This window comes from Aotus nancymaae, unplaced genomic scaffold (assembly GCF_030222135.1).
Source record: "Aotus nancymaae isolate 86718 unplaced genomic scaffold, 86718_ANA_hifiasm-v0.15.2.pri h1tg000003l, whole genome shotgun sequence".
Taxonomy (NCBI): domain Eukaryota; kingdom Metazoa; phylum Chordata; class Mammalia; order Primates; family Aotidae; genus Aotus; species Aotus nancymaae.
In genome coordinates, this window is record NW_026988414.1 from 59214750 (window position 1) to 59503107 (window position 288358).

At 34.5% G+C, this 288358-nt stretch overlaps 1 long non-coding RNA gene and 2 other non-coding genes across 3 annotated transcripts; 1 reads left to right on the forward strand and 2 right to left on the reverse strand.

The window, feature by feature from the left end:
* Positions 1-67393: 67393 nt before the first annotated feature.
* LOC105718035 (uncharacterized) lies at positions 67394-231952 on the reverse strand. The gene is made up of 4 exons (XR_001107650.2): positions 231757-231952; positions 231502-231652; positions 68990-69053; positions 67394-67939 (listed from the first exon to the last, which is right to left on the reverse strand). It is a non-coding gene; the product is annotated as an uncharacterized LOC105718035 (long non-coding RNA).
* Positions 169560-169747, forward strand: LOC135277476 (U2 spliceosomal RNA). Its single transcript, XR_010345081.1, has one exon. It is a non-coding gene; the product is annotated as a U2 spliceosomal RNA (small nuclear RNA).
* LOC135277466 (U1 spliceosomal RNA) lies at positions 201201-201364 on the reverse strand. The gene has a single exon (XR_010345071.1). It is a non-coding gene; the product is annotated as a U1 spliceosomal RNA (small nuclear RNA).
* Positions 231953-288358: the final 56406 nt, after the last annotated feature.

The following is a 288358-nucleotide window of genomic DNA, read 5'->3' on the forward strand; positions in this document are numbered from 1 at the left end:
GCAAATTAGCAAATATGATCAAAATAGATTTTAAAAGTTTTAACAAGAAAAACGAATCCCTTAAAGTTTGGGAATATGTAATTTAAGCTTGAAATTGCGGAAGGAGTAGAAGATATTAAAGGGGTATTTCTCTTTAATTATCCCTTAAAAGCAAGGAATTTTGGAGAAACATAGAGCTATTAATCTGATGAGGAATTGTTTCAATACTCCTGAGAAGGCAAATCGGTCAGCCTCATTCTTCCTTTTTGTAAGGACAGCAGTTCCTCCTTATTTTAAGAGAGACTATAAAGGGTTTAAACACAGTAATATGTGTCTGCAAATTACAACAAGAATCCAAGCAAAGACTTTGGGGGAATTATTAAAGATGAAGATTTTTAATGAGCCAGGAAAAGGACATAATTCTATCAAAGATCTATTGTAGAAATTCTACTTACAAATGGGGGTTGGTATAAGAAAGAAAATTTATTTTTTAAACCACACACTTTTATGTACAAACATTTATATGTGACATGCAAGACTCACATATAAACTTCAGAGTCCAAGTACATTATGATTTGAATTGTTCATAAAAATAAACCAAATTTTCATAAAGGAACTATTTATCCTTTTAATGGGACAGAAAAGTTAATTTTGCTAATAATTTTGATGTAAATGTCTCTGTTTTTCTTTAGGTTTTAAGGCATAATGGAATTTGACAGTCTGTGTATGCAAATGCAGTTCAATAAACAGCTTTTTACTGAGTGTCTAAGTTGATAGTACAGCTGAGTTAGTTGATAGTTACATTGTAGGGTAGGAAAACATTGTACAATAGAATTACATGTAGTATAAAAAAGAGAGTGACTTCAAGAATGATAATTACCCTTCACAATATGGCACTGTTTTACAGTATTCACTTACTGAAAGGACACAGTTTATTCAAATTGTTAATTCCATCCCTGTATTCCATTCTAGAGCCCAGGGTACTACTCATTGAGATTTTTCATTATATGCTCATTTACAAAGGGATAATGGCTGCAACATCAGCAGAATCAACAGAGATAGCAATTCAGACCTCTTAGGAAAAGATTACTTAACTCTTTTAGTGAGAGAGGCTTATTTTACTTCCTTTTCTCTGCCAAAGATTTTCTAGCATTTATTAGAATATGGCAAACATAGCTTCGATTCAGATTTTTAAAAGTATATACATATGTTAACTAATGTATTTAATAAATTACTATTATGTCAGGCATTTTGCTGAGTGCCAAGCATACATTATGTCAGCATTTTTAATCTCACAGAAAAAGAAAATGATTGCAACAATGTTTATAACACACTATGTGGCAGGCATTCTTCCAAGAATTTTACATGATGTTTCATTTAATCCTCTCAAAACCCTGTAGAAAAGATACTATTATTATACCTCTTATTTATTTACTAATAAACTAAGATGCAATAGGCCAATGTCACAAATCTAGAAATTGGTGTTCCCAATGTATTTGTTCATTTTCACACTGCTGTAAGAACTACCTGAGACTGGGTAATTTATAAAGAAAAGAAATTTAATTGACTCAAAATTACATGTAGATGAGGAGGCCTCAGGAAACTTAAAATCATGGTGGAAGGTGAGGGCAAAGTAAAATACATCTTACATGGTGGCGAGAGAGAGAGAGAGAAACAAAAAGAGAGAGAGAGAGTGCAAAGGGGTAGAGCCACATTTATAAACTATCAGATCTCATGAGAATTCACTCACTATCATGAGAATAGCATGAAGGAAACTGCCCACATAATCCAATAACATCTCACCAGTTCCCTCCCTCAACACCTGGGGATTACAATTTGAAATGAGCTTTGGGTAGGGACACAGAGCCAAACCATATTACCCAGAATTCATTTTCACACTGTCTGACTTCAGCCAATAGACCCAATACCAACAGATACAGCTGTCCATTTTCATCCTGCTGATAAAGACATACTTGAGACTGGGCAATGTACAAAAGACAGAGGTTTAATTGGACTTACAATTCCACATGACTGGAGAGGCTTTACAATCATGATGGAGGCAAACAGGCACAAGTCACATTTCATGTGGATGGCAGCTGGCAAAAAAAAGAGCTTATGCAAAGAAACTCCTATTTTTTAAAACCATCAGATCTCTTGAGAGCCATTCACTATCAATCATCTCCCACTGAGTCCCTCCCACAACACCTGGGAATTATGAGACCTACAAGATGAGATTTGGGTGGGGACCCAGAGCCATACCATATCAACAGATTTGTAAATCAAATTGGATATATATTTTTTAATTGCTGTGTCTGAAAAATAATGTAACTAATTTTTGGGCAAAATTTTTGTATAGAATCATATGGTAGCATATTAAGTCCTGATTTTAGCCTTCCTGTAATTTTATTTCTATATCTCAACTTCGTGTTATCAAATTTCTTCAGTTTAAAAATAATATCTGCTTTTATTGCTTGAATTCTATATATGTCTACAGGTATTTAACTGATTAACTCATTTTGGAAAAAGATAGCATAAATAAAGAAATCTAGAAAGCCTTCATATTGATTGTAAGCAACAGCTTTACTGCCCTATTAGGTAGGTGTTTTAAAGCTGTGAACTCTGAGTTGGAGAGATTCAAAATGATTTGATCATGATCACACAGCTTTTTATTGCATAATTGGACTACAATTTTTAAAGCCTTTCCATTCAACATTTATTCAACAGATATTATTGATTACAAACATCAATTCTTTTTCAACTATTTGATTCTGTCTTTTGTTAACGAAAGCAAGTTGTTAATGTTGGTGTCACTCAGGTCTTTGTACAAAATGTACAGTAATGAGAGCAAAATGGATAGTTTGATTCCAATGTCTGATGTTAGCTTTGGTGACAGTAACATATCATACCTATGTCATAGGTATGATCCATAAGCTTAAGTGCAGATCACTGATCTCAAAGATATGCTGGTGAAAATTATGTCTGACACATTGCAATGTTGAGGTACACTCTCCAATATGGTAGCCATTAGCCTCATGTGACTATTGAGCACTTGAAATGCAGTTAGTCCTAATTGAGATGTGCTGTATTTTGTAAAATACAAACCAGATTTTGAAGACATAGCAAGAAAAAAGAATGTACATATATAGCTAATAATATCTACATTGATAAAAAATCAAAATGATAATATTTTAGATATACAGGGATAAAACAAATATATTATTAAAATTATTTTCACCTTTATGTTTGCTTTTTCAAATGTAGTCATTGGAATAGTTAAAATAACATACCTGGCTCACATATTGGAAAGCACTGACCTGAAACACACACACACACAATTTATTTTCTAATTCTCTCTTTTATTTGACTATTATACAGAAGAGATCACAGAATAGTGTAACTACAATCTGGAAGTCCAGCCATTTTTAAATAGTATTTTTGCTCATGAAAAATCCTTAGAAGTGGAATAGGGTGAAAGTATTTGCATTTTTGACAGTTTAATAGCTAATCTCAAATCTTACAAACTTACAAACTGCTATACTAATATATGCTCTTAACAACAGTCAACAAGAATATATATTCCACATCACTGCCTAATATTGGATGTTTTCAATACTTATTTTTTTCCCATGCTCAAAAATAATTTTTTTCTGTTTAAATTTGTATTTCTGTAATTAGTATTAGTGGTTTATTTTAGTAACAGTACTGCTATGATTCATTTCTATTAGGTTCTTCTAAGTTTTTTTTAAATTGTTCAGTAGTTGGAGCTTTTAATATAGTTTTTATATTTATCTATTAAATATTATAGCATTAGCAAATAGTTCCACCAATCATAATGTAAATCTTTACTCTTTAATATATCAGAAGTCTTATAACTCATGGCTTTGTCAGGGAAGATTTTCATTTTTTCTGTGGTCACATTTGTGGGTCTTTTTTCTCTATGACTTCTTGGATATATGTAGCTTGGGAAATACTGTCCTCCTAATAAAATTACAATATTAATATTTTCTGTTTCCTTCTAACATTGTTTTTTTAACTGACATAAAGGTTTTAAATAATGCAGAACTTATTTCTGTGCACTTTCAAAGTGAACCTCTAGCCTAATTTTATAATTGTTACACCTATACAGACCACAAATTACTTTTGTGTTATAAATTGAAAAGCTATTCTATTTTTATTTTAAATGTGACTTTACTATATATACTAAACTCTCATATACTCATGCATCTATTTCTGAATTATTAATTTTTGAATTTATTATCTTGTTTATTAATCATTCATATCATACTCTTTTAAATTCTCTTGACTTAAAATTATATCTCTGGTAGAATATATCTACCTTCACTATTCTTTCCTTTAAAAATTATACTTTTTCCCCTAATTTGTTCCTTCTGGAACTTTGGTTTCTGAAGGTGAAGATGAACAAATCATCTTAAAAGTTTTTTATTTTCATAACCTTTGTGAGAATTATCATTAAAAAATGTTGAGTCTCCTAATCTAGAATGTTATGTATCTCTGCTTTTCTCAAGTGGATTTCTTCTTATTAAATATGCTTACTTATTTTAGTTAATTATTATATATTTTAAAGTTTCAATTCTGATTTTAATGTTCCATTCTTTTTAATTGGGTTATACTGTTGTATAGAAAGATATTTATTTTGTTTGTTAAACTGGTATTTATCTTTTACCAGAAAATATGTGATTTTTTCTCTTTTTCTTCATATATTATTGTATTAGCTAGAACATTTAGCATAATGCTATAAAGTTGCAACCTATGTGATGATCTCTGAGTCATTCTTAACATAATGTTTACACCATTCAGAATTATTCTTTAGGATTTCTAGTAATACTCATAATTTCTAGTAGCATGGAGTAAAGAATACTTATTCTTACTTGGTGACTGGAAATTTTAGTTGATTTCACTGGTTAGAGAGCATATCATAGCTTTTAATTTTTAGTTTTTAATTTTTAAAAGTTTATTTGTTTTTATTTATTGATTGATTTTTATTAATTTATATTTTGAGACAGGATCTCACTCTGTTGCCCAGGCTGGTACAATCATGGATCACTGCAGCTTTGATCTCCTGGGCTCAAGCTATTCTCCCACCTTAGTCTCCCAAGTAGCTGGAGCTACAGGCATGTGCCACCACACCTCGCTAATTTTTTATTTTTTTGTAAAGACGGAGTCTTGCTATGTTTCCCAGGCTGGACTCAAATTCCTGGACTCAAGAAATCTTACTGTCTCAGCCTCCCGAACTGCTGGGGTTATATGCATGAGCCACTTTACCCCATCTAATTTATATATTTTCTATGAATATGCCTAGACCCATACATCTTCTATCATCGAGCTAAAACTCTTCCTTAAAGAGTTGTCCCAGGTACTGTGTCCCAAAGAAAACTTTTGAGTGCTCCGAAGGTGGGACCAATGCTATTTTACTTTTTCCACTTTGTACATAGTTCTTATATGTAACTCCTGCAATAATTGCACGCCTAGTAGAAGTAATGTGTCCAAAATATAGTTACACACACACACACAAACACATACACACGTTGTTAAAGACACATCTGTAACTTTTTACATTATAGTACCTTGCTTATTGCCTCACAGAATTGAAAGGTGATATTGGTTGTGCTATGTAAACCTAAGAAGAGTTTCTTGGAGGAGTCAGCATTCTTGAACATTCTGAAGCTTCTTTCTTTTCTTGCAGGCTCCTCAAGTGCTGCATTTCCCTTCCATGCTGTTATTCTTTACATCATCTATTCCTATATCATTAGAGCTAAACAAACTGTTTGTTTAAACAGACATATTTATAAGCTATATCATTAATGTGACTCCAATGGTCTTAAAGTTTACAGCTCCCCTACAAAATGCAGACAATTTGCATTTTTGAGCCTCTCTTCCCAAAGCCTGTGTGCTATCATATCATAAGCATCTATGCATCTTCAGCATCTAAGACAGTGACATATTAAGTATTAAAGAATTTTTAAATTTTTGCTATGTGCTATAAAATTTTGTCTTTTTGCTATAGCATATAAGAGTTTTATAATAATTTACTTTTAGAAAATATAATATTACTCCCCAAATTATACAAATGAATGCTTTATCTGTGGATACAACAAATAACATCTAAATATTTTCAATATGCCAGATATTTCTTTTTAATTTTTTAATTTTTAATTATTATGGGTATGTAATAGTACATGTATTTATATAAGCTGTATTTCTGATTAATGAGTACAGAATACAAATGATATTTCTGATAACTTCTGGAGTAAAACTGCAGAAAACCAAGAGTTGATATACTAAATAAATGTTTTCATAAGGACTGATACAAAACACATCAAAATATAAAAATAAGACACATTTTCTTAAAATCTGAGACTCATTAATCATGAAAATGGTTTATTCATGTATTTATCTTGTCCCTCTTTTGTTACAGAAACTTTTAGTAGATTCCACTTATAAAAAGAAAATCCTGTTCATTTTTGAGTCATGAATATTTTACTTTTCTTCTCACATGTTTTTGTTAATTATATCATTAAAAATTAAAGAGCATATGTGACTTTTTCATAAAATTATAAAAGGTACCTAATGTAGAAATGTATCATTGTAATTGATTTTAGAAATCATTGAATTAGTCTCATCCAGAGCATCTTTTAATATCTTTGCATTATCAATAATCACTTTTTAATCACAATATAATGAACAGTATATTACCAATTCATTTTGTTATTTTAAGTGATATTTATATATTTTATTTCAAAATTTCAAACACAAACATAATCAGTTAAGTACATATTTCTGTCACTTAGTTTTCATTAATGGAACATTTTTTGTTACTGCTTGTCATGTATATTGAACATGTGTTTGTCTTAATCCATCCTTCAAACATTCACCATTTTCTTAACTCATTTCATAAATTAGTATCTCTTTTCTTTGCCTTCCTTGTCAAGACCCTCTAATCTTTTCCTATATTGTAGTCACATTGATCCATCAGTCCCTGGTTTAAAACTTTCCAAGCTGCCCAATTGTTTTAAATATAAAAAGTCCTTCCTGACTTACCCTGGCTTCTGTCTCTTGTTTTATCGTTTGCTACTCTTAACACACCTACTGACCCTGGGTAGCTGCTACTTATTCACAGCTGAAGCTTTTCACATACATGCGTTTGCTCTGTCTGCAGCGCTTTAACATCCCCATTCTTTTCATCAGCATAATCTTTACATGACCTTCAACATTTTTAGGTATTTCCTTTTGGAGGATTTTTTTGTTAATGTAACATCCCCACCCCCAACCCCCACCTCAAAAGGCCACATTAATTGGCCTTTGATGTGTTTAAAAACCTTACATTAAGCTTTATGAAAATCCTAATTACTGTGCAGTACAATTTCGTATTCACTTATATTTCTCTCTCAGAGTGAGATTAGAATTGTGTATGTTTCTCTTTGTAAACACAATGACTGGGCAGTGTCTGGCACATGACAGATGCTTAGGGAATGTTGAGCACACAAAATCCTAGTTTACCTGTTCTAGGAAGCTTTCTTTGCATCCTCCAACTGATTCCTTCTTATTCTTTTATAACATTGATAGCCAGCACCACACACCATCACACTAATGTAAATGTTATCCTGTGTGTATATCTCTATAGCGTTATACACTTCTTAAAGAAAATCTCTTGTCTGTTCCTCCTGTCTCTTTGGTAATATGTAACTCATATGCAACTCATGGCCCGTACTCATAAGGTGAGCATATTTGAAAACTCAGTGTTGAATAGCAAAATGAACAGAAGTAGGTTCAATTCTGCATCTGTCAGTTACTGTTTCACCTTGTACATTTTGTTTAAAGTCTGTGAGCTTTAGTCTCCTCATCTATCATCGGACATAATGTCATTTACTCAAAGATCTAGTGCCAGTTTAACAAAATTAATGTTTATAAAATGTATAGAGCAGTGTAGGTCACATCTATGTAACTTGTATCATGTGAATCTCCATTGCGGAATATGAAAACATTAATATTCTCACTTTATGCATAAAATTTGAAGTACTACAAATATTTACAATGGCCAATGAATTATTGGTTGTTATCCTTGCCATATGATGACATAAGTTTAACTGGTAAACTAATATATCTACTATTCTTTGTTAGCACCTCAAAAATCCTACTACTGATTATATACAATAAAACTGTCTCAAGGGGTTATTAAAACTATTATTCTTATAATTTAAAGCCTTATTTATGCTATATAATAATTTCCTGCTGCTCATTAATATGCTATTGCTACCGCTATAAAAGAATCTAAAATTAGTTAATTTGGAATTAATATCAGAGAGTAAAAGAACACTAAGAAGAGGCCAGCCATGGTAGATCATGCCTGTAGTCCCAGCACTGTGGGAGGCTGAGGTGGGAGGATCACTTGAGGTTGGGAGTTTGAGACCAGCCTGGCCAACATAGTAAAATCCCATCTCTACTAAAAATGCAAAACTTAGCTAGATGTGGTGGTGGGTGCCTGTAATCCCAGCTACTCAGGGGGTTGAGGCAAGAGAATTGTTTGAATCCAGGAGGCAGAGGTTGCGGTGAGCCGAGATCGCGTCATTGCACTCCAGCCTGGGTAACAAGAGCGAAACTCCATCTCAAAAAAAAAAAAAAAAAAAAAAAAAAAATGAGACCCCCATTTCGAGAAAAAAAAACCGAAAAACAAAAAACAATAACAACAAGAAAAAACACCAAGAAGAATGCCAAGCTACTATCAAATCAAAATGTTAGTTTAGGAGATAGTACTCTTAAATGTTAGCAATAATGACAGAAAAAAAAAATTGTTTTTTTCAGTTTCCAAATAGTTATTTAATCAGATTGTTTGAATATTAAATTTATCCTGTTTGCAATCCAGAATAGTTACCTGAAGTTTGCTGTTTTGTGTGTATTTGTGTGTTTACTTTATTGTATATTTGTTTTTCTAAATTCTTTGGCACAATTTTCTGGGGGCATGTAGACTGCCACAATACAAGTCAGGAGGGTGTGTCTTCTTTGTGCTGCCAGTTCTGATCATTTAAATTTTGGTTTGTTTGAGTTGTGACTTTTTTTGTTTTTGAAGTCTGCATTGTTTATTTGTAACAATTGTACTTTTATTTTTCTATATCCTCTAACTCCAGAGTCTTTTCTCCCCACTCTCCCTAACTTCTGCATTCACAGTTGAAAGGCTCCTTGATGAAAAGATCGGGATAGGAGCTCTGACCATTTTCCCTAGAGTAAAAATAATAATAATAATAAAAACTGAAAGAGTGTCTTTCTTTTTTTTCTTTTTTCTTTTCTTTTTTTACATCTTTAGTGCTGTATCAGTAGACAGAACTTAGGGTAGTTTTATGAAATGCAACATCTAACCCCTTGTTTTCTGGAAAAAGAAACTGCAATGACTTGAGGTTGAGAAGGTGGATACTGCTTCACTCACACACACTCATTCTCAGACCGTAAAAAATCTCTCATCCTCCTTCTAGCCAGCAGGCATGTAATACCATGCGGCAAAGGTACAGTGAAGGTGGGCTTGGTACTCAGGCTCTGTCTTTCTTCTCAGTAGCAAAGGCTAGGCTGCCTTATACAACAAATCACCACAGCTGAACCCAGTCCCTCTTCTTCACCCAAACCAGTCATTCCACTTCACACCAGCCAAAAGACAGAAAGATATTTTTTAAGGCAAAAAAATATACTTTTATGTTTGTGAAAATTAACCTATATTCAAGTAGAGATATTGTAGAAAATGAAAAAAAAATGTGATGTGACTGCAACATTGATGCTTCCATAGCATGCCTCCTAGCCAGCTTCTATATTAGGGCACAGAATTCTTGATGTTTGGGAAAAAATGAAAATAAAAAATTGTACATCAAGTTTTCGTTAAGCAGTAAATGCATATTTTAAAGCCAGAATTACATTTTTTTTTTGCAAATTTATGTACTCAGAAGATATTTCACGTGCTTTTATGTTTATTAGTACTAGAGAATCTTGAATCATATGGGTTTTAATTTTATGCAAACACCAAATGTTGTAATTCCTGAGCAAATTCTTAAAATATAGTAGGCATTTAGTGCAATGCATCTGACATAATTATTCTTAAATTCCAGGGGGGAAAAAGGCCACTGAATTACTGATCTTGCTCGAAGTCAAAACTTAAGTTCCCTATGAACAATTTTTGAACTAGGACCTCGTATGAATAGTGTCATATCTCCTGAGCCTTTATGAATGCCTTTATCATATTAAAGCCCTCTCCTACTCCCTGCTGTGCCAAGCCAGCGATAGCCCTGGGTGAGAGCAGGTTGCCAGATGCTAAGACATCCCAGTCCCAGAAGCCACATCCATCAGTTCTCTCTTGGGACACAAGAAAGATATGCTTGGCCAGCTCCCTTAGTGTCTCTTGGTCCAGTTCTTTTCTGGTAGGGATAATTACTTGGGGCTGCAAGTGAATGGTACATAAAATTTCTCACCATTGCTCGAAAAATTAGGTGCCAACCTCTAGCTTTGATCTTGTGAAATCATTTTATTTTGCAGCAATAATTTCAAGTTATCTGTTAGCAGATGTTAAAAGATACACCATTCTAAAGACTCAATATTTTACACTATTGAAATGGTTTTTGTATCTTAATAAAAGTCCAGATTTTTTTCAAAACAAAAGAGACATCTTTTTCAGATTTCTTATTCTGTAAGACAAAGGATATATAAATTATTTTTTCATTGTTTTATAACTGTGTTTTTGCTGCTTGTTATTTAGCTGCAGTAAGAAAAAAGCATGGTTAAAATTTTGCTGAATGTACTTATTCAAAGAAAGAAACAATGTTATTTAGGACTCATTTAATACAACCAAACAGAATAGGGTAAGCCTAAAGATTTCTTGATATCAGAGGGCTGACTGTTCTTGAGTAGCAAGTACCTCATTTGTGAAATATTCTGCTGGTCCTTGAAATTGTCAGAAACCTCTGTAGCTCAAATTATACCAAGAATGTTAAGAGAACAGGATGAGTTATTACATTTAATATATAAGTAAAGTAAAAACCAATTGCAGAACAGGATGGAGGACAGTATATTTTTCAAGTTCTGTTAATAGATATGTGCATACATTTCCAAGACACTTAAGTACCACTACTTAGGTTTCTTTTTTTTAATATATTGCTAAATTTATCTTAGTGCATTAGCATTATAAGCCTCAAAGTTTCTTTCTTAAAAATATGCTACCCATCTGCTTCTCCTATATTTTTATAAAGGCATTGCTTCTGAAAGTATAGAAACACTTTTCCTGTATCAGGGAAGGTTTGCTTAAGTAAATTAGGGTGGAGAACTGCAGCAATTATGTGAATTCTTCAGTTGAAACATCAATTATTTTTCCAGAATGTTTGAATATATGTGTTAACAGCAATCCCACTGCTTCCACCAACATCACTTCCTTAAGTTCGTTTACTTTTAAAACAAATAGTAAATAGTAACATCTGGCTATTAGCCATAGAGTAAATCCCGTTTCAAGAATTACTCTTTGTACCACAACCCTTTTGCACAACAAGCCCACAAAAGAGGAGTTCATTTGAGTGCTAAAAACTGAGATCATTTTAACCTTGGACTCCAGATGGCGCTCGTACATCTTCAATTGGCTTTGATCTTTCTTGTTTTAAAATAATTGTCCAGCTTTCTCCTTTTCAGGAAAAATTTGCTTAAAAGATTAAAGTTCATATATGTTTTCTCTCGTGTAAAACTTAATTGAAAGCTTTCAAGTATTGATTAAAACTCAGAGCCCATTTTCACATTTCTTTTTAGCTTAATTGGGCAATAGTGTTGATGTCTCTTGACTATTACAGGAATGACTAAGAAGAGTATCTGTGTTAGTGACATGAGGGAATAGTCCACAAGTCACTGTCTAATCATTTAGAAATTTAAGTTAATTTAGGAATTATTCTAATTTTTGAAGCCATATTTGTCCAGATTCCATTCTTCTGTCTTCAATGCCTTGTCAGTTAAAAAAAAAAAAAAAAACAGGAAAAAAAGAAAAGAAAAAGAAACACTGGTAACTAGAAATTGCATTTATCCATCATCCACAAGAGAGCCCTGTCTATGTGCAAATGAGTTTTATGTGAAGCCTCATGGGTGCCTGAAATTATTCCTCTTACAAACACTCTCTTGTTCTGCTTCATTCTCACATTTCCAGATCAGTGTCACTTTATTCTGCTTAAACCATCAAACAGATAATAGCATAAAATTAGGCTCCTCATTATAGGAGCAGCAGCCATTGCTGCTTTCTCTCTTGCTCCCTCTCTCTCCACTCCATCTCTTTAAATTGATTAGCAACTTTCTACTTGGACAAGGGATGGCATGTTATGAAAGATCTGTTGTATACTCAGTGGCTTGATTTTAACACAATCTTTCTTTGCTGGCCTTGAGCCCTTACAGTAGTTTCTTATTTTTCTCAGAATTATAGTTTATCTACCACCTCTGAGATTTCATTATGTTTAACTAGGAGCTCCCCCACCACCCCCAGCAAGCAAGAAACATATACCTCTGCATTGTATGTAATAGAAACTGATGAAAATTAAAATTGAAAGAAACCTTTGCTTACTTTTTAAAATCTCTTATTCTTTATCTCTGCCTTTTAGTGGAAAGTTGTGGGGAAAATGCAAAATGATTCAATGTAATTTATAGAAAAGAGGCAATGATTACATCCTTTACAATCTAGTTGACTATGAGAGTGGAGAGGGTTTTTAAAACCCTATCATATTTCCCCATGCTAATATGCAAATTGCTCCTCTCATGATAATGAGCATATTATCTAGCTCAAGATATTTCATTACAAGTTCATAGTTTTTCCCTGTTAATAATTGAGAGGATTATTGACCAAGTAGTACCAATTGACTTTGTTATGCTAATAGCAGCACATGAAATGCAATAATGGGCTTAGAGCCACAGGCTCTTGGAGAATTTTGATCCTGTCTTTTCCAGAGGAATCTATATTACCTTTTGGAAGTATTCCCACACAAGCCACAAAAAAAGTATTTTCTTTGGATCAGTTTCTCTCTTGGCAGCTCTTTTCTGAATCATAGAAACTTTTAGCAGAATTAAGCTTAAAATTAAAAGAATAAAAACAACACTTGTTAAAAATGTATCAAGATTAAGGAAATGTATCAGAGATGAGAAGGCTTTTGGATCAGTTTTTTCAACAGCCATACCATTAGACTTCTACAGTGGTCAGTCTCCCACCCAGGTGAGGAACTAGAACTTCTCCAATTCAATAAAGATTTTCTAGAGAGCAGAAGTTTTGTGAGTGATAAGTGATAATACAAGATTACCTAATGTAATCTTTACCAGTAGGAAAGAAAGAAAGAAAGGAAGGAAGGAAGGAAGGAAGGAAGGAAGGAGAAAGAAAGAAAGAGAACAAAAGAAAGGCAGGAAAAAGAGAGAAAGAGGAAAGAAAGAAAGAAAAAGAAATAGAGGAAGGAAGGAAGGAAAACTGCGGTATTAATGTCTGGTTTCTGATTATAGGACTTCTTCCAACTTTGTGAAAGACCAGCATTGGAGAGAGGCCATGTGTGCTAGCTTCACTGCAAGGTTCTTTCCTCTTATCACATGAAATTATTTATTGATTATTTTGCTCAAAATCCTCCAGTGGCTCTTTATTTCCTTCAGAGTGAAGGCCAGTGTGGTTCCATTGTCTTTATAGATCTTATGGCCCTATGCCATCTGAAACTTCCTCTCTCCATTGTCTCTCTGGCCTCATCCCCTATTATCCTTCCATTCCCACCAAGCCCTTTTGAATCACCCTTTCAATCATGCTGGCTTCCTTATTATTCTCCAGACACATCAAGCACACTCAAAGATTGGAATAATATTCCCCCTGTAAACCAAAAAGTGACTAAAGCAAATTTCAATCAATTTAGGTTTATTTTGCCAAGGTTGAGGATGCACCTGGGAAAAACACAAATCACAGATGCATCTGTGCTTTTTCCAAAGACTGTTTTGAGAACTCCAGTACTTAAAAGTGCAAGCAGGAGGAGAAAAAGGGGGGAAGAAAGGAAGAAGGATGGACAATGAGGCAAGTGGTTACATTCTTGTGAAGCTTTGATTACTACTCAGTGAATCTACATTTTACACATGAAAAGAAGGAGTGGGGGAAATGTCAATTATGCACCTTTTCTCTTGCTCAGTAAAATCTACATTCTACACAAGATAAAGTTAGCACGAAAAGAAGGAGTAGAGGAAAAAGTCGATCATGTATTTGTCTTGGAGTGGGTGGAAGGATGATTTCTAGTCTCGTCCTTGTCAGGTACCTATGAAGATAAGCTGGTAATTGATATTGTCAGGGTGAGATTTAACAGGACTCTATTTTAGGACTAGTTTATAGGAAAGGATGTATGTTCTGACAGATTTTGGGGCCCTCAAGGAATTTCTTTGTGAGGCATTTGTGAGGGAGTCCATCTGGGGAGATGTGTGAATGCCAATGATTGTAGGAACCAGGCTTATATATGAGGCACAACATAGGGTTGTGAAATTACAGCTATCTGTTTGGGACAAAAGGAAGGCAGTGTTTGTACAACTTACTTCTCAAGTTTAACTTACCCTTTCGCATAGTGAGTTTGGGGTCTCAAGGTTCTATTTTCTTTCACAGCCCAGATATCCACATGATTAATTTTCTTTAAGACTTTGCTCAAATTTCACCTTAATAAAATCCACTCTGAGATCTACTTATTTAAAACAAGCCACTCTTCCCACGCCACACTCTGGATTCTCTTTACCCTGCTATCATTTTGCATTTATTAACTTATAATGTACTATACAATTTACTAGTATTTTGCAGGATATGTATTTTTTTTTGTGAGCAAAGATGCAGACATGGATAAAAAGTTATCCAATAAAAATATATAGAAATAATATTCCTAAATTTACAATTCAGTAGAATGCCTTCACTATTAATCTGAAATATGAAGAGATATAATTTTCCTTAGATCTGTTTCTGTTTTTGTTTTAATTACAATAATCACTATGCTATGGTTTGAATGCATTAGAAAATTAATCTATAATGTATTGGAAGATGGGGCATAATGAGAGATGTTTAAGTAACAAGGGCTCCACACTCATGAATGGATTAATGCTGTTTATAAAAGGGCTTGAGGCTAAGAGTTTGATCTCTTGCTTGCTCTTGCCCTCTCTTTACTCTTCCGCCATGAGATGAAACAGCAATAAGCAATGCACCAGGTGCAGCTTCTCAATCTTGGACTTCCCAACCTCCAGAACTATGAGAAATAAATCTCTGATTTTATCAATTACCCAGTCTGTGGTATTCTGTTTCAGCAGCATAGACTAATGTACATTATATAAAAAATGGTTGAAAATATCTAAAGATCAAGATCTCCATTATAGAAAACGTTTATATTTTCAAGTTTGGCAATTAAAGAAGACAACTTAAATCAAAATAAGCAGGAACTCTTTATTTGGAACTTGCTAACGGAAGGGAGCCAGGCACTATTGAGACAGCCAAGTGGACAGGGGTCCTCAGAAAAACTCCAGCAGCCAGTCAGTGCACTGGGAAAAATGTGCACTGGGGTGGAGGCATAGAAGTTCAAGCCATTTGCAGCTGGGAGGGCCTGGCCCCTCCTCTTCCTGTGTGGAACTTGGGATTCAAACTGCAATGTGGGAAGTGTACCAGCTGGGACTGTGGCTTTGCGGAGGGTCCCTGTTTCCTTTTTTTTTTTCTCCGCTTTTCACCCAATAAAACCCTGCCTTACTAACCCTTGAAATTGTCTGCAAGTCTAAATTGTTGTGGCCATGTAACAAGAACCAAACAGTCCTGCAACACTATCATTTGTGTTCAGCAGAGACTGAAAGGTAGGCAGGGAAACGAGAAGCTTTATCATAAAAAAAGGCAAGGGGAAGAGCTTCAGGTATGTTTCGATTGGAGGTTGTTGGCATTGACCAAGCTAGTCTAATGTCTTCCTCAGGTTGATTAAACTTTAGATGCTTTTCCCAACTATAAGCCCCTGACCACACTTTTCTTAGTGTTTACTTCAGAAAACTTTAAATTGTAAATTCTTTTTTTCTGCCCCTTTCAGATGTAAATTTTATACAACTCAGGAAAATATTTCTCAAGGACCTGGGACCCATTGGTATGAAATGTAATCAAGAAAAGTAAAGCCCCTGTCTCCCATTTTCCGTGGGAGGTCAAGAGCTCAACTTTGATAAGGACAATTAGCAAATACAGACAACCTAATAATATTGATCTTCCTCTCCTCTAAAGTCCTCCAATATTTTTACATTTGTTCATCCCAAGGTTAAAAACTCTTCTTGCCTTTGTTTCAACAGAGTTCAATTTAATATCTTTTTCCTATTGCAGTTGTTTTGACCCTTATTGGATAGTCTTGAATAAAGTCTTCCTTGCCCTTTTTCTTTCTCTCTCTCTCTCTTTCTTTCTTTTTTTGACGGAGTCTTGCTTTGTGACGCAGGCTGGACTACAATGGCACAATCTCGGCTTACTGCAAACTCTGCCTTCCTGGTTCAAATGATTCTCCTGCCTCAGTCTCATGCCCAGCTAATTTTTTGTATTTTTAGTAGAGACGAGGTTTCACCATGTTGGCTGGGATAGTCTCAATCTCTTGACCTTATGATCTACCCTCCTTGGCCTCCAAAAGTGCTAGATTACAGGCGTGAGCCACTACACCTGGCCCTTTCTTTCCATTTCTAACAAATGTCTAGTGTAATTTTTCTTTGATTAAATGAGGAAGCCAGAGGCAGGCCAGCTAGAAATGAAGCATACTGTGTCATTGGTTTGGAAAACATATTTGGCTTTCTCTGGTTTGTTCTGAATTGGAAGTCGGGGGCAGAACTTAGGGGAGTAGACAGTCATTGACCAATTCCTTAATTATGGGTCTGTTGCTGTAGAAGTTGGTTTGTCTTTCTGGACTAGTGGCTGCAAAGGTTTTGCATCAGAGTTATGTAATTTACAGTCTGGCCATTGTCTATTTGTATATTCAGTCTCTCATAAAAACAGTGATGTTTCTGGTTAAGGTAAGAGATTCTGGTGAATGGAGAAGAAGCAGCTGTGCTGTGCACGTGTGTATTCCACTATGTTATTTTTTCTCCCCTTTCTATGAAATATGCAGGAGGATCCCAAATTAGAAGTAAAGATGTAATACTAGGGAACTACTTGGAGAAAATTGAGAAGATCCTGAGTGTATTTCAATGCTCAATTAGGGTAGAACAGGCTTACTTCCTTTATTTTTCACAAAGCAAAGATTGAAATAGAAGCACTTTAGGGGAATTCACCACTTCCCAACAAGTGCAGAAATGGTTTCAGTGGGGGTGGTAAAACAGTGAGTTTCATAGCGTATGTAGGTGGTGTTCCTTCTGCTCCAGTAGAAAACCCAGTGGAGAATGTTTTTAGCACAGCTGCCACAGTCATGGAGGGAAGCAGTGGATAATTGGACCCAACACTACCCTTCCAGAAGTGAGCACAAAGCCTCTGCAGTTCAAGGAGATCCTCAAGCTGAAGAACAAAAGGATCTGAGGATGTAAAGATAGACGAGAAAAACTTGGAACTGGATGACTTAGAGATGACCAAGTGTTCACAGTTGCTCATTTCTTACCCTCTACTTTGTCCTGGTGGAACTTTAGACTGGCTTCCCTTTCCTACAGGCCCCTGAACTATGCCTATCCCAAGCCTGAACCAGGCATAAAAAAAGTAGAATATTCCCTCTTATCAGCTTCTCCTGGGAATCACCCAAACACACAGTGAGAACCTTTTCTTGTCGAACCACACTGGCCATTCCCTCTTACATGCTAAGTTTCTCCTCTGAATATTCTGCTGTTTCTCCTCCCCTCCTTTACCTTCTAAAATAACTTTTTTTTCTGTTTGATTTGGAGACACTTGCAGACATGATCATAGATTTCTTGCTATTGCAATAGTCTCTTTCCCCCTCTTGCAATAACCTCTTTGAATAACAGTATCTCCTGATTAATGTCATGACTTGATTTTCTTGGACGGAGCCCATAAAAGTAGTAATAGTAATAAAAACAGTTAATAGTTCTGTAGAGCTTACTCTGTGATAGGTACTGTCCTGTATCCAGTCTTACATGGATGGTCTCATTTAATGCGTTAGACACCTTATGAGGTAGATATGATGATTATGCGCATTTTACCTATGAGAAAACTGAGGATCACATAGGTTACTTGCTCAATGTGACACAGCTGATCAGTGACTGAAACAGAACAGAGACAGGAGAAGTCTGACTTTACAGCTAGTCTCTTAGCCATTACACTCCTTTCCCTCCAGAAAAGAAGAGCTACATAGGAAGTCTTTAAAAAAAAAACAACTTACTGATCTGCATCTGATCTGCATACAAGTAACAATTTTGGAGGACACAGGTTTTAGTTTTTAAAGAGGGGAGAATAGTTTATCTACTTCCCAGGAAGAAAACAAATTAAATGAAAAGTTTTGCTTTTCTCCCTTGTTTATTCATGGGCTCTGGATAAAAGTCACTGCTCATTTATTCTTATCTCTTTTACTTGTGTTTCCTGATATGTGTTGATAAAAGAAATGAGAGGTTCCTCTTGGTGATTTCCTCCATGTTTTGTGTAAATAACTTAGCACTTGCTTCTTCTGGGTGGGAAATTTCAAGCTTCTCTGTCTTCAACTGGTTGGGCAAGTCTAGTTGACCCCAGTCTGTAGTTCTAGGTTTTTAATTGTTAAAGAAAGAGATAGGACATAGGAAGTCCCATCATCACAGTCCTGGGGTTTTAAACTGCAGTCTGCAATCTGGATACCATTAATTAAGTAGCTATTTTTCTTCCTATGCAGCTCTGTGTCAAATTTTCAATTGCTTCAGAACACCAAGGAGAGACGGGTGGTGATTGATACCTTAAAAAAAAATAAACTTTCAATTTCCTGTTTCTTAACCAGTTTGAATGTTTTCCCACAAAGTAAACTTCTCATTTCCACTTCTAACAGAGTTCCTTCTCAGTGCATGGGAATTTCAGGAGGTTTCCAGAGGCAGTGTGGCATTTAGTATTTCTAAGTTTTGAAGAGATAAAAATGGTGCTTTTAGTAGACCCTCTTAGAACTGGATGACTTAAGGAGGAAGCAGATGATGCAAGGTGGGAAATGTATAAAATACATGTTTTCTTAGCATATTTGCATTATTTTCATGTACGCATCTACATTTCAGTAGAGAACCTTTGTAAAACTCCATTACTGTATCATCAAATTGAAATTTTGATAACTAATGGCACATTCTATGTATATTGAATACAACCAGAAGCTGGTGTCTTGCTCATCATATCTGATGATAATTGTTGTGTTGCTTTTGTGTAATCTGGGGAACAAATACTTTATTTTGGCTACTATTTGCAATTTATGATAGTCAATAATTGTACAGTAGGTATAAACATATGTAAGTAAATTCTTTGTCTTATATGTAGACTTTTTTGAAATAAAAATAGGCATACTGAAGTTGATTTAAGATCATACCAGTTGACGAGGTAAGGTTTAAAATTTCTAAACCTCTTTGTTAGAATATGGTTTTGAGGTTGAAGAATTTTTCTGGTGCTAACAACCTATTATTTTAGTATATTTTCATCTACTAGTTATAGTATCTTGATTCAAGGATGGCTTAATCTCTCTGCATCTTGGTTTTTTCATCTACTAACTGGAGATTATGAAACCTACTTCCAGAAGGCATTAATTGTTTGCTTACCCAGCAGCCATTTCCTCCTTCTGATATTATCAGATTTCCTTAGAGAACCTTTCCTCTGTACTCAGATATGCCATTTGAATAAGATGAACTCTCGCAGGCATGTGATTGTGTTTGAGCCAATGAGACCTGAAGAGAGAATGTCTGTGGCATCAAGAAAGATGTTTTTCTATCTTTCATTGGAAGTTGTAGAAAGAGATGTTTGCTAGTTTTTCAGATAATGTGGGTGAAGATGAGTTGCCTAGGCGTAAAGTCTAGGAAGGCCATAATGCTGTTTGTTAAGCTGAGTAGAACCAGTGTGTTAATGAAAACCACAAATGAAAAATTATAGAAGGGAGAGAGACATGGAAATAATACTTGAAAGCCTGAGCTTGTCTGAAGTCATACCTTCCTTTGGACTTTGAGTATCAAGGGAAAGGAATAAGACAAGGATTATAGGCTTATTAATATGCCAGGTGTTTATAGAATGTAGTTTGGGGAACATGTCCTTTAAAAGACAGTTTATTTGCGACTACTCATAAAAATGAGCTAGGAAGTTTGACCTCATGTTACCATTAAGTTAGAGACCACATTCTAGAAAATATGTTTAATAAAGTAACTTAAAATTAAAAAATAAAATGTAACTGAGAAGTAAGGAAAGCCAATAGTAGTTTATGTTTTATGATACATTTAAGTGTGAGGAGAATTTTCAACAAATTAAACAGGTGAGGGGGAAAAAATCCTATTATTAATTAAAATTGACAGAAGCCTGCATCAAATTCCGTAATACTTTTCTGTCACCATAATATTTAATTTACTAGCCCTTTTAACACAAAGTGTTATCAGCATTCTGGGGCTATCACCTACATTGAAAACCAACACTTTTTAATTCATCTATTACACTCTCATAACTCACAGGTCTATTAGTTAATCCCTGACTTTATTTTTATATAGTTTACATGGAGCAGGTGTACAAGTAAGGGGATGAATTTCTTTATTACACAGGATTTCTAAGCAGGCTTAACCTTTAAGAAATCTATATGTAAATTATAAATCTTTCTATTATAAAGACACATGCACATGTATGTTCACTGTGGCGTTGTTTATAATAGCAAAGACCTGGAACCAACCCAAATGCCCATTGATGATAGACTGGACAAGGAAAATGTGGCATATATACACCATTGAATACTATGCAGCCATAAAAACAATGAGTTTGTGTCCTTTGTAGGGACATGGATGAATCTGGAAACCATCATTCTCAGCAAACTGACACAAGAACAGAAAATCAAACACTGCATGTTCTCACTCATAGGTGGGTGTTGAACAATGAGAAAACATGGACACAGGGAGGGGAGCATCAGACACTGGGGTCTGTTGGGGGGGACTAGGGGAGGGACAGTGGAGGGTAGGGAGGTTGGGGAAGGATAACATGGGGAGAAATGGCAGATATAGGTGATGGGGGATGCAGGCAGTAAACCACCTTGCCATGCATATAACTATGCAACAGTCCTGCATGATCTGCACATGTGCCTCAGAACCTAAAGTACTATATATATATAAATCTATATACATATAGATTTATGTAAAAATCTACATGTATTAGGGTTTGCATGATTTCTGGACATTCAAATAATTAGTTGGTTTAATTAAGTCAGTGGGAAAGGTGGGTCAAATTGTTGGCTTTTCATCAGTTGGTTCAAGCAAATAGCTAATGAAAGTTTCAAAAAAAAGATGAATTTATAATTTTTCCTGTGTTTTTTTTAGAAACAATCTATGTGTATTCATTAGGTCTTTTTGCCATTATATTCAGAAGTTCTATTTGCTAATGTGGAATATCTTTCTGTATCACAATCATAAGTCTATCTCACAGTAAGAAAATGATATTGTTTTGTCTAATTATGTGAAAAGATAATTTTCAAAAACTAAATTACCTGATATAAGCACTAGAGTTAAAAACCATTTCATCAATGCCTTGTTAAATACTGCAGTTTGATTAACTGTCTCATAATTGCTGTGTTTTATAGCTCAAGTTAAAAAAAAAAGGACATACAACTGTGTCTATAAAACTACTCTTGCTTCTAGAACTTTTCTAAGGTTGTGAGGCTAGACATGCCAAATAGTAGAGTTAGAACTTTATTCCTTTAGATTGTATGTTTTAATATACCACTTTTCCTTTGCATTGATGACTATTTTTAAAGTTGCATCATATCTTTACCTCACTGTTAAAGGTTGAATTTTATCTCCTTTAAAATCCATATGTTGAAGTCCTAATGCCAAGTAACTCAGAATGTGACCTTATTTGGAAATAGGGTACTTGTAGATGTCATTAATTTAGGATGAGGTCATATTGGAGTATGGGGGCTCCTAACCAGATATGACTTGTGTCTTTATAAAGAGGGGAAATTTGAACACAAAGACAGACATGTGGACAACAATGTGAAGAGACACAGAGAGAAGAAAGGCATCTACATACAAAGGATAGAGACCTGGTATAGACTCTTCCTACACAGTTTTCAGCAGTTACCAATGCTGCTGACACATAGATTTTGGGCTTTTAGCTATTAGAAAATAGATTTCTGTTGTTTAAACCCCTAATTTGTGGTCCTTTGATATGGCAACTCTAGCAAAGTAATAAAATCGCACACACACACACACAAAATCTTCAAAGAAGGAGTTATCCAAAAATGCTTTCCTTATCCCCAGAAGAATACTGACATTAAGATGGGGAAAAGATCTTCCATATTGTACCTTTTAGAGAGGGAATAAAAATGAAATAGTGCAAATAATAAGGTGCCTTTAAAAAGTATTTATTTTCTCATTCCCCAACTATTTATCCTTGAGGCTTCTTTTTCAATATATAGATAGAAAGTCAATGTTTGTAAAATACTCTGAGCTCTTTGGAGGAACAAGACCTGATGAATATAATCATAATATATTTATCAAAATGAATGGCTTCAATTGGAATCATTACTGCAACTATGTGATGATTCAGATTCCTCTGTTACAGGAATTAACTGTCATTATTTTTCCCTCCCATTTTATAGTTTTTTAACCACCACTATACCAAAAAAAAGTTGAGATGCATTTTGTTAACTAGATTTACTTTTCAGGACATAGTTAGTAGTATATAGTTAGCGGTATATAGTTACGAATGGGTAACAGAATTAGAGGATAACAATGAGATAGGGACCAGCAAGAGCAGAGTGACCTATGGTGGAAGTTCATGGATGCCTGGCCCACAGAAATTGAGGAGAGTCCTGGGGGCAAAGCTCTTTGGTGAAGTTAAGACTTTCTGACCTGGCAATAGTAAACAAATGAACGTCATGGGGACTTATTGCCCAGCTCAAGGAGCAGGGCTAGAGAATAGCTTCAGGGCCTGTTTCTAGGAGATGGCAGCTAGTAACTATTTGGAACTTATATTTCTACACATGCCTTCCTTCAGCTATAGCAAAATATAAAAGCAGCACAAACTAAAATGTGAAAGCATCTTCCAAGTGGGCAGGTGGCAAAGGTTAACACTGGGTCTTCAGAGTATTCCTATTTTCAGTTTTCTGTAAACTTTTCTCATCTTTGTTTTAACATTTTCTAAAACTTGACTTAGATATTCAGTTTTTCCTCTGACATATGTCCCCATTTTCTGTGAATGAATATTTGAGCAAGAGTTTTCCTTGTTCTTATACTAAGATTATAACATTTATACTAAACAAATGGTTTCCTGAACTTTTGTAGAATGTGCATTGTGAAAATAATATTATCATGATTTATAGAGAAAGGACACTGAGACTCAGAAAAAACAGTTTTTTTGGCAATATTAACATTTGAGCAGGTTTCTAAACTTGCTGTTAGATACTGCTCATCTTTCAGTTGTCAGTAATGGCTAGCAAAATTGGGAAGAAGATTGACATAGAACCTTCTATATAACTCCATTTTCCTCCTTCTTGAATTATTGGCCTAACTTTCTTCTTGAGAGTATTATCTTGTTCTCAGCTGGTGACATGCCAATCACTTCTAAGCTTTTAGTATTAAATGTGATGCTTGCTGACTAGGGCTTACTGAAGATGGGACACCATCCAGGGATGATGCGTTGGAAAAGACAACTTGATACTGATAGTGTTACATAGTATTTGTTGGAATGGCAAGCAATGAGATTGCTACTGTGTAGGAGACACTGCTACAAAATCCAGTCAATTACATCCAGGGTTTCAAATGAATGTAACAACTTGCTTAAATAGTTGACCTTGACTGTCATTCAACCCAGATGCCCCTTTTAGATTTTAATTATTTACCAATCAAGGTCCCGAACTTGGCTTAACAAACTTGTCTATGTTGGAAATCTCACCATCTTTGGAGCTGCATTACTGATGTGATTAAGTCATGAGCCTGTTCCTGTTGTTTGTTTGTTTGTTTGTTTGTTTTTGCCCTCTAGCTGCAGGAATTGTGATTTGGATGCTTGTCTCCCATGTTTACTCTTTAATTAATGGTTGTTTTCAGTTCTACATTGTTTCTCTCCAAGCATCAGTTGTCTCCAGCAATAACCAATAATCTTCATTATCCCTATTGTTATTATATCTGTATCTTCTATATTTCTCAATTGCCTAATTTTTAGGTGGCCTGTATTTTTTTTCCTACATATGTATCATCTACTTCACCAGCAGTGAGTTTTAAAAAATTGCACAGTGAGTTTTAAAAAATTGTGCCTGCAGCTAACTTGACCCACAAACTCTCATGAGGTACACATTGCCAGTTGTAATGTGGCTCTCAAATATCCCCATCTTTTAGTATGCATGTACTTATATAATACTCCCCCATCTGAGTGTGAGATAACCTTATTGACTTGATTTTAACAGAATATGATAAGATGATGGATGTGACTTTCATGATTCAGTTACAGAAGACTGTTTTCTTGCTTGCCGTCTCTTTTGCCTTCTCTCATGTTTGCTCTCATGCCAGCTGTTTGTCATGAGATATTTTATAAAGAGGCCCACATGGCATAGAAGTGAGGAAGGATTCCAGCCAACAGCTTATGAGGCACTGAAACCTTAGTCCAAAAGGCCATGAGGAACTAAATCTTGCCAACAACGATGTGAGTGAGCTAGAAAGCAAATCCTTTTCAGCTGAGCTTCAAGATGAGTACAGCCTTGTGAGACTAAGCTGTTGCCCAAATTCGTGACCCACAGAGACTGTGAAACAATAAATGTTTAAGTCACTGAATTCTGGAGTAATTTGCTGTGCAACAACATAGAATTAATCTACCAGTCTTGTGGTGAGTAATAGTTGCAACTAGCCTCTAAGTTGACCCCAAATAATCCCTGCATCCTCTTATTTACACCTATAGTCCCCTCCTATATTTTACCAAGATAACTCTCTAAGCATATGGCAGAAATGGTAAGTATGTCATTTCTGAGACTAGGTTACTCTGTCTCATGTTCTCACAGTTGCTCTCTTCTTGGATCTTGCTCTGGGGTAAGCCAGATCCTGTTTTGTGAGACAGTTCTGTGGAGAGGCCCATATAGAAAGGAACTGAGGGTTCTTTGTGATATTAAGGAATAAGATCTGCTGACAACCAAGTGAGAAAACTTGGGAATGGACCCATCAGCCTCAACTGTCCTGCCCAACAGCTTGACAGCAATGTTATAAGGGACTCTAATCTAAAACCACACAGCTAAAATGCTTCTGGATTTCTGATGTTCAGAAAATGGGTTATATAATAAATATGGTATAAGCTGCCAACTTTTTGAGTGATTTGTTATACAGCAATTAATAACTAATCCATCACTGTAATCCAATTTAGTGTCTGCCTGTTTTGGCCTTTAATAAGTGGAGCCCTTTGTGAAGATTAGAAGGTAGGACATTTATTAGAGAGTGCTTTCAGGATATCTATTCATAAAGAAAAGGAAAAGAAATGAGATTGAGCAAAGGGAGTATTTGTTTTGTGGTAAAATCATAAGAGTCTGTCAGATGAACTAGTATAGCACTCTGAAGCTAGGATGGTCACTCCTAGTTATCAACAATATTGAGTCAGGGACCAGATATTTATGGATCTGCTTTCCCTTATAATTGAAGGTGGGCTACATTTGGATGGGGGTATGAACCTTGGATAAAGGAATTCTCTCCAGCTGATGCAAGTCCCAGAGAGGACTGATTTCTACAATAGATCGACCACCAACTTTCCTTGGAGACAGCACACTACAGCAAACACAACATACAATACAGGCATACTTGATCTTCTCAGAGAAAAATGTAATAGCCAAATAAAGCAAAATTTAATAATATGACTAAATGTAACTTTTCTGAAGTAGAAAATAGGAAGCTATACATTGAAAAGGCAAAAAATAGGAAAATGGTGCCAGGATAGTAAAAAAATTAAACATAGGCTATTAAATTAAAAGAATAATTTAATTAAGACCTTTCTTAATCTTCTCTATTCTAATAAATTGGAAAGCCTTATTAAAGGGATTAGTCATTTAGAAACATAAATTATCAAAACTGACATCAGATGACATAGAACATGGAAACTGAGTAACTTCAAAGAAAGAAAGCTCTAGAACAATTCCTTTACCTTAACTGAAGCAATGATGTGGAGAATTTTATGGAAAAATTTTACCAGCATTCAGGACCATATAATTCCAGTGGTTTTAAATCTATTCAGAGTATTACAAAAAATCCCAATTCTTTCTATTATGTGAGTATAAAATCAATACAAAATATGATGTGGTTTTTATAAAAATAAAAGCTAGTATTCTTATAACTATTAAAGCAAAAATATTAAATAATATAAAACAACTTCTAGAAGCAGTGTATTATTCTGTCCTCATACTGCTAATAAAGACATGCCCAAGACTCGGTAATTTATAAAGGAAAGAGGTTTAATTGACTCACAGTTTCACATGGCTTGAGAGGCCTTACAATCATGGCAGAAGGCAAATGAAGAGCAAAGTCATGTCTTACATGGCAGCAGGTAAGGGAGCCTGTGGAGGAGAACTCCTTTTAATAAAACCATGAGATCTCATGGACTTATTCACTATTACAGGAATAGCATGGAAAAGACCAGCCCCCATGACTCAATTACCTCCCACTGGATCCCTCCCAGGACAAGTGAAAATTATGGGAGCTACAATTCAAGATGAGATTTAGGTGATACAGCCAAACCTTATCATTCCATCCCTGGCCCCTCCTAAATCTCATGTCCTCACATTTCAAAACCAGTTATGCCTTCCCAACAATCCCCCAAAGTCTTAACTCATTTCAGCATTAACTCAAAAGTCCACAGTTGAAATTCTCATCTGAGACAAGGCAATTCCCTTCTGCCTATGAGCCTATAAAATAAAAAGCAAGTTAGTTACTTTTTAGATACAATGAAGGTACAGGCATTGGGTAAATATACCCATTCCAAATGAGAGAAATTGTCCAAAACAAAAGGGCTAAAGTCCCTATGCAAGTCTGAAATCCAATAGGGCAGTCATTAAATCTTACAGTTCCAAAATGATCTCCTTTGAATCCATGTCTCACATCCAGGTCACACTGATGCAAGACGTGCGCTCCCATGGCTTTGGGTAGCTGTGCCCCTGTGGCTTTGCAGGGTACCCAGCACCTCCCGGCTCCTTTCACAGGCTGACATTGAGTGTCTGAGGCTTTTCTAGGTACACAATGCAAGCTGTCAGTGTATCTGTTATTCCGGGGTCTAGAGGACGATGGCCTACTTCTTATAGCTCCACTAGACAGTGCTCCAGTGGGGACTCTGTTCATTTTGGCTTTCATTTCCTGTGTTTGTGAGGATTGCTCAAGAAGTTTTTGCCCAGGCCAATGTCCTGAAGATTTTCCCCAAAGTTTTCTTGTAGTCGTTTCATAGTTTAATTTTGTAGATTTAAGTCTTTAATCCATTTTGATTTTATTTTTGCCTTTGGTAAGAGATAGGGCTCTAGTTTCATTCTTCTCCATATGGATATCCAGTTTTCCCAGCACCATTTATTGAAGAGACTGTCTTTTCCCCATTGTATGTTCTTGGCACCTTTGTTGAAAATGAGTTCACTGTAGGTGGATAGATTTTTTTTCTGGGTTCTCTATTCTGTTTTATTGGTCTGTGTGTATGTTTTTATGCCAGTGCCATGCTGCTTTCATTACTATAGCCCTATAGTATAATTTACATTCAGGTAATGTGATTGCTCCAGTTTTGTGCTTTCAGCATAAAGAGATTTAGAGTGAAAGGCAAATTTTAGCTTCTTAAAAATACTTTTAAAATGTGAAAACAAAAATGACACTATAAAACAATAATTTTAGTAATCAACCATCAAGGTAAATAAATTACTTATTGGAAAGGACGCCAACATGGTGAGTGGTTGTTTCAGCACTAACTGGATTTATTCTCTGTAGAATGCTATGCAATCAGATTTGGTTCTGGAATTTTTCTCAAATAAAATATGTTGGCTTTCTTTGATTAGGTTTTATAATTTGGTGACTTCAGAAAAAAAAAGTATCTAAGAATCAGTTCATACAGTCTTTTCTTAGTTCAGTGCTTTCATTAACAAACAAACAAATCTGCCTTTACCTATTGTATGATCTGGTTAAATGATCTGGTAATTTGGCTGTTACCTGTCCATTTGCGGAGGGAATGTTGTAAAGTCTACCAGTGGCTGCTGCCTTAGAAATTAGAGTTTATTCTTTACTAAATTTTCCAACTTGCAGTGCTTCACAAAAAGAGGGAAAGATGAAAGTGGAGGAAAATGGGGATAGAATGCAATATTGTTTCTGTATGACTTAAGGAAGGATATGATGAGAAGAAATGGCAGAAAAGTATCAGGGATAATTCTGAGTCAAGAAAACATACAAAAGTTTTAGAATGTTCAGCAATTAAGGGCTTTTTTTCCCCCTGTCTCTCTCATTTTCACTTTCTTCATTTCCCTCCTTTTTTTTCCCCTAAAGTTATTTATTGAGTATTTATTCTGAATTACGGCTTTGCCATGCAAACAATATTCAAATAAAGAAACTTGCTATAATTGAGAAAATCTTCGTAACTGGGATAGCATATTTTCATACTCATAGATAAGCAAATTATTTCCTTTTTAAAAATTTATTGCCGTTACCCCCAGATATCATTATTTGGTTTCATGATAAGTCTATAACCCCAAATACCCACTGGCTTTTTCTATTTTCTGAAACCTTTCACAATCAGCTTCCAGTTATCTGGATGTGTTATTTTTTTTCTATTATTCATCTGCTAGAAAAGAGACTAATTTACTTATTTTCTAAGATGTGCTTTAAAGTTCATTCATCCTCAATAATTTCTTCTTCACTTTGATGCTAATATAGAAAAGCCAATAGAATTTACTTAGCTAAATGTATTTTTAAATTAGCAAAGAAAAAATTTTTACCTTCCTCTAAAGAGAAGAAAGCCAATTCATCCTATATTTAGAGTAGGTGAAATGGATACTCTTGTTTTAAATTATATAGTTATAGTTTCTATAATATTTAGGAGAAAAAAGAAAATGGTGATCCTATATTGGATAAAAATACAGAAAAAATTAAGGATGAAGTCTAAAAAGAAAAAATGATGTGCTCATATTTACTCAATTTTTATTCAGAAGTACAGAATAGAATTCCCACTGAGCTCTGGAAGTAGTTTGGAGCATTAAAGAGAGCTTTAATAATTAATGTTGTACCTTCTGGAGAGATCATTTCTCTTATGTGACTGCACAATAAATGAAGATGCATATTCTGGACATCTGTGGCCAACTTGATCTTTTTCTTCTTCATTTGCTAGCCTGAGAGTTTTCCAGATATCATTAGCTATTGTGGATAAATATGGAGTTCTTCACTTCTGTAATATAGAGATATTTTCTCTTGTGGTGCTCACCCCTTACGTCGTTTCTTTATTATTCCAAGCCAGAGCCATAGATGTAGATTTAGTCCTAAGGAGGGTTCCTATTCCTGACATTAGTGACTGCAAGATAGATGATACGGTGCTATGACTTTTTATGCCAGCAAGCCACTATGTCCTCCCTATTATAGTACATTTTTCTTTTAAAGTAAGTATTGAAGCTCTGAAAACTCCTAGAGATTCTGGCAAGCTTTTTCATATCAGCCATAGCAACCAACAAGCATTGATACTTCAAGGAATCAAAGTATGCATATAAAGGTAAATTTCCTTATATTCTATTGCAACAGACAAAAAGGGCATTTTCTTGATTGAGTTAAAACATCTGTGGTTTCTGTGTATTTCAGTATGAGATTTCTGACTCCTCTAATATATATATGTTTCTTCCATTGGTAGGAAGACAACCTTAAAATCTTAAATACTCCTCTGTCTTTTGCTCTGTTTATATGTCTCTGGTATTTCATTTTCCCCACTCACTGTCTTGGTGCAAGCCATGGAAACTGAGGGCCTCGTATACTCATTCATTGTATGGTGACAATGATAATATGTTCATTTTATACAAAATCAAAATGATAATCAAATGAAAGTACTTTATGTGAAAAGTATAACTAACTGTAGCACTTAATATAACTTTTTATTAATCCTATCTGAATGTACTCAAACTCTCAATTTTCTCTAAATGGGCTCGTTCCCCTAGTTAAGGCTCAAGCCAGGGTATTAGTTTTTGTTGAAAATTGCTGGATTTGAGGCTGAATTATGTTTTTTTTTCTTAAGAAAATGAAAGCTTGGAAAAGATTCTGTTTACAACTTTATTTCACTTTTTAAAAAATTATAACTAAACCAGTGAGGAAATGTCATAGTGAATAAGAACAGAATAAATAAAGATTTAAAAAATTTCCTGAAGGCTCAGAACATTAGGATCATTATGAATCTAATAATTCTTTCCTGATTGGCAACAATGACCACATCAATAACAATAAGAACAAAATGATATTGTCACACAGTCATTGCAGACATACCTGAGGAAGCTATATGCCACTATCATGGAGGTTTCAATCACTTATGAACACCCTAGATCAAATGAAAAAAATCTCATTTGATCCCAGAAAAACTGTAAAGTTGACTAGACAGAGTGGGAAAATGGTAAGTCTTTTAAGAGAAAAGAGAAAATATGCAAAAGTGAAGAGGCAAAAAGAGGGAAGGAGAAGAAACAAACATATACATTCAAATCTTGGTACAAGTTCTTTTCACTTTATCCTATGATAGCAATCTACTTCTTCACACAATTTTGACAAATAATTATCTAGCCATTTATAATTAATTAAGTAATTTTTCCTTTGGCTTCCCCGTCAAAGGTCAGGCTTTATGAGAGTGTGGACCACGTTTGCTTATACCCTGTACCATCTCTTTGCCACACTGTGAAATATACAGTTGGAGGATATCCAGTGAATATTTCTTGACTAAATTTCTGTCTAACTAATAGAGCTGTTTGAAATAAAAAGAGAAATATATATATGTGTATATATATACATATATATATGAAAGCCCTTTGTAAATGATAAATTAATAACAGCTTGATTATTTGTATTCTGTATGTGAGTAGAGACAAATGAAATAATAAACTAATGCTAATGCCTTAATGAAATATTATAAACATATGTATAAGATACAGTTTAAACTTGAGTAGATGTATTCAAGATTTAGGAGTGTTTTGTGATCTCAAGATTACAATATTTTTCTCTTTAAGGCAACATATTTTAAAACAAATATTGCCTAGCAATGTTATTTTAATTGCACATTTTTGCCTCATTTTTGATAGTTGATTTTGTTCCTGTTTTACTTAAACACATTAAGCTAAACAGAAATAAAAAATCTTACCACATACTTGTGAAAACCAGAATTACATTTAATAAGATTTCTCCTTTTGAAATGTAAAATAGAGATATAAAGCAAAATCAGAAAATCAACAATTCAGGGAAAATTTAGAATTAGATTCTCCCCTCAATTTAGATACCTGTGTACACATGCCTAATGTGCATTCTCATCAGAAAACTTAAATACATGAACTATATCATATTATTTATTATGTTTACAATATTGATCCAGAAATATTAATAGTATGGGTTTTTCTCATGACAAAAAAACAAAAAACCCTTCTACTTAACACATACCTTTAAACCTTTGTTTTAACCTTGTAGGCTACTTACTGCATCAAAACTGTAAATACCTGAGGACTAATGAGAGGGAAGATATGAAAACCTTGATTTTTTTAAAAAATTTTACCTCAAGTTTTTACAAATCTTGATATATTTTATACTGGCCAGGCGTGGTGGCTCACACCTGTAATCCCAGCGCTTTGGGAGGCCAAGGCGGGCAGATCATGAGGTCAAGAGATCGAGACCATCCTGGCCAACATGGTGAAACACCATCTCCACTAAAAATACAAAAATTGGCTGGGCATTACGGTGCGCGCCTGTAGTCCCAGCTACTTCAGAGGCTGAGGCAGGAGAATCCCTAGAACCCAGGAGGCAGAGGTTGCAGTGAGCCGAGACTGCGCCACTACACTCCAGCCTGGTGACAGAGCAAGAGTCTTTCTCAAAAAAAAAAAAAAAAAATTATAATATTTATTGCTGAACTTTCTCTTTTTCTTCCAGACCAAGTGAGGAGATAATAGCATCAAATAGAATAGAATTCACTCCTATGTGGTAACCATGGTAGAATATTTTATTTCTGGGTTGCTAACCAAATCAGCTTTGATATTTGCCCTCCAGAGCAAGGAGACTGACTTCAAAGTCTATTTCGAGGCTTATAGTACATGATGTTCATTCTTGCCAGTGATTTGTAAAAACCAGCTGGCAGTGTAAGCCTTAGAATATGGCACTCATGCTCAAAGAATAACAAAAAGAGAAAAAGGACATTTAGGCTGTGTAAGCCAACTAGTATATAGAAGTAGACTATACTCTGGAAGATTCATGTAGAAGGAAAAACCCAACACCACCTCATCCACCTAACAAGGACAACCACAGTGTTACTTTTTCTGTCTTGAACTTTTGTTTACAAAGCTATTCTACAAAGAAATAACATGGATTAGCTAATTAGTCTTCTTTTTATGCATATAACAACATGAATGAATTACAAAGACATAATATGGAAATAAAGAGTCAAGACCAAAAATATGACACAAAGATGAAATCAATTTTTCTTAAGTACAAATAGAGAAAAAGTTAATACTTACCAATGCATACCTAGGTTAAAAAAGTACAAGAAAAGTGAACAGTTATTATAGCAATGAAGATATTAGTTATCTCTAGTTGGGCAGGTATAGTAAGTTACCCTCACATTTTGGGCCCTATGACCTGACAAAAATTTGCTAACTTATATTTAGAGATACAGTATCAATATTCCAGTGACTACGCTTTATTTACCTATTGGCCCAGTCTAACATGTGTGCATATATGCACATATTTATAATTAAGTTACATATTATGCTTATTTATAAGAAACACATTAGAAAAGAAGAGATGGGCAATCTTGATGTTAGTAAAGCCTGCATAAATTAAATTTTAATCAATTTTCTATGGGGAAAATTCTTGATTTATATAATTTAGAGCTTTAACTTTCATGATTTGCAGTCACTAATATATGTATAAAAGTTTTTTAGAAGATGAATAATGCTTTTTCTATAAATTTTCAAAGCATAACTGGTATTACCCAGTGACAATCAGAAAAAGTGAGGCAAAGCAAGCAGGTGATTTTCATCACCCAGGGCAAACTAGACTTTGTCACTACTAGGAATATTGCTAATTAAAATTGTAAATGAATCAGACCTGGCCATTCATATATTCCTATCCTTCTGCACCACCATTACCTACTCTATTGATTAGGTATCCAAACTGCTTTGCTCTACGCAACTGCTTATAGTTACTTAAAAAATATTTCTAATTTATGATTTATCTCAAAACTTCCATTTCTATGCACTTAAAATTGTTATGTTATTATCTGATTATAAAAACTTATTGTTGGATGTAAGTGACCAGTAATTCATGTCTTCATTGCTTCTGCCTTAATAGCCTCAGTTTCTTCTTGTATGACCTACCATCTGCCCTGCATTTAAAACTTACCTCTGCTGTATTCTAGACAAATTCCAACCCAAAGAAATGATTACAAACTGTGCTAAGCTGACATGCATCTAAATCTTGTAGTCAGGAGTTCTTAAAGTGTGTTCTAAAGAAAATTAATATCTCTCAATATATTAATAGATATTCTCTAAAATAAAAAAAAGTAAAATTAGTCCAATACAAAGTGATATATTAAAATATAAATAGATAAATAAAATATCCAAAATCATCTATTAGTATCACTCAGTGATTCTTGGGCCTAACATAAGGAGCTGCCTAGAGATTACACAGAGACATGGCCCCAGAAAGGGAACTCATACAGAGTCCCACAGGAATCCAAGCCAGAAGCAGCTTCAGCTTGGCACCATTCTGAAAGCCTAGCTGCTGGAGGTCTATGTCCTACCATAAGGCCAGACTGACATGGCTTCTGCCACTGCCAGAGGCTGGGTCAAGGAAGAAAGGGGAAACAGGCATTTCCACACTCCCCATGGACAAATCCCAGTGCCCTGCTACAGGCTTCTGTGAAACCCAGGAATGAGCAGACAGCACTCCTTCAGCTACTTTTTCACACTGATCCAGCTGACAGGGGCCCTACCCTCTCCTGTAGCAGGTCTATAACATAGCTACCACAGCTCATACCTGAGCATTCCAAAGGCGGCCTGGGGATGACCCTGTCTGCCTATCACAACCAGCGCCTGAACATGCTGTCAACAGGCCTCAGGACGTGTCTGCTGGTCCAGTCTCATCCCCTCAGTACTCACGTATGCCATCAGAGGCCTAGGAATTGCCCACCCCATTTCTCCAATGTTGGCATCTGATCACTCCTATTGAGATCTGAAGTCAAACCAACCCAAACTACTGATACCACCATATCTGATAGACACTCACATGTGCTACCAGCCTGCCAGGTTAATGACTTGCTCAAACTGTTGCATTAACCACCAGCATCAGCATGGACTGCCTGGGTTCCAGTAGGTTGTTCCACTACCGCTACTGCCAACACTCATAGCACACCAGCTGTGCAGAAGCCCGAGAACCCACCAACACACCCAGACCACCACTCCTACCATGAGCTTCCAAACAAATCACCTGAAGGCCCAAGAATTGTCCCTCTAGGACCTACTAACACCGTGCCAGTGTAAGTCGGTCTGGGGCCAAAAAACAGGCGTATTTAGCCCACCACTTCCACCTCTGGGACCAAAGACTGACCCAGCTGGCATCTTAGTCTCCAGCAAAACTTCATCACAGCCTCCACTAATAACTGCACCCTAAACAACCAAGGAACTCAAAGATACCACTGATGCTGTGTACTGCTGAAAAAAATCATACAGAAGTCATGCTACTGAGGTACCCAAAGTCACATCCAATCACCATACTCAAACAGCAACATATATATAACATTAAGAAAAGATCCTCTCCTATGAACACAATTTCAAAAAATTATATAAAGCAACTCTTAAACCATATGAACAGATACCAACATAAGGACACAGGAAACATGAAAAAGCAAGAAAATATGACACAAACAAAGGAACAACAATTCTCCAGCAACAAGTCACAATAAAAAATAAATTCATAGAATCCCAAATCAAGAATTAAAAATAATGATTTTAAGATTATGGAATCAAGGTACACAAATCAGTAGCACGGCTACACATCAACAATGACTAAGCTGAGAACTTAATCAAAAACTCAATTCCTTTTACAATAGCTGCAAAATAAGATAAAATAAAATACCTAGCAATATACTTAACCAAAGAGGTGGAAGATCTCTACAAGGAGAACTAAAAAACACTGTGAAAGAAATCATAGGCAGTACAAACAAATGAAAATATACCCATGCTCATGGTTCAGAAGAACCAAAATGGTCATTAAAGTGACCTTATTGTTCAAAGCAATCTACCGATTAAATGCAATTTATATGAAAACACCAGCATCATATTTCACAGAATTAGAAAAAGAAATCCTAACATTCATATGGAACCAAAAAAGAGCCTGAATAGCCAAAGCAATCCTAAGCAAAAATACTTCTAGGCATTGCATTACGTTACTTCACATTATACTATGAGGCTACAGTAACCAGAACAGCATGATATTGGTATAAAAGGTGACACGATGACCATTGGAACAGAACAGAGAACCCAGAAATAGAGTCCAATAGTTACAACCAACTGATCTTTAACAAAGCATACAAAAATATACATTGAGAAAAGGACACCCTACTTAATAAATGATGCTGTGAAAACTGGATAGCCACATGTAGAAGAGTAAAACTGGATCCCTATTTCTCACCATATGCAAAAATTAACTCAAGATGAATTAGGGACTTACATTTAAGACCTGAACATATACACATCCTAGGAGAAGAAGACAGAAAAGAAAAAAAGAACACAACTGCTGAACATGGGTGGGAAAAACTGCTCCATGATCCAATCACCTCCCACTATGTCCCTCCCTTGACATGTAAGGGTTATAATTCAAGATGTGATTTGGGTACAGCCGAATCATATCAAATACCTAGAGAAAACTCTCTTGGAGATTAGTCTAGGCAAATAACCCTTGATTGAGTCCTCAAAAGCATAAGCAACAAAAACAAAAATAGATAAATTGGACTCTGTTAAACTAAAATGTTTCTGCACAGCAAAAGAAATAACAGAGTAAAGAGGCAACCTCTTTAATGAAAGAATATATTTGCAAACTATTTATCTGACAGGGGTCTAATATACAGAATGTACAAGGAACTCAAACAACACAACAGGAAAAAACAACAACAATAAATAGCCCCACTAAAAGGCAAAGGTAGTAAATAGCTCTCAAAACAAACAAACAAAAAACAAAAATACCACTTACAAATGGCCAACAGGCATGTGTAAAAATGCTCAACCTCACTAATCATCAGAGAAACACAAATCAAAACCACAATATGTCATCTTGCTCCAGTTAGCATGTTTATTATAAAAAAGACAAAAAAAAAAAAAATCCACCAGATGTTGGTGAGAATGTGGAGAAAAGGAAACTCTTATACACTGTTGGTGGGAATGCAAACTAGTACATCCACCATGAAAAAAAAAGGATGAAGATTTCTCAAATAGCTAAAAACAGAATTGCCATTTGATCCAGTAATCCCAGTACTAAATATCTCCTCAATGGAAAAGGGATAGCTGTAGCCTCATGTTTATTGCAGTACTATTCACAATAGCTAAGTTACGGAATCAGCATAAGTGTCCATCAACAGATGAATGGATTAAAAAATGTGGTCTATATACACACTAGAATACCACTTAGCCACACACACACACAAATGAAACCATGTCATTTGCAGCAACATGGATGAAACTGTAGGTCATTATCTTTAGTGAAATCAGCCAGGCACAAAAAGACAAATATTACATATTCTCACTTAAATATGGGAGTTACAATATTTGAACACATGGAGGTAAAGTGGAAAAATAGAAAACAGGGACTGGAAGTGTCAGTAGTGGGGAGGGGAAGGGATGAAGAGAAGTAGGTTAAAGGCCACAAGCATAGAGCAAAATAAAAGGAATAAATTCAGTGGCAGAGGTTGTTGACTATATTTGACAAAAATGCATTGTACTCAGGTGATGGACAACCTGGATACCCGAACTTTATCACTATTCATTATATGTATATAACAAATTTTATCAGGTACTGCATACATTTGTACACATAAAAATATATCACTTGGGATTCTGGAGTTGGATTGCAGCTTAGAAGATACTGAAAAAATTTGAGTTATTATCTCTCTTACTACCACGGTTATATTTTTTCCATTCCTGGTCATTGAGTTTGTCTCAATGGTGGGCCACCCTGGAATTGTGGTTCAGAGCTGGCCACTGGACTTTATGTTGGGCTCTGGGTATTTGTGCCATGGCCTCGTAGATCTCCTTTCTTACTGTATGCAATCCATGCCTGGCATATAATTGAAGATACAGTATGTCCTTGAGTTTCCTTGACAGATTCACTATCCTATTATAGTGAGTCTTGTATCTAATTCTTGAGGCTACATTTAACTAAAATGTTGAATACACACACACACACACACACACACACACACACACATTTTCAAATATAATAAAATTCAAATGACATTTTGGGCATATCTTTTTATTTCTCTTTTCTTTTTGTACTCCAGGTGTGCTTCAAAAGAATTACTGAATTGTATTATTGAAAGGTGCTTTATAAATAGGTTAAGTAATATCTGAGTATATGTTATTTAGAAAGTTCACAGCATGTCTTCCTTTTAGCTTTTAGACTTTTTTTTTCAGTTAAAACTCTGATGTTCTAGATAATTGGGCTTCAATTCTAGCAAGGTGTGTAAACTTTGTCTCACAAATCATATCCAAGACAGGCTTTCATACACAGTTATAGGAAATTTCCTCTAGAGACAATATAAAAGCATGATATAAAAGGTCAAGATATATTTTTTCATTGTCTAAAGTTTCCACAAACATATTCTTTGCAAGGTCCCATTGAAAAAATAAGAAAGGATAATGCATGCACCATTTACATATCCTGTTCATGTAATGTTTCTAACAAGTAACAATATAATTCATTTGCATAGTATTTTTAATTTGCAAGTGCTACCAGCATATATGGCAGAGGTCTTTGTTTTAGAGATGAGAAGTCTGAGACAAGAACAATTAGATAATTCAGCTAAGATAACCCTCATGTTACATCAGGATTTGAAAGAAGATGCTCTAATCCAAATCTTTTATTTTCACATGATTTAATGCCTAACTGACCAAGACTGGGTGCATTACATTTGCCTGTGATTTTCTGTTTTTCAAGCAGAAGTAAATAAGGGTTCCTCTTTCTCCATATCCTGGTCAACACATATCTTTGTCTTAATTACAGTGACTTCAATGAATGTGAGATCCTATGTCATGGATTTGTTTGCATTTTCCTGATGATTACTGATGTTTAGCATTTTTTCATATGCTTCTGATTATTTGTATGTCTTCTTTGGAGAAATGTGCTTTTAGATCATTTCAGTATTTTTAGTTATATTATTTGTATTTTACTGTTCAGTTTTTTGAGTTTCTTATTCTACTTAATCTCTTATTGGATAGATTGTTTGCAGATATTTTCTCTCATTCTATAGGTTATCTCTTTACTCTTGCTTGTTTCTTTTGTTACACAGAAGCTTTTTGCTTTGATTTAATTCCATTTTCTATTTTTGTTTTGGTTGCCTGTGTTTTAAAGTTCTTACCCAAGAAATCTTTGCACAGATCGATGTCCTGAAGCATTTCCTTACGTTTTCTTTTAGTACTTTCATAGTTTCAGGTCTTACATTTAAGTTGTTAGTTTTGATTTAATTTTTGTATATGATAGAGATAAGGGTATAGTTTTCTTATTTTGCATGTGACTATTCAGTTTTCTTATTTTGCATGTGACTATTCAGTATCACTATCTATTGACGAAACTGCCCTTTCCCTAATGTATGTTCTTGTTGGCTTTGTAAACATGAATTGGCTGTAAATGCATGGATTTATTTCTGGGATCTTGAGTCTGTTTCATTAATCTGTGTGTCTGATTACCATGCTGTTTTGGTTACTAAGGCTTTGTAGCATATTTTGAAGTCAGCTAGTATGATGCCTTCAGCTTAATTCTTTTTGCTCAGGATTTCTTTTGCTCTTCAGGGTCGTTTTTGCTTCCATACAAATTTTAGGATTGTATTTTCTAATTCTGCAAAAAATTCCAGAGAAATTCGATAGGGATTACGTTGACTCTGTAAATTACTTTGGGTACTATGGGCATTTTAACAATAATAATTCTTCCAATCAATGATCATGGGATATCTTTCCTTTCATATGTATCTCCTTACCTCCTTACTTTATTTCATGGGTGTTTGTTTTATAATTTTCTTTGAAGGACCTTTGGTTACATTTGGTTAAATTTATTGCAAGGTATTTTATAATTTTTGTAGCTATTTAAGATTTAATTGCTTTTCTGATTTTTTTCCAGTTGTTTACTGTTGTCAAACATAAATGCTACTGATTTTTGTATGTTGATTGTGTTTCCAACAACATTACTAAATTTGTTGATCAGTTCTAACAGTTTTGTTTTTTTTTTGGTGGAGTCTTTAGGTTTTTCTAAATTTATGTTATCTGCAAACAAGGAAAATTTGACTTCCTTCTTTCTAATTTGGATGCTCTTTTTTCTTTCATCTAATTGCTCTGAAAATGACTTCCAGTACTATGTTGAAAAAAAGTAGTGAAAGTGAATATTTTGTCTTCTTTCAGATCTTAGAGGAAAAGCTTTAAATTTTTCATTATTTGGTATGATACTAACTGTGGATTTGTCATATATGGCCTTCATTGTTTAGAGGTATATTTCTTTGATACCTACTTTGTTGACAGTTTTTACCATGAAAAGATGTTGAATTTTATCAAATGCTTTTTCAGCGTCTTTTGAATTTGTTCATATGGTTTTTGTCCTTGATTCTGTTAATGTGTTGTATCAGGTCTATTGATTTGTGTATGTTGAAATATCCTTGTATCCCTTGGATAAATCCCACTTGATTATGGAGAATAATGTTTTTAATGTGTTGTTGAATTCAGTTTGCTAGCATTATGTTGTAGATTTTTGCATCTATATTCATAAGGGATATTGCCCTTTAGCATGTACTTTTGAAGTCTGAGTATTGCAGGGTCTCTAGTTCCTTTACCTAAAGAAGCTTTGGTTTATTTGCCTCTGTCTGTAAATGACTCAATTTATAACTTCTTTCAGAGCTCTAAAATTCAGCTTGGAACTTATATCCTTTGGGACCTCATATTTGTGTTTTAAAGACACCACCATTAAGACATAACCACTGGACTGGGTGTGGTGGCTCATGCCTGTAATCCCAGTGCTTTGGGAGGCTGAGGTGGGCAAATCATGAGGTCAGGAGTTCGAGATCATCCTAGCCAACATGGTGGAACCCTATCCCTACTAAAAATATCAAAAAATAAAATAAAATAAGATAGCTGGGCATGGTGGCACACACCTGTAGTCCCAGCTACTCGAGAGGGTGAGGCAGGAGAATCGCTTGAACTAGGGAGATGGAGGTTGCAGTGAGCTGAGATTGCACTACTGCACCCCAGCCTGGGCAACAGAGCTAGACTCCATCTCAAAGAAAAACAACAACAACAACAACAAAACATAATCACTGTTAGCATTTTGGCTTAATCCTTTCAGTTACCTGTTTTCTGTTCTCATATATGTACATATACATACATGCATATATATGTGCATATACATATATATCATAATCATGACTGTTATATAACATATATTGTGTTGACTACATGTTTGTGCTGTGAAGATGTATTTTTTTGTTCTCTCTCTTTCTTTTTTTTTTTTTTGAAACAGGGTGTCACTATTTCTCCCTGGCTGCAGTGCAGTGGCATGATCTCTGCTCACTGGAGCCTCAACGTCCTAGGCTCAAGCCATTTTCCCATGTCAGCCCTGCCCCAAGCACCACCCCACACTCCCCAACACTTCCAACCTTGAGTAGCTGGGACTACAGGTGCGTGCCACCATGCCCAGCTAAGTTTCATATTTGTTGTAGAGATGGGGTTTCATTCTGTTGCCCAGGCAGGTCTCAAACCCTAGGCTCAACAGATCAACCCACCTTGGCCTCCCAGAATGCTTACAGACTGAGCACTGTGCTGGCTATTTATGGCATTTTTACATGTCCTTCTCTTTTTGATCTGCATATCATTAAACATAGCTGCTTTACTAAAAGGAAAATGTGAGACTTTTCTTGACTGTCCACAGGATGGCATTAGAGGTCTCTTCATAAATCCAAAGGTTAGTGCTTTTCTCTGACATTTATGTGCTAGACTCTTAAAGTAGAAAGTTTCAGATCTGAGGATTTGAGTATTCATAACATCTTTGTTATGGTTGGTCCTCATATCTTCATTTTGATGCTAATTCTCAGTGTAGTTACATGGGTGAATAATCAGTACAGCACTAAGAAGAAATATAAAACGGCCTGAGCAAGCTTGAATAAATGTGAGTTTTATCGCACATACTAAATGTAAGGAGAGGGAAATATAGTTTTCTGATGGCAAGGGTAGCAATAGCTGTCCTGATGATTGGATGCTTAACAGAGCATATAAATTCAGCCAGAGATAGTTGCCAAGTGCAGTTGCATAATTCACATGAAGCAAGTTTGCATCAAAGTAAGTCAAGAGCATCCATGGCTTGAATCAAGCTATGATACTTATTCTCAAAAAGGCAATATCTAGTTTCTTCAATATGCAAGGAATGTACAAACATAGGTATGAAAGAACACTTGTTTTCTCAGAACAATCAAAAGCAAACCTAATGTCAACTCCCAAGTTATACTCCTGATTTAAGAAATGGGGGCAAGGAAATTGTTTACAAATTTCATGTGAGAGCAAAAATGTGGACTAAATGTCTAGAACATGGGTCTCTTTTAGCTATAGTGCAGATAAGATTCCTAGTCAGGTATCTAGATAGTTATTTTTATTTTTTCAGAAATTCTGTATGATACCCTATGTTAACTCTATATTGGTTACCTGTGAGATTGGGGCTCTCATGTTGGATACTTTGCTAACTGCATATGTGATTTGTGACAAGTACATTCACTAACCTTTGTCCTAGTGTTTTTTTAAAATATATTTTTTAAGATTAGTAGGTGAAAATACATGATCTTAAAGATACCTTCATCCTCTCATGTTTTTTGAGTACATTTCTATTTTCATTAATTTTCCAAAACAATATTTTAATTTAAAATATATTCTTTTAGATAACAAGTGAGTCTGCCAGCTAGTCACTTGTTTAGGACTCAGAATAATCTTTTTTCACATATGTAATAATACATTGAGAGGTTATTTTTCCTTAAAAAATAAGTCCTAATAAATTTTATGGCAAGCAAACTATCATTTAAGAGGTACTAGAAAAAGTTATTTAATATTATCCATTCTAACTTATAATGGAGACACCAAGTGTAAAGGCAGATATTTCACGGTAGGAAATTGGAAAGGACTTCTGGCAAGGAAAATCTTAGCCAGGGATGAAGTCTGAAGAGGAGCTCTAGTCGTGAATATTAAAAATGGAATGAGATGTGGAAGAATTCCATTGGTAAAAACTCTATAGCATAAGCAGTATTTTCTGATAAGAAACAGTTCTTTTTCAATGAGGAAGAGGATATTAGCTGATTTGCACAAATTTGATGTCATTGTTTGTACACATAGGGCATATATAAGTCGGATTCCTAAACCACATGCATAAAAGTACTCTAACCTGATTTAATGCTTATGATATAATTATAAAGTCTGCTTGCTAGTCACTTGTTTAGAACTCAGAATAAAACAAAATCTTATCCCATCATAGGTAAATAATTAAAATCTGCTAAATCAAAATAATTCCATTCAAATTTCATTAAACATATGACAAGTGTAGGAAAATTTACAATATTTTGAATGTAAAGATGGTTTAGGGCATCTACAGTTTCAGGATGCATAGCTCATCTAAAACACATTAAAATATATAGTAGAGTGATAATGGACATACTAACAATGAAACATTTTATTATATATGAGAGTTAAGTAATTTTATCTAAGACAGTAGAGAGTGACGAGATCTGATTTTCAGTAAAGATGTTGACTATTTTGTATGGGGAGGAAAGTCTAGGGAGAGGAAGGATATAAAAAAGCAGAGTAACAGTACGCATCCCATGTACTACGAACGATAGCTAATGGGTTCAGGTCATTTGCAAAAAGGGAAATGATAAGAAAAGGAACTGAAAAGGTTTTTCTGATGAAGAAGGATCTAACACATTAAGAAGCATGGACTTTTTGTTGTTGATGGCAAATCGTTGGAGGATATTAGACATACAATTTACATTACTAGAATTTCCTTTTACAAAGAGCAATCTGAAAGCAGTGTGGCATGACAAAGGAGACAGTCTGTATGCTCTTGAAATTACCTAGGAAAGAATGATGAGGACTTGCATTAAGATAATGGTAATGTCTAGAAGAGCGGAGAGTCCAGAAATATTTAGGGATATGATTTGGTTAGGTTAATTCAAGGAGTTTCAGATTAAAAAAAAAAAAAATTGTACATTTTGAGTGAGACAGCATAGGTCGTACATACAGTCTATGTACAAATAGGTGTGAATGATGACATATGCAGTGTTTAAGTTTACATTCACTCAATTGACTGCTACACCAGTAAACAAGCAGTGGAAAGAACACCGATGAGTGAATGCAACTTTCTCCTCTTCTTCATAGAAACCTACTTAAAGTGTAGTAATCTCAATCCAAATAGACTTCAGAATTAAACATTTAGAAGAACCCAGAATCCCAAGCTTGGTGACTTTTATGTGAATGACTAGAAGGAGAGCACAAGCAGGTACTTAGTGGTAAAATTATTTAGCATTTAAGGAAATTTTTGTTGAGCTAAAGACTTCATATTTTATTTATTAATGAGGCATCAAACCTACGGCAGAGTTAATCTGCCTAGTACATGAAGAAAAACACAGTAACATATTATACATATTTTGGTAAGTTTAGCTAGAAGTATTTTTCATTATTGGGAAGAGAAAAGATAAACATGGAGCTTCTCTTTTCAGTCTCTCTCTAATTTCACATGCTACATATAAAAGCACATCTTGTTGTCAATATATGGTTGTCATATATTAAACTTCCCTTTCCTGTTATAAAATATTTTGTAGCAGCATTACATAATAGTCACATGCCTCCTATCACACAAAACTGAATTGGAATATTCAAAGTGTACATAAATTAGCAGAAGAGGTATTGTGTAATAAGAAGAGATAGAGAACTATCACAGGGAAGAATTCAAGTCATTTCTGTGGGTGATGATAATACAGAATTTCAATTACTCCTACTTTTATGGTAATAGGAATTGATAAATTACTTATGAAAGCCAACTATCTATGGAGATAATGCAAGGCCATTTCTCTGCCTAGTTCAATAGAAAATCAACAAGATCAGTCCTGCTAGCAAAGTCAGAGCACACATGTTAACAACAGAGGATAGCAAGAAATGAATGACTGTGAGAAAGTAAAATCAGATATGAAATATTCTTAGTCGCAAAAGGAAACAGAACCAGCTGACATGTACTTATGAGGACTGACTTGGGAAAAGACTGCATTGAAAAATATCAAGTTTTACAATTACTCTCCATGTGGCATCTAAAGTTTGAACAGCAATTAAGGAAGATAATAATAATACAATATGTGATCATTTTAATTAAATCCAATTGTCAAAATGACAACTGCAAGTCTTTTATCAGTCAAGTTATGAACAGCATCAAGGACATAGTTCATTTTTGCACATTTTTTCAAACAGGACAGGGAGGGTAAGAAAGATAAATTCTTTGCATTTGAAAGTATGAAACATTATAGAAAAAGACCCAAAGAATAAGTAAGTTGCAAAAAAATGAGTTTAGCAAAAAGTTTTTCATGGTATTTTTATATTGTACTTTTTCTAACAAATAACATATAACACAGATTAATTTATCTTGAACTATTTAAGTCAAAAAAAAGCATCGGTTTTGAATTCTTCACACTGTGGAGTGATTTAAGAACCTGTTTGTATTACAGCTCTTCGATGGAAAGCAGAAAAGTTTTGTAGTTCTTATTTCACAGACAGTTACCCCAAAACATCTATTTTGAATATCTACTGTGGAAGACTTCAAGATAAACTGTCCTCAAAATTAATTAAAAAATACTGTTAATGAGATCAATGATATGAAACAATGTCTAGGGATAGAAATCGGTTTATGGAAGCATAGAGGAAGGATTTACATTCATTGGAAGTAGGAAATTTCTTGAATTGTACATGTTGCTTGAATGGTGAAGGATGGGTAAAATTGTGATTGATTAAGTTCAGGTTTGGGGGCAGCGTTTTAACAAAATAAATTACATGAACAATAAAAACAATTATATACTAGGAGAGGCATATTAAATATTTACATTTGACTAGAGGATAGATTGCATGTTAAGAGTGGGATATTCAAATTAGTGAGAAACAAATTGGAAAAGGTAGCAATTATATTTGTTAAAAGTTTTAAGCAAAGTGGGGTTTTAGTCATGATAGGAAAAAAGATAAAAGAAAGTACAAAATAAGCATTGAAGAGATATTAGGTGCTTTATGTGTTTTTCATGTATCATGCTCACAACTGTAATGTGAAATTTTCAAAAGTGAGGCTCATGTTAGTTGCCCAGTATAGTATAGTTTGCAAGAAGCCAAATTGACATTAGAACTTCCATGACTATCTTCAAATCCCAGTCTCTTTCCACTGTAACCTACTCTAACATTGTTAATTTCCTCTTAGAGCTGGAGCTAACACATTTTAGAGCAGTGGAGGCATTATTATATTTTGTGCACAGTTTTCAAAGTCACTCTGTGAAAAGGGACAATAGACAATGGGATTTACTGAAAGAGGAGAGTAGTCACTTGTACTCCTCCTTCGAGTTTTGTTTTTTTTTTTAATCAGTCACATTTCTTTAAACTCACATCTTACGGTTAGTTAAAAAAGACTTAGGTTGCTGGATAAAACATTTCTGCCAAGATTCCTTTTTTGTCACCCACCTACAAATTCTGTATATTTTATTTTAAGACTAAATTTCTACTCTGTCTAGGGCAAAACCCCTTTCTAGTGGTGTGAGCTTCTTTAGATCATATTCTTCCTTTCTCTAGGTGTAAGAAGGAAGAGTTAAAATACCAAGTTGTATAATTGTGAAGGTAGATTTTTCCTGGAAAGGAAAAGATTACTTCTGACTATTCTATTAAAGAAGTGTATTTTTCTTTTTCTCAAACAGTTTTCTTTTGAGTAGGAGATATGTTTGTTTAGATTCTTTCTATCATTTCCCATGCAACAGCTGTCACTTGGCTACATTTACAACTTACCTACATTAAAGATCGTGCGCACTGTCCAAAGAACAACAATCATACATTTAATCCAATGTATCCAATGTATCTTTGGACAGAATGGGGCACTGTCCAAAGAACAACAATCATACATTTAATCCAATGTAAACCATGGTTTTAATAGATTTACACATCTCCATAAAATGCATTAAGGCATTTCTCCTAAAGAAAACATTCAATTCATTTAAGGTTTTACTTTCTCCCAAAATAATTATCGTTCACAATTATTATTTCTAATAAAAAACTCAAAAATGAAAGTACAGGCTCAGAGTTCCTAGCTTAATTTTTAACAGAATGCTAATCTAATTAATATAGATCTAGCAAAAGCTTGCACTGCTACACTGATGCTTTTAAATAACTCCTTTGATGGTAATGAACTTCTACCTTTTAAAAAAGAAATGCCTTGTTCTATAATAATGAATATTCCTGTTGAGATCCTGATGTAACCTTGACCATCTGAAACTTTTTGTTAGCTATCTTCACGCTCTTTAAACAAGGATATAATGAAACAATGCATAATATTGCATACCCCCCAAAGCATTGTCTAAATCTATTTAAAATCTCAGTAAAATGCTTATAATTTCTCTGGAGAAAAGAAACATCCTTTATCCTGTTCACTGGTTATCTCTGCAAAACAAGTAAAGAAAAGAGAAGGAAAGAGAAAAAGAAACATCATTTACATATATGTAAATTTGAGCCACTTTTTTTTTCAACAAAGGGTAGAATTTTTATAGCACACAAAAAGCATTAATTTCGCCCATCACACAGTAATAAATGTTAGCAATAAAAAAGGGGGATGCAAAAGAGGCAGAAGAGAAGTTTGAATAGCTAACCAAACTCAAGATGCTCTACTGATTATTGATCTGAAGGCATAGTCATCCCTCCCAAAGATTCATGTGTAATGCACATGCCATGGTCCTCTCATTTAGGAATGATGGACGTGTTATATGTATTGAGTTAAGTTGGATTCCCTCCCATGCCAGAAAGATTTTAATTTACTTTTGAATTTTTCCATGTAGCACAAAAGAAATGTTGCTCAAATTTGACATAAAAGAACACAATCATAAAGTAAAGGCACAGACAAGTATTATTTTTATGACCATCTTTAGATAGCCTTTAGTATGTATCACAAGAAATTTTTTCATAGCACTTTTTTATAGCAACGTGTGGCAGAGAAATAACAATATTTTAAATAAAAAAAACATAACTTCACCATTTGAAAATTCATGTAAACTTTGTATTATGTCCTGTGATGAAGTTATAGTTTACATATTAAACCACTTGATTTACAAAGTGCGTTGCACTATTGTTTTATTAGAGATTAATAGAAGACTATTGTAGTGACCTATGGTACAATTTTAGAATTTTCTGATATTCAGAGAAGTTGTTTTCTGCTATTTGGACTTCAACTGAAAGCCTATTTCTCACACTTAGAACACTGATCACAGCAAGCTGCAACACTGTAAAAATGCTAAAATAGTTCATGTACATCTTGGCTAAATATACACACCTAGCCAGAAGTAAATACCTGTGGGATGTTAAATCGTGTGACCATTGATATTAAATATACTTAGTGATTTCTCCCTTTACTCAATAGTTTTCCTCATGATAATTTGTGTTTATTAAATTAAAATGTACTTCAAAACTTTGGAATTAAAGGAATGTCATAACTAGAGAAGTGGAATGACATGGCAGAATGGAAGTTGTATACCATCAAAATCACAGGGCTGGGTTCCACAGCAAGCAGTGATTCCAACAGCAAGGACTCGGGGACCATCCAGAGGTCCATGTGAAGGAAACATCAGGAGCAGTTGGCGGCAGGTGGGGAGGAGGTGGGAGTGGCAATGCCAATAGGAAGTGTAAGGGAAAAGCTGGATTTCCTTCCTGTAAGTGATTCAGACACGGAAATCAGGACAGGTAGAAGCTAGCATTACCTGTCCTGAGTAAATTAATTTTACTCATTTCGTATATTATGTTAGATACTAAAAAGACTACTCTCAGAATATAAAATTGGATTAACTTAGAATAGATTTCTAAATGTGCTTGGGTCTGAAACTTACAGAAAATGCAGGCACAGTTGTCCTCCTTATCCATGGTTTTTCTTTTCATGGTTTCAGTTACCCGCAGTCAACCATGGTCAAATATTAGATAAAAGCTTCCAGAAGTATTTCATTAATTTCAATTAAATAGTGCCCCATTCTAAATAGCATGATAAAGCCCTACTCTGTCTTGCCTGTCCTATCTGGGATATGAATGATCCCTTTGTCCTGTGTATCCCTGCTGTATACACTACATGCCTGTTGGTCACTTATTAGATATCTCAGTTATTGCGTCAACTATTTTAGTGTCAGAGTGCTGTGTTCCAGTAACTTTTATGTTACTTAATAATATGTTAGTAACAATAATATCATTAGAAGTTATTGCAAATCTTTTACTGTATCTAATTTGCAAATTAAATTGTACCATAGATATGTGTATATAGAAAAAATGGAGTACATATACAGTTCAGTACCATCGATGGTTTCAGTCATCCCCCTAGGAAATGGGAGAACTACTAAGTTAGGAACAACCAGATAATTAACTTAAGCTGCCCTGCTCCTGGAGCTTCTCTACCAAGGAGTTTCTTCTTCTCAGGTGTATTCTTACCCCCTTATTAACAGTGTAATGGCTCAGAATTTATAGAAGATTTTGTGTCATAAGAGAAGAAGGCTGAATAAGGTCCTTGGAAAATATGTGTTTAAAAGCTAACTTAATTTATAATGCCTAAAACAGCATCTTTAACATAATGGTCATTAATGCTTACCTACTAATTCACTCATTCATTTATTGATCATTCATTATTTTTTAAGTTAAATTCATACAATGTGTCAGGCATTCTTTTTCTGCTCTTGGAATATTGTAGTGAACAAGGCAAACTGAGTCTTTTCCTCTCATGAAAACCGTCTCAGTAAAAGTAAGGCAATCATAAAAATTAAAGATACGTAAGTGAATAAATAAATAAATAATCACATAATATATTCTATGAAGAAAAAGAAAACTTGAGCAGACCAGGAGAAAGATACAAGGGAGAGTGGTGTTGGTGGAGTATGTGTGCGATTTCATCCTATTTTGTGTAGGATGGTCTGGAAACACATTCAGAGAAGGCGTTTGCAATGAGACTTGAATAAAGAGATGTAGCAAGAAATGTACAAAAGAAAAAGCAGGAATCATAAATGTAAAAGCCTGAAGACCAAGAACATTTGCCCACATTTTAGGAAAAAGCAAAGGGGCATGTCTGGCTGAATGACTTTGGGGGATTAGGTGAATTATATGACACCAAGTCACACAAATTGTGTGATCAGACCACAGGGAGCTTTGTAAACTATCGAGAAAACCTTGACTATATTTTGTGTGAGGTGGGAAACCTCTGCAGGTTTTAGGGAAAGAACTGGTGTGACTTGCCTTGCATTTTAATTAGATCTTTCTGGCTGATTGATAGATGGAAATAAGCAATAGAAGAGTAAGAGGAAAGCAGAGACACCAGTTCAGAGGCTAGCATTGCACTGAATAAATGCTAATGGATTCCAGCAGATGATTTCTCCATTTAGCTATGGTATAAGGGGGAAAAAAAATAAAACCATTGACCAGTCTATTGTGTTCCCTCAAGTCACACTGATCATTTAAAAAAATATGAATGATTCAAATATATACAGCATCACTGAGTTGTAGGCACTCTAGGCTCCACTTTACAGACGGGAAAATGAAGTCTTAGAGAGGTTCTCAATACTCCTAATTAAATTAGAATTGCTACAGAGGAAGGTGATGACTAAAACTTAAGCTTTGGAATCACACAGACATTGTTTCAAGGTTCAGGTTGAACATATATCAGCAGAGCCAAGTCACATTCAGTCTCTAAGCTTCAGTTTCATTTTCTGTAAAGTGTACTGAAGTAAAATATCTACTCTAATGGGTATATGTTAAGGTTAAATGCTATTATTCATATAAAATGCTTACCATAGTGCTGTGAATATATAAATATTCAAATTTCACTATTATTTTTATTTGCAATCCCAAAAGTCATCCTCAACATAAAGCTCAAAGTTCTCATCATTCTGGCAATGAGTTTAAGATTCAAATTATCAAATTAAACATCTTACTCAATAGCCATAATCCATCAGAGTCTGGCCTATCTTGACTGAGGGACCTCTCTCTCTTTAAGTGAGCTACATTTTGCCTTCTGAATCTCTGGGTCTCTCTTTACATACTAACATCTTTCAAATTCTTTTTATTAGAAAATTTCTTCCTCCAAGATTCCAAAAGCCTCTGCTTGAAAAGGGAGGACTCAACAGGACACATCACATAAATGATATAAGAAATAATGTTTTACAATGTCCCTGGAAAGATCAACTGTACATTTTAGTTGAACAAATACATTTTAAAATGTATTCTTACATCCCCAGAGCATCATTCTATAGATAGGACATCATCAACAAAACAGTATATATTTAGGGCCTGCACATTTTCTTACCTTTGAATTTATCAAGACATGCAGTATAATCCAATTAGAAAGCAAAATGGGCTTAATTACTTAGCTCAGATCAAAGAACACAAGGCAGCAAAGAATCTAATTAATATTAATAATATAATGGGCAGCTTTATCTAATGTCTAATCTAGGACATTCCATCTTAATTTAAACTCAGTTCTCAAATTCACAGTAAGTTTCCATCATTGTCACTGATTGTTATGAAATCTGATAATCCTTTGGTAAATCCTTCTTGTGTATTTGCTGGCCAATTCTAAGTAATAGATTTAACTGTGTACAACAGAGAGAGGTTAGAAAGTTCACTCTGTTACATGTTTATATTGAATTTCCTTAGCCTTCTATCTCTTTCTTTACCCTGATTAATATTCTTCAGATGTTACTGAGTAGCGCAAATGATCTATACAATGTACACAGCCACAGGCCATATTTATATTGAGTGGGAACAGTGCTGAAGTTAATCAAGGACTCTCATAGATGCTTCTAAACCTAATTTGGAGTACATTTACAAAGTACTGTTTATTTTAATGTTTATACTAGATTGATCCCCCAGTACAGTAATTCCCTTTCTCTGTGGAAGATATGTTCCAAGACCCTCAGTGAATTCCTGAAATTCTCATTGAATACCTAGCCTCGGATGAATGCTTTAAGCCATATATATATAGTAGAAGACTGGCCAGACTTGTTCTCTGGTCACAACTCTGCTGACCAAAACAGGATCTGACCTAGATAGAATAAAGTGAAGAAACTGGTGGGAACTAGCAGATGTCAGAAGAAAGGAATCTTTAGCTGACTGTGATGGTTCAAATGGAGTGTCAACTTGATTGGATTGAAGGATGCAAAGTATCGTTTCTGGGTGTATCCGTGAGAGTGTTGCCAAAAGAGATTAACATTTGAGCAGTAGACTGGGAAACTCTGACCCACCCTCAGTCTGTGTGGCACCGTCTAATCAGCTGCCAGTGTGGCTAGGATAAAAGCAGGCAGAGGCATGTGAAAGGACTAGACTGGCTCAATTTTCCAGCCTTCATCTTTGTCCTGTACTGGATGCTTCCACCCTCAAACATCAGACTCCAAGTTCTTTAGCTTTTGGACTCTTGGACTTACACAAGTAGTTTTAGAGGGGCTCTCAGGCCTTTGGCCACAGACTGAAGGCTGCACTGTTGGCTTCCCTACTTTAGAGGTCTGGGGACTCTGACTGGCTTCTTTGCTCCTCACCTTGCAGACCGCCTATTGTGGGACTTCACATTTTAATAGTGTGAGTCAATACTCCTTAATAAACCCCCTTTAATGTATACCTCTATCCTATTAGTCCTGTCCCTCTAGAGAACCCTAATACACTGCCCTTACTTCTCATTAGCATAAGACACTTTGTCTTGCACCATGACAGTTTACAAATGCAATAACACAGAAGTCACTACCCACTTCCATGGCAATAACCCAGAAGTTATCCCTTTTCCCTAGAAAGTTCTAAGTAACCCACCCCTTAATTTGCTTTGACTCACCCCTTAATTTGCATGTAATTGAAAGTGGGTGTATCTGAGTCTGAATACATTACCAACTCTGCACCCATGGCATATGAGTTAGCCCTGCCCTGCTAGGAGCAGTATTATTCAATAAAAATTGCTTTCTAATACCATTGGCTTATCTTTGAATTATTTTCTTGGCAAAGCCAAGAACCCTCCTAGGCTAAGCTCCAATTTGGGGGCTTGCCTGTCCTGCAATATCTATACCATGGTTTTCCCTATACACACATACCTATGATAACATTTAATTTGTAAACTAGGCACAATATGAGGTTAACAACAATAACTAATAATAAAATAGAACAATTATACTATAATAAAAGTTATGTGAATGCGATCTTTTTCTCACTCAAATATCTTATTGTCCTATATTTACTATTTTCAGACTATGGTTGACTGCTTGTAGCTGAAACCTTGGATCGGGGGGACTATTTTACAGTCTAAGACATATTTTAAAATCATTTTGTCTGCAATATGTAAAGTAAAAATATAGCTAATTTATGGATTTAACAATCTCTACTGTTAATTTGTGTGTGTGCATGCACATACTTAAATACACCCACATGCACAACATGGGCATTACACATTCAAAAACTAAAACATATTAAACTTTTTTGTCCTTGGTTGGTATATGAGACAAGCCTGAGTCAATGTTTTCAGCCCCAGGCAGAAATAACATATTTTAAAACAATTGTTAGAATTACCTTAAATATCTTTCAGAAAGATAAGCCAAAACACTGTACCACTAAACATATTTATTGATTAAAACATTATCCTTATTTAAAAACTTTCAAAAAGAGGACAGAAGTCATTTTGATGCCTAAATACCAGCAATTAGATTTACAGTCAAAATACAAAACTCAAGAGATTATAAAACCCCTTTGAAATAGCAAGGGTGGCTTTGGAAGAATAATAGCAATCAGTTAAAATTCTCCAGTTAAAAATTCAGTGACCACAAACTCTAGGCTAAGAGCCACAAAGGATGGCTTAGATAAGGATCAAAACAGGGAGAAGCTTTAAAAAGATGAGGTTTAGGAAATGGTTGCAAGTTTGGAGCAGCTGGAGGTCTTCTCTCACATGGAATGTATGCAATGTTCGTCTTTTAGAAGCTCTGCAATTATGCTTGCGGTGTATTCTTTCGTGCATCTTAAAGCCAAGGATATTAAATTATCGCTTCTCACTGTCTAGAAACCTTCCTAAAGAGGTCAGATCTCCAAGACATGCCAGAAAATGGAAAAATGAATTGTAGAACTATTCTTTGGTTAATTATTTTACATAAAAATATCTTCAGTAAATGTCTGATTAAGCTCCACTAAGAAAACTAAACCTGGTTGGGTAATAGTTCTAAGTGATTGAAATGTCCGGTTATACACAGAAGAGTAATTCTTTTCTAGATAAAATTCATGCAGTGAATAACCCTCTCCTAAGAATGCTAAACTTAAGCACTCCCTGGTTACTCCATCTGGTTTATACAAATCCCTGAGAGTGTAGGTAATCAAACACTCCCATTCTTAGATGGTCAAGCCACAAAATATTTTCTTGCCCTTGGGAATGTCTCTCTTGAAGCTAAAGCAATTGGTTTCTGTAAATGTTAGTATAAGTGGCTCTGTGTCAATATAGCAGGAAGCAGTTTGGGTATCTGCTGAATTAGGAGCTTTCTTAACCACTGCATACTAAATCAGACAAACAAAATCTTATTATAGTTAAAAAATGAACATTTTAATTGTAATCATTCATTAATTTTGATACAGAGACAGAGAAGGGAGGATGGAAGAAGAGGGAGAAAGAGTCGAAGGGAGAAAAGTGGGGAGACAGAGATAATTGAACAGATTAAATAGAAATGTGCCAATTGAATTGGATAGTCTGATTAAATTCCACACATACCAAAAAAGGAAAAAATACTCCAAAGTATAAGACTGATGACCAATAAGGATAATCCTGTACTTCCACAAAATTAGATCTTGTTAGAAGAATTCAAATATGAAGTGAGGAAAATGTCATTGTTATCTTGAAACATTTACTGCAGAGATGTATTGGTCTGCAGCACAGAGTACATGAAACACAAATGTATTAATGGGAAGATGAACATTTATTATGTTATTTTAAGGGATGTACTGTGACATCTCTGTTTTGAAAAATGCATTTGGTTGCATGCAGTTAATTATAAAGATTAAGAAAAACAACTCAAGGCACAAAACACATAATTTTTTCTTTCTGATCAGATTATCCTGTCTGAATGTCAAGATCACTTTAGATTAATCAGATAACATTGTAATCACCAGTTTTCTAGAAATCTGAATTTGGCCTTTGAGTCATCTTTGGTAATATATTAGAATAATTTAAAAATTATTGTTGCTCATATTTTACCATATAAATTAATTTAAAAAGTCAGTTACTTTATGTATTTTACATGGATACTATACACCTAAAACATAAAAAATTTAATGTAAAATATTTTTCTTCAGATTTTTATAGTGGTAATTGCTTAAGAATGTTTGCTATATTCTAGATAGCTATAAGATAATGAGATAATTCAATTTCAAAGGGAAGAGTTTTTGAGTACTGATCTTTATTTTGAGTTTTTCCTCTAAATTGACAAAAAGTCATATATATTTATAGCTATAATGTGATGTTTTGATCTATGTACACATTATAGGAAGATTCAGTCAAGCTGATTAATGTATATTTCACCTTAGCAATTTATCATTTTTTTGTGGTGAGTACATTAAAAATCTATTTTAGCAATTTTGAAACATACAGTATATTTTTATTAACTTGGTCACCATGCAATGCAATAAATCACTAGAACTTATTCTTCCAGTCTAGCTGAAACTTTATATGCTTTAATCATTTTCTTCCTTTTCTTCATTACTCCCCTTTTCCTGTAGTCTTGGTTAACCACCTTTCTACTCTCTGTTTCTATGAAATCAATTTGTTTAGATTTCACATATTAGTAAGCTCATAAAGTATTTGTCTTTCTGTGCATGGCTTATTTTACTTAGCCTAATGTCCTCTAGTTCCATCTATGTTGTCACAAATGACAGAATTTACCCCTTTTTAAACACTGTATTCTATTGTATACATATGTCACATTTTCTTTATTCTTTGATGGATACTTAGGTCGCTTCCACATCTTGGCTATTGTGAACAATGCTGTGATGTTCATGGGAGGGAAGATATCTTTTCAACATACTGATTTCAATTTTACTGTGAAATTATACATGTATATATACATGTAAAATATATATATATATATATATCCAGAAGTGGAATTTCTAGATCACATGGTAATTCTATTTTTATTTTTTTGAGGAACTCCCATAATATTTTGCAAAATGGCTGTACTAATTTATATTTTCACCAACAGTATACAAAGGTTCTATTTTCTCCACATTCTTACCAATAACTGTTATCATTCATTTTTTTGATAATAGCTATTCTGACAGGTATGAAGTGATATCTTATTGTGGTTTTAATTTGTATTTCTCTGATAATTCAAGATGTTGAGAATTTTTTCATATATTTATTATTCATGTCTCTTAAGAAACATCTGTTCAATCCTTTGTCCAGTTTTTAATTGGGTTATTTGTTCTCTTGCTATTGAGCTGTTTGAGTTCCTTTTATATGTTATAGATACTAGCCCTTTACTAGATGTATGGTTTGCAAATATCTTCTTTCAGTCTGTGAGTTGTCTCTTCATTCTGTTAATTGTTTTCTCTGCTTGGAAGAAGCTCTTCAGCTTGATGAAATCTCATTTGTCTATTTTTATTTTTGTTGCCTGTGCTTTTAGAGTCCTATCCAAGAAGTCAGTGCCCAGATCAATGTTGTGGAGCTTTTCCCCTATGTTTTCTTCTGGTAGTTTTACATTTTTAGAACTTTTTTTTTAAGGCTTTATACCAGTCATTTTTGGGACACAAGAAAAGAAGACAATAATTCTTGCTTTTAGGAAGGTTAGTTCATAACCTATGGAACAAATACATGAGAAGTAAGAGGAAAAGAGAAATTTTCTCTCTGCTTCATAAATTGGCTAGATCAGGTAATTATACATGGAGAATGTACAACTTAGCTGAGGATAATTGTTAGGATTTTGACAATTTAGAAGGAGGAATAAAAGCAAATCATATACTCTCTGGGTTGGACAAAAAAATAATGGGATAGAATAATCCAGAGTAGGCTTGTAAAATGGTCACTCTTCTAGGTTAGTTGGAGCCTAGATAGTGTAGAGAAGATGAGAGGGAAAGATAGGTAGGTAATAAGGACTTAGATCTTAATTGCCATTCTTAAGAGATTGAACCGTATAATGCAGACCCCAATGGCCCATTAAATGTCATAATGATGACAAGCAGAGTCTAGAGCCAGATAGTGGACACTCAAATCCCAATCTCTGACACAAGTACCTAGAGTTAAACAAGATTTTTAACATTTCTCTGCATATTTCTCCATAAAAAAAATTGAGATTAAAGTAGTACCAATATGTTATTTTTATAATTAATTAAGTTATATCAGCTAAATAGCTTAGAGTACTGTAAATGTTTTATAATATTAAAGAATTAAACACAAAGTAAGTGTTTGATAATATTAGGCTTATTAGCCTTGAACCAGAAAGTGATATACAAGACTACATTTGAAAAGATGAAGTTTGGGAAATTTCACAAACTTTATTCTTTTTTTTTCTTTTGAGACAGAGTCTGGCTCTGTTGCCCAGGCTGGAGTGCAGTGGCAGGTTTTCCACTCACTGCAGCCTCCGCCTCCTGGGGTCAAGCAATCCACCTCCTGGGTTCAAGCAATTCTCCTGCCTCAGCCTCACAAGTAGCTAGGATTACATTTTGAGGAGATTCATTGCTATTAATAACCACGTTCTACAAGCCAAATCTGCCAGGTCACTCATGATCACTAGCATGGATTACTCCCACTGAGATCAATCACTAATATTAAGACTTAGTTACGCATTTTAAAAGTTATAATTTCTAATTCTTTATAGGAAGTATATATGTCCTTTCAGGCACACATTTCAAGTAGGTTAGTAGATAAAAACAGAAGCCAATTTCACAATAATTGAAAGTTTAAAAACAAACAAAACTTAACATGACTTTTTAAATCATTAAGTAGAATTTATGTATTTATTTATTTTTACTTTATACCTCCTCAAATAGAGGAAGCCAGTTAAGTATTACCTTGGATGAACTAGACTTGGAAATCAAGTGACCTCACTTGTTATATACTACATGTTGAGATAGCCATAACAGTTTACCTCCTTTCAAGGAAAGAGAAAACATCAGCTCCAGATGGGGTAGTGGCAAGGTTCTGGAAGAACACATTAGGCTGGAATTATTGCTGTGGCAACATTTTTTAAAGATGAATGAAAGGAGTATGACACTAACATTTCCAATAGAAGAAGAGGTAATTACAAGGAGGGAGTGTTCAATAAGTATCTGATTCTCAGCAATTTTGGGGGCTTTATTTCATACCTTATGGATGGCCCTTCCCCAGGCACAATGGCCTTTTGCCAAGTCCTTGGGTTACTGTGATTCCTTCATCCACAGGGTCTTTGCACAGTGTTTCTACCGTTTGGAATATAATCTTCACTTTTGTTTTTCCAGTTTAATCTTACTCTTGTTATTGATTTCAACCTGAACATCATTTTATTAAATAATAATTCTTCCCCTAGAGTAAGCCAGTTGCATTTATGTTGCCTCATACTCATATTACTTGTTTTTTTATATCAGTTAGCTCCATTTGTTAATATGCAATTATTTTTGTCATTATTTGATTAATGTCCGTCTCCTCCACCAATCAACAAGATCTATGAGACAAGTGTTTTTGATCACTCCAAGAGCCTAGCAAAATTCATGAAACTTACTGATCTCTTGTTAGGTATTAAATGTGCTTGTAAAATAGGCTTATTTTTTGAAAGCTTCTACAAAACAGGAGAGAAAAATATAGTATTTACAAAAGAATACAGAGTCAACTAAACACACTACACCAATAATAAAACAATTTTTAACACCAATGGGAAATAATTAATTTGTTCATTTAATTTTTGTTAGTCAAGGTGGGCTTTGTTAGTCAAGGTACGCCCAAAAACATACATTCACTCAAACAAAACAGAAGTATATTTCTTGTTCAGTTTTAGTAAAAGACAAATTCTGTGCAGGAAGGAGAGGGTTCTGTTCTATGAAGTTATTTAGCAACCAATGCTGATAATCACTCTACTGTTTTTCACACAAATTTCATGGTCAGTCTGATGGTTATCTCTATATAATCCAGTCTTTATTGGAAAGAACATGACTGCATGGTTTGAAGTTTTCTTAGGCCAGGTTTAAGACTGAGACTTATTTACCCTTAGAGTAAGCTGGAAACCTGTGAAATTACCATAACTGATCAAAGGAACCCAGGAAATGTAAACTGGTGGTGTGTTCAGGAAAAACAGCTAGGATCAGAGGAAAGCCATCAGCCTCTGTTACAACAGTCATCCAACAATGTCTTGAAATATTATGATTGAGAAGTCTGTCAACTTTAAGAAAGCTAGAAAACTTTGAAGTCACATAATTACTAAAGCAAATGTTATAAATTAGTCTTATAAGTAGTATAATAAAACACAATAGAAGTATCTCTAAAGCTAAAATTTGGGGTTGGATGATAGGAAATATTCTCTAAATGATTACTGAAGTTTTCTAAAAAAGCAAGTCCTCTCTGGCAGATTATTAGGTAAGAACTAGAATGTCTCCTCTGAAAGTCAATGTGACTGCTCACCTGATTTTTGAGAATTTTCATGTGCTATTCTTCAGTTATACGATAATAAAGAAAGGAGATGTGCAAATGATGATTTAATGATGCAGCTTCAAAAAGAGCTAGAAGGAAAGGGAGAATCTAAAATAGTTACACTCCCAAGATCATAATTACAGACCTAATTTTTGAGCAAGGAATTTCCAATACTTATTGGAAAAGATTTTTTTAACTTACATATAAAAGAAGTTGAATAATGAAGGTAAAATATTATGCACATATTCTTTCACATTGAATATATTTTTATTTTATAGAATTAAGTCTTAAACAGTATTAAAGTATATAAAACATTCTATTACATTTGACTACTCTTATATATCTTTATGTACCTATGGGTTACAGCTATCTTAAGCTAGAAATTGCACTTTAAAATGCTAACAGAGGAATCGTAAACTCTGTCTACCAGTTTCCTCTTCATTTATGTACAGGGACAAAATATTTCCATAAATGAGGCTGAACACTTGCTAACATTGCTCAGTTAAACTTGGTGCAGAGAGACTGTATCAGTCAGGATCCCACAAGCAATGGTGGCACATTCAAAAGGAGTAGTTGAGTAGAATTTAACTACGTACAAAAGCGTGGGTATGACCAAGGAAGCTAACAAGGGGCTTGCAAGGTCCAGGAGGAGAAAGGAGATGGAATGTTTTTATGATGTAGTGAGAGCTGTTACAAAGAATGGTCTTTCCAGCTGGAGGGATGCAGCCTCTGTCCACCTTCTGACTTTTGAGGATTGGGGTATAAGTACCTCAATGTCTCTTTAAAAGATTCTTCCTCCTTGATTTCTTGCCAGTGAAGACTTCCATTTTTCAAACTATATTAAAATCCAGAAAGCCAAGTAGTCTGGTGATGAAGTCCATAGAATTCAGCATCTTAGGACAAGGCACAAGGTAGGGAACTATGAAACATACCTAAAAAGACAAACAGAATATACAGAAGAGATGCAATAACATTTGTGAGAGAGATAGCAGTAATGTTACATATGATAAATTACATGCATTCATATGCTGCTTAAACTTATATTTTGTTCAATGAGACACGTGTAAACATTTGTTTTCTTTAAACACAAACTTGAAAACTTAAGAGTCTTTATAAGATCTCCTTATCAAAAATTATTAAGGGTTTTTGAAATATGTTTCTAACACATTGCCTGATCATGATGAAACAAATAGAGCAGCAGAGGTGATTCCAAGATTCACAGACAAGAGCCCCAGTGAAACATGAGCTTACACTCCATGTTCACTATGAGAAAGAGTGAAGTGGAAAAACAGGAGTCAGAATGGGGGCCTGGAAGAGTTATGCTATCTGAATTTGGCAAAGAGTATTGGCAGAATAATGGTCAATGCACCCAGACCAATGATCGGGGCCCAGAATTTCAAAGCCTGTAGCACTGTCACTTGAGACTTCATTGGCATCGATCTGACTGGGAATAGCCATAACTCAGGATTATGTACACCTACCGGTCCAGAGGAGAAAATTGGTGATAGATCAAAGAAGATGATAGGAGATCTTGGCAGATGAGCAGGGCTCAGAGGCATTTGGCAATAGGTAGGGAAAAAGAAAGTCTGTGAAATTGTTAATTGACCATTAGAGAAGTCCATCACAGTAGCTTGATTAATATCCTGCAAATGGTAAGTAGATGAATAGAAATTCAATTCCAGATCTTTTTGTTTCAAATCAAAATTCTTTGTTATAACATAATGGCCTACAGCAAAGGAGAAATAAAGATATCAATTAAAATGAATCATTCTTTAATAAGTCTGGAAGTTTTTCCTAGCAATAAAATATTTTAACCAAAGCAACAGTATAGTGGTAATGTACTGTTACAGAGCTAACAATACAGTTGTAATATATCATAACACATCTGATTGAAAGTGAAACACTTTGATAGTAGACATTTGGGCTTTAAGAAATTTTTCTAAGATTTAATTTGTAAGCCAGATGTTTTTATATTAAAAGACAATTCTATACATTCTAGAGAGTTGTTTTATTATCACATATATAGCTATTTTTGCTTTGTAATGAGTCATAGGTTAAAATTTTACTGGACCTGCTCCTCAAAATATTTATACCATCAAGGATTTGTATGGGATACATTTGTATAGGATACATTGATTGCTAGTCACTATCATAGTGGAACAGAAAAATATTTAAATTTCAGAATAATACTTTGATTAAAATCCTAACTCTTGTAGAGTTAAATGGCATTGTATAATTTTCAGTTTATTTGAACCTTAGTTTCCCCTCCTGAAAAAAGGGTGATACTGTTATCTATTTTGTTTGGTTGCTTCCTCGTTTATAAAGTCTGAGTGTTTTGAGCTTTGTGGAATTTATAAGGCGGCAAAATTTGATCCCCAAATGTGTCATTTGCCTATCATGCCTCCCAGAACATGATATTCAGACAATTTTTTGAGGCCGTTGTGTGTATTCAAGGGTTTTGTCCTACAGGTGCAATGGCATCACTGGAAAATCTTGGATGCTTTGATAACTTTATTAGCATAATTTATGTAAACCAAAGTCTAATGCTCATGTATGCCTGGGGACTTTATTAAGCTTTTTTTCTTCCTGCACATACGAGATGATATGCTTCTAATTAATGACAGAAGAAGATATGCCAGAGCACAGTGAATCCCAGGAAGATGCTTTCTTAACCCTTGTTGATCATTATCACAGGGATGCCATTACAAAACCTTAGGGTGTTTGACTCTATTGCTATCAAAATTTCATTGCAACAGACATGCTTTACTTCATTTTCTAGTTCACTTACATATTCCCACTGTCTCTTGTTTACAGAAAATACTACAGAAAAATATAAAACTTGCTTATTTATAGTGCCTCTAATGTCTAATAATTTCTACATTGTGTTGCTACTTGTAAGTTGATGCTTACAGTATTCTTCCAACACAGATGGCCCAGAGTATGAGAATCTCTAGGGAATTTCACCCTCAGCTGTGGCTGTGCCAATTTGAAACTTGAAGTATGCTATGTACCCAAGCCTACTGATTAATTCAATGTAATGCTTGTATGTCATTTCCAAAGGAATCTAGCTTAGCAAGTCAGGAAAAAGCCCTTTTCCCTGTTGCCATTAAATCTTAGCTTTAACAAGATTCATTTATTTGTCCTTTCCTTGTTATGGCATTTTATATTCTATGAAGGCGTTTTCCTTTTTTTCAGTCAAAAGGGTACTGAAGTCAAAATATAAACATATGACCCATTTGTTTTTCTTTTTCTTTTTTTTTAAGAAAGAAAAAAGAGAGAAAGAGAAAGGGGGAGAGAGAACAGGAGTCTTGCTGTATTGCCCAGGCTGGAATGCAATCTAAAAATAGGTATTAAAAACCTCTTTTATGCCAATAATTGTGCTTAACAGTGGAGACAGGAAGGAATAAGGGAAGAAAATAATAAACAGCCAACCAATATTTCATTTAAGTCTGTGAAATGCTATGCAAATGCTGAAGAGTGATTTACTTCCAATTTTGTGGTCACTTTCAAAATAGGTGTAATGTGATACTGAGAAAAATGTATGTTCTGTGGACCTGGGGTGAAGAATTCTATAAATATTCACTGAGTTGACTTGTTCCAGGTCTGAGTTCGAATCATAGATGTCCCTGTTAATTTTCTATCTCATTGATCCGTTGAATATTAACAATGTGGTGTCAAAATCTCCCGCTATTATTGTGCGGGAGTCCAAGTCTCTTTATAAGTCATTAAGAACTTGTCTTATGTATCTTGGTGCTCCTATATTGGGTGCATATATATTTATGATCATTGACTCCTGTTGTTGCATTGATCCTTTTACCATTATGTAATGTCCTTCTTTGTTTCTTTCAGTCTTTGTTACTATTAAAGTCTATTTTGTCAGAGACGAAAGTTACAACTCCTGTTTTTTGTTGTTGTTTTTTGGTTTTTGGTTTTTTTTGCTCTCCATTTGATTGGTGAGTCTTCCTCCAGTCCTTTGTTTTGAGTCTTTGTGTGTCCTTGCTTATGAGATGGATCTGGATACAGCGTACCGATGGATTTTGACTTTTTATTCAATTTGCCTGTGTCTTTGATTGGGGCATTTAATCCATTTAAATTTAGGATTAATATTGATATTTGTGAGTTTAATATTGTCATTTAATGCTGTCGGGCTATTTTGCCCATTAGTTGATGTAGATTCTTCATTATGGAAATACTTTTTACCTTTTGGTAAGTTTTTGGGATGACTGATACTGGTTGTTCCTTTCTGTGTGTAATGCTTCTTTCAGAAGCTCTTGTAAAGCAGGCCTGGTGGTGATGAAATCTCTGAGTGCTTGCTTGTTCACAACAAATTTTCTTTTTCCTTCATTTATGAAGCTTAGTTTGGCTGGATATGAGATTCTGGGTTGAAAATTCTTTTCTTTGAGGATATTGAATATTGATCCCCACTCTCTTCTAGTTTGTAGGGTTTCTGCTGAGAGATCTGCTGTGAGTCTGATAGGCTTCCCTTTATGGGTAACGTGACCTTTCTCTCTAGCTGCCCTTAGAATTTTCTCCTTTATTTCAACCCTGGTGAATCTAACGATTATGTGTCTTGGGGTTGCTCTACTTGAGGAATATCTCTGGGGTGTTCTCTGTATTGCCTGGGGTTGAGTATTGTCCTGCCTTACTAGGTTAGGAAAGTTTTCCTAAATAATATCCTGAAAAATATTTTCCAGCTTGGATTCATTCTCTTCATGACATTCAGGTACACCTATCAAACGTAAATTAGGTCTTTTCAATAGTCCCATATTTCTTGGAGACTTTGCTGATTCCTTTTTACTCTTTCTTCTTTAATCTTGTCTTCTTGTTTCATTTCATTAAGTTGGTCTTCGACCTCTGATATCCTTTCTTCTGCTTGATCAATTCAACTGTTAAAACCTGTGCATACTTCACGGAGTTCTCGTATTGTATTGTTCAGTTCCATTAATTCACTTATATTCCTTTCTAAATTGTCTATTCTCATTAGGATTTCATCAAACCTTTTTTCAAGGTTCTTAGTTTCTTCACATTGGGCTAGAACATGTTCTTTTAACTCACAGAAGTTTCTTATTATACACCTTCTGAAGCCTAATTCTGTTAATGGAACAGACTTGTTTTCCATCGGGCCTTGTTCCCCTGATGATGAGGAACTGTGATACCCTGTAGAGGGAGAGGCATTCTGATTTTGGGTATTCTCAGTCTTTTTACACTGGTTTCTTCCCATCATGGTAAATTTATCCACCTGTCATCTTTGTAATTACCGACTTTCAAATTACGTCTCTGAGTGGAGCTTGTTGATTCCCAGCAACAGAATCTGAGCAACCCACTGCGCCGGCTAAAACTGCGGCATTAAGACTCATGGTGCTTTTCTGCCCGGGAATCTCTGGTCTGGCTTCCCTCTTGAGTCCCTTTTTCAATCAGCTGGATGGGCGACTCTGCCTTCCCGGAGCTCCAAATGTCAACTGAAAGGGGACCCAGTCCCATTTACTCTGCACCGAGAACTGCCACACTGAGGCACCGGCAAAACCGCCACGCCAGCTACAAGAGTTGTGCTGGTGACCCATGGGGCTCCTCTGCTGGGAATCTCCTGGTCCGTGAGCAACAAAAATTCGTCTGAAAGTGTGGCGTCCTCTTGTTCTCTGCATTTTCACTGGGAGCTACAATCCTGAGCTGCTAGTAATTGGCCATCTTGGATCTCTCTCCCCTGTTTGTTTTTCTTACTGCTTCCGTATGTCTTCTTGTGATTGTTATTCTGATTTTTTATTGTTTCATTTTCTTAAGAAGCAGTCTGGTCCTTACCAAAGATTCAGACCAAGTCAATGTTATAAACAATGAACATTTTCTTTTTTTTTTTTTTTTTTTTTTTTTTTTTTTTTGAGACAGAGTTTTGCTCTTGTTACCCAGGCTGGAGTGCAATGGCGTGATCTTGGCTCACCGCCACCTCCGCCTCCTGGGTTCAGGCAATTCTCCTGCCTCAGCCTCCTGAGTAGCTGGGATTACAGGCACGCACCACCATGCCCAGCTAATTTTTTTGTATTAGTAGAGACGGGGTGTCACCATGTTGACCAGGATGGTCTCGATCTCTTGACCTCGTGATCCACCCGCCTCGGCCTCCCAAAGTGCTGGGATTACAGGCTTGAGCCACCGCTCCCGGCCAACAATGAACATTTTCTTCTATGTTTTTTAGCAATAATGTTTATTTGCCCACTAAATTGGAAATGTTCACATCACTTATTTTTAGGCAAAACTAAGAACTTTATTATTGTAGAATCTGCATTTAATAATTTAGAAAAAGCTTTATTGATTCTGCATCCTAAAAGTTTTGTTTTGCCAATGAGGAGTCATGGTCCAAGGATACTAAATAACTTGTTCTAGATCAAACATTAAGTAAAGAGAGGTGTCAGAACTAAAACTGTGCCTCCCAGTTCTCACCCAAATGCTATATTTCAATTCCTCATCATAATTAGCTATTTAACATGATGTGAACACATCTTAGTAGATGACAATGATGTTAAAAGTACTATGTATACACACACACACACATACACACACACACAGTAACAGAGTCCTCACATCAGTGAAAATTTTCTTTTACCCTTAGGATAGGAACCTTTATAAAATTATGGTAAATGTGTGGACTCTGGAACCAGACTGCCTGCATTCAAATTCCAATTGTACCCTCAGTAGCTGTAATGCTCAAAGTAGTTATACCTCAACTCTTCTGTGACTCAGCTTTCCAAATTTTAAATGTGATAGCAATAATAGCTGAATCAATAATTTTTGTGAAGATTAAATTAGTTAACACAACTGCCTGGAAAATAATAAGAAGAAGCCCTCTTTTAAAATAGTTCCTGGCAAATAAGAAGCTTCTATTCTTGTGATTGCCAACTGACTTCATATATACAACCACAAAATTTAAGTGTAAATCAAGTGCTTTGGGTATAAAATAAAATGTTTAATAGTATTTTTTCTCAAAATGTTCTGTGAATTGAAAACTTTAGTAGCATGATTTAATTGTGAAGAAGAAATAATCTTAGCAGTATTTAATGTTTATTAACTGACAATGCATTAACAGTTGATAGTTGAACATGATACACAATCTTTTACTGATCATTTTTTTCTTCTACCCCTTTATTGCTTTTGTTTAAAACCTGCAGATAAGACTAATGCATGGTGCTGATTAATATGATTTAATTGAAATGAGGTTTGAATATCAGACACAAAAATAATCAGAAAACAGAAGTTTTCTAATTACATATATATGCACCTTCTAAAATGCTCACAGCAATCTTACCTTCCATAAAAGACATAAAATGCTTTACCAAGGAAAAAGTACATTTGTTTTTACTGCTGGAATGCTGAGTTTATAAGTCAAATGGAATCATGCAGTAAAAACAAATAGCAGTAGAATGATGATTAAAAACAGCACTATACATGTATCCCACCTCTTTGGAGCAGCTCAAGGTCTTCCACAGATGGTCTTTCCAATTACCTTAACATATATCTGCAAAAGACAGGAGCAGATATGAAGTAAATTTTGCTGTGAAAAATAGTTAAAATAAAGAGATTATTAAATTATTTTAGACTACATTTGAAATCCTGCCAAAACTTAAAAAAATCCCTGGCATCATGTGTCTCAGTTTTCCTTCCACCTCTAATACCAGCAATACAGTCCTTTTCCCTTTCTAGCTGTCTCTGAAGTTCAGCATTGTTGGAGGGGAGGTTGGGAGGCATTCCATAGCAGAGTGCTGTCATGTTTGATCACATCCACATTCGTTCCTCTTTAAAACTACTCTAAAGAAGAGCTAAGGTACTATTATGTCTTCAGAAGGCACAGAACGTCAATTTTAAATGGTTTGTTGATTTTCTAAATGTTACATGTATTTTCCCAAAATTTATTACAGCAGATGATTCATTTGACTGAATAGCCTTATAAAGTATATACATTTTCCTTTTATTTCCCTGTAGCATATAAAACAACTGGGAATTCTGTTTATGGAAGGTCACACTGTAAAAGAATATTAGTGGTGAAAGGAACTTCAAAGACTTCCTTATCCAACTCTCTGATTTTAGAGATGAGGATCAGCAAAGTGATACTACTTGCCCAATGTCACATGCTGGGCATTTTCTTTCCAGGGCACCTTTCCATCTGCCTTACAGGGTATGATAGCTGTGCTTTCCTCAGCCTTTTAGGGGAGTAAAGGTGAGTGTGCTTTATACACAGTGGACATTTTCTGTCATTGTTTTTCTCATCTTTGGCTTTTTCCTCTCATCTTTTGCAGTAGCCTTTATGTCCACTTATCAAATGCACATTTGGAAAGTCAACAAACCATTTGACATTCCTCAAGACAGCATTTTGATCACATCTGTCCTGGGATCTTACCTAATCCTTCTGCAGGCTTGTGGGAGAATAATCACTTACCATTCAAATTTTAAAAATGTTTGTTTTAATTCAGCAAGAAAAATGCTGTTAATCTTTCTTCAAGTATCTAACATTCCCAGATTGTGATGTCTTCATTGCCAAAACCCATCAAGCTGAACATCAACAAATTCTCTCATGCTTAAATGACAGTAAAACATGAACTGTTACAAAATTTCAACAGCAATATACATGTAGGACCATAAAAATGTTACCTATGAATCAAGAAAAAGTAAAGAAAGACATGTAAATTCAATGTTATCTTTTGTATAATTTCCATTTTCTTTTATTATCCTAAGATTATTTTGTACTTCCCTTTTTAATTATTTAGAACTTCAGTCTGAGGGATGCTGCATATTGTGTGATAACCAAATGAAATATACTTTTTCTTCTAATGCTGAGGATATATTGTTTATACTATTTGTTTTGTATTATAAGTAGTGTAACAATACCTCTCAACTCTGGTGAATATGTACCCTATTCAGTAGTCTGTACCTGTGAAGCCATGCCATAGTAGATGTGAGGCACATGCACATGTTATTATGCAGAACTTTATCTGTCTACCTTGGTGAGCTGGAGAGACCCTTTCTAGTTAGCACAATTAGTGTCAGGACAATCAATTCTATATCCAATGTTGAGTATGAATTGCTTTGCCTGTATCTTCCCAGGAACTGTATAACAAAATAGTTTCCATACTTTCAGAGGTGAATTTGAATTTACTTAGCCTCTCGCGGTGATATCCAATGACCCATGGCTTCTCACTGCTTCACAAACTAGCAAATGTATTGATATGATTAATAATGAATTTTCTACTTAGGATCATAACACTAATTGCTCCCTTATGGACATTTTCTGCTCCTAGGTTTGATTTTCATACTGTGTAGCTTATTTTTTCTGACATATGTGCGACTTAGAAATGTTACCTCACTCTTTACCCCTCCGGTCAGCAAATAAATCCTTCAACATACAAATGATCCTGTTCATTGTGCCTTTCCACTCCTGCATCTGACTCCAGAATAAACCCTATGGATGGGTTTACAAGCAGGATTAAGTAGGCTTTCAGTAGAGATAAGGCTTCTTTGAAAGAATTTGGGTTATAATGGAGATTTGACTTAAAAAGTGAAAAGAAAAGAAAAGAAAAACATCCTCCTATATTTTTATTAAGGGTCACAATTTGCCTAGAATACTTACAGTGTTTTACACTGGAGCTGATACAGGGATATCTCAGATATATTGCAGGTTCAGTTCCAGACCACTGCAATAAAGCAAACATAGCAATAAAGGGATTCAAACAAACTTTTGGTTTCCCAGTATATATATGTGTGTGTATATATATAAAATATAGTGTAAATATAACATATATATATATATATGTTATGTTTACACTATATTGTGGTATCTATTAAGTATGCAGAGCATTGTCTAGAAATCAAAGTGCATACCTTAATTTAAAATACCTTATGGCCAAAAAAATGCTAATGATTATCTAAGATTGCAGAGAGTCATAATATTTTTGCTCATGAAGGGTCCTACCACAATGTTGATGTCTGCTGATTTATCAGAGTGATGATTGCTGAAGGCTGGGTGCTGTGAAATTTTCTTAAAATAAGAGAATAATGAAGTTTGCTGTGTCAATTGACTCTTCCTTTCAGAAAAGATTTTTCTTTACGAGGCCAAGCTGTTTGATAGCATTTTATCTGCAGTAGGATCTCTTTCAAATTGGAGTCAGTTCTCCCAAACTCTCCTATTCCTTTATCAACTAAGTTTACATAATATTCTAAATACTTTGCTATCATTTCAACAATGTTCACAGCATCTTCACCAGGAGTAGATTCCATCTCAAGAAACCACCTTCTTTGCTCATCCATAAGTAACTTCTCTTCTGTTCAAGTTTTATTATGAGATTGCAGCAATTCTGTCACACCTTCAGGCTCTACCTCTATTCTATTTGTTATTTCCACCACTGTAATCTGCTGTTTCTTCCTCCACTGAAGTTATGAATGTCTCAAAGTCATCCATAGGACTTCTTCAAACTCCTATTGAAGTTGATATTTTCACCTCCTGCCATGAATCACAAATGCTCTTAATGGCATCTACAATGGTGAATTCTTTCTAAGTGGTTTTTCAATTTACTTTGCCCACATGCATCAGAGAAATTATTATCTATGGTAACTATAGCCTTATGAAATGTCTTTCTTAAAAAATAAGACTTGACTTGAACTTCAAAATTACTTCTCAATCCATGAGATACAGAATGAGTGTTTTGTTAGCAGACAAGAAAACAACATTATTCTCCTTGTACATCTCCATCAGAGCTCTTTGGTGACCAGGCACGTTGTCAGTGAGTAGTAATATTTTGAAAGGCATCTCTTTCTCAGTGAAGTAAGTCTCAACAGTGGGCTTTAAATATTCAATAAACCACACTGTAAATATATGTGCTGTTCTCTAAGCCTTGTTCTTCCATTTATAGAGTACAGGCAGGATAGATTTAACATAATTATAAGGGCTTTAGAATTTTCAGAATGGTGAATTACATTGACTTCAACTTAAATCACCATCTGCATTACCCCCTAACAAGAGAGTCAGTCTATCCCTTGAAACTTTGAAGCCAAGCATTAACTTTTCTCTAACTGTGAAAGTCTTAGATGGCATCTCCTTCTAATAGAAAGCTGCTTTATCTACATTGAAAATATTTTCTTTAGTATAGCTGCCCTCATCAATAATCTTAGCTAAATCTTCTGAATAACTTGCTGCAGCCTCTTTATAAACACTTGCTGGTTTACCTTGTACTTTTATGTTATGGAGACAGCTTCTTTCCTTAAACCTCATGAACTAACCTCTGCTACCTTCAAATTTTATTTCTCCAGCTTCTTCATCTCTCGGTCTTCATAGACTTGAAGAGAGTTAGGGCCTTACTCTAGATTAGACTTTAGCTTAAGAAAATGTCATGGCTGGTTTGATCATCTATCCATACCACTAAAACTTTCTCCATTTCAACAACAAGGTTGTTTTGCTTTCTTATCATTTGTGTGTCCCCTGGAGTAGCATTTTTAATTTTCTTTAAAAGCTTTTCCTTTACATTCACAACTCTTTTTTGGGGGGGGCACAAGAGGCCTAGCTTTCAGTTTATCTCAGCTTTCAACATCTTTACCTCACTAATTCTGATCATTCTGATTTAAAGCAAGAAACATGTGACTCTTCTTTTCACTTGAATACCAAGAGGTTATTGTAGGTTTAGTAATTGGCCTAATTTCAATATTGTTGTGTCTCAGGGAATAGAAAGGGCTGAGGACAAGGAGTGAGATGGGGAATGGCCAGCTGGCTGATAAGTCAGGACAAACACTTATTAACTAAGTTTGCCATCTTATATGGGCATGGGCACAATTCATGGAGCACCCCCAACCAACAAATTACAATAGTAATAATAAAGATCACTGAAAACAGGTCACAATAACCTATATTATAAAAGTCAAAAAAGTTTGAAATATTAAGAGAATTACTAAAATTCGGTACAGAGACAGGAGGCGAGTATGTTACTGGAAAACGGCACCAATAGTCTTGCTCAGTGCAAGGTTAACCTTCAATTTGTAAAAAACGCAATATCCATGAACTGCAATGAAGTGCAATAAAATGAGGTGTGCCTGTAAAAATACTTTGTTAGATATAGCTTATTCTCAAATCCACCAGAATTCATACACCCAACTTGCCAGTATTCTTTCCATTGTTTCTTATTTTCATCAGGGTCTAGCGTATTTTTTTGTCTTATAACCAATAATAGAAAAGTTTATTTTCTATAGTCTATAACCTAAATAATGTACTTTTTTCTATTTTTTAAGGTAATTTCCAAAGGGGACTTAATTAAATATCAGGATACAGGCACCAAAACTAGTAGCTTAAAATAGGTTATAATTGATACTGGATTATTCAGACTTCAAATGCTACTCCAAATGATTGTGGAGGGTTTGGACAGCTCAATAGTAATTTGACTGATGTCTGCTGGAAGCCAGAAGTAGTTATTTCTTATTCTTTGCCTAATACAATTGTTTTTAATTCATGAGCTATCCCAACTCTTGTAGAACTACATTTTCCCGGTTCCACTTGGATTATAATATAGAAATATTATTTTATGTAAGAGATACACATATTGGTTCTTTGCTTAGCAAACTGGAGTGCATGTACTTGGAGCTGGCCCTCAGAGTACCCTAAACTTACAATATTTTCCTAACATTTAGAAGGAAGAATATCTTTCTTTCAGGGCTCCATATTTTAGACTGGAGTCCTATAGGAAAAGACGTTGAGACAAAAACTTGAGGGAACATAGTTAATTTGAGAGGTGATCCAAAGGAACACTTGTAGGGAAATGGGGAAGTCAGGGAATGAAAGGAGGTTAGTGCTCTGGGAATCTCGGGTTCATTCACTTCTGGACAATGGTGAAGAACAACCCTCAAAGTTGAGGGCTGTTCCAGGGGGCATTAACTTCTCTAGACTTTCAGCATGCCCTCTCTCTTGCACCCATAGGAAGTCCCTAAGCAGGGAAACTGCAGATGCTTGTGATAAGAAGCCACTGATAAGATATATCCTACAAATTCCCCTTCACTGAGACTTCCCATAGTTTCTCTGGTACATAAATAAATCCAACTCTGTGTGATTATAGATATGTTTCTGATGATCTTTAGCTGGTGGGTATTAACCACGGAAATATGACAAAAATGACCCAACTAAAATGTCTATGTAATGCGTAATTTGGAGTGCATGAAGTAAGAGAACGTCAGAATTTATTTCCTTGTCAGACAGGATGAAGTGAAAAAAACAGCTGGAACCAGCATATGACATGGAAAGCAACCTCTTAGTTGCCCTCATTGCTTATTAGCATACATCCCTCTGTCCAGCTTCATGACAGTTTACAAATGTTATGGCAGTGACTGGGAGTTCCTGCCCCTTTCTATGGTAAGGACCTAGGAGTTACTGCCCCTTTTCTAGAGATTTCTACAAAACCTGCCTCTTAATTTACGTTAAAGGTAGATATAAATACAGCTAGCCCACAGCTCACAACTTCTGCCTTTGGATGCACTGCCTAGCAAGTAGCCCTGCTCTGTAAGGAGCGAATCCCATTAAATTAAAGATTGTTGTCTAACACCATCAGCTTGCTCTTGAATTTTTTCCTGAGCACCATCCTGGGCTGAGCCCTGATTTCAGGGCTTGCCTGCCTGCCTGTCTCATGTAGACTACAGTTATAGTCTGAGGAAAAGATCTGATTTCCAGCTGCTTGTGAAAAATAAAGTTGGGATGGTAGGACTGGCTAAGTATATCAATTTAAATTTCCTGTGAAGCAAGATAAGTCAGAAAAGTAGAACCTCCCAGTTTTCTTTGGTTATTAACACCAACGATAGTGTGAATTTTGCTATAAGAGAAATATTTTCTCATATTTGCTACAGATTTGAACATTGATTTCTTTTTAATCAGGGAGAAAACCCAAAATTATTAGAATAGTAGAGAACACTGAGGATTTAACTTTTCAACTTGCCTCTTTGCTGAATATCACATCCTGTTAATTTAGTTTCATTTTAATGACTTCAGTCAACTCAAGTGAGCAAATGCATATCAAATGACTACTATGTGCCAGTTCCTGTACTAGGGGCTCAAGGGCTTTCCATGATGAACAAATACCACTTCATGGCTACAAAGAGATTACAGGTTAATGGGAGGTAAGAGGAACTAAAATCAATGTAGATAGTTTTGCATATATTCACTGGAATTTTAAACCCTGAGCTAGTCTGGTTTTTACATAACATATTAGCATTGGTACTTGGCAAAATAATTATATAATTATAGCTTTCACATTTTTCTTTTAAATGTCATTTTCAAGAAATGAATAACACAATTACACATAATGAAAGGAGATAATTATTAAACATTTGTCAGGTGTTTTATATTTTGCATGCCAAGATTCCGGATTGTTTCTAAAGAGAATAGAAAGAGACTATCAGTATTTTGACCATTATCTACAATTCTGGGGTATAATTACAGAAGATTGTGGGATATTTTATTGTAAGATTCACCTGAAGACACTGTTTGCAAAACTTTATTTCAGTGTTTTTCCTTGCAGCCTTACAACATGCCTCAAAAAATAATGGCTATATTTGGCTTCATTAGAGAGAAATCCGAAAATCCATTAGCCTTCTCAACATGGGACCTTGTACTAGGAAACTGACTTCTAAGTCCTCCCAACAATCTCCGTTTGGCATCTAGGAAATGCAGTCTCCTGGGGATGTGATTTGCTCTGGGTCATTCATGGAAAGAAGCAGGATACAATAAAAAATGCAGAATTGTAAAATGGGCCATCCTTATATATTGATTTCTATGAAACGAGTGAACAAAATATAATGATGCATATTGTTCATGTTGTGGAGACTTATTCTAAATTCTCCCCTTGGCAGATTCTTTAGAAATGGCACATTTACAGTTCCAAGCTATTATTTGTGAGATTTTCTTTTAATCACCTTTTAATAGAATTGGCATTATCATCTAATACAACTAGGCATAACCACTTACAGATATTTGTCAAATATTTAGTAGGAGACCTGGACCATTACAAACATATTTCTCACAAAAAAGCAATTTTCATTTTCTTCCCAACTGACAGTGCAGTTATTAGACTCTATCTCTAAGATGCCTACAAGCAAATTTAATTAGTTAAATGAAACTGTCAGAAATTTAAAAAAAACATTTTTGTAGTAAATTATAGCCCTAGGTATTTCTTAATTGGCTTTGTGTAACTTCAACTGGAAAGTATATTTATAATATTCTATTTGTCCAGCATGGATGAAGGTCACTTCACATTTACTTTCATCTTGAAATCGCCTGGCCATTTCACAGCTGTTTGAATTTTAACAAGAGGAAATCAGTTTGGAGGATTCAGAGAGAGCAAAAAAGAAGAAAATAATAACAACATTTGGCATTTATGAGATTTGTAGTAATTCTGCTCTTGGAAGCTATGGGACAAGCTGATGTTTTTGTTTCAAGTCATAAGTTATGGAAATTAATTCTACAGAAAAATTAATAGGTGTAAAATTACGGTAATTATAGTCATGGTAACCAGATATCTTTAAGCATTAAGAGCCAGGTCCTGTACTGTGGGTCAGAAATTATATCACAAGATCATGTCCTTTGATTAAGAAAACCTTTTTATGTACTATATTTAAGTCATGTACTGAAATTATTCAAAAAATGTCCTACTATTAAGGAATGATATTTTCCCTCCACTCAAGGAAAAGCCAGAAAGAATATAAATGAGAAACTAGAAAGAGTCCAGTAGGTGGTAACATGTGCAATTATAAAGAACTATTCCTCTACTTGGCTTTTCACCATTTCTTTTTGCTGTTCTTTTGCTTTTATATTTAAAAGTTAGGAGCCCAAAAATCTTGCATCATTTACTTTGAATTTTTATGTTAAGATAACAAACACAGAATTCACTTGAATATTTTTCAGTTAGGTACTTTGCTTTGACATCAAATTCTCTTTGTTCCTTTTATCATTCTCTTTTATGTAAACTCCCTAATTAAAGAATTTGAGATTGAAGAAGAAACTGTGAGAAAATAATATAAGTATAAAAGTGAAGCAGTGAAAATTAATTATTCCCAATGAGAAAACAATAGTTGATATGGAAATAAGCATAAAACCATCTGAGTTCCAATAGTAACAACATACATTTTTGGACACTAGGTAGGTAACATAAACAAGACATTAGAGTAAAAAAATAAAATATAATTAATTTTTTTCTTTTTACTATTTTCATTTAAAGTAGATTGAAGTTAAAACTATGTTTCCCAATAGAACAGTGAGCTCCTTGATGTTTTTATTGCTGAAAAGTTTATAGAGCTTTATTTTGATTTTTAAGGTTCAGCAAAACAACCCATATAGCAAGATAGACTGTTTCATATTTTGTGAGTGAGCTTGTATCAGGGTAAATTATAGCATCACCCCACTAATTTCTTGTTTTCCCCACAAAGAAAGTATGAGCACTTACATCTTACTATCAGAAAATCTAGTTTAGAAAGACAAAAAAAATTTAACAAGCAAAAAACAGCTCTGCATTTGGATAAGACCTGTACTCAAGAACAGCCCTTGTTTCATAATTGTGATGCCAAACCTTTCTCTGTCTCTTGGTCTTTTTATTTCTGGTTTTATTTGTGAAACATATATGCTGATACTTATCTCATATGCTGTTGTAAAGATCAGGTCAAAGGAGAAGTGAATATGTAGCTGCTTTGTAAACTTTGCAACCCTTGAAAAAATATTTGGAGATAGATTTTGTGATTATAATTTTAGAAGGTTACTTGAATATGGTTGAATATGGTTACTTAAATATTGTTATTTAATGGACGTCATGGGGTAAGGCTTCATCTTAGAATGTGGAAAATAATCACTCTTAAAAGGCTGCTATTACTGCCAATGTTAATCTCAGGAGGGATAAACAGATGGGAATTCTGGAATTTGGGAAACAGACCTCATATTCTGTGCTCTGGACTTTAGAGGTATCCAGTTGTACTTGGGTGCAACCTAGGGTTAGAAAGAGCAGATAATTTCCATTCCATGGAGAAATGCCAGAAACTAGCCAGGGAAACATCTCTATAGAGACCATATTCTGATCATGTTGAAAACATTAATAATAATTATAACAGCTACTCTTTATTAAACACTTAGTACTGCCAGGTACTATTTTTTTTTTTAAAGTTCTGGGATACATGTGCAGAACATGCAGATTTGTTACATAGGTATACATGTGCCATGGTGGTTTGCTGCACCCATCAACCCGTCATCTACATTAGGTATTTCTCCTAATGCTTTCCCTCCTCTAGCACCCCCAACCCCCTGACAGGCCCTGGTGTGTATGCTCCCCTCCCTCTAAATTCATCCTATGTATTAAATTAATTCTTGCTCTACTATGTTGTGAACATTTGTTAGCCCTAGTTTACAAATGGAGAAACTGAGGCATAGAGAGGTTAAGAAATTGCTAAAGGTCTCATACTTAAGTCTCATTTGAACATTCAAATGAGATGTAAACCTAAGCATTCTCCAATTCATTTTTTTTCTTAATCCCTGTTCAAACTACCTCACTTTGTGAAACCAGTTATCTAATCATTGGCACCTCTTTGTAGCAGATTTGGTTTGTTTGTTTTCTTCCTTTATTTTGGTTTTGATTCTCTAAGGTTTATATACTTTTGTTTAAATACTTCAGTCCTTCTTGAGAATGGGTAATCAAAGAATAATCGTCCATTCAATTAGGGGCAGTGCAATAAAGAGGAAAGAACACCTCCCCAAAACTACTCTGGTGTCAAACAAATTTCAATTGTCAGAGGTCATTAGAGTGACAAATAATGGTAAATATAGCCTGTTTATCACCTTGCTAATGCATTAGTAGATAAAGTATGTGATAATTGTGAGTCAGAAATAGTATATGAGAGAAAAAGAATTGGAGCTACAAGTATAAATATCTACCTCTACATGAGTATTCTTTCTTCATTGCCAAATTTGAAGGTTCAATATTGATCTTATTAAAAGTGGTGGTGGTATATGTATTATATTCTATTAGGGGAATAATTTGTTAAATTGAGACTACTCAACTCATACATTATAATAGACTGATTTTTCTTATTGTCTATCACAACATTCTGGGCATCTAAGAAACACCCTGTGTTTTTATAGGGCGTTTGTGTTTCTATATCTAAACTGTATTGTACATTTGTTTAAACACATATTATACACTTTATAAAAATATCTTTTCAAAGATGCTCCACATCTAACGTAGATGTGGATAAAAGATGTTTGTATAAAACAACAAATATTAGGTGCTGCTATGCTCCAGAAGTGGGAGTGTAACCGTGAGCAGTAAAGACGTGTCCTCATGTAGCTTATTGTCTGGAGCTGTGTTGTGCAATATGTAACCATCAGCCACATGGGGCTATGTAATTTAAATTAATTAAAATGAAATTAAACATTTAGTTCCTCAATCACACTAGTTATATTTCAAGTACTTAATAGCCACATATGACCAGTAGCTTCTATATGGGACAGCACAGAGTAGACAAAATTTCCATTATTACAAAAAATTCCACTGGACAAAGCTGTGCTAGGGCTTTATTCTCTTCATTTTTCTGAATATATACTCTAAGATCAATATTCATTAAGGTATTTGAAGCACCAGTTCCATATCATAAAGCTTTGAAAGGAGTATTTGTGTTAAGAAGAGTTATTTTGGAAGGCCATTGGTAATGATAGAAATATCTTATCATGTACATATCGTTATTTTCCCATTGGGAGAATTCTTGTCCACCAGATGATGTTACATTGGACAAGCAAAAATGGCAATATTTTAATCTGTGTGACCATCATTGTTGAAAGAAAATAAACTCTAACCTAACATATGATAGAAATAAGAATACTGAAGAACAGGGAAGCAGATTCATCATGCGTTCATAAATCTTCTCTATAGGATCAACTAATAGCCAGGGGAAGGATGGATATAGAACCTGAATTTTCCTTTGTGGAGGTACATACCTATTGCCACTCTCAGCCAAGACAGGGGCATATAATTCACACGTCAGCAAATTATGTGGTTCTTTCCCCTGGCTACTGTTTTACATTCAAGGATGGATATGAAACCTAAGCCAAGAGGAAAAAAAATGTAATTCTGAGAATTTCATTGAAATGGTTGGAAAATAGAAGGTAGGAGTAAGGCTGATGTAAGATTGAGCTGCTAGAGACTAACACAAATAGAGGCAGCCTGAGAACAAAGGGAAGAAATGACAGTGAATCCCCTGCCTATTTTCCATGTCCAGCAGCAGCCCAAACTTATATTCCTCTGTATTTTTCATGAGCTCTTTCTGTTTCAAACAAGTATCATTTGCATTTCTGTCACTTGAAAGCAGCACATTTTTATCAAAAAAAAAATCTAAAGTTTGTACTTAGATGACCTTAGAAGCTATCTAGACTTGCTTCTGAATTTTTTCTATTAAGGAACACCCATTGGAATAAAAGCACATACCCTTTGGGGTCTTGGATGCTTCCGTCAAAGCAAACAACTCTAACCATAACATTTATTTGAAAACTTATAATCTATTTTAATACAGCATGGACATTTTGCATTTCATGCCATGATGTGGCACTTGCTAAGTTTGTTCCTCTGATAATTAATATAAGTAATTATATAGGGACTTAATAAAATAAAAATGGACAAAACCTTATATGAGAAGACAAGCTTTAATTAAGTGTGTCAAATTTACCCCAAACTAATTATCACCTCAAGAGAGTGTGGTTTAAAATTTTTTAAAATGGTTTTGAATTTCTCTCTATATATTTTTTGCAATTATTTCTTCTGCCTAACTAATTACTTTGGGACACCAATCTTACTTTTCCTCATCCTTGTTATAGGCATCAGTTTAGTTTGACATATAATATTCAGTTACTGTGAGATCTTTAAAGGCCAATATTTCAGTATTTGTGATAAAGTAAGTCAAGGAACCTTGAAGGAGAAACATTTTCAGACAGGACAGCATTAGCAACCTTTCTGCATCTACTTTCTGTTATATATATTTGTTGGTCAGGTGGGCCTATACTAGGAAGATAATGTAATATTTTTGGCTTACAAAATCTTTATAAAAACTTTTCTGTTTTTCTTTCCTATGCTTTGTATTAGTAAACATTGCTTGACTTCCTTATGTGGTAAAACAACTTATTCCATGAAATTTCATCATTGTTTTTGCTATATAGTCCCCATTTTAAATAAACTAGAAATTCAAAGTGTCATAATTGCTACAAGAAGGGATAAAGCTGCTAGTAGCCATAATAATACTATATTAAAAAATAATACAGGTAATAAGTATTGTGATTTTTCTTTAGTTTTGTGTAGACTTTCTCACATCCCAATTTGATGACCATAGGTTCTCTAATACAAATTTAAAAGTCAACATGAAATGAATTAAATGCTAGCCACATATCTTATGTGTGACAAAACCAGAGGCCAGTGGAAAAGTATACACATATAAATGCAATACATGTCAGGCAGAAGAGTTGACAAATGGAAACCAAGAAAAAGAGGAGTCAGAGAGGCTAATGATGATAATGACCATCTAAATATATACATTTTAACCCTCTATATTTCAATCCAAATACATATGTATATATTTTAAGTCCAAATATATGCTTAATAAACATACATATAATATGAAAGGGGGACTAATTTAATAGACTTCAGATATTACTGCTCCTTTAAAGTTATCTCTCTAATTGTAAAGGTGGATTTAGGCATTTGTTATAATCTTTGAGTATTATGGGCTTAATGTCAAGAGTATTCAAATTGCAAATATATATTATATAACACAATATGCATATATATATATGTATATGCATGCACATTAGGCTACCTTAGCCCTGCTACTAATAAATATGTTACTCATCTACGTTACCACCCTTATTCTAATTCTCATCAAACCATCTGCTAATTATGACTTGTCAATGAGCATGCAGGAAGGGAATGTGCTGGTTCTATAAACACAAACATTCTGATTCACATGGTACTTCGGTTGCCCATATAAATCTATGCACTTTCATACTGCTTTTAATGATTAGTGTTGGTATCTTTTTCTGTTGACCCTTAAAGGAATACTAGAGATTGTGTTTACTTAACCAAGTTTATAAGCATGAAAAGATAAGGCCAGACTTAATTCGGGTCATATTTAATTAATCATCATAAACCCTCTTTGATTATATTAAGAGAGTTTTCTGCTAGTGGTTCTATATCCTTGCTAATTGCTGCCCTTCAAATACCTATATTCACAAAGAAGAAAAAGCAAATGAACCTGCTAGCATCATGAGAATAAGGTAATTTGTGGTTATCTGACCCAAATTGTTTTAATATATATACAAACTTATGATACCTATGAGGAGTACAGTACCCCCATTGATGTGGCAACAATGTACAGTATAACTTCAAAAACTATTTGTTGTGATCATTGGATATATCTTCCCCATCCTTCTTGCTGGACTGTGAATTCTCAGACAAAATCAACTTACATGTATCTACTGGTATATGCTTACAGCAATTAGCAGAGTGCTTGCCTATAGCATTACTTAATATATAAATGATAAATATATTAAGGCAAAATTGAAAGTGAAAAGCATTATGAGTATGTGAATTGAAGCAGAAAACTTAACTTCAAAGTTGAATTCTTCTTTTGCATACTTTCATCCACACTAAAGAACATCTAAAATAAATGACCCTGTTTTTAACTTACTAGTATCCCTTTTAAATTACAAGACAGGTTTGTTTCAGTGAAGATTATATTTTACTTCTTTCATGTTTCTTTCATGCCTCCAACATTTGCTTTTTTCCAGGTCTATACTCTGGTCTACTTTCCCTTGACTTCAAACTAATAGTGATGGAAGAAGTTTACTAATTAATTCCCTTTGGACCCAGCAATAAACCGGACAACTTCTGTTGCTATTGAAAGGTAGACATTTGTTTAACATTTTGAAATTCTTATACTTAAGGCTGTTCTATATTTGCTAAGGTAAAACTAAAAAATATCAACTTATAGTATTAAGAATATGTATCGGGCCGGGCGCGGTGGCTCACACCTGTAATCCCAGCACTTTGGGAGGCCGAGGCAGGTGGATCATGAGGTCAAGAGATTGAGACCACCCTGGTCAACATGGTGAAACCCCGTTTCTACTAAAAATACAAAATATTAGCTGGGCATGGTGGCGCGTGCCTGTAGTCCTGGCTGCTCGGGAGGCTGAGGCAGGAGAATTGCCTGAACCCAGGAAGCGGAGGTTGTGGTGAGCCGAGATAGCGCCATTGCACTCCAGCCTGGGTATCAAGAGCGAAACTCCGTCTCAAAAAAAAAAAAAAAAAGAATATGTATCATACAGATAAATGCCTTTTGAAAATTGTTTTGAGGTAGTAGTATAATACAGAACACAGCCAAATCTTTTGTGTTACTTAATGGATTTTTTTCAAGTTTTCTTTTTTGAAATACCTATGAAAATCTTTATTCTTTATAATATCTGTATTTTAAAAGTTTCTTTTGTGCATTTTGATCACTCTGAACCCTCTAAAATACATTAGCAATTTTTTATTTTCATCTAGCTTGAACAGAGAGCTTGGATTTTTATGTCTTAATGAGGAGACTTAGTAATGCTTTAGCTTGTACCAAAGGCTACATTTAATGTCCTTGTTCTGACATTTCTTCAAGTTCTCCATAAAATAGAAAATAATACATTATTTCTATGCTCTAGTTTTACAAGAGCAATGCTTTCCTACATCATTTAGGTGATGTTAAATCCTATTTGGGGTCTAAAAACCTGCTCTGAGTACCAGTGATATTGCATAAATATAGCTACGACACACTCACATAAATACTACGATGACTTTAGTTTCCTCTTAGTTTTTGGCTTCACATAACACTTTATTATAAGGTTTATCTTGTTAAGAAAAGCCTTAATTTAATTTTATCTATTTAAAATTTACTTTTATTTAAGTTTTATGAGTTACTCCATTATATTGCATTATATTTTTATACCTTTGAAAGGACTTTGATAAGAATATTATGGCATAAATTAGACACAAGTTATGTTACTAGGGAAAATGAGGAATTTGAAACTTCGGAGTGAATTAGATGTGAGGTTAGTCATCCAGAAGAAGGGGAATCTAAAAGTCTAATAAAAGACTTAGCTTTAACTTTGGTTTAGCACGTCTTGACATCAAAGAATCTTTCTGGTGATAGAGGAAAACAGAATTTATCTGAAGCAATGAAAGTGATTAAATTTGGATAACAGTGTCATATTTCCAAGTAATCAGTTTAGTCTAAATAATTCATGTATATGGGAAATAGTATTGAGGCAAAGTGATAACATAAATATAAATAAGTCTTTAAGCATTCTTTTTTTTTTTTTTTTTTGCATTCATAGGGGTAGGGTTTGCCCTCTTTCTAGGGACAATACCTGCATGTTAAATATTACTATATGTGACTATTGAAATAAATACCACCAAGAAAGTTGGTTAGGTTTATGAATGGAAGTCCATAGATATTCCTTTCAAAACCAGATTTTTCTCCAGACTCAGTCACAAATCTATGACATTAGTTAAAAGAATAATTGATGGAAAGTCACAGAAATTTTACTCCCAACAATTAAAAAAAAAAAAAACCATTTGAAGGACTCATAATCTAGCCCCAACAAGTTTCTCTATTTTAGATCCTAAAATGAAGACTTCTTACCACACCACAACAACCACTTTGCCTTGCACATTCCGTGATTCCCAAGATTTAACCACACAAAATTTATAAATATTTCTTCAACACACCATACAAAGACAGGCTCTGGAAACTGTCACTTATGATATAAGGATTGCATGGCGGAAACTGCATGTTGTCAGGGAAATTATTGTTTGTTATGAAAGCACCAAAACATCCAGACACTCAACAACTTAACTGGAAAAAAATACAACAAAAAACTACTATAAATGTGAAGAAGGCAGAAAAGTATTACCAATATATAGGAACAAAATGGGTCAACAGAAACAGTTTGAAAAATCACTAAACAATGGAATCAGCAGAAAAAGAACTTTAACATAGCTGTTATAGTCAAGAATATAAGAAAAAAGTTCTATGAATATAATGAAATAATTTTAAAAAATAATATCAGTAGGGATATGATAATTATATGAAATAACCAAATAGAAGTTATAGAAATAATAATTGCTTTTCAAATTAACAAAGGAATAGAAAACCAAATACTGCATATTCTCACATGTAAGTAGGAGTTAACATTGAGCAAACATGGACTTAAACTTGGGAACAACATATAATGTGGACTACTAGAAGAGCTAGGGAGAGGGATGTGAGTTGAAAACTTCCTATTGAGTAGTATGACAACCACTTAGAGGCAGTATACCCGTGTAACAAATCTGCATGTATGACCAGTTTCTAAAATAAAGGAATTTTAAAAATTGCTTTGATGGCTTTATAGCAGATTAAACACTGTGGAAGAAGAGACCTTGAACTCGATAACAGAACATTAGAAACTTAAAGTGAATCATGGAGAAAACAAGAATGGAAAATAAAATGAAAATAGTTCATTAGCCTAAGACACAATCAAACAATCTAACGTAATTGCTATTGGAAGTATAGAAGAGAGTTTGTGGAAATGTTTAAAAAGCAGTGTTAGCAAATGTTCAGATCATGTGCAAAAACCTTTATCCACCTATCAAAGGAGCTCCATAAACCTAACCAAATAGGATATACACACATACACTCCGTACTACCACCACTACCACTAAGACATATCATAATCACAAGCAATATGGTAAGTGATTATGATATATATCACTTACTGGTGGTATTCTATAGCACAGTAGGATGGCTATAGTTAGCGATAATGTATCTTAGCTCTAAATGGCTAGAAAGAAGATAATTTATTTTTCCAACACAAACCAATGCTAAATGTTTCAGATGATAAATGTCCTAATTATTTTGATCTGATCACTCTACATTGTGTATAATGCAACTTCATTATGTATCTCATAAATATGTACAAATATTATATGTCAATGTAAAATATTAAGTAAAAAGAAAACTGACTTGTTATGGGAACAAGGGGACAGAGTGTGTCAAAGAATGTATAGTTCACAGAGGTGCTGATAATTGTTGAATATCCAAAGATACAGTGTGATAAGTAGTCTTTAATGAACTGTGCTTTCTGAAATGCACACCTTTGTGTAGTGTCTTCCACATTGAATGGGGTTGGACCTGTTTTACCAGTAGAGTGAAGCAGAGGGGACACTATATAACTTTTGATGTCATACAAATTCTTGCAACATCTTTGTCTCTTGAAATTCTTTCTCAGAGGGAGAATTTCAAGAGTTATCAGCCAGCCATAGTGCAAGATGTCTGTTTACTTATAAACAACCATGCTGTGAAGGTGTCCACACTAACAGTGTGAAAATTGAATATGAAGATGCAATATAGAAGAAGTAGGGGAAGAGAGCACAAGAGAGAGTGAGAGAGAGAGAGAGAGAGATATCTAAGCCGGGCCAGTCCCCAGGTTGCAGTAATCCAACCTGGATCCCAGCCATGTAAAGGAAGAAGCAATCTTGGATGTTAAGGCTTCAGATAAATCCAACCCATAGAAAGACCTCAAATGAGAACTGCTTAGCTGAATCCAGTCATTCCACAGAACCATGAGAGATAAAAACAAATTCTCCTTTTAAGATACTAAATGCTATAATTGGAAAAACATGGTAATTGAAAAAAGAAGTATCTATTTGATTTGGAGGTATGGAGGTCATTGTTGTTTCTGAGAATAACAGGGACAGAAGCCAGATCTGAATGGGTCGAAGAGTGAGTGAAAGGTGAAGAAGTTAAGAAAGCAAAGATAACCACTTTGTGGAATGTTCATCTGTGGATTGAGAGGAAGAAGATTGGTAGGTGGAAGAGAATGTGGTGATGAGGGAGAGTTTACCAATTAAGCATGTTGAAAAACCATTGTGGAAGAGAGTGTGGTGATTCTTCAAGTATCTAGAAATAGAAATAACATTTGACCCAGCAATCCCATTACTGGGTATATACCCAAAGGATTATAAATCGTTCTATTATAAAGACACATGCACATGTATATTCACTGCGGCACTGTTTACAATAGCAAAGACTTGGAACCAACCTAAATGCCTATCAGTGACAGACTGGATAAAGAAAATATGGCACATATACACCATGGAATACTATGCAGCCATAAAAAAGGATGGGTTCATGTCCTTTGCAGGGTCATCGATGAAGCTGGAAACCATCATTCTCAGCAAACTGATACAAGAACGGAACACTAAATACTGCATGTTCTCACTCATAAGTGAGTGTTGAACAATGAGAACACATGGGCACAGGGAGGGGAACATCACACACTGGGGCCTGTTTGGGGGTGGGGGGAGCTGGAGGAGGGACAGCAGTGGGTAGGAGGATTGAGGAGGGATAACATTAGGAGAAATATCTAATGTAGATGACGGGGGGATGAATGGAGCAAACCACCATGGTATGTGTATACCTATGAAACAATCGTGCATGATCTGCACATGTACTCTAGAACTTAAAGTATAATAAAAAATTAAAATATAATAAAAATTAAAAAAGAAAACTGCCTATGAAGTTCTCTTGCTAAAAAAAAAAGTTGAGGGTGGGGGTGGGGAATAAACCTAAATCTAATCAATCTCCTTGATGTAATTACCAGTTTGCCAAAAATGTGGAGGATAGAGACACAAGTTTTCAACACTTTAAGGATGTGATAGGCCAAATCAAGATGTGTCAGTCTACGTAACAAATGGCCCAAGAAAACAATGGCATTTAAAAATTATATAGGCAAAGAGATTGCTATACCATGAAAACAACTTGAGACAAAATAATGAGATGCAATATAAGGACCTTGTCTAAGTCCTGATTTTAACAACCCAACTATAAAAAAAAAATCCTTGAGACAATTGGTGTGATGGTTAATATTGAGTGTCAACTTGATCGGATTGAAGGATGCAAAGTATTGTTTCTAGATGTGTCTGTGGGAGTATTGCCAAAGATGATTATCATTTGAGTCAATGGACTGGGAGAGGCAGACCAACCCTCAATCTGGCTGGGCACCATCTAATCAGCTGCTATTATTGGCTAGCATAAGCAGGCAGAAGAAGGTGGAAGGAGCTGACTTGTGGAGTCTTCTGGCTTTCATCTTTCTCCCATGCTGAATGCTTCCTGCCCTCAAACATCAGACTCCAAATTCTTCAGCTTTTGAACTCTTGCCCTTACACCATTGATTTTCCAAGGGCTCTTGGGCCTTTGGCCACAGACTAAAGGGTGTATTTTCAGCTTCCTTTTGAGGTTTTGGAACTCAGACTGGCTTCCTCTCTCCTCAGGTTGCAGACAGCCTATTATGGGACTTCTTGTAATTTTTGTGAGTCATTTCTCCTAATAAGTTCCCCTTCATATATATGTATTAATATATACTATTAGTTCTGTCCCTTTAGAGAACCCTGACTAATTGAGAAAATGGAATATGGACTGGGTATTAAATGATATTAAGAAATTACTATTATTTATTTATAATAATGACATGGAGGTTATGCTTCAAAAATACACTGTTTTCAATTAGAGATACATACTGTGATGTCCCTGATAAATGGAATTTTAAAATAAATATATACATTTATAATAGTAGTAATTATTACTGCTGGGTGATAGGTAAGTGGGAGTTCATTATACTGATGTCTTTATTTTTTTGAATACATTCAAATGTTTTTATAATAAAGCATTTATTTTTAACTAAAAAATGATAATGAAAAAATTTTAAAATTAGCCAAAGTAGAAAAAAAGAATATTATAAACAGGATACAATAATAAGAAGCAGGCCGGGCACGGTGGTTTATGCCTGTAATCCCAGCACTTTGGGAGGCCAAGGTGGGTGGATCACGAGGTCAAGAAATCGAGACTGAGACCATTCTGGTCAACATCGTGAAACTCCATCTCTATTAAAAATACAAAAATTAGCTGGGCATGACGGCACACGCCTATAGCCCCAGCTACTTGGGAGGCTGAGGCAGGAGAATTGCTTGAACCCAGGAGGCGGAGGTTGCAGTGATCCAAGATCGCACCATTGCACTTCAGCCTGGGTAACAAAAGCGAAACTCCGTCTCAAAAAAAAAATAAATAAATAAATAAATAAAAATAATAAGCACTGGTCATTTCTCTTCTTATCAAAAACATTGCAAACCAGGTGATAATGAAATGAATTAATACAGTGCTGAGGGAAGAAAATTCAAATTAGCATTTATATCCAGAAAAAATGCCTTCAAACTTAAAGGCAAAATAAATTTTTTTTTTTTTTTTCACATAAAGCTGAGATAATTTATTGTAAAAAGATCTAGACTACAAGAAATATCTAAGAAAGTTCTGCAAGATAAAGTCATAGAAGTAAACCCAGATACCAGAAAGAAAATTTTTAGAAAACATACACTTGTATGTTTATTGCAGCACTATTCACAATAACAAAGACATAGAATCAACTTAGATGCACATCAGTGATGTACTGGATAAATAAAACTTGGTACATATACACCATGGAATACTATGCAGCCATAAAAAGAACAGAATTAAATTATTAATTGATTGAAAATCCCTAATTATTTGAGCATTAAGTAATATACTTAAAAATAGATCAAAAGAGAGATAAGAAAGTATTTCAAACTGCATGATAATGAAAAGCATAACATATCAACATTTTGGAATAAAGCTAAAACAGTATATTAAGGGGCAATTGTAGTTTTAATATTTACATTAGTAAAGAAGAAATATTTATAATCAGTGGTTTAACTTTCATCTTAAGTACAGTAAGATAAGCAAGTCAAACTCAAAGTACAAGGATGGATATAATCAAGCGCAGAAGTAAATGAATTAGAAGACAGAAAACAATAGAAATAACCAATGAAACCAAAGGTTGTCTTTAAAATTATTATAGTTGATAAACTGCTAGTAACACAGATTAATAAAAAGAAACAAAACATAAATTGTCAATATAAGGAATTATGGAGGAATAAGACAGCAAAATCACCAATCAGCAAACAGCATTAACAACAGAACTAGGTGGGATGTCCTAATCAATTCCAAATCAACTCCAAAATAGAAGCAGGTGGAGGCAGGCCACCAATAGCCAAAATCCTGCATGGTATGGATTCTATGTGGAAAGAAGACAGGATCAAGTGGAAGAAGGAGCTGAGAACAGGAGAACCTCAAAATAGTTAGCAGGAGTTTAGTGAGGAATTGATTTGGCTAATTTGAGAAGAATGGTTGAAACTTGGAAGGGTTCTGCCCTCTCCAATAGTGAGTGGAAACTGTGAATATGTTTACATTGTATGGAAAAACTGAAATATTTGCAAATATAATTAAGGCCCCTATCTGTTGATTTTAAATTAATCAAAGTGGAGATGATCCTGAGTGGGCCTGAGCTAATTATGCAATCTCTTTAAAGAGAAGTTAAAGACAAGAAGAAGCAGATGCTTTCTTTGTTGCCAGCTTTGAAGGAGCAGGCTGCCATAAATCTGTAGCCATAAGGAAATGAATTCTACAGACAACCTGAAGGAGCTTACATGCAGATATTTACCTAATCAACTTTTCAGATTAGAATGCAGTCCAACCATTACTTTGGTTTCAACCTTGCAGAACACTGAACATAGATTCCAACTACATCACATCTGTACTCTGACCTATAGAAACCGTGAGATGATAAATGAATGTTGTTTCAATCTGTAAGATTGTGGTAATTTTTTGCACAGTGATAGAATGCAAATATAACATGTAACTTCTTACTAATGTAAGAAGTATATGATTAATATTGTAAGCTAAATTCAAAATGTAGTTCCAAATTTTTAGATAATTTATGTGTGAAAAATCAGCATTTTCTATTGGTATTTTACTTATTTTAACTATTTTCGTAACAGAAGTTTATTGCAATACAAGCTGATTTTATAAAGTAGTAATTGGTTGAAGAAAGAAGAGCAAAATATGCCATTCAACTGACAATTCTGAATGTTTCAACAAGTTGTACTTAGACATGCACTTTTCAGTGAACCATTACCTAAACATTAGAGTGGCCCTGTAAAGAGAAAACCTTAAAATGTAGACACAAGATTTTCTAGTCTTCTCAGAGCGTCATAGACTACTATTTAGATATTATCAAAATGTTACAAACGACTTTCACATCTCTGTTTATTAGTAAATATGTAATAAAATTTATAATTAATAACATTTATAAAACAGGCCCCATAAGTTATGACACCTTTATATCAATTTTGAAAAATTTTTTTTCTGAAACTTTGCTAATTTTTTACATCATTACAAATAAAATGTCATTTAGTGATTATATGTTTCTGATTTTCTGAGAAATTATGTATATGGAATTATAAGTGTACATTTTCAGAAATTAGTAATATAATCTACATATGAAATTTTTGCTCATAAATTTTTGTTAACTTATTTCTTGCACACAAGCATCAGCCATGGCTTGGCATTGTGACTTTTCCTTGTTTTCTGTGCTAAATACTTGTTATATATTTAACGTTTTAATGCGAATTTTAATTTCTTTCCATGTATAGCTAGTATACCTGCTAGTAAATTAAGCCAGAAAATTTTATTCATGAAAAAAATACAGACCAACCTAAATCCTTCAATGTGATTACTGAGGAAATTTTAGGGCAGCAGAAGTCCCACACCATTTCCTTAACACAATTGCCTAATTCATTGGTTGGTCTCCAGTATTAATTACTTTTTTTTTTCATTTATACCAGAACTGTATTGATCTAATCTTCGATTCTCTCTCAGGGACTCCTGAACTCATTCCTGATTCTGTCAAGCCATCCTCAATCTGTATAATTGGTCCCTCTGTGGTTGCAGGTGAGTAAACCCACTGCAGGATGTTCCAGGTATTTTCGCCTTTCTTCAGGGACCTGTAGTCATGTAAGCCTTTCTTACACTCTGTCGTTTTCATGCTGATTGAAATAACTAATATTTTTCAGAGCAATTTTGAAAAGAAACACATGCTTTATATTGAAAAATGAAAATATTCACCTGCATAATTGTTATGCTACAGAGAACATGAGAGATCAAGAGGGAGAATGTACATACTACTAACATTAAAAATTTGTAATGAAAGCATAATAACAAATATATATCATTATTTATATTACAAGTTCAATCCATATGATTATATGAAAATAGTCATGTGGTTCATATTTATTTGACAAGCTATATTAAATCTGATTCTTGCTTTTGACTCCAGGTGAATGATATTTTAGACAGATTAATTTCTCTTGCTCAGAATATCTGAACTCACAAGCCAGGTCATTTATTTATACAACCAGCAATTAAACTTGAATGTCAGAAATGTCTGTACAATTTCTCTTTTGAGATTCCACTAATCATTTTACTCACAAAAATATTAAATTCAACAAATAACATTTGTTGACTAAGAAATGGTCAACAAAGACTCATGAAAAAGAGATGTGTTGCAGTTGTTACTGCTGCTACTGCTGCTGTTGTTAATCTTTTAAAGTTCTGTGTTGGCCTCTGAATGCCAAAGCCAAAAATTATGTAACAGGTGCAATACATTTGAAGAGAAAGTTATAACACTTGAAAAACAATTTGTTGTACATAAATAGTGAGAAGATTAACCTGCTCTTCAACAAAACAACAGCTTTTTTGAGAATATTACACCTTAGCTTCAATACACATGTACCTGTGGCAGTGCACACACACACACACACACACACACACACAAACTCATTTTATTCTCAAGGGTTAACACTTAAATCTCTAAACCTTTGCACTACATTCTGTCTTAAGGATTGAACTTAACATATAGAATGGGCCCTTATAAGTTCAGAATATTTTTGAATTTAATATACTGACAAAATTTTAAACTATATATATGTACATATATACATATATGCATATATAAATGCACACACCCAACATGCATACAGATATGTGTGTGTATTTATGAGTACACATACAGATATGTGACCAAATATTTTGTAGAGAGTAGTACTTGACAAATGTTTCATCTAAAATATTATATCTATGATTAAAATACATACCAGGCACTAAAAAGAAAAGTATAGAGAGAAGGGCCAAGAGGTAGGGATTGAGTATTTGACTGCATTACATGAAGTTTCCCTCTCCTGCATGCCTCCAGCTGTTTCTGCACATGCTCAGAGAGGATATGCAGGTGCCATCCAGAATTTGAAATCATGACTTTCTTTTATTTCCTTCTGCGCTGATCACTTGCTAATGCATTTAAAGACACAATCTTAATTTTCATCCTCTTGATTGTGTCTAACTAGAAAATCACTTAGTAAACCAAGTGGAAAAACAGATTATTAATGCAAAGCTAAAGATTTCTACTTCACTTAGAAATGATCTATTCTGCTCTTTGTGTAGCTGGAGACTTATGTTTGGAAACATCTCATACATTTCATTCTCTGAATTCTTTAGTACAAAGCCCAACAAGCTTACTTAGACTTTTCTGCTAACTTGAATACTCTTAACTGGGGGCCTTCAGGGACTGACTATGTATGATCTTGGCTGCAATAGTGCTGATTTGTGTGAGAATGCATGTGCATGTGAGCATGTGCTTTGAGGGGAGATGTATGTGTAATTGCAGTTTACTTCTCCTTGATGGGAGCTTGAGCAGGGGGTGGTGAGCAGACTGTAAACCATTTATTCCTTTATTTTAGTTTCTTTCTTGTGTATACTAAAGGCATTTTTCACATGCCTTTCTGAAACTATCATTTTACAATACAATGTTTCCTTTTAGCTTTGAAAAGCTATTAAAAATCACTGTTGAAGAGCAACTGATAATATTTTAATGTTGAGAGTTATGTTAGCCTGTTGACATTCCTACTACCTAAAATACCAAACTGGTCAATAATTTATTAGGTTTGTTCTTATAAAGTAAAATAATCACTTTGTATAGAGTAAAAACAAAAATATATTCACTGCAGCAGTTTGTGGCACATGGTGGGTATAGTGTAAGGAAAAGAGCTGAATATTTGAAGTGAGCCAGATTTGGATTAAATCTATGTTTCTTCAAACATTAGTTACATAGCTTTGGGTAAATTATTTAATTCCACAGTCCTCAGGTTTTTCATTTAAAAAATTCACATAATAATAATGAGATCACATTAATTCTTAAGAGTATTTTGAATATATTAGGTAAATGAAAGCTATTATTTTGAATTTCTATCTGCAAACACTTTGCCTGACTTTTTCCTGTTTTAACATCTGCACTGATGGTACAGGACTCAATAACCTATACACGTCATGTGTTGATATAATCCTACTGGGAAAACATTGGAAAAGTATTCTCAAAATATTAACATCCTTTTAGGAAAAAAAGTGTTAAAATATTGGAGAGAAATCTTGCAGCAATATTACCTACTGTTTGATTTTTATATTTTCAAATAGTTAACCAAATTAGATCAAATTCTTTCAGAGTGCAAATACCATAAGAAAAATTTTCACCTGTGTTAACTTAGTTACTTCAGTTAGCATTCTTCTTTGTAAACTGTGTGTGCTGAAGACATCTTCTCTGAATTTTATATATAAAAATTATTAATTACATTAATTAAAAAAATTTCACCCAAAAGTTCATAAAGATAATTTACATCAGCTGAGTGCTGCAAATCAGTGAAAATCCCACTCATTTCTCTCCAGTTTAACCCAGAGCAGTTATCAAATCTAAACTCCAACAGTCCTGAAGTGCTACAATCATTCATAATTAAATTTGAAATTGTTTAAACAATTGATATTGAACAAGGCTACTTCAATATTTTCCTCAGTTTGTCTAAATGTTAGGCTCATTTTTACCTCTAAGACCTTGACTACCCTTTCTCCCTGGCCATTACAGAATCTAGATGGGCTAGCCACAGAGATCCCTTTCCTTTCTTTTCTTACAGCATTTACTTTAAAAATCTTAAAATTATGAAATTATTCTATGCCCTTTGAGATATAAATCTTCGTAAAAGTGTCTTGCCTGTTTTGTAATCCAGTCATCCCTTTGAAATGTTATCATCGAAAAAGATAGGGCCTCTGTGTCTGAGTCTCTCTGGTAGGGTAGGAACCTAACTTCTGTGGATATCTCCTTTCCTGAAGATGTGAAAAAATTTAGTTTTTCTTTAGGTAAGGCCAGTTGGCAAACCCAAAAAGTCTCCAATTCACCCTACTCCCACCCCAGGTATTAAAAACTCATCAGTCTTTTGCTTTAGTAAGGTTGAACTCAGTCTGCTTTCTGGGCTTCTCTCCCCTATTACTGTGAATAAAATCTTTTTAGCCCGTTTAACACTGCACAGTGCATTTCTTTTTTTGCTGTGAGAATATCCAATACATTTTAGCTTCTACTTTCATTTAGTAAAAAGTATATTATAAAATGTGTAAAAAGTAATACAGTAGTCCTCAGTGAAGACCACATGGATATACTTGTTAATCAGTAATTTATTTATTTAAGAGCAAATGAAGTGACAAACAGGACAAAGGGATGGCAAAGAGAAAACAGCAAGGGCTTTCCAGGAAATACTGAAAGCAAACAATATAATAACATGCTTGCAATGTACTCTTTATGTAAATTCATATCTAAAGTGTTTAAAAAATTCATAGAAACAAATTTTGCCCAGGTGTGGAAAAGTGTTCGTATATAATAGTGAAAAACTCCAAACAAGTTAAGTATACAATATTAAGAACTCAATACATACTAGCTATTATCATTTTTATAGAAAGTGGCATCAGACCTTAAATGAAGCAAAAACTTTCTTTCTTTCTTTTCCCTTTCTTTCTTTCTCTCTCTCTCTCTCTTTCTTTCTTTCTTTCTTTCTGTGTAAAAGATGTATTATAAAGGATTGTGATTTTGTTTACAGGCCAGTCGTGGGCCCAAGGGCTAAAATAAATCTAGTGAAGCTCTGAGGGAGAATTTGCTTCTCTCTCTCTCTCAGCTTGGTTTCCAGAAACTTACCCCAAGGTTCAAATTTTTGACTACTTAATAACTAAATTGCAAATCTGCATTATCCCTCATTTATGATAGAAATGGTTCTTTAAAACTAGCCCCCTTTGCTGGTCACCCTTGGGTACAGCTCAGCAGACAGCTTGAGCTACATTAGATATAATTTGTAGAAAAAAAATTTATACAAATAACCAATACTGCAAATGATCCAATCAAAATACAATACTATCATTTATAGCAAATTTATATTTCCATTTGACCCATATACTATTTAAAAATTTTTAATTTTTAGGAATTTGGGATTTTCTATGAATTCTGTTTTGGTAGATTATTTTCAACACATTTGTGTTATTTATTAAGACTTATTTTATGACCCTATATGTGGTCTATCTTGGTGACTGTAGGATGTATACTTGCAAAGAATGTATATTCTGTAGTTCTTGGCTATAATTCTATAAATGTCAATTACCTCTAGTTGGTTGGTACTGTTATTAAGACCTTCTGTGTTTTGTGATATTTTATCTAGTTTTAATATCAATTACTGAGACAAGAGTCTTAACAATTTATACTCCTTCTGTGGAACTGTGTATTACTCCTTTTAATTTCTCAATTTTCTTTATGTATTTTGAGACACAGTTGTTAGGTATGTGTTTATACATTTATAAATGTTACGTTCTCCAGATAAATTGCCCATTTAGTCCTTATGTTATATTCCTCTTTCTCCCAGACAATGTTTTGTCTAGAAGTTGACTGAGGTTGAAATTGTTAGCTCAGTCTTATGCTTACTGTTTTCCTGATGTGTATATTTTCATTCTTCCACCTGTCTGTGTCTTATTACAATTTTTCTCTTAAAGGCAGCATATAGTATATCATGATTTTTGTTCATACTATTAATATCTGCCTTTTAATTGATTTTCTCAGGCTATTTACATTTAATTAATGACATATGGTAAGAATAGTTTCACCAACATATTGTTTGTTCTTTGTTCCCCTCTTGCATAAACTGTTTTGAATTATTGGTTGTTTTCATTGTTTTTTCATTTTAATTTAGCTTGACTTTTGGAAATATTTCATGAGTGTGTGTGTGTGTGTGTGTGTTTGCTATAGGGATTGTGGTATAACATATAAACTTTCAATGTTGACTTAGAACTAATATTATACCACTTGATATAAAATGCAGGAAAATTGCAACTTTACAAGAGCCTTTAACATCCGTTACTTGCAAGCTGAATGCAGTAGCACATCAAACATTACAATACTATACAATCACAATCAAGTTGGCTTCATCCCTGGGATGCAAGGCTGGTTCAACATATACAAATCGATAAACATAATCCATCACAGAAACAGACCCAATAACAAAAACCCAGTGATTATCTAAATAGATGCAGAAAAGGCCTTTGATAAAATTCAAAACCCCTTCATGCTAAAAACTCTCAATAAACTAGGTGTTAATGGAATATCTCTTGTCTATCACAATCAAGTTGGCTTCCTCCCTGGGATGCAAGGCTGGTTCAACATATACAAATCGATAAACATAATCCATCACAGAAACAGACCCAATAACAAAAACCCAGTGATTATCTAAATAGATGCAGAAAAGGCCTTTGATAAAATTCAAAACCCCTTCATGCTAAAAACTCTCAATAAACTAGGTGTTAATGGAATATCTCTCAAAATAATAAGAGCTATTTATGACAAACCCACAGCCACTATCATATGGAATGAGCAAAAGCTGGAAGCATTCCCTTGTGTGTGAAAACCAGCACAAGACTAGGATGCCCTCTCTCACCACTCTTATTCAACATAGTATCAGAAGTTCTGGCCAGGGCAATCAGGCAAGAGAAAGAAATTAAGGGTATTCAAATAGAAGGAGAGGAAGTCAAATTGTCTCTGTTTACAGATGACATGATTGTATATTTAGAAAATCTCATCATCTCAGCCCAAAATCTCCTTAAAATGATAAGCAAATTCAGCAAAGTCTCAGGATACAAAATCAATGTGCAAAAATCACAAGCATTGTTATACACCAATAATAGACAAACAGAGAGCCAAATCATGAAGGAACACTCATTCACAATTGCTACAAAGAGAATAAAAGACCTCGGAATACAACATACAAGGGATTTGAAGGACCTCTTCAAGAAGAACTACAAACCACTTCTCTAGGAAGTAAGAGAGGACACAAACAAATGAAAAAACATTCCATGCTCATGGATAGGAAGAATCAATATCATGAAAATGGCCATACTGCCCAAAGTAATTTATAGATTCAATGCTATCCCCATCAAGCTACATTGACTTTCTTCATAGATTAGAAAAAACTACTTTAAATTTCATATATATATATAAAAAAGCCTGTATAGACAAGACAATCCTCAGCAAAAAGAACAAAACTTGAGGCATCATGCTACCTGACTTCAAACTATACTACAAGCCTACAGTAACAAAAACAGCATGGTACTGGTACCAAAACAGAGATATTGACCAATGGAACAGAACAGAGGCTTTAGAAATAACACCACACATCTACAACCATCTGATCTTCGACAAACCTCACAAAGAAAAGCAATGGGGAAGGGATTCCCTATTTAATAAACGGTGTTGGGAAAACTAGCTAGCCATATGCAGAAAACTGAAACTGAACCAACGTAAGACCTAAAACCATAAAAACCCTAGAAGAAAACTTAAGACAGTAACGTTCAGGACATAGGCATGGGCAAAGACTTCATGAATAAAATACCAAAAGCAATGGCAACAAAAGCCAGAATTGACAAATGGGATCTAATTAAACTAAAGAACTTCTGCATAGCAAAAGAAATTATCATCAGACACTGCATATGAACAGGCAAACTACAGAGTGACAGAATATGTTTGCAATCTATCCATCTGACAAAGGGCTAATATCCAAAATCTAAAAATAACTTAAACACATTTACAAGAAAAAAACAACCCCATCAAAAAGTGGGTGAAGGACACGAACAGACACTTCTCAGAAGAAGACATTTATGTGGCCAACAGACATATGAAAAAAGCTCATCATCATTGGTCATTAGAGAAATGCAAATCAAATCCACAATGAGATACAATCTCATGCCAGTTAGAATGGTAATCATTAAAAAGTCAGGAGACAGCAGATGCTGGAGAGGATGTGGAGAAATAGGAATGCTTTTCCACTGTTGGTGGGAGTGTAAATTAGTTCAACCATTATGGAAGATAGTGTGGTGATTCCTCAAGGATCTAGAACCAGAAACACCATTTGACCCAGCAATCCCATTATATACCCAAAGGATTATAAATAATTCTACTATAAAGACACATGCACATGTATGTTTATTGCAATACTGTTCACAATAGCAAAGACTTAGAACCAACCCAAATGCCTGTCAATGATAGACTGGACAGGGAAAATGTGGCACATATACACCATGGAATATTATGCAGCCACGAAAAAGGATGGGTTCATGTCCTTTGCAGGGACATGGATGAAGCTGGAAACCATCATTCTCAGCAAACTAACACAAGAACAGAGAACCAAAAGTGGCCTGTTCTCACTCATAAATGGGAGTTAAACAATGAGAACACTTGGACACAGGGAGGGGAAGATTACACACCCACACTGAACCTGTCAGGGGGTGGGGGTCTAGGGGAGGGATAGTGTTAGGAGAAATACCTAATGTAGATAATGGGTTGATGGGTGCAGCAAACCCCCACGGTATGTGTATACCTAAGCAACAAACCTGCACATTCTGAATATATCTCAGAACTTAAAGTGTAATAATAATAAAAAATCCTCTCCAAAACCATTCTAGAATTGTGATATATGTTATATCTGTCTGACCTGCCTGGACCCTCATAACTTGGACCCCAAGGCGCGACCGAATTAGACCAGATGAAAGAGGAGTTCAGGCTTTATTGGAGAGTCTCCGGGCGGACTGGACTCGTAACGGGGGAAGAGTCAGCAGTCTCGTGCCGGCTTTCTTTGTTTGGCGGTTTTTATAGGGGTAGAGGGACTGGGGGAGTGGGAGAGCTAATCTGGCAGGTGGCGATTGGTCAGGTTGGCTGTTGGGCGGGAAGTCTGCCTGGCAGGGGAGCTTGTTGGGCGGGAAGTTACTGGAGAGCTGATGGGGCGGATGGTGATTGGCTCGGTCGGTTGCCGGGCGGGAAGGTTGCTGGAATCGGGCCCAGCCAAGACGGTAGACAGAGTGAGATAAGGGACCTTACTTGCGAGGGAGGAGGGGCTTTCCTTATCGGGAAGTTAGGTACTTTCCATGTGGCTAGGGGGGCCCAAGGGTCTCCACCAGACAATATCCTCCTATATTTAGAATCACACCTGACAATGTTATAATAGTTTTTGCAAGCAGTTACATGTAAAGAACTTAAGAGAAAACAGGTATTTTAAAAAATTTACTCATGTATTTACCATTTCTCTTGTTATTACTTCATTACTGAAGAACCGTATTTGCATCTGATATTATTTATCTTCAGCTTGAAAAACTTTCCTATCATTTCTCGTCGAGTAGTTATGCTGTTGATGAATCCTCTGTTTTACTTCATCTGAAAATGCTTTAGTTTGCCTTCATTCTTGAAGGATATTTTCACTGGATATTCTTCTGCTCTGCCCCCTTTCTCCTTTTCATTTGACACTCAAATAACACATTTGTTAGAACTTTTGATATTTTACCCTATGTCTTTGCAGCTGTGTTAATTTTGTTAATTTTTAAAAATTTCTTCAGATTGTACAATTTCTGTTGACCTATCTTTAAATCCACTGTCTATGTGTTCTGCTATTGTCAACATAACATGTATATGTAAATATATATATTTAATTTAAGATATTATAATTTTTATTTCTAAAATTTCCATTTGGTTTTCTTTATAGTTTCTATTTTTGGGTGATTTCAAGTGTGTCTTCTTTTACTTCATGTAGGCAGGTTACAACTGATTTACAGTCTTTATTTGTTCATTTCAATATTTGGGTTATTTTGGAGATGGCATCTCTTGCCTTTTTGATAGAGAATTGGTTACATTTTCCTAGGTAATTATAAGTTGAGTTATTTTGGGTTACATCATGAACATTTCGAAAATGTTGTGTGTCTCTGGGTCATTACAATCCTCTGAAAAATCTGGGTTTTGTTTTGGGAGGCAGTTACCCTAGTTAGTTTCAGACTGTAAGTTTTGTCTCACTTTGTGTGGGCATCAGTTCAATTATCATATCAACTTTTAAAGTATTTGCCATATTTGTTTGAAAGTTTCTGCACTCTCATGGCTCACAGGCTAGTTTGAAACGGGGGCAGTGCTTCAAATCTCAGTTCAGCTCCCAATACTTTTGCTGTGCTGATTTAGGTTTGTTCCAGATAAGTATAGTTCAGGGGAGAGCTTGAAAATTGTGCAGGCTTATCACAGAGTTACAGAATCCCCTTTTCTGAGTGCTTTGGTCTAGAAGTCTTTTTATACTCTGCAGCTCTGTGGGGCAAGTTACCCTGGTTCCTCTGGCTAGGAAGACAGGAGGCTTCTCTTGAAGTTTCAGCCATTTGTACTATAGCCCCTGCAGGGCTCCACTTGTGGTAAGCCTCAAAGAAATACATAAGAGAAAAAGAAAAAAAAAACACATTTGATTGATCCTCCAAGTATTAACTATCCTCCAAAGTCTTCTTGATTTTGCCTACTTTTTAGAGTTCAAGTAATTAGTATTTTCATAACTTCGTCAGGAATTTTTGTTATAATCAGTGGGAGAGATTATGTGTAGTGGGTTTACCTATTTTGTTTGATTTTTTTTTACTTCAATTTGTATATGTTCCATAATGATTATTCTTTTTTAAGGAAATAGAATATTTAAAAGTAATACAGTGATTTATAAAAAACTAAACTTGCTGTATGTTTCATAAGAATTTATTTTGCTAACCCAGTTACTATGTAATGTCATAATAAGGTATTATTAAAGAATACCTTAAGAAACTATAATAAATTCTCATTAGTGCCACTACTTACATTTAACTATTTTTATGTATACTTATCAGCATATGTACATGTGAATTCATACATATAGTGGAAATTAAAGTGACCATACTATTTACTAGTTTTTAAAAATCTTGCATTTTTAAGAAAGCAACAATTTAAGAGACTTTAAAAGAAAATATGGTTGTTAAAATATGACATTTACTTTTTATTAATACCTATAAATTATTGAAAAATATTTAATGTTTACTAGCAAGAATTATCAACTTCAGAACATAAAATATCTTATTCTGAAAAACCGTATTACAAGATTATTTCAGGTGTAAAGTGTTACGTTAAGTCTAAGGCTAAAATGCCATTAGCAGGTACAGTTGTTTGACGCATTTAAATAGAGTTACTCCCACCACATATTTGCACTCAGAATTGCTGTTACAAAGGAGAATAAGACACTTGTGAGGGAAAAATTGACAAGACCCTGAGGATACACCCTCCTTCTCACATTACCTTCCACAGTCCAACCCAGTGCCCTTTGAGTTCAATGATATTGAACTCTAAATCTGTCTAATAGATATGTCAAATTGTAGGAAAAGATCCTCTGGACCGCTTTGAAATCATCTTCCTGTACATATATTTTATAATGAAATAACAATGTATACCTTTTTACTAACAAACATTTTGGTGTCCATTGTCAGAGTGGTACATTGTTACATTCAATGGAAGTACATTGATTAACACATTCCTATCATCCTTATCACTCAAAGTCCATAGTTTACGTTAAGGTTCAATCTTGGTGTTGCACAGTCTTCATGTTTTAATAAATGTATAACGACATGTATCCACCATTGTAGTATCCTGCAGAATAGTATCATACAGAACAATTTTGTAATAGTTATCTTTTTCATGTTTGTGAGACAGGGTCTCACTCTGTCACCCAAGCTGAAGTTCAGCGGTGTGATCTCAGCTGACTGCAGTCTCAACCTCCCCAGACTCAGGTGATCCTCCCACCTCAGCTTCCCAAGTAGCTAGGACTACAGGTGTACACTACCATGCCTGGCTAATTTTGGTATTTTTTGTAGAGACAGAGTTTTGCCATGTTGCCCAGGCTGGAATAGTTCTTTTTTAATAAATACTAAATATTAAAAAACGTAAACAGCAATACCTGGCTCATACCTGGAGGTGAGCCAGTCATTCAAAGACAGCAACACTTGCATACTTACAATTCCTAAGGCTAACATTAACTTAGTTTTTAATGCTATATTCATCCTTATCTTGCTGGCTGTTTTTAAAATTTATTAATAGACTTTAACTTTTAAGACAATTTTAGGTTCATAGAGAAATGGAAAGTACAGAGTTCCTGTAAGTTCTGCTCTCATACATGTACAGCCTCTTCCACTATCAATATCTCTATCAGAGTGGTACATTGTCTCATTCAGTGCACCTACACTGACATATCACTAGCACTCAAAGTACGTAGTTTACATCAGGGTTCAATCTTGGTATTATACATTCTATGGGTTTTAACAGAAGTATATTGACATGTATCCACCACCATAGTGTAATATCAAACAGAATAGTCACAAAATCTTCTGGGCTCAGCCTATTCATCTTTACCTCTCCCTAACTCATGGCAACCACTGATCATTTTACTGTCTCCATAATTTTGCCTCTAGGCTGTCATATTGTTGAATTCATACAGTATGTAGCCTTTTCAGATTGACTTATTTCACTTAGTAATATGCATTCAAGTTTCATTCACATCTTTTCATGGCTTGATAGCTCATTCCTTTTTGTGGCTGGATTATATTTCTTTGTCTGAATATACCACAGTTTATTTATTTACTTCCCTTCCTGAAAGGCATCTTGGTTGCTTTTGAATTTTGGCAATTATGAATCAAGCTGCTGTAAACATCTGGGTGCAAGTTTTTGTGAGGATATTAATACTTCAATTAATTTTAGTAAATGCTAAAGAGCATTGTGAGATCATCTTGTAACTGCATGTTTAGCTTAGTAAGAAGCTACCAAAACTGTTTTTCAAAGTGGCTGTGCCATTTTGCATTCCCATCAGCTATGAATAAGAGCTACTATTGCTGCACATCCTTGCTAGCACTTGCTGTTGTCAGTACTGTGGATTTTGGTCATTCTAATATGTAGGTGGTGATATCTCATTGCTATTTTAATCTGTAATTCCCTGATGACACATGATGTTGAGTATCTTTTTGTATCTTCTTTGGTAAGGTGTCTGTTCATGTCTTTTGCCTATCTTAAAATTGGGTTTTTGATTTCAGAAAATTGCCTTATTAATTCACTGAAATTAGGAGCATAACTATTGAGGATGGGAAGAAAAATAGTGGGTTTTAAAATCATCATAAATAATCTAACCATTCTATTCATGTAATTTCATAGCAAAAGCAAAACAACATTTTACTTCATTAAGATGTACTGCAAGCCCTATTAGCCACACTTGTGTTTTAAAAGAATGCAAGCATAATGCATTCTTTTTCACAGTGGTTGGAAATTTATTTCTTTTTTATCCTGTTTTGGCCAGTATATTTTCTGTTGAGAGATGCAGCAAAGTAATAAGAAACAATACAATTTTTATTTATGTATTTGGCATTAAGTAGATGGTGGATTAGGGAGATAAAAGAAAAAAAATTAAAGATATTGGGAAAATATAGAAAAGTAAACCAGTAATAACCCCAACTTTAACACATCACTCCAACCTAGTGAATTCCTTGATAGACTGAGAGGGTCAAGGAAAAATTAATGAAAAGCAGATTTCTGAGCTGATTTTTAAAAACAGGGAGAGACATTAAAATGGAGAAGAAAGATAAAGGAATACCATTATTATTAAAGAAATAAAGCAAATGAAGAATCAAAGACCCAGAGAAGCTGGGACCTGCAAAGAGTGAGCTATACATGTAAGGTGGGGGCGGGGGGTGGGGGGAAGAAAAGAAACACAGGAGGCCTAAAGATGAAGTGTCTGCATCTCTTGTTAAAACATAATCAAACATGCACACACGCAGGCACATACAATCAAAACATTATAAATATGAAACGATTTCTGATCTAAACTTAGCTTGTTTTTTGTTTTCATTCATCTTTGTTGCTTAAAATCTCCAAGCCTCAGTTTGCCACCCCACCCCCTCCACCAAAAAAGAAAAGTTAAAAAGAACTAACTTTCTTCTTAGATACTTGTGGAAATCAGCATGGGATAATGGGGTAATGTTTTAATGCCCTTACTTTACTGCCTAGCATCTAGTAAAAGTACTAGAAATGGTGACTGGTATCATAACCATCACAGTCATTATATTCATCATTTGAATAAGAACTTGGGCGAGGGGAGGTATGGAGAAAGGGAAGATGATGATAGAAAGGTTCAAAGTTTCTATTAGCTTGGAGGAATAGGTTTTAGTGCTTCATTGCACTGTGTGGTGACCACAGTTAATAACAATGTATTGTGTGTTTCAGAATTGCTAAAAGAGTTGTTAATGTTCTCATTACAAAATAATTTATAAATTGATGAGGTGATTGGTATCTTATTTAGTTTGATTGAATGTTTCTATAATGACTACATAGATCAAAACATCACATTGTACTCCATAAATATACATCATTATTATTTGACAATTATAAAAACAAACAAATAGAAGTATAATGAGGGCCTATACGTAATTCAAAATTTTCTAAATGAACAAAGTACATGCACATTATCATACAACAATAGTGTCTTATGCAATGCAATAATTAGAGTGAAGTGTAATCCTACCAAAATATAAAGTTGTATTTAATGAGAAAAAACAACTTAAAAAACTAGATTCTGCTAGGGTTTATTCACTTTCAGATGCCTAAACACATTTTATTTTTCTTTAGAACACTAACTAAAAGGACACTACTGTGTATCTCTGAAACATTTATTTCTAAAGTTCTTTTCCTCAGGTGAAAGTGACATTTATTTGACATGTTCAGAGCATCTCTGAATATATTTGAGCCTCCAACTGCCTGTACATTTTCCTTCCCTTTATTTCTCTTTGGGAGGAGATAAATTGATCATGTTCCTTTGAACAAATGGGATCAGGGACACTTTCATTTGGTTTAGACATTATATTATATTTTGGAATTGGACAGGACCCAGAGGTTTTCTTGCTTGTTATTTTTGGCGTTCATTATATTATGTTCCTAACATCTCTCTGAGTACATGTATACATTGATTAAAACAACAAAATGATTAAAGCAATACATCAAGTGGCAAAATGTCCAAACAACTTGAAACCCCCAAAGAAGTTCTTTCCCCAAGATAGAGAAGTACAGAAGTTTAGTAGTATTTTAGAACAATGGTAGGAGTACTTTAAAAATCTGGGAAACATGGTTTCAAATGGCCAAGGTTGGTGTACAATAAGCTATCTGATAAATGGTTAGCTAATTTGTATCATTTTTTAGAGTGATTCTCCTGTAAATTGGGTACAGGCTCACACAATTTCTAAAATTCTCATTAGTGGAAGTATTGTGTGATTTTATATGCTGATAAATGACTATATAGTTTAGAGCCAATTAGGGTTAAAAAAAAAAAAAAGGCTGATTTGCTCTTTTGTCAAAATAGTTAATAATTATAACAATAAAATTCTTTGCAACACTACTATGATTATTATATTTAGACAAATAAAAATGCATAGTACCCCAGCATAAAGAGAAAATAAAATTTTTAAAAATTGGGTCAAGCTACTGTTCAATGTCAGTAGTAATCAAATTATTGTTGACTTATGTAGAAATGAGTAAGCCTAATTTGGACCAGAATAAAAGTGCATTTTGATAGGAAGTCTCTTTTACAGTAATTTCTCAAGTACACAAATGTTGCTCAAAACATCATCTGATGATGTATCAATTTTATTTGAATGCAGTATTTAAAGAGTTCTTGAAGTTTTATATGATTTGGGTAAATAGCACAGAGGATGGCATGTGAAGCTGAATGGAAAAGGCAGAACTAAGAGGGGCAATGGATGTTGATTAGTAGGCATCTAGGGATAAGCAGGAGGCTATTGAGTAACTGGGAAAAAAGTCCAGTAACTCAACAGATATAAATAAAAAATAAAGTGATACTTTTTAGATTTCCTTCACTTATTCCCTGAATAGACAAAAAAATAAAGTGAACAGGTTATCAAATAATCTTGGAAAGGAGACTAAAGACAATGATGATTTTTATATAAACTGAGGGCAGCAATTGTCAGTGTCACAATCACTTAGCCTTTTCCCTGTGACAAGTACCTGCTGACCACAGGTTCTTTTCCTTGTGCTTACAACATGCTCCTCAGATATTTGCTTGACTGGCTGCATCTTATCTATCTCAACTTCTGGTTTTATTTTTACCATTCAGCTCTTACTACTAATCTTTTCTTATTTTTACATTTTTTTAAATGTTTCTTTCTAGAATGTAAGCTGCCTGAAAGAGGGGTCTAGGCATATCTCTCTCCCACCCTTCCCTAAAATGGTGTTGGACACAAAGCAAGTGCTTATTACACATTTTTCTTAATGACTAGCTAATGGAGTAAATTTTGTAAATGGAAACACCTGGTCCTCTTGGGGGCAGTGGTGATTGGAGAGCTGATAGAACAACTTGTTTGCATGAATAAAGAACATTTATATTCATAATTGGAAAAATCAAGGCATCTCCCACTAAATGCCACCAACTCAATAAAAAAACAGATCTTACTACAATTTCAATTTATTATTTTCAGAAAACATCATACACTTTTATGTCTTTGTTGCTTGTTTTATTATGTTCCCTGGCTCATGTATTTCTTCAACCTTTCTTCTACCCACCCAAATATTCTTTCTTGTTTAGGTCCAACAGTAAAAGTAACTCCATGATAAAGGTCTTCTGGATCACCTCAGTCAGAATTAATAACATGTTTCTATTCACTCTTCTGTAACAATAATACTCTATTTGTATCTGTAATTAACAAGGTCTTCATTCTGTCTTACACATAACCTGTTTACATAGATAACTTCTTTTTTGGATGGCAGCTAATTAAGGGCAGAAATAATATTATTTTTCTTTGTATTATTTACTGTTCCTAACAGAGTAGCCTGCACTTACTATGTCCTGAACTAATACAATTAATGAAATTAAACTAAAATTAATTAAAAGTGCAATGAAAAATAACTAGAAAATGACAAAGTTTTTGAAATGGGCATGCTCTTTGACTAAGAAGCTTCTTTCTAGAAATTCATCCTAAGGAGATATGTAGGAAAATATGCACAAAAATTTGACTGTTAAGAGGCTCAAAATTTAATTGTGTATAATAATGAAAAACTTACAACAAATTAAATTTCTCAAAATAAAGGTTTTCTTATAGACATTATGTTATATAAGAGCATGGGCTGTGAATCAAATTGACTAAGTAAAATCTAGCTTGATCACTTAAAAACTGAATTTAGGAAGTTACCTACCACCCTTTCTGTGCTCATTTTTTTTTAATTGTAAAATATAAATAAGAAGAATGCCCATTTTAAAAAACTCTTGTGAGAACTAAATGCAATACTATTGATATAGTAGTTAGAACAATGCCTGTTTTATAGTACAAGCTGAAATCTTAATCTGTAAATGCCTGGAAGTAAAATTCACGGATGTTAACAGTGGCTATAATTAGATGTGGTTTTCTAAGTGATTTTAGATTCCTACTCCTTTTATCTGTTTATGCATTCTACAGTTTCTATAATTCGTAGGCTTTTGTAATAAATATATCTAAACTTATTCTTAATAAACATCTTAATGTCAGTTTCTGAGACACTGAATGCAATAAATAATTATACACATGACTATTTATAGTGAGGAGATTCTTATTTGGCCTTCTTGCAAACTGCAACTTTGTAGCATGACTTAAAAGTGACCACCCTTTTCAGGAGTTATTAATTCTTGGCATCTTCTATATGATTCTTCAATTTGCTTGACTCTGCTGAGAGCAGGCAGCTGAGTATGGGGACTATCATGGTGTTAATTCATCACTGGAAGTATGAAAGAGTTCCTCAAATTCTTTACACATTATTTTCTGTGTATTTTGACAGGAGGAATGATGATTCTGCCTGGGTTAGACAGCAAGGCACAATAACACTCAGGAGGGTGGCTATATTTTTTGACATTTGTACAATTTGGGGAGAATACTACTTTCTTTTTATTATTTATTTTTCTATAAATGTCTGGAAAAAATATGACCACTGGATCGTTTAGTGTGTGCATCCTCAATCTGAGCCTCTTAGCAAGAAATTGTGGTATCCTGACGTACCATAATTTTTCAGAGTGCTCTCACCTCCTCCACCTCCATAACTTCATGGATAACAGCCAGTGTTTAATGAAAATATTTTTCAACTAGCTTCCACCAGCTTTCAAGGTTCTCATTGGATTCTTCCACTGTATTCTTTCTCCTTTTGTTTCTTTCCCTTACACATATTGAAACATTTCAGAAAGGGTAACTTTTTGGTTAAAATTCGAATTGGCATTATCAGAGTAAAAATTGTATTAGAATAAGTTAAACAGGCAAGGGAAACTTTGTTCAAGAATATTAAAGAGATATAGACCAATGGAACAGAACAAAGGCCTCAGAGGCAACACCATACATCTACAACCATTTGATCTTTGATAAACCTCACAAAAACAAGCAACGGGGAAAGGATTCCCTGTTTAATAAATGGTGTTGGGAAAACTGGCTAGCCATATGCAGAAAGCAGAAACTCGACCCCTTCCTGACACCTTACACTAAAAATCAATTCCAGATGGATTAAAGACTTAAACATAAGACCTAACACCATAAAACTCCTAGAAGAAAACCTAGGCAAAGCCATCCAGGACATAGGCATAGGCAAGGACTTCATGACTAAAACACCATAAGCATTGGCAACAAAGCCAAAATAGATAAATGGGACATAATTAAACTCCAGAGCTTCTGCACAGCAAAAGAAACAGTCATTAGAGTGAATTAGCAACCAACAGAATGGGAAAAAATTTTTGCAACCTACCCATCTGACAAACGGCTAATATCCAGAATCTACAAAGAACTAAAACAGATTTACAAGAAAAAAAACAAGCCTATTCAAAAGTGGGCAAAGGATATGAACAGACACTTTACAAAAGAAGACATATATGAAGCCAAGAAACATGAAAATATACTCATGGTCACTGGTCATTAGAGAAATGCAAATCAAAACTTCATTGAGATACCATCTCATGCCAGTTAGAATGGCGATCATTAAAAAATCTGGAGACAACAGATGCTGGAGAGGATGTGGAGAAATAGGAACACTTTTACACTGTTGAGGGGAGTGTAAATTAGTTCAACCATTGTGGAAGACAGTGTGGCGATTCCTTAAGGGCCTAGAAATAGAAATTCCATTTGATCCAGCAATCCCATTACTGGGTATATATCCAAAGGATTATAAATCGTTCTATTATAAGGACACATGCACATGAATGTTCATTGCAGCACTGTTTACAATAGCAGACTTGGATCCAACCCAAATGCCCATGGATGATAGACTGGACAGGGAAAATGTGGCACATTTACACCATCGAATACTATGCAGCCATCAAAAACGATGAGTTCGTGTCCTTTGTAGGGACTTGGATGAACCTGGAAACCATCATTCTCAGCAAACTGACACAAGAACAGAAAATCAAACACCTCATGTTCTCACTCATAGGTGGGTGTTGAACAATGAGAACACATGGATACAGGGAGGGGAGCATCACACACTGGGGTCTATTGGGGGGGAACTAGGAGAGGGCCAGCAGGGGGTAGGGAGTTAGGGAGGGATAACATGGAGAGAAATGTCAGATATAGGTGATGAGAGGAAGGCAGCAAACCACACTGCCATGTATGTACCTATGCAGCAATCTTGCATGTTCTTCACATGTACACCAAAACCTAAAACACAATAAAATATATACTTAAAAAAAAAAAAGAATATTGCAATAGGAGAGAGGGGCCAGAACTCAGCCTGAACTCAACTATGCTGAAAGAGGGATTTGGCCCTTTTTAAACATTATATGAAAGAAAGTTCCTGGGCCATCTCTGTTTGTTGATTGGCTTTACCCAAAAGAAAAATAAACTTTCTCATGTCTTCTTTGCAAGGGATAGCTTTTCAGTTTGGAGCAAGATATACACAAATGATATACAACAAAGTTAGGCTCCTACCGTCCCATAAAGACTGGGCTAGGGCTCATTGATGATTATGTTACTCCTTGGTCTTTGATAAAAGGGCATTTCTGGGATGTGAAACTAATGAGAAGCTTTTAAAAAATATTTACAGCTCAAAGGAAAAAGAGAATTTAAGTGACAAAGTTTTTAAAGAAAATTATCTAAGAGGTAAGGGGCTAGAGTCAGAAAGAAGCCTGTATGAAGTTTAGCAAACTCAGGGGAAAGTTAAGGCCTTCTTTGTCAGTGTTTTATATTATGAAATGTAGCATTTTATTCTGTATAATACAAATGAGATAATAACAATTCCAGCATGTGTATTGCTATTTATTATTCATATTACTTTTTTGCATGAACTATTCATTGGAGTTTCATCATCCACATTTTGGTATAGCTATTATTATTTTCAGAATTAATTTATAGATAATCATTTTAAGAACAGAAAAGTGAAAGAAAAGATTCTATAACTCAGGCAAGACAGAACTAGCAATTAAGTTCAGGTCTTCTGATACCAAGTACTGTCACTACTCACTTATGCATGAAGAAGTAATCAAGGGAATATAATCTCCTAGGCATTATCCTAACTTTTGGGATTATAATTGTAAACAGTAGTGCCAAACATGACCAGCATTTGACAGACCCTCAATAAACCTCTGTAACATGGGAAAAAATGGGTCTCTCCTTTAAAAAAGAAAAAAAAAAAAACCTCAGAGTAACTTTGGTATACATTTTAATGCAAGTCAAGTAGATTTACAATTTACAAAAATGTTATAAAGCGTAAGATGGCTCATTGCTATAATTATTGTCCTGTGATTGCTTAATTCATTTTTTCCTAAACAAAGCTTAGACAACTGATTTTATATTTCTCTTAATTTCGTAAAAATTTATTGATGAAACTGCAAGAGATTATCACAAAAGAATTATTCTCTTTACTACTTGTAAAAAACATTGAAATGTTTAAATTTTTTGCTTTTTAAAATTATTTTTAAAATTTTAATAGATTCACAAGGTAGAAGTGCAGTTTTGTTAAATGGATATACTGCACAGTGGTGAAGTCTGGGCTTTTAGTGCAACCATCACCTGAACAGTAAACACTGTACTCAATAGATAATTTTTCAACCCTCACCGCCTTCTAAAACTTCCCACTTTATGACTTTCCACTGTCTATTATTCCCCTCTGTATATACATATTATCCATTATTTAGCTCTTATAAATGAGAACATGTGGTATATAAGTTTCTATTTCTGACTTATTTCACTTAGGATAGTGGCCTCTAGTTCCATTCATATTGCTGTAAAATACTTGATTTCATTCTTTCTTATGGATACATGGCATTCCATGGTATGTGTATACCACAGTTTCTTTATCCAGTCATTCATTGATGGACACCTAGATTGATTCCATGACTTTGTTGTTGTGAATAGTGCACAATAAACATAAGAATATAGGTGTCTTTTTGGTATAGTGACTTCTTTTACATTAGGTAGATATCCAGTAGTGGGATTGTTGAATCAAATGACAGTTCTATTTTTAGTTCTTCAGGGAATCTCCATACATTTTCTATAGAGGCTGTACTAATTTACATTCCCACCAACAGTGCATAAGTGTTCCCTTTCCTCCACATCCTCACCAATATCTGTTATTTTTTGACTTTTAAATAGACATTCTGATTGATGTAAGGTGGTATCTCATTGGTTTTGGTTTTTGTTTGAGACTAGGTCTGACTTTGTTGCCCAGATTGGAGTGCAATTATGGCATCTCAACTCACTGAAACCTTCACCTCCTGGGTTCAAGCAATCCTCCCACCTCAGCCTCCCAAGTAGCTGCAACTGCAGGCATGTGACACCACGCCCAACTAATTTTTGTATTTTTTGTAGAGACAGTGTTTGTCATGTTGCCCAGGCTGGTCTTGAACTCCTGGGCTCAAATAGTCCTCCCACCTCAGCCTCCCAAGTGCTGAGATTACAGGCATGAGTCACCATACCCAGGCTCACTGTGGTTTAATTTGCATTTCTCTGATGACTAGTGATACTGGGTATCTTCTTCATATGTTTTTGGCCATTCATATGTATCTTTTTGAAAAATGTCTGTTCATGTCCTTTGCTCATTTTTTAATGAGGTTATTTGTTTATTCTTGTTGAGTTGTTTGAGTTCCTTGTAGATTCTAGATATTAGTCCTTTTTCTAATGCATAGCTTGCAAAATTTTTTTCCCATTCTATATGTTGTCTTTTTACTCTGCTGTTTATTCTTTTGCTTTACAGAAGCTTTTTAGTTTAATTATGTTTCACTAATCTCTGTTTTTGTTGCATTTACTTTTGAGGTCTTAACATAAATTCTTTGCCTAGGCCAATGTTTTGAAGAGTTTTTTCTAGATTTTCTTATATAGTCTTTACAGTCTCAGATGTTACGTTTAGACTTTAACCTGCCTTGCATAACATTTTTGTATATGATGAGAGATTGGGGTTCAGTTTTATTCTTCTACATAAGGCTGTCCAATTTTTCTAGCACCATTTATTGAAGAGGGTGTCCTTTCCCCACTATATATTTTTGTCAACTTTGTCTAAGATCAATTGATTGTACATATGTGGCTTTATTTTGGGGCCCTCTATTCTTTTCTATTGATCTATGTATCTATTTTCATACCTGTACCATGCTGTTTTGGTTACTAGCACTTTGAAGTTATGTAATATTATGCCTCCACCTTTTTGTTTTGTTTAGAATTGCTTTGGCTATTCAGGCTTTATTCTGGCTCCCTATGAATTTTAGGATTTTTTTCTAATTCCATAATAAATAATGTTGGTAGTTTTATAGGAATTGCATTAAATCTGTGTAATGTTTTGGGTAGCATAGTTATTTTAATGATATTGATTCTTTCAATCCATGAGCACAGGATGTTTTACCATTTGTTTGTGTTATTCTCAATTTTTTCATCAGTGTTTTCTGGTTCTTCTTGTAGAGCTCTTTCACCTCTTAGGTTAAATGTATTCCTAGGTATTTTATTTTATTTTTGTACTATTGGAATATAGTGAGATTACATGGGATTGAGTTTTTTGATTTGGTTCTCTGCTTGAATGTTATTGGTGTGTAGAAATACTATTGATTTTGTATCCTGAAACTTTACTAAAGTCATTTATCAAATCTGCATGTCTTTTGGAGGAATCATTAGGGTGTTCTCAGTAAAAGATTGTGTAATCAGCTAACAAAGACAATTTGTGTTCCTCTTTTCCCATTTGGATGCCTTTTATTTCTTTCTCTTGCCTGATTGCACTAAGATTTCCAGTATGATGGTAAATAGGAGTGGTGAAAATGGACATTATTGGCTGTTCCAGTTCTTAGGGAGAATATTTTAACTTTTTCCCATTCAGTATAAAGTTGCCTGTGAGTCTGTCATATAGGGCTTTTATTATTTTGAGGTACATTCCTTCTATGTCTAGTTTGTTGAGGGTTTTTTTTTTTTAATCAAGAAATCCTAGGCTTTCTTTATCTATTGAGATGAACAGATGATTTTTGTTTTTAATTATTTTTATGTGGTGAACTCATTTATTGATATGTGTATGTTGAACCATCTTTGCATCCCTGGAATAAAACCTACTTGATAATGGTTTACTATCTGTTTGGTGTGCTGTTGGATTCTGCTTGCTAGTATGTTGTTGAGGATTTTTGCATCTATATTCACCAGGGATATTGGTCTGTAGTTTTCCTTTTTTTCTGTTTCCTTGTCTGGTTTTGGTGTCAGAGAGATATAGGTTTTCTGGAATGAATTAGGGATGAATCCCTTCTCCTTAATTTTTTGGAATAGTTTTAGTAGAATTGGTACCAGTTCTTCTTGTATGTCTGTTAGGGTTTAGATGTGAATTTGTTTGGTCCTGGGATCTATTTCTTGGGAGATTTTTTATTACCTATTCAATCTCACTACTCTCTATTGGTCTATTCGGGATTTTTGTTTCTTTTTGGTTAATTATCAGGAGGTTGTATGTTTCTAAGAATTTATGCATTTTATCTAGATTTTCTAGTTTGTGAGTTTAGAGATGCTCATAGTATCATAGTAGTCTCAGAGAATCTTTTGTATTTCGGTGGTATAATTTGTAATGTCTCCTTTTTACTTTCTGCTTGTGCTTATTTGAATCTCCTCCCTTTTTTCTTGGTTAATCTAGCTAGTGATCAATTAGTTTTGTTTATCTTTTCAGGTAACTAATTTTTTGTTTCATTGGTTTGTTGTATTTTTTCTTTATTTTCTCTCAGTTTCCTTTAGTTCCACTCTGATCTTTATTTCTTTTCTTCTGCTAGTTTTGGTTTGGTTTGTTATGGTTTTTGTAGTTCCCTGAAATTCCACATTAGCTTGTTATCATGTGATCTTTCTATTATTTTGATGTAGGCATTGAATGCTATAAATGTCCCCTTAGCACTGCTTTTGCTGTATCCCAGAGGATTTGGTATGTTATATCTGTATTTTCATTTATTTTATTATTTTTATTTCTATCTTAATTGTATTGTTTACCCAAAAATCATTCAGGAGCAAATTGTTTAATTTCTATGTATTAGTATCATTTTAAGAATTGCTATTGGTGTTGATTTCTAGTTTCATTACACTGTGGTATGAGAAAAATACTTGATAATTTTGAGTTTTTTGAATTTATTGATATTTGCTTCATGGTCAAGCATACAGTCTGTTTTGGAGAATGTTTCATGTGCAGATGAAAAACGTATATTCTGCAGTTTTGGAGTACAGTGATCTGTATATGTCTACTAAGTCCCTTTTGCCTGGAGTCCATTTTAAGTCCAGAGTATCTTTGTTTATAATTTTCTTGCCTTTAAAAAGTTAATCATGTCCCATTAAAATGATTTTATGACTTACAATTTTGAAAACATTTATCTTTACTGTTTTGGGGGAAAATATGTCTTTTACCTGTTGTGCCTTATTACTTAACGCTTTTAACAGTGCTACAAAGATTATTTGTTGCTGTTGCAGTTTGGGTTCCCCAGGTATGCTCTTGCAAAGGTGAAGGAAGGGAAGAGGATTAGGGAGAGTGGGATGTTGGGTGAGATGCAGTCACAATGATGATTTCAGCCCACCACAAGGAGCTAGGCAGCTGTAATGGCTCTTCAAAGTTGTCCTGCATTGTGGTGAGAATGGGCCTTCTTATACTAGGGTAGACCAGTCACTGCATGCAAGATATCCTAGGAGAATGGGAGATAATATTGATGAAGCAGCTGTTTCAAGTCAAGAGCTATTTCTTAAGAGGGTTGACAGCTTAAACTTTCAATTGGATCACCATCTTCCAATGGTGTGTAGAATATAACTTTCAGTCATTAACAAAGATTAGGATCATGTATCACAGCAGCCAGTGTAATTTGATTTATTAGATATACAGACACTGCTATATATTTGTAACAACTACTACTGAAATATAAAAACATCTGTTGCTTCAACTCATGGATTCACTTATGTTGAAACTTTAATTCTTAATGTGACTGCATTTGGAGGTAGATGATTTAAGGAGCTAAATAAATTTAAGTGAGATTATATGTGTGAATCTCTAATTTAACAGGACTAGTATTCTTACAGTGAAAGGAAGGCACATGAGGAGTGTGCCCACACAGAGGAAAGGTCAGATGAGAACACAATGAGTGACTGGCCACCTGCAAGCCAGGAATAGAGACTTCAGCAGAAAAAAGGGCTGGCACCTAGATCACAGACTTCCAGTCTCCAGAACTGTGAGAAAATACATTTCTGTGTTTAAACTACCCAGTCTGTGATATTCTGTTATGGCAACCCAGGAAGTATGCTAACAATAATATATCATGTTAGTATAATACAACTGGTAATATTACTGGAATTTTGAAAACCATTGCTTCAGAGAAAGGCCTCAAATTAGGCTAGGCATATAACACATGACCTCACATGTATAAGGTTTATAGAGTTTTATAGTTCCCTTTAAACTGCATTCTTAGATTTACATATATTCAAAGTTAAAGCAAACAAGATACAGATTGTCAGATATTTCTAGAACCTTTTGTTATTTCCTGAGAAGGTCAAATATTTTCTTCTTTTGCTCTTTATTTAGAAGATAGAAACCAAGAAACCAAGAACTTGCCCTAAAGCTTATAATATATCTCCATCTATATCCTCCTTTTGGCAAGCAATTATAAATCATGAGGGGATATAATCAATGTAGAAACAGCATATGACTTGAAATTACAATGCCCAGGATTAAGTCTGGATTGTGCCATGCTACTCTGGGTGAGCTATCTGTAAGGCTTGTTCTCGCCGGGTTTAAAAGAGAAGAAACTGAGGCCAGCACAAGAAGATCTGATGCGAAGGAATTTATTCAGGCTCCCGGGTGAGGTTCTGCGGTCCCCCCCACAGGAGGGGCCAGAGAAGTCGCACGGACTCCTCTCAGATGTGGGGTTTTATAGGGAGTGAAATAGCTCGATTGGTTGTGGGAGAGCAAGACTGTCACTGGGTAGAATTACAAGCCTTCAGCTAGGACTTGGCTTGCCGTTGGTTAGAATTACTCGGCTGCCATTGGCTAGAAAGGCTCAGCTGCTATTGGTCAGAAAGACTTGGCTGCTATTGGTTAGAAAGACTTGGCTGCTATTGGCTAGAAAGAGGCTAGGGTTGCAGCACCTTGTTTGCATACTGAGCTTTTTAAGGGAAGGTCAGGCAGTGCGGGCATGGGAGAAGGGAACATGCCTGAGCATGTCTGAGCTTGCCCAAGCTCGTCCGAGCTTGCCTGGGCCGGGGGGGGGAGGGCGGGGGTGCATCCAAGCTCCCGGCGAGGCAACTGGCCTTACACTATCTACGTTTAATAAATTACAGTTTATTTCATGTAACCTGAGGGTACTAGTGGGCTATGTAAATTCAATGAGTAAAGACAGGTAAGTAAATAAGTAATACTTACTGTGTTCTTAAAATGTACAAAATACTCTGCAGAATCCTTAATATGTGTCCTCATTTGATTATTATAATTCTATGTTGTGTATTGTCTTATTTTAGAGATGAAGAAAGAGAAGTTTAGAAAATTTAATATTATCATTGTTATATAACAAATACTTGGTGAAGCCAGCCTCCAATTCTACGTGATTTGTTTTCATAGCCTGTGGTGTTAATCCCTCTCCCGCTGTGACAATTAATTTTAGGGATCAGCTTCATGGCACTAAAAGATACACAGATAGCTGGTAAAAGATTATGTTTGGTTATATCCGGAAGGCTATTTCTGAAAGAAATTGGCATTTGAGTCAGTGGGCTGAGAAAGACCCACCCTCACCGTATCAACTGAGGGCCCAAATAGAACAGAAAGTCAGAGAAAAGGTGAAATTTCTCTCTCTCTCTTTGTCTCTCTCTTTTGGAGCTTGAAAATATATTTTCTCTGTTTTTCAACATCAGAAATCCAGGTTCTTTGGCCTTCAGACTTCAAGACTTACATGGCTCTCCTCACCCCCAGCGGCCTTCCATCTTGGGTTTCAACCACACTACTGGCTTCCCTGATTTACCAGCTTACAAAGGATGTATCAGGGAACTTTTCATAATGACATGAACCAATTTCCATAATAAATCTCTCTCTCTCTCTCTTTCTGTCTCTCTCTTTCTCTCCATCCTACTGGTTCTGTTTCCCTAGTGAAACCTAACTAATACATCCATGTGTTATCTGACAACAATAGTAAAAATAATAACAAATTTCACTCTTATTACAGTAATCATTTTTAAGACATTAATTTCAAATGCCCTAACCACACAATTTTAAGATCTAATTTCATAATAGTCTCTGTTTTGATTCATGCCTAGAATTATTTTAAGAAATTATATTAGAAGTTGAAAAAGTAACAGCTCCCAGTTTAGACAATATGAAGAATTTTGCCTACTTGTATTCTGTGCCTTTTCATAACCCAAGTTAAATATTTAGAATCAGATTATATGTTGCAGAGAGAAAGAGAGAGAGAGAAGAAAAAAAATCTCATCTAGTGGTATAAACATCATGTAGCATAAGTGACCAGTCAAGAACTAATATTGATGCCAGAGGTAAATACATGTATTTCAATTGATTGAATATAAGAATAAATAAATAAAGTTCAATTACAAAAGACTATTATGAATAAAAAGTTAGCAATAGCAAAGTATGAAAGAGAAAATGGCTTTCTGTGTTCTAATTATTATTTTAACAAAGCACAATATTGCAGTGACATGTTGAACTAATGTCTTTAAAAATGTAATACTTTAGTTTTCATTTTATTTTTAAAATTATTTGTCCGTACATTGCTAAATAATAGTTAAGAGGAGAATGGATTGGATGGTCATGTACTAAGAGAGAAATACATTATACATTAATCTTTATCACTGGAGAGAAAGCAGTAGGATATATAAAATCAATCCTGGTGATCAACAGTGTAATTAGAAGCCTCTTTAGTCCCCAAGGAGTTTATAATCCATTAAAGAGATAAGACATACTTGTATGAATAAAGGACTTAAAATAGAAAGTACTATATGTAAAGGCACAAAGGGTTATATTAAGTGCCAAAGTGCCATGAGTTCAGAGGAGGATTCTGTTGCATTGGCCGACCTCAAAGAATAGGTAGAAACCGAGCAGAAAAGAAAATGCAAGGTGCAGCATGTGGAGAAAACACATAAGAAAAGTATTTTTAGAGACAGACAGGGGTTTTTGTATTTGATTCTAGTAATATTTCTTGAAACATAGTGTTTATTAAGAGTAAGTGGGAGGTAAAGTGGGAGGGGTACTTAAAGAGGTGAGACCAATCAGCCTTGACCAGATAGGATTTCCACTCTGGAAATATGAGAAATACACATACAAAGAAAGTTTCCTGGAACATGAGTCACAGGTATCTGAGAAAATGTTGTCACAAGTCCACAGAAGTCTTGTTCCAATAGACAGTTGCCAAGATCATACTGAGCTGTGGAAGGTGAGGTTATAGTAATGTGAGATTCTGTGACACTACAAAGGCAATGAAGCATGGCTAACAGGAGTATCGGCCTTGTAGTCAGTTAGGAATCATTATCTGTACAGAGCAAAAATGTCTCCTGGGAGGGCACAACCCCCATCCTCAGGTCCAGGAAAGATATGGCTTAAAACTCTACATAATGAAATAAAGAAGGTTTTCTGTGTATAAATAAAATATGCTGTTTCTGGGTTCATGGTATAGTTTATTTTAGGATGTAAGCTGGGAAACATTGCTATCCTCACTGAAAAAGCAAAGCTGGAAAAATAGAGCTTCTTTAGAAAAGGAATAACACAAAAGCCCCAGTTGGTTTTCTATCTCTTCCCAAGGGATTTGTTTAGATATATTACAATCAATACCATAAGACAATTCAGAGCTTGCTAAAGAGGATTGATTAAACTGTACATGATTTTTAATGAAAATATACCTATCTAAATGGATAACACAATCTGGTGGCATTAAACTTGTAAAGGCACTTCAAAGGTAAAGAATAAAAGTTCAATTCCATCTAGTAAATTAAAACACAACAATGAATGCTGTCTGCTAAAGGAGACTCAGATTTTTCAATTAGGAATCTCTGGAAGTTATTAACCCTCAGCTCTTTTTGGCTTAGTAGACACAAAGCTCTGCACTCACAGAATGCATTTAATCTGAGAAGCCCAGTGTTCTTTGCAGTAAGCAATTCAACAATGCAACCCAACAAACAATTATGTGGGGCTACATTTTTCTTTTTTCTCACAATGAAAGCACTCAAAGATCAAGTGGCTTCTTAAAAGTCACTTGAAGGATCTTTGTTTTAATTTGGGTTAGGAGAAAGGCAACTTCACAGAAAAGTCATAAGTGGAAACCTGGAGATTGTGATAGAATATGGGAAAATTGCTTAAGGCCACATTATTAAGGATCTAAATGCCAGGCTAAGTTGGTTAGACTTTGAAAGACAATAAGAAGCCTTTGAAGATTTGCAAATAGTGGGAGTGACTTGTTTAAAATGGTGTGTCAGGAGGAGCATAGCAGCAGAAATGCATGGTAGGAGAAAGTGTCAAGAAGACTCATCAAGATAACAGTGTAGTATTCCAGATGAGAGGTATGGAACTTGGAACAGTGAGTAGGAAATTGAAATGGAATAAAGATAACATATTTTTATAATACATACCTATCTCTATCTTTAATGCTATCCATCTTGCTATTCATTTAGAATCATCAAAATGTGTGAATCAGTTGATTCTGCATGTGTGTTAAAGAGGAGACAACAAAACTGGTGACTAAGATAATTTTGTTGAAAGAATAACAGACTCTAGAGGAAATGTTGATTTTGGCTTATGACATTGGAATCAGATAGTTTTAGGACCTGATTTTCCATATTCTTAGGCATCACAATTGTTTTAGAGCTATACATGTGAGTGAAAGCGGCTGATGAGACTGTTCTGGAAACTTGGTGAAGTGATAGGGAAAGAGTCTTCTTGTTTTGGAATTTCCAGGAGGACAAGGCATACATGTGGAGCTGCTGTTACATAAGTTACCACCACAGAGGAATATCCCACTTGAATGAGACCAAAATATAGACTGAGAGGATCATTCCCTATTACCACTTGGGCCCTGTGTTCACTGGCATCTGGAGCTACATAATCTATATGTTTAATTATGTAAGCAGATATATTTCACTTGTTAGTCAAATCATCTTGAGTTTTTCAGTTTCCAGTCACTTACAATGGGAAAAAACTTTTAATCATAAAATCCAAGGGAACAGAATTTCAATAGAGGGGTGATGAGTTTTTAGTTAGCAGTTATATGTACTGCAGAGTTGAAAATGTCACCAATATGGTGTTTTTGATGTTTCATAGCACAATTTCAATAGAATAGAAGTAGACATAATAAGGTCTTGGTTTATAAAAAAGTATGTGAAGTAGATTAGTGATGATAAAGAACACGAAGAGCATATAGGACACTTTTGAGATAGTAGGTGAAAAGCAGGGAAGAAAAAGAGTAGCCAGAAGATTAGCATGGTTGAGAGAAAGTTTACTTTGGAAAAAGGGCATTAGAATGTGTTTGGAGTGGATGCATTGCCAGATAAAGGATAGGAAGACCTTTGAGCAAAAAAGGAAAGTATACACATATATCATAAGTGCACTTATTGCAGCATTGTTCATGATGTAAAATATTCAAAGCAAGCTAATATTAAATAATTATTCCAAATAAATTAAATGTGATTAATATACAAAATACTGATAATAAAAGGCTAAATAAAAAGGCATGATACACCATATTCTCTATAGAATAGATATATTCATAAAAATAAGGGTATAGTTACTTAATTTTCTAAAATAATAATGATTTCTCTTTTGTTTTTGAGACAGTCTCATTCTGATACCGAGGCTGGAGTGCTGTGGTGTGATCTCAGCTCACTGCAACCTCTCCCTCTCAGGTTCTAGTAATTATCTTGACTCAGCCTCCTGAGTAGCTGGGATTACAGGCACCCACCACTTTGCCCAGCTAATTTTTTTGTATTTTTAGTAGAGATGGGATTTCATCATGTTAGCCAAGCTGGTCTGGATCTCCTGACCTCAAGTGATCTGCCTGCCTCAGTCTCCCAAAGTGCTGGGATTACAGACATGAACCACTATGCCCAGCCAAATAATAAAGATTTCTATAGTAAAGTAATTTGCAAAAGCAGACAGATACATAGAAGAAAAAAGAGAAGACACAACATATAAAAAATGTAGTGAAGGGGAAAAATTGGGAACATTAAATAGGATTTCAAGTCATTCAGTTGTTATTTATCAATCCTATATATGTGCTTGCTATGAGTGAGACAATATATTTATCATTTTAGAAATATTAATTCATTTGATTCTCATATAAGCTCAATAAAGTAAACAACATTATCCCCTTGATGAGAAAACTAATTCAAGAGAAAGGATAAGTGACATTGTTAACATTTCTCAGTTAAGTTGGGGAGGTGAGATTTGAATTTGGAGCAATCTGGATCCAGAGTCCATGAACTTAAAAACTATTCTAGGTGGCTTAAAAGGCTTTTTTTCTTGAATCATGAATGATGCCAACAATTAATAATTAACAATGATGCCAACAATTAACGTAAAATATATATTGCTGTCTTATAGGAAAAAATTATGAAATTCTCTACCTTATTATTACTTTTTATTTAAAAATCCACTATTCTCCCACTTAGACTCTTTTTTTCTAAATTAGAAAGATGGAGTAAAATATATAGATTAAATCTGGTTCATAATGAAAGATAATTTCTTATGACATAATACCAATTTTAGATAATAGACTTAGAACCAACCCAAATGCTCATCAATGATAGACTAGATAAAGAAAACATGGCACACACATACCATGGAATATTATGTAGCCATAAAAATGGATGAGTTCCTGTCCTTTGCAGGGACATGGATGAAGCTGGAAACCATCATTCTCAGCAAACTAACACAGGAACAGAAAACCAGACATGGCATGTTCTCACTCATAAGTGGGAGTTGAACAATGAGAGCACATGGACACAGGGAGGGGAACATCACACGTCAGGGCCTGTCTGGAAGTGAGGGGCCACAGAAGGGATAGTATTAGGAAAAATATCTTAATGCAGATGACAGGTTGATGGATGCAGCTAACCACCATGGCACACGTATACCTGTGTAACAAACGTGCACGTTCTGCACATGTATCCCAGAAGTATAATAAAGTATAGTAAAAAAAATAGGCAAACAAAGATAATAGATTATATGGTATGATGGAGGTTGCTTGGAATAGCAGACATGGTTATAAATATCCTTAATCTACCACTGACCATCTAAGGAACATTAATAGGTGAGTCTCTCAGTATCTCCAACCTCTAAGGAAGAGATTGGATCTGACTATAATTTTCCTCAGATTTGGAAGAATGTCAGCCATTATTCCTTCAGTTTTTTTTCTGACTTCCTTTAGTCTTTCTCAGCTTCCTTTCATACTCCAATTATACTTACATGAGGCTACTTGATTTCTTCCACAGTGTGCTGATGTCCTGTTCACTGTTTTTCAGTCTTCTTTTCCCCTTCATGTTTTACTTGGACTATTTTCTAACCTTGTTTTTTTCCAGTTCACTAATCTCTGACATTGTTGTTTCTAGATCTAAAAATTCAAAGTGGGTCTGTGCTACATTCCATGCCCCTATTTAATATATTCAACCTTTCTTCTAGCTTGTGGACCATATGGATACATATAGAATTCAGAGATGATAATTGTTTTAATGTACTTTTCTGCTAACGCTAACGTGTCATTTCTGGGTCAGTTTTGTTTGTTGATTTTTCTTCTCCATATGGGTTGTATTTTTGTGTCTTTCTGAACACCTGGTAATTTTTATAGCAGATGCCTGTCATTGTGCTTTGTGTGGTAGGTGTTTGTACTATAAATATTTTTTATCTTTGTTGTAGCTTACAATTATTTGGAAATAGTTTCATGGTTTCTGTTTTTGCTTCTAGGCTTGATTATGTGGCATCAGAGCACCATTTAATCTAGGGCTAACTTTGCCCAGATAGTGAGGCAAAATCCTTCTTAATATTCTACCAAGTGCCCTGAGAATGATGAGACTTCTCTTTATAGCTGGTAGGAACAGGAATTGTTACTGAGCCTGTATGAGTTCTGAGGATAATCATGATTATGTTTTTCCTGACTCTAGGTAGTTTCTTTCCTCTGATACATGATTTGACCAATACTCATCTGAAAACTTAAGGGCTGTCCTCTCCAAATCTTTGGAACTTTGTCTGTATGGGCCATTCCTGTCTGGTTCTCTGTTCTGTAAATTCTATCATCATTGACCTCCCTAGAAAGCTATCTTCGTCTTCTCAATTCAGGGAACTACTGTGCTCAGCCTATTTTCCTCCCACCAATGCCATCTTTTGCTTGGAAACTCTCTTTAGGCAGTAAGCTACAACAATGGAAAGAGTCATTTTGTTTATTTCCCATATCTTACAAGCCACTTTCCATTGCTGGCTGATAATATCTTAAAAATCATTATTTCATATATTTTTATTGGTTATTCTTTTTTTTTCAGGTTTTCTAGTAAATCTTGCTTTTGTTTATTCATCTTGGTCTGAAACAAAGGTCTAAAATTAGGATTTAGAATAAACAATCTTCACAGACTCTTTTATTTTAATGTGCTGTTATTTCATAAACAGAAAGAATATCCACAAAACTTGGGCAGTATTTAGATACTTAAAAACTTCTAAAATTTCAAGAAAGATGTTAAGTAAAAGAATCAATATTGCTGTCTGAAAAAACAATTTAGTATTTTAACATATTTTGGGTAAGGCTACAAAATAAAATTTTTGTTTTGCTAAGTTGCTGTTTTTAAAATAATAACAATTTGTAAAAAGGAAAACAAGAAACAGAAAAATAAAAGCATAAACAGAATATTTTTGATCTCACCTAAAATAATGACTCCTATAATAATTATTGCCAATTTAAATAATATCTGTTTTGCTTGCTATGGTCTTTGTTAGATCATAGAATGTTAGAGATAAAGGACCTTAAAAATACACTGTATCATTTATTTCTCACCAATCTCTATCGTAAGAAAATAATTGAGATACTGGAACAAAGGCTCCCAATTTCTTCAGTCTTGCTAATTCAAATAAATATATTTTAGTCCTTTAGCCCAAAACTTCAATTTTATTGTATCTTTTTTGTCTCACCAATCTCACCATATATTACTTAAGGTTTCTATTATAAATAGGATTCTTGTATATGCCTTTAGTAGAGACCTTGGGGGATGTATTTGTAACAGGGCCCAAATGATTTTGATGCTTGTGGTCTGTTGACTATACCTTGAGAAACATTGAATTCAGGTTTTCTTTCCCTTTGGATTTCCTAGAGTTGTATAAATCAATGGTGTGTGAAGATTAGCTCATAGGGATGTTCTTCATAAAAAAGAAAAAAAAAAACTTGTTGATAATGGCATCATTTCTAGGCCTCAGTCCCCTTCTGCTTGCTGCTCTTTTATTACATTTTGCTGTTTTTTTACTATTAAAGTGGGAAAAAGTAAACATTAGGAAAAATTATGTTTGACAAAAATGTAAACATTTAAATTCTTTTTACAAGCAGAATACCATGGGTGAATAAATTAAGATACTATTGCAATTGGTTTTTTTTTAAATCCACTTTTGGGTTCATCCATCACACTCTGCTTTTTTTTATAGCCAATTTTATTAGTGTGTTCTGACCCTGCTATAAAGAAATACCTGAGACTGGTTAATTTTTAAGGAAAAGAGCTTTAATTGGCTCCCAGTTCTGCAGGCTATACAGGAAGCATAGCAGCTTCTGCTTTTGGGGAGACTTCAGGAAACTTCCAATCATGACAGAAGGTAAAGTGGGAGCAAGACATCTTACAGACCCAGAGCAGGAGGAAGAGAGAGAGGCGGGTGGTGCCACACACTTTGAAACAACCAGATCTCATGAGAACTCACTCACTATACAGTATCAAGTGGGGGAAGGTGCTAAACCTGTAATGAGAACTCCTCTGCCCCAGATCCAGTCACCTCCCACCAGGTCCTTTCTCCAACACTGGGGATTATAATTCAGTATGAGATTTGGGCAGGAAAACAAATCCAAACCATATCACCAGTGTTCTTAAAATAGTATCTGGTTTTTATCCCTTGTTCTTATGTCTTCATCTTCCCATTATGCCTCATCAATTTATTTTGTGCTTTAATTTTTCAAAGAAATTGCTCTTGCCGAAGTCACCTAAAAACAGGACCTACTGGTAATGTTTCAGTCATTAATGGCATACAATCTACACTGACTTTTTAAGCATTTAACCTTATTGAAAAGGTCTTAAAATTACCTCACTTCTCCCTTGACCTCTCAAAATATATCTTCCTATTTCTATGTATTTATATTTTATGTTTTTTAAAAAAGTATAAAATGTATATATTTATGGTGTACAATATGATGTTTGGACATATGTATATAGGTTGGTACAAAAGTAATTGTTGTCTTCGCAATTAGTTTTAATGGAAAAAACCACAATTGCTTTTGCACTAACCTAATAAATTGTGGAATGGATAAATCAAGCTAATTAACATATGCATTATCTCGCTTTTTTTTCTGGAGAACACTTAAAATCTACTCTCAGCAATTTTCAAATGTTCAATATGTTACCTATAGTTACCATGATGTATAATAGAGCTCTTGAACTTATTCCTCCAAAATAAAATTTTGTGTCTTTGACCAATATCTCCCTAATTCCCCCACCTCCAACCCCTAATAACCACCATTTTCATATCTATTCCTATGAGTTTGGCTTTTTATCTTTTACATATAGGTGAGATTTTGTGGTACTTATTTTCCTGTGGCTTCTTTCACTTAACATGATATCTTCTAGATTTATACATGTTGTTGCAAATGACAAAATTTTCATCTTTTTAAGATTAAGTACTATTTGGCTGTGTATATATACCACATTTCCTTTATTAATTCATCTCTTAATAGACAGATTGATTCCATGTCTAGGCTATGTAAATAATGCTAAAATAAACACGAAAATGTAGATATCTCTTACACATACTGATTTTACAGCCTTTGGATATATGCCCAGTAGTGGGATTGTTGGCTCATATTGTAATTCTACTTTTAATTTTTTGAGAACCCTCCAAATTGTTTTCCATAATGGCTATATTAATTTACATTCCCACTAGCTCTTTACAAAGGTTCCGTTTTCTCCACATTCTCATGAACACTTATTGCTCATCTTTTCAATACTAGTCATTCTGAGAGGTGTGAAGGGATAGCTCATTGTGGTTTGAATTTTCATTTCCCTGATGATTAGTAAGGCTGAGAATTTTTCCATATACCTGTTTGTCGTTTTTATGTCCTCTTTTAAAAATGTCTATTCAGGAGAACTTTCTCCATTTTTAAATTGGTTTATATGTTTTCTCACTATGGAGCTTTTTGAATTCCTAATGTATTTTTGACATTTACTTATCAGGTGTATGTTTTTCAGATATATTCTCATTTTGTAGGTTGTATCTTCACTCTGCTGATTGTTTCCTTTGCTGTGCAGGAGCCTTTTAGTATAATGTAATCCTATTTAACTGTTTTTCCTTTCTAGTACAAATCTAAAAGATCATTGTTCAGATCTTCATGGTATTTTAAAGCTATTTACTTTATAAATGAATTTATAAAAGAATTTAATTCTTTTGCAGTAGTGCAATGATCACACATTTTTCAACAGTGAATACTTAGCTTTTCACATACAAACATTGAATTCATTTTGTTTTCCTCATTGAATTATGTTCTCTACACCTTATTCACAAACTTTGACAGTAGAGTTCTCTGTTTCAGAAATATATCTAGCAGTTATGTTTGACTAAAATTCTAGCTTCCCTTTATATCAAAGTAAACTTTTAAAACAGAAACTTGACACACAAAGTTTTGTCAGATTTTCTGGGATTGAATTTAGAGTTAACTTTGATGTCTTGCACTGTGCTTTTCTTTACCATCTTCTGGGCAGTTTCTGTACTTTCTATCTTGTTATATAACCTATTTTTATGTATACATGTCAGATGTTTATTTCTGAACACATATCAATAAAAAGGACATGGCAAAGTGAAATAAAGAATTCCCATAAAGATATTAGGATGTATTATCAAAAAAGTAATTGCAAATATCATGACATTAAAAAAATAACTATTCGAACTTGGTATTTCTTGAATATGTCCTCAACTCCACTGCCTACTACATTTATTTTTACCTTATTTTTTAAAAGTACATTTCTATAAAGAGTAAACTAAAGCCTATGTATAGGGAAAGAAAACATAAAGAACCGTGTACTTTTTCTTACTACTTTCAATTCAAGTAATTTAGTAGCATGAATCCTAGAAGTGCTTTAACCAAATATTGAATTTTGTACAGAAATGGAAACAGATAATGAATGAACACCTTATGTCGAAAGGGAAGAAGGGCATTCTAAACCACTTCTGACAAGAAAATTTTAACAACAAACATAGATGTTTATAGTGCTAAACAGTCTATTGAGAGAAAATTACAGAGTGCTAAAGGTCAGTGTTCCTCCTCTGAGAAAGATTAGAAGAACCAAATGTCTACCTCAGGTTTATTCATGGAATAAAGTTATCCAGTGTTTTCTTAATGTACTTTTCTGTATCATAACCCTATGCTTGAAAAATATTCAGCTTTCATCTGTTCAGCTACAAAAGAAATAAGATAATTTAGTAAATCAATTCCAAGCATGGTATTTTTTAAAATTTTACTTTAAGTTCTGGGATACATGTGAAGAAAGTGCAGGTTTGCTATATAGGTATACATGTGCCATAGTGGTTTGCTGCACCTATCAACCTGTCATCTAGGTTTTAAGCCTTCTCTTGCCCCACCCCCTGACAGACCCCAGTGTGTGACTTTCCCCTCCCTGTGTCCATGTGAGCTCATTGTTCAGCTCTCCCTTATGAGTGAGAATATGTGGTGTTTGATTTTCTATTCTTGTGTTAGTTTGCTGAGAATGATGGCTGGCTGTATAAAGGACATGAACTCATTCTTTTATATGGCTGTGTAGTATTCCATGGTGTATATGTGTCATATTTTCTTTATCCAGTCTGTCATTGATGGGCACTTGGATTGGTTCCAAGTCTTTGCTACTGTAAATAGTGCTGTGATAAACATATATGTGCATGTGTCTTTATAGCACAGTGTTTTATAATCCTTTGGGTATATACCCAGTAATGGGATTGCTGGGTCAAACGGTATTTCTGGTTCTAGATCCTTGAGGAATCACCACACTGTCATCCACAGTGGTTGAACTAATTTACATTCCCACCAACAGAGTAAAAGTGTTCCTATTTCTCCACAGCCTTGCCAGCATCTGTTGTTTCCTGACTTTTTGATAATTGCCATTCCAACTGGCATGAGATGGTATCTCATTGTGGTTTTGATTGATTAAGCATGGTATGTTTAAGGCAACACAAATACAAGGTAGAAATAATTCAACCTGATAGCATTTCTTAGCAGCTACTAATGTTTTGAAGCTGCATTAAAACAAAACATAGCAAAACAAAATACTGTTGTAAAGACTGAAGATCTTTGCTGCATTTTTGTGCCTGACATTTCTTAAGGGAAATGCAACTCACCTGTAGAGAACAACAGAGTATATCTAGAAAGAGCAACCAGAATGCTAAAAAAAATCTCAAAGCTGTGCTTTTCAAAAATGGATTAATGTGGTGATTGCTAACATATATGTGTTTAACCTTATTCAAAGGAAAAAGAATCTTACATACCCAGGAATTAAACTTTGCTTATTATTATTATGTTACCTTGATAAAATACTAAGCTATGGTTTATAATTTTTATACAGCTGCATTCTCAAAGTTGGCAGAAAAGCAATATACATTTATTTTCTGGAAACAACTATTTTTTAAAAAACTCAATTATTTCTGAGCAATAGCTAAAAACTTAATCTAGCCAATTTAAAAATAACAGTCAAATTAACTATTAACCCACTGTTTCATGGATCAACTAAACAAAATGAAACAAAATTTCTCTATTCTGTGACTCCCTGTGTCAAATGAATCTCAAAGCAGATTTCATATTAGAATTATCATTCCTCTTATTGGATAGGGTCTGTATCTCATGATTCTTCCTGTTAAACAATTTCTGCCATATTGCATATTATTCCAAGACAATAAGGTCCATCAATATGGGGAGATAGAGATAGGCTAGAAGAAGGAGGAAGTTAAAAATATTAGTCATATTTCTTTGTAGGGATAATATTCATTCTACCGTACAGAAACTTTAGAAAATGTGATATCTACCAATCTATTAGTCTGTCTATCTATCTATGTATCTATCTATCTATACTTGCTTAGTATGTAGGGGAAATTCAATATTTCAAAATATATCTTTGATATTTAAACTTTGCTAATACATTTAAAAATTTTTAAAAACATATTTAAACTCTAGTTTTTTATTTAGTATCTTTTCAGAAAATTCAATAATTTATGACTGTTAACAAATGGCTTATTAATATTTATTATTAATGACTACTAGTAAATTATTACATAGTATATATTTTACCAGAATGATTCAATTTTTATATTGTATTCATCAATGGATAAATAAATAAATACATGTGATATTTATACACAATAGAATATTATTCAGCCATAAAAAGAATAAAATCTAGTCATTTGCAGCAACATGGACGGAATTAGAGGTTATTATGTTATGTAAAACAAGCCACATACAAAAAAAACAAATAATTGCATTTCCAATTCATATGTGATCACTAAAATAGTGGATCTCATAGAAGTAAAGAGTAAAATGCTGGTTTCCAGAGGCTGGGAAGGACAGAGGCATGAGGGGATGGAGAGAAGTTAGTGAAGAGGTAAGTTAGATGAAATCAGTTCAAGTATTTGATAGTATGGTAGGGAAATTGTAGTTAACAATAATGTATATTTCAAAATAGCTAGAAGAGAGGAATTGTAATAAAGAAAAGGCAAATGTTTGAGATAATAGATATTCCAATTACTCTGATTTGATCATTACACATTGTATACAGTTATTGAATTATTACATATATCACCAAAGTAGGTCCAATTATTATACATCAATAAAAATAACAGTAAAATTAAATTTACTAAAACCATTTCTTCAAGGGTGCATCTAATGACAATAAATTTCCTTAGTTTTGCTTGTCTAAGAATATCATCATTTCTTTACTTTTGGTGGATAATTTCACTGGATATAGAATTTAAGATCAGTGTTTTCTGCTTTCAATACTTTTAAATTTTATTCTATTCTTGCTTAAATGGTTTCTGATTAGAAGATGCTGTGATTATTATCCTTTGCCTCTATTGATAAGGAGTTTTGCTCTGTCTTTTTTCAAGATTTATTCCTTTGTCTTCAGGATCTTCCAGTTTGAATATGATATGCCTAGGTGTGGAATTTTTTAAAAAGTGGTATTTATTATGAATGGTATTCTCCAAGCTTCTACATCTGCAGTTTGGTGTATGTTTTTAATTTGAAAGATCACAGCCTTTAATACTGCAAATATTTTTGCCATGCTGTTGTCTCCTTCTTTTACTTCAGTCATTCAAATTGTGAATATATAACTTTTCCCAGAATACACCATAGTTCTTACATGTTTTGCTTTCTCTTGTTTTCTTTTTGTATTTCTATTGGGAAAGTTTCTATATAGTTATCTTCAGTGTCATTGAATCTTTCTTTTACAAAGTTGAGTCGACTGTTGAGTCCATCCAAGGCATGCACTGTTTCTATTGCAATGATTTTGCTTTCCAGCATTTGCTTTCGATTCCTTATTAGAATTTTCATCTCCCTGCTTAAATTACCCATCTGTTCTTACATGTTGCTTACATTTTTTAAAGCCCTTATCAAATTGCTCAGTTATTTTAAATTCTCTCTGATAATTCCAGTATCTGTGTCATATATGCATCTGATTCAGATAAATGTTTTACTCTTCAGCCTGTGTTTTTTTTTTTTCTGGTCATTTATGATGCCTGATAATTCTTCTTGAAAACTAGACATGCTTTATAGGATAGTGATGAAATAGGCCTTTTGTGGAGGAATTCATGTTACTCTTTCTAGGATTGGAGCTCATTTTCATGTTTAATGCAGGTATTGGTGACAGAGTATTTAATTCCTTTACTATACTTTATTTTTGTCTTATTACTTGACCCTGGTTACTCTAAGCAGTCCCCTCAGAAAGCACCTGTGTCTTGCAGCTTTTTTGGTTGTAATCTGTTCTTTTATACTGGAGCCTATTTGTCTTATGGTAAGGTACAGATAAAAGAGAATATTCTCTAATTTTCAAATTAAATCTTAGTGTTCCAATAGGCCTGAATCTTAGTGCTTCAATAGGTCCTGCGTCCTTCACAAGTGTTTCTCCAGTAGTATGGCATCCCCCCGCCTCCCCACATTTTGTTTCTTGAAATTCTGACACTTGTTCCCAGTAAGGTGAAAGTACAATACTAGCATTGGCTGGGGTGAAAGAAATATTCTTCTCCCAGATGGGATCAGACTCCAGGAATTTCTTTTTCCATGAAGAGTAGGCCTTTATTGTAGAAAAGGCTCTGGGAATATTTCACAATGATTACTCTTCCTATTCTTCTGCCAGAGCTATGAGGGAATCTTTTAAGATCTTCAGAGTGAAAACTTGGTGGGCCTTTTAGAGATGAAGCCCATGAAAGGATGGTGGGCTTCCTAATACTGTGATCCTTAGGAGTTTCTCAGTTTTATACTTGTCCACATTCAGCCTCCAGTGATTTATCAAAATTAGCATATAAATGTTCCTATTTGATTTATTGCTCCAGTAATTTTTACTCCAGGTTAGTACTTTTTGGCTGTGACTCTCTAAATGCACCTGTGTCTCCAGATTTAGACAACAGTAATTTGTCCTGAAACTAATTTTAATTTGTCCAGCATTTTTATAGTAAGGATATAAGTGATGGCTTCCAGGGTCTTTAGATGTTGGTACTAAACTAGAATTTACTTGTAATTTTTCATGTTTACTTTGCAAAAATATTGGTAGACAATTTTAGCAATTGTTAGCTAACAGAATTTACAACCCAATAGATTTAAAAAAATAATTTATATATATTTTTTATTTTGATGTGGACCAACAATATTTTAATGCATCTATCAATTTGAAAAATCAACTTAAAAATGAAATCTATTTAAAATTTTGTCTATAGCAGATATTGTACAAAAATTATAATTTGAAATAATTTTTGTGACTTGCTTAGTTTATAATAGTGTCATAAAAACAAAAATTGAGAGACATTAAAAAGATTAATATAAGATTTTTAGGCTACTGAAGCACATGCATATTGATTGGGATCAGATATTTTAAAAATTGTTTAAAAAGTATTACAAATAAATCGTTTTCTAGTTTTTAAATATTTGGAGACAAAGTCTATTTCTTTTCTTGCCACACTAATTTTCCATAGTTCATAGCACCTATGGAATCAATAGAATTTCTGTTAAAAATTATAAGTAGCAACCATATGTCATGTTATTTAACCACCTGTTTAAAGAGAAATCATCTTGAACTGATAGATACTTTCAAGTTATAAAGATTATCAGGAAAGTGTTAGGGAACACATATGAAATGCTTCTTCCAGTTATTTTCCTCTGCTTTTTAACAGTTTCTTAGTGAAAAATCTTTGTTTTCTCCTGAATTTCAAAGAGCAAGCAAAGCAGTGGAAGTTCAAGTATATTATAGCCCAAGGGAATAATGATATGAAGTAACTTAAATAATAAACTTGTCTTCATCTCAGCTCTAAGGAGATGCTAAGTAGATTTTCAGTGGAAGCTCCACATCACTGCACAGTGGGGAATCAGTTTTCATCTGAATTCGAAGGCGTAAATGACTCTTTGATCCTAAAGAGATTAAAATGCCCTTCCCTTGACCACCATAGAGAGAAAAAAATATTGCTACTTAGTGAAAAGTGATTGCAGGATGCAAAGTTGTAAAAACATATAGAAATGCAAGACAAAGCATTCAGGAAATAGAGAAAGAGAGGAGACAGTGCACACATGCAATTGAGAGTGAGAGAGAATAGAGAAAATAAATGAAAATTAATTTATTATTCTTATTAACAAGTCACACAGGCAACTAACATTTTACATAAAAATTTGGAAGAAAAATCTTCCATGTATTTTAGTAGATAGCAATACAATCAAAACATTGTGTTCTAAGAAAGTTTTTAATGCAAAAATAAAAACTTTTTAAATAATTAGTTATTAGTTATTTGTCTCTAGAACAGAAAGTGTGAAGGGAAAATTGAGTATAGAACATCCTGTTAAATTTTGAGAGCCTTCTAAAAGAAAAATTTATCCCATAAAAGTAGTATTTTCTTGACCACACTGTTTTTGAATCTTTTTCATGCCTAGTGGGGAGAAATAAGTTTGGCTACAAGTATGTTTACTTAAAATATGTGGTTCTCATTAGGGAGCAAACTTCAATGATTTTCAAAAAAGTCTAATTTTTATAATTTATTTATTTTAATTCCTAGCAAAATGTCTTAACTTAATATTGATACTTTGACAGTGTAAAAGCCCTATGATATTTGAGTCACAATTTTGGTGTTTGGAGGTAACCAGGACATGTATTTCAATGAGATTTTTTCATCCTCTGTATGTTAGGAATTTTACTATGTATACAGAAAGCAATAAAAATATAACTACAATGTACCATCAAATTTTAAATACTTCAGCAGAAAATAAACTAGAAAGCAGATATAATATAGTCCTGCTGAGTTTAAGAATGGGCAAATCTTTTCATGTTATACATTTAATATTTTTAATACTGTTTTTGCATCACTAAACTATACCATGGTTTCCTTCATAGTTTTGTGCCTTGGGTTAAAAGAGAACAGAATCTATGGATAACTTCAGGAATGAATTTTTATCCTGCTATGGAAATTTTTATCTAAAAGGGAATGTTTTTAAAAACAGTGATATTTACAGTTGACCATTGAACAACATAGCTTTGAACTGCATGGATCAACTTATAAGTGGATTTTCTTTAACCTCTGCTACCTCAGAAACAGCAAGACTAGATCCCCCTCTTCTTCCTTCTCATTAAATAAGTATTAATATATTTTCCTTATGTTTTTTTTTTGTATTTTTTTTTTTTTTACAGACAGCGTTTCACTATGTTGGCCTGTCTGGTCTTGAACTCCTGACCTCATGATCTGCCCGCCTTGGCCTTGCAAAGTGCTGGGATTACAGGCGTGAGCCACTGCGCCCAGCCATGATTTTCTTAATAACATTTTATTGTCTCCAGCTTACTTTATTGTAATAATACAACGTGTAATACACATAACATACAAAATATGTATTAATGCCTATTGGTAAGACTTCTGGTCAACAGTAGGCTATTAGTAGTTTTAGCAGTTAAGTTTTGGGGGAGTCAAAAGTTATGTACAAATTTTCAACTGCAAGTGTGAGTCAACATTCCAAAACCCTGCCTTGTTCATAGGTCAATTGCATTTTAAAACAACCATCTTGTAAATCCATAGTAACACACTTACATGAGACTGGTATTGACTGACATTCATTCTAATTTTGATTAATTTCTAACATCTAAGAATTTGTTGTTTGTTTGTTATATAAACAAATTACTATCTAATCAACTTTGTTAGAGAAGCGACTATCATTGACTTGACTTCATTATGACTACTTCTGTTAAACAAACAAGCCAAGCAAATTATAAACTTGCAAGTAAATATCTTTGTAGTTTACTATCTGTTCATGAGGAAAATGTGTGCATTTGAACCTTGAAACACATTTCTTAAAAAACTCTATCTCCTAAATAATCAGGAAGTGAATTTCCCACATATGCAGCTGCAATCAACAAGCCTCAAATTATCTTGTCTAAGCATAACATACAAATGAATTGTAAAACAGGTAATAGTTATGGAAATAGTAAAAACAGGTCAATTGAAGTACAGAAAGTGCTCTCTAGAATAAATGCAAACATTTTACCTTTGCAGAAATCTGAGGAGAAAAAAAATACGTCTCCTCATGAGTTATGCTTGTGTTTCCTCTGCAATACACACTGAGAAGTGGTTAGAGGAAATGACAAAATCCACTAGCCATATTCCTTATACATTTAAAATGATTTTACCCAGATAGTCTTAAATATTCCAGTGATATCTGAGGCATATCAATAAGTCTTCATAGAATAAATTGATAGTCTTAAGTTGTGTTCAGATGTCTAATTTGAGTGTGTGCTATATTTTTGTCAGTGTAAAATCCTTCCACTTTAAGCCATTTTTAAAATTTTTCAAAAAGCATTGTATACACAAATGTAAACATTTAATATTGGGCATTTGAAAATAGTTGTTTGCTCTACATACAATTACCTTATTTGGTTAACAGTTTTGAGATTCAAATATGGTTTCCATGACATTGAGTTGATTGTTTTATCATTATACCACCATAGATATAACATTAGTAGTATAGTTGAAACTGATATTGCAAACCTAAACATACTCAGACTATGCTAGCAATTAATTAGATTATGGCCCCTATGCTAATCAAGTTGATGTTTAGTTTACATATAGACATTTTGTTAAATCTAAAATAGGTACTTAAATAGATTATGTAAAAGATATTTTAAACTAAATTTTCTAGAAACTTTGAATCCAGGTAGGGAACATTGCTCTCTATAGCTTTTCATTCTGGAGGAAATCCCCCACTTTTGTTCACATAGGAAGGTCTAGACAAAAAGCAATCAGTATCCAGAAAGTCCAAAAATATCCTTTATAAATCCTTATAAATAAACTAACATTTGAACTACATTTATTAGCATTATTATACTTTACCAGATTAATATAGTATAAACTTCTATTAGACTGAAGCAGCGAATGAAGATTAAGATGTAAAAAGAGAGGAAACTGCAGAGAATTCCCAGTGCTATCAAGAGATGAAGACCATCAGCTTTTTTTTGCAAAATTAAAATCTAGTGCACTTGCTTTCTAAGAACACCTTACTTTGGGCTCCACTATGCCAAGATTTTGTTCCCAAAGTTTCTGTTCTTTGTTATGTTACCAGGGAGAAACATTCAAGAGAAAAAAACCTCAATTTAAATTTCTGTCTGCCAATCACTATTCATGATTTTTAATCTAACAAATATCCCCTCCAAAGTATTTTATACTGTATAGTATTTTATACTGTATTTCATTTCAGGAAAGATGCCATTGATGACAAGATTTACCCTTATATGTGGTCTACTAAGAAGAAAAATCCTTGCCAATGAAACTATGACAAAATATGTTCTTCTCAATTTGAATTTCATATTATTCATATTATTATTTTTACCAGTCAAGTTATCACATGTGCAGTTAGAAATAACCATGTTATGACTGCCAACTGACCATCAGTTAAGAAATGTTAAATTGGGTGTAAAAAGATGGTTTTAGAGTAATGAAGTAAAAAGTCCTAAACATTATTCTTCATTCCCATATATTTAGGAGGGTTTTTTTTTTTTTGGTCAAGAAATTGAAAATAAACAATGCTTAACAATTATTACTGTAAAACCATGACAAAACAGGTATTTACAAAAAGTGATACCAAGCAAGCTACATTTGACCCCATCCCATCTGTGCTGGATAATACTGATTGCCAACTTGATTGGATTGAAAAATGCAAAGTATTGTTCCTGGGTGTGTCTATGAAGGTGTTACCCAAGGAGATTAACATTTGAGTCAGTGGACTGGGAAAGGCAGACCCACCCTTAATCTGAGTGGCCACAATTTAATCAGCTGCCAGTGCAGCCAGAATAAAAAGCAGGCAGAAGAACGTGAAAAGACTAGACTGGCTTAGCCTCCCAGCCTACATCTTATTCCTGTGCTGTATGATTTCTGCCCTCCAATATTGGACTCCAAGTCTTTCAGCTTTAGAATTCAGACTACCATTTTTGCTCCTCAGCTTGCAGACAGCCTATTGTGGGACCTTGTCATCATGTGAATTAATACTCCTTAATCACTCCCCTTTATATGTACATCTATCCTATTAGTTCTATCCCTCTAGATAACCCTAATACACCATCCTACTTAAGACACAAATGCTTTAGCTTTTATAACCAATGTTCATTTCATTTTAACTATTTTAAAATATAGTATTTTAAATATTAATATATATATTTCAGTAAGTCATGAAATTTTCTCTTTCACTTATTTGTATTCTTAACAGTACATTTCAAGAAAGAAAGCCAGGTTGTTAAGGAGCTAATCAGTCAGGGAAGGTCCAATTTTGGTGGGCCGGGATGTTTTAAAATTTGGGTGGCATTTTTTAAGGAAAAATTATGAGAAATTACAAATGAAAAATTAGGTATAATGTTAATATTTATCTAGAATTAAGAGAAATCATTCACAATGAATTACAAATTTAGACTGTTGATGTCCACAAGCATCAAAAATACCTGGAAAGTTGAGAGGAACCCACAAGAATGAGGGGTCTCAAAGTTAGAGCTTCCCTGGATTCACAGAAAATCTACCCACTTCTGCACCTAGGTTTGCTCATCATTTTCTTCCATGTACTTGTATAGAATAAAACAGACTGAACACAGTAGGATGTAATAGTAGCTTTGGCCATGTCTCTGGCCTCCAAGAGATCACGTGTTTCATAGTGAATTCCTCTCAGTTATGGAAAATACCTGTGAAAATATCATGAAATGCTATGGCTGAAAAGTTAAAAGGCATTCTAACCTAATACTCTGACTTTAGAATTGAAAAAGAGCAATAGCAAAGTGAACTAACATATTCAAGATCATACTTCTAGCTAAAGGACTAGAATACAGTTTTGCTTAATTTCAGTATAATATTTTTTCTACTTTTGAAAAAAAACCACACTAGTATAATCAACACTCCTAGGGATGCTAAATCATGCACATTGATTCAGTTAGGGGAACATAATTTAGGGGAAAGGATGTTGAAGGAAAAGGAATAAAATGGATAGTTAATGACATTTACTGTGTGTTAGTAACTAACTATATTCCATTCTTTATAATATGATCTCATATTTAATAATCACAAACTCAGAGATGACACCTCACTTAATTTAGTTTTCTTTCCACTGCCACTTGCCTCATGAAAAGGGCCTATATACACTGCTGCATATACATGTCTTTGACATTTCTGTCTCTGCATCCTTTCTTGAGCTCCCACATATCTTCTTCCTTTGTCAAATTATTAATCACCTTTCAAGACGAACTGTCATAGGTCATTCCCAAACATATCATGAGAACGTGTCAATTCACACACAAAAAGCTAAGTAAAATAAACTATGTGACAAGTATTATATCTGTGGTACACAAAGCAGCCTAAGAGATCATCAAATGGATACTTCTTTCTAGGATTGTGTGACCTGAGACAGCATCAGGGAAGACATTGCAGGGAACTGAGTCTTGAGTGACTGATGATTAAAAGGCATACCATTCTAAGTGAATGATGTAAAGTTTGAAAAGCATATCCAAGCTGGGCTAAAGTAAAAAGTTTCTGTTGAAAAATGGAGGGAAAGGATGCTGATGAATTTGTTAGGACCCACTTCATGAAGGATCTTGCTTGTTAGCAAAAGCAATTTAAGTTTCAATTAATAGCTAAATGAAAACATGCTGGAGGTTTTCATTATAGTGACAACATTAACAAAGAAATAATTTTCAGAATGTTACTTTGTCATCAATAGATATGATGGTGAGATGACAGAAAAAAAGGTGGTAGGAAGACCAGTGAGGAAGTTATTAAAATCAAGACATGAGCAAGTGGAAATGGAGGTCATGTATATCCTACCTGTAATATCAAACTTACTACTATCTTTTTTGAGACAGGATTATGCTTTATTTCTTCATGTTGCCTACCCAAGTTTTTTTTTTTTTTTTTTTTTTTGCTCAGTTCTACAAACAAATTAGCTGCTTCATGAGATTTCTTGAGTAACAGTTTATTTTCTGTATCTCTTGCTTCTTGCTAGTACATCACTCTTTCCTTCTGATCTGACCTCTAATCCTCCAGTCAATAGAGGATGAGACAGTGACATGTTTCTTTGACTCTTCAGTCAATATGTAGGTGGCTTAGCAAAGATTAATAATGATGATTGTCATCCTTTGTAAGCCCAACATTGTCATTCAGACAGATGAGAGGATGGATAATCACATCTCAGATACATTCAAAGTAGTAAAACTAGGATCTCATTAAAATAATTACATATAAAATTTTCATTTTGATTGGGCTTAAATATTTTATACTATATAAAATACAACTTTTGAGTTATAAATCCAATTTTGCTTTCAATTTTCCCACTTATCAGTAAAAAAAGAAAACCACAAATGTAATATTTTCCAGATACTATGTTAGTGTAGAAATAGTTAATTGGTGATTTGCATTGCAGTATACTATGAAGATACAGGGATTTAGACCTATGCATTTACAATGATTAACATACTATAATCAATCATTATTTCTATAATATTTGGATTGATACATGTTAAGTTTCTCTAATTATTAACCATTTAGGGAGAAATATATTAGAGACATTACAAAGAAAATATTTACTCATCTGTGCCTTTCAAAGATTCCGGCTGCAGAATTGTTAATCTGTAGTTTTAACAATGATTTTTATGTGATCAAGTGAACAAACTTTTCTCACGTTACTTTTAAGTCTGAAAAACCTATATTGTTGTACATTTTAATATTTACTTCAAAAAACTTTCACATGTTTAAGTTACTTCGAATGACTTTATTTCTGGAGAATTGCTCATATTGACATGATAAATAAAACTATATCATTCTTACAAATATATCCAGGGCATCTAAATAACTTGAGATTTTACATTCACTATTATTTAAAAGCTTGATCTTATAGTCAGAAATTGTTGCTTTTACTTTTGGAACTTGCATTTATAATCCACTTGCCCTGCATAATTTTATCCTAATGTAATAGTATTTTAAAATTTTTTATTATGCATTATCCCAAATAGCAAAGAAATCTACAGTTCACAATATCCAGCTTTAATAATGATCAGCATATGGACAAAAATGTCTTATATATGCCCCCACCTGATCTTTCCAATTGTGTTAGTTTTGAAGCAAACCCAAAGCATTATATTATTTTACCTGCAAATGTATATTTATCTTTAAAAGATAAAAACTGTTCCAAATCATACCACTGTCCATTCTAAAACATTAAAAATAACAAGAATTCTTTAAAAAATAAAATATCAGGTAAGTGTAAAATTTTTCATGATTGTCTCATAAATGTGAGTGTATTAAGTTTGTTAAAATAACCTGCAAATAAAACCTACACATTATATTTGATTGAGATAGCTCTGACATTTTTTTTCAGTCTGTGACACTGCTCCCCAATAGCATTTTCTGTCATGATAGAAAAGTTTTTATCTATATTCTCCACATGTGGTTGTTGTGCCCTTGAATGTGCTAGTGTGAATTATAGAACTAAATTTTTAATCATATTTAATTTTTCTTAATTTAAATTTAAATAGCCATAATATAATGGCTAATGGCTATAATATTGAAAGTGAATATCAAATACCTGACCCTCCAGCTCTCTTTCATGTTTTATTTGAAGTTTATATGTTGAAAGTATCATTTAAAAAAAAAAACAAAACAGTAGCCCATAGCCTAGACTCTATTGACTACATCCTTAAGATGGCATGTGACATCTTGTGTCCCACATATTTTCTGTAAACTGGTAGTTTTCTAGATGTTTGATCAATTCAAGAATGATTTTGGCAAGAATATACTGTAGTTGATGATATTGTATTTTTCCTATCAGGAGACCTCTAGGTCTAGTTGCTTCCTTTTAGTGATCATTCCCCAGATCTATAATCTCTATATAGATGTGGTTGTAAATTGCGATATTCTAATTCTATACCTCCTTTTTCATTAAGACGAAGATACTCGTATAAAGAAAAATTCCCAGCCGGGATCAGGGAATGCCTGTATTGCCACCTACTTGGGAGGCTGCGGCAGAAGGATCCCTTGACCAGGAGTTGGAGGTCATCTCTTTAAGAGACAAGAGACAAAGAGACAGAGAGAGAGAGATTCTTTTTCTCAATTACTTAGTTACCCAGACACATTTTTTATATATAGGAAAGGTAAAATAAATTTTTGATTCTTACCCTTCTTTCCTGTTTTCTAAATAATGACTGGTCCCAGTATCCTATAATGATGGTCAATCATTATTATAATTTTCTTTAATACCATTATGATTTTATATACTTAAATAAATGTGACATATTTCAACATACTGCAATTTTTCCTTTTGGTGATGGCCAAATTTTTCTATTATTGTGGAAACAAGAATGTATTCAAGTTGAGACCTGAGATCATTGAAATGATCCCAAAAGTCAGAGAAGACTACTTTGCTTTCTTGTATGATAAGCTGTTCTAGGCTTACGTAGTACATAAGCTACATGTACTATATAAATACATGTAGACATGGAACCAGCCATTTATCTGAGAAACTATGGTTTCCTTTAGTTGGAAAGAGTTTGAGAGACCAGAATTTGGTCACTAGATTGGCCTTTTCTTTTTTGTGTGTGGTATTTTCTTCTTCTTTTATTTTTTTATTGCATTTTAGGTTTGGGGGTACATGTGAAGAACATGGGGTTCTTGTGAAGAATGTTGCATAGGTACACACCTCCCATCACCTATATCTGGCATTTCTCCCCATGCTATGTCTCCCCAACTCCCCACCCCCCACTGTCCCTCCCCTATTTCCCCCCGAAAGACCCCAGTGTGTGATGCTCCACTCCCTGTGTCCATGTGTTCTCATTGTTCAACACCCGCCTATGAGTGAGAACATGCAGTGTTTGATTTTCTGTTGTGTCAGTTTGCTGCGAATGATGGTTTCCAGGTTCATCCATGTCCCTACAAAGGACATGAACTCATCATTTTTTAGGGCTGCATAGTATTCCATGCTGTATATGTGCCACATTTTCCCTGTCCAGTCTATCATCGATGGGCATTTGGGTTGGTTCCAGGACTTTGCTATTGTTGTACACTGTGCTGCAATGAACATTCATGTGCATGTGTCCTTATAGCAGAATGATCTATAATCCTTTGGATATATACCCAGTAATAGGATTGCTGGGTCAAATGGAATTTCTATTTCTAGGTCCTTGAGGAATCACCACACTGTCTTCCACAATGGTTGAACTAATTTACACTCCCACCAACAGTATAAAAGTGTTCTTATTTCTCCACATCCTCTCCAGCATCTGTTGTCTCCAGATTTTTTAATGATCGCCATTCTAACTGGCATGAGATGGTATCTCAATGTAGTTTCGATTTGCATTTCTCTAATGACCAGTGATGATGAGCATTTTTTATATGTTTGTTGGCCTCATGTATGTCTTTTTTGTAAAGTGTCTGTTCATATCCTTTGCCCACTTTTGAATGGGCTTGTTTTTTTCTTGTAAATCTGTTTTAGTTCTTTGTAGATTCTGGATATTAGCCCTTTGTCAGATGGGTAGGTTGCAAAAATTTTTTCCCATTCTGTTGGTTGCTGATTCACTCTAATGACTGTTTCTTTTGCTGTGCAGAGGCTGTGGAGTTTGATTAGGTCCCATTTGTCTATTTTGGCTTTTGTTGCCAATGCTTTTGGTGTTTTGGTCATAAAGTCCTCGCCTACACCTATGTCCTGAATGGTTTTTCCTAGGTTTTCTTCTAGGGTTTTTATGGTATTAGGTCTTATGTTTAAGTCTTTAATCCATCTGGAGTTAATTTTAGTGTAAGGTGTCAGGAAAGGGTCCAGTTTCTGCTTTCTGCACATGGCTAGCCAGTTTTCCCAACACCATGTATTAAACAGGGACTCCTTTCCCCGTTGCTTGTTTTTGTCAGGTTTGTCAAAGATCAGATGGTTGTAGATGTGTTGTGTTGCCTCTCAGGCCTCCGTTCTGTTCCTTTGGTCTATATCTCTGTTTTGGTACCAGTACCATGCTGTTTTGATTACTGTAGCCTTGTAGTAGAGTTTGAAGTCTGGTAGTGTAATGCCTCCTGCTTTGTTCTTTTTGCCTAGAATTGACTTGGCTATGCAGGCTCTCTTTTGGTTCCATATGAAGCTTAAGGTGGTTTTTTCCAGTTCTGTGAAGAAGGTCATTGGTATCTTGATGGGGATGGTGTTGAATCTGTAAATTACTTTTGGCAGTATGGCCATTTTCACGATATTAATTCTTCCTAACCATGAACATGGAATGTTTCTCCATCTGTTTGTGTCCTCTCTTATTTCATTGAGCAGTGATGTGTAGTTCTCCTTGAAGAGGTCCTTTACGTTCCTTGTTAGTTGTATTCCTAAGTATTTTATTCTCTTTGTAGCAATTGTGAATGGCAGTTCGTTCTTGATTTGGCTCCCTTTAAGTCTGTTATTGGTGTATAGGAATGCTTGTGATTTTTGCACATTGATTTTGTATCCTGAGACTTTGCTGAAGTTGCTTATCAGTTTCAGGAGATTTTGGGCTGAGACGATGGGGTCTTCTATATATACAATCATGTCGTCTGCAAATAGAGACAATTTGACTTCCTCCTTTCCTAATTGAATACCCTTTATTTCTTTTTCTTGCCTGATTGCTCTGGCTAGAACTTCCAATACTATATTGAATAGGAGTGGTGAGAGAGGGCATCCTTGTCTAGTGCCAGATTTCAAAGGGAATGCTTCCAGTTTTTGCCCATTCAGTATGATATTGGCTGTTGGTTTGTCATAAGTAGCTTTTATCATTTTGAGATACGTTCCATCAATACCTAGTTTATTGAGGGTTTTTAGCATAAAGGGTTGTTGAATTTTGTCAAAGGCCTTCTCTGCATCAATTGAGATAATCATGTGGTTTTTGTCTTTGGTTCTGTTTATGTGGTGAATTACATTTATAGACTTGTGTATGTTGAACTAGCCTTGCATCCCTGGGATGAAGCCTACTTGATCATGGTGGATAAGCTTTTTGATGTGCCATTGAAACACGTTTGCCAGTATTTTATTGAAGATTTTTGCATCTATGTTCATCATGCATATTGGCCTGAAGTTTTCTTTTCTTGCTGAGTCTCTGCCGGGTTTTAGTATCAGGATGATGTTGGTCTCATAAAATGATTGGGGAAGGATTCCCTCTTTTTGGATTGTTTGGAATAGTTTCAGAAGGAATGATACAAGCTCCTCTTTGTATGTCTGGTAGAATTCGGCTGTCAACCCATCTGGACCTGGGCTTTCTTTGGGTGGTAGGCTCTTAATTGCTGCCTCAATTTCAGACCTTGCTATTGGTCTATTCAGGGTTTCGACTTCTTCCTGGTTTAGGCTTGGGAGGATGTAAGTGTCCAGGAATTTATCCATTTCTTCCAGGTTTACTAGTTTATGTGCATAGAGTTGTTTGTAATAATCTCTGATGATGGTTTGTATTTCTGTGGAATCTGTGGTGATATCCCCTCTATCATTTCTTATTGCATCTATTTAATTATTCTCTCTTTTCTTTTTTATTAATCTGGCTAGCGGTTTATTGATCTTTTCGAAAAACTAGCTCCTGGATTTATTGATTTTTTTGAAGGGTTTTTTGTGTCTCTATCTCCTTCAGTTCTGCTCTAATCTTCTTAGTTATTTCTTGTCTTCTAGGTTTTGAGTTTTTTGATCTTGCTCCTCTAGCTCTTTCAATTTTGATGATAGGGTGTTGATTTTAGATCTTTCCTTTTTTCTCATGTGGGCATTTATTGCTATATATTTTCCTCTAGACACTGCTTTAAATGCATCCCAGAGATTCTGGTATGTTGTGTCTTCGTTCTCATTGGTTTCGAAGAACATCTTTATTTCTGCCTTCATTTCATTGTTTATCCAGTCAACATTCAAGAGCCAGTTGTTCAGTTTCCATGAAGCTGTGTGGTTCTGAGTTAGTTTCTGACTTCTGAGTTCTAACTTGATTGCACTGTGGTCTGAGAGACTGTTTGTTATGATTTCTGTTCTTTTGCATTTGCTGAGGAGTGATTTAATTCCAATTATGTGGTCAATTTTAGAGTAGGTGTGATGTGGTGCTGAGATGAATGTATATTCTGTGGATTTAGGGTGGAGAGTTGTATAAATGTCTATTAGGTTTGCTTGGTTCAGGTCTGAGTTCAAGTCCTGGATATCCTTGTTAATTTTCTGTCTCGTTGATCTGTCTAATATTGACAGTGGGGTGTTAAAGTCTCCCACTATTATTGTGTAGGAGTCTAAGTCTCTTTGTAAGTCATTAAGAACTTGCTTTATGTATCTGGGCGCTCCTGTATTGGGTGCATATATATTTAGGATCGTTAGCTCTTCTTGTTGCATTGATCCTTTTAACATTATGTAATGTCCTTCTTTGTCTCTTTTGATCTTTGTTGCTTTAAAGTTTATTTTATCAGAGACGAGAATTGCAACTCCTGCTTTTTTTTTGCTCTCCATTTGCTTGGTAAATCTTCCTCCATCCCTTTATTTTGAGCCTTTGTGTATTCTTGCATGTGAGATGAGTTTCCTGGATACAGCATACCAATGGGTTTTGGCTTTTTATCCAATTTGCCAGTCTGTATCTTTTGATTGGTGTGTTTAGCCCATTTACATTTTGGGTTAATATTGTTATGTGTGAATTTGATCCTGCCATTTTGATGCTAGCTGGCTATTTTGCCCATTAGTTGGTGCAGTTTCTTCATTGTGTTGATACTCTTTACCATTTGGTATGTTTTTGGAGTGGCTGATACTGGTTGTTCTTTTCTATGTTTAATTGCCTCTTTCAGGAGCTCTTGTAAAGCAGATCTGGTGGTGATGAAATCTCTGAGTACTTGCTTGTTTGTAAAGTATTTTATTTTTCCTTCACTTATGAAGCTTAGTTTGGCTGGATATGAAATTCTGGGTTGAAATTTCTTTTCTTTAAGAATGTTGAATATTGGCCCCCACTCTATTCTGGCTTGTAGGGTTTCTGCTGAGAGATCTGCTGTGAGTCTGATGGGCTTCCCTTTGTGGGTAACCTGACCTTTCTCTCTGGTTGCCCTTAGCATTTTCTCCTTCATTTCAACCCTGTTGAATCTGACGATTATGTGTCTTGGGGTTGCTCTTCCTCAGGAGTATCTTTGTGGTGTTCTCTGTATTTCCTGGACTTGAATATGGCCTGCCTTGCTAGGTTGGGGAAGATTTCCTGGATAATATCCTGAAGAGTATTTTCTAGCATGGATTCATTCTCTCTATCACATTCAGGTACACCTATCAAACGTAGATTAGGTCTTTTCACATAGGCCCATATTTCTTGAAGATTTTGTTCATTCCTTTTTACTCTTTTTTCTCTAATCTTGCCTTCTCATTTTATTTCATTGAGTTGATCTTCAACCTCTGATATCCTTTCTTCTGCTTCGTCAATTCGGCTGTTGAAACTTGTATATGCTTCACGAAGTTCTCATGTTGTGTTTTTCAGCTCCATCAATTCACTTATATTCCTCTCTAAGTTGTTTATTCTCGTTAACATTTTGTCAAACCTTTTTTCAAGGTTCTTGGTTTCTTTGCATTGGGTTAGAACATGTTCTTTTATCTCACAGAAGTTTCTTATTACCCACCTTCTGAAGCCTGATTCTGTCATTTCATCACACTCATTCTCCATCCAGCCTTGTTCCCTTGCTGGTGAGGAATTGTGATCCCTGGTAGGAGGAGCGGCGTTCTGGTTTCGGGTGTTTTCATCCTTTTTGCACTGGTTTCTTCCCATCTTTGTGGATTTTTCCCCTGTCATCTTTGTAGTTGTTGACTTTCAGATTGGGTCTCTGAGTGTGTGGCATTTTCAAGGGACAAAGCAAATAAAATAGATTTTTTAAAAAAATCATTATTAGTTCAAATTAATTTTTCCAAACCAAATTCAGTTTTCCAGGACTATTTCTTAATCGCATTGAACTTACTTCTCTTTATCCATTGTCCTATGTATAAAATCCTACATAAGAATTTTTAATGATATCAATATAAGTTATTTTCATTTTTTATTCCACAATGCATGTATAATATCTCTATATAAAAATGAAATAACTTATAAATATTTGGTTTACTAAATATTTTAAATAACCTTAGGAAACATCTACAGAACAATATTGACTACATAAGCATTATTTTCTAGTATCATTTTTTACAATGAACTTCATTTTTTGGTAATCTAGACATATATCTGTATGTATTAGAGCAATCTAAATCCCATGAGTTAAGGATATAAATCTATTGTGATAAAATATGTCTTTAAAGTTAGATTTTATATTTATGAAAATAAAATCTGTAGAGCATAATTTATCTAACTAAATGATTGAGATCCAGTTTAAGAAATTCAGAAGGAAGGTCATATATTTACCTATATTTACTATAGATTGATGATTTTTGAAATGAGACATTTAAAATATACCTTTCAGGTGAATCATTTGACTATTAATAAAATAGGGTGTGAGATTTAAACCTATTTAAAAACAAGATTTGAAATCAGTAAGTCAGAATTTCAAGTGTTTAAATACATTTCTTTTACTGATTTAACAGGAGAGGAGCATTAGTACATAGAAAACAATCCTCAAGCTAATTTCTCATAAAGTTAGGATGGAAAAGAGCAGAAGCGGGTGGCTGTATTTTATTTCATTTATCTTTTGTTCTATAGCACATTTTATTTCTGATGAAAGTTTATAAATAGTATTAGGTTTTGACATTATGTTTTTAGATTTCAGTCACTCTCAATCTTCCTAAGTGTGTGTCAGCATCACTTATGGAGGTCCCACATGTGAAAATTCTGATGACTTTAATTAATTAGATTGGGAGTCTACAGCTGTGCAGGTGATCTGACACATGGCCTGAATAAAGAATTCTGTAAGAATTTACATTGCTTTAGAATGTGAAGGTTTTTTATAGCATTTTTTAATGGAAACATTAATTGGCCATGCAGTATCTAAGAAGGAAAATGAAACAAAATCTTGAATGCTCAAAATATTGTCAAATCTGGTTCCAAATACAAATCAATAAATAAGCTGTAATTTTTTGATGTTAGGCATTACTGTGACTTTTCTGTCATCCAAAAGATGTTAGAGAATCACCAGGCCTTTATGATTCTAGAAAAATGAGAAAGGAAACTAGGGTTGTTGCCTTCAGACTTTTGCTTCTTCAGCAATATAATTGTGTGGCTTAATTCATTTTCTTACACTCAACATTGGATACAAATTTACACTATAGTTTTGCCATGCTTATCCTCTCTGTTACTAGCACACTGGGCCATGGAGACTTTCACTGAGGAGTTAAGGCTGCAGATGTAGATGTCAGTTCTACTGGGTTCCTACAAGCCCTCTTTGATTCAATGTCTCTGGAGCATTCATTACATCTAAAAGCAGTTCCGACCTCTACCACCCATTGAAACTCATATCTGCATTCTCATCTCCAATCTCAGAGAAATGACCCAGCATGTAAGATCCTTTTTAAAAAAATTTTTTAAAGCTTACATCTTTACTGTTTTTCATTTCATAGTTCACTTAATTACACTAAGGGACTATGTTTCAGGAAATAAAGTCCTCATAACTCTTGTAAGTTTAACAAAGCATCTATCTTCAAAACATATAACCCTATCTCCTCTTCAGGGGGTACCTGTCGTTCTTCCATGACTAAACTACCACTGAGAAAACAGTTAATTTCATAATGGACAAATCTGCTACTTTTTAAAATTGCTCTTCTTTACATACTTATTTCTGTAGCAGAAGATGTTTTTCTTGCTATGTGGGTAAAATTATAAGTGACAACACAATATTTCATAACTACAGCCATCATAAAATCTCATAGCATAAATTACTGCACTGCTTCAGTTGAAGAATTTTCGAATTCAATGGTAGTAGTGTTAAACCTAGTGATCTTCAGAATTCACTAAGAAGTACTAAAACATGATAGTTGTGCAGTTAATTTTGGAGAGAAACAAATGTGCAATAAATGCCCCATCCTAATGCCTCTCAGTCATTGCAGTTCAGCCTTTAACTAACTAGGAGACAAAATAAACAGTACCACAAAAAGATGAAGCAAATAAAAGTTTAGATAAGCTTATTAACTTTTAAAATCAGAATGGTTCTGATATTTGATGGTTAAAGCATAAAACTTTGCCACATACATCAAGTAATATACCTAGTAATGTAAATATTTAATCAACAAATAAACATTGGTTGCAGGGTGGGATGGGAGTTTACTTTTCATATTTCCAAACATGACTTTAAATTTTAGAAACAATCTGAGGCCAGTGAGTTGATTACAGAAGTCTAGGAAATAGATAAGGTTGTCTGAGCTATGGATGAAAGACTGTTACGGAATAGATCTGGGAAGGTGTTGGTGAAGCTTAAGGTAGTGTCAGGCTGAGGCCATATAATGCCAATATAGTTGTTTATTCTTTGTAAGAATATAGGATTTCATAACCTTACTTATCTCCAGGTGGGGAAAACAAAGCCCACAAAATGTGGTAGGGCCAGAACCTCACCTCACTTGTAATTCCCATGTATATGCTCCTAATAGTGTGGCATCTGTTGAGTGTCTGTGTTGGGAGAGGTCAGCTGAGAGTAAAGAAACTATTTTGTACTTTTGATATTAGGAGAGAGATGCCAGGGTATATTATTCAAACTTTGGAAAGAGATGTCAGGCTATATATTAAGTGAGTATTTTTCAAGATTCCAATATTGTAAATTTATCTATATAAGTTATATTAGTAAATGCAAACCTGGTGATTCAAAGTAATAATTTGAGGTCTAAGAAAGAAAATGTGAGATAAAATTAGCCATAATGTCAAGTGGTAATTGTTACGTAAGTGTGGAGGAGTCTGAAGTACAATATCAACAGTGTGAACCTGCTAATAACCAATTAGAGTTATCCATACTAATTCCCTTTGTTATTTGTAAACCTACAACATAGTTAGAAGGTAAACTGTTTATCATCATCAGAAAGATCATTTAGTCTCTGCTTTAATGCAGATTTATGTAAACCATATCTGTTTAATTGATGAAAGCTCAGAAACTCAAAAAAGCCTAGCTAAGTCTATTATTATGAAAATTGAAAAATTAAATTGAAGCAAACACAAGATTAAATGTCTCCTCATTCTATTCTACTTCATATAAACTTCCAAGAATTTGGGAAATTTTCAAAAGTTCAGAAAAACTTTTCAGAATTCTAAGTCTTTTATGAGTAGTTGATTAAATATGTATATAGACATATATAGACATACACACTACTTGGTTTTATTAACTTATTTTTTTTCTAGGCAATCATCTTTATAATTGTTTTGTATTAGAATATTTTTAGATTTTCAAAAATATTACGTAGATAGTATAGAGTTTCCATATACTGTATACACAATCTCCCCTAAGGTTAACATTTTATTTTTTGTAGGCACTATTTGTTTTTAATAAACTTTTAATTTTAGAGTTATTTGAAGATTTATAAGAATAATAATTCAAAAATAAAAATTAAAAAATAAAATCAACTCTAATAAAATAATAGAGATCCTATTTACGCTATACTCAATTTCCCCTATTGTTAACATTTTACATCAGCTTAGTACATTTGTCACAGTTTATGAGCAAATACTGATACATTCTTATTAACTGAAGTTTATCCTGTATTTATATTTCCTGGAGTTTTTACCTGTCCGTTTTTTTATTGCAGGAGTCCACCCAGCATATCATACTACATTTTGTTTTCCTTAGTTTCCTCTTGGCTATGGAAGTTTCTAGGCATTCTTAAGATATCTATATATCTGTAGCTATACATATATATATCTTATATACATATATAATTCTGATGTGTGTATACTTATATGTATATATAATGTGTGTATAGATATACATTTTTATGTGTCTGTATATAGCTTATTCTTATGTGCATATATAGATTATTCTCATTTACATACAATATAATGTATGTGTGTATATATAAGGTATGTGTGTATATATAATGTATATATGTATACATACATACACAATAAATATAAGGTATAATGTATATATGTAATATATATACATTGTATAATAAAAATATATGTATGTGTGTATATACATATATGTATGTATATGGATATGGTTTATGGCTTAACTTTCACATCAATTATATAGGACTGAGGCCCATTTTGTGGTTTAGGAAACTGACTCTCAGACATATTAACTAAGAAGACATGATAATTTAATTCAGGTCTCTCTATCTTATTTTAATATCTATTATTTTTCTACTATACCTCAGTCACTTTTTCAGTATAATTTTACTAAAACTGGCCAAGAGCTAATAAAATGAAAGAATATTTAACCACATATAAACTTTCAAAAAGGCACAATATAAAGATATATACAAAAACAAAATAGCAGATTGCAGTTCTTTAACATTTAATATTTATTATAGATTTAATATAATATACATATTAGTATCCAAGATTGCATGTGGTCAGTGGTGATTGATTATTCCACGATGCAATGAGATTTCCAGTTCTTTAGAAGTCTCCATTAGTAGAGGTGACAGCATCTCTATGTGTTGGGATAGAGTCGTCTGGAACAAGACCTTGAGAGCTATGGCCTTGGGCTCTGAAACTAAAGCTTCCCCTCATCCATTCATGGTCCAGAGTTGTTGACGGGACTGCCTGTCTCAAGAGAGAGAACCTCCCATATCTTAGACAATGAGCAACTTAGTGCTGACCCTGACATTGAAAATCTTTTCTTGCTTTCTCATTGATTTCTAGAGCCTCCTAAGACTATGACATGATTCCAGAAAATATTAAGGTACTCACATATAGTGAGGAAGAATCTCTTGTCAAATCTATGAGGCAGTTATAAGTCAGTCAGATTTATCTTAGGCAATAGACATGTGAATTATCTTTTCTAATGCATCAGGTTATGCAGTAATGTTTTATTTTGATTGATAGAATCATAAGATTTAAAATGATGTAAGAGGACATTTAGTTGAGTGTTTTTCAAAGTGTGTGTTGTGAAATGTTTGTTAGTAATGTACAGAATACATTTTGAGGGGCATGACAGCTAGTATTTTAATATAAAGTGGTATAGAGAATATCAGAATACATCCTAAGAATACTACTTTAGAAGCCTATATTTGTTTATTAAAAAATTAATGTTAATTTTCACAATATGGGATATATTCAAAGAAAGTTCGAACATCATCGCTTTTAATTCAATATGCCATATTTGTGCTTAAATATCCCCAGAGATAAAAAATTCATTACATCTTCCTATAATCAACTAAATGCCAAACAAATTCCAAATAAGCATTACACTTTCCTTAAGTTAAAATATAACTTTCTGTCATTTCAATCCCATTTTATATCACACTCTTAAGCATTATACAATGTGCCTAATCCTTCTACACTTTAGTGTTTTTTAAAATATATTTGAAGTTTTTTTCAACATCATCTTACCTTGGGTGTTTGTATTTCATTTGCCCACTTAGAGGAATAAAACATTCTCATGTCCAGTATTCATACAGTTTTGCTTTTCCTAGAATCTATAAATATATAACTGGAGAAATAGCTGTCATGATTTACAAACAAAAGCCTCTCTATATCTACAGGAATCTTCTATAATTTCAGATGCAGGTTCATAGTATTATAATGTAAACTATTTTCAAATTATTTATAGCTGTTAATCCACCCTGGCACTTGGAGGAGCTATTTATTTTGAATATTTTCAAAATATGTATATGCAAAAACATATACGTATTTTACAAAACATATATATATATTTGCAAAAACATAAATATATTTTGATATTTTCAAAATATGTATTTTGATACATATTTTGAAAAGTACTGCATGTGCACCAACTTCTGGGAATTACATCTGTCAACATTTTCATTTGCTGTCCTGGCCAGACATTTGAACCTACAGAATTTGCAGCTTGGAGTGCCTTTAAGGAACATACTGTATATACTTGAAGGCTAAGTAAAAAGAGAAGCTAGAGCAAATAGAGAATTACCATACAAAACCAGACTGTCAGTTCCAATTTAGATCCTTCTACTCCTGGTTACTCAGGGTTAAGCAGGTCCACCTCAGAGCTGCTGCTACAGGCAAGCAATTCCAGAAGTGGTAAGTAGCTTTGTCATGCCATTTCCCAGATATCTTCCTTTTACTGCTGATGGGGCATGGTCCACTTTCCACAGCCAAGTTTATCTCTGTGGTAAGGCATCAGTACAATTTAGTGTCATAGGCAATTTGTATTGGATCAGTTGCATGCTGGCTTAATAGAGCAGAAGTTTTGACATTATTATGAAACACTTACATCATAAAAGTTATAAAATATCCTGTCTGAAGACCTAAAATAATTTGGCATTTCACTCTGCTTGCTAGAAGAGGCCAAATTATAGATTTTCTTTTTAATGTTGAAGGGTTGATTCACTTCTCATTAATTAAATGTCCAGCGTCTTTGGAATTAAGCTGTCAGGTTTTATAAATGGAGCAAAAGGCATTCTAATTTCTCATTCTGAGTATCTTGGAATTTAAATTACACCTCTGGGAGAAGAAGAGAGCATTGCAATTGTACTTTGACTATTTGGACATCACTGCAGAAAAGAGAGAAGAATGTATTCCTATTACTTTGAGATAAATAATAATGAATTAGATATCGGCAGTGAGGTATCTCTCAGCTAGAGCAGTACCGTGAATTTGTATGCTGTACCTGGGCAGTGGAGTGAGTAGAGAGAATCTGCAAATACCCTTTAGAGGATTTTATGTTATAAATTTATTAAGTGGCCCAGAACGCAATGTATCTTTATAAATTACATTTAAAATTGAGACCTTCTTGGTCTCCAAAACCTCATGGCAAACTACTGCAGATGTACTATAATTGCATCTCCAAATGGAATCAAGCTAGCATGCATGTAGCAAGCACCTAATATACTGAGCACAAAGAAGGAAGAAATAGAAATGTATTGACAACCAGGGAAGTTTAAAATATACCAAGCTCCTAGGAATGTGATGTACAGTGATGACAATTAAAGGCTGCATAAAAACAAAAGAATTATTAGAAAGTATGCCACAATCTGTGTTATGGAAAAAGCAAAATTTTAAATTGGGCTTGAAGAAAACGTAGGAGCCAAATTATTAGAAAGAAGAGAAAAAGAGAACTTTCCTACAAGATTATCCAATATTAGTGGAATTTCCAAAATTCCCTAATAGCAACAACAATCGCTTGGAGGAAATGTAAAAAGTGGGAATGATATGTATATCATGGGATATATATATACACACACACACATACATATATATGTATATATATACACACACATATATATTCGTGTGTGTGTGTATATATACACATATATATCCCATGCCATACCTGCTGAATCAAGAAGGTCATTGGATGGAGAGAGTGGAGTAGGGAATCTACTTTTTTTTTAAACAAACAAAAAACATAAAACAACCCAAAAACCATTGATCTACTTTTCCACCTTTAGTTTTCTTTCATAGAGAGTGTCTAAAAGACTTGTGTACAAATTCTTCGTGAACCTTATTCTGGTAGTTACTCCTGTTTTTTCTTAAATGCACAAAATACCAGCTTTTCTTTACCACTTTACCTATGTTCTTATTGAGGCCAGGAAAGGTTTTCATGTTGCCAACTCTAATGCAATTGTAAGCCTTCATCAGTGAGTGACCAGATGTCCTGGTTGACCTGGGACTGAGAGTTTTCTGGACACAGAGTGCCAGTGGTGAAATCAGGAGAATTTTGGGTAAAATAGGATAGTCGGTCAACTACTCCATTTTAAACTGCTTTCTTAACTTGATTTAGGAACCCATATTCTTTTTCCTGCATCATAGGCCACTACTTTGGTGGATTCTACTTTTGTGATCTCATTTTCTTTAGTTCCACACCTTGGTCACTCAGCTCATGCCATGCTAGTTTCCATGCTGCTTCAGGACCACTGGAACTAATACAGTCAGGGTAGTAGTCAGTGTATTTGCACTTTTTCTTTACTTTGGTTTCTAATGCTTTAAAGCTGTCCCTGCAGATATCTGCTTGAACCTCTGTGTCACTTCATTCACATCTCTGCAGAAGTGTCATCTTGACACAGCTATTGCCTATAACTACACTGTAATATTGCACAGACTTACATATATTATACATTGTCTCTATTGCTTTCTATTTTTAATGAAATTTATCAATATCTGATTTCATTATATTTATATAAAAATACAATGTATTATATTTAATATAAATATAGTAACATTAAAATAAATATTTTATGCTTTCTCCAACAGAATGAAAAATCCTGCTTTCCCTCTTGTATCTCTGTCACTTCTGATAGTATAAAGCATATAGTTGAAGTTCTAAAGTATTTGGTGAATGAATAAATAAAGATGGCAATGTTATTGAAATTACAAAAGTCAATACCAAGTAAGCTGGTGAACAAGAACTCAATTGTAGATACTCCTGATTTCAGAGTCTTGGTATTGAAGCACTACATCACTGTGCCTTCTTTAAATCTATAGAATAACTGCAAGTGAGGGAGGGAGTGGCTGGTTAATATTGGCCAGGTTGGTTATTTGAAGATTGATCATAAAAGGCAGATGCTAGGTTGCACGGCAACTCATGTTTAACTTTTTGAGAAACTTTCACACTGTTTCGCAAATGGCTGTACTAGTTTAAATTTCCACTAGCAAAATACAAGGTTCAAATTATTCTCCATCCTTGACAACACATTATGTTCATTCAGCAAAAGAATCCATACACAAAAAGTCACATATTGTATCATTCCATTTAAGTCAAATGTCCAGAATATACCAATTTTAGAGACATAAAATAGATTAATGATGATCAAGTATTGAGAAATAAAGGGAATAAGGTATTACTGCTATGGAGCAGGGGTCTCTATGGGAATCTCATTTTTCTCTAAAAAAAATGTTTTGGAATTAGATGGTGGTGATGTCTGCACAACCTTCTCAATATACTAAAAGCTACTGAAGTGTCCACTTGAGCTTTATGGTGAATTATGTGAGGATTATATATTTAAAAAACCAAAAATGACTGAAGAGTTTCAAATAATTAAATACATTATGTGCTCTGTTATTGGGCATTTCTAATTGTATTTTCTGAATTTAAATGTTCCCCCAAACTATACTTTTCTTTTATTTTAACTGATGTATCCCAAATGGCTTATAGATATGCTCTTGAGATTTTCATATTGATATGGTATCCAACAATTTTCCTGAAATTTTTTATTAGTTTGAATATTGCCTTTATACATATTAATGTTTTTTAATATTGATATGCACATTGTCTACAAATTTTTTTTATATTGTTCATATACATACTTTTTTGTCTTATTCCAATCAGTAGGATCTCACGTAAATATTGATTATGAAATTTGGTATCATATAATCATGTAATGTTATGGATTTTAAAGAAGGTATTTTAATATTTCACTTTTAAGTATTGTGTGTGTTTAGGTTTTTACTAGATTTTTTCATTTGGTTTTGAAAATCTTTTTATAACTAGGTTGCTGATACTTTATGTTTTATAATGAGTTTATGTTTAATTATGTCAATTATGTCTTTTGTATTCAAATATAGATTTACAAAGATGGCCAACTGGAAGCAGCAGTGATCAGAGGCGCCCATTGAAAAGAACCGTAACAGCATGCGAATCCTGCACCAGCTACCGAGGTATCCAGGTTCTGTCATCGGAACTGACTAAGTGGCTGGTGTGAGAGGAAGGAAGAGCAGTGTAGTACTGCAGCCCACCTGAGAGCAACATGGGGCAGGGGAGCTCCTGCCCCCCAGTCAAGGGAGGCAGTGAGTGATCATTCTACCCAACCAGGGAAACTGCACTTTTTCCATGGAACTGTGCAACCCATGAATCAGAAAATTTTACTTGTAAGCCCACACCACTGGGGCCTAGGGTCCCAACCATGGAGCCCTGCAGATTCTCAACAACTGCTCTGCTACAATCTGCTTAAGCCTGCCAAGCTCCTATGAGGAGGGGCAGCCAGAACCACAGCTGTGGCTTCCTGCTGTCTAAGGGATTTGTGCTCCTTGGGGGAGGGGTGGCAGCCAACACTGGCACTGATAGCTGCCTAACACACTAAGCTCCCTGGGCAGAGAAGGGCAGCAGCCATCTCTGTAACTCCAGGCTGCTCTTTCCCCCTGCTGTAGCCAGGGAAACTGGATGGCTTGGTCTCAAGAGAGATCCCCCTCAGCCCAACACACTGGCTATGAGAGACCTCTTCAGGCCTGACCCTGACCCATCCCTCCTCACTGGCCAGGGCTTCTCTGTAAGAACTCCAACAACTCCAGCCACAGGCTCAGGGACAGAACTCTGAATTCCCAGTACCTGAGGCCCTATGGGAAGGGGCGGCCACAGTCTCCACAGACCAGTAGACATAGTCTTTCCTCCTGCTAGTTCTGAGGACTCTGAGGAGCCCAGACAAGTGGGTTTCCCTAAAGTGAAGCACACCCCCTCCACCAAGGGATAGTGAAACTGTTTCATTAAATGGCTCCTACTCCCCTTGCCACCCAACTGGGTGAGACCCTCCAATAGAAGTTTTCAGACACCCAATATGGGAACATTCCTACTGGCATCATGTTTATTCCCCTCAAGGTCAGAGATCACAAAGGAAAGAGCAGGAACCCATTTTTGTTATTCTCCAGTCTCCTTGAGTGACATCTCCAGGCAGGGAGTGAACCAGATAAATAGGGCCTGAACCCCCAGCAAACCACAGCAGCTCTAAAGAAGAGGGACCTGACTATTGGAAGAAAAACAAACAGACAGAAAGCAACAACAGCATCAATGAAAAAACGTCCCAACTGAAACCCCATCCAAGGGTCAGCAGCCTCAAAGATCGAAAATAGGCAAACTAATGAAGATGAGAAAGAACCAACAACAGAGAAGCTGAAAACCCAAAAGGCCGGAGTGCCTTTTCTCCTCCAAATGATTGCAACACCTCTCCAACAAGGGGACAGAACTGGAAGGAGGATAAAATGAATGAACTGACAGAAGTAGGCTTCAGCAGGTGGGTAATAACAAACTCCACTGAGCTACATAAACAAACATGTTCTAACCCAATGCAACGAAGCTAAGAATCTTGATAAAAGATTATAGGAGCTGCTATCTAGAATAGCCAGTTTAGAAAGGAACATAAATGACATGATAGAGCTGAAAAACACAGAACAAGAACTTCATAATGTATACACAATTATCAATAGAGCCAAATTGACTAAGCAGAAGAGAAGATATCAGAGTTTGAAGACCATCTAGCTGAAATAAGATATGCAGAAAAGATTAGAGAAAAAAGGAAAAGGAACAAACAAAGCTTCAGAGAAATATAGAACTATATAAAGACTAAACCTACAATTGATTGCAGTACCTGGAAGAGATGGGGAGAATGAAACTTAGCTGGAAAACACATTCCAGGAACTTCCTCAACATGCAAATTCAGGAAATACAGAGAACACCACTAAGATACTTCACAAGAAGATCAACCCCAAGACGTAAAATCATCAGATTCTCCAGTCAAAATGAAAGAAAAAATGTTAAGGGCAGCCAAAGAGAAAGGCTGGGTTACCTACAAAGGAAAGCCCATCAGACTAATAGCAGACCTCTCAGCAGAAACCCTATAAGCCAGAAGACAGTGGGAAACGATATTCAATATTCTTAAATAAAATAATTTTCAACCCAGAATTTCACATCCAGACAAACTAAGCTTCATAACAAAGGAGAAATAAAATCCTTTACAGACAAGCAAATGCTGAGAGATTTTGTCATCACTAGGCCTGCCTTATAAGAGCTCCTGAAGGAAGTACTAAATATGGAAATGAAAAACTGATCCAGCTAATACAAAAACCAAAATGTAAAGACCAATGACACTATGAAGAAACTTCATCAACTAGTGTGCAAAATAACCAGAGAGCATCATAATGAGAGGATCTGATTCACAGGTAACAATATTAACCTTAAATGTAAATGGGCTAAACACTCCAGTTAACAGACACAGACTGGCAAATTGGATAAAGCATCAAGACCCATCGGTGTGCTGTATTCAGGAGCTATGTCACATGCAAAGACACACATAGGCTCAAAATAAAGAGATGGAGAAAAATTTATCAAGAAAATAGAAAGAAAGAAAGAAAGAAAAAAGCAGGGGTTATAATCCTAGTCTCTGACAAAACAGGCTTCAAACCAACAAAGATTTTAAAAAAGACAAAGAAAGGCATTACATAATGGTAAAGGAATCAATTAAACAAGAAGAGCTAACTATCCTAAACATAAATGCACCCAGTGCAGGGCCACCCAGATTCATAAAACAAGTTCTTAGAGATCTACAAAGAGACTTAGATTCCCACACAATAATAGTGGGAGACTTTAATACCCCATTGTCAATATTAGACAGATTAATGAGACAGAAAATTAACAAGGATATTCAGGACTTGAATTCAGCTCTGGATCAAGTGGACCTAATACACATCTACAGAACTCTCCACCCCAAATCAACAGAATATACATTCTTCTCAGTGCCACATGGCACTTATTCTAAAATTGACCACTTAATCGAAAGTAAAACACTCCTCAGCAAATATGAAATAAGTGAAATCATAACAAACGGTCTCTAAGACCACAGTGCAATTGAATTAGAACTCAAGATTAAGAAACTCACTTAAAACCACATACCTACATGGAAATTGAACAACCTGTTCCTAGATGACTACTGGGTAAATAATGAAATTAAGGCAGAAATGAAGAAGTTCTTTGAAACCAATGAAAACAAAGAGAATGTATCAGAATCTCTGGGACACAGCTAAAGAAATGTTAAGGGAAAAATTTATAGCACTATTTTCTTATGTCCACATCAGAAAATTAGAAAGTTCTCAAATTGACACCCTAACATCACAATTAAAAGAGCTAGAGAAGCAAGAGCAAACAAATCCAAAAGCTGGCAGAAGACAAGAAATATCTAAGATCAGAGCAAAACCAAAAGAGATAGAGACATGAAAAATGCTTCAAAAAAATCAGTGAATCCAGGAGTTGGTTTTTTGAAAATATTAACAAAATAGACCACTAGCTAGACTAATAAAGAAGAAAAGAGAAGAATCAAATAGATACAATAAAAAGGATAAAGGGCCTATCACCACTGACCCCACAGAAATACAAACTACCATCAGAGAATACTATCAACACCTCAGCAAAAATTAACTAGAAAATACACAAGAATTGGATAAATTCCCGGACACATATACCCTCTCAGGAACAAAACAGAAAGAAGTCAAATCCCTAAATAGACCAATAACAATTTCTGAAATTGAGGCGGTAATTAATAGGCTACCAACCAAAAAAAGCCAAGGACAAGACAGATTCACAGCCGAATTCTATCAGAGGTACAAAGAGGATCTGGTACGGTTTCTTAACTATTACAAACAGTTAAAAAGGAGGGAATCCTCCCTAACTCATTTTGTAAGGTCAACATTTTTCTTTCTTTCACAACAAAATGAAAACTTCAGGCCAATTTCCCTGATAAACATCGATGTGAATGTTATCAATAAAATACTGGCAAACCAAATTCAGCAGCACATCAAAAAGCTTACCCACCACCGTCACATCAGTCTCATCCCTGGGATGCAAGGTTGGTTCAACATAAGCAAATCAATAAACATAATCCATCAAATGACAAAAACCACATGATTATCTGAATAGATGCAGAAAAGGCCTCTGATAAAATTCAACATCTCGTCATGTAAAAAACCCTCAATAAACTAGGTATTGATAGAACATGTATCAAAGTAATAAGAGCTATTAATGACAAACCCACAGCCAATATCATACTGAATGGGCTAAAGCTGGAAGCATTCCCTTTGAGAACTGGCATAAGACAAGAATGCCCTTTCTCACCGCTCCTATTGAATATAGTATTAGAAGTTCTGACCAGGCAATCAGGCAAAAGAAAGAAATAAGGGGTAATCAAATAGAAAGAGAGGAAGTCAAATTGTCTCTGTCTGCAGATGACATGATTCTATATTTAGAAAACTCCATTATCTCAGCCCCCAAAAATCCATAAGCTAATAAGCAACTTTAGCAAAGTCTCAGGATACAAAATGAATGTGCAAAAATCACAAGAATTCCTATACACCAACAATAGACAAGCAGAGAGCCAAATCATGAATGAACTCCCATTCACAATTGCTACAGAATGCCAGACAGAATGGTGATTAATATTAAAGTCAAGAAACAATAGATGCTGATGATGCTGCAGAGAAATAGGAACACTTTTACACTGTTGGTGGCAGTGTAAATTAGTTCAAACATTGTGGAAGACAGTGTGGTGATTCCTCAAGGATCTAGAACCAGAAATATCATTTGACCCAGCAATCCCATTACTGGGTATATACCCAAAGAAATATAAATCATGCTACCATAAAGACACATGCAAATGTATGTTTGTTGCAGCACTGTTTACAATAGCAAAGACATGGGACCAACCCAAATGCCCATCAATGATAGACTGGATAAAGAAAATATGGTATATATATACCATGGAATACTATGTAGCCATAAAAAGGAATGAGATTATGTCCTTTGCAGTGACATGGATGAAGCTGGAAGCAATCATCCTCAACAAACTAACACAGGAACAGAAAACCAAAAACACGTATTCTCACTCATAACTGGGAGTTGAACAATGAGAACACATGAACATAGGGAGGAGAACAACACACACCAGGGCTAAATAAGGAATGAGGGGGGAGGTAAGGGAGAGCATTAGGACAAACAGCTAATGCATGTGGGACTTAAAACATAGATGACGGGTTGGTAGGTACAGCAAACCACCATGGCATACATATACTTATGTTACAAACCTACACATTCTACATTTGTATCCTGGAACTTAAGGCAAAATAAACAAATAAATAAATAAATATTCAATGAAAAAAATATACAAGCAATAGCTTCTTTAACTGTTAATGTGGTAAACAGTGTTAGAGAGCATTCTCATTAAATGATCTTTGCATTTCCTGAATAATCTCATAATGGATAAGAATGTATTATTAATTTATGAATGATACTGTCTCCAATATTTTGTTTATTTATTTTCTTACTTCTATTTAAATATGACTTTGAATGTAGTTTTCTCTTTTCCTATCCGGGGGAGACAGTTGTACATTTCTGTCCGCACATTCAATGTCCTGTTTTTTAGCTGATTGAAATTATTTTCATAAAATGAATATAAGCTGTTTCTGGAAGTTTATATAAGAAATAATTTTCATTCTTATTAATTTTTTTGCTTCTTGAAATTCATTAACTTTATTAAATGTAGCCTAGTAACTGGCATTTTTACTTCTTTTTGGAGTATGCATTTAAACCCTTAAACAGTAATTAAGTTGAATCAGATATCCTTTTAAATTCATTTTGCTAATTAATATATAATAATTTTACATATTTATGGGGTATATTTTTTGATACATGCCAATAGTGTAATTAGGATAATTGAGATAATTGTCATCTCAGACATTTATTATTTCTTTGTCCTGGGGCCATTCCAAATCTTCTTTTCTAGCTACTTTTAAATATGCTATACGTTCTTGCGAGATATAGTTACCCTACTTTATGAGAACATACTGTAACTGTATATATTTAAGAAAATTATCTATTTGCTTATAAATTGTGGTTACATAATTCACCTATTTTCAGTTGTGTCTTCTTTTAATGTTTAATATTATTCATTTATACATTGTTTTCTTTTACAAATACAGCTTTTGTTCTTCTTGATGATTTCTACTGTTTCCTGTTTTTACATATCTCTGCTTTGAATTTTATTACTTTCTTCCTTTCACTTTATTTGGGCTTATTTTGTTATTTCTTTTCTAATTTTTAGATTCAGAATCTTAATTCATTACTTTTCATCTTTTTCTTTTCCCATAGCAATATCTAAACTATATATTTTCATATGGCTATGAGTATAGCTGTATCACACACATCTAGATATATTCTAATTTTCTTCTTTCTCAGTCAAAAAAGTTTGCTAATTTTTATAACAATTGCACTTTTACTTATAGATTATGTAATAGTTTGCATTTTTAAACATTTTTAAATGTATGTAATATTTTTGGCTCTATTCTTGTTATTCATTCCTAAGTTTATTTTTTATGAACATATAATGATTACCAGTGATTTTATAAACATAAAATGATTACTGGTATATTAGATCTTTGGTGCTTGTTGACAACAACCTAATGAGATAAGTTCTATAATTATCCCTACTTCACAGATGGGGAAAGCTAAAAAGCATAGTAGGTAAGAAATTTCCTAATAACTCACTATTGGTGGACTTGGGAATTAATTAAACCTGGGTAGTTTGTCTCCGCAGTCATCTCTTAGTGTGTGTTTTATTTTATTATAGTTTCTGTTCTTCCTCTCAATATTATTATCATCATCAATATAGGCATATTTGTTCCTTTTTTTTTTTTTTTTTTTAGATTTTACAAAGGATTTTTATCATTGCCAGTTCTTGTGGAGTTACTTTTCTTTTCTTTTTGGGAAAATCTGATAATTTTCCTCCATTATTAATCCCCTCATTTAACTTTTATTTTTGGGAGAGTCTGATAGTTTTTATTCATTATTGATCCCCTCATTTGACTTTTAATTTTCCTATAGTGACAATTCTATGTTCATTTGTAGTCAGGTTTTTTTGCACCAGGGAAATGTCAATTATTTTTCATACCTGGTACCTTAGAAAGAAGATAGAATTTTGTACATGGGCATAGGAGGGATGTGCAGAGATTTTCTAATCTCTAATGAAGAGGTAGACCTTGCCATGCCTTAGATTCCCACAAGGATTTCTTCTGTAGTTCTCTGAGGTAGTATGGTCACTGCCACATTTATTGTCTCTATGGAGGTGCTAGAACTCCTGTTGTCAGCTAAAGTGTGGGGATATACCTTTCTTTTTAAAATTAAGCTATTTATTTGACATAGTTTAAAAATTACATATTATTATTATTATTTATCTATTCCTTTGTAGACATTTTGTTTCTATCTATCTTGAAATTAAACTGGGTATTTACATTCCAGCCTTTACTGTATTAAAACAAAAGTAATAAACTGAAAGATGGGTAGTAGAATTATATTCAACAAAATATCTGTCTTAAACTTTTGGTCTTTGCAGATGATCAAATTAACGTGATGTCATTAAGGTGTGCCCTAATCCAATATGACTCTCTTCTTTTGAAAAGCAGAAACTTGAGCACAGAGACAAACAATTGGGCAATGTCATTGGATTATGAAGGAAGAGATTGAAGAGAGGCATCCACAAACCAAAGAACATCAAAGGTTACCAGGAAACCACCAGGAGCTAGAAGGAGGACATGAAATAGATTCTCCCTCACAGCCTTCAGAACCAACCAGACCTGTTGGACCATGATGTCAAACTTTTAGCACTCAAAATTTTGAGACAATAAATTTATATTATTTTAAGTAACTCAGTTATGGTTCTTCCAGCAGCCCTAGAAAACCAATACTGATGTTATTTGGCCAAAGGACACCAGAAATATTATAACATCTTAGAATGTTACTTTTTCTTTCAGGGTCTGAAAGGAATATATAAAATAGAACCATAAATTATACAAGTATATTTTATATGAATAAATGTTAACCCCAAAGCTCAGGGTAAGCTTCGATAAGACAAAATGGATCATGACAAGACCTTTAACCAAAGCTAAACAGAAACCAAGGAAGATATGTACTTACCTTTCTCACTGAGCTCTTAACTGATTTTTTTTTTAATTTTACAAAGGACTGCAAATAAAACTGGGTTAAGAAAATTCCAAGTCACTTCCCATGCTTTGTAGAAATGAGACATTGCAGTGGAGGATATGGGAGATTTCCAATTTCAGTTAAAAATCTAGTTTCATGGAATCAAAATTATGACATCTGGAATTTAGATTATTTGAAACAATAGGAGAAATTAAAACCATCCCTTCTTTGTGAAAAACTACCTGATGAGCCATAAAAGGGACCCTTCTTGGGACTGAAGAAAACTAAATTTTTACTGACTTATTGCTAGAAGAGTAGGGAAAAATGTATCAGTGCAGAAAGACATAGTACTTTCTTTTATCTAAAGGCCAACAGCATGTAAAATAAAATATTTATAGCTCTTTTAAGAGAGAGTATGGGTTCAGTTATTCTCAAGAAATCTCTCTGTTATCTTTACAAAGTTCTGACTTAAGAAAGAATTCATGTGCTATTAAACTGAGCCATTTGAACTCCATGACTCCAATCTGTACATTGAATCAGGAGTCTCTTTCTCAGAGAAGTTAAACTTGGATATTGATGAAGAGGATGATAGACATAACCATAACATTTAATAAAGAATATCTCTGTGCGTGGCAGCATGCTAAGGAGATTTTAAAACCTGTTCTATGTAACATGACTGATTCCTGAAGGGCTGGGATTTTTTTTTTAAATCAGTATTTCTAAACTATACTACATTTCTGCAGCATCCCTTTCCTTTCAGAGTCCTCCTTAACCAAGGTTTACATTTATTAGGAGATGCTACAAAACATACACTGTATTATTTATTTTCAAACCCACAGTTAGGGTTCAGAAGATGAAAATAAATCCATTTAGGCAAATAGCTAAAAGGTACACAATATAATTGGAAAATGTGTCCAGAAACTTTATTTGATATGAAATTTTATTCTAACTTCTAAAATTCCCTGTGTCAGAGGGTGGAAAGACTAGAAATTACTTTTCCCTCCTTGTCTTCCAGCAGAGTTTTAGTTATAGAGTTATCTGATGAGAAGAACTTGGATGAGATGGAAAGCAGAATGAGCAAACTAATTCTTTGGTGAAAGCTTAAAATAGGCATGTGGCATTTGTATAGTACAAATGTGGGGTTTTGCCAAGACTGTTCAGATATGTCTTGAGAACCACACACTGTTTTTAGGAAGTTGCTGTCACCTGTGATGCCTCCCTTGAAATGCTTGCACTTTCCAGTTTTCTGAAAAACAAGATACACCCTCCCTATTTTTTGGTCTCCAAGCCCTTCAATTCTAATTACAGTTTAAGATTCAAATTCTTCCTTGAAATACACAGAGTGGCTCATATATAAATGAAAAATCCTAAGTAAGTCAGAAAGAGACCAAAATAATACGATGGCAAAAAGTCAACATTGAATTAAAAATTGCTTGGCATGTGAAAAAGCATTATTGATTCAAAAAATTATTTTAAAAGACAATAGAGAAAAATTTGTGGGAGCTTCAGATAACAAAATTCCATATTATAAATTTTAAAATAATACTAAAAATAATAATATTCACAAAGAGATAAATCACAAGATGGAGAAGGTTGATCTGAGAATCTGCACTTCTAACAAGTTCCTGGGTATTGCTGATGCCATTTATCTGAGAAGTCACTGTTAGTGTGTGCATCACCTTTCTGCTGTAGAGGCTGCTGTCAGCGCTTGCATACCTGACAGCAGGGTGTTCATTCCTGTGTCCATTCTCCAGCTTCCCTGAACTTCAATCCTTATCATTCACATCACAGTTTCTTCAGATAACTCTACTCAGGCATGGAAAGAACGAAGATTACCTAGGAAATGTTGTCCCTTTAAAGGAGTTTATATTCAATGACAAATTGGTAAAGAAATAGAACATTGTAGGTCTTCTTTGAAGTAGGACAAATTCCATGGTGCAATTTATGTGTCAAAGCTTCCTGTGGTATCAGGCTGACATGGAAATTTGACTTGAAATGATATCCTTGCTTTGCTCCTTTCTCTTTCTTAACCTGCTTCTTCCCTGCTCTTCTCTGTTTCTCTATGGCTAAATTCTATAATAAATCAAGTGTACTTGTACCTGAAAACTCCATAATCTGTATGGCTAGTGGTTACACTTTTTGACAGTATGGCTTCTACAATAATACATAATTTCATTGGAAAGTGCTGTTCCAGAGGCCTTCATTGATTTTATCTTCCTACAATGAAAGTTTATATATAGTCTGATTGCATTATCTGAATTAGAGATAGTAATAATCAGGAGTTACATTTACTTTTCTTAAGGTATATTATTTGTGCTTTGCCCTTATTCTTATAATGTGTCCCATATGAGGTCTCAGATAATGACCTGGTGGTCTTTTAACTCTAACCTTTGTGTTCCTAGTAGAAAGAAATTGTTGAAGGTTCTTAGTTTCATTGCTTCTTAGCCTCATGCACAGTCTAAGAAAAAATAAATCCTTTGGTGGGACGACACAGAGCAGATTTTGACCTCATTTCTCTGAAGTTCTTTTTTCTACATGATCTGGTTCTCTCAAGTTGTGACTGTCTTTGTACTGCTAAACTTTGACTTTACTTTCAAATTCACCTGAATCTTCCAAAGACTCTATTCAAGAATTCTATTTAGTTGCTCAGCCCACTGAAAAATAAGTACAAATTGAAGGGGAAAAAAACCTTCAGAGAAGGTTGAACTCACTTGTTTATCCTTATCCTTTCTGATATCCTTGTATTTCAATTCCTGGCTGCCTTGTATATTCTTCTATGCCTTTATTTGGTAGTTGAATTACAATAAATCTACATTAGTTTTTTTTTTTTTTCCACCCCTCATTTTTCTTTTGATTCTAAGGCTTTAACTGGATTCTTTCACCCATTTGAATAATCCTCAGGTGTTGTTTCTTCAAATATTCAGCCTTATTTTCTCTCTCTTATTTTTCAGTCTCCTGTTAACTAGATTAGACCACATGACTATAACTATGTATTACCCTCTCTCCTTTAATTGATGATATTTATTTTTAACCTCTTATATTCATTCTGGATATTTTCTTCAAACCTATCTTCCAGATCATTATTCTCTCTTCAGCTTAGTATATTCTTTTGCTAAATCCATTTATTTTATCAATTTATATAGTTTTTAGTTATCTGCCAAATTTGTCTATCTTCTTTTCTTTTCTTTCTTTTTTTTTTTTTTTTTGAGACGGAGTTTCGCTTTTGTTACCCAGGCTGGGGTGCAATGGCGTTATCTCAGCTCACCGCAACCTCCACCTCCTGGGTTCAGGCAATTCTCCTGCCTCAGCCTCCTGAGTAGCTGGGATTACAGGCACGCACCACTATGCCCAGCTAATTTTTATTTTTGTATTTTTAGTAGAGACAGGGTTTCACCATATTGACCAGGATGGTCTCGATCTCTTGACCTCGTGATCCACCCGCCTCGGCCTCCCAAAGTGCTAGGATTACAGGCTTGAGCCACCGCGCCCGGCCTGTCTATCTTATTTTCTATCTTCTTGAACATGTTAAGCATTTTCTGCATAATTACATTTTCTGGATCTCTTCCAAGTGTATTTTTATTTTTTATTGTGTTTTTGCTTTGTAATAATAATGAGTTTTGTTTTCTTCCAAATAAAGACTAAAGTAATAGTGAATAACATATATAAAAATTGTAGAAATATTTTAAGGAGTATAAATATTTTACATCCTGTAAAGACGATGTTCATTTACTTTTATTGTGTGTCAAGGGCAATAGCAACCCCAGACAACTTAATCTGTTTATAAAAGATTGGATTATTTAAAGCAGGGCTGCAGTTCTTGAACATGTCAATATTTCTGATTCATTCTTGTCTGTATAACTTATCATTTTATGGTCTTAAGATAAAGTATAGGGGCTTTCAAAGCTTTTTCTACTTGCCATTTTCTGTACTCCATTTTTTTTGTTGTTGTTGTTCTCTATTTCTTCTAGGCTGTCAGACTCTATCTGCTTAAGATTTTTACATATCAGCTTCCTCTTCAGAAATTATTAGATGCTTCTAAGGGAAAGTAGCTAAAAGTATCAGTACTACTTCTTTTCTTATTTCTATGCATCTTCACTGCTTTATTGGTTCCTGTTTCCATTTAATGAGTTTAAAAAACAAAACAAAATAAAAAATATTTCCTGTCTTTCTAGCTATTCTTAGCAGGGAGATTGCTCCAAATTATTTAGGTCACTATTTCTCTTTATTAGTAGCTGCAAGCATGACTTTACTACAAACTATTTTTCTTCTAAACCAAAAAATAAATGCTATGTTTAACTCACAAATATATAAAAAAATAATTAAGTTAGGGCCTTAGTACACATACACATGTATTAAATGGTTTATGATAAATGGCTTACAAAAATGTTTTTCTCTGAATTGCGCTTATATCATCAATATCTGGAATATCATATTTTGTTTTCTATGTATTATAGTTGCTAAAGGCTGGTGATATAGTCATGTCAGCATCATCACAATGTTTTATTAGCTATACTGGCCAAACTAATTATAGGTGACATCTCTGTCACATTTGTTCAAAGATTAGACTTAATATCATAATCTTGCTTAGATATATGTATAGCTATGATTGTTCAACTCTATGTAGATAAGCATATTGTGGTTGTATCGTTTAGGAGTCTAGACTTAAATATCTAAAAGACTCCAAAATTTTAGTGGCTTCAAAAATATAATTGTGTAATTTTCCCAGGTAATGATCCTAAGTGACAGTTTGGACTGGATGACAATCTCTCTCTCCCCTCTAAGTACTAACTCAAAGACATTGACTATTTACTTCTGAGGGTCCACCATCTCTTAGAACCTTGTCATCAGATACTGCATCTAGCAAAAGTAAGAAATCTCTTCTCAGCCTTTTGGCTAAGATCAAGTATAGTATCCATTCTTATCAGTTTAATATCTTTATATATTCTCTTTCTGAGGACAATATTAAATGGATTGTTGAAAATAGGAAATGGAACATGAGCTTGTTCTGTCTACTCCATACATTAACTGGCATTGCAGTACTGCCAGGAGGAGGTGGGGGGAGGGAGAGAGAGAGAGAGGAAAGAAAGAAGGAAAGGAAGGAAGGAAAAGAGAGAGAGAAAGAAAGAAAGAAAAAGGACAAAGGAAAAGGCTAGACAAAGAAGCAAAAAGAAAAAAATAATGACTACCACTCACATGATATCACTACAATTACAACTCAGATTTTCTATCTACAGGGAATATAGGAAATGCTACATTCCCAGGGAAAAGAGGACACAGGCATCAGTGAATATCTGACAGTTTCTGATCCAATGGTAAAAACACCTTCATTTGTAAACATGCATGCTCTTGTCTTCTGGGAATAAAATGCTTCCTTTTTTCCTTCCTCCCAAAAGAGAATGAGTAAAGAAGAAAATAATAGAGGTTAGATGCTATAGACATCTTTGTTTCTGTTAAATGCAGAATTCTAGGTTGACTCTTCAGAATAACACAGACATGCACATCAATACAACAACAAAACAATGCTATTGTCCTATATAGCTTTTCTCTTCCATGCGCTATGTGTTATAAATTTTCACTGCTAGTAATATAAACTGAAGTTCAATAACTTAAATGTTTTGCTCTTCTGTTACTTAATTTCTAAACTGTATGTATTGTGAAAGCAGTACATATAAATGAAAGAACAATGCAGAAAAATCTTGCAAAATCTCAAGAAAGCAACATTGTTATTTTAAGATAATTCATTAAACAAACAATGTCCATTTTTAGACCATAATGGGGTAAAATTAGAAATCAATACAGGGAAGATAAGATTAAAAATTTGAAAAGTACATGGAGATTAAACAACACACTTCTACATAACATATGGGTCAAAGAAGAACTCTCAGGATAAATTTGAAAATATTTTGAACTAAATATAAATGAAAGTAAAATTTATCAAAATCTGTGGTCTATAATAAAATGATGCTTAGAAATTTCTAGATTTGAATACAAAATAGAAATAATAAACATCTAAAATCAATCATAGAAAGCAATCCCTTAGGAAACTAGAAAAATGATAGTATATTAACACAGATGTTCAATAAAAAAAAAATCAATGAAACCGAAAACTGCTTCTTTGAAAAAAATCAATAAAATTAATAACCCCTTTGTCAGGTTAATAAGAAAAAAGAGAGAAAGGAAACAAATTACATCTGAAATGAAAGAGGGGTTATTACTACAAAATTCATGATCATTGTAAAGATAATAATGGTATACTATGAACAACTCTATGATGACAAATTCGAAAAACTATATGAAATGGGCCAATTTGTTAATAGACACAATCTGCCAATGCAGACAAGAAGAAACTGATCATCTAAATAGGTGTGTAATTATTTCTTAAATAAATAATTAATAATGTTTAAAAACAGAAAGTGGCAGGCCCAAATAGGTTTATTAGTGAATTTTAATAAGGATTTAAGAAAAAATTATTCTAAATTCTTACAATGCCTTTCAGACTATAGAATCAAAGGGAATACTTCCTAACTCATTCTATGAGGCCAGCATTAATCTAATGCCCAAACCAGGCAAAAACATTACAAAGAAATAAGATTACAGATCAATATTTTTCATAAACATAGATGGAAGAATTCTCTACATAATACCAAAAATTTAAGTCAAATAACATGTAGAAAGAATTATATATCACAACCAAGTGAGATATAGCCAGGTAGGCAAAATTCAAAAATCAATATATAACCCATCACAACAGAATAAAGATGAAAAAAAAATCATATCAATAGATGCAGAAAAAGCACTTGACAAATTCAATATCCATTCATTAGAAAACAAAAAACCTCTAAGTAACCTACTAATGGACAAGAACTTCCTCAGCGTGTATTCATAACAAAACCTACAGCTAACCTTATACTTACTGGTGAGAAAGTTAAACTTTTCTCACTAAGAAAAGGCCAATAAGGATGACCATTGTCACCACTAATTTTCAACATTATACTGCAAGTCCTAGCCAATGCAATAATACGGAAAAAGGAAGTAAAACATATACAGATTGAGAAGGCAGAAACGAAAATATCTGCTCAAATATGACATGATTATGTAGAAAATTAAAAGAATAAAAAATCTGCAACTTACAAGTGAATATAGCAAGGTGATACGATACAAAGCTAATATACAAAAGCCAATGCTTTTTTAATAAACTAACAATGAACAAGTATATTTTGAAAGTAAAAACACAATACCATCGACATTAGTACCTCCTAAAATGAAATACTTAGATATAAACATAACAAAGTATGTGTAAGGTCTATATCAGGAAAACTACAACATTGATAAAAGAAATGAAAGATAAACTAAATAAATGGAAAGATATCCATATTCATGAATAAGAAAACATATAATCAAAATGTAAGTTCTTTCCAACTTGATCTACAGACTTAATAGAATGCCAGTAAAAATCCCAGAAAAATATTTTGTGGTCATTGATTTTGTAAATTTTGTATGAAGAGGCAAAAAATTGAGTATGGCCAACAAAATATGAAGAAGAATTTGGAGTACTGACACTACCTGACTTCAAGACTTAATTTAAACCTACAGTAACCAAGACAGTGTGATAGGCAAAAATATAGACAATTTGGTCATAAATAGAATGGAGAACTTAGAAATAGACCTACATAAATATAGTCAACTTATTTAAAAAGATGTAATATAATGAGGGAAAGACAGTTATTTCAACATATGGTATGGAAAGAACTGGACATAACATGCAGAAAAAATTAAATTAGACACAGCTCTTATATCTTTCACAAAAACTAAAATGGATTATAGACACAAATGTAAAGTGTAAAACTGTAGAACTAGAAGATAAGAGGAAAAAAAACTTAGATGACCTTGGACACACTGATGACTTCTTAGATATAACACCAAAGGCAAACTACATTTAAAAATAATTAATAAGATGGATTTCACTAAAATTAAAAACTTCTGCTCTGCAAAAGATGTCAAGAAAATGAGAAGATAAGCCACAGGTTGAGAGATAATAGTTGAAAAACACACAACTGCTAAAGGATTACTATTCAAAATATACAAAGAACTTTTAAAACTCAAAATAAGAAAACAAACAACTCAATTATAAAATGGGTCAAAAATTTATCCAGGCATGGTGGCACCTGCCTGTGGTCCCAACTACTCAGAAGACTTGAGCCTGGCAGGTTGAGGCTAATGTGAGCCATTATTGTGCCATGGCATTCCAGCCTGGGCAACAGTGCAAGATCCCTTCTCAAAAATAGAAAATATAAAAACAAAAAAAATTAAAATAAGAAAAACATAAAAAGATTAAAAATAGGCCAAAGGCCTTAACAAGACACCTTACCGAAAAACATACGCAGATGGAAAGTAAGCATTTAAAGAGATCGTTACATCAGGGAACTGCAAACTGAAACAAGGAATACTACTACATGGGTATTAAAATCACTAAAATCCAGAATACTGATAAAACCAAAAGCTGGTAAAGATGTAGAGCAATAGGAACTCTCATGCATTGATTATGAGAATGCAAATCCCAGAAAATTATTTTGTGGATATTGTGCCATGGCATTCCAGCCTGGGCAGCAGTGCAAGACCCTTTCTCAAAAATAGGAAATATAAATGGTACAACCACTTTAGAAGACAGTTTTAAAGTTTCTTACAAAACTAAACATGGTGTTACTATATGATCTAATAGTTGTGCTTTTTGATATTTATCTAAAGTTGAAAACATATGTCTACACAAAAACCCACACATAGAGGTAAACCCTTATTTATTACTGCCAAAATTTGGAAGCAATCAAGACGTTCTTTAGTAGGTAAATGGATAATAAACTCTGGTACATCCAGACAATAAAATATTATTCAGTGCTATAAAGAAATGAGCTATCAAACCATAGAAAAGACATAAAGAAATCTTAATGCATGTTACTAAGTAAAAGAACCCAATTTGAAAAGATTATATATTATTCAGTGTTCTCTACAGGGACGGAATTATTAGGAGATATATATATATATGGAATTTATTAAGTATATCAACTCACATGATCACAAAGTCTCACACAGGTTGTTGCAAGGAAAGGAGCAAGGAAGCCAGTCTGAGTCCCAAAGATGAAGAATTTGGAGTTCTATGTTCTGGGCAGGACACATCCAGCATGGGAGAAAGATGTAGGCCAGTAGCCTAAGCCAGTGTAGACTTTTCAGGATTTTCTGCCTGCTTTATATCCTGTCCATACTGGCAGCTGATTAGATGGTGCCCACCCAGATTAAGGGTGGGTCTGCCTTTCCCAGTCCACTGACTCAAATGTTAATCTCCTTTGGCAACACCTTCACAGACACACCCAGGATCAATACTTTGCATCCTTCAATCTAATGGAGTTGACAGTATTAACCATCACAGGCTACCTACTATATGATTCCAAATATGACATTTTGGAAAAGGCAAAACCATGGTGACAGTGATAGAATTGGTGTTTGTCAAGGGTTGAAGGGGGTGAAGACTGGATAAATAGTGGAAACACAGCAGGTTTTAGGGCAGTAATAATACTATTTTTGGTACTATAATGGTAGATACACGCTATTATACATTTGTCAAAACCCATAGAATGTACACTACCAAGAGTAAATCTTGAAGTAAACTAGTGGGTCTGGGTGATAATGATATGCCAATGAATGTTCCTCAGCTATAACTAAATATCATTCTTTTTAGGAATGTTGATAATGGGGAATTGGGGATGTAAGTGCATGTGTACAAGTGGGAGATATATGGCAATCTCTAAATTTTGCTATGAACCTAAAATTGCTCTAAAAACAATAAAGTCTAAAATAAAGCAAAATAAAATGTTGACAGCAAAATATATAGTAGCAGAAATGAGTAACAAAACCATTTGTAAATTCCTCTTAATAATTTTAACGTTAGTCAAAGTTTTAGGTGTGCAACCAAAATTCAGTAAAATGGGATCGTTTTTGACTCAGCTACATTTCCAATATATTCTTAAAATTGATCAGTTTCTTTTACTATGCCTATTTCTTATATTGTCAGAGAAATTAGTTATAAAAAGGGATTGATTATAATTTGTTAAAATTAATTATAAAAGTCTATAAAAGATTCTCATTCCAGGATTCTTTTTTTGAGATCTTCAGCTCCTTAGTAAAGACATTTATACATACGTGTTCCCAAGGAAGGTCAGTTATATATGCATTCAGTCTTTCTCACTAGTATTAATAGAAAATTAATTTCAGTTAACACTATTAAAAATGCATAAACTAGAATATGTATCTCAAATATTTCTTAGCATTTGCAGTTATGAAGAGTTAATTAGAAATAATATTACAAGTACCTATTTCTGGCATTTAATATATTTCAAATTTCTAAATGTGGCATTCCAACTGTATTCACAAACTACATTACAGAATTTTAAAACATTCTAAATGTAGTCACAAACATTTGAAAGTAATACAGGGGGTAATTACCAAAATATTAAGTTGAATAGTTTACTGTTTTTATTTACTTTTCTGAGACAGGTCATTAGCTGACAGAGAAAAGTTTTAGTGTGTAGAGGGATATGATATATATGTCTAGAGAACAATAGAATTTGATAATAAGATAACTTTACTGAAAATACATTTTAAGTTTAAAAGTGTATATGCTAAATGTACACTTGTTTTCTGGAAATTCTCCAAGGTTCTATATGTTTCAAATATGTTCTAATGGAATTTTTATGTAAGTACATATTGATAGAATTATTTTTACTTTTCTATTGCTCACTGTGGATCCTGGTATTTAGAGAAATAGAGAATACTTTTGAGCCTCAGAGATATTTCTGAATAAATTACAATGACTATTTTCTGGATGCTGTTTCTTATGCTTATGTATGCAAGAATCTTTGTACAGTTATTTCTTGGCATGCTTGTTCTAGCACAATACTGTTGCATTGTTTTAAAATACCCCTTATTTCACATCTGACTCATTTTCTTGGTTGCACTATAAATGTTTCATCTCTCTTCCACCTCCCCTTAAATTTCATTCTTCAGCAATGGAATTGTTTAATAATTGCTTTTGAGTGACAAGAAAAATTATTTTTTAGTATAAACTTATTTTTCTTTTTTAATAAACTAGCAGTTTAGAAACAAACATATCTCCCAATAAAATATCACTTGATTAGATAACTCAAGAAGATTAAATGCTATGACATTAATTTTTCACTCATTAAATTGAAACATTGCTCCTTTTTATTTTAGGCTTCAGGATTTTGGTGATTAAAAGTCTTGTAAATTAATGTTTTTCTTTTTTCTCTCTCTTTTTTCTTTCTCTTACTCTATAGACATTTATAACTTTTTTATCCTGGGGCCTGTGAGATTTTATCTAGATCTGTCTCTACATAGATTTGTTTTTATTAATTCATTGTGGTAGTAAAAAAAATCATAGATTTTCTTTAGATAATAGGCATCACCTCCTCTGAGGAATGAGTCCTTGGGTAGTGATGGAAATAAGAATTTTGATTTCTGCTTCTGTGATGGTGGTTATTAGTATAATTTTAAATGCTATAGTTATATATTTAGTTTTTTATTTGTTGGTTATAAACAAAGTCTATTTACCACTAAGACTTGAAGAATTTATATCACTGACACTTTCCTTTTTTCCATTCCTGTTCTTTTTATGGCCTTACATGATATACTTATCACTATTTTTCATAAACTGCTAGTTTTATGCTGTGTCCCAACTTTATATCTTTGAATATGAAGAGATCAACATATCCACTCCAAACATTATTTCAACATTCCCTATTCCCCTTATCTACCCTATATAGTATTTATTCTGTAAGATTCATAGAATTTATACTCTGGTAAATATAATTAAATCTCCCAAGATATGTTTATAGATTGATTTCTATTTTCAAAGCCAAAATTATGGTTATAAATTGTTATTTGCTCCAAAAATGAAACAGTGAGTTTGGACTTCCGTAAGTGCATATGTAATCCTATGTCATTATATTCTGCTTCCCAATGGAAAAAGACATCTAAGAAAAATTTGAAAAGGAAGCACGAGGTAGAAGTCTTAAATAGCATCATTTAAATTTAAATTTATTAAATTGTCACCTTCTCACTACAACAAACTTAAAACTTTTGAAAGGCAGACAACACCACAATTATAACAGTAGCATCCCCAGTGTTCACCACAGAATAAAATTACCAGACATGTGCAGAAGCTGGAAATTTGACCCTACCCATCCTATGTGTTACTTTGGTTATACATTTTTATTCCAGAAACACTATCAATTATTCCATATTTTTTTCATTGTATCATAAAAAAGTTATTCATAAGAAGCAAATAAATATAAAATATATTTTATAATTACTTGAATATTTAACTTTATTGATAGTCTTCTTTTTTTGAAAGTGAAACTAAAGATTAGATTGTTTCTTATAACTTAGTTTATTATGAAGAAAAAAAACTTAAGATACATGAATAAAACCAAGTTGTTTTTTTTTTTTCTTCTCATATTTTTGCCACTCCTAGACCCAGTAGATAAGATGATCAGTAGCCACTGGGAGAACAACAAGGGTTTCCTAGCCCATTTCTGTGAGCGGTTGGAGGAGCAATTGCTGAGTTAATGATATGCCATCCCAAGAAACCTAGGGCTATTCAAAATCACAGTGTTCATTCTATCTGTAAACATTTTCTAGCAATATAACAAAATCCTGGATCAAAGTCAGTGTTCTCTTGTTTTAGGCTGCTTCAGAGAGAGAGAGCTTCAGAGGATTTCTTTTATGAAGCAGACTGGCCGGAATTGTGACAATTTTTAATGTGGCTCAATTATCTAAACCCAATTAATACTCGTATTTTCAAATTAAATCCCTATAATTTAATTATATTCATAATTTAGGCACAATAACATTTGTGCTTAATTTTTAACTACTTCATCTTGGTTTTATTATGTTTTTTAAGACATTGTACCAAAAGATTTGAACTTTTGTATTCATCTATCTAGTGTTCACAATTAGAAAATAATATTATAAGTTAATATGAGCTTTGAGTATGGTATTCTAATGAAAATGTAGAAAAATATTTTGAAAGATATTCATCCGTTAATTTTTTGATTGTCCAACTTTTACTATGAGTTATACTTTTTGTCAATTTTATTTAAATTAGTACCTAATGCTTTGATTTTTGTCTAATCTTAATATTTAAATGTATACTTTCTATTTTTCAACATTTGATATTGCTTTGTTATCTCATAGTTCTGCCCCTTTTGTTTCAGTTTGTTAGTAAAGTTTTGACAACAGTCTGAAACTCTTCATCTTTAATCATAGAGTTCAACCCCATCAAAGATGAAAAACAAGTAGGAACAACAATTTTATTCAGTCTATTAAAATACAGAAAGCACCTCATATCTGAAGATCAGAGTGTCTCATTAGAGTGGTTGCACCTTACGCATTTACAGGTAGCAGTAGACAAGTCATAGGTGGAATATTTTAATCTTATTTTTGTAATTACGGGAATCTAGGTCAGCCAGCCAAAAATGTCAATCTTTCTTTCTGGCTACTTCTGGGGAACAAACGCTGTATATTATTATTTTTGAGACGAAGAATGAGAATTTGGAGAATCTGTGCCTAGACTTATCATAAATACACAAAGAGGATCATCTGGGAGTCTGATCTAAGTCATATGGGTGTTATTTTCAGTATTTGTTTCCTGGAAAACAAAAGAGTGGGAGGATTTCTTAACCACTGCTGCTTTCTTGGAGGACAGGGCTCAGGTAAAATTAAACATCATCAGTGTCCTCTGTTGTACAAGATGAATGAATATCAGTTCAGAGGCAATCATTAATATTTTGAGTGGGGTGAGTTAGGGTTTTAGAAGCAGTCTGGCTGGATGCAGCAGCTCACACCTATACTCCTAGCACTTTGGGAGGCTAAGATGGGCAGATTGTTTGAGCTTGGGAGTTTGGAACCAGCCTGGGCAACACGAGGAAAACCCAACTCTACAAAAAAATAAAAAAATTAGCCAGTCATGGTGGTGTGTGCTTTTAGTTTCAGCTACCTAAGGGGCTGAGGCAAGAGGATTGCTTGAGCCCAGGAGGTGGAGGCTGCAGTGAGCTGAGGTTAGCCTGGGTCTCAACATGAGACTTTCTCTGAAAAAAAAAAAAAAAAGAAAGAAGAAGAAGCAGTCATTGGTGTTGTTACTTCGAAATAATCAGCTGAACTATCTATGAAGTTCATAGATAAAGTTATGAACTTTATGAACAGCCATAAAGTTCAGTTGTTTTAGGATCTTTCAGACCAAGGATTTTAAAAGAGGGTTGCACACAATTTAAAAAAGCAATATTAAGATAAATAGCTGTATCAAAGTAAATAACTAAAATATCCAGCTCAGCAGATTCTAAGAGGTCAGGAATAAATATGTTTTTATTTTGTAGTACTGCTTATTGAGTTTCTTAAAAGATAAAATGTTGATGCTTTTGGTGATATCATCCACAGTGTTGATTGCCACTTGTGTAAGGATATTTATGATCTGAGGATTTTGCCACACTTTCTTAGTGTTCCAGCCAGTAACTCATTCAGGGAGAAATCAGGCCCTTGAATGGTCTGCTAGGGTGATAAGTCCTTCACAGTGTATATTGCTGGGGTAATAAATGGAAGAATATCAAAGTATTTTTCCCTGACATATTTAGGGTTGTTAAGGTAAAGATAATGAAAACTCAGGGAACAGTCTTCCTCAGCCTCTATTTGCCTAATGGCAGGACACAAATCCTTTCTTAGTGGAGACAGAACTTGCTTATCAGCCCAGAGAAGGATCAGCCACCACCAGAGGAATCTGGGAACAACTTCTAGTATCTTCTCACATTTCCCCACCTTTTAAAAAATTAGAACTGCTCTCTCTTTTGTCTTGTCACTCTGTAGGATTATGGCTCCTTGTTAAACTACTATCTCACCAAAGGCCCTAATCCACTGCCTTGAGAGAGAAGTACTTTTGAACTGAGGCCTCTCCTATGTGATGAGTACAGCATGTGTTATAAAGTTAAACTGCTTGTTTTCCTTTGCTAATATTTCTTTTGTTTTCAGGACTGTGCCTCAAAAGAAACTAAGAAGGGAAAGAAAAGAAATTTTGCTTTCTCTTTTGTAAAATAAAATAAAATCTCCTTTTAATCAAATTTTCTAAACAAATGGTGAAAACAAATCAGTTTTAATACTGAATAATCATTAAGACATATTGTGATACACATCACAGAAAATTTATTAAAGAAATTATAAAAAATTAAAGAAATCTCACCTTTTTATAGGCAACTAAGATTCAACATATTACATATATGCAATTCTCTTTACCCAAAGGAAATACAAAGTTTTTCCTATCTTTAGAAATATCATGAAATTATAGCTTAGAGCCAGGCACCTAGTGTAAAGACTTAGGGATCTTTTAAAATATAGAAATACATCTCAAAGCAATAGTGAACATATTTAAAATTTTAAATTTTCTAAAGAAAATGCTATTGTTAGGGAGTTCCCTTTTCCTTTTGGCATGAGGGAAAATTATATTTAACCTCATAATATCAAATCATCAGGCTTTAGTTTATGGTCTTCTTCAGATCCTGGGACAAAAGGCCTGCTACAAGGCAAAGTAGAGTCCTCCTAAGGATCTAGGTATCAGGTTTTAGATTTCAGTGTAGTCAAGAAAAGAGAAAACCAGGAAATGTTAGTTTGGAGAGTGATAACAAGATATTAAAAAAAAAAAAACTGAAAAATTTGAAAATTTGGTATGGGTTGAAAGACAATATACAAACAAACAATGGCCATCCCATATATAAAAATAGAACTATTGTTATGGGATCTTTGGGATGTTGCTTTCCTGTCTGGACATCTCTGTGGCCAGTGGCACAAGTTGTTGACCTGCATTCAGTAAGAATGAGGTACACAGACAAGTGGAGGGCGAGCAAGTTGAAGAAGAGCTTTATTGAGTGTTAGAACAACTTAGGGGAGACCTGCAGTGGGTAGCTCCACTCTGTAGGCTAGTTGCCCCATCGAGTGTTCAGTACTCACAAGAGAGGAGGCCATGAAGAGTTAGAGGGTAGCTCCTCTCTGTAGGTGATTGACTCTCCATTCTCTCCTCTGCTCTGGCTAAGCCTGGGACCAGAAGGTGGGACCTCTCTGGCCTGAAGGTTGGGGTATCATTGAGTACCCTCCCTTTCCACCTAGGAATCTGGCTGCCTCCTCCTGCCATTCATGGTGCCAGGCTTGCCTCCACTTTGCTACAAAATTAGAGCAGGTGCCAACAGCTAGGAAAGGCCAGACAGTGGGAGCAGGCACTTCTGAACCTGCAAGGGCAGGGGGAGGCCTTCCCGGAACCCCAACAGTACAGGGATGCCTGAGCCTACAGCCATGGTTTGGGCAGTTGCAGCTGTGCCTGATGGGCAGGGCTCCTGTCTGATCTTTGAATTAGGAGGTCCAGGTCTGCAGCTATGGTTTGGGCAGCTGCAGTGTGCCCAGGGAGCTCCTACCCCAACTCAGAAGGGGTGGGGCTCCCGCTTGTCCCCAGCTCCCACCAGCTACATGAAACATGCAGTCCCAGCTGTGCCTTCCTGCTGCAGCTTGTGTGATGGCACTGGCAGGCTGTCCGGAGCAGCTGCTATCATTGATATGACCCACAATCTGTGGCAAACAGGCCATCTGCAGTAACCAGCCCAGAAAACCAGCCTACTATTGATAAATCAAACTTATGGAAATCAGACTTCTATCTCTAACAACCATTCCAGAAATCCAAACAATAACTTTCATAAAACTTGGTCCAAAGAAAGAGAAGGAATTGATTAATAATTTTAAGTTTCCCAAATTTTTTGTTCTTGCTTTTAGTTTAGGATCAAACAGAGAAAGCAAAATATGCACTCCTAATTAATGATATAGGATGTCCCCTGTAGTTAGCCCCCACTACATTTTCCCTATGTTAACAGCCTACAATCAGGATATAGCAAAAGCTTTTTTTTCTTTTATTATAAGCTACCCTATTCATTTGCCTGCCTTTGAGTCTCTGGCAAATGCAAATGACAGTCTTTATCCAATAAACTCTGATATAACAAGCTCTAAGTAAATGGCCTTTGTTCTCATTGGGGTGATCTTTGTTTATTTCCATAATGTTTATGTTTTTTGCAATATGACTGGATCTAGTTCAATTTGTAGGTAGGTAACAAAACTTGATCTTTACAGTGGGAGAGGAAGTTAATTAAATCTATCAGACAAGATAGAGTTTGCATATCTAACAGTTACCCGCAATTTACAAAGAGGTACAAAATGTCATAAAAACAATGAACAAAATCAGAAGATGATAACCTAAAAAAAGTGCAGTAATATTCTATGAAAAAACAAAATTTCTCTCTTCAATCAATGCTGCTTTTGATTAAAGATAATCTCAAAGATATAATTTTTGGATCATAAAAATAAATCTGCTCTCATTAGATTTGCCAATTTACATAGGTGCAGCAAGAATGGGAATTTGCTACAGAGACATTTTTAAGTTTTCCTTGTTGGAAGTTTTTAAAAAATATCTCTGATTGAGATTAAAAACACACAAGGCTGGGAAGCCAAGCCTGGAACTCGCTGTGATATTTCAGTTGCAGTAGTACCTAGAGGTTAGGTGAATAGCTTTTTTCTCAAAACCTCTCAAACATTCTAAGTTTCCTGGATGTGCCGGAAACATTTTAAGTTCCATAGTCAGTTTTGAGGCTGAGTACTCAGATACTTATGTTCCAGCCTAGATTTTTGAAAAGGACTTTGCAAGCAGTGGCTCCATAATCAATTTTAGTTTCTGTCAAAGCAAAAATTACATGAAAATTAAACAGAGAAGGACAACTTTATTCAAGCCTATTGCAATGTAGAGAAGAGGCTAGAACTAAATTGTTTCCTCAACTTCACTAAAACATATGGTTGGATAATTCTTTTTTTCCCCAAGACAGAGTCTTGCCCTGTCACCCAGAGCTAGAGTGCAATGGCACGATTTCAGCCCACTGTAACATCTGCCTCTCAGGTTCAAGCAATTCTGTTTCAGCTTCCCAAGTAGCTGGGATTAGGGAATGCACCATGCCCGGTTAACTTTTGTATTTTCAGTAGAGATTGGATTTCACCATGTTGGCCAGGCTGGTCTTGAACTCCTGACCTCGTGATCCACCCACCTCGGCCTCCCAAAGTGCTTGAATTACAGGCTTGAGCCACCACACCCAGCCTGGTTGGACAATTTTAAAGAGCTAGGGTGGAAGGCTGGTAGGTCATCTGTCCACCAATTGACTTTACCCAAAAGAAACATAAACTTTCTTGAATCTTTATGACCAGAGGTAATTTTACAGTTTGGAGCAAAATGGCAGTCAAAATTAGGCTCCTACGGTCTAACTTTGGAACTGGGAGTAGGCAGTGTTATTTTCCTTGATCACGGCATTTTAAAGAGATTATTTTCTAGGTCCTTGAGAAAAAATATTTGTGTGTTGTAAAATTAGCAAGAGGCTTTCCAAAAGATTGTGGCCAGAGAAAGAATTAATTATAGATATAGGGACCAAGTGAAAACATCCCCTTCACCCTCTGAAGGTTTGCTGAAAAATCAACTGACAAAAGGGAGATTTAAAAAAAAAAAAGTTATACAGAATTTAATTTTAATGTGCCTAGCATGGGGGAATCACAGAGTAATGGTTACCCAATAAACTAGTGGGGTACAGAAGCTTATACATCTTTCTGTATAGGTGGAGGAGAGGAGTTGGATATTGTAGATAATTTTTTTGAGGGACAGTAAATTATTATTAGAGAGAATAAATGAACTAGTGGGATGGAAATGAACTTGTAAATGATTCTCTTTGGAATCTGAATGAGCCCAAGAGGAAGGCATCTTCTTGTAAGAGAAATTCCATCCAGGCCTGGTTGCACTCCTCAGGGAATGGAAGGAAACTGCATTTCTTTTGAAAAAGAAAAATTAAAAAAAAAAAACAAAAAACTTTGTTGGTCAGATAAAGAAAAATTTCTCCCTGTGCTTGGTGGGAAGAGGTATAGGGATATCTTGATTCTAAGGCAGCTTTTGAGGACTTCTCAGCATGTCAAAGTGCCAGTCTTTGGGGTTATCTTTTCCTGGGCTCCAATATTCTCCTGTGTGAAACTTCCCAAGAAGTTTTGTACAGTAAAAGTTGAGTTGTTGGCTGTGGGGAGAAAAATTGAGCTAACAGTTGAGGGGTGAAGGATCCTATTAAACCAGTTGCCTGTTGATGGCAACAGACCAGTCCAATTAAACAGTTGTATCTCATTTCAGGAGATGGCTTTGTAGATGGGCTCTCAAAGCTAGCCCTCTATGTCTGATGCAACAGATATTTAATAAGAGGCATTTCTAGGCAAACAGAAGAAAAACAAAAATTTATGTCTGGAGTAGTTTATAAACTAGTTATTTTAGATTCCAAAGGAAGTTAGTTGAGAAAACTCCTAGATTTGGATTTCAAACATTTTCAATTGGAGCAAGCAGGCAGTAAAAATCTGACACATTTTTATGATTTATAGTTTCTATGTCACACAATGGTTTATACATGAGCTTTAGCTGTGGGAACTCAGGAAAAAGGTAATTTCAATTTCAATGAGCCCAGGTTTAAAAAAAAATGGGAGAAATACTTGGAAATATTAGTTTGGAGACTTGTAGACAGGAAAAAATTTGGGATCAAATCACAATCATGGGCTTGTATTAAAAGTTCAAAAACACTGGATAGGGCTAGACTCCAATAACAGATGTTCTACACCTTTCTTCTGAAACATAATATTCCTCTTTATAGCCTCCTATTTCTACCAAATAAATATCATAGTAAGACTAATTTATTTGTAAAATAAGTTCTGGTCTTATTGTATTTGGCCGGATTATTTGCATAAAATGCAGCAAGACACTAATTAACCACATAGACTCTTTTAAAGTTGGCTTTGCGGAAACTATTCATAAGGAATCTCAGATTTGAATTTTAATAGACTGTTGAGGTTGAGGAGACAAGTTAAAGACTGTGTCTATAATAACTGTAAAAACTGGGTGAATTACTCTTTTCTTGAGGTCCTCAAACTAACTTAAGCTTCCTGGGCCTGTCAGAAACTTACTTTACTTGCTTCAAAGTGACCATGCATGCATGTAAGGGAATTGTGTAGATAAGGTACCAGGCCAATTTTCCCAAGGGATTGCTTATTAGGTCCCCAAGAGGCAACCTCAATCCCTCAAAGCAGTCTATTCTTTAATTATATGCTGTTACTAAAGAAAACAGATTCTTATGCAAATAACTATATCATCATATAATAAAAATTCTCTCAAATAGTTTCCAAATTCTGGAGTCATTAGGTAGAGAGGAAGGTGTTTCAAAATGTTCTTTTTCTGTCTTGTCTTTCTTCTTCATCTTCTTTTTTAACAAATGTATACATTTCTAAATTTGTGCAAAGCTATAGATAGCATAATTTTTTTTAATTTGGGAAATAAAACACAGAAAATCAGCAATTTTTCCAACAAAAAAGTTATACAATTTATTTTAGCCTTCATCAGTTCAGTCCCATATAATTAATTCTGTTTGCTTAATGTTAGGTCATCAATTTTATGAGTCCAGTTTTTAAAATTAAAGTGTTTGAAAATTTTACTCAGTCCAATTGAATAATCTCAAAGTTATAGGTGGTGTGCTTTTACAGGTAAGAGGTGGTTTTTGTTTGTTTGTTTTCTTGTTTCTGTTTTTTTTTCTTTTTAATCAAGAAGTTTCAGTTAGCCAACCAGTACATATTTATATCTATGTCTAGATAGTTTTGAGGAGGACAAATAGTTCAGCTAATCATTTATGAGATAAACAATGGGAACTTAAAGGGTCTATACCTGGCCTTGTCATGGACAACAAGGAGCTGATACTGTTATCTAAATTATATGGGGAAAGATAACTTAGACTGTTATCTAAGTTATGTGGGGAAAGGCAGTTCTTTGTTATAAACCATTTTTATAAAATGGCCAGGGATTTCTTAACTGTTGCTATTTTCCAGGAGCACAGTACTGGGGAAAATTCCAACATTGTCAACCCTTTTATACTTACTGTTTAATATTTACAAGTGGTTTGTCAATCATTTTTCTCATTTTATACTATTTTTCTCAATTCCTTCTCTTTTGACTTTCTTAAGAGAAACTGTTTTGTTTTCTGGTGTTTCATGTAGGTTATGTGGAAGTTATAAATGTTTTGAAAACTAGTCATAGCTGTATTTCAGTATACTAAATATCTACTTATATCTATATATCTCTACTGATTAAGTACAATGTAAAGTTATCCTTTTCAAAAAATGTACTTAGCCTAATGTATTCTGCTAATACCTTCCTTATTTCTAAGTCTAAGTTAACATAGGTCTAGGCAATTTTATTAAAATTCTCATATAATGAGAATTTTATTAATTTGAATTCTAAAATTTTATATGCCATATGAAATCTTTAAAATTATTTTTCCATTGTTTATAATCAATAAGTAAATATTATTTTGCACATAACTATACAGAAATTTTAATATGTAATTTTAGCACTCATTGTCATTTTGTACCATTGCCAGACCATTCACTGCTACATATTAATAGTCAGGATGTGTTTGTTCTACATTCTATTGAATGACAGAACAGTGATCAGTATGGCTAGAGAACTTTAGGAAAATTCACTGTTCTTATGGTGTCTGGCAATAACATGGGACCATTCCAGTTCTCATAGTCAATAGCAAAAGACAAAATTGTACAATGCATGTATATATTTTTAGCATATAATGCATATACATTGTTCAATCTTCGTCCTAGTCAGTCTCCTCTCTCCATCTTACCAGCTTTGACCAAACAACAACATACATCTCATGGCAGACATGGTTAACATGACCAGGAAGGACTAATGGAGAGCACCTACAGTTTCAAAAACTTTCAAATCCAAGCCAAAGATAATTGTTTCCATGGAGGGCAGTTATTAGAGGTCTGGTGCATTGATTTCCAGGGCCCTTGATACCTATCAACCACCAGTGTTTCAAAGCCCCTATATGAATTAAAGGATCCTGACGATTTGAAACTATAGTTAATATATGATGCATACAAAGAAGAATTTCTTATAAACATTCAAAGTAAAAATGGGAATTTACATGGTTGAGGGCCTACTTTAGTACTCAGGTAAGAAAATTCAGTGGCTTAATAAATTATCTGTCTATCTATCTAACATTTATTTTGAGCTTGTTGCTGAACTACCATCATAGAGCAAGAGAAAACCATGAAAATACTAATCAGGAGAATGAGGAAAAGGTCTAAGAGCCAAAGCAGGTTAACTGCATGTCACTGCCCTTTAAACATGGAAAGATAGCTCACAGTAATTCATGTTCTCAATTCATTGTTTTAAGCCTACTCTGTCACAACAGCTTTCCCACTCAGATACTTTATTTTGTTTGACATTTTGTCAGTTACATTAGCTCTTGCAATTATCTTCTTACAAAGGGGAGAGTATTTCCAGAGCCCTTGTGTAACTGAGCATTTTTCTCTGAGTTTTTTACATATGAATGACAACTTGTTCAGGCAAGGACCTCTTAGATCCTAAACTTTCTCCCTCAAAATTCCAGTGTCTTCCTTCTGTTTCATGTCAAGAAATAGACTTCTGAAACCAATCTTTTTTTTTACCTTTGTAGCTAACCTGTTTTTTTTTCTTTATAAATGCCTTCAGGATTATTTTTCTACTTGTTGAAATTCAAACATTTTTCAGTCCTAGGATATATCTACAGAGAACTGCTTTTTTATTTTTATTTTTTCACTGTAATGCATAAAACTCTTTCAGATATTGGACTCAGATTTTCCTTCATTTCCATAATGAAGTAAAATATAGTTGATATAAAGTTCATCACCTCTAGAAGTGGACAGACCAGATTTGCCTGGCTGCCACCTATTGACTCTGATCCATTATTTAAAATTACATGCAAACTTCTCAACAGTTATTAAATACAAGTAAGAATATATTTAATTAGATTTTCCTGGAGATTAAATAAGATATTGGTAGATGCTTAGTGCTATGGTTTGAATGTTTGTGTTGCCTCCAAAAGTCATGTTGAAACTTAATGTCCAATGTAACAATATTAAGAAGTGGAGTCTTCAGGAGGTAATAAGGAGACTGGGGTTCTGTCTTCATGGATGGGATTAGTGCTTTATGAAACAGTTTGAGGGAATGAGTTTGGCTCCATTATATCTCTTCTGCCATGTGAGGACATGGTGTTCATCACTTTTGCCCTTCCATCTCTTCCACCATGTGGGGAAGTTGTCACAAGAACACCATTGATGGAGCGACCCCCACCAGACACCAAACCTGCCAAGTGCCTTGATCTTAAGCTTCCTAAGCTCTAGAACTATGAGAAATCAATTTTAGTTTTTTATAAATTATGCAGTCTCAGGTATATTTTTTAGGGCAGCAGGAATGGACTATGACACTTGGTAAATGTTAAATAATTTATATATGTTATTATTTATAATTACTGCTTTATTCCTATTATCCATGGTTTCTTTCACTGAAAACTGATAATTCTTAGATAGAATTTCTATCATCTTTCTGTTAGATTGAATGTCTATCACCTTTTAAAAATTATTTATCTATTATTCTCTTTTAAAAAAATGTCCTGTGTATTATGAGCAAAATTATTAAATGTGTTATTTGGTCATTACAGATAACAGATATTAAGTGGTCATTACATCTTTCTCAAATGTCATTGCCTCCAAAGATTTTAATGTTTGTTTTGTATTTTAGGTTTTCTCTCTTCTGTTTTTCTTCCTCCCTTCCTCCTTTCCCCTCTTCCTGTCCACTTCCATTGTATCTCTGTTTTTAATTCAGGGTGCTCTTTCTTTGTAGCTCCCTAATAATATTTATAGAGACTTTTTTTCTAAAGATATATACATCTTCAAAACCATCAAGGCATCATCCCCTTTTCGGTAGCTTCTATTATTAGGCCTGTTGTTGCTTCTGTTATCATGTTTAAGTTAAGGTGATCTGTCCAGTTCAAAACTAGTTCATAACCATAATCACTACCATCCATGTGGGCACTAGTAACTCTCCTTCCAGATTTTAGTAAGAGGGTCAGGTTGATATATAAAATCCTTACTCGTAGGTCGATTTACAAATTGTGTTCAAAGTTTTTTTATGATGTTTTATGGGCCTGAAATTAGGTCTCATTTTCTCCTATCTTTTTGATTGAACCAGAGAGTCAGGTGCAGTTTGAAGTTCTCCTTTTAACATTATAGTTCATGAACACCCCCACTCTCAGCATGGTAAGCCTCATCTTAGCACTTTTCACAGTGCTTTCCTGAGATGTGTAAGCACTCCAGGGAGTGAGGAAGCACTGCACATGCCTATTCCCTGCAGTGACGCAGGCTGGCAGAATTTCCCAATGCAAGTGAGAATGAGCTGTTGACAAAGGCTGGGGACAGAACTTTTCACTCTGGCTGGATAAAATTGTAACTTCTGTGCATTTGAGGGAAAGCTGCTTATTTTTTTTTTCTCATCCTTTTTGCAACTGGATCTCAGTTTGGCAAAGTCAGATGGGTTGTCATAGTCTTTTCTTCATTTTCTTTTTTGGCACCTGTTCTGGTTTGTTAAGACTGTGGTTGAATGTAGTATGTTAAGGGCACATAATCTTTTCCTGTTCTATTTTTGGATACCTATTCTCTTTCATATGACTCCAGTTGCAAATGACATGTGGTTCATAGATATACTTTTAATAACTTTAAATCTATCTCCACTAACAATGCCATTAAAATCTAATTGAAAATTTACCTATTTTTTTTTTTAATTTTTCGTTAGTTACACTAAGGACTTTTGTTTTTCCTCTCCCCTACCATGTGTGTATGTGTGTTTGTGTGTGTGTAAGAGGAAACTTGGTAAGAAGCATCTCAAACTTTCATAGTTTGTCAGCTCATTAAATCAAAAGTTTGCCTCCTTCAACATTCCAGACTAAGACAACTTGATATTCCACAAGCAGATATTTCTAGGACTGCAATGCAATTAAATTTCCTAGGGGGAAATTTCTAGTATAATCTCCCAGACTAAAGTCACAGTAGAGACAGTCAACTATCCAACAATATCCACTCTAATTTTTTTCTTTTAAGTAATCCAACATTCCCTTTATATTTTCTGATCAGGATTTGGCTAAGAATGTGGCTGTCCAACAGAGATTTTATTTCCCAGACTCCATTGCACCTTGCTGAGAAGATGAGTAAGTTAGGAATAGAAGGGGTATGAGCAAAAATGATGGCGGTAACTTCCTAGCTTTATGGACATAAATGCTTGCTCTGGTACACCTTTTCCTACCCTATGTTACTGGAAACCAATCATGAGGGCTTTCAACTTAAACTGCACAGTGTGTCTGACATCCAGCAATGGCAGGGGAGGAAGACAGAAGGTTATGGGTCCCTGCCACTGTAGCCTTCTCACCCATGGACTCTTAAAAAAAAAAGAGAAATAAATTCCAATCTCATTTAAACCTCAGCATTTTGAAGTATTTTTATTGTAGCAGATTTTCCTGTACTGTAACTAATACAAAATACATTTAGAAAGTGTGGTTGCATTTTCTTCCCAAATTTGAAGAAAAGGTGGCAATGAAAAATTCATCAACTTCCACATACCGCTTGATAAGATCAGGCTCATGAGCACTGAAATGTTTTCACAGTAAAGACAATGATTTCTTGGAGTATTGTTGCTTTCAAGGCTTTTACAAGTAGGGTGGTTAAAATGGATGTGTCTTTGGTATTTTGGTGGGGGTGGGAAATGGAACCCTATCTGCTTTTATTTATTGGGATAAAATGATTGATGAGAAATCACTAACGGAAACCTACATTCTGCCAGAAGATCTCACAGCAGCATGATATTACCTTTCAGGAAAACTATAAAAAGATTAAAAAAGCGAGACAGAGATAGTAGCCTTTTCTCAATGGCATCTTCCATTTCTTCACAGAGCTACCATCCCTGGAGGGATATTTTAAAAGCTGAATTCTTAGCCTTTTGTAATAACATAAGCACAACTTTTTAAGACTGACCTGACATCCCACAACTACTTTTTTTTCCCCTCCAGTGGAGATGTGAGTCAGTGGCAGTTTCATAGCTTTTTATTGGATGTCTTTTGAGCATGGACTACATCAGTTTCCTATGGAGCTTGACAAAGGAGAAATTTTGGCAATGAGAAGAGCCTCTGGCGTGTTAGAAACAGAAAGCAACATATATGTTTCAGAAATAGCAAATGGCTTGCCTGCCAAGCCAACCCTGTGGTGCACAGGGTTCTGTATTACAAGGTTGCCTGCCTCTAAACTCAAAGCAGAGGCAAAAGCAGTGGAGTTCCTCTGGCTTAGAACTGTTTCTCTTAAATCTGTGCTAAAAGAAAAACCCATGACCTTTATCTCTTAGCAAAAACCTCAAGCCTCACTGATTCTTATTTTAATGCAGATTTCTATGTCCTTGTATATAAAAGCAATTCTTTGAAGGCTTTAAGAAACAAACAAGGAATTTAGTGGAATGCACGTATGAATTATTATTTATCTGGAATCATAAGCATGAGTAGTATGCAGAAACAGAATTGGCTTTTAAGAATAATAACTGAGAACTGTGTGGCATGTATTATGCTAAGCATTTGACATGTCATTAATCCTAATAATCCCATAGTATATACAATGTTATCTCCATTTTACAAATGAGATAACTGAAAGTAACACTCACAAGGGAATACAGCTACTAAATGGTAGATATGGGCTGCTAATTCCAGTTTGCCTAGTTACCACATCCATTATTGCCACTCTATTTTGTTGTACAGACCTTAATTACTACACAAAGCAACATAAATTATTTAGTGTCTAAGTACTCATTACACACCAGTGTCACTAAAAAGAAACAAGAGTTAACTTTATTTTGTATGAAAGAAATATGACCAAGAGCTGTATAATTACTGGCATTTTCTCTGAATTTTTGAGCCTTACCTAAATTTTGAACTGAAGTCCTCAGAAATCATGCCAACCTAAAAGCTTGTGGCAGGCAATAAAACATTTATAAAATGTGAATATAAATACTATTCTTGATAATAAGTAGAAGTCATTTTACATTTTGCATTTGTTTTTTTCTTAAAATCCCCAGAATTCCAAAAGTCAAAAAGCACCATTGTGACCAAAAAAACAAACAAAAACCTGGAAAGGAAATCTAAAATAACACCTTTCAAGGAAGTTTGTTTTGGTCTCTCAAGAGAAAAGAGAGTTCCATAAGCTTAAGAACACAATGCTGACTGAATAAAAAACAAAACAAAACCAAGAAACAGTAACCAGCAAAAAGATGAGGACCATTCGTTCGTTTTTGTAAAGAAAATGCAAGGAACAAAACCTTGGAAGCCTTTTGCATCACTTGTTTCTCCTGATTTTCCTAGCAACAGAGTGAATGCAGCTGCAACTATCAAGCCAAAACTTGTGGTTTCTTTGAGTCAAAGCCCAGCTCTCAGCAAATTGATATTGGTTTCATCTAATTGCCTGGCGTTGGAGGCACAAAAAGGTAAATCAAGCCTTTTGTGCTCCAAATATTGAGTTTGATTCTATACATAGAAATAATCTGTTTCATTCAAGCTTTATGAACACAATGGCTTCACTATTCAAAATATGATATTTTTGCCATTTTTGGCACCCCTCCCAATCTGTTTGGGATCTGGTATCTCCCACCAAATACTTCATTTTGTGTCATAGTCACCTAGTTTTTTCCTTGCTCACGGAATAATTTGAGGCAGGCCTCCTGGGAAGCTACGCCCATAGTACTGACATTTTTTTTCCTCTCTCTCCTATTAAAACATACCTCTTCTGAGTGATAAGCTATGTGGTCATCTATTTAACTACAGAGACACTTACCTGATTGTAAAAAGAATATCGAGCATGGAGTAAGTACCACTCTAATTCAACAAAATACTATCATTTTGTCTAATGGCTTTTAAGATTAAATCATGTAACTTACCATTTTATTAGCACCACTTCATACTCATTCATTCATCCATCTATCCATGTACACATTCATTCATCATCCATCCACTTATCTCTCCATTCATCCAACCATCCTCCATTAGTATTGATTTTCTCATTGAAAAAATTAGTATTAAGCTTCCAGCTTAGTTGTTTTGGTGCTAGAACTACAGCAGTTAAAATGTAAAACAAAATGGTTCTGCCTTCATGGTAATTGCATTTTTAGTGCATAAACAATTAATAAAAACAAGCAAAGGAAAATATAACATGGTATATATAATAAAAAGCCTCATAAAGGATAAACGGGAGAGTGGAGAGAGTGGGGATTGGTTAAAGGGTAAAAAGTTTTATTTTTGCAGGATGAATAAGTTCTGGAGATGTAATATGCAGCATGGTGACTATAGACAATAATACTGTATTATATACTTGAAATTTTCTAAGAGAGTAGACCTTAAGTGTTTTCACTACAGAAAAGGTTAACTATATGAGGTGATGCATATAGTAATTAGCTTGAGGGTGGGTAATTATTTCGCAACCTATACATATATCAAAACATCACATTGCAACATCGCACACATTAAATACATACAATTTTTATTTGTCAAGTATATTCCAATAAAGCTGGGGAGAAAAGGAAGGCTAAAACAAATCAAGAAGCAAAGGGAGTGGTGGAGATAAATGGACCTATTTTTTGTTGTTGTTCTTTTAAGATTGGTCAAAAAAAAGTTTTTTTTTTTTTTTTTTTTTTTTTTTTTTTTGAGACAGAGTCTCACTCTATCACCCAGGCTGGAGTGCAGTGGCGCAATATCGGCTCACTGCAACCTCCGCCTCCCAGGTTCAAGTGATTCTCCTGCCTCAGCCTCCCAAGTAGCTGGGATTACAGGTGCATGCCACCATACTCAGCTAATTTTTGTATTTTTAGTACAGATGGGCTTTTGCCATGTTGGCCAGGCTGGTCTCAAACTCCTGACCTCAGGTGATCCATCTATATCAGCCTCCCAAAGTACTGGGATTGCAGGCCTGAGCCACCGTGCCTGGCTGGAAAAGTTTTATAATAAGGCAACATCTGAACAGATCTGGGAAGAGGGTAGAGAAGCCAGCCATAAAAATAACTATCTGAAGGAGAGCTTGTAATTAGAGAAGAGCAAATTCAAAAGTCCTGAGGTAAAAACATATGCTTGGCATGTCTAAGGAATGTGAAGGAGTGCAGTCTGATGTATGATTGGAATGGGGTAAAGAAGGAGAAAAATGATAAGATATGAAATCACGGGGTTATTGATGGACCATCTAAAGTATGGTTTTGTAGGTCATGATAAATATTCTTTTATGTTATGATTTATCAGTAAGTTACCTGAAATAATTTATTATTAGCTCCTCTGGTTCTGTAAGCTCAGTCAACTGAGGGTGAGGTTCTTGCTTGCAGTTTCATAGGAGGTACAGTCAGATGTCAGCTGGGCTTGAAGTCATCTGAGGATTCAATAGGGCTTTATGCCTATGTCACTTGTCTGAGTTAGTGTTGGTTATCTGTTGGATGCTTATTTAAGGCTGTCAAACAAAGAGCCCATGTGTGGCTTATGTGTCTTGAGCTTATTATAGAATGAGATCTGGGTTTTTAAGAGACAGTGTCCCAAGAATGAATTTTAAAATTGAGCATTCCAAGAAGCAAGAAAGGGAAGTTGCCAATTTAGTTAGGGCTGTGTCTAGAACTGGCACAGCAACATTTCTGCCATATTCTATTTGTCAAAGCAATTACAAAGCCACTCAGGAGCAAAGAAATGTAGAGATAATCTCAATCTCTTAATGGAGAAGAGGCAAAATCACATTACTGAAGAACATGTGAAATGGTAAGTGTAAGTGCTGTTGTAGCCACATTTTGGAAGTATAAGCGGTCACAGTAAGAATATTGGATTTCATTAGAATTATATTATAAAGGTACTGGAGGGTATTGAAAAGAGAAAAGGTATCGTATTGTATGACTTAGTCTTGTTGAGATAGACTTCAGTGTTACAAAGGAGAAAAATTGAGATTACTTAAGCTATCAAAATAATCAAAGTGCAAGGAATTAATGGCTTTGGCTAGGGTGTTGGAAGTGGAGATGGCAGAACAAGGTTGGATTGTGCATTTACTGACAATGGGACTTGCTGATGGATTCGATGCAGATTGTGTGCAAAAGAGATTAGTCTATCAACAATATTGGCTGAGCAACTTGGAAAATAAAATTCCCTATTACGCAGGTAGAAAAAGTGTAGAAAGACCAAACTTGGAGATTTCCAAATCAAGAATTGAATTGGACATGTTAAATTTTAAATGCATATTGGAAATTAAAATGGAGCTAAGTTTCAGGAGTTCAAGTGTTAGGTTCAAGATGGAGACATCAATTTGGACAAATTAGGATCAAGATGATGTTTAAATGATGATACTTGAGAACTGCCCATATAGTAAGCATACAAAAAGAAGAAAAGACAACACTGGATGCAGATCTGGGTTACTCAATGTTCAAAGCTTGGGAAATGAAGAAAAGGATGTGGATAGCCATGAACATCATTGTAGTGTAACAACCTCCTAAGCATTCTTACTGACAATATTACTGATGACCCCACCCCAACCCCAAGCTTTCTTTCTTTATTTGTCTGTCAAGTCAGAATGATCTTCATCAAGTGCAGCTATAGTCCAGTTTTGTTACATTTGTCCTTAAAACCATTTATCAGTTATTTAGCTAATGCTCAAAAACCTTACTTAGACCTAATGACCTATAAGCCTCTGAAGGATGTCTCATCTGCAAATGTTCTTCATGTTACTATCTGTACTACCTGCATTAGGTTCCACCCCAAATGTTTCCCCTAATCTTAGTGTATTAGGCCTGCCCATCCTCCTGCTAGAATTTCACTCCACTTCATCTCTTCACCAATTTAACTCTTCATCACACATCTCTTCCCCATTTACATGCCATATGCCCTGTGACTTGATCAGATTCCTTTGCTTTAGCCCTTATATCTGCCTATCCATTACTTTAAATAAACTAAAGTTTCAAATTACACTATTCTGTAATTATTGGACAAATATATCTCATGTTCATTAAAGTTCAATAAAAAGGGCTCCATGTTTCTTTAAGTGACTAAGCATTGTCTGAGGTCCTGGTACAGTCTCTGGCACAGAGAAATCACTAGTTAATTAACTTTTGTGTAAAATTACTTAATGTCTAAAATGAGTGTTGGGAGACAACATATAATGTGGGAATTTGAATATATATATTCAAATATATATATATATCAAATATATATATTTACTAAATATATATATATATTTACCATATAGATTTAAAAGAGAGAGAAATATATATATGATATAATGTAACTCAGTTAATTACCCTTAACTTGCAATGCTACCCCATTTTATGGAGCTTTCTAATATATTAGCATGATATTAGAAGTAAAATAAAAGGAATCTCAGACAAATTTTCCTTCATGTTCTTCTTCATTGGCTACCAATCTACTTACCCATAAAGCTTTGTTTGGTGGACAGACGGTGTTAGCAAGTTAGGGTTTCCAGGCACAAGAGTCCTTGGGCCTATTTTAAAGGTCCCATAAACCTTTTTTTATTTGTAGAGCTCATGCTTTTCATCAAAAGACAAACTCTCTTTATCTTACAATACATTATCCTGAATTCTTTTCATCTTGCTACAGTTTCCATTTGTAAGACTTCCCTGCCTTCTTCTTGTTCCTCATCTGCATGAGTTGCAAGCATTTTGCCAATACCACCAGCAAATGGAGTCTTTTTCCTGAACCATTTCTACATGTGGCAATATTTTCTCCTAGGGCTGTTAAACTTTTTATCCTTGCAGTTTGAGACAGATGTAACTTACAGCACAAAGTCTCTGGGTATTGAAACCATGATGGATGTCTTGTTTGTCTTGATTGTACCTGGCCTCTATTTCAGGCATGCACCAAATAGTCTGCCTTATTGATGACTGTGACTCAAGTCACTAACACTCAGCAGTGACAGCTCAGCTGCAAACTGATCACCAGCCTTCCCTTTTGCACCATTCCTCCCTCACTTAATTCCTAAATGGCTATTTCTTTTATTTTTATTGAATTTATTTTTGTTCAGTCAGTCCTTAAATATTTTCTAAAGACCCTTCATATCAGTTTAAATCAGAATGTTCTGTACCTATACTATTGGTTTTTTGTCCTCATTATTTATTAAAATACTTACTGAATCATAATTATTTCATAAATGTTATCTTGTATTTTTCCAGTTGTTTATATGTGAGATAAGAATTAATATCTTCATTTCACCTTTCAACAAACTGAACTTTCAAGCAAAATTTATATCTACTTTTACAATGCCCAGAGGTACTCAAGAACATTAGAAGATAGAAATAAAAAACTGTAAGATGATACATATAATTTGCAAAAATATATGTAGTGATTTTCAACATTAGTTTGATAAATATAAATTAGAAAAGAAATTGTAGAAGCATCTTTTGGTGTTTAAAATCCATAGCAAAAGTGTAGGTACATAAATGGGGTATTTAACTAGAGTGCAGATTTCTATATCTCTAGCATATTTGAAGACTCAGGTCTATGAAATATTATTTGTGATACCACAGTTTCTCACAAGCAAATATTATTATAAATTTTAGGAATAGCTTATGAGTTGAAACTAAGTCTTTTAATTTTACATTCTTACAGTAGGGTAAGGTGTCAGGAGTATTGCTGTTTTTTAGATTATACATGGTTGCAAAATAAATTTGCAACCATGTATAATCTAAAAAACAGCAATCCTGAATTGTACATTAAGTGGTATCAGAACACTTTTTTGAAAGTTACTTTAAAATGACAAGAACTGAGGTTTGTTATGATTTTCTACAGAGTGTCTGTATAGATATCTTTAGTAGTTGCATAATGGTGAGTGCTGATGGTAGAGTAACAAGAATATTTATTTCCTTACAATATAAAGCAGTATCTTGCAAAAGGAAATAACTCTGTCATAATAATTTGTGACTGTGGGATTGTGACTAGGACAAGGCTGGTTTTGTGATAGCAAAAGCTGTATTTCTCTGTGGGCATAGGTTTGCGTGCAAAGAAGTACTGATATAGGGTATTTTATTTCTTTCAACTGAATTTTTCTATTTTTCATACCCAATATAATTAACAGGTGAGAATCTGCCCACATCACACCAGCAGAGAACAGATTAATAGGATTTAAAAGTATTTCAACACCTGACTTTTCAGTTAATAAAGACATTCAAATGGTAAAATTCTGTACTCTTCATGTTTCAGCCAATTAATTTACATAAGTTAAATTAACAGATCTTAAAAAAGGCATTTCTACTTCCAACACACACGGTGCTGGTGGGTGTCAACTGCACAGCTGAGAAGAGCAACAGTTTTGGGTCATGAATTTTAAATGTGATAATTCAGTTCAATAAACCATGTCCCTAATAACCAGCTCTCAGTAATTTTAAAAATAGTTTGTTTGTTCAAGTTTTTATTTTGATAACTGATTTCCCTCTCTCTTTCCCCATCCCCAGCCAGTAATTCTTGAAAATTATAGATATTAGTACATTGTCTAGAATGTACCAAGAAAATATATAGCATGGGTACATTGATGTATTTATTTTTGTTACACAAAATTTAAAGATGTTTTTTAGGCCGGGCGCGGTGGCTCATGCCTGTAATCCCAGCACTTTGGGAGGCCGAGGCGGGCAGATCACGAAGTCAAGAGATCAAGACCATCTTGGCCAACATGGTGAAACCCCGTCTTTACTAAAAATACAAAAAAATTAGCTGGGCGTGGTGGTGTGCGCCTGTAGTCCCAGGTACTCAAGAGGCTGAGGCAGGAGAATTGCTTGAACCCAGGAGGCGGAGGTTGTAGTGAGCTGAGGTCGCACCACTGCAACTCCAGCCTGGTGCCTGGTGACAGAGTGAGACTCTGTCTCAAAAAAAAAAAAAAAAAAAATGCTTTTTAGAACTCTGAAGCATAAACTAGTGACATAATTAAATGGAAAACGTGTTTGTTTCTTCTTTTTTTATTAGCTAGCTGTATAGGCAATTGATTTCCAAGTGATTGGTTATTTTGCACCATAGTCAACTTTTACTTGTGATATATCCCAGCAACAGAATTTTTTGTACTACTGTGGAGAAATTATTTGATATCTTCAAATGCAGAGAAGGGTTACCTTTAGCATCTGTGTGACTGGAAGCTAATATTAGTTGTTTATCTTCCTGTTGAGCAAAGCTCCTTCTGGTTCCCATTGGCTTGCTCAGAGTCATACTAGTTAGGGCCTTGCATCCAAATTAGAGTCCCTTGTATGATGAATAATCATCACAGCAGTTTTAAAGTTGTTCACATTTTAATTATAGAGACCACTTAAATGTGTTTTTTTTCTAACTAATTAAAGGTAGGCAATAACATGAACCTAAAGTTTAGTATATTTACGAGGTTAATAATTTCCATGTTCGGAGGCATGAAAAAATTCAAAACTAGAAAAAATAAACATTGATTATTGTCCCTTGATTGGCATTTGATTTTATGCCTTTTCTTTGCCTTTGTCCTTTTTCATAAACTAAGGGAATAGCAAGGCTAATCTTGTGATTGGGATAAACATCAGTTTCCTACTTAGAACCCCATTAGTCAGTGCACTCAAGGGAAAGTTATAATTTCTTAGCAACACTTTTAAGGCCATGATTTCCTTTTAAGCCTTACCTCTCATCACTTTCCTGATTTCTCACCAACCTCTCACAGTATTTTCCTTTCCAGGGTCCTCATGTGTTCCATTTTCCAGCCATTTGATAATTTTTCTCTCTTACCTGAGCTGCCTGTCTTCCCCAGCTCTTCCTTTTCTTATATCCACTGCCATTTCTGGATAGTCACTGCCTACCATGACCATCACATACTAGGCTGGATCTCCTTACATGGACTCTCGTGTCATTTGTTACTCCCATTCTCTCTTCAACCCTACTCCAGTAGTCAGAGCATACGGTTGGCTGTATGTAATCCAGCCTTTAGTGACATTTCCAATTTCTGGCTGGATATAAGTGATTTAATAATTGTATGATTAATTAAAAGCTTGATTTGCAAACATTCTAGAAAGCATAATGCATTATTTTCTTCCCTCATTTTCTCATCAGTTACCAATTCCTTAACACATTATAATCTGGTTTTCTTCTGCTTTCATCTGGATTACATCCCTTAACTCTGCTTGATTTCTCTCCAAATTTCCATAGACAACGATTAGACATCGTCCAGGTTTTCCTTGGGGAAGATTCTCTTTGTTAGCTTTCCTTTAGAAATCACAGTCAGGTTCATAGCCTCAACTCTCACTTCTGTGCCCCAGGCCCTTAAATTATTCTTTTTAGTCTAGATTCTTTCTGAAGCTTTAGTGTGTATTTTCTGGATTTGTAATGACTCTCTGGATGTTTCCACTTAAATGTTCTGCTACTTTAAACCCAGCAAGTTTTTAAAAATACTCTCCTAGACTCTATTACATCCTCAAAGACTTTATCTTCTTTGATAACTCTCAAAACTGCCTGAAGTTAAAAGCTTTCATTCATTAATGGTGAATTCTGTCTTCTCTCTTAATGGCTGTATTCCTAAATCCCAATGAGTCTGTTTCCTCAGGATTTCTCACATGGATATTTTATTTTCTTCCTGCTAATACCACTATAGTTATGACATAGGTTAGATATGTCTAATTCACACTTTTAAAAAAGAAAGAGAAAATCCATTTAACTGACATTAATTGGCATTTCTGTCTCAATTTTTTTTTTACCATTACTCTGATAAAACTTTAACCCTTCTCAAAATGTTTAAGCAATTTCCCATTTTGAGAACAGCATGAAGTCAAAACATCTAAACCTAATACTCCAAATTCTAAACAATATTGTCCCAAGCAACCTACTGTGATTTACCTCCCATCACTGCCTTTCTCAAAGTCATTACGCTAGCCTAATTCGCTTATTCAACTCCTGTCTCAGTAAATGTTATATTTTTCTGCCTTTAAGATAAAGGCAGAATTGACTTAATCTCTATTGACTAAGTTGAGTAACTTTCCTTTTTGCAACTTTCTGAGGTTATTTTCATATTACAGCTCACTCATATATTATGATTTGAGATTATAATTTATTCTTTATTCCTTTTATTTTATCCTCCAGAAATCTAGTTCACCATATATATGAATGATCCATAAATACTAGCTGATTTCACTTTGCTATTAATGAAAACATTTAATTTTATTAACATTTTCAACTGGAAAATTACGTTTGGTTGGCTATTTGGAATCTTGATTTAGTAAACTAAGGCAAGAAACTCATAATCATTACCACATAGGATTTAAAAGAAAAAATTACATATTAAATGCTTTTGTGAATAATAATATCAGAAGATGTATTAAATTATGTCTTTCTAAAATATTTTTATTTTGTTTGTTTGGCATTTAATAAAATATTGAGTGAAATACTACAATTTTCTTGAATACCTTATTTCTTTTATTTTTGTTTGTTTTAAACAGGGGAAATCTCTAACACAGTCCCCCACTACCACAAATTATGCAGTCGAGTTTCCCACGTTTGGGGAAATCACAGGTGTCAGCACATCCAGAGCGCAATGGATAAGCCTCTCCCTGGGAAAACCACCTTCGTGATCATGGTATCTCCCCTGCCAGGTGAATACCTTATTTCTATACTAGTTGTTTGGGTCAGTTTTTGAAAGAAAAGTTACTTTATCATTTTATCTTTGAGATGACCTTATTAGCTGGAAATCCTTGAAGATTTGAGTGAAGAATCTATAATGTTAATTAATTTCATCTAAGGCACAGACTAATTATAACATTTTGCTTAATATAGATTACCTACATTGATATATAATATAAACAATGAAAGTTTATTCTCCATGATTGTGTTTTTTTGTATGTTCTCAATTATTGTATTATAATCAGAATTGCTATTGATTGTATACACTGTTCCTATCTCTTTAAACAACAGGATATCCTTTAAAAAAGAAAATTAAAACATCTATTTTATTTATAATTGTGCAGGTTTTCCTGCTAATTATCTCTGATTCACTTAACAACATTGTGAGATAATAAGAAGTACTATTATTACCCCTATATTAAGGAAAGAAACGTCATTTAGGGAGATCCTGTGATTTGCCTAAGAAGAGAAAGTCACTAAGTAGCAGACATAGTAGGTACATAAATATCCATTAATCACTCATCAAACTCTCCTTGCCTCTGTAACTTGGCTCACTTTAGAATTTAGAGGCAAATTACAAAATGTTGCACTTTTTTGTGTATGTATAAATAATATACTCCTTTTCTATAATAATTTTGGGTAAGAAATTTTTAATGTAATATTTTACTCTTTCTTGTCACACTGGCAACCTCCAGAACTGAGAACTCTAGAGCCCTATTTTTTTTTTTTTTTTTTTTGAGACGGAGTTTTGCTCTTGTTACCCAGGCTGGAGTGCAATGGCGTGATCTTGGCTCACCGCAACCTCCGCCTCCTGGGTTCAGGCAATTCTCCTGCCTCAGCCTCCCGAGTAGCTGGGATTACAGGCACGCGCCACCATGCCCAGCTAATTTTTTGTATTTTTAGTAGAGACGAGGTTTCACCATGTTGACCAGGATGGTCTCAATCTCTTGACCTGGTGATCCACCCGCCTTGGCCTCCCAAAGTGCTGGGATTACAGGCGTGAGACACCACACCTGGCCCTAGAGCCCTATTCTTAACACATAATATACTGAAACAAACTGACATGATGTACCAGGCAGATTTTGCTTGAATATAGTAAGGTATTCATCACTGGAAAGACTTTAGAGGCAAATTTTAGAATTTTGCACATTTTTTGTCATGTAAATAATATATGGATTTTTCTCATAAGAATTATATGTAAGGAATTTATTATGTAATTAAAAAGTCTATAATTTGGCAAGTTGCTTTTTGAGACACACATATGTAATTTATACACATCATCCCTTGGTATCCATAGTTGGTATACTGTATTGTTTAGGAATAAAGAGAAAAAAGTCTATACATGTTCACTATACATGTTCAGTAGGACTTAGTTTTTTTTCCTATATTTTCTCTCCATGGTTAGTTGAATCCGGGGATGCAGAAATCACAGACACAGAGGACCTAAAATATATAAAATCCACTCAATCCACTCAACCAAATCTAGGTTGACAATTTTTGTGCAAGATATTTGACTTTTACACAAAGTGATCTGAAAAATCATGTGAGGATTTGGAGAAGGGGAGTGACACAATCTGATATCTTTTAACAGGATCATTTTGGCTATTACATTGAAAATAAACCCAATGGGACAAGGACAAGGAGACTCCAGGTAAGAGATGATGTTAGTTTGGACAAGGATAGCAGTGATAAAGGTGAGAAACAATGAGATTCTAGATATTTGGAAAGAAGATCCAATAGGGTTTTCTGATAAATAGAGTAAGTGTTGTGGGAGAGTGGAGGAGGCCAGAACATAATTCCTACCTCGCCAGAATACCGTGAAAATGCTTAACCGGCAGTCAGCACACAGCAAGCTCTGAAATGATATTTGACACTGTATGTCCTCTGGTAGAGATAAGCAAACTGAGCTGCAAAGCTGTTAAATCACTCACCTAACATGACCTTGATAGTTAATGTCACTGCTGTAATGCAAATCCAACTGTAGATACATTGCTCTACAGGTCAAAGGCTGGGCCTACATCCTTGTCATTTGTTCTAATTCTACAAGGTCCGTTTGATTTGAATAAAGAAAAACACAGTGGAAAAGTCAGTCGAATCAGAAATAACTTTTTTTCCTGAAAGTCACTTGCAACAGCCAAGTATAATTTTCTATTAACTGCAGGAAGCCTAATAATCAGGTTTCTTAAACAAGCATTTTTATACAATTAATTCTCTTGAATAGATATTTTCCTGTTAATGTTGCACATAGGTGAAATTCTTAGCCACGCTTAAAGTCATGTTAATAGAGAACAAAATAATAGAGCCTTGGGAAATTGAATTCATGTCCTTTAGATTGCTTCTTTCATAATCATTGTACTTTATAAATGGTTGTAAAGTTCTTCAGGATCCATTTGGTTACTTAGAATACTTACGGGGGCCAGGAGAAGTTGAAGGAAAAAAAAAGCAGCTACACCAAAATAACTCTATAACATGCACTTTAAAAATTAATTTGAACTATAATTTTCTCTGATCCCTTCTGCTTTATTTGATCACTGTACTATGAGTTGTTTTGCTTAGATCAAACAATATTTGGATCCATATACTTTTTAGTGATGACTGAGATATTCCACTTTCTCTCCATTTTATCTAGCTTCTCTAGGGAAGAAACCAATGGAAAAATAAAGAATGCTTTACTTATTGCCTCAATGTTTCATTATATTTTCTTTTTTATTTTATTTTTTACTTGTTTATCCATAAGTTATTGGGGTACAGGTGGTATTTGGTTACATGAGTAAGTCCTTGAATGGTGATTTGTGAGATTTTGGTGCACCCATCACCTGAGCAGTATATACTACATTCTATTTGTAGTATTTTATCCCTCCACTTCCACTCTTCCTTCCACTCTTCCCCTCAAATCCCCAAAGTTCATTGTATCATTCTTATGCTTTTGCATCTTCATAGCTTAGCTCCCACATATCAGTGAGAACATACAATGTTTGGTTTTAAATTCCTGAGTCACTTCACTTAGAATAATAATCTCCAGTCTCATCCAGGTCACTCCAAATGCTGTTAATTCATGCCTTTCTGTGTCTGCATAGTATTCCATCATATATATACCACAGTTTATTTATCCACTCATTGATTGATGGGCATTTGGGTCGGTTCCTTGATTTTGCAATTGTGATTTGTGCTGCTATAAACATGTGTTCGCAAGTGTCTTTTTTGAACAATGACTTTTTTTCCTCTGGGTAGATACCCAGCAGTGGGATTGCTGGATCAATTGGTAGTTCTATTTTTAGTTCTTTAAGGAATCTCCACATTGTTTTCCATAGTGGGTGGACTAGTTTACATTCTCACCAGCAGTGTAGAAGTGTTCCCTGTTCACTGCATCCATGCCAACATCTACTGTTTTATGATTTTTTGATTATGGCCATTCTTTCAGGAGGAAGGTAGTATCACATTGTGGTTTTGATTTGCATTTCCCTGATCATTAGTGATGTTGAGCATTTTTTCATCTGTTTGTTGGTCATTTGTGTATCTTCTTTTTAGAATTGTCTATTTATGTCCTTAGCCCACTTTTTGATGGGATTGTTTTCCTCTCACTGATTTGCTTGAGTTCATTGTAGATTCTGGATATTAGTCCTTTGTCATATGAATAGATTGTAAAAATTTTCTCCCACTCTGAGTTGTCTGTTTACTCTGCTGACTGTTCCTTTTGCCGTGGTTCCAGCTATTTATCTTTGTTTCTATTGCATTTGCTTTTGTGCTCTTGATCATGAAATCCTTGCCTAAACCAATGTCTAGAAGGATTTTTCCAACGTCGCCTTCTAGAATTTTCATAGTTTCAGGTCTTAGGTTTAAGCCCTTAATCCATTTGAGTTGATTTTTTATAAGTTGAGAGATGAGGATAAAATTTCATTCTCCTACATGTAGCTAGCTAATTATCCCTGCACCATTTGTTGAAAAGGGTATCGTTTCCACAGTTTATGTTTTTGTTTTCTTTGTTGAAGATCAGTTGGCTGTAAGTATTTGAGTTTATTTCTTGGTTCTCTATTCTGTTTCATTGGTCTATGTGAAAACGACCATATTGCCAAAAGCAGTCTACAAATTCAACATAATCTCCATTAAATACCACCATCATCCTTCACGGAATTAGAAAAAAAACTTCAAAATTCATATGGAAGCAAAAGAGAGCCCTCATAGCCAAAGCAAGACTAAGCAAAAAGATCAAATCTGGAGGCATCACACTACCTAATTTCAAACTATATTATACGGGCATAGTCACTAAAACAGCATGGAACTCATACAAAAATAGGCACATAGATCAATGTTTCATTATATTTCCTTACTTACATGTTTCTATCAGTTTTTTTTCCTTTTAGCTTACTGAAAAAAATCCTATCCCTATTTACTAAGTCAATATATTGCATAACCCTTGACATACTTTTCTTCTCTTTACAGGTTCATCATATAAACAGTCCACATTATATACAAGTAGAATTTGTTCAAAAATAATTTCTTAAAGTTGGCCTTCAGAGGTTGATTATATGAGGATAGAGCATCACAAAATTCAATTACATATATATACATGTAAGTGTGTATAAATGTGTATATTTTATATCATCGCATAGTAATTTGACCTTTTTCTTTGTTTATACAGTTTTATACATTTAACATGAATCTAAATTTGGGTAGCCACCACCATATACAGGGAAGTTGGATCACTCCAAACATTCTCTCCTACTCTCTGATGTAGTCACACCATTCCTCAATACCTGACCTCTGGTTATTACTGCTCTTCACCACTATAGTTTATTGCTTAAAGAATGCCATATAACTGAACTCATAAAGAGATAACTCTTTAAAACTGGCTTCTTCCGATCAGCATCACACCTTGAGATTCATTCAAGTTGTGTTTACTAATGGATCATCCCTTTTTATTGCTGAATAGTATTCCATTGTATGAACATACCACAGTTTGGTTTAAGGACATCTGGGTCAAGAACATCTGGATTATTTCCAATTTGGAGAAATAATGAATAAAGATGCTATCAACAGAAGTGATATCAGCAAATTAGTTGATTGGAAGCCCCTAGTGCTTCTCCCACAACAAAAACAGCCAAAACAGCAAATAAACAACTCCATTTTAACAAAAATAATGAAAGAGAGCATCAGAGTATGTCAAAGGAGTAACAGAAACCCTCGTGTACACAGAAATTCAGGATAGCCATATAGAGACTGAATAAGACATCTGGCTTTCACTACCCCTTTCCTCAACCAGGACCAGTTGGGAACCAAGAGGCATTATCTTTATAGAGAAAAGATAAGCAAGAGGAACTCAGCTGTCCCCATCACTCCCATGGACAACTTACAATCCTCGCCACTGAGGTCCCCTGCAGTCCTCACAGGTACTAAGCCCAGCTGAGGGAGCTGCCTGAGGTCTACACAACTGTGCACCCAATAGAGAAGAAGTGAACCCTGGGTCCCACTCGCTATGTCCTGTGCAGCTACTGTGCTCTGACATCTTGGAAACAGAACTACTGCTGGGGTATATTGTGTTAAGGGGGCAAGTGCCCATAGTACCCCTTTGTCATTGAGGCAAGGCTGCTGCGAAGCCACCCCCTTTCAGTGGTGCAACATCTCCAAGCTAAACTGCAACCAGTTGTTACGTGGGGCCTAGTGGCAGTAGAGCTGCTACACCTATTTACCCCTCCTAGTCCCCAGGTACAGCTGCACCCAGATCCCTGAGGTTGAGGCTGAAGCTGCACACTCTTCTGTGGAAAGTGCGCCTTGGCATAACCGTTTCATCTACCTCTCCTAGATGTGACTCTGCCCTGCCTCTAAGGGCCTAAGCTGAAGCTGAATGCTGCCTCCTGGGAAAAAAAAGTGTCTTGGCAGAACTCTTCCATCTACTTCTTTCAAGTGCTGTTGAGCTGAAACTGCATTCTTTCTCCTGGAGAAATTAGGCTTTGGCAGAACTGTCATATCTGTCTCTACCAATTATGGTTGTGCTCTGTACCCATATGGTTGTGCCAGAACTGAAGCTGCCCACTACCTCCTGGAGAAATTGCTTCAACAGCAGACTTGATTGAACAGAACAAAGATAGGTCTTTTGAAATTACACAGTCAAAGAAAAAAATAAAATAAACAGAAGTGAATAATGCTTACAAGACTTACAGAACACCTTTAAATGAAACAAGATTCATATTATGAAAGTCTCAGTAGGCAAAAAGATAGGCAAAGGCATAAAAAATTAACCTATTTAATGAAATCATAGCTGAAAAATTTCCAAGTCTGGGAAGAGACATGAATATCCAGATCAAAGAAGCTGAAAGGTTTGCAAATACATTCAACTCAAGAATATGCCCTGTAAGTCACATTATAGTCAAATTGTCAAAAGTTAAGAGACAAAGAAAGAATTCTAGAGAATATCAAGAGAACAGCATCAAGTCTATTTCTGATATAAAGGAATCTTTATTAGACTAACAACAGATTTCACAGCAGAAACCTTGGAGGCTAAGAGAGAAAGGGAAGATGTGTTCAAAGTGTAGAAAGAAAAAAATTACTAGCCATGAATACTTTATTCAGCAAAGCTATTTATTCTTCAGAATGAGGAAGAAATAAAGTCTTTCCAAGACAAGCAAACATTGAGGAAAATCCTTGCCACTAGATCAGCCTAATAAGAAATGCTCAAAGAAGTCCTATGTCTGGAAGTGAAAAGATAATAATCACCATCATAAAAACATGCAAAATAGAAAACTCACTGGTAGAGCAGATATACAAATGAGAAAGAGAAAAGAATTAATCTATATCAACAGAGAAAACCATGAAACTTTACTGATAAACAGTAAGAGAGAAATAAAAGGACAATGGATATACAAAACAACCAGAAAACAATTAACAAAACGACAGGAGTAAGCCTATCAGTAATAACGTTGAATGTAAAGAGATTAATCTCCCCATTTAAAAAACATAGAGTAGTAGCTAAAGGTATAATAAGCTATGTCCCAGCCATATAATGACTACGAGAATTTTACTTCACCTATAAAGACACACATAGACCAAAAGTTAAGGGATAAGAAAATATATTCTATGCAAATGAATTTAAAAGTGAATGGGAGTATCTATACTTACATCAGATGAAACAAACTTTAAGTAAAAAAACAGCAAAAAGAGACAGAGAAAGTTATTATATAATAACATTTGATTCAGCAAAAATGATATAACAATTATAAATATATATGTGCCTAACACTGGAGCACCCTGATATACAAAGAAAATATTTTTAGATCTGAAAGGAGAAAGAGATTCTAATAAAATCACATTTGCAGATTTCAACACTCCGTTTTCAGCATTGGAGAGATCATCTTGGCAGAAAACCAATAAAGAAACATTAGATTTCAATAGAACTGTATTACCAAATGGATCTAACAAATATTTACAAACAAATAATAATCTGATTAAATGGGCAAATAAGCTGAATAGACATTTTTCAAAAATAAGACACACAAATGGCAATAAGTATATGAAAAAATGCTCAATATCACTGCATTATCAGGGGAATGCAAATCATTGTGGATTCAAAAATAAATATGATAAGATTCATGACCCCAAATAACTTTCAATCTAATGAACTGATGATTTGGCCAAATAGGCATTAAATACTGAAACCCTTTGTGAAGCATTTTAGCTGTGACAATTTAGAGATCAGAAATATCTTTAATCAAGTCATTTAATTCATGGAGTACCTTATATTCTTTATCTTACTAATGTATTTTTTAAGATGCCTTACCATATTGGTAACTTAGCAGGTAAGTGGCACAGATGAGGTCTAAATTTAGTGCTGAAGGACTTCAAAATCTTTGTTCTTGCTCTACACCAAAATCTTTTCAGGCTACAGATATGAAAGGAATCTAGCTTCAACCATTGTCACTCTCAACATCAGTTGGCTGTAAATACATGAATTTATTTCTGGCTTCTCTTTTCTGTTCCATTGGTCTATGTGTCTGCTTTTATGCCAGTACATTTCAGTTTTGGTTACTATAGCTTTGTAATATATTTTGAAACCATGTGATGTGATGCTTTAAGCTTTGTCCTTTTTGCTCTGGAGTGTTTTGTGATTCCATAAAAATTTTAGGTTTTTTTTTTTTTCCCTATTTTTGTGAAGAATGTTATTAGTAGTGTGACAGAAATTGATTAGATCTTCAGATCAGTTTGGGAGATGTGATCATTTTCACAGTATTAATTCTCCCAATGTATGAACATGAATTGTTTTTCCATGTTTTTATGTCATCTTCAATTTCTTTCATCAATATTTTATACTTTTCCTTGCAGAGAGTTCTTTTCCTCCTTAGTTAAATGTATTCCTAGTCAGTTTGTCTTTTTCAAATAATCTATTGTAAATAGGATTGTTTTCTTGAATACTTTTTCTGCTAGTTTGTTGTTGGTATACTGAAATGCTACTGATTTTTATATGTTGATTTCATATCCTGCAATTTTAACTGAATTTTTTTCAGTGCTAAGTGATTTTTAGTGGACATTTTAGGTTTTGATAGACCCAAACTGAAAAAACAAAAACTTCCTTCATTTTTTTCTTTCAGTTATCCTATAACAGAATATGAATTCATAAATATAAAATTAAAATGCTAGTGGACTGGATAATTTTATTTTCTCTATGAGACAATTTATAGCCGCTGGAGACAAAGCTATGGAATCCTTACTTACACACTTTCTAATCTTCATCATATATTTCCAGGCAATGATTTCTATGCTTCAGTAGCTCCTCACTTCCTTTCCCCAAGCAATAATTTCCAACATAATAAATTCACTTATTAGCCATTTTCAAGTGGCTTTTATTATTCAGCAACCATGGCACATGAACAGGGTACTTAGCTATCTGTGTGACTTTTTCCTGTTTCAGGATTTCACCTTTAATTCCTTCAGATTTTTACTCAAATGTAGCATTCTCAGAGAAGCCTTCCCTGACCCCCTACTTAAAATCACTGCCCTCACTTCTTATCCTATTCCATTTCCCCATATCATTTTTCTCCTTAGCACATAGCATTATCAAATATATCATGTATTTTACTTATTGATTCAGTTTTTTGTTTGCATGCCCCACTAGAATATTAAGCCCCATGAAGGAAGGCAGTAGTTCCTGTTATCACTTCATGGTTTAGATCAGTTGTTAGTAAGTTTTAGGAATTCAATTATATATGTTTAATGAGTGGAGGAAACGCTTGTAATTCCTCCCATTTTTAACCCTAAGTGAAGAACAAATTTTCTTTTGCTGGCAGCTGCATTTATTTTTCTGTTTCTTTCCTCAAAGAGTTACTGAGTGAGTGCTGCTTTCAGGTTTTTCAGAAGACAAATGGAATTAAAGAAGTCTATCAACTTTGAAGAAAACTGGTTAATTAAATGGTGCTTCTCTTTAGTGAATATGAGGTTTTTTTCTGGAATCTGCCATTTTCTAGAGGTGAATTATTTCAATGGATTAAACTTGCCTTATTATGCACTATTTTTGATACCAACTATCTGTTTTTGGTTTATAATAATAATGCATAAAGAATATTTACTATATGCAAAACATTGTCAATATATAATCTCATTTAATTCTCATAAGAAACCTGTGAGATAAACATTAAATTTCCCTGTGTTTAAAAGATGAAGGAGCAAAGATGTAAAGAGGCTGAATACTTTTCCTAAGGAAGATCATATAGTGAATAATAGTGGTCAACTTGAACTCTTTGCCAATAAAATACATACTTTTAACCATATTATTGTCTCGCATTAAAGTTACAAAATGTGTAATGTTAGAGCTGAAAATGATATTAGAAGTTGCCTAAAACTTTCTTAAGTCAGATAAAGGAATGAGACCTAGAATGATTTGCCAGTGATGTGATGCTATTTAGTGGAGGAGAAAAAGCAGGATGAGTTTATAAACACATTTCCTGAAACACATTTGAGTACTTTTCTATTACACAAATAATGGATAATGTTGCAAATATCTTCTCATAAGCATTTACAATGAGAAATTTTGGATTGATTTCCACAGGACTAGTTTCGATGGAGAACTACATTCCTTCTTACTATAATAGTTGATTAGACAGTTCTGGACCCATTCACTCACACAAACACACACACACACACACAACCCAACATGGTTCTAGACAAAGACTACTGTTATAACCATAAAGATGTACATCAGATAATCCCAGTGGATTAAACTATTTAGAAAGAATAACCTTTGAAATCATGAAATAATTTCAGTGAAATTCCATTTTAAATCAAATCAACAATCAGATGCAAAATTTGAGATATACCAAGATGATCTTCAGAAATTATCTAACAATTCCTTTTTTTCCATATCCATCAATATTTTGATCATGACAAATTTTTTTCCCATAGCATTTTTATGCTGTAATATATTAGAAATAGTATATTCCCACCAACACCCAGGAAGTATCTATTTCATTATCTGAACAACTTGATAGTACATAAGCATTATATAATATTTGGGGTCTTCCATCCTACTTTTGCCACCTATTTATGAAAAACAAAATGAAAAAAACAGCTCATATACTTATGACTTGTTTTTATTACCATAAACTTGAAATTGTGTCAATTACTAACTAATACCCAAATCTAGTAAGATTCAGAAAAAGGAGTTTCAGACCAATTATTCTAAAATAAAATTGTTTTGGGAAGATATATTCAAAATATGTATACTTCCTTTTTACTTTATAAGAGTTCCTTGTCATAAGAGAGTTAAAAAACACATACAGAGAGTTCATCTGTGCTTCTCTTTAAGCTTCCCCAATGATAAGTATCTTACCTTACTACAGTATATTATAAAAACCAGGAAATTTACATTAGTATACTGCTATTATCTCAACTGGATTTCACTAGTTTTACAAGAACTCACTTTTTGAAGGAGAATATGTACTTATATGAAATTTTATTACATATATTAATTCATGTAGCCACCACCATAATTAGGATGGAGTCTTCAGCATTCATGTTACTGCTCTGTAAACATCTCCCTTCTCTTAAATTCTGGCAACTATTGATTTGTTCTCCATCATTATTAATTGTCAGCTGGATAATATTATATAAATGGAATCATATAGTATATAGCCTTTTCAGATTGTCTTTTCTTCACTCAACATAAAGTCCTTGAGATCTATCCATGTTGTTACATGTAACTATAATTTGTTCCTTTTTATTACTGAGTATTCTATTGTAGGGATGTATCATTAATGTTTGAATGTTTGTTTATATGTTCACCCTTTGGAGTTATTTGAGTTGTTTCTAGATTTCAACTACTACAAATAAAACTTCTGTGAAAATTTACGTATAGGTGTGTGGGCATAATTTTTCATTTTCTTATAATAAATATTCAAGAGTATAGTTGTCCGATCTTATGCCAAATGTACATTTAACCTTACAAGAAGTTATCAAACTTTCCAGCATGGCTGTGTATCCCAAGTTTTAAGTGGTTTGCAGCTTATAATTCTATTAAGCAAAATCTATTTACCTAGTCACACGATACAGTTACCGCACCTGAAATGATAAAAAATGGTCAGGAGTAGACACCCAGAGATGCTTTTTTAATTATTTCAGGTCATTGGGCCATCTGTCCTTCAATAATTTTCCAAACTAATACGATTCTAGTTGGGTACTGAGATAAAGCTTCATCATCAATTAAATTGTACATAATGAGGGAAGCAAAAATTATCCACTGGTATTGCTTTGAATCTGTAATCCCTCAATTTACTCTCATATGAACCAGTTTTAATTCAGGTTCTTTCCCTAAGGTGGTTCCATATTTTCACAGGAAAAAATGATACTCACAACATCTGATGTTCACAACTGATGTATGCAATATCGTACTTAGTATTTGGTGGTAATATAGCATTAGCACATAGATTTTTCAGGTTGATAACATCCACAATTAAATAACTTTCAAAGACTTGGATGCAGGAAGCTCAATACTATAGAGGTTATTCCAAGGTGATCCATGGAAAAGCCCAGAGTGGAATAGCATCTAAGATAGTTGAAATGCTATGTAAAACTTTGAACTTTGAGATTCAATTCCTTTCTACGCATAGATCTTCCCATAACGTATTATCTTTTTTTTTGAGATGGAGTTTCGCTCTTGTTACCCAGGCTGGAGTGCAGTGGCGCGATCTCGGCTCACCGCGATCTCCGCCTCCGGGGTTCAGGCAATTCTCCTGCCTCAGCCTCCTGAGTAGCTGGAATTACAGGCACATGCCACCGTGCCCAGCTAATTTTTTGTATTTTTAGTAGAGACGAGGTTTCACCATGTTGACCAGGATGGTCTCGATCTCTTGACCTCGTAATCCACCCGCCTCGGCCTCCCAAAGTGCTGGGATCACAGGCGTGAGCCACCGTGCCCAGCACATATTATCTTTAACTGCTTTCTTTTCCTTTTACTCTGAATATCTTATTTATTTTTCATTTTGTTCATCTATCATATCTATCTATCTACCTATCTATCTACCAATGTATCTACTATCTACCTATCTATTTATCTGTTCTAAAATTCACCACAGCTAGGTACATACAAATTCCTCAGGCTATGAAAATCAACATCATATATGTAATATTTGGTCTAATTCTGTCAGTAGTATTTAGATATTAACTGGTACATAAGAATTATTCAAACCAGATAGGAGATAATATTTTGGTTTTCTTAGACCTTGTGTGTCAGGAAACTTAATATTTTGGTGCCAAAAGTAAATTCTGTAGTGTGGTTATTAACATTACTACCAACTCTGTACTTAGTCCATCCCTCACTTTTTAAAAACAAGTTAAAGAACAGAAAGCACTTAAGTAAGCAAAATCTTTTAAAAAACATGTCCTTTAAAACAAATTTCTAGATAGGTATCAGTTGTTTCTACTGCATGTATTAGCCTGGTATTAGCTGCATTTTGGCTCAGTCACAGACATTTTGTATTGCTCACAGACTCATCAATACAAAACTGCTGATGGGTTGTGTTTCTGTATATAAACAGAGATCCACGGAAAGGCGATATGTGAAATATCTGTGTTGTGAAATTTTACACTTTCTCATCTTCCTAATGAAACATCACAGGAAATTTTGTCAGACTTATGAATTATCTGTATTTCCATATCAAATGGTCAAATTATCACACAGTAAGTTAATATTTCAGGCTTAGATTTTTTAAAGAGGGCATCATGGCCACAGCTATCTCGGTCATACAAGATAACTGTTGTAATCACAACATTTTTGCATTCAAGGAAGAGGAACCACTGAAGTTACTGTAGGAAAAGTTTAGCATAGTGATACAGTACAGACTATGTATACATCTAAGAACAACAGCCATTAAACAAATAAGGCTTTGAAAGTAGTCAGAGGCTTAGGATCCTCTCTTCCCAGTAGTGATGCCAAGGGAAAGATAAAATGACAATCTGCTTTCCCCAAACCTACTGCAAAGTATCCCTCAGTTCGACCATTTAAAAAAGTGGTTGCTTTGCAAGCTCAGTTCAAGAGAATATATGGAAGTAAAAGCAGAATGCATTTCCTCTCAATGTTTGGGGGCATTGATTTTAGATTTTTAAATCTATTAGATCCATTAGTTCATACAAGAATCTTATGAAATTATGTCCTAATAGTATCATCACTTTATATATGAAAGGATTAAACAAAGAAAGGTTAAGGCGCTCTCCTAGGATCATGTAGCTAATATGTCACAGAGCTTGAATTTAAAACCAGGGTTTCACAATTACCAGTCACTTCAACATCAGAAACACCTTATTTATTGATTGATTGATTGATTGAGACAGCTCCTGCCTGGGCCTCCCAAAGGGATGGGATTATAGACTTAAGCCACTGTGCCCAGCCAGACAGATCTTTAGGCAAGAAACAACTGAATTTTACCATTAAGTTTTACCTTAAGCGTTACCATTAAGTAGTTTTTAGAAAGTCATGGTTTGCAAATGATAATTTCTAAAATCAAGTTCAAGTTTCATTTCTTATTTCTTAGCTTTCCATTCTTTCCTTCTCTGACTCTTCCTCTATTTCTGATTTCCAAGTCCTTCCATTCAGGAATAAAAACAAAAACCACCCCTCATCACATGTTATCCCAAAATATTATGTATAGAAACTCTGTTTTCTCCAGCTCCTAATGTCACATTTTAAGCTTAAATGTGATGTGTCAATGTAGGTTGATCAATTGTAACATATGTGCCATTTTAGTAGGGGATGTTGATAATAATGAAGGTTATCATGTGGGGCAGAAGATAAATGATGTATTTCTGTACCTTCCTCTGACTTTTGCTGTGAATCTTAAACTGCTCTAAAAAATAAAGTATTTTTTAAAAGTCTCTGTTTGAATATTCAATGACAAGGCTGAAGCTTAAAGTTAATCCTCATCAGAATACAATCTGGCTACTTAAATCTTGGCAGGCTTTTGAAGGCTATGTATATAAAGTATTCCATTTCTGCCATCCATTAGTTTGTAGACTGATTCTGCCCTTCTCTCTCCATATTTTATGTTTTCAGTTTCCTAGTCATAGTATATTTGACACTCATTGCTAACTAATTGAATCTCAGCACTTTATGGCTTTGAAAGCCACAGACTTGCTTACTTCCTTGTGAAGGAATTCTTAGTAAGGCAAAAGTGATAAATTGTTCCTTCCCTTACAGCTAAGGAAAGGTAAATGCTATTCAGCATTATAAAGCTTTTCTTCCAAAAGTTATTTCTAATGACAGCTCTTTGAGAAACCACACCCAAATTATACAGACTATTTGTTTCTGGAGTAATTTTAAGCTCTAATAATAGGTTTATAATTTCTATTGGTTATCTTCATAATATATTATCCTATTAAAAACTAAGTTGAAGCCAGATGCTATGGCACATGCCTGTAGTCCTGGCTACTTTGAAGGCTAAGACAGGAAGATCATTTGAGTCCAGTAGTTCCAGGTTGCAATGAGCTATGAGCGTACCTGTGAATAGCCACTTCATTCTGGCCTGGGCAACATAATATGACCATGTCTCTAAAACAACAACAAATAAGTATATTTAAAAATTAAATTGAAATCTCTATTTTCTGAAAAGTTTAAGCAATTATGAAGATTTTTAAAAAATCAAGAGTAGATTATTAACATACTTTTCTTTATCATGGAAAAGGTAAAAACAATAAGACTGTGATTATCTATGTTTTGTATTAAATAGTTTCATACTCTAATCTTATTTAAATGATTTAAATATAGTTATGTGCATATACATTTATATTTTATATATTTGTATATATTTTTCCAGGTTACACTGGTCATATCATTTTTATTTATAATCTAATTTATCTAGTACTGCTAATTTAATTATGTTCATTTATCTGTAGATGATAATTTTTGTCCCCCGAGGACAAATAAAGATTCCTGTAAGAGCCATCGCTATATGTGTGGCTAAGCAAATTTTCTGTTAGTGAGATGATATGCTGGATGTGGTTTCTTTGCTTTGACAGTGGTTTATGTTATTTCACTTCTTCTCTGACATCAACATGTCCTATTTCAAAATTGTCTCTTTAGGAAGTAGCCTGTGGTATTAGCCTTTGTGGCTTCGGTCCTGTAGAAAACATTGCGCACTGGGAATTCTAAGAGGAAAGGCTGAATCAGTTACTTTAAAGCCATTTAATTAATTAACCAAGTAATTGTACTACGACTCCAGCACCCATTTCTCATCTCAGACCCTGAGTTATTCTGGCCACTACTCAGGATACAAACGACTTTATTCTGAGGTCTTTGGATGACATGAGGTTGTAAATTAGTCAGCTCTATTGGGTTTACTATTTTATTGATTCTATGAGTTTTATGCATGGAAAAATTTTCATGTCTATGATTTGTTCATGATAATATTCTGTTTTTCAATACTACAGTGTATACTTAAGTTTGTTCTATAATTTCAATTTGAGGAGTAAGAGAGCCCATTCTATTTAGTCAGACATCATAAATCAGAAGTATCTATAAAGCTAGGAAATTGTAATAATTGTGTTTGTGAAAGGAAAAAAAAATTACTCTCTATATAATATCTATTATGGGGAATAGCCAATATAACAAAATTAAGATATAATCAATTGAATGTAAGTTATATTATTGGAATTGCAAATATAAATGGACATCTGCTAACAGTAAAGTAGAGGATTTAAAAAGGTAATATTAATAGTGGCCAATTTCCTCCTAAATTATTTTTATAAGATTTTATTTTAAGATGATAAATTTGTGGTTTCTATACTTTGCAAACTCAATAAACATCTTTGTATATTATGATTTAATGTAACAATTTACTGAATAAACATATTACACATTTCATTTTCCTAGTGCTTGCTCCCTAAGGAATCTAAATTGTATTTACAGAAATGCAACTAATTTTCAAAGTGTTCCTTTGAGGAAGAGGAATTAGAAGGAAAAGCCTAGAGAAGCAAAACTTACAGTAATGGGCAAAAAGGAAAATAGCATCTAATAATATTGTCTCATAGGCTGCATTTATGCAAGATGGAATAAAATATTTTATCTAAAATTAGGATTATGTGTTAATAATTATTTATAGTTCTGTCATATAGGTATAAGGATAAAAAGAAAAATCTGTACACTTCTTAATGGGTCACTAGGCTTTATTTACAAAACCTCAGCCATAGTAATTTATGCCCTATGTAAAGTATAGATATTTGAGAATAAATTTAATTCTGAGGTATAAGTAGTAAAGTTGCAATCATATCTGCAGTCCAAAACCTATTCATTTGTGTTATATTTTTGGGCTCAGCCTTGTGCTCATTGGTAGGTTCACAAGCACAGGATCCAGAATCCTTGAAACTCTTTGTAAAGGAAGAAAGCCTTAGATAAGGAATGACCACAGCTGAACTGCTAAAACCAGCCATGTGCTCTTCTTGTGCATCCATCTGTAAGTAATCGAGGATTCAAGTTGACTACACTTACCAACTGAGCCCCTAACTAATGAGCTTAGAACCTCTCAGTTTAAAGCCCCTTAACATGAAAGAACAATTGGAAACAAGTTGGAGTTTTTAGTTTTATCTTCCCAGATATACTTTGGAGACACCCAGATGGCCACTTGGCTCTCTCACCTGAAATTTAGTCTCTGCCCTTTACAAGATCATTTAACCTCGGAAAAAGAAACTAAATCGTCTCTTCTGCCAACGTTGATAAGGAAGTTTTACTTCTATCGGAAACAGTCTTTTTGCGAATTCCAGGAATTCCAACCTTGGGTTTATGCCTCTAAACTAAAAGGATAAAAAAGCTACTCTGGGGCCGGGCGCGGTGGCTCAAGCCTGTAATCCCAGCACTTTGGGAGGCCGAGGCGGGTGGATCACGAGGTCAAGAGATCGAGACCATCCTGGTCAACATGGTGAAACCCCGTCTCTACTAACACAAAAAATTAGCTGGGCATAGTGGCACGTGCCTGTAATCCCAGCTACTCAGGAGGCTGAGGCAGGAGAATTGCCTGAACCCAGGAGGCGGAGGTTGCAGTGAGCCGAGATCGCACCATTGCACTCCAGCCTGGGTAACAAGAGTGAAACTCCGTCTCAAAAAAAAAAAAAAAAAAAAAAGCTACTCTGAATAGAAGTTCAACTCAGTTGGAAACCTTAAGCTAATGCATGCTCTGTCTTTTCAGCCTTCTAGAATACAATGTCTACACAACAAATTAGACAGCTTTCCCAATAACTTCCCACAAGCAGATGACAGACATCACAACAGTCAGCTTTACCAACCATGTTGGAACAAAACTGTGAGACTGTCCTTCCTGTATAGATTTCTACCTTGTTGCTTCTCCTCTGTTCCTCCATTGTCACCTTTGCTGTCCATATAACTTTCCTCATTGTAACTGCAGACTTCCATAGTGAGTCCTTGTAGTTCCTTCTCCTCTTCACAAAAGCTTCTTTAATAATTACTCCATCTCAGTACTCTATAAGAACCCCAGAATCTATGGGCATTCTTTTACTCTATGTGTAGTACAATCTCAAAACCTTGCTCTTACTTGCTGACTATATACTCCTTTTTCCTTGGGAAGCCTCAAGTTCCTTCCAAATTCCTATACCAGTCTTAGGCTTAAGGGCATCTGTTATGGGTTGAATTTTATCTTGCTCCAAAAATTCAGATGCTGAAGTTCTAACTCTTGGCACTTTAGAATATGATTGTACATAAAGATGTTATAGAATTTTTACAGAAGTAATTAAGTGGAAAAAAAAGTAGTGAGGATGGACCCAATTACACAGTGACTGGTATCTTTATAAGAGAGGAAAGTTGGACAGGGATCTGTGCAGAGGAAAGATTATGTGAAGACACAGGGAGAAGATGGCATCTATAAGCTTAGGAGAGAGGCCTTGAACCAATGTTTCTTTCATGGTCCTGAGAAGGAACAAACCCTGTCAACATCTTGATCTTAGACTTCTAGCCTCTAGAAGTGTGAGAAAATAAATTTATATTGTTTAAGGCACCCATTATGCAGCTTTTTGTTACAGAAGTCCTAGCAAAATAATCCCCTATTTTTTATATTATCAGTTTGGAGCCCTTCAGCTTTTACCTTTAGACTTCAAAAGGAATCTTCCTCAATATCAATACTTTTCAACAGAGCAGTCTATACTTCCACCACAACATTACCAAAGGCCTTTTTGTGGGCTTAAGTATTTGCTATTGCCCCTACTTTTCCATCAATACAAATACTACAGTATTATTACGGGGGATAAGAGTACATTGCCTTGTTATATGAATCTTAAAGATGATCCTACACATAATTTTGCCTGCTGTGCCTGGGACTGTCTTGTAAACAACAAACATGTCTTTCCTCAGTCTGAAAATTTCCCATTTCGACAGAATAACATCCTAATCAAAAGGTCTCATGTGAACTCTAAGGTGAAAATCTATGGGGCAATTATACCTGTGAATCCTGTTTGGTTCATAATGAAACACACTGCATTGAGGTAATGGTGCTTATTGATGTCTGCTTGACAATTGTACTAGATCCTGTTATCTGGCTAATCTTACTAGCCATTATCAAACTTTTAACTAAATTGCTATCTTTTCTCCCTTTAACTAATCTATTACCTCTCAAGTTTCCTAGGCACTGGACAATCAAAATATCTACAGAACATGTTATAGCTGCAAGCTTAGGTATAGATTCCCAGTCCCAGAAGGAGGCTGTGACCCTTTTTTTTCCCCTCCAGGTTCTTAAGAAGCCTTAGAACAAGAGAATAAGAGATTGAGAGTAAACTTAAAAGACTACTGCAGCAGATCATACATGAGCAAGCTTTGTGCCAACAACTGCTGTGGACTGGTCAGGAAGTTTTCTGGAATTTGTACATATTCAATGATTTGCTCCTAAAATAACTAGGACTGCAGAAAGTCTTACCAAAGCCACCAATATCATTGCCTAAGAACTCCAGAAATTCCAATGAATGGCTGTCTACAATGGTCTAGATTTGGGCATGATTCTGACTTCTCAACTGTTGTGTATGTGTTCCCTGAAATCTCTTTAATATATATGCTATAACTAAAAATATTCAGAACAGAAACTCCAGTGAATGTCTACAAGCGTCTAGATTTATTCTGGCTTTTCAACTGCTGTGCATGTGATCCTGAAACCTCTCTAATATGTATGCTATAACTAAAAATACACAGACCACAAACTTGGAAATTCATCAGATTACTGACTAATTAAGGATATTTTCAATGTCCCAGAATCTTCTTAACTGGCACCAGCTGAACCATAAATCTTGCCATTATTCCTCTATTTCACATTTAATAATTATTTTTCTATGACATTCCTAGCCAGAGCTCTCATTAAAAACCTGATCTTTATGAGCCTCCAACAACAGTTGAACAACATGTTGGCAGATACAGCTAGTCCTTTAATGGCAACAAGAATGTGAAGGCGGGCTCAACCCCTAAAAACTCCTTTGATCAATCTCAGCTCATGATTTCTATTCCATCCGTGTTTAAAGACAAATGTAGTCTGTCTTAAACAATGGGGGTGGGGGAATGAGGGGGCAAGGGGGAGGGCAGGGAGGGACTGACTGACCTATATTCACAATTGCCTATTCCTTACCCTTCGCCCTGTCTTGTCTAAATTTTGGAAATCCTTACCTCTTTCCCATAGGCCTTTGAATTTTGGGTTGCCCCAAAGCTTGAGTAAGCATTAAAATGCAGAACATGCCCCTCTTAGTAAAGTATTCTAAGAGTCAGCTGACCACTGGGAGGCATGCTTCCTGTCAGATAACTGCTTATGCTCTCTGCTTATTCATACTTTCTTGCCCAATTTCCCCTTAAAAGTTTCTGCTGACCCTGGTGGTCTTTCCCAATAAAAGAGAAGTCTTTTTCTGTTTCCTTGTGTGACTTATGCATTTCTGAAATAAAAGAATTTTCTCTATTACAATAGTCTTTTTGAGTAAAGTCTGTCTTTATTAAGTCTGGATTTGTCTTTGACACCTTCAATCTATTCAGATATTGATAACCATGGATGGGACACCTACACATTTAATTTTATACATGCCACATGGCTGATTTTAAATTAGCCTTTGTTGCTGAAAGGCTTCTCACTTCTATCCTCCATTGTTTGGTTCTGAAATGTGTACAGCTTTTCTAACATTCAAGGCCCTGAATTTCTGAATTCTATTCCCTTTTATTTGTGTTTGCAAGACACTCATTTCTTTTCTGAACTCATTGCCTTCTTAAAATACCTTGCCAAAACCGGCCAACAGAAACCCACACACACCTGCTAACATTTGTTTTCCCAACTTGTTCCTTTGAGCCTTCATGACCATTATTATATGATCTGCCTTCTGAGTTACTGTTAACAGAATTTGGCCACTACATGAAATGAGTCTCCATCTGTCTACCCTCTAACAGTTGCCTTACTACCCACTACCTGCCATTTAAGCAAAACCACGTATTTTTCTCTTTTCTTCTTGCTGAGACTGGAATAATACAGACTGGTCACAAGATAATAGAAACTTTCAGGCAGCAATTTCACATGACTAAGCACAAGGAAACTGTTGAAATAACTGCAGAGGCTATGGGCTAATAAGACCCTCAAAAACAGGGCATGAACCAAGTAGGCTAAGATTCACTGGACTCAACATGGTGCTGAATTTGACCTGGGTTTCACCTAGGACCTCATTATACACTCATCAGCATACTAAATAATGCACCCACCAGCACTAAGACTGCTCCAAGAATACCATATTTGGTGTAAAAGTGAATGACATCACAGTTCTGAGAAATCTCTACTTTTTTCCAGGAATTTTCATGAATATTTCATGCCTTAGTTAAGAAATTCATAAAGGTAGCAGCCTCAAACCACCTTGCGTGCAACTCCCTTTTGAGTATGCCCACACTTCCCTTTCCTGAGTGTATACATTTCACTTTTCAATAAATATCTATACTTTATTTTATGACTCATACTTAAATTACTTCTTGAGATGGGTGGTGTTAAGACCCTGAATACCAGTTGGGGTTGAGCTCCCACCTCAATTTGGGAACCTCCCCAGGCCACAAGTATTATTGCTGTTAGAGAAATTTCTGAATTAGTCAAGGTATGCTGGATTATGATATAGTAACAAGCAACCTTAATATCTCAATTTTCTTTCAATCGCAAATGCAATTGGAACATTGCATGTGACAGTCAACGGAAAAGGACATAGGGGATTTCCTAGCAATTCTTATTGTTTCAATTTATAGGTCACATCCAAATGTCACTCAGCTAATATTTCATTTGATAAAGTAAGTCATATTGACTAATTTCCAGGGGATAAGGTCCAGGAAGAAAGAGTACCAGAATACTGATGAACTGCAATAATGATTAATACAATTATCATCCAAACAGGTATTTTCAACTCTCTTAGTTTTTGCCTACTTCCAGTCATAAAGAATTCAATGCCAGATGCTAGTGTCTCAGTTCTTCTGAATTAAGGGGTAGGCACCTGCCTCCATTCCATCTACAGATACATCAAAATAAGTCAGCCAGAGGGTTCTGGAAGCAATTTTTCTCCTATATTCAAGATGTGTAGCCCATGAAAAGTAACACTCATATTTATGTTCCACATTTTCTTTCTCAAAGTATGGTTGTAGGAGGATATGCAATAGAGTCATCTGAAAACATGTAACACTGAGTGTGGGTAGAAAAAGCCAACGTGGCAAGGATTGCATAATTAAAAAAAGTATCCATTCTCATGTAAAAGATAGCTCAACAAATCCTCAAATTGTCTACATCTAAGTATCTCATTAATTAAAATCATTAAAAAGTCTTATTGTTTAAGCTTTTGTTTGTCTTGAAACCAAAAGCAACCTAGCCATAGTATTTAAGTGAATATAATTATTCACAACAAAAATCTAGTGATAGGATATAGATTAAAATACTAGTTTTTAATTTCTTTGTTCTTACAAACTGTAGTTCAAAAACTTCTATTTATATAAGTGATATGGGTTGGTTCTCTGTTCTTACCCAAGTCTCATGTTGAATTGTAGTCCACAATGTTGGAGGAAGGACCTGATGGGAGGTGATTTGATCATGGGGGCATATTTTCCCCATGCAGTTTTGTGATATTGAGTTCTTACAAAAATATGATAGTTTAAAAGTGTATGATGCTTCCCCTTCACTCTCTCACTTTGTCTCTACTGCCACCATGTAAAGAAGGTGCTTAAGGTGCTTGCCTCCCTTTTGTCCTACACCATGATTGTAAGTTTCCTGGGGCCTCCTAGTTATACTTCCTATTAAGCCTGTAGAACTCGGAGTCAATTAAGCCTCTTTTCTTCATAAATTACCAAGTCTCAGGTAGTTTTTTATAACAGTGTGAGAATGAACTACTATAGAAAATTGGTACCAGGAGTGAGGTACTGCTAAAAAAGATATGTGAAAATGTGGAAGCGACTTTGGAACTGGGTAATGGCCAGAGGTTGGAACAGTTGGAATGTTAGGATGGAAGATGAGGGAAAATTTGAAACTTTCCTGGAGACTTATTGAATGTTTGTGACCAAAATACTGATAATGATATGAACAATGAAGTCCAGGCTGAGGAAGTCTCAGATGGAGATAGGGAACTTATTGGGAACTGAAATGAAGATCACTCTTGCTATGCTTTTAACAAGCATACTGGTGGCATTTCACCACTGCCCTAAAAATCTGTGGAATTTTGAACCTGAGATAAATGATTTAGGGTATCTGATGGAAGAAATTTCTAAGCAGCAAAGCTTTCAAGAGGTGACCTGGCAGTTTCTAAAAGTGTATACTCATATGCACAAACAAAAAAATAATCTGAAACTGGAACTTTTATTTAAAAGGGAAGCACAGCATAAAAGTTTAAAAAATTTGCAGTGTGACCATGCAGTCGAAAAGGAAATCCTATTTTCTACGGAGGGATTCAAGCTGGTTGCAGAAATTTGCATAAGTAAAAAGAGCCGAATGTTAATAGCAAAAGCAATGGGGAAAATGCCTCCAGAATGTTTCAGAGACCTTTGTGTCAGTGCCTCCTATCATAGGCCTAGAGGCCTAGGAAGAAAATGTGGTTTCATTGGCCAGGGCCAGGGCCCTGATGCTCCATGCAACCTCAGGACATAGTACCCTGTGTTTCAGCTGCTCCAGCTCTAGCTGTGGCTAAAAAGGTCCAAGGTACAGCTCCAGCTGTTGCTTCAGAGGAGGCAAGCCATAAGCTTCGGCAGCGTCCATGTAGGATTGGGTCTGTGGGTGCACAGAAGGCAATAGTTGAGGTTTGGGAACCTACACCTAGATTTCAGAGAATGTACGGAAATGCATGGATGTTCAGACAGAACTCTGCTGCAGGAGTGGAGCACTTGTGCAGAAGCTCTGCTAGGGAAGTATGAACGGAAAATGTGGAGTTAGAGGCCCCACATGGAGTCCCTACTGAGGCACTGCTTAGTGGAGCTGTAAGAAAAGGGCCACTGTCCTCCAGACTCTAGAATGGTAGATCTGCCAACAGCTTGCACTGTCCACCTGAAAAAGCCACAGGCACTCAATGCCAGCCCATGAAAGCAGCTGAGATGCTGTACCCTGAAAAGTCGAAGGGGCAGAGCTGCCCAAGGCTTTGGGAGATCATCCTTTGCATTAGTGTGGCCTAGATGTGAGACATGGAGTCAAAGGAGATTATTTTGGAGCTTTAAGATTTAATAATGGCCCTGCTGGATTTTGGGCTTGCATGGAGCCTGTAGCTCTTTTTTTTCTTTTTTGGTGACCAATTTCTCTCTTTTGAAACTGGATCATTTACCCAATGCCTGTACCTCCCTTGTATCTTGGAAGTGACTAACTTGTTTTTTATTTTACAGGCTAATAGTCAGAAGGGGCTTGCCTTGTCTCAGACTAGACTTTAGACTTGGACTTTTGGGTTAATGCTGGAATGAGTTGAGACTTTGGGGTACTGTTGGGAAGGTATAACTGGTTTTAAAATATAAAAAGGACATGAGATTTAGGAGGGGTCTGGGGCAGAATAACATGGTTTGGTCTTTTTTCCACCCAAATCTCACATTGAATTGTAGTCCCCAGTTTTGTGGTAGGGGCCTGATCAGAGGTGATTGGATCATGGGAATGGATTCCCCTAATGCTGTTTTCATAATAGTAAGTTTGTATGAGCTCTGATGGCTTAAAAGTGTGTGAAACTTTCCCCTTTGCTCTCCCTTTTTCTCCTGCCACCGTGTGAAGAAGGTGCTTGCTTCCCATTCACCTTCCACCATGATTTTAAGTTTCCTGAGGCCTCCTACATGCTTTCTGTTAAGCTTGTGAAACAGAGAGTCAATTAAAACTCTTTTCTTTATAAATTACCCAGTTTCAAGTAGTTCTTCATAACAGTGTGAGACAAACTAATACAATCAGCATAAATTTCAGTTTAGTGGCTTTTAGTTTTGGTTTCATTTTTAGTAAGAATACTAACTCTATGAGAGGAGTAGCCACCTGTGTTCTATTATATATTGTTATATAATCAGTGATGATAATAATGAATATGGAAGGTCAACATAAATTTATTAAAATATATGGCTGGGTACAGTGGCTCACACCTATAATCCTAGCAATTGGAAGGCCAAGGTAGGTGGATCATGAGGTCAGGAGATTGAGACTATCCTGGCCAACATGGTATAAAACCCCATCTCTACTAAAACACACACACACACACACACACAAATTAGCTGGGGTTGGTGGCATGCATCTGTAGTCCCAGCTACTTGGGAGGCTGAGGCAGGAGAGTCTCTTAAACCTGGGAGGCAGACGTTGCAGTGAGCCGAGACTGCAACACTGCATTCCAGCCTGGTGACAGAGAAAGGCATTGTCAAAAGCAACAACAACAACAAAAAAAACATCTTTATAAGTTACTATTAAATTCAAGGTTCTAACGGGCTGGACAATCCAATATGGCCTGGACACATGTCTGGGAATAGGTACTAGAGAGGGAATGTGTTAACTTCTCTTCCTGTGTCCACAAGGGGGCATGGTTTCAAAGGCCAGAACTTCCCAGTGCCATACCCCCACCTACGTCTCCATCTGGGAGCTTAGAGGTCCTTTACTTTCACGTACTTAGAAAGATAGACTGCCCAGGTGAGCTTCCTTTGTTCAGAAAAATCTGTGAGAAGCTATGGGAGGACTGTGGGCCAACCAACAAATCAGATGTCAGAAATCAAAGATCAATCACTCCAGCAGAAGTTTAAAGGAACTCCTTTCATAGGACAGAAAACTTTAATGGGGTTGGAATATCTCCCAGGTTAACAGTCCCATTCTTCCACCTCTGTGTGGACTCCATTTCTGGATCCTCTCTCATGACAACATGGGAGCTCTCTCTCTCCCTATCTATTTCTTTCTCCTTTTTTTCTTTCTCTGCCTAAATCAATCACTTTCTGCCAAACTCTTTGGGGTCTGATATTTAAACGAGCACACTATGCCCAGTGGGGTCCTCTCCCTCATTCTTGGATGAGTGAGGTACCAAGGGCCTGAAAGAACATATCCTATCCGGGAGTGACCTGAGCCCATCATCCACAATTCGGTCACACTAGCTTGTTACCTGGCATGTGCCTTGATATTCTCTGGAAAATAACACTTCCTCCATAACCCAGGTATGGTTTTTATCTATCTGTATATCTACACATAGCTTTATACTTAATCTATGTACTTTGTACTCCAAAGATATAAATTATTCTCCTTGTCTTCTACATATTTTTGACTTAAATTGCTTTGCACAGAATTATTTTCTCCATTTTGTTAGGACGGGTAGCACAGTATAAGTTTCTTCCCTGAGAACAGATTGCTCATTCAGCCTGGGTGCATCCATTTAGATTAATGTAATATTTTAGCCATACTCTATGTCTTGTCATCATTAAGCTAGGCCCATAATCATTATTCTCACCTCTTTAGGTTTAGCCAAAATTTATTTCTCTCTTGTATATACACCAAAACAGGTTCTCTCTCTCTCTCTCTCTCTCTCTCTCTCTCCTTCTTTCTCTCTCTCTCTCACAAACACACACACAAACACACAGACACACACACACTGGCTAAGGGGAAAATCAAAACAAAATTATGATTATGTCCTAGAATTTAAAAATTTTTATCTGATTTTAGGTAAGTTACGTAAACTCACTAAGATCCATTTACCTGATATTTAAATCAGAATATTAAAATATCTTTATTTTACTGAATTCTGTGAGACAAGCATCTGAAAAGCGTAAACTTTATAAACTTTAAGACTATAAAAGTATAATTTGTATTATATGGCCATATTTATGAAATATACAATATAAAAAATATATATTTTTGCAGGGATTTTCTTCCTAATTATAAATAAACAGTTGTCTTGTAACTTGGACAATTCTTTTGGCAATGCAAAGATACATTGTAATTTATAATTTAGTTTGTTAATTTATGTTTACTATTGCTTAATTGATTAGACAACTGGTAATTTTAGAAGACATTTGGTATATTGTGCATCATTATTATGACAGGTGTAGCTGGAAATTTTGTGTGTTTGTTTTTCTTCATCCTTTTTTGCTTAATTGAAACAAGACAATTCTCAGAATTTTTCTCTAACATGTTTGATAATATATTGAGAGGGACATTTATTTCACTTCCTCATGTGCTTTAAGGAGATCTTATTAGAATAACAATACCATTTTTTAGTTATACTCTTAACTTCACTGGAGAATGAGTGAAGCATTTGAATTATTTACATTAAGAAATGTAAATAAGTCTTTAAGTTGTTGACCACATATTACAATATGGTATAGTTAATGTATTCGAAACCATATTTCACATTTCTCTTATCTTTTCCTCTATCTCTCTATCACTCCTCTCACTTTCTTGCACTTCCTCTCCTTGCTGTCTCTCTTTTGCTCTTTGGTATGAAAGTGGACCTTGAGTAAGTCTTTTACTATGCAGATGAGACTTTCCCTCAGGATATCTTTCCTAACCAGTGTTTATCTCCTGTCATTCAACATTCTCCACTGTACAACTTTTAATAACAAAACTTATATAAATATAAAATGTTCAATTAGTTCCAAAGTCAAAGTATGTGTATTTAAGGGAAAGGAAAGTGTATAATCAACCTAAAATTCAAACTGTATGTTAGCCTAGTTGCTAATTGACAGATAATCAATCAATAAATCAATAAAGAATAAAATAATAAAATAATAAAATAAAATCCAACCACAAGGAGAGACAAGAGCTCTTCCCTTACTAATAGAATTACTGATTAGAGAGTTCATAGATTGTAAGGCATTAAAGAATTTTCTCAGAAAATTTCATTTTTTTCTTCTTAGCTATGACTATTTTTATAAAGCACTGATACTTAACATGCCCTAATTTTCTATCTCATGAAATGGATGACTCATGCTTTGCTTTTTTTGGGTTAATATCACTTCTGTTAGTTTTGTTTATTTTTTCACATCAAGTGACACCTATCTAGTTCACAGAAAACATTTTTTACACTGAGTTTATTTAGAAGATATGAGAACATGAGAAATCCCAATTAAATCTGAATTTGTAGAAAAGGTTCTTTAAATTTTAGTTTTTAAATGTCATATAAATTAATGTTTTTTCATACTGAAAGGTAATAATCAGCCAACTTCATCTAGTACTTATAGCCAAAAGCTCCCCAGATATTCATTCACTTAACCTTAAATATAATGTATAGAGGTTAGAATGTCTTCTGTCTCCATTTTATAGATGAGGAAATTAAAATGCAGACAGGTCTAATGACTTGCTCAAGGGTGACATTCAAAAAAAGCAAATTCAGATTCAAAACTGGCATGAATGTAATATCTGAATGTTTTCTCTTCATAGACAGGAGAAAAACGTTTAGCAGAACAAAATTTAACACATTAAATTAATATAACAAGTCTTTCAGAAGAGAAGATAAATTGCATTAATAATATGAGTATCTAGTCCAACAAGTAATTTTATTTTGCTTATAAAGTACTTAATGTAAAATAATCTCCTTGAAGCCACAATATTAATTTCCTCAAACAATAGAGCCAGTGGCAAGGTATAGTGGCTGGAAATATAATAATTAACAAAATGAATCCTTGTCCTCACAGTATTCAGATTCTAGAGAAAAGGAAGAAAAATAAGCTTATTTTATATCCACTTGAGACAATGTAATATAATGTTAAGTATTTTAGAGAAAAGTAAATCAGTGAAATAGATAAAAAATAATTGGGATTATTAAAGGATTTGAGGATTCTAATTTAGTCATATCAGTTGAGTAAGACTTTCAGGTACATTTGAGGTGAAATTTGAATGAAGATGAGGAACAAATCAAGAAATGATCTGAAGAATAGAGGGAACAGCAAGTACAAGGTCCCCAGAAAAGTAAGAAAGCACAAGGTCGGTGTGCAGTAAGTTTAGTGAACTAGGGTGAGAGTGGCTGGAGATAAGGCTGGAGAAGTAACGTGCTGCAAGATCACACAAGACCTTGTAGAATGCAAGATACATGGGTTTATCCTAATTTGAATCTGAAGTCAGAGAATAATAACAAATAGATTTATATTATTTGAGTAGTCCTTTAAGCATGTCTCATTGGCTAAGTGTAAAGTCCATACTTGGGTATAAACAAGTATATATAAAGTATATATAAATAATAAATATCAATATAAAAATAAATATAAATGACATATATAAAGGGTAGAAACAAGTTGAAAATTTTGGAATCTATTTTAAGAAAGCAAACATTTATCAAGTGTTGGCTTTCTGAGTCTATATCTTCATCTCCCTGAGAATTGGGGCAAACCTTGATGGGACACTGCACCATTCGCTTCTCTCTTCTCTTTAACGTTCTTATTATGTAATAACATAAATGTCTCAACATAGGGTGTTTCTTCTCATCTTCCCAAACACCCACAAAATGACTCTAGCTCAGAAATAACAAAATAGTTCAGGGTCCCCCAAGTCAGCCATCTGTCCTCAAATTCTAAAATGTACACTGACCAAATCTTATTACAATAGTAAACTAATTTCCTTTTAGTCATGGGTGCATACCCAAACTGTTTCCAATCCAACAAGATCCTTCCCAGGGGTCTCCGAGCAGGAATGGATTCAACAACTCCCATTTTCAAGCCAAGACAGTATCAAAAAGAAACAAGACAAATATTCAAACAAGTCTAGACAGATTTCAGACAAAAGCAAGGGGGAGTGCACTCAGGCAGAACAGACTCAAAACCAACTCAAAGCCAAATCTTAATAAAATGGAAATCAGGTGTATATGCCAGCCCTACTGGTTCCCTGGTGGTACCAGACAAATGGCTTAACAACCCCAGATAGACAAACAATAGGCTCCCAGCATATGCAAACAAGCTGAGACAGATTTCAGACAAAAACAAAGGGGAGTACACTCAGGCAGAACAGACTCAAAACCAACTCAAAGCCCAATCTTAATAAAATGGAAATCAGGTGTAGATGCGAGTCCTACTGCTTCCCTGGTAGTACCAGACAAATGGCTTAACAACCCCAGATAGAGAAACAATAGGCTCCCAGCATATGATCTGGTTTTACTCACCCTTCCAGCGCATCTGCTCCTGATCTCTGTTCTTCCCCAGTAGTGAGAGGAAGTGTGATTTTGTGCATGGAAAGGCCTTATGAGGGATCCCCAGGAAAATCTCACCTGGCAGCTGCTGTGATCCTCTTGAAGACTGTCTCATCGCAAGCCTCTGGCCGCTGAATGCAGCAGCTGGCTGGCTCACCAGATTCATTCCCAGACCAAACCAAGGTTTGGGCTGCTTATTCTCACGGACCAAGAACGAGATGCAGACGATCTGAGAAAGAAGAGAGTTTATTCCTATAACCAGGTACTGGGAGAAAGCCAGGAAAATATTGCCAGACCAAATCAAAATTACAAAGTTTTCCAAAGTTTATATACCTTCTAAGCTGCATGTCTATGTGTAAGTGTGCATTCATCTGAAGACATGAGTGATTAACTTCTAATCTATAACTAAAGTCGGAGTCTTGAAGGCCTTCCTCAGGAGCCTCAGTAAATGTATTTTATCTAAATGGTTCCAGAGGCCACCGGTGATCACCCTTATCTTGTCTTTTGTTAAATCATGGAGGTTTGGGGAGTTCCTTTACACGACTAATAAAACTTGTTCATGGAGGTCTGGGGAATTCTTCAGACCTGCATTAAAATTTGTTTAATCCTAAACAGGTTCTGTTAATAATTTCTTCATTATCTTGCCATGCTTCAAAGCTCAGGAAAGGCCTAGACAAAACTCTTGGTGACCCTTTACATTCCAATGTTTGTATATGGGCACTGGCTCTTTCAGCTTTTAATAATCAACTTCACTCACTCACTCAGTGCTGAAACAGTTGTCATGGAGGCCTGCCTGTTCAGCTGTTAGTGAGACCTGGCCTACCACAGCCTGGCTTTGCCCATTCTTCGACTTTGGACTTGTAGCATCCAAAACCATGAGAGAATATATTTCTAATGTTTAAGACCACTCAGTTTGTGGAATCTTATTATGGCAGCCCTGGGAACAGTGTATGTTTAAATTTTCTATAATAGGAGAGAGGGAACAGAAAACAAATTGGCATTGGCATACACAGTGACAATCCACTGAGGTCACAGGTAAGGATAAGTAGTATAATGAGAACATCCCTAAATAATTATACTGGCTTCTAATCTGAATTTAGATTAAAAAAAAAAAATCTTTGTCAGAGAACTAGTATAGAAAGATACAAATTCTAGGATAGTAAGATGTTTCTCAAAGCAAATCAAAGTGGTAGACATTACAGAATTTATTACTAAGTTTTAGCTGGCAAATCATTATGCAGGGCAAATGAAACAGAACCTCTATCTTCTTTCTATTACATGTCTCACAAACAGGCACAAAGAATAGAATTGAAATAATAAAATAATCTTGAGGTGCTACTAAGTAAATACAAGGAGTACTTGTCTCTTTATATTTCATTTTCTGCTTACTAAAGTAGAAAGCCAGTGGTATTATGTTAAGCAACAGACAGCTTTCTTAAACAGACATCTAAAATTCTAAACACTGCAAAATAATTAACTTATTCAGATGTTAGTGATGCTATATAGCTAAAACTTGTGACTGATCAAAATAAAAATTACTACCAAGATGCCTCAAAAGGTCTAAGTATGGAATATGTGTGTATAAAACCAATTGTTCAATTTTAGTTTTTGAAAAATACAAAATAGTGGTTGAGTTACATTTTGATTTTGTAAAAATAAAAACAAGAAATATTTAGAGTAGCATCAATAGAAATATGACCTTACATTTTTATTCCTCATGCACTTCCACATTATCTTGGGCCTCACAGTAAACAAATGACATATAGTATGCCAATTTTTCATTTAGGACAAATGTTTGCAATTTTATTATAAGCATAAATTACAATTCCATCTAAGCTTTTGGAAAAAAATCTTTTAATAAAAAATACTTTGTAAACACAATGTATAATAGAATATCAAAAAATTATAGTATAAAATAAAAATTAAAATGTGTGGCATAGAATATTGTATTGTTACATTTAGTTCAAGATATAAAATACTTTTTATGTTATTATAAAAATATATTTTAAAATTGTATTTGCTATTTTTTGGTAAAATTAAGTTTTGAAAATTAATCTTGTATCCAGAAACTTTGATAAAATTAGTTATTAGTTCTTAGAGTCTGTCTCTAGATTCTTTTGGATTTCCTGTAGTATACATAATTCCTGTATCTTTTCTAAACACTATTTTGGAAATTAGTCTCTGAGAGTATGTTCAAAGCATTTTCAAATTTATTAATTCATTAAAGTGGGTTTAAAGATTAGAGGATCTGACTAGTATTGGACTTAAAAAAGGACATTTCCAAGTGGATACATGTTCCAGAAAAAAAAAATAAAAGCACTGTTTATAGACAGAGAAGCGAAAATGGACAGTAAAAAGTTAAAATTATTCTCAGAAAAAAACTGCATATACTTTCAGTTTATCCAAAGCCTTTTATTTCAAATGAATAAATATTCAGAAGCCATGGCCATGTATTAATAAAACCTATAAAGAAGATATTGCACATAATATATGTGAACAAAGATGGTGAGATTTTGTAAATTAGTGTTTTCAAATCATACAGAGAAAAGAAGCATTCCAATAAAAAATGCAACAAACCACTTAGAATAATATCCATTTTTCTAGTAACATGGAAAATTGTTAAAATTCAATGGAGAAAAATGTTAAAATTCAAAATTACTTAAAAATTAAAGCAATTATGAAATTAAATTTTTTACGGAGGTAACAAAGATTATCTTTCACCTATTAATTTATAATCATACACCATTAAATTCTTCTTGTGCAGTTGTGACTATAATTTTACCTACAATTTTGAGTTTACTTTGTCAATATTAAAATAAATAATAAAAACATATATATTTTTGCCCAAAATTTAATTTTAGGAATTGATTCTATAAGTGAGAAAAAAATGTTATGCATTATTTATAAGAATGAAAATGTGTAAATACATTGTTTTTAATAGCTAGATTAAATTAGAATAAAACCACAGGAAGTAAAAATATGTGGTTAGTTAAGCCATGTTTTATAAGCATTTTGATGATGTGAGGAAATTTTTAAATGGAGAGACAGAGGGGAGAGAGAAATTATTTAAAAAAATTCCAATTTAATGAGACTAGAGTAAGAGACTAGAGACCTAAATCTAAGTGCAAACAACGTCTTGGAACATTATGTGTAAATTTAATTTCCTTATGCTTTTTAATGATTTTCTAAAATGAATATGAATATCATGTTACACAATAAATTATCATTTTAAAAAGTGAAATACTGCTAAAGAGATTTTCCTTGTTAAATTTCATTTTGTTTGCTTTATGGATTACTTTCTAATTAAGGCTTTTATTTTATCTCTTCATATATCAACTATAAAGCATGAAATAGTTTGTGAAAAAAATGCAACCGAAAGCCTTTATATCTTAACATAATTACCTATTTAGAATAATCAAACTGAAACTTCTTCTTTTTAGGAAACAGAGAGAAAAAAATAAAATCCCATGAATATATATTAATGAGATGGTTTTTATTTCTGACTGAGAACGCAGGCTGGGTTTCCTAAGTCTCTTGTGTAAAGAAATCCTTTTTATTCAGGTTATTTGATTCCTTTTTGCTCTTTCAATCATACAAGCAAAATCTTCCCATCAAATAATGCAGTTCCTGCCAGTTTATACTAATCAAATGAGTAACTGATCTGTATGTTACACCACAGGGAGTTTTCTTCTTGGTTCATTTTATTTCTTGCAATAGAATTGAGGATTTTGTAAGTCATTTCAATCAGGTATTTGCTGCCTTGGCTCTCATATTAACTATTTTATATAAAGCATATTTACTGAGGAGTTATAAATGGCATCCTGCTACCTTACTAGGAATAAAATAGGCATTTTCAAACATTCCCAACAGAGAGCAGAAATCAGAATAGGGATGAATAACACTGGATGCTTAAAAATCAATATTTTAGAAAAGACTTTTGGTTTGAATTTTTATATTCTGAATTTTTCCTAGCAGAAAACCACTTCCTTGTTTATTTACTATAAATTGTCATAATGAAACCATCATTTCATTTCAATTTGCAAAGCAGATAAATCACAGAGATGATGTTTAAATTCTGCTAACATTCCATGTCTCCAAAATAATTTAGTGACTTTTTTTTTTTTTTGAGTCAGGGTCACTCTGCTGCCAAGGTTGAAGTGCAGTGGCATGCTCATCGCTCACTGCAACCTTAAACCCCTAGGTACAAGTGATCCTTTCCCCTCAGCCTCCTCAGTAACTAAGACTACAGGTACACATCACCATGACTGCTAATTTTTGAATTTTTATTTTTGGCAAGACAAGGTCTTGCTATGCTTCCCAAGCTGACCTCAAACTCCTGAACTAAAGTGATCCTCCTGCCTTAGCCTCCTAAAGTGCTGGCATTACAGGACTGAGCCACTGGGCCTGTCCCTTACTATTAAAATACTATACATTTATCCAAAGCCAGTAAAACATTTTTTTACATGCTTATGCATTCTCCATCACTTTTGGGTTTGAAAATTAAATATGGTGAAATAATTTTTGATAAAATCTAAAGTTAATATATTAAAAGCAATGAATATGTTCCTTAATAAGTTCTAAATCTCTAGCTAAATTATGCCATTTTAGTAATGAAATAGATAACTAAACTAGATCATATAGTAGACTATTAAATCTCTGTTTTGAGAAAATTCCAACCATTTGTATGAAAGAATATATGAAACTTATGTATATGAAAATGTTATAGAAGCAAGTTTGCATATATTACCAGATATTCTCTTTCTGAAAATTCTGTTTTGCTTATCAGGAATAACTTAACTGGGTAATCTGCTCTAAGTTTGCTAAAGGTACATTACAGCTAAATTTCTGAGCCACAGAAAATAAATGAGCCACAGGCCTCAAATATATATATTTTATCTTTATTTTCATTCACTTTCATATGTTACTCCCTCTTTCAAGGCCTATTTCTAGTTTACCTTATCTTGTTTTATTTTGTTTCCTTAGAAATTTTCAAAAATGCCTTTGAAAACAGGCCAGATATAATTGACCACATATTTAAATATTTTATTTTTCTCTATTGATGGGAAAATGTGTAAACATGCAAAGCAATTGAAAAATATCATTCTAAAATATTAAATTTCAGAGTCAATTTGAGGAAAATGTACACCTATTCATTAATCATTTTTCAATTCCTATTTATTGAAGTGTTTGGGGACAAATAAAGCAGTATATAAAGGCTCTCTTTTTTTTTTTTAATCTTACTCATCCACCAGAAAATCATAGGCTAGTCAAATAATTCCAGAAATTTGATCAATGATTATCAGCAATATAAATGCAGTTTAGGAAAAATAAAAAAGAACACTACACCTTGCAGAGTTCTGAATAGCCATGGAGAGGGCAAGTAAAATATGAATACATAGGAGTTAACAGAACTTTACACCAAAACATGCAAATTCAAGTAGAATATCTATTCCATAACCAAAACGTATCAGAAGACTATATGTACACTAACTTCTCAGAAGCTAAGCCCTGATACACATCTAGAAAATTAGATGTGTGGTGTTAAGCCTGGTAAGATGAACTCAATTTGTTAGTTTAGATTCTCCCAGAAGCAGAAATGGGAAATAATTTGCAGGCAAACAAATAGTAGTTTTGTAAAGTGCAAGGAGTACTGATTGGCATGGAGAAACTGATATAGGAAAGAGTGGGCAGCCAACAAATGCAGGGAGTGAGAAAACGTTGACAATCTATACATCGGACAAAGGACTAATACCCAGAATCTACAACAAACTCAAACAAATTAGCAAGAAAACACAAACAATCCCATCAAAAAGTGGGCTAAGGACATGAATAAACAATTATCAAAAGAAGATATACAAATGGCCAAAAAATATATGAAAAAATGTTCCATATCACTAACAATGAGGGAAATGCAAATCAAAACCACAAAGCGATATCACCTTACTCCTGCAAGAATGGCCATAATCAAAAAATAAAAAATAATAGATGTTGGTGTGGATGTAGTGATTAGGGAACACTTCTACACTGCTAGTAGGAACATAAACTAGTATAACCACTATGAAAAACAGTGTAGAGATTTTTTTTTTTAATTTTACTTTAAATTCTGGAATACATGTGTAAAATGTGCAGTTTTTGACATAGTTATACATGTGCCACGGTGGTTTGCTGCACCGATCAACTTGTCATCTAGGTTTTAAGCCCCATATGCATTAGGTATTTGTCCTAATGCTCTCCTTTCCCTTGCCACCGACTCCCTGACAGGCCCCAATGTGTGATATTCCCCTTCCTGTGTCCATGTGTTCTCATTGTTTAACTCCCACTTATGAGTGAGAAAATGCAGTGTTTGGTTTTTGTTCCAAAAACAGTGTGGAGATTTCTTAAAGAACTAAAAGTAGAACTACCATTTGATCATGAAATCCGACTTCTGGATATCTACCCAGAGGAAAATAAGTCATTATACGAAAAAGATACTTGAAACCACATATTTATAGCAGGACAATTTGCAATTGCAAAAATGTGAGATCAACTTAAATGCCCATCAATCAACGAGTGGAATAAAAAAACTGTAGTGTGTGTGTGTGTGTGTGTGTGTGTGTGTACATACATACACACACACACATACACAATGGAATACTACTAAGCCATAAAAAGGAATGGAATGAATTAATGGCATTCACAGCAACCTTGATGAGATTTGAGATTATTATTCTAAGTAAAGTAACCCAGGTATGGGAGACCAAACATTGTATATTCTCATTCATAAGTAGGAGCTAAGCTATGAGGATGCAAAAGTGTAAAAATGGCATGATGGGCTTTTGGGACTTGGGGGAAGGGGTTGAAAGAGGTGAGGAATAAAGGACTAGAAGTTGGGTGCAATGTATACTGCTCAGGTGATGGGTGCACCAAAATCTTACAAATCACTGCTAAAGAGCTTACTCATGTAACCAAATGCCACTTTTTCCCCAATAACCTATGAAAATTAAAAATTAACCAGAATTAAAATTAATACCATGGACAACCTTAAAAATAGAATAAAACCCATATCAAAGAATTATCCCATGTGAGGAATAAGAAACTTTGGGGTATTTAAAGAAAAATTACTATGTATCAGTTATTGGGTGTTGAATCTAGGTAGTGTCAACGTGAATTTCACCACCTCAGGTCTGCCATTAAGCAGAGAAGACAGTCTTTCTTTTTTGTTTTTGCTTGCTTGTTTGTTGTTTTTATTGTTTAGCAAAATAAACAACTCAGGCATAGATTTATAGATATTAAGTATCTGGAGCACGTAGAAATAGTAGGTTCTGACAGATATGAGAAATATGACAAAATGGGGGCAGGGAAATTTATAGCCTCTGCTACAATCAAACAAATAACCACAGATTGCAATTAATATGATCACATAAACTATAAGATACTTATATTTATATGCTTAAAGAGATTCAAAAAAAGGGCCATTAAAATGCAATGATTGAAGAGATTGCTAAAGTTGGAGAGGCTGACTTTAAATGGTCAAATCATATTTCTCAATTCAGAAATACTAGGGACTCTGAAGCAAGTAAAAAACCCAGACCTAGACCAGGCTTAGTGGCTCATGCCTATAATCCCAGCATTTTGAGAGGCTGAGGCAGGTGGATCAGGAGGTCAGGAATTCGAGACTAGCCTGATCAACATGGTGAAACCCTGTCTCTACTAAAAATACAATACAAAAATTAGCCAGGTGTGTTGGCATGCACCTGTAATCCTAGCTACTGAGGAGGCTGAGGGAGGAGAATCACTTGAACCTGGGAAGTGGAGGTTGCAGTGAGCTGAGATCAGGCAGCTGCATTCCAGCCTGGGCGAAAGAGTGAGACTCTGTCTCAAAAAAATTAAAAATAAAACCCATACCTAGACACGAAAGAAGCCAAATAAAAAAGAAATATTAGTTATTAATGACGATTAACCTGACAGCTTCCCAATAAGATCAATTGAATCTAAAATAAAATTAAATCATGTTATCAGCACAAGAGGACAAAAATCCACAAAACTCAATTTAGAATTGCCCACTCAGTGAAATGATCTTTCAGGAACAAAAATATAAAGTAATACAAAGTTCAGAATATGCTATATGAATTTACCACCAAAAATCCCTCATAAGGTAAAAGGACTTTGGAAAGCCTCATTTCACAAAGACAGTCAGTTGGAAAGTAAGTGCACAGTCACAAGAGAAGAAAAAATGAATAAAACAGAAAAATATTTTAAGAAATACAAGTAAGAAAGTCCCAAGGGAAATTAGAAAATACTTCTGACTGCATGACAGTGAAAAACAAACAAATCATAATCTGGGGGACTTAGTCACACCAAGTTTTATAGGAAAATGAATCACCTTAACACGTTAGGAAAATCTTAGAGTTTCAAGTCAATGATTTAAGCTTCCATAATAAGATACTAAAAAATAATTAACCATAAGAATTTAATTAAACTCCAAAAGAAATAACTAACCCCTGAAGAAAGAAGAGTATGAATATTTGAGTGAAAATCAGTGAAAATAGAAACAGATGAACAATAGAGAAAAGTAAAAAGTCCTTTAAAAAGAATAAATTTGATAAATTCATAGCTTTACTATAAAAGAAAAAATAAATATCATTACAGCCCTTTGGCATTAAAAAAATAATTGAACAATATAGTAAGAACTTTATGACAATACATTTAATAACTGATGAAATAATGTTTTGAAAAATCCAACTTATAAAAAATATGAAAAAAATGATTTGTCTTACATCTCATATATGAATTAATTTTGTGATTAATCACATTTTAACAGAAAAAGCTCTAGGGCCAGTTGGCTTCACTGGTGATATCTACCAACCATAGAAAGAAAGAAAATTAACTTTACCAAATCACCTTTATAAAACAGAGAAGGAAGAGTCTATCTTCCCAGGTCAGTTTTCAAGGCTAGCAAAATAATCTAAATAAAAAATATTGAAGAGATGGAACAAGATAGAAAATTACAGACCAGTATTTATTATTTATATAGATGCAAAACTTTTGACAAGGTGTTAACAAATACAAAAACGTATCATGATCAAGTGTGGTTTAACCCAGAAACACAAAGTTATACATTTGGAAGTCAATTTATATAATAGAACAAAAATTCTAAACATGTATAGTTCTAAGTATTCCAATATATAAAGTAAAACATTTACAGGACTACATTACAATGTGTCAAAAACTGTCAAAATGAAAAAAACTAATATACCTCATTTATTTATAGATAAATAATGTAGAAAATAACAAATAGGACTCATGGATAAATTGGACACCCAGATAATCCAGGAAAATCTACACCCCATCTTAAGATTCTTAACCTGAAGCATATCTGCAAAATGATATTTATTTATTTTAAGTTTTATTTTTTAAATTAACACATGATTGTAAATATTTAGGGTGTTTCATTTGATGTTTTGCTACATGTATACATTGTATAGTGATTAAATCAGAGTAATTAGCAAATCTATCACCTCAAACATTTATCATATCCTTGTGTTGAAAGAATTCAAAATCCTCTCTTCTAGCTATTCTGAAGCATACATTACTGTTAATGATAGTCACTGATATGGTTTGGCTCTGTGTCATCTTGAAGTATACTTCCCATAATTGAATTGGGAGTACTCCCCTACTTGAATTATACTCCCATCTTGAATTGTACTTCCGTAATTCCTACATGTTGTTGGAAGGATCCTGTGGGAGATAATTTGAATTATAGGGGTGGTTTCCCCCATACTGTTCTCATGGTAGTGAATAAGTCTAATGAGATCTGATGGTTTTGCATCTTCCTCATTTTCTCTTGTCACTGTCATGTAAGAAGTGCATTTCACCTTCTGCCATGATTCTGAGGCCTCCCTAGCCATGTGGAACTGTAAGTCCAATTAAACCTCTTTTTCTTCCCAGTCTCAGATATGTCTTTATCAGCAATGTGAAAGTGGACTAATACAGACACTCTATGGGGCAATAAAATATCAGAACCTATTCTTTCTATCTAACGGTAATTTTACACCCATTGACCGAACTCTCCCTTTCCCCCTCTCCTTTCTACTCTCTGAAATGAGCCTTTTGTTATTCTTTCAATCATTTGTTTATATCAATATGGGCTCATGGATGTTTATTTTTACTTTGCGTTATAATCCAATACTACTTTATTTATTTTTTTAATTAAATGATTTGAACAAGTACAAAAATTTCAAAATGTAATTTCATCTTTTATGATTAATCCAAAACAAAACTTAATAAATGGCAAAACTGCCGATTTGTCTTACAAATTGCCTATGCTGTTTGATGGTCCTACCAGTAATGCCTGAGAGTTTCAGTTGTTCTACCTCCTTTTTAGCACCTGTTAGTATCAATTTTATGCTATGTTAGTATCAATTTTATGGCTGCCATTTTAATGAGTATGCAGTGGTATCTCATTGTGATTTCTACATCTGTTTCCCCCATAATTACTGCTATTGAACATCTTTTCATATGTCTTTCTGTCACCCATGAAGTGTATCCTCTTTGTGAACTTGTCTCAAGTCTTTGTCAATTATTTATTTATATCTTACTGTTGATTTTGTAGTTATCAATATACTGTGGATTCCAGTCTTTAGCCATAAATATGATTTATATAAGTCTTCTTCCAGTCTTCAGCTTTTCTTTCATTTTCCTAATAGAAAATTAAAAACTAGCAATACAAGTTTCTAATTTTGATAAAGTTCAAACTATCATTTTTTCCTTTTATGGCTCCTGATTTTGCTGATATGTCTGAAAACTCTTTGCTGAATCTGAATTCACAAATGTTATCTCCAATGAACGATTCTTGAAGATTTATTACTTTGTGGGTCAAAGTTCCATTATTGTATTTAGGGGTTCTATTGTTTCAGTACCATTTGTTGAGAAAAATAACTTTTTTCAGTTGAATTGTACCAACTTTGCACCTTTGTTGAAAATCAGGTGACTATGTTTGTATGAACATATTTCTAGTCTTTCTATTTTGATTCATTTATCTAAATTTTTGTTCTTTCACCAAGGGGTGAGTAGCTTCACATTTTGGTAAAAGGAGGATAGTTATATTACCTACCTCACATATTGTGAGGATTAAAGGAATTAATATGCAAACAGCTTAAATCAGGGCCCGGCTGTGACTGAATGTTATCTGCACGTTATGTGTCAGTTGCTCTTACAAGTTTGTCTATGGAAATATTGGGTCTCAAAGCAGTAGGCTGTCTCTCCATCTCTCATCTAACATCTGGAACTCTCAGAGGGTTGTTCATCAATTAAAGGGAAGTAAATAAGTATATAAATTATATATATATATGTCAAAACAAAAAATTATATATATATATGTCAAAACAAATTATTAGAAGAAATATGTTACTAACATTAATACTATCTGGGGGCAGGTTTTGGCTAGAGGATCCGAATAATTGTTGTCAGAAAACAAGAGTTTCTCAGAACACAGTGTTGTTTGGGAAATGTGTTTGGTAAATGCTACTCTAGTAGTTATGATACATAAAAATGATTAGCTTCCAAAAGTTTTGCCATGTACCATAAAAAGAGAAATAAAGATATAGGCCTCATTCCTTTTTCTCTGTCTATAGGAATTGTTTCTTTTGGGACACATAGGACTTGTCATTCAGTTGCATCTGGAACGAGCCCAATTCTAAAACTAACTTAAATTTTCCTTTGAATATAATAGGGCTATTTAATTTACATTTTGTCATGTCTGTGTTTTTCAGCACACTGGGTTTCTATTCATCCAAGTAGAATAATTTTTCATATCAACCAGAGCAGAAAACAAGTGTTACTTCTTTTTTAGTTTTCATTACCTGACTCTAATCTCTCTTCAGCACAACCCTCAAGCATTCTCAGCCACAGAGAAGAGTAAATTGAAAAATCATAGAATAATTTTTAAATATGTACACAGCTGCACTGAAAACCCAATTCTAAAACAGGGCCTCCCTGCATTTCCCTCTCTCTTTCATAAGGTTTGACAATAAAATAATGCCTACCAGTGACAAAGGGACTCAAGCTTTCAGTGAGCAGAGCTCTCTATTCAGCCCAAACACAGACACTAGGATGATTGACTGGGGTTTCCGCCTCTCCTCTGACTCCCAGCATCCAGCACACACAGAGGCAGGTCCTCTATACCATGTCAGCTATCTGAGGATTTCAAATAAACCAGCAATTTCCCAGCACCTCTAGGACACTTCAGTGGGACCACAGTCTGATATCTACACTAAAATTATTGGTTAAAAAAGATACTACTTATAACCTTTCTCCTTTATTATTGTATAATTGAGATACCATCTCATGCCAGTTAGAATGGCAATCATTAAAAAATCTGATGACAAAAGATGCTGGAGAGGATGTGGAGAAATAGGAACACTTTTACACTGTTGGTGGGAGTGTAAATTACTTCAACCATTGTGGAAGACAGTGTGGCGATTCCTCAAGGACCTAGAAAGAGAAATTCCATTTGACCCAGCAATCTCATTACTGGAAATATATCCAAAGGATTATAAATTGTTCTATTATAAGGACATATGCACACATATGTTCATTGCAGCACTGTTTACAATAGCAAAGACTTGGAACCAACCCAAATGCCCAACAATGATAGACTGGACAGGGAAAATGTGGCACATATACACCATGGAATACTGTGCAGCCATAAAAAGAGATGAGTTCGTGTCCTTTGTAGGGACATGGATGAACCTGGATATCATCATTCTCAGCAAACTGACACAAGAACAGAAAATCAAACACCGCATGTTCTCACTCATAGGTGGGTGTTGAACAATAACACATGGATATAGGGAGGGGAGCATCACACACTGAAGTCTGTGGTGGCAGGGATTAGGGGAGGGACAGTGGTGGGTAGGGAGCTGGGGAGGGATAACATGGGGAGAAATGCCAGATATAGGTGATGGGGATGGAGGCAGCAAACCACACTGCCATGTGTGTACCTGTGCAACAATCATGCATGTTCTTTACATGTACCCCAGAAACGAAAATGCAATTTTTATATATATATATATATATATGAAAATTATCAAAAACTAGGCATCATCTCATATAGAGTTTCTACCTATTAATTTGATTAGGCTTCATCTTCACTGCTTATTAAGAATTTCCACACACATATATGCCAGAAAATATTTTAAAATAACATATCTGTGATTCAGTTTATTCTAATATCCATGCTCCTGTATGGCAAATATTAGAGAAAGAAATCTTTAGGATATGGAATGAGTAACAAGTAATGTTTGAAAAGGTTATAAGGGTTTATATAATCTGTTACAAGGCATATTGACATTTACTTATTGTAGTATCACAGAAAAACACCTTAAGTTGTACCTGGAATAAATTAACCATATTTATTGCTGACAACTTGGGAAACAAAAAAATGTGTGGAAGTGTGCTCTGTGTGAGATGGGAGCATTGCTAAGAATATTAAAGATTAAACAATATAATGCAAGTTTTTTCAGAAACTATTTTTGAAAGAAAAACATAATGCATAACAGTGTATAACATAAAGCAATTTTAAACACATGGTAGATACGTTTTACTCTTTTCTTGCATGTAAACACATAGGCATACATTATACAGCAATTTCTTGACTCTATGAAATAAACTATCTCATATTTTACCTAATACATTGAGAACTGTAACCAATAGTAAACCAAGGATCAAGAGTAAAAATGAATAATTTCAAAATGTGGCTTAATGGATTTGTGTATCAGTGTTTCCCTTTATTGATTACATCGGAAGGATGCACTTTAAGCTTTGAGTGTTATGCTGGCACAACATCAGAAGGCTAACATTGCTTTTTGAAAAACATAATTTTACCATGTCAATTGTATATATTTACCTTATATCATATGTTTGTGTCCCCTGAAATGGTATGTTGAAGTCCTAAAACCTCATGCCTATTAATATAACTATTTGAAAATAGGACATTTGCAGATTCAATCAAGTTAAGATGAGGTAATACTGGATTAGTGTGAGCCCTCAATCCAATCACTGGTGTCCTTAAATAAGGACAAACACAAGGAGAAAGTTGTATGAAGATAGACAGAGATTAAAGTGATGTGTTTAAAAGCCAAGGAAGGACAAGGATTGCTGACAATTACTAGAAGGTAGGAGAAAGGCATGGAACAGATTCTCCCTCAAAGCTGACACATTGATTTTAGACTGCTAGCTTCCAGAACAGAGAGAGAATAGATTTCTATTGTTTTCAGCCACAGTTGGTGGTGCTTTGTTGTGAAAATCCTGGAAAACAAAACTACAAAAACAAAAACTGTAAAAAATTACTTAAAATTAAAATTATCTCAAATTACAAAATCCAGAGCTAATGGTAACATTTACCTGTCCAGATTGTATTTTGTTAAAACATTTCTTTGGCTTTATATATGTTTTTCTAGGTTTCTTGGTTCTTTATATGTTTATGTATTTCCCACATTTGTGGTAGTCAAGTCTATTAATAATTTCTTTTTTGATATATCATTTTGGTATTATAATAAATTCCCATTATAAAAACATAATTTACTTAAACACTTAATATTATTTCTCCATCTCTCATTCCCCTTCTTTCCTACTCTCCTTTCTTCCTTCTTTTATTGCAAAGAGACAAGCAGAGGATCATGTTTTTAAGAGCCAGCAAAAAGTCTCAATATTACATATAATAATTTATCTTTCCTAAAATGATTTAAACTATCACCTTTATTGTATATTACTTCTGTGAACCAAAAATAAAATTCGAAGCCCCTTAAACAACTGAATGGACCCATCCTCTTGGCCAAGGGCATTATAAAGTAAACTTGAAATACAACTTCAGTCTATGATGAAAAATGGGTAGTTGGACATGCCTCATTATACCCTCTTACCTTTGGAATTCAGGCACACCTGGTCATTTTTAACATTAATACAGACACCCTAAGACTGACAGAACAGATTTTTTAAGTCTGATAAGAAACATTTATAGTCTATTCTCTCCAAAGCCTGACATGGAGGCTTCCTTTGCATAATAATAACCTTAGTCTCCACAACTTCTTATCTTAATCTAGACACTTCTTTCTATCGATTCAGGTGTTTAGACTCTCGTAGTCAATTCATCCAATTACCAATCAGAAAATATTTGAATCCATCTATGACCTGGATGCATCCTCTCATCCCCACCTCACCACCCACTTCAAGAGCTGTCCTGCCTTCTGGACTGACCAATGTATGTCTTACATGCATTGATTGATGTCTTATGTTTCCCTGAAATGTATAAAACCAAACTTTAACCTGACCATCTTGGACACATGTTGCCAAGATGTGGCACAGGAATGTCCTTAATCCTGGCAAAATAAAGTTCTAAGTGATTAAGACTTGTCTCAGATACTTTTTGGTTTACACATCTTACATTTGCCATAAACTTACATTTGTGCTTTCTATTCAGGTTCATTGATCTTCCTATTACTTAAAACCATCATGTAGTTTTTAATATAACTGTATAATATTTACAAGGAGACTTTAATTTACTCCTTATTAGTCTTGATTTCTCAATTCTCCTTAAGTATATTATCCCAGATAAAATTTAGAACTATTTCTCAAGAGTCATTATATCTCATTTTTATAAGTTATTGCTTATATTATTAGAAAAACAAAAATGTTACAGTAATTATTAAATTTTAGCATGTATGTTTTAAGTTTGGCATAATTATGTAAAATATTTAAATTCAGATAGAAGGAATAATTCCTCAGCAAAAAAAAATTCACAGAGGAAAAGTTAATATTCCTAAAATTATACATAAATTAGTTTCAATTTTACCATTTAGTTAATAACATTATGTCATATTTGCTGTTTCTCTAAATATTTACCCCATCTGTCCTCATCTCTTCCTAACACATAAGCAAAATTTTGCATCTCTACAAGTAAGCCATGGTGATGACCAAGTATGTTTTTCTAAAAATTTTCATCATACTTGGCAGTCATAGATTTAGAAAAGTTTAATTGTTCACTCTTTTTTAAAATCTTGCTTTTCTAAGTAGGGTAAGAATTCTCTTTAGTTTTAAATGCACTTTCATGATAACATTTGCTCCATTTGCAGTTTTTCCAGGTTTCCCTGTTGTCCTTTACTTCCTTTCTCTTTCATACTTAGAAAAATGCAGCACTAAATAATGGGATTACATTTAAATACTTTGTAGTTAGTAAATTTACAAAATGGATTAGTTGGTCTTTACTTTTTAAAATATATTTTATTTTTTGAGATATTTCAATGCAATTATAATTTACACCTAAATGATTACTCTTGAATTTGAGCATCTCTTTTTCATTGGCCTTTTGAAAATTTTCCTTTTTATAACATCAATTCATGTGTGCCATTTTTAAGTAAACATTTTATTTTGAGTAAAATATAGAATAGTAAATTCTTTCACATGCAGAAAGATTTCATGTATTTATTGAGTGTCCTCCAGTGGTGGGAAGGTGGATTCAAAACTGTGTGCCATTTTTTAATACATTCATTTTTTTTGTTAATCTCTAAGAAGAGATTAAATTTGGACAGCATAGAAATTAATTTTTGTCTTTCTATTGTGATACTTTTTGGTTCTATTAATTGTTCATTGACAGAATTTATGATACCTTTTCCCATAGACATCTTTTTTTCAATAGCTTTACAATTTTTATTCTTGGTTAGAGAAGACATTTCTATACTCAAATAATTAATATTTAGTTTTCTAGATTTACTTGCAGGAACTTTATTTCTTTTTAAAATTATTTAACTATTTTACCTGTCTAGATTTTAATGTTGAATATGATAAAGTTGGAGATACTTATGTTCCCTTCATGTTGAATATCTTGTATCTAATAATATTTATAGTAATATACATCAGTTTATACTGCATCAGAGTTTTATATTCATGTATTAATATGTCTTTTAGAGATTTAACTATTTTTTCCCATTTTGTTCCATTGTTTTTTTATCTATTTCTATATTAAATTAAATCTATTTCTATACTAAAGTATTTTGATTGTAGTATCTGCTTCCTATATTTTAATGTGTTTGTGAGAAAATGTTCCACTAAAATTTTTTAGGGTATTATCATTGATTCTCATTTGATTATTGCTGCAGATACTTCTGCTACACTCAGTTACTTCCCTTAGTCCAACTCTCATTTCAGCAGCATCTGCATTGGATGCTTCCTTTAGAACTCAGACTTCCTGTCACTGCCAGCTCCCTAGACAAAGTCAATGTCTCATCTAACATCTTTTCACTTTCAGCTTCAGGTCATTTTCAAGACTGGCATCTGTTTGGCTGAGGTAGAAATGTAGCCCTTAGTGAATATACCCTCGAGCTATGCTTAAAGAACACTGGGAGAAAGCTGGTGGCCTTCCAGAACCTGATGTACAGTTCTGAGCGACATTCTTTACACTTCTTAGGTAGCCCCACAAATTGAGCGTCTAGTGCCCATAAACAGAAATCATGATCAGCATCTTTTACTGGTGCTGTTAACTGCTCTCATGTGCCCTATTCCTTCATACTTGGCTTCTGAGATCATCTTGTAAATAAACTATTTGCTTTCAAACCTTTATTTAGGACTGTTGTTCACGTGAACTCTAACCAAAACAATATTGAAGATTATTTTAATTCTGTGAACACCTATTTTAGGAATTAATTAAGATTACATTATATGCCTGTATTAATTTTGGCAGAACTGATAATTTTATAATGATATAGATGTACTTGCTATATATAATTTTACATTTGTTTAGGTGGTGTTTTATGTCTGCTAATGACTTTATTATTTGGTTTCAGATAAATATTGTCCCTTTTCTGGGTATTCTTTCTTAAATATTTTCAACTATTTATTGTTTTAATTTCACAGTTACCAATGGAATATTTTTATTCATTTTGCTTTTTGTTGGGCTAAAATGAAACATTTTCTTCAGTCAAGCAACCCTAAAAATTTTGCTTATAAATTTAGTCTTTCCCTTTCCTCCTTTCTTCTTCCCTCCCTTTTTTCCTTCCTACCTTCCTTCTTTTGTTCTTCATTCCTTTCTTTTTTTCTTTCCTTTTTCTTTAATAGAGTCTTTGGGATATTCTAGGTTTTTATCTTTTCATTCAGCAAAACAAGGTGATTTTTATCTCCTCTAAAATGTGTGTAAGTCATTTCATTTTCATTTCTTATGCATTTGTCAAATCTTCCAAGGAAATGTTAAACAACATTGATGGTAAACATCCTTGTTAGGATGATTTCAAACAAAATTATTCATTGGGTCACCATTTTATATAACATTTCCTACTAGATATTGATAGATAGCCTTTATTATATTTATCTAATTGCCTTCTAATCCAACGATACTTCACAGTTTTTTTTAAACAGGCAGCTCTGTTAAATTTTATCAACAGAACAAAGTATAATAAAAAAAATTTTATCAACTACCTTTTTCAGCATTTACTGATATGATAACATGTTTTTTCCTCTCCTTTATTTTTGATGCAGTTGATTTACTGAGAAGTAGCTGACCTTCTAAAATATTGGTATACTATTTTAGAAAACACAGTAGAATACCAGCCAGGAACTTATATTACATAAGTTTGATACTCTTTTCAATGTTGTAGTATATGCTCTAACAAGACACACTGATATTTGTCTCCAAATATCAAATCTCAAGTTGAAGCTTGATTTCCATTGTTGGAGGTGTAGCCTAGTGGGAGATATTTGGGTCATGGGAATGGATCCTTGATGAATGTCTTGGTACTGTTCTATAGTAATGAGTAAGTTTGTGCTCTATTAATTCTCATAATGCTGATTGTTGAAAAGACGCTGACACCTTCTCCTCTCTATGTCTCTGTGTCTGTCTCTCTCTCTCTCTCATTTACTTTCTTACTATGTGATCTCTGCATGACAGCTCCTTTTTGCCTTTCACCATGAGTGTAACCAGCTTGAGACCCTCACCAAAAGCAGATGCTGGCACCAAGCTTTGCATGTAGCCTGAAAAATAATGAGTCAAATAAACCCCCTTTTTTTAATATTATTTAGCTTCAGGTATTGCTTTACAGCAACATGAAAGGATGAAGACACACAATGGTTGTGTTAATTCAATATTTAGGCTGATCCCCACCTGGAAAAATCTAGTCTTCTTATTTCATTAAAGAAATAGGAAAAAAGGAGGTGGTTGTGTTATCAACAGAAGTGGGATTGGGGGAGTAGGAATATACGTGGAGTCTAGGAAATTTTTCAGAATGATTCTGGGTATTGCCATCTCCATGGATAAAAATTAATACACAACTATAGTAATTGTATAGTAATACATCTAAGTAGGACCACTGCAACTCAGATGTTTCATGTATAAACCTTTGAGTTACCGCCACCTGGTAAAAACCCCTGACTGAAGGAGATATTTCAAAATTGAGACAATATGAAATAAACAGCAAAGGAGCACTGTTACCAATAAGATCATCATAAATTGCAAAAAAAAAAGTAGGTTATAGCTTTAAATATTTTCTACCTTGCTGAGTCTGTATATATTTTTCATATAAACTAGTGATTTTTTTTCCTATTCCTTGTACCAACTTTTTAATATAAAGATTATTATTGGTGGTTAATTATATAATTTATCCCTTAGGTTATAGAATGTTTTAGGGGATTGTAATGAACCAGAAAAAGAATAAATCTTATGCAGAGAGAGCTACAAAAACGGATAGGAGTTTAGTAATCCAATTTGGGAAGAGGCTAAGCAGCACTTTGTTTTTTGAGCAAAAAATGCATTATGTTGTTCTTGTTGCTATTATTTTAATGTTAAAAATTTAGGGATGGGTAGATAAGTATATATAACTGTTGAACAGACAAAGCTATACTGTGTTGCATATAGTCAATTGATATTTGATACTTACTTCTATTTCCTTCTAGTAAATTTTTATTTACAGAAGAGGCTGCAGAGGTAAAACAAAACAAAACAAAACCATCTCATCCTCCTTTGCAATATGCAAGTAAGTTTCCATCAAATAGATTCATTTACTCAAGCTTATGCAACAGGCTTTGCTTGGGCAGTTTTGTCTGTTTGTGTTTTCCAGCAATGTGGGGGAGGTGCGACTATTAAGAGAACACTTCAGAGGTAACAGGGCTACATTTATAATTTAAAGATCAAATCACGTAAGTCAGTTCCAGAAGACAACATCATGCATAGCTTCCTGATTCCAACCACCCTATTCCTATCATATCCTTTTTCTTATATGTATTTTCCTGCATTGAATTTGATTTTCTTGAACATACAAAAAGTGATTTTTTTTTAACAATGGTATAGATTCATTGGAGTTAGAAAAATATAAGTTGGGGAAGGGAAAAAAAAGCAAATATTTTCTAAATGTTTTAAACTATGAGGAAAATAGAAGAGAAGAAATAATAGAGAAATCGAAAGGTAATAGAAGCAGAATAATTCATCTTACTGTGGGAAATAGTTGAAATATTGAGTACAATAAAAATAAAGTCATGTCTGATTGAGTGCTAGAAAAATAATAGAACCTATCAATTGAAAAAATAAAAAATAAAAAATCTCAAATTTATTCACAGGAAAAATGGAATAAATATTCTTTATTTACAAATTAATTTTTGTCTTAAGGTTTACATGTTTTGCACTTGATCTTTCAGACATCTCAAGAGTGATTATTTAGATCTGTGGACTTGGTATTGATTTTTTTTTTTCTTTAGAAACATTTTTTTTTAGTTCCTTACATCTTTTTATATTGAATATTTTTAAGTAAATGCATTTGGTAATTGAATTTAATCTTCTTCTAAGGTTGGTTAAAATGAATTGAATACAAAGTTTAACAAAGTGACATTTTGTTATTAAGATTGAGCTGTAGAAAATGTCCATCCATCTCATATTAATATATAAAATGCAGTTTGACTGATTAGGTTGGTGCAAAAGTAATTGTTGTTTCTAGGAAAGGGATAGTAATGTCAAGGTCATTACCATGGAAAAGGGGTAACTTTAGGGTCTTTGCCATGGGATTTGTAAACTATCATGGCACTGATATGAGTATCTTATGCCATTGAGCAATGAGGGCAGCTAGAATTTGCTTTCCAGGTCATTTGCTGGTTCCTTCCAGTTTCTTCACTTTATTCTATATGGACCAGATTCTGTTTTAATTATCTGTATTGTGACAAGAAAACAAGTCCTGCCAGTTTTCATCCTTAGTTCTTTTTAAAATAACTCAAGTCCAGGTTCCTTTTTCAGTGTTGTGTACAGGTTCATAGAAGGCATGCTGTCATAGTTTAGTTAGGATGGTGGCAAAAATGTTAAGGGAAAAATATTAGAGAAAGTTATAGAAAATAGTCACAGATCTTCCTGGAAGGCCAGAAGGTTTTGTAAAAGCCTAAGGATAGAATTATGGCTGAAGGTAGCCTAATTCCCTTTACCTTTAGTTAATAAAGAAAAGCAAATAACTAGGAAATGTGGGGGAGTTTACCTGTATAACTTGTTTACTCATGTGGTCCTAAAACTGACCTGTGATCTTTCACAAACTGGATGGCTTTTTCAGGGAGAGGGTAACCAGATTATCATCCACAAATGATGTTTGCTTTAGGTGTTGAAACCTTTACCTCCAGTGGGGTTGACTCAAAGTGCTGTCATTTAAAGTGTGCTGAATAAAGACCAGCCAGGAGAGGGAGTTGGGGCTGGTGGCTGTGAACTCTTTCGGTTGAGGGGCCACAGACACTGCTAGCCCGCTATCTCACTGTATTCTGTGTCTGAGTGAATTTATTCATCCATCATGGGGTTGGAGTCTGCCTGTTGGACCCCAACAGTGGTGCCCTCATGTGAGGAAACTCATCAGTGGTGCCCCTCTGAGGCTTTGCTGTAACAGATTGTGACTGAGCCTCCAAAAATGAAGGCAAATCTGACTGCATAGTCAGTAAGTCATTGGAGCCCACTTGGGATATCCAAGTTCAGAGGGATTGTGAAGGCTAGGGTTTTATCATGAGACAGCAGTTATTAGAGCAACAAAGGCAGTATATAAAGTGTTGAAACAGCTGCTTAAAGCTGGTGGAGCCTCAGTTTCACAGGCTCAATTAAGGGACCTAATGCAAATTGTTGTTTCCGAAAGCCCATGGTTCCTGGCAGAAAATACTCTAGAATAAAGCTCTGGGAACAAGTGGAGAGAAATCTTAAACAGCATCATGTGCAAGGGCAACAGGTCCCAGTAGCATTATCACCAAGCCAAGATAACAAAGAGGAAATGGAGGTTTTCCTTGAACCCCTCCTCCAATAGAAAGGAAAAAAGACAAGAGACACACTCTAGCTATGGGACTTTGTCTTAAGCAAGCGGCATTAGAAGAGGAGCTCTTAGCCTGCCCAGTTATGCAAGATCAACAAAGCAATCAGGTGTACACTTAAAAAAGATAAGAAAAAAGGCATTAAAGGATGAAACCACATGGCCAAATGGTCAGTGGGCAGAAGAAAAGGCTTGACAGCAGTGAAGTTTGTGGCACCCAAGCCAATAGCAATCACCGAGGCCTGCAGCAGCTGCTTGGTAGCAGGAGGAGGGAGCAGTACAAACAAAGAGCTTCACAGACAAAAGACAGCACCTAGGAGAATGCAAAGCGGCAGCCACCCCAGGACCCATGCCAATGTCCTCTGGTTCTGTGGGCAGCTCATGGCAAAGTTTCATGTGTTTCTTGTATAGAAGCAATGTCCCAGATTATAATATTCTACTAAGATTTAAGTAAAATTTATGAATTTGTGAGACCCTTTTCTGATAATGGCCATTGTTTTTATTCCAACCCAATCCCTAACATAGCTGTCTCCAAATCTTATTTAAGTAGAATGGTAGCCTTTGAAGGTAGAGAAATTAGAGAGAGCCCATGAATTACTTGATGCAATTCCCTTAGCAGAACAGTACAGAGAAAAATTTGCATTTACATTACCAGCTATTAATAATGAAACACCAGCTTGCCGATTTCATTGGAAAGCACTGCCTCAAGGAATGCTGAACAGTCCTACTATGTGTCAGTATTATGTAGATCAGGCTTTACTCCCCAGTAGAAGGGAATTGCCCAATTGCAAGATTATTCAGTTTGTGGATAATATTTTACTGGCAGCCCCAGCAGAGCCACTACTTTTAAATTTATATAACTCTGTCATAAAGAATACACGGTTAAGAGGGTTATTCATAGCACCTGAAAAAATACAGATGTCTTTTCCTTGGAAATATCTTGGATACATATTTACCTCCTGGTCAGTAAGACCTCAAAGGCTTAAATTAAATACCAGCAACTTACATATCTTAAATGATTATCAGAAATTGGTAAAGGATATAAACTGGCTTTGCCCCATTTTAGGCCTTACAATAGATAAACCACAAAACATGTTTTCTATCTTAAAGGACAACACAGCTCTATATTTTCTCAGATATTTAACACCTGCAGCAAAAAAGGGAAATTGAGGAAATAGGACAAGCATTATTTACCATTAATTTTTTAAATTTAGATAATAAATTTCAATCAGTTGTAGAAAAGTGCTTTGCTAAAACCTCTGAAGACAGAAACAGAAAGATCAGAGAGAGATATGGAAGGAAACAATGAGTAAGAGAGAGACTAGAATAAACAGAGATCAGAGAGAGACACAAAGAGTAAGACAAAGGAGAGAGATAAAGTAGGAAGAAGAGAAAGAAATGTTAAGAAAGTTATACATATAATGCACCTTTAGTAAGGCAGGTTATAAAATGAAGTCAGAAAATTAAGGCATGTCAAGTATTGTCTGTGAAAGTCATGAAATATGTTATAGGAAGGAACTTATGCAGGAAAGGTTGTATAATTTTTGTTTTGAAGGTCTAAGTAAGTTTTAAAACATTAATTGTAAAAGAAGTTCTAAGTGTAAACATATAGGCTAAAGTTGAAGAAATATCATTCAATTTTTCTGTAAACTAGACATTAAACTAAAGCACAACAGTTTTTTCTTAAAGCACTAACCTGCTTTTTAACAAAGATTATAAAAGATCTCTTAGCACAAGCATCACCCCTAGACTTTTCAGTACACCAGCACCAGCCTGGAGACTACATCCCCATCAAAGATGGAAAGAAGAAAAAACTGGAGCCAGCCTAGGAAAGACCCTATAGGACCTGCAACCCCAGACAATGCAGCTTCCTCGAACCACCCATGCAAGTAATTGGTTTCTTTTTTATACTATCACTTTGCATGCTACCAGTATCTCCCAAACTCTATTGAGCCCATCTTCTAAATCTGCCTTTTTTTCTGCCCTGTTTCTTAGACAAACCCCCCTTCCCAGCTTCTAAAAACACAACTGCTTGGCTAAAAGAAATTAACATACCCCTGGTGAGGTTTCTCAGTAATGGCATACAGTGAACTGAGATGCCAAGTAACACTACAGGTCACTCTTTGATTGTAAAAGAATGTCACTGATAATACTTATGATTGTCTAATGTTATTTACTAATTCTAAGATGCAAAGCTGGAATAAGAGCAGTAACTACCTTGCCTCGCCTGACAGACCCATGGCTGAGCAAATCAGTACCTTCCAGTCAACGGAGCCTGATGCAGAAAACGGAAAAGGGGGAGATGTGGAGGTTCAGTCAGGATGGTAGGAGAGATTGAAAAATTATAGAATATAGTCACAAACCTTCTTGGAAGGCTGAGAAGTTTGCATAGTTTCAGTAGAAGTTTTGGCTGAAGCCATCCTAATCCCCTTTATCTTTAGTTGATAAAAGCACATAACTAGGGAATGTAGGGAAGTTTATCTGAATAACTTGTTTACCCATGTGGTCCTAAAACTAACCTTTAATGTTTCATGGACTGGACAGCTCTCTCAGGGGGAGGGCTACCAGATTTATCACTTTCAAATGGTGTTTGCTTTAGGCCTTGGAACCTAGCCTTTAATCATTATCTATAAGTGTGTTGACTGGGAGCCTCTGTTATTAAATCTATACCAAATAAATGCCTAGAGTGCCAGCTGGTTGGGGCTGTGGCTGCTAGCTCTCTGAGGAGTGTCATTGAGTGGCCATGGACACCCCTAGCCCACTCTTTCACTGGAGATTTGTGTCTGGGTGAATTTGTTGATCCATTGCTGGGTTGGGGTCTGCAGGTTGGACCCCAACAGCTTGCTTCCCCTGACAGACCCATGGCTGAGCACATCAGTACCCTCCAGTCAACAGAGTCTGATGAAATTACAACTTCAGTTTTGGTAATTTCTCTCTCTGTTCACTTTGCTTTCTTTCAATGGCATCTATCTACTTTAGAAAACAAGGTAGAGATTTTACAAACTTTTCCTACATTAAATACAAAGTCTCACTCAGAATGGAATATCTCATAAAACAACAATTCTAAATTATTAGCTGGGAGAAGACAACTAATCACATTTTAAATGTTAACCTTTCACCCCACACATATTTTCTACCTATATAAAATTATCCAATAAAATTTCTTACTATGTAAGACTTATCATGTTAACTACATAAAATCGAAGTCTATGGTAATGAGAAATTAATTGAATACATTATAATAACTGCCTTACCCTTTGTGAATCTTTTTACAGCACAGAAGTAGATATGATATCTATCTATGAAAATTAGTTAATGGGATATTTTTGTTACATTTAATTTAGTTTTATGTCTCAGATAACAATAAGAATTTTATAAAATTAAAAACTTAAGGATAATGCAGATACTTAGAACACATGGAAGATAAATGAGAGTGGTCAAGAAACTGAATGAAAATTTTATAGGTAGACTTATAGACATGTTATAACTGCTCAACAGCCTTCCATTTAAAATGTATCTTAAAGCAAGCCTCCAGGATTAAGCTTAAATATTGTTACATGTAAAATCAAAAGGAGTCTGCTTTTTTATAGACTATGAACATTGTTGTCATGTTAATAGTCTATGTTTATTAAAGTTTTATGAAAATTTCAAAAACAGTTACATTCTTCTACGGTTTAATATGAAAATCATGTAACTACCCTAAAATACACATAAAGAATTTATAGCATTTGTAATAAGACACTTTCTATAAAAATCACTGAAATTACATGGATACTTCATTGTTTGCTATGAGCACAATATGTGGGCATATAGTGTGAGTAGAAGTGAGTGGGAGGATGCACAAGGGGATAAGAAAACATTTAGATATAAATAATCATTTATACATGCCAAATGCATAAAGCTAGCAGTAACACCCCTACTTTGTCCCACAAAAAGAAGCTGAAAGACCTGAAAATGTCAATTGATAAGCACTAAAGTAAGAAAATCTTAATTTTTATAACTAGGAAAAATAATTTGTGGTTACAAAGTATTGTCTTCTCATTCATACACTCATTAGAGCCTCAGTCTTCAGAGGAAAGAAGCTGTTTGTTAGTATGCTTTCAACATGAATAAAATGAAATCAAGAAGTCAAATATGTGGGACAAAATCACAATATTAATATACATTATGGTTCCCATGGATCCTGGCTTTATTGTGGCTCCAAGTATGATGGCTCTTCTACTGTCATGCTGATATCTTTCAAACTCAATAGCTTTCTATCACTTATTTTAGATAAAATTTAGTTTATGCTTTAACTAATAATATATATTTATGAAAGACATATAAATAAAGACATGTATAATGGAAAATTTATCCCTCCCAAATTATCTACATAGAGAAACTTAGTATAAATTCAGATGATATTAGTTTAAATTACACGAAAAGTAGCCAAATGAGTAACTTCAAATGCTAAGATCAATATGATATTCCATATTTTGAGTCAAATAGTTGAAAACCATGGAAAAGAAATGACAGCTGAGACTACATCTTTTAAAACCTTATAAAATAAAAACACATTCTCATTTAAAACTTTCATAAAACCAGAACAAATTCTATTAAAAATGCATTTCTGAAAGTAGGGGTTTGATTTTTTTTAATTTTCTTTGGAAAATATTCAACAAATGAACAAAATCCATATCATTCTATCATGACTTTTATTTCATGGAAATAAGTGATTAGAAGAATATTCAGTTTTAGAGAGAGCAGTTTTTAGGATAAATAGACAATTTTGAAAACTCTAAACTACAGAGGAGTCCATCAAGAAATGCCTTGGGCCTATGTTGAATTAGGTCTTTGATTTTTATTACTTTTCTCTTTCATTTTATACTACTTTATGCTTTAAATTAGCCCTAGAGTCAGAGAACAAATTCTAAGTCCCATGTGTTTTCATGCTTGTTCTCCATCAGTACATTTTATAAAAATTTGTACAGTTTGCAAATATATGTATTTAAAGTTTAATGTGACAAATTGCATCTAGAATGTAAGACTCACAGTGTTATCTTTTCACCGTTTACATAGTCATCATTAGTAAAGTGTACCTGCATATTATTCTTGCTGATGCAGAAGATCAGGCTGCTCACTAGTCAGTATCTACAGCTCAGAAGTGCTGGCTGAGGTTAAAAAACAACATATCAAAGTAAACAAACAGAAGTCAAGAATATGGCCTTATATGCAGCAACTATATGAAAGGGGTTTTATAAGTGTTATATTTGAGGGAATATATTTGAAAGAATTTTGGATAATTTTGCTTAGTGCAGTGGAAATGAGGGTGCATAAGATTTTTTCCAGTTAATCTTATTTCCTCTGTGTTCACTCATCAAAATAGTCTATAGTAAAGCTTTTGAAGAATCTATTTGTGTGTCATTATGTTAGTTGGATGTTCTAAGCTTTAGAAAAATGATACAGTGACAATTATTTTGTTACCTAATTTTGTCTTATCTTTTCTTGTGCCTTAATATAGCTTTAAGAACACAATAGTAACTTCAGATAGATTTAAGAATCATTAAAATTTAAACATAATGACATGCAAAGCTGTTACCTAGCACCATGATAATTTCCTTGAGCAACTTAGTAAAAAGGTAAAGTACTGCAAAAAGATGAACTAGGTTTTGGAATTGGAGTAGAGAAAGGGTTGAGTTTTCAATGAAATTGATTTTACATAGAGTAGAAGTTTATAGTGGAGATGTTGAGACTGCAAATTGGATATGTGTGGTTGTAGTTTATGATAGCTGTCTTGTAGTTAAATCTACAGATTAAAAGGATAAATTTTGGAATGAGAACATTGAAAAAAACCAATGAAACATCAATTTAAAGTGAAAAATCAAGAAAGAAAATCTTGTACTGAGTTTAAAAATGAGTAAGTAAAATAATAGGTGGAGAGTTAGGAGAGAATAATGACACAGGTACCAAAAAAGCAGAATGGTTTTCACAGAAAATAGCATGAAAAACAGTGTTAAATATAGCCAAATAATCAAATAAGATAAGATAAATAAATAAGATATCTATGATCTTTTTCCCTAAGAGATATTTGTGGAACTAGTCATTCTATAACACAGTTTAAGAATGCTGCATTAAAATAAATAAAATAAATGTCTACTGATGTGGGTTCTAAAGTAAATGTAAATCAGTTAAGCCACATATTTTCAATAGTGAGGTTCTCATTTAACTCAGAAATTTAGAAATATTTAAGTGGAAAAAACAAGCTTTGAAGAAGTTGCTTTGCAAAGCTCATTAGGAAATTAACATGACATGATACTAAACAGTGTCTTGTCACAATGTCAAAAAGCTGTATTAGGGCTGGGTGCAGTGGCTCACTCCTATAATCCCAGCACTTTGGGAGGCCAAGGCATGTGGATCACTTGAGGTTAGGAGTTTGAGACCAGTCTGGCCAACGTGATGAAACCTCATCTCTAATAAAAATACAAAAATTAGCTGGTTGTGGTGGTACATACCTGTAATCCCAGCTACTTGGGAGGCTGAGGCGGGAGAATCACTTGAACCTGGGAGATGAAGGTTGCAATGAGCCAAGATCTTGCCACTGCACTCCAGCTTGGGCGAGACAGAGACTCCATCAAAAAAAAAATGTGTAGTAATTTTAGACAGTTTAGAGTTCTCCATCAACTGATGTGGTTTACAAACTGTCACCACAAATAATTGAAGGAAATGGCTTGAAGATCTGAATTAGTAATTAACTCTAATACCAGCGAGGGAAAAAGTATATAGCATGTGTAGCTAGCCGTACAACAAAATGTCATGTTCCCTTCCATAGTGTTGAGCTGATTCTGGGATGTGGCTGTGGTCCAAGAACTAGTTGTTTTTGTAGTAGATTACTTCTAAAACAAACTGTGAGTAGCTCTGACCAAAGAAAAGTGAGTGGAAGTGATGTGTGTTACTTCCAAGCTGAGATGAATAACAAGCAGTTGAGCCTTCTTTGTCTTTTTTTTTGTGTGTGTGCCAGTTAGACATTCACACACAAGTTGACCTTGTTAAAACCATAAGCCTGAGATTCTGAGTGACAAGGAATAGACAAGCACACTGCATCTATCCCAATCTCTGCTCCCTATGATTGGATTTTGATAAATCAAGAGATGAACTCTATTGTGTGAAACTACTGAGAGTTTGGTAATTATTTATTACATAACCTAACTAATAAAAATGTTTATGAATAAAGGGAGCTTAAGTGAAATTTCAGGTAGTTTGGAATATCTATCTGCACAGGAATGGTTGAAAATGTTTACTGTGGTTGCGGAGGTATGAGTTACTTGAGTCCCGATGTAGGTGAACATCAGTCACAGGATGTCAAGAGAACAGGGAGATGACACAAGTAACCAGAAAGGTATTTGTTACATACATACATACATACATACATACATACATACATACATACATACAGAAAGACCAAGGTTACCTCAAGTTAAAAATTCATAATGACAGTAAGTTCTCATTCATAATAATTTTAAAATACTTATAATACATGATGCAACTTTCAAGTTTATTATCACATTTATTAATTATGACTAAACTACAAACCAGGAAGGGTAAAATATTATTGTGCTCATTTTAAAGATGAAGAAAGTAAGGCTTAGAAAAATTAATAAATATTTCATTTCCGAGGCCACAGTACTAGCATGTAGTAGAAATCACACTTTTTTTTTTTTTTTTTTTTCAGATGAGGCACTAAGAGTTAAAGGTGGTGAGAAATGATGAATTCCTGATTATGCTGAAAGTGGGAATATAAAATCATTTGTTGCTTAAATTGTCTACAGAAGTGGAAATACCAGAAGTGTTTTAGTTTGTTCTCACACTGCTATATATACCTGACACTGGGTAATTTATCAAGAAAAGAGGTTTAATTGGCTCACGGTTCTGCAGACTGTACAGGCTTCTGCTTCTAGGGAGACCTCAGGAAACTTACAATCTTGGCAGAAGGCTAACGGTAAGCAAGCACGTAATCACATGGCCAACAGGAGAGAGAGACAGTGAAAGAGACGGGAGGTGCTACACACTTCCAATCAACCAGATCTCACAAAAACTCGATCATGACAACAGTGAGAGAGAAGTCGTCCCCATGGTTCTGTCACCAAACCTCTCCTCCAGCACTGGGAATTATAACTGGACATGAAATTTGGGTGGGAACACAGAGCCAAACCATGTCAAGTCGAGCAGACAACAATGATAATTATCTGGAGGAAACAACAAAGAGGACAGCACAATACTCAAGAAGCAGCATGAAGAAAATGGAAGATGGAAATTAAGCTATCCCTTTTAGTTGGTAAATTAGGATCAAAAAGAAAGGTCATCAAAAGATGCATTGATATCAATTTAAAGACCAATGCATAAAGCCTATAAAGTATAAAGTTACTAAAGTATATGTTACCTCAGTGAGTGAATCTATACTATAGGTTGCTTTAGTGCACAAAATAATAAAGAGATATATGAATTACCTTTAAGTAATGTTTATTGAGTTCTCACTACATAAAAAAACATCATAAGTGGGATCCATAGAGCTCAGATGTAGTTTCTGCTCTGGAGTTTCCAATGTAGTAGACAAGTTCTACTACATTGTTTTATTTAGTGTACTATATATATTTTTAAATTCGTCTATATAAAAGTATAGGTTTTCTTACTTTATTAGTTACCTATTAACTACCTTACAAATCAGAATGTAATTTAAATAATAAAGTTATAATATTTAGAGATTGAATAGAAAATTTTTCTTGGGAAGATCGGGGAAAACTCTTTGTAGGAGGTGATTTTTAGTTGGTTCTTATATAAAGAGGAGATTTTTATACAACAAAATTTGAAGGAAAGGGCTATTTATTAGTAAGAGATGAAACAAAGTGTGAAGGTGGAAAAGACAAAATGTAGATGTGAAAATTTGGAGGATAGAATAAAGATAGGCATCTAGATACCTAGAAAAATCTTTTAAATAAATACTCTACTTCTTGCTCTGTCTATATTATATCTCATTTACTCCTCATAAAGTTAAAGGGTAAAATCTAAATCAAAACTTGATAGTAAGGAAATAGATACTATGAAGGCTCATAGATCGCCTCAATATCCCAGCATAGTCATTTTCAGAAGAAATTTGTGGTTTCATTTCAGAAGAAATCTGTTATTAATGTAGGGAAAGAAATAGTCCAGTGGCATGTCAGCTATAATGTAGATTTAGAATCTTTGTTTCTATTCTTGTTCTCATGAATATTATTATTAATTTTATTCAGAGGTGTCACCAGAAATCAGAGCTTCCCTAATCTAGGAATGGTGCTGAGAGCTTCTCTCTGTGTGAAAGCTAAGAGTTTAAAGATTGCTGTTGGCAAGACACCAGGAAGGATGCAAACCTTCAGAGAAAATTACTTTTAGGAAGTGCTATTTTCTTTTTACTTTGATGTGCACATTTCTTTGCCAGGTGGTAGTAGTGCTATAGGGAATTACTTTAGGCAATAGACTTCTACTTAGAAATGTCTTTCTTGAAAGCCAATGGATATTTTCTGGTTGAGTAATTTCATTGAGAAGAAAATGATAGAAACAGTGTTGAACTTAAGTACACTTAAACTTACGTAGTGTGTGTGAGTGTGTGTATGGTGAAGGGTGTGCATATACATATCCGCTCAGATATATACACATATATATGTATTCTTAAATTCTGGGAAATTATTTTCCTTATTTTAAGATGGAATTTGAGGTAAGCTCTATGGATAGTAATTTTTTTTTGCTGATATTAGAATAATATAAAATTTGCTGATTTAAATAATATTTTTAAAATATACACCTGATTCAAATATAATGTAACCAATGAAATTAAAGAATGAGTAATTAATTCTAGATCTGCACATCATTTTAGAATACAAGGAAAGGAGCTATAACTTGGGGATCAAGAAGTAAGAATCATTGCAAAATTAGTTAATTCACTTTAATATGTAGAACAATCAAAGACAATTTGTTTATTTAGTATGAAGTTTCAATTATAAGAGTTGGACTACTGATGTAAGGATAACTAACAAATTATTAGCTTATTTTGTCAGCATTGACTCCACATTTTTCCTCAAAAATATATAAAGTCATATTCCCTTATTAAGAGGCTAAATTCTTACAATGAAGGCAAAGCTGGAAATGTAGTGTTTCTATCACAGTGCCTCTGCAGAAAAGCCTGTGCCATGTACTCCATTGGTGGACTAAGACTCCCTCCCTGAGTGGTCATTAAATTGAGGTTCCCTTCCTTTGTCATGGGTTTAAAGGAAGGATACATTTTACAGTCTCTTTTGTAATTAAGTTGGGGCTATATGAATGTCTTCTGACAAATACATTGTGGGCATAAGAAACTACCAGCCCAGCCAGAAAACATTTTTGCCTTAATTTCTTCTCTGACTGCAAGACCTAGGCAGACTAACGCCTCCATATGATAGGAATCTGAAGGTCCAAGTTACAGAACTGCCTGTGAGAACAGCCTGACCCAAATCAGACTAAGAAATAAACAGGATATATGTTTAAGCAGTGATAAGACTTTGGGGTATTTTTTACACCAGCAGATAGTGTTAATTAACCAATCTAAAATAGTTTCCATCACACTCTTTTTTTGGTCTATCACTTTCTAAATTTTGCCTTACTTTATTTTTTCGCTTTAGTGATTGCCCTTTCATGTTACATTGTTTTACCTGTTTGTTTATTGTTTGGATTTGTCCTTAGAAGCATGGCCCATGAAAATATCAAGTGTATTATGCACATCACTGTAGCCTAGGAGCACATAGAACAGTGCTTCTAGATAGCAAGAGATCAGTCAATGATTTGTCAAATGAACACATTATTTTATTTATCACAAAATTAAATAACTATTTTTATTAATCTTTTTAATATCTCTATGAAAACTATGACTTAGGAGGTTCAAACAATTTATCCAAGGTTACATAGCTAATAAGACAATGAATCCAAGAATTATATAAAAGTAACTTCGATATCACACAGTTATAAAATTCGATTCCACCAATGAATACATCAAGGTCCAGCATGATTAAACAACATACATTTATGATTCTTTATACTAAGATTCTCCATATCCTGGTATTTTCCTTTTTGAAGTTCTTGGTAAGCTTATATAAATGCTTATTTTATAAACATATAATATTTCATTTCTTGTATATTTAAAGGAGATTTAAAACAAATCTCCTTAACAACAAGGGCAATCATAAGAGTTTATACATATAAACATATATAAATAAATATATATTATATATACTGCATTTATTTATAATTTAAAGTTTCTTTCTATGAAAGAATTATAATAGCCAAATTATACAGTATCAGAGAATAGAGTATTTCCTATAAGTAAATTACTTAATTTTAAATTATTCAATCACTTTTATAGAAAAATGTAGATCAAACATTAAAGATTTTTATGTGAAGAAATTACTACTACTATTCTGAATGTCCTAAGATAATTAGTACATTAACTCATAGTGGTAGAAGATACTATTATTGTCTCTTTTTAAAGAAGAAAACTGAGGAAGAACTTTTACAAGATCACATAATGAGATCATGGCATAACAAGTCTATACACTCATGAAGTCTGTACCTTGCATCTATCCTATAAATCATTACGTTATACTTTCATTTAATGATGGATACCATTGAAGTTGGCTTTGTTTTGGTGTACAGATTACTTTATTACACTGACCCTATATCCCATCATCTGCTCTAAAACATGAAGGATAATTTGTACTTTCTAAATATAGTCCTTGCCAGTAGTTTAAGGAATTTCCTATTTGCCAGCTCTTAAACCTCAAGCTCACTGTTTCTGAAAGGAAAACATGTACACATATATATGTATATATTTTTCCATTAAGCAATGAGCAAGATATTCAGAACTTTGAGATTAAACAATGCCTCATTTATATTCTAGACAAAATATAATCAGTAAAAATCAGCCCTTTATTATGCTGTTTTCTCAACCTTCAACTTCTGTAAAAATTTGCTTTTCTATCAAAATCCTAAAGAATGATGACTTCTTCAATTTTAGGAGGCATAGACACAATATGGTTTATACAGAGGCAATTACCATGGACACAGCTTCATAAATGCTTCTAAAAATGGTGACACAAGATTTTTCTCAGTCAGTTTACCAGCCAGGGACCTCCAGCCTATGACACCTCCTGCCAGGGCCTCACTCAGGCACACTACCTGCCATGGGAGGTGGCCCGCCCACTTGGCCCACCAGGCTTGTGCACCAGTTCAGCCCATGACTGGGCCAGGAGTGCCCCAGCCTGCCTGTGTTATAGCTGTACCCACATTTGGTGGTTCCCAAGTTCTTGTTCTGCATCCCAGAAGAATGAGAATATTATGACAATTGAAGAGTGAGGAGGGCAGAGAATTTTATTGAGTGATGGAGCAGCTCTCAGCAGAGGTGACGCAGGGATGGTCCCCCACCCGAAGTCAGGTATTTTCTCCCCCAGTGTGACTGGGTGTGGGGCTTTTATATGTTCAGAATAAGGGAGTGCATGCTGACTGGTTTGTGAGTATGCAAAAAAGTTAAAACAAAGGCACCACTCAAAGGTAGGCACAACAGTGTAAAAAACCTATTAAGGAAGGGTAGGTATATGGTAAAATAGGTGAAGGGTGGGAATCAGTCAGAGGAAAGCATGCCAAATGGGAAGACAAGTTGTCAATGCAGTCTGCAGATTTACCCAGGACTTGTAGCAAGGCTTTAAACTGTCTTTGGCTTGTAGGTGGTGTTTCACTGGGAACTCACCCCTAACTGCATAGGCATTTATCTGCCTCCTGCAGCTATCAGAGGAACCGAGAAATGGACCTATATTTTTTAATAAAAATTTTTAAACTTTTAAAAGTGTAACTTGCAGTAAGAACTACATTTTATTAATGCCCCAATTTATAAACATATATATGATTTTTAATAAGCTAAGCTTTACAGGAAAGAGCCTTGTTGTATGCAACTCATTTTGATAATTTCTATACTATTCTAATTAAATCCGTCTTTCATAATCTTCTACCTTTTAAAAAAATCACTAGTTTTGACTACTTTGACTTAATGATAGACTAAAAAATACAACCTAAAATTTGACAAACAGTCATGTAGATAGTTGACAATGATAACATCTGATTACTTTGTTTTGGTAATTGAAAGAGAGGTTCTTCTATTTTCTAATAGAAATATATCAAAATAGCCAACACATGTACTTTCTTTGGATAGAGGAGTCAAAAATATAAGTGGTGTTTTGTTTTATATTGTTGGATGGTTCATTTTTTTATAGAGTAGTTCCTATTTCTTCTATTGTCTATAAATTATCTTTTAAAGTGAAACCTTCAGAGCCTTGTAATAATAGTGTTTCAGTCTATTCCTCAGAAGAATAAAACAGTATACTGAGCTGGGATTTTTTAAAGAGCCTTTAGTAATAGTAATAAAGAAACTATTGATAGATGTGTGGGCTAAGTTATGAGAATAAGTAAAAATTGTTGGGGCACCAGAGTGTTAACAATAGTGTATTTTGGCTTGAAGTTTTAATATAAGAGTGATATTGAAGCCTGACTGAGGTCTGGGATCAGGAAAGTGGAGCTCCCTGACAGAATCTGTTCTCATAATGTGACAGAACTTCTTTCAGAACCACTTCAGAAGAAAAAGGGATAGGAAGAACACATATCCCAACCTGGTTCTCTTCCATTATTTTGATTTCCTGCCAGTGCTTCCAATTGACTAAGCCCAGTGGTTCTATAATACCCATTCTCCTAATGGATATTATAGGACCAAGAAAGGTAGAAAACTGCTTTAAGGAAGAAATGGAGAATACATTTCTACAGTTATTTATAATAGCTGAAATAAAGATTTTTGTTATATTAGAAATGGCAAAAGCTTCATTAAGAATTGTCTTGAACTCTCACTTGTATTTTTGGAATGATTATATGAGATTATAAAAATAATTTCTAACAGTTCTTGGCTCATTGTACACACACACATGCACACTAATGTTCTATCCACCTCCATTATTTTACTGCCTCTCAGAAAGAAAAGAGATTTAAGATTGTTCAAGTATGTGTTTTCTAAACTCATGTGTGGATCCAAGCCATCAAAACTAATCAAGCTGAAGGTAAAGTGCAAAACCCCTAGCCCATAGACACATTGCTCATCTTTGATAGGAAGCATCATATTTGCTCTATTACTAGAGACTCTAGGGAGAGAGAATAAAGGTTAAACACGTCTGCCTGCAGACTTGTCAAGAGGCTTCTGGCACAAAGAAAGAGAGAAAAAACAACCAAACCAGGGCTCTGTCTTTTTTTCCAGGTAAACAATACTATATTACACCCTGCAATGCTTTACCTTAGTGTGCATATTGAAAAATTTAGAAATGTTTTATTACTTCCTCATCTACATAAGAGGCATAGGGTTTATGACCCATATAGGTGAAAATTAGATTTAAAAATCACTGAAGTTTTGAACATTTTTAAAAAATGACGAGACTATACCTTACATTTAATATAGGAAATTATGGAACATTTGAAGTTTAAATATAGTTTCAATAATCCCGTTATTGTAAATCAGTAGTATCTTTTTGAGTTTGATTAGATATGAAATTATTATGTTTTTATTAGGCATAGCAACCCAGAAGGTCTTGGTGAGTAGTAACATTCTCTTTGGTTTCAATTATATTTGTTTATGTCTATTTATAGCCTTACTATTTTCATGATAAACTCTCATTCTGTTTTTATAAATGGCAACCCTGTAATGAAAATGACCAAATGGTGGAAAAAAATGTCATACACTGTATTCTATCACACAAGTGGCCATTATGTTTAATGTTATGTACAAAGGTGAATAAAAGTAAAAAATATTTCAGTCTTGGCACAAGTCACTCTTAATTGCTAACGTATTATTGTCTCTTAGTATTTTGGCAGTGTTTTCTCTCTTACCTTGAATACCTCTTCCCGATTTTCATAGGTATCAAAAACGAAATGATGCATCAGAATAAATTATGAAAACTGGACACTTGCGTTACAGTCTTTCTTCTGTTGCTGTTTTTGTCTTGCCTTTTAAGGAGATTTGGTGCTAACCTTTAGTTCGTTGCATGGAGTAATAATGGAATTCAGAGGAAATATGGGTAATATTTATTAGCTTTTGTAATTAAAAATAAAAACCAGAAATTTCCAAGTACCTAGAAAACAATCTCTACCCAACAGGCTGTTGGAAAACTGTCGAGGAAACAGGGCCACATTTAGTGTATTGAGATTCCTGAAATCTAAGATGTTTGGTAGTTTGTTGGGTTTATGTTGGAATTATGGAACATTCTCAGAAGCATCTCCTCAAAAGTTAAGTGACTTTACGGTCTCTAGAGTGGACTTCTGTAAAGTGCCTGTTCCAGAGTTTCTGAAAGATGTCATTATATGCATTTATAAATGAATATGTATATACACATAGATATCAGTGTGTGTATTCTAATGTATCATATATGTACATGTGTACACTCATATATACATAAATATATGTGTATACATATGCATGTATGTATGTATGCACACACACACACAACATCCTTGTAAGTGCTCAATAAATAGGTATTGTCTTATTGATCACTTTCTACCTTTTCTTAATTTGTTTTCAGTGCCCAGCCAATCCTCTTACATTGTGTTTTCTTTTGGATAAGATTATTTCTAATTATTTTTGGCTGTTATTGTTTTGTTTTGTTCTAGTGTTATTTAATCTTATCGAGTTACTTTTATATGCCTTACAAATATAAGGTTTTAATAAATTGTTATGACATACTCTAGTCTGAGAATGTTTGTGTTTTTTTTTCACTTAGAAAAAATAGTAAAGATACATTTAAGTAAAAATAAAATTCTTTTATTTACTAGCTGTAGTTATTATAATAAGTAACACTCCTCTGAGTGTCAGTTTCTTCATATGTGAAATGGAAGTAATTATATCTATCTTGTAGAATTATTGAATTTAAAGGAATTACTGTCTAATACATAGTATAACCAAGTAAATACAATTTGAAGCTTTGACTAATGAATAAAGAATAAAATATGATATTCCTAAAAGTCTCAAAATATAAAAACACAGAGAAATAAACATTACAAAATATAAATAGGTAAGAACTTAAGTAACCTAATCTTAGGTGACACAGCTATTGCTGTTATTAAAGGTCTGATTCTCTTCTTTTGAAATTTTTATTCCATTATTTTTGCCTTTACATAAAAGGAATGTATATAATAATATTCCTGTTCTATTTTGATGTGGGATTTATCTAGTTTTTCTCTGTCCATTTCTTTGTTACTTCTTACCGCAAGAAATAGGAAAATGTGTGACATATTTAACACAAATCAAGGTCAACAGACTCAAAAAGGAATTATTCCTCTGAGCTGCTGGTGGCCAAACTTACCAAACTTTACACTGTCTTCTAATAGGTAGCCTAGGAAGTTTATAACAAATTCAAATGCTTGAGTCTTATGTCTTACCACTTAAATGCAAATATTTTGGGATGCAGTCTAAACACCAGTGTCTGTCAAACTCTCCCCAGTTAATTCTTTTGTGTAGCCAGTCCTAGGAGTGCTAGTATAGATGATGGGGAGAAATTACAGATCTTTATCTCACTATCAAGAAAAGCAAGAGAGAAGTGGAACTGAAATGCTGTCATAGGAAGGGCCCCAGAGGATGATACTCTGTGGACTTGCCTTTGGCAAGTTTGCCTGTTCAATTCATTCACCATGTGAAGACATTTAGATGGCATCATCTATGAGGAACAGGCCTTCACAAAGACACTGAACTGCCTGTATCTTGATCTTGAACCTTCCAGATTCCAGAAATGTACAAAATTTCTGTTCTTTATAATTACCCAGTCGGTGGTATTTCATTATAGCAGCACAAAAGAAGACAGGGTGCATAGAAAAAAAAAGTGTTGCTCTTATTTTGCCAAATGCCATCCTTGATGTTAGGCTTATATAAAGTTAAAGGAAGTTTAATCTATCAACTCATTTTAGCCCTGGAATATTTGAAAGGAAGATAGGACATCCAATGGGATTTCCTAGGAGATAAGTAGGGATTTGAACCTGGAAAACAACAAAGATCAGGATTGGAAAGAAGATTTGGGAGTCTTCAGCACAGGCACAATACAAGAACCTTAAGTTGATTCATTAATGCAAGGGACAAAAAATGTATAGTGATAAAATGATGCTTACAACTAAGGCACAAAAGATGGTAAAGAGGTAATAAGAAAGCAAGAAATACCAGCAAGATAAATATGTTGAAAAGAGAGTGGTAGTAATTAGCTGTAAATTTCAATGAGAGATTTATTCATCATCTATTCCTTCATGCATGAGGTGTTTAACTAATGAATTATATTCAACTGGGTTTGATGTTCATTCTGAATATTTTGATATTCAAATTAACATGATATTTATTCATGAATTATTAATTAAATGAGTGGTCAATTGAATAAAAGTCACAGCATTAAATTTAGATCAAAACTGAGACAAGGCCAATGACTTTTGTCAGAAGAAGTCCTGGATAACTTATTAGGGTGGTTTTCAGTTGAGTGTTGAAAACAGGAGCTAGAGTACACAGGGATAAATGTTGAGAGACTGGATACAAAATTAAGGCAGTGGGTGTAGTTACGGGTTCAGAGAGTTAGCAAAACAGAGAAAATGATGGACAGTAGCAAAATAAAATCATTGAATAAAATGATTGTGAATTCAAGAGTCTTTATTCTTAAAACACACTGAAAACTGAGACATTTAAAAGTTGAAGAAAAGGCGGAGGCACTGCATAACAGCAAGATTAAAACAACAGGAGGAAGAAGTAGGCTACAGCAAGCCATGAAATGGTATGTTATATCTTTCATCATAAAATTTCTTTTCTCTTCTGGATTTTTGGAAGTTTTGGTCTAAGCTGTCAATCTCAAGCTTTCAGCTTCCCACCACCAAATCCTTTACAATGTTTATTCTACACAGTGGAAACATTTGTCTTTCAGAAAAAGTGGGCATGACTCTCATCCTCTGTCTCCCTAAATGCCTTTTTTTCATTATCCCCATGAATCACCTCTATTCCAGCAAGGTATGCCTCACCAGTTCTCAAACACCACAGAACTAATTGAAACATGATGGTGTATCTGTGGCTAGAATCCTTCCTTTTCCAGGTGAGATTCTTAGTTGCTTTGAGGATAAATCTCACAGAGTTGCTTTGAGGATAAAATCTGTTCAAATAAAATTTGATTTTCAATGTCTTTCGTCAACACAAATAAGTTTATAACTTTATTAACACAAATAAATATTAAAGGTGCCCAATAAAATAGGTATCTTTATTCTCATTTTGAAGATAGAAAAGTGTTTTGAGAGGTTGCAATTATCTTAAGGTCACATAAAAGTGATAGGATAAGCTTCCTGCCTAAGTCTCTTATGTAATAAGGCCTGTGTTCTAAACAGAAGTGCATATTTTAAAATGATAGCTAAGTGAGCTATTATCATTCTAACTTTATCATTATAATTGGTTTTTACTCCTAAATGTAGAAATATTATAAATATAGTTATTATATAACTGATATTACTTTAAATGCACCTCTTTTAAAAACTCTATAGGAGAAAATACATTTTGTATCAATTCTAAGAATATCCATCAAAATAGGCATTTTAATACAAAGCACTTTTCACAATATTTTTCCAAAGAATAACTGCATTTTATATAATGAAGCTACTTACATTAAGAAGCCCCTTCCTGTTTACAAAATGTGACATATAAAAACCCACAATATTTGTTTGAGACATTGATCCTACAAATGTAACATCTATACAACACTGATCACAGTGGCTCACGCCTGTAATCCAAGCACTTTGGGCGGCTGAGGTGGGCAGATCACTAGGTCAGGGGTTTGAGACAAGCCTGGCCAGCATGGTGAAACCTTGTCTCTACTAAAAATACAAAAAATTAGCTGGGCCTGGTAGTGCAGACCCGTAGTCCCAGCTACTCGGGAGGCTGAGGCAGGCAAATTGCTTGAACCTGGCATACAGAGATTGCAGTGAACCAAGATCATGCCACTGCACTCCAGCCTGGGCAACAGAGAAAAACTCCATCTCAAAAAACAGTACATATTTCCATAGATCAAGGCTAATTAAACTATTAGAACATGGCTTCCTATTAGCATAGGGCATTTTCAATTGTCTAGTTACATAAACATTTTCAATTTAACTTAGAGGTAATGGACACCATTGCCCATGGAAATCACAAAGTAGGCAAAAATATATCTGCCCCAGAAGAGTTTGGTATCCACAAGCCATAGTCATTACAGTCACTGAATTGATTTTCAGTAGAAGGAGCTAGAGAAGTTATTAAACAAAATGTTGACATTTGCATTCCAATGTTTATGGATAAATCATTGTAAAGTTTTATCATATTTAACTTAAGCAATATTTAATTTAAGTAAGATATATTGGATTGATGGTCTGTTTAGGAGGTTTATATAATTGCTGTAAATTGAATAGTGAAATAATGCTTAAAGTGGAAAACAAAGCTGACAATTCACAATTTCCCATGACCTCCCTCAAATGAATGAAATATGATTGAGGAAGTTTAGAATCAGGCAGGGCTAAGGCCAAGAGAAAGCCCAGCTATATGACTGGCTGCAAAATAATCTTTAGACCAAAAGCTAGGACAATTTTTGCCATTTTATGATCAGGTACCAAGTTTGAAGAAAATAACATCTTCTGGCTGCTTATGGACAGTACTGGTTTTCAGATAACTACAATCTCAAGCAGTGGTCCAGACTCTTGATGATGACTCTGGTTATAGAGCTAATTTCATTCTCTTGAGGAAGGAAATTGACATAGGCAAAGCAAGGGTAAGATTCTTATTAGGTAAGTGAATTGAGATGACACAAATGAGGATTTCCTATGATACTTCATGCAGTGTATGGCCATGTCCCTAATTCCTGAATCCCCCAACTGGAAGAAATAATCACTGGAATAAGCTATCTGGGTTGACAGGATTGGTTCAGGAAACTTGGTAGAATTAGTCTGTGTGTTAAAGACATCAGGGCCCACAGCTAAACAGGGCATGAAATGGGAATAGCCCACATAAATATTTGCTAATTCCTTTCCTTATTGTGGTAATATAGTATTCTTGATTACACACAGAATTTGTAGTCAAACCTATGTTTGAATACAAATCAGTCTGTTCATCTATTAACTGTGCAACTATTAACCTAGTGAAAAATAAGAAAGCAACAGAGAGTGGATATTTTAGTTTCATGTTTTACTTTTTCTATGCATCTTTAGGGCAAGATCTATATTACATTTTTCTTCCACCCTCAGCACCCAGCATAGCGCCACTATTGGCACTTAGTGGCATTCACTGAATGTTTGTTCAAAGAAAGTTTTGTATATATATACTATCAATTTCATAATAGAGATCTATTTAGCACAATAAGACAATATAGTAACTAATCAGGTGGAAAGTATTTCCCCTAATCTATCATCATACATTATAATGGAGGAGGGAGTATTCTGAAAATAAGTGTCTGTCCACATGGAGATAATTTTATCTCCTTTGTGCTAACCTCAAGTTTTTCATTTTGGAATATTAAGGATATCAAAATCAGGGATGTGATATAACTTGGTTTCAGTCACAAAGCTAGTCCTTGTTAAACTTTGGACAACATTATAAGTCTCTTGACAGCCATATCTATTTGCACTAGAAAACTTATCTACATGATTTTTATTCAGAAGTCCAAACTATGTTATTGAGTCACAGTTCATGGATTTTTTTCCACAGATCTGTTTCTAGAAACAGTGTATCATCAACCCCATAGAAACATGGTGTTAATGTGGTTAAGTCTGGAATTTTATTTTATTTGGATCTTTGGACATAGGAATGCCTCTTATAAACCACTGATTAACCTCCCAAACATATTCAAACAATTAACCAATTTAGGTTCATTATCTGGAAAAGACTATTCAGCTCCATTCCCTGCCTAGAATGCACCATGAGTGATATAATATTTCAAAAGTTTCTAAAATATTTGAAGAAAAGACATCTGCCCATGAAACACAATATCTCTAGGTTTAAAGGTAACATTTTCCATTCACAGTATTCAAAGACACAGAAAAAAATGTCTAAATTCAAATGGAAAAGTGCAAAGAATGCACTTAGGACATAATTACCAAGATTAAGTAAATTACATCTTTGGTAGTTTTATATGTCCCTGGACTATGCTTATCATAATTTCACTATTTTGTCAGAAGGAAGAAGCATGTGGTGATGGCACTGGGTAATTGGCAATGTCATTTATGTTTCTTCAGTGCTTACAAATTTACCTCATTGGTTCTCATTATAGATGAAATAAATTGTCCTGAAACAACTCTGTGGGGCACCATTTACACCAAGTAATGTTTAGTGAAAATCATGTTTTGGCTTTTGATGTGCTTATTTACATTTCCTAGTATTTGCAGTAAGCTGCCTGTGGTTATTTGGAATATTTCTTTTTGTATTTAATCTTTTGGCTAAGAAATATTTAAGACAGGAAAACTGGTCAAATGTTTTAAGTGCTGCATAAAATTATATTAATTTGAACAACTTATTTTAAAATAAAGTAATTTTTAAATGTATTTAAAATACTTATTTTAAATATTACTAAATTAAAAGATTTCTTACAAAGAAATAATCTTCCAGAGAAAATGAGGCAAGACTTAAATAATTCTCTTAAAAGTTAAATAAAATAACGTTGAGGGAGCACACTGGACTTTATGTTGATATATCTGAATCTCACTCATGATGCCCTCCCATACTTCTTCCTGTGTGACCCTTGGTATATATCCTCTTAGAGAAAATAAGAGGAAACAATTCCTAACTTTTGTAAGGGTCAAAGTGCACTTAAAAAGTTCAACAATTGATAAGCAATGTTACTTCTTGTTATTAGTGAAAAAAATATTATGAATGCTGTGGGCATGCTCTAATAACATGTTGCTGACAAACACAAAATATCAAAAAGTCTTTAAATGACTGTTGGTAGTATTTAGCAATTTACTTTTAAGGATTTTGGAGGCATTTGAAAATTGCTTTAGGTATTCCACATACTTTACACTAAAACTTAACTAAATTATCTCAAAAATAATATATATATATTTCAAAGATATTAGTAATGCTTTGAGTAATATTTTGCTATCCATCTTTCTCTATGAGGCAACTGGGATTTAATGGTTAGGTTAGTAGTGATGGACTTGTTTAATGAATGAGAAACAGCATTGAGTAAAGGTAAAAATTAATCACAAGTTTCAATTCCAAAGCTAATGCTGATATGGTTTGGCTGTGGCCCCACCCAAATCTCATCTTGAATAGTAATCCCTGCCTGTCTAGGGAGAAACCTGATGGGAGTCGATTGGATCATGGAGGTGGATTTTCCTTGCTCTTCTCATTATAGTGAATGAGTTCTCACAAGATCTGATGGTTTTATAAGAGGCCTTCCCTCTTCATTCCTCACTCTTCACTTTCCTGCAGCCATGTGAAGAAGGCCATTTTTTCCCTTTCACCTTCTGCCATGATTATAAGTTTCCCAGGCCTGCCCAGCGATGTGGAACTGTGAGCCAATTAAACCTTTTTCTTTTATATAATACGTTACCCAGTCTCAGGTATTTCTTTACAGCAGTGTGCAAATAGACTAATATAAATGCCATACATGTGAGATTGAATATCTTCAGAATATAATTTACCTTTTTTTAATCTTGAAGAAAAAATATTGGTAGTAGTTGAATGTCTTCATTTTTTTAAGGTGGTGAATTGATTATTTCAATTTGGCATCAGGAGACTTTTAACTAAACATTGATTTCTCTGCCTTCTAATTATGTAATTTTGGGGATATGGATATAAACTCTCTAATTATCAGTTTTATCAGCTCTAAAGTGGGTAAGTAACTCTATGAAAAAATTATTGAAAGTACATCAAGGATTAGAAGAGAGTATTTGGGGGAAGAGAGGAAAGAAGTAATGGTAAAGTGACCTGAAAATATAGATAGAAGTAGGTTTTGGAGAAATATGTATATCAGGCTAAAGCTGGTGCTTTATCTGGCTCAGTCCTTGAAAATCATAAGGTATATCCATAAGATAGGCTCAAATGTGTAGCTAAGAAAGATAATTCTGACAGCACAAATGAAACGAATGAATAGAGGTGAGAGAGAAGAGTAAGAGTACTTAGACTGAGATGAGAATTCAGGCAATGACTAATAAGACCTGTATCTATCACATGGTAAGTGTTCTACAACTATGAGAGAAGTAACTAGAAAAACGGCAGTACTTAGTAATTCACGAGAGATCAAGAAAAGAGGACTTGTATGAATAAATGTCAACTTAGGTGGACAATTTAGGAAATAGGTGGATGGAAAATTAGAGGAAAAATTAGTCTGGAGAATAGAAGGATAAGTTCATTTTGAACATGGTTAGCTTATAGTGGTGATGGACCTGTGTTGCAATTCATCTCTATTTGGAAATTTGGTTTATTATTATTATATGCTTAGGGCACAAGACAGGAATTAAAATATAGAATTGGGAACCACCAATATAAAAACAGTACTGTAAAACATAAAATAGAATCTCTCAGAGATTCTGACAATAGAGCAAAGAGTAAAATGTTGAATAATATTGTATGGAAGTATAAAGTAATAGGAAAAGGTTTCGAAAAGAAATAATGATTTTTTGTTATAGCAGAAGTTAAGAGGCCACAGATATCTGCCAATTGCAAATATTACAGAAGAATTAAGAACAATTTGGAGATGTCAGCAGTGAGTTTTGGAAATGTTTTCAGTGTAAGTTATGTGTGGAAGCCTTATAATAGGATGGAAATCAAGTGTCAGCTATTTTTTTCTTTTGAATCTTTTCTAGTAATGCATGTTTTCAAACATTTACAAAGGAAAAGAGAGTCAAAAGCTCTCAGCACTTGCTACACCTTAGTCTCTTTATTTAAGAAGGTTGGAGATGAAGGACAAGAAAAAAATGAAATTAAGAAGTACTGATTTTAAAAACTTAAAACATTCATAATAAAAAATACATATATTATATTAATTATAGATTTTATTTTCCACTTCTTACCTCTTCATTTACACCAAAAAAACTGTTGGAAATACTAGTCTTTTTTATTGTTATTTTAGCACTATCCACATCAACAAATCAGCAAACATTCAAATTTTTATCATTGGCTGAAACCCTGATTATTTTGCTTTCTTATTGACAGTTAGGAAGCATCTCTATAAAAATAATATACGGTACAATTCACTGTTTTTTGTAACAATTGTCAAACAGATAACAGGAAAACAGTGTGTTTGGGCTATTGATTTACACATACAATAGACCTTGGCAAGAAAGTACATGTGCTACAATCAGATTAGAAAAACTATCAAGAAGTTACATGTTTTACTCATATAAAATACAAGGCTGACCTTCATAGTTCACCTATTCTGTTCAATACCTTTTACTCTGTACTTTTTAAAGGCATAAAATATCACAGCATTTTTCCCCCAAACATAAGCAATCATTAGCATGCATAGCTGACTCCTGTGTCCCAATTCAGAAGATAACGAGCATCACCTAAATTCACCTAGACAGTCACCCAGGAATATTCAGAATGCTGATACCTGCATTCTTCAACTTCACTTATACATATCAGAAACTACATATTTACATGGTAACCAACCACATTAAACAGATGTGACACTTCTTTTTAAAAAGTAAAGACTTAGATCTTACCAACAAAACTTTGAAAGATAGCATATTTTCATAGGAAATGAAGACTAAAGCTGACACATCTTAGGACTATATGAAAAACTCATTGTTAAATCATGTATCAGCAGACAAAGGAATGAAGGCTAGATCAAGGTGTATTGCACCTGTGACATCCAACCATTGACCAAAGAGAGTGCACAATCAAAGGGAGGATTAAATCTGTGACTAGAGGAAGGAAGAGATTACCCTCAGAGGGTGTGAACAGATTCTCAGTAAGGGCCATTTGTCTACCAAAGTCAAAAAATAAGAGTTTTTGTACTTTGAACATTGACCACATGCCAGACAATAGGCCAAGTATTTGACTTAACTTATTTAATACTTACAATAATGGTATAGTTTTTGTACTGTTGTTTCTTGAGAATTTGAAACAGTAAAATTCTGTGTCTCACAGCTACTAAGTGGCAAGGGTTAAAATTCAAACCCTTCTGATTCTTTAATATTCCTAAATAATTAAATTTGTTGTGGCTTAATTTTACCCTGAGTTATTCCTTTTGTTTTGAAATATTCATTTCAAAACAAGTATTTTATCCTATTCATTAAAAAAGTTTTTAAAGTAGGTTATTTCATGTGGCTTTTTTCAAGGAGTCACTATGAAATATGGCAAATTCTCCTTTTCAGAAACTCTGGGCCTAGCTGATATATTGGACAAAAACAGATCAAATTTTTATTAGGAATAAATACACAGATACTCCCATCTCTAGGAGGTGAAGCTTAAGTCCTCTTATCTTGACTGTACTTTGAAAATGGCTTGTTTCCAATTAATATAGCATGGAAAGGAAAGCATAGTTTTTTCACAGTAGAGAAACCTGGCAGACAACAGCCAATCCAAGTGACAGAGGTCAATATCACCAGTGAAAGGTCATGTTGATATCAGGTACTCCTGATTTAATGTGATACAAAGGATACTTTATCTCTGTGGAATTCTTCCCCAAATGCAATAACCACAATCTAATTATAAAAATATCAGAAAAAAACAAACATTCTATAAAATGTCTGACTAGTACTCTTCAAAATGGCTAAGGTCATGAAAAACAAGGCAAGATGGAGAAACTCAGAGATAAAAAGAGACTCTGGAAACATAATGACAAATTCAGTGCACTTTGGACTGAATTCTGTAACAAAAATAGAATATTAGTAGAAAAACTGTGAAATTCTAGCACAGCCTGACATTAAGAGTATTGTATCAATAATAATTTCTTAGCTTTAACAAATATACCATGATTATATTAAATGTTGATATTAGAGGAAGCTGAGTGGGGGGCATAAAGGATGTTTTTTACTATCTTTCCAATTTTTCTATAAATCTGAATTTATTCCAAATTTCAAAATTAAACAAATTATATTAAGAAGTTTTAGTAAACATATTAGTGGAAATTCATATGCCAAACATTTATCTAATATTAAGCATGTCACCAACATTTAATTATTCAAAATTCCTGAGAATTGTTGTTTGCAAAAAACAAATTTCAGCACAAAATCAATAATGCTTTCCCCAAGATGACATTTTATACACTAGAGTCTTGATTTTGCATCCCATATGTAGTTTCCAGCTTGGCTCTTTGTTTGGAATCATAATTACATCTTGTCAGTTTCATAATAATTTTCTCCCAATTTGTATGAAGCCACAGTTTACATGATATCTTTTGCTTTCCTTTCATATTATTTATTAGATAAAAGGATTGTCTCCAAAATGAGTAGAATTTTTTTCTTAGGCTATTACCATATTGCTTAACTTCTACTATTTCTATTGCTTCTGGCCAAAAGACTACTTTCAATGGATTCTGCAAATTCTATGAGGCCTTAAAGAATGTTATAAGTGCTATTAGTTATATTTTATCATTCAGCAACACAAAATTGCTTAAAGGTCCTAAGATACATATAATCAATAAGGCCTTTTATAACTGTATTCTATAAAGTGCTAGGCTCTTTACTCTGATTTCTATTACTACACTTTGAAAGCTAACGGTTCCTTGTCAAATCTGTCCCTGGTACATTGGAAGCTATATATCGGGAAGTTATTTAATAAATGCTTGTTGAATTAAATATTGCATTGATTTGTTACACATGTAGGACTGGAACATGCTTCTTTATGTCAAGTTCTGCTTATGTTATTTCTAATTGCATAAAAGTCAGCCACAATAAAATGTTCTTTTAAATACCACCGCAGAAGTGTAGTATATTGACAAACTAGTTCTATGATAATCAAACTAAAAGCAAAATCTTGTTTGTAGTTCTAAATTCTGAACATATGTTGGTAGTAATTACAAATACACACACACACACACATATGCATTCATCTATATGTGTGTGTGTACACATACATATATATACATATACACACATACACACACATATAATAGATGGAATGTATTTACCCTTTCAGGTACTCTTGTACTTGAGGAAAACATGTAATTTCAGTAGATGAGATTTTTAATATAAATGTATTAAATATATATTAAAAACTCAAAAAAAGTTTAACTTCACTTTATAAATATCTAGAACAAAATATAGATTCAAGCACATTTCCACATATCATATAGAATCTTAAACATGAAGAGTTTTGTCTCAGAGGCATTATTTATTTTCTTCAATTATATAAAATAATTTAATGTATACAGTGGTACTCATAAAAATAAGATTTTATAAACTGTATCAGTAAGGAATATCCATAAAATGCATCTAATGTACAATTATATTATAATTTAATATTGCATTATAAATATATTTGTATACTATACTATTTATGTAATTAAACTGTAATAGTAGCATTTACTTAAAAAACAATAATAGTGTACTCAGACACTATTCTAGGTAGTTCATGTACTTTATTATATCTGATTCTCCTGAAAACTGTATGGGAAACCTGCATTACCATGCATTTTACACAAGGAAATAAGACAGATGCAGAGCAAGTACACAGTTCAACCAAGTTTTCATTTTCTTTTTCGTGAACCTTTCTACTTAAGCTTTTAATTCGTCTCTTATAATCTATATGTTGTAATATATATTTTAAGAAGACATAGACAAATACTGCCTTTAGCGATTCCAAGTCAGACAGTCAAGGATGCTGTTAAAGAATTACAAAAGGCTAAATGTAGGTAGTGAACAATCCATAGACACGAAATCAATAGTATAGTCTTTTTAGAATGCTGTTTTACTGGGTATAATCATACTCATAGTTATTACAATGCTGAAAATACTGAGGCAAAATGTGATATGAAACATTTTAAAAATAATACTCCTGATGAGAAAAAAAGGTTCTTAGAAACTAGGATGTTAGGTTCTCAGAAATTAGAATTAGGATGGCTTAGCGAAGGTGAGATACTGAAGACGGGCCTCAGACATCAGAAGAAATTGAGGACTAGCTAACAAAGGGCTGAGGTAGAATTGGTTTTCCATAAAACATGTCCATAAATTTTCCAGGTCAGTTTGCTGTTGCCAGGGCAACACCCAGGACTTACCTCCCCTTTCTATGGCAATGACCTGACAACCCAGAAGTTACTACCCTTTCCCTAGAAATTGTTGCATAAACTGTCCCTTAATCTGCATGCAATTAAAAGTGGATATAAATATAACTGCAGAAATGCCCTGAGCTGCTACTCAGTATAGTGACTATGGGGTAACCTTGTTCTACAGGAGCAGTCACAGAGCTATAACACTGCCTGAACTGTGACACCACCAGAGCTGTAACATTGCTGTTTCAATAAAGCTGTTTTCTTCTACTACTGATTCACTCTTAAATTCTTTCCTGGGTGAAGCAAAGAACTCTCCCTGGATAAGCCCTAATTTGGGGCTTGCCTGCCCTGCATCAGAGTCGCACCCAATGTAGGGCACAGAGAGAAGAGAGTGGCATGAGAGACAGCGAGAGAAGTGGCATTAAGTGAGGTGATAGTTAGGGCAGTCAGTGAGATGATGAGTGGAGACATGTCTTGCTCAAGCCTTTCTTGGTCAAAGGAACTGGGAGTTCTGAGAACCCAGGACTGATGAAAGACTACCTACAGTTGTAGATAAGTGGCTATCCAAACTGTTTTGTTTATTTGTTTGTTTGTTTATCCTCTACTGGGTAGGTTCTCTGGCAAATTAGGGCCTCTGAAGTTTCTCTTTGGGCAAGGCTGTTTACCCCTTTTCTTCTTCTTATCTACAATCACCATTTGTTTAGTACCCAACTCTGTGCCCAACCCTCACTCTGTGGAATTTATACTCAACACCCAACTGCCGATTTCTAGTTCATAACCTGCTTTTGTAACACCTTGCTATCTATATTTTGTAGAAAGTGGTCCCTTAAAAGGGAAAAATAGTAATTAGGCACTCACTAAACTTAGACTAACTGAAACTCCGTGTGGAGATCATTACTAGACATGAAGACAGTGGTAAGAATCCCCAAGGATTCATGTCTAGGGTATCTTTTAGACTATTTGAGTAGATTCAAATTATTAGACAAATTGAAGAAAAAAAACTCATTTAGCATTGCAATAATGTTTGGGTTCAATACAAATTGACCAACTAACAGATTTGGCCTAGGCATGGTTCTTTACATTACAATAATATTGTATAATTATATTTGCTTTATTGAAAGGAAAGAAAATGGGAAGAAGTTTCTTATGTACAGGCTTTTATGGCCCTCTACCAGGATTCTAACTTAAGGGCTAGCTGTAGAATACGTATGGCTCATGATTCTCCCAGGTACCCCAGAAGGCCCAGTGCTGCACCCTCTCCTGCCTTCGGAGCTTCTCAGTCCCCTAGTTCTGATGGGGGGCTCCACCAGTTCTCTAATCCAAGATGCTACCCCAAGGTCATCAGGCAGTCCTCCCCCTTATCCAGTAATCACTGGCTCATATCCCTAGCTGCCTGAAGAAATACGACCAACCAGTACCACCAGGAGTGGGGCCTCATATCAGCCCCAAAATGTAGGTTATGTCAGTTGTGGGAGGTAGCAGATAGAAATGAAGGAACAAGCAGAGAATATGTGCCTTTTTCCATGTCTGATTTGCCTTTATGCAAGGAAGAATTTGGTTGGTTTTTGAAGGATCCAGGGAAGTTTGCAAAGGAGTTTGTTAAGTTGACCATACCATTTGATTTAACTTGGCATGGCATGCAAATATTATTGTCCACTTGTTGTGTTGTAAAGGAAAAAAAAAAAGAATTCTAGGTACTGCTCATGAACATGGAGATGGAGTGGCTGCACATAACCCAGGCCATTTCATTTATCATGAGGGAGGAGATGTACTTGTAGATGTAGACCCTCAGTGGGATTACCAGAGAGTTTCTCAAGATCCTGATTGCAAAAATCACACACTAAGTTGTTTAATAGATGTTATGGAAAAGTGTGTGTTTAAACTAGTTGATTATGATAAAGTGAGAGAAATACCTCAGGAGAAAGATGAAAATCCCACTCATTTCAAGGCCATTTGGTTGAGGCACTCAGGAAGTGTATTAATACAGACCAAGACTCCCCAGAATGGTGAGCTCTCCTGGGTATGCATGTTATTACTCAATCTTCCCCTGACATTAGGAGGAAGCTAAAAAAGGAGCAATGGGACTCTAAAGCTCCATGAGACAACTCTTATATATTGCCTTTAAGGTTTATAGTAATAAGGACAGGGAAGAGGAAGAGGCAAAAACCAAAAGAGTTGATCAAAAAGCAAGATTGTTAGTGGCTGCTGCTTTAACCTGCACCCCCACATCCTGCCTCTGGGCTGCCTCAGGGTTACCCACCTTGAGGAAATGTGGTGAGATCAGCATCTGAAATGCTCAGACAAGAGACCCTCACTCACTGACCTTTAGTCCAGATCAATACGTCTTCTGTACATATTCATGGCCACTGAAAAAAGATTGCCCCAAACTTAAGAGGGAGTTTGAGCTGCCCAGACCCATAATGGCTCAGAAAGTAGATAACTGATAGGGCCTGAGGTCATCTACAGCTCCCATTGGACACCTTACCACCTCTGCAGAGGAGCCTTGGGTAACCCTTGATGTAGCAGGAAAGAATACCGAGTTCTCATTGAACACAGGAGCAGCCTACACAGATTTAACCCATTTCTCAGGGCCACTGTCTTCTCACTCTTATGCAGTAATGTGAATTGGTGGCCAGCCCAAAATTAGAAGACTCACCCACCCTCTTGCTTTTACCATGGAGTACCATACATCTTCCCATGGGTTTCTACTTATGACTAAGTGTCTTATCCCTCTATTAGGGACTTTTTTTTTTAACCAATTACAGGTTACTGTTCAATTTGGGAATTCCATGAGGAGGCAACAGGCCAGGAAGGGATTCTACTTCTAACTCTGAGTACTTGCCTTAAAACAGTTAAGGAGAAGACCTTTCCACCACACATTGCTTTTCAAGTAGACTCCTCTGTTTGGGACACAGAGGCTCCCAGTAGGGCTGTTGACATACCCCTAGTCCAGGTTATTTAGAAACCTAATGTTAGTTATCCATGAAAAACCCAATATCATTTGAAACTCGAGGCTCAGATAGACATCCAGCCTCTAATAATAAAGTTCTTGAAGTATGGACTATTGCAGTCATTTCAGTCTCCGTGTAACAATCCCATTTTGCCTGTAAAAAGGCCAAATGGGGACTTTAGATTTGTTCAAGATCTAAGGAAAGTTAATGAGGTAGCAGTCCCAGTTCAACCAATAGCTCCTAATCCTTATACAATATTGACTTAAGTTCCTGAAGATGCTTATTATTTCACAGTGTTAGACTTAAAGGATGCTTTCTTTAATACATATTTATACCTAGACTTCCAGTATATTTTTATTTTGGAATGGACTGATCCAGACACTAATACAGCATCTCACCTACCTGGACAGTTATTCCCCAAGGTTTTAGGGACATTTCCCATCTCTTTGGCAATGCGTTGGCCAAGGAGTTAAGGGAACTACAGTTGACTAATGGGTCTCTCTTGCAATATGTAGATAACCTATTAATTTCCATCCCTACTAGGGAAGACTCTGATAGGAACACAATTCAGCTCCTTAATTTTCTGGGAAAGTAAGGATATCAGTTATCTCCCCCTCAGGACCCAGATCTCTGTGTAAAAGGTTAAATATTTGGGGTATGTGCTCATCCCTGGGACAAGAACTTTGGCCTAGGAGCAAAAAGAGACCATCTTGGCACTGCAGGCCCCTCAGAGTGAGAAACAGTTAAAAAGCCTTTTAGGAAATGGCTGGCTTCTGCAGGATATGTATTCTTGGGTTTGAGTCTATAGTGAAGCTACTTTATGAAGCTCTAAAAGGGAGTGATCACAAGTCTTTGAACTGGGATGGAATCTGCCAACAGACACTCTTAACCCTAAAAGCAATGCTAGGAATAGCTCTTGCTTTGGGACTTCCTGAATTAGAAAAACCTTTCACTCTGTTATGCTGCTGAGAAACAAGGGATGGCCTTGGGCATCCTATCTCAAAGGCTCAGTAATAGCCCTAGACTAGTGGTTTACTTTTCTATCTTTTTTTAGACGGAGTCTCATTCCATTACCAGGCTGGAATGCAGTGACACAATCTGTTTACTGCACCCTCCATCTCCCCAGTTCAAGCGATTCTTTCACCTCAGCCTCTCAAATAGCTGAGACTACAGGTGTGCACCACCATGCCCAGCTAATTTATGTATTTTTAGTGGAGATGGGGCTTCACCATGTCGGCCAGAATGGTCTCTATCTCTTGACCTCATGATCCGCCTGCCTCGGCCTCCCAAAGTGTTGAGATTACAACCATGAGCCACCACACCTGGCCGGCTTACTTTTCTAAATGGCTAGATCAAGTGGAAGCTAGGTGGCCAGGATGCCTGTGGGCTGTGATCACCACCACTCTATTGATAGAAGAAGTCATTAAATTTACCTTAGGACAAAAATTTGATGTCATGACCCCTCACCAGGGAGTCCTAGAGGTGAAAGGATACACATAGCTAAATGAGGGCCCGTCACTTAAATATCAGGCCCTTTTGCTTGATACCCTTGTCATTACCTTTAAAGTATGTTGAGTTTTAAACCCTGCTACTCTATTGCAGAACTTCATGTCCTAGTAAACAAATCCCAACTCATTCACGCTTGTGTGGAAAACAGAACAGACTTACTCTAGCAAGCCTGACTTCAAAGGTGAGCCCTTGCCTAATTCTGATGTTGAGTAGTTTACAGATTAGAGTACCTTTATGCATGAAGGAGTAAGTTAGGCAGGTTATGTGGTATTTAGCCAACAGAAAGTTATTTAGGCAGTTTGCCTTCTGAGATTTCTGCTTAAAAAGCAGAACTAAACACTTTAATTAGGGCCCTCCAATTAGGAAAAGACTTAGAGGGTCGATGTATTTACTGATTCCAAATATAGGTTCCTATTGCTCTATGCTCATGCTGCTATATGGAAAGAAAAGGGACTCTAACGACTAAAGGATCCTCCATATAACATCACTCGGAATTTGGAACTTTTAGGTGCTCTTCAGCTCCCAGAGGAGGTAACAGTTATTTACTGTAGGGAACACCAAAGGGAGACACCTCTAATTATCAAAGGAATTACTCTGGCAGACAGCAGCTAAGGCCACAGCTAAAGAAACACCTGTATTACAGACTGCTGCATTAATGCCAGATACTACATCCACATCAGCAACACCTTACTATACCCCCAAAGAAATTAAATGGACCGTACAGAAAGGCTTACAAAAAGATCTTTCAGGATGGTTACTAAGAAGCAACAAACTCCTCCTCCCTGGGGATGAGCAATGGAAACATAGCTAAGTAGTTCTGTAACTCCTCACATTTGGAACAGGGCTCCCTATTCAAACTAGTTTATCAAATCTTATTAGGAAAGAAGCTATTCCAGACTGTAAAGAGGGTCATCAGAGCCTGTGAACTTTGTGCCTCTATTGACTCAGGAAGACATCTCATACCCCCATCCCTTCTCAAACCTGTACAACATCGAGAAACATACCCTGAGGAAGACTGGCAAATAGATTCTATTAAGATGCCACCATACTGGGGACTTAAATATGTGCTGGTATTTATAGACTCTTAAACCAGATAGATAGAGGTCTTCCCCACAAGAGAAGGCATTAAAGTGTTCAAATTTTTACTTAAAGAGATCATCTTAAACTGTGGGTTACCTGAAGTCTGCAGAGTGATAACAGACCCCTCTTCATAGCTAATGTGACCCAGTAAGTTTCCATAGCCTAAGGCATTACCTATTACCTTCACTCCTTCTGGAGACCTTAATCCACTGGTAAAGTAGAAAAAAACTAATCATGTTTTAAAAAGAACACTAGTAAAGCTCTGTCAGGAGACCTCAGAGGCCTGAGTTTCTCTGCTATCCATAGCCCTCTTATGCACAAGTATAGTCCCAAACAGTACTCTAAAACTTAGTCCATTGAAGACGACTTCTGGGTGGCCCTTTTTAACTTCAGGCCTCCTGTTTGATGAAGAGACAAATAGAATGCTCACACATATTATCAACTTAGGTCAGGGTCGAAAGGTCCTCTAAGCCTATGGAAATAAAATATTGTCCCCTCCTACAAGGGAGAGAAATGAACTCTCCTATTCAACCAGGAGACTTGGTCTTACTAAACACTTGAAAAGAGGGATCCCCTGAGGATGAATTACAAACAAAATGGTAATGACCCCATCAGGTATTTTGGAGTCCACACATTGATGTTAGACTTCAGGAAATAACTAGTTGTATACAACTATTTAGGATTAAACCTGTTTCTTATGCATCACAGGCACACAGGTGGAGACCATGACCTATATCCGTGAACCTTTCAAGGATCTCTTCTACCTATTTAAAAGAACCATCACTCAGCCAGAAGTGGTAACACAATGCTCTGTGTGAGAACAGAAGCTTCAATTTCTTTCTTCCTCTTGATTTTAATACTTCTGTCA